The following is a 288,358-nucleotide window of genomic DNA, read 5'->3' on the forward strand; positions in this document are numbered from 1 at the left end:
GGTCTTTTGTCTCTGCATATAAAGTTTACAATTAGCTTGTCTGTATCCACGAATAATTTGCTGTGATTTTTATTGGAGTTGCAGTGAATCTGTAGATCAAGTTGGGAAGAACTGACCTCTCGACAATATCAACTTTTCCTATCCATGTACATTAAGTATCTTATTTAGCTCTTACTTGATATTTTTCATCAGTTTTATAGTTTTCCTCATAAATACCTTATACATATTTTGTTACAGTTAGCCCTGAGTATTTCATTTTTGGGGGTGCTCATGTAAGAGATAACATATCTTATTTTCCAAATTATATTGTTCATTGCTCATATATAAGAAAGTAACTGACTTTTATATATTAACTTTGTACCCTGCCACTTTGCTGTAATTGCTTATTAGTTCCAGTATGGTTTTTTTGTTGATTAAATTTCCAGCAGAATAAAATGGGGCTATTTTGCTCCTATTCTCCAGGAAATATCCCTGCCAACTTTATTGACTACACTATCTGGATAACCGTATGCAACCTTCTCATTAAATATTTCTTCTTTACAGAGTTCTTCCCTAGTTCCTAGAGCAGTTTAAGAACGCTCATTTTATGTTCTTATAGATACTTGTTTTTATCATAATACTAATGCTTTACTTTCATTACTAATTAAAATTCTTTCTGCCTATCTGCAGTGTAAAGTTCTTGGAAATCAAGGACTTTGTCTTCCCTGTTCATCACTGATACATAGTATAGACCCTCAATGCATGTTTGTTGAAGAATGAATAGATGATCGTATCCTCCCTTCCAATCACTATGAAAAAGCTGAATTATTCTTTATTTATCATACAGACTCGAACTAGGAAACTGAAACCAGTTAAGTATTTAAAGCAGATGGAACTTACTACCGTGAATGGAAACATAGGAGATAGAAGAGGTCAAGAAGACCACCAGGAAATAGAAGTTACCCCAGGTATTTGCAACAGTAGGAAGGTCTGAGGATTCTCAGGCTGGAGGGACAGTAGGAAGAACTGATATTATAGAAACTAGGAGCTCCAGTTCTGTAGATCAGAAGTCCAAGTAAGAGTCTTGTGTTTAGAATCTCACCAGGCCAAAATCGTGGGGTCAGCAGGACTGCAGTTGATTGCAGGAGTTCTGAAGACGAATCTGCTTCCAAGCTCACTGAGATTGTTGGCAGAATTCAATTCCACGTGGATGTAGGATTGATGTCCTTGTGTCCTTGCTGAGTGTCAAACAGGGATGATTCTCAACATGGCTGCCTCCATGTCTCATGGCCCCCTGCCTCTATCTTCGAAGCCAGCAATGGCGGATCAAGTCTTTCTCATGTTTCAACCTCTCAGACTTCCCCTTCTGACTCATTTCTCCTGTTCCCAGTAAGAAAACGTTCTCTTTATTTTAAGTAGTGCTTTGAGCCCAACGCGGAGCTCAACACAGAGCCCAACATGGAGCCCATCGCGGAGCTTAATCTCATGACTCTGAGATCAAGAGTCAGATGCTTAACCAACTGAGCCACCAAGACATACCTGGAAATGTTCTCTTTTTAAGGGCTTCTGTGATTAGAGCGAATCCCTTTGGGTAATCAGGACAATCTCCCCATCTCAGGTCCATAACCTTAATCATATCTACAGAGTCCCTTTTGCCATGTCTCATTTAACATTTTCACAGGTTCTGGGGATTAGGAAATGGACATCTTTGGAGCATCATTATTTTTCCTCCCATTGGCCAAACGCAGCTAAAACTCAGCTAAATTGATATAAGGGCCTAGGAAGTAGGCCTGCAGAGCAGAAGAATAAGTAATAGATTTGAAAGTAAACAGGCTTAGGTTCACCATATTTCAAGATGATAACATTTTTTTCTTCACCAACTAGGGCTGGCTTAGTAGATAATTGGCCAGCTTTCTAGTTGCTGTCCAAAACAACGAATTAATCCCATTTACTATAAAACAAGACAAAACAAAACAGTGATAACACATCCTGCAATGAGATTAATTCAAACGATGCAATTGTCAATTGGCTTCCATAATCCTTCCAACTCTGTTTCTGGAATGGAGGTCAGTTAAAATTCTTATCTTCTGCAGAGAAATATGGAAATGAGGGATAGGTCAGGCAGGGAAATGGCAGACAATTCCAGCCTTAAGCGCAGAGGTTGAAAGCAAGTCCCTGGGTGTACAGTAAATTCTTGGCTCAATCTCTCTAGAGCAGGCCATCAAGATAAGTGCCAACTAACAGAGATTCCTGGAACCTTTGCTGCTGTCCCAGAAGACTCAGCCAACCACAGGCCCCAGAACTGTCTCCAGCAATGTCAATAAACTGCCACCAGTTAATATCAAACTCCAGCAGGGACCAGGATAGCACAGTTATGCCCCTAAACCTGTCCACCACCCTACAGTCATTTCATTGACTGAATAACAAGACTCTGCATTTTATACAGCTTAAGTTTCTGCACTCCACAAGCCAGAGAGGGATTATTTACAGTGTTACACTATTATTTTTAGTAAACATCCTCCCACATTTTCTTGCTTCTCATTAGTAACTCTGTATGGCAACAATACCTCAAAGGGAACAGCAACTTTATTTTTTTTATTTTTTAATGTTTATTTATTTTTGAGAGACAGAGAGAGTCGGAGCATGAGCAGGGGAGGAACAAAGACAGAGGGAGACTCGGGACAGAGCCTGACGTTGGGCTCGAACCCATGAACCATGAGATCATGACCTGAGCTGAAGTCAGACACTCAACCGACTGAGCCACCCAGGTGCCCTGGGAACATCAACTTTAAACTTTGTGAAAGCAAGGGAAAAACTGTTGCCAGTGATAGTACCGGCTCAGGAATGAGAACACTATCTTCACACACCTTACCAGTGTTGTGAGGAGGAGCTTGACCACAAACACCCAGTTCCCCTCTGAGTGGAAACCCTTCTCAAGGGTCACACCACTGAAGAGAATCTGCTCTGGTCCGACTTTCATTTGTGCTGCCCCAACTCTACCGTGCCTTATCTGTCTTGTCCTACTCAGGTCAATAGTACGGTGTCACTTTCTCCTATTTTTGGTCTTTTGCATGAAGACTCAGTCTTTCTTTTATGTGGTTATTTAAAATTCACCTTAAGGACAGTTCTTGAAGAAGTTTGTTTCCTCCAATACTCTGTACAAATGCAGACCTCTGTTACCAAATGCCCTAGGAATGATGTTTCTCTCTGTTCTCCTGGCCAAGGAGATTTCTTTTCCCTCTAGAATGACTTCTCTGCCTTCTCTCTTCAGTCACCTGAAGAATATGCTCTCATATTACCAGCCATCAAAGGGTTAACTTTCCTTTAGTGAAAAGAGAAACTTTCTGATTGAGGTCTGAGCTGAAAACCAATGCCTCTTAGGGCAGGAACTTGTGTTATGTGATCTTTAAAATCAATGCTTTGACATTTTTCCTAGCTGCTGAATCTTGGTTCTTTTTTAAATTTTATTTTAAAATTTACACACAGCAATATTTATTCTCTTTGTTGTACAGGTCTATGAATTTTGACAAATAGAGTGCATAACCACCACAGTTAACATTCAGAGTGGTTCCATAATCCCAAAAAACTCCTTCATGCTGCGTCTTTGCGATCAACCCCTCCCAACCCCTAACAACTACTGATCTGTTCTCAGTCCTTATAGTTTTGCCTTTTCAAGATCATTGTATAAATGACATCTTATAGCCTGTTGAGTGGTTTCTTTCACTAAGCACAATGCATTTGAAAGTTATTCATGTTGTGTATATCAATAGTTCACTCCTTTGTGTGGTATTCCATTGTGTGGTTATTCTTTTCCTGTGGCTGCTGTAACAAATTACCACGGACTTGGTGGCTTAAAGCAAACAAATGTACTCTCGCATATCTCTGGAGTCCACAAGTCTGAAATCAGTATCCCTGGGCCTAAGTCAAGGGGGAGGCAGGACCTTTGGAGGACCTTTGGAGTCAGGGAAGAAGACTTGCCTGGCCTCTTCCAGCCCCAGGTGGCTTCTAGCAATCCGTGGTTTATGGCCACATCACTCCAGTCTCTGGGTTTGTGGTTGCAGTACCTTTTCTTAGGTCTATCTGGAGCCAAATCTCCTTTTGCCTCTCTCTTACGAGAATACACTGAATCCCCCCATCTCAAGACACTTAATCACATCTGCAGTTCTCTTTTTGCTATATAAGGTAACATTCAGAGGGTCCACATTTTAGGACATGGATATCCTGAGGGGTGCCATTATTCAACCTTTGACATATGGTTATGCCACAAATTATCTATTCAGTTGCCCATTCGAGGACATTTAGGTCATTTCCAGTTTGGGACAATTAAAACTAAAGCTGCTATAAATATTTGCATGAAGGGTTTTGTGGGAACATAGGTTTTCATTTTTCTTGGGTAAATACCTAAAAGTAGGATTGCTGAGTCAAATCTTAATAGATGTTCAAGTTTATAAGAAACGGTCAAATTACTTCAAAGCAGTTGTACCGTTTCACATTCCCACCAGCAGTACGTGAGAGTTCCAATTCCTCCACTTCTTATCAGCACTTGGTATTATCAGTTTTCCTGATTTTAGTCATTCTAGTAGGTGCTTAGTTGTATTTCCTTATGGTTTTAATTTGTACTTCCCTAATGACAGTGATGGTGAGCATTTTTTCATGTGTTGAAATGTTAACGTTACATCATTTCATGCCCTCTCTCGGTTGGCTGCATTTTTACTTAGCTCTCTAAGTGTACTTTAGTAATGATGTAGAAATAATTAACCACTTAATAGGCAAAAATCTTAGAATTATTAACACTTCATGAAATTAAAACTACCGAGTAATTTTCAGTGTAGAGAAATAGTAACCATCAAAGTGAATCAATACAGCAACCAAAAACAAGCAACTGACCACAAAATGGGCAGAAGTCTGAAATAGATATTTTTCCAAAGAAGACATACAAGAGAGGTAAGTGTGCTGCAGGTGGGCCGGGTGGGGGGACAGGGGACAAAACAAAAAAGAAAAGAAAAAAATAAGACATGGAGATGTCCAACAAGAACATGAAGAGATGTTCAATATCACTAATTATTAGGGAAATGCAAATCAAAACCACAATGAAATATCATCTTGCACCTATTAGAATGGCTATTATCAAAAAGACAAGAAATAACTAGTGTTGGAGAAGATCTAGAGAAAAAGAAACCCTTGCAGATTGTATGTGGAATTGTAAATTGGTACAGTCACCATGGAAAATGGTATGGAGATTCTCCAAAAATTTAAGATTAGAACTACTGTATGATCCAGCAATTCCACTACTGAGTATCCAAAGAATAAGAAAACACTAATTCAAAAAGACACATATGACCCTATGTTCATTGCAACATCATTTACAATAGCCAAGATATGGAAACTATATACACACATGCACACGCGCACGCACACACACACACACAATGGAATACTACTCAGGCATAAAAAAGAATGAGATCTTGCCTTTTGCAACAACATGGATGGAGCTTGAGGGTATTAGGCTAAGTGAAAAAAAGTCAGAAGGAGAAACACAAATACTGTATGATTTCATTCACATGTGGAATCTAAAAAACAACAAAAATGAACAAACAAAGCAAAACAAACTCAGATGTAGAGAACAGATTACTGGTTGGACAAAAGGGATAAAGGGAATCAATTGTAGGGTGATGGATGATAGCTAGACTTTTGGGGTGACCATTTTGTAGTACATACAAATACTGAATAATAATGTTGTATGCCTGAAACTTACATAATTTTTTTAACTGAGTCAATACAATATTCACAAAATATACCCAAGGTGCATGGTTAGTATGAGATGATTAGCAAGATGATTGATAAAGAGTATGTCTATAATACACATGTGGGGTTTTTTTCATCTTTATGAACCCGTTTGCATTAAGAATCTGTAGTGACTAAAATAATTCAGGAGTGTTTCCTTTGAAAAAGTGGGTGTGATATGATACATCTACCTCAGGAAGTCCATATAATTAGGTCTTCAGGGCATGCATGGATGTGAAGTCTAAGAAATAAATTTGCTTTAAAGTAAGTTTCTTAACCTGGGAAAGACTTCCTCTGAAACTGCCAGAAACTCCAAATATCATCAGGGTCTGCTGAGGGACCTGGATAATAATAAGAGCCATTTGAACACAAATCTATCTTCTATGGAATGCCAAAACTCTCATTGACTAGTTCATGCATAAAATATGCATTCATGTTTCCAGTAGCTTCAGGATAAATATCCTGTGCCAGAGAAATAAAAGAGACAAGGCAACTACTTCAGGAGGCTTGGAAGATAGGGGAAGTGAAGATCTCAGTACAAAGGACTCAAGTGTAGAACTGCATTCTCTTTAAAGAATTACGAGAGTAGTTAGTTAGCAAGAATAGTAGAGGAAATGGTGTCCCAGTATCCTGGTCACATATGTTAGTGAGAATAATAATTACAATAACTATCTTTTATTACATGACTACATGTTTACACCATTATGCCAGACACTATTGTAAATACTTGGCATAAATTAATTCATTTAGTCCTTACAACCACCCTAAGAGTAGATATTATCTTCACCTCCTTATAGGAATGAGGCAACTGATACATAAAGAGGCAAGGTCACAATGAAGGATTAATAGTCAAATGAAGGTAGATAGTCTCCATTACATCAGATGACAGCTGTTCAGGAGATGATACTGTGTCTCCTGAGCCTGGATGATGACCAGCCTGACCTGTAGAGCTTTTTGAAATTATGATTCTCACGCCCCAGCCCCAGAGTTCTAGTTAATTGTTCTGGAACCTGCATTGCTTTTGCAGGTTTCCCAGGCGATTCTGAGCATTAGTTGAGTTACCAATATCGAGTCAGTTTCCCATTGGTAATTTAGCAACGCCTTTTTGCTGGTTACAAACCACTCAGCAGAGAGATCGTACACTTTCCAAGGATCGTTATTAAGTTCCTCATCATGGTGATGAGGGTTTAAGACAGCACATATTCCAGATCTTAGATAAGTACTTTGTCAAAGGCAGGCTACTATTTTCTTTTAAAAGTTTGAAATACTATGAGTAAAAGTCAGTATTTGTATTTGACTTTCACATCATACTTCTCATATCTGAGCTCATATTCATTGAAAATTTATTTTCAGTGTTATCCATATTATACATCTATAATTTATTCCTATGGTAAGACTCATATTCTCATATTTATTCTCATGTTATGTTTCTATCCCAGACTTTGAACCCCTGACCTGAATATCAAATGGCATACTGGATGTTTCTTCCTGGACAAAGAGGCTCTGATTGAACTTGCCTGAAACAGATCTCTACACACCACACCCCAACCAAACCTGTTGCTTCTTCTGCATTCCCTTTCTTGGCAATTGGCCCCACCACCTGCTCAGTAATGCAAGCCAGATGCTAGGAGTCACTTGGACTCTACTCTGTCTCCCACTTGCCACAACCAACAATCACCTACATCTCATGGCCTCTCCATTCCCCTTGCCACTGTGTCACTTTGTGTCCTATCACCTCCTGCCTGTACACAGCAGTGGTCTTCCAGCTCCCTATCTTGGGGCTACCTTTCTGCTTTCTCTTTTTCTTTCTTTTTATTGGACAAAGTGTATACTTTTGGATCCAAGCTTACATTTTTTTTCAAGTTTATTTATTTATTTTGAGAGAGAGAGAGCGAGCGAGCAGGGAAATAGCAGAGAGAGAGGGAGAGAGAGAATCCCAAGCAGGCTTCGCATTGCCAGTGCAGAGCCTGACTTGGGCCTCAAACTCAGGAACTGTGAGGTCATGACCTGAGCTGAAACCAAGAGTCTGATGCTTAACCGACTGAGCCACCCAGGCACCCCAAAGTTTAAATTTTTTTAATATTATATGTCTGAGTACAGAGAATAAGCAACTGTGTTCTGACTAATAATTTTATCCAAATCTCAACATTGTCATATTTGCGCTTTTATTTAGAGAAATGAAGATACACAGCTACAGATATAGACATAAATGTAGCTATAGATACAGATACCTAAGCCCACCTTCATTAGCCTGCCCCCATGCCCAAGTCCCTCCTTGACTAGCACATGTCATGAATTTGCTACAGTCATGTATACTTTATGCTTTCTCTAGATATTTATGAACTGATAAACAATTTAGAGCTTTGCTCTGTAGGATTTTAACATTTACTAAAATGACCTCATGCTACATATTCTCTCTGCAGCTCGCTTATTTCACTAGATTTTATTTTTCCTTCCTGTTGACACATGTTGCCCTAATTCATTCACTTTAACTAGCATATGGTATACATTCTGTGACTACACCACAATTTATTTATTCTCTGTTGAAGGCCATTTAGGAATTTTGCTGCTGCAAACAGTGCAGCACGGCTGTCTTTGAACAGATGTTTGAGAAGCTCTCTAGGCTATATTCTCAGGAGTGGCATTACTTTCCTGCTCTCCTGAGCTAGGGAGACAAATCGTTTCCTGCCTCCCTTTCTGTAATCTACACTGCTGCCGGAGTGATTTTTCTGAAATGCAAATCTGCACACCCGCCATTCCTCGATAAGACTTTCAAGGCTCCCATATCCTGGCCCTGCCTCCTTCGCCAGCCTTCTCTCCCACTCCCCACCCCAGATGCCCAGCCAGGCTCCCTCAGAATGACTCTCCACTTCCCCTCTCCCACCCCCTTGCCCAATCTTCTCTCTTTCTAAGACGGCCCCATCCTTACCCCATACCCTCCGTCTTTCCTACCAGGAAATAATCTACTTGGTCTTCAAGGTCACCAACTCACTGAAACCTTTCCTCACCTGCCAGTGGTCACCGGTTTGAATCCCAGTTCCTCTACTTACTAACTCGGGTAAATCTTTCAACTTCCCTGAGCTCAGTTTTCTCATCTACCAAATGAAGATAATAATGCCTACCTCATATGCCTACCCTCAAATTTGATCCTCAATATAGAGCATTTCATTCATATAGTCCTTGACAATAAATGTTTTCTTCTGTTCATTTGTCTAAGTATTTTTTAGAATTATTTCTTTTTGTTGCTGTTATTTATTTTGACATAGATGCCCCCTCCCAACCCCAACTACTAGCACTCTGGGAACATGTCTAATTCACATTTATACCACCACCAGCACAGGGCCTGGTATAGAAAAGGCACACAATAGGGGCGCCTAGGTGTCTTAGTCAGTTAAACATCTGACTCTTGGTTTCAGCTCAGGTCATGATCTCACGGTTCATGAGTTCAAACCCCACATCGTGCTCCATGCTGTCAGTGCAGAGTCTTCTTGGGATTCTCTCTCCCCACCCCCTGGCCCTCCCCTGCTTGTACTCTCTCTCTCTCTCTCCCTCTCCCTCTCCCCCTCTCTCTCTCAAAATAAATAAACTTTAAAAATGAAAAAAAAAAAAGAAAAGGGACACAATTTTTTAATATTTATTTTGAGAGAGACAGAGAGAGCGTGAGTGGGAGAGGGTCAGAGAGAGAGAATCCCAAGCACGCTCCACGCTCTCAGTGTAGAGCCCTACCCAGGGCTTGATCCCATGAAGCATGAGATCATGACCTGAAAAATCTAGAGCCGGACACTTAACTGACTGAACCACCCAAGAATCCCAGCACACAATAAATGTTAAGTGAATAAATAAATGAGCCTTTGGGCTCTCAGAGCTGCTAGAAACAAACAAACAAACAAAAAAATGTTTAATACTTTGTCATACATGGTATCTTATTTCCACCGAAAAATGCAAACTCTCATGACATAATTTTTGTTTTCCTTTCACTACCAAAGCTTTTTACAAAAGCTTCCTGCCCCATTTCCTGACGTTAGTAATGATTTATGCAAGCTGATCGGTAAATAGTATTAAAAGAATTTATTTTGTCACTTGGTTGTTGCCCAGGGAAAGGGTTTGCTATAAAAGAAAACAAAACCCCCAAAGCGTCATGGTTCCTTTGGTTTTGTTGCTTACTTACAATCTTATTGAGGCATGAATTAGTACTGAGAAATAAAATTTAAAAAAAAAATGACAGTTTCCAAAAGCCACAGTTCTGTGGATGTAAATTCAACATTAGATAATACAAATACAGATGCTTCTGACCTAGAAGGGAGAGTGACTGGAAAGGAGGTATGGGGACAAGGAGATGACACTATTTCCACTTCCTTCCTCTGTCTCAAACTTCTTCAGCACTTAGAAATACGCCTCACAATGGGGTCCCCTAGGGCTTCTCAAACATTCTGTACGGCCAAGACCAGCATCTTCCCTTGGTTTCTGCTCAGTTGCCCTGCCCTGGCTGTGCTGCTGTCTTCCCACATACAGTGGCTCGCTCTGCATCCCTGGGTAGTGGGAGCTCCTTCCTCAAGCTGGTTCCTATTCCCCGCATACCCTACACCACCCCTCACAGTCATCCTGCCTCATAAAGACAGCTCTCCTGAAGCAGATTGCCACTCTAACTTCTGAAATTCAAATTTAATTAGACATCCTGTTTTAAAAAAATTTTTTTAACGTTTATTTATTTTTGAGACAGAGAGAGACAGAGCATGAACAGGGGAGGGGCAGAGAGAGAGGGAGACACAGAATCCGAAACAGGCTCCAGGCTCTGAGCTGTCAGCACAGAGCCCGACGCGGGGCTCGAACTCACGGACCGTGAGATTATGACCTGAGCCGAAGTCCGACACTTAACTGACCAAGCCACCCAGGCGCCCCAGACGTCCTGTTTTTAATTGCTAATTCTGGTAACCCTAAACTGAGGGAGATCTCTTAGTCCCAATAAATCCTACCCCAGCCCTAGGGTAGACCCAGTTCTAAATCACTCAGGATCTTCTCACCCCACCCCCTTGGTTCATGATTGGTCTCATATTGGTTTACTATCCAGTTATGATCAGTGAGATGAGGGTAAATCTACTGAGAAGAAATGCCTTATGAGAAAACCCTATACTTTTTCCTCTTCTTTCTGCTTTGAAAACAACAATCAGAGGTATAATAGTCACCTTTTCAGTAAGAGTCAACAAACATAAGGAAAAAGAATCACTAAATCCAGTGGTTCTCAAAGTGTGAGGTCCTCCAAGGACTTCAGGTTCCCTCAGGCCCTTTCAGGGGATTCTCAAGGTCATCTCTTTTCCAACTACATACCTGTGTGAGACCAGATTTCCCTCCAAATACTCCAACCAAATGACCGACAAATTGACTGCAGAAGATCAGAGAAGCTACTTGTTCTTTATTAAGCCAGAGATTAAAGAAATTTGCAAAACAATGCGAATCTTCTAGCTGATTTTCTTTTTGTTTTGAAAGTATAGTTATTTTTCATAAAAAATATGTCAGTATGTAATGGGCTTATTATTTTCAAATGAATTAGTAAATAACTTTTTTAATTCATAAGTTCTCTTTCATGGTAAATATCAAGATACAACCCACATAAACAAAAGCCTTTTGGGGAGCTTCAATAATTAAAAAATATGTTTTTTAATGTTTATTTATTTTCGAGAGAGAGAGACAGAGTGCGAGCAGGGGAGGGGCAGAGAAGGAGGGAGACACAGAACCCATGGTTCAAACCCATGAACCATGAGATCATGACCTGAGCCAAAGTTGGGCACTTAACCATCTGAGTCACCTAGGTGCCTCATTAATTTTTAATAATGTAAAGAGGTTCTGGACCCAAAAGTCTGATGTCCACTGACCCAAACAGTGGTCCAACAACGACGTAAGCTGCTCAGCCAATGTCATTAGCCATAAACCTCTGGATTTTTTACAGTGAGGAAAATGAACCCCTATTTGTTTGACTCCTTTAATAAGGAGCTGATCACAACTTCAAATGATTTATGAGCTAACTCAATAATGAGTAGTCATTGATGAGGCATTATTTAAAACTGATCAATTGAAAAGACAGTTTTAATCACTCATGGTTATTGATTAGTAATAAAATGAGGTAATAAAACAACAAGGTCACAATCATGTAAAATATGATTTACAGAAAGAAAGAACTGGAAAAATAGAAACTTTTCAAAGGCAAAAAAGGGTAACTGTAGAAGATTGGCCTCAGGATTTTCACTGACAGTTTCCCCACCTCCAGGGAAGTATCTCTGTAATAAATATTCAGTATTTACATTAAATACATAGTATGAAACACAGAATAATAAAACAAAGCATGTATCCCATAGTCCTGACCTAGGGAATTTACCTCGAAGGCTTTTAAGATCTTATTTAGATTCTTTGATCTTGAAGCTTCTTAATTATGGTTAGTACCTTTGTGCTCTTTTTTCAATTGCATTTGACTCTCTGAGCTCCTTAATTTTGACACATAATAATTACCTTATTCTTGTAAAATACCTGTGACTTCTCTTAAGCTCTCACCCTTTACACCTGCACCTTTGTTCACTGAGTATCCATTTACACAGTATTAGCAACACTTAAGTGTTGCCAAATAGTTACATGAAATATTCTTGATTCTTCTCCATTTTAAGAACAAAGGTATAACTTCCTGTCACTTCAACAACAGCCCCCCCGAAAAAGACAAAGAAAGGAAATACCTATAGTGAACATGCAGTTAGCAGTATTAAAGTTAATGTAAGATATAAATCTGGTCTCTATTTCATGAAACTACTCATTAAGGTTTTTGGGCATAGAGAGAAGGATAAAAAATCTTGCGTTCAGCATTGCTATGCTTTCAAAAAACAGCTAACAGTACGAAATTCTGCCTTAGGCCATTAAACTGATAGAAGTAAACCACTGTCAATGTGTTTTTACAGCTCCATGTTTGTTCTGGAAGGAACATACAACTATTGCATTCAAACTCTGCAAATGCTTACAGGTAAAATGTGGCAAATCTGGCATTATGTGAAAAATGGTTGACTAGCTTTTTCTATCCAGAAAGCTCTATAGTCTTCAAGGACTGGGTTTTGGGGTTTTTTTTTTAATGTTTATTTTTGAGGGAGAGAGAGAGAGAGAGAGAGAGAGAGAGAGGGATGGGCAGAGAGAGAGGAAGACACAAACTGAAGCAGGCTTCAGGTTCCAGGCTGTCAGCACAGAGCCCTACGCGGGGCTCGAACCCAGGAACCATGAGATCATGACTTGAAATGAAGTCAGGCACTTGACCAACTGAGCCACCCAGGCACACCCTCCCCCCGCCTTTTTTTCTTCAAGGACTGGCTTTAAAAGAGGAATTAATGGCTGCCTTTATTTCGCACTCTAAAAGAATTTTCAGAGAGAAGTCACACATCTTCCCATGTACTAATAACAAAGTTTGGTAAAGCTGGACTTTTAAAAACTTGTCTTTTTTAAAAATTGCAGTAAAATACACATAAGAAGACTTATCATCTCAACCATTTTTGAGTGTGCAGTTTAGCAGTGTTAAGTATATTCATGTCGTTGTGCGACCAATCTCCTGAACTTTTGCATCTTACAAAACTGAACCTCTACACTCATCGAACAATAACAACCTGTTTTCCCCTTCCCCCAAGCCTCTAGCAACCACCATTCTGCTTTCTAGGAGTTTGATTATTCTAGATACCTCACAGAAACAAAATCATACATTACAATTTTGTGACTTGGTTCTTTTAGCATAGTGTCCTCAGGGTTCATGCACCTCGTAGTATGTGTCCGAATTTCTTTCCATTTAAAAAACTTCAATCTTCTATTGTATTGTTGTAAAGCCCTATTTCGGGCTACTTTGGCATCAATGAGAAGGAAGAGAGAAATACTGTTTTGAAGCAGTGTCCTCGTAATCAACTCTTAAGTAAACTATGCAAATATGTACATGTACAGGGTATGTGTGTCTACATTATAATGAACACTTACCGAATAATGAAGTAAAGAGATATTCAGAAGCAACCTTTAATACTTTATATATTTTTTGAAGATCTAATTGGCTTTATTAAACAATGGATGAATCGGACAGCACTTCATCTGGCAAGTGGAGAGGCACTCCCCAAACTTTAATACTTTAAATAATGCAAGGATTTGCTATGTGGAGAGGAGAGACACTAAAAACCTGAAGCATCCCATCACAGACATGTCCCATCACCTCCCCAAAAGGGCAGTATAGAGACTGCGTTTTTTTCTGCCCATAGGTGGCCAACCAAGAATGAAGGTCTTGGTAACCCTGCTTCCTCTACAGACTTCCTTTTCTGTAAAGTTTATACGGAGGAGAGTGGTCTCAGGGTTCCAACAGAGTTATTAAGGGACACCTGTGTTTCCAAAACTTATCAGCAATTCATAGCTTTGTGCATAATTAGTCCATTAGCCTGTTCAGGATATGAAAAAGAAAATTCATCAGTTGATCAATTATGAATTGTTAGATTGAATTCTGTGCAATTGCCAATATTTTACTATTTTGACATACAAAAACAGCCCTTCCACATCATTCAGCTTAATAAAATCCTACTTCTTATTTTCTTCATCTCTCAGAGAATTAATGAAAAATGCATGTTATTGTAAAACAAAAATCATAACTAAGCAACAGAATCAGGACACCTGGTTTGCATCCTGGCTCTGTCTCTTTGTGGATGTGTGGACTTGGGCAGTCCTAACCTTCCTGGGCCTACTCACAGGTAAAATGCAGGTAAGAATTCCACTCTCCAAGGGTGGGGAGGTGAGATAAGATACTTCAAGTGCTTTTTTTTTTTTTTTTTTTTTTGTCTTTTTTTATTTGAGAGAGAGAGAGCGAAAGCAGGGGAGAGGGACAGAGGGAGAGAGAGAGAGAATCTCAGTCTCCAAGCTCACAGTGGAGCCAAGGTGGGGCTCGATCCCATGACCCTGGTGGGATCATGACCTGAGCCGAAATCAAGAGTCTGATGCTCAACCGAGTGAGCCACCCAAGATACTTCCAAGTGCTTAGCAGAGTGCCTGGCACTTAGTAAGCTCTCAATTTGTGCATGATAGCAACAAAAATTTAAAAAGTTTCACAGATGATGGCTTCTATAAGGTAAGGTAATTTTGAATATGAGGACTGGACTCCATTTTGCTACTCTAAGCGGAGAGACTCTGAAATCGCCGCGAAGCACAGCAACGACCACAAAACTCGCAGTGAGTTCCCAGCACATACCCCAGCATCTACCACTCTCCTTTCTGGCGCACATGTCCTCCAGAGATGGAAGTGCCAGAATGGCCTCTCAATGCTGATTTTTGTGTACTTCCGTGAGAGAATGGCCTAGACTATAAGGACGAAATGACTCTCAGTTGCGGTTTTTCAGCTTTCTGCCTCTCTGGAAATCAGCTGGCTTCTGCTTGCTCCATTTACTGTGTACCAGCCAATACAAAATGAAATGCTCATGTTGTAATTTAAAAATTAAGCATATCCCAGAGGATAGCCACGCGGGATGCACATCAGTATTTTAACAAATGATCTGCGAGTCCAATCACAGGAATGGTTTAGAATTAATCTGCTCCTCACTCCTCAAAGGCCTCAAGCCCTCTCAGAAGTCAGAACTTGTCAAATGAGGAAATGAAGAAACTGCATCACATTCAGCTAACTGCTTCATTTGTGGTATAGGGCAGGGCTACATTTTCTCACTGAGGCCCTTTGTGTTAGCTTAGCACTCATATTAGTACATTACAGGACTGTGGAGGCAGGGTGCCACAGTCATTAAGGGGAAGAGTCTCTCTAATGGGCCTGGGTTTGATTTGGCCTCGCCACTTACTAGCTGTGTGATGCTTTGCGAGTTATTTGACCTTTCTCTGCCTCTATTTCCTTAGCTGTAAATTAGAGAAAATAATGGAAACTATCTCATTATTGTCTGTTGTCAGGATGAAATGACTATATTCAAAGCACTTAGAAAAGTGCTGACAAACAGCAAGTATATTACAGGTGTTTACTCCTATTGTTGCTTCTTTCTCATTTACACTTTTAATGTGGAGACAGATCCAGCTATATATAATGTAAATTTTTAATCTTTCTTTCTTTTTTTTTTTTTTTAAGTAGGCTTCAGGCCCAGTGCAGAGCCAGCATGGGGTTTGAACTCACGACCCTAAGATCAAGACCTGAGCTGAGATCAAGAGTCGGATGCTTGGGGCACCTGGGTGGCTCAGTCAGTTAAGTGTCCAACTCTTGATTTCAGCTCAGGTCATGATCTCACGGTCCTGGGATAGAGCTCCACCCACAGTGCACAGTTTGTTTAAGATTCTCTCTCCCTCTTCCTCTGCCCCTCCCCCACTCACATTCTCCCTCTCTCTGTGTCAAAAAAATAAAAAAGAAAAAGAATTTCATTCCTTTTTACAATTTTTTAAAAATGTTTATTTATTTTTGAGAGAAAGAGAGACAGAGCATGAGTGGGGCAGGAGCAGAGAGAGAGGGAGACGCAGAATCCAAAGCAGGCTCCAGGCTGTCAGCACAGAGCCAGATGTGGGGCTGCAACTCGTGAACCGTGACATCATGATCTGAGCTGAAGTCGGACACTTAACTGACTGAGCCACCCAGGCGCCCCAGAATTTCATTCCTTTTTATGGCTAAATAATATTCCATTGAGTGTATGTACCATATTTTGTTCATTCATCTCTTGATGGATGTTTACATTAATTAATTCCATCTTTAACTATTGTGAATACTACTGCGTTAAACATTGATGTACAAGTATCTGTTTGAGTACTTGTGTCAATTGTTTGGAGTGTCTGCTTAGAAGAAGTGTAATTCCTGGGCTATGTGGTAATTGTATATTTCATTTTTTGAGGAGCTGCCTACCGTACTGGTTTCCATGGTGGCTATAATACAATTTTACCTTCCTGCCAACAATGCATAAGTGTTCCAATTTCTCCACATCTTTGCTGACACTTATTATTTTCTTCTTTAAAAAATTTTTATAACATGGGGCACTTGGGTGGCTCAGTCAGTTAAGTGTCCAACTTCAGGTCAGGTGATAATCTCACGGTCTGTGAGTTCAAGCCCCACGTGGGGCTCTGTGCTGATAGTTCAGAGCCTGGAGCCTGCTTTGGAGTCTGTCTCTCTCTCTCTCTCTCTCTCTCTCTCTCTCTGCACCTCCCCTGCTCACACTCTGTCTCTCTCGCTCTCTCAAAAATAAACATTAATAAAATAGAATTAAAAATAAATTTTTAACAGCCATCCATTAGGATGTGAAGTGGCATGTCTTTGTAGTTTTGGTTTGCATTTTCCTAATGATTGCTGACGTTGAGCATCTTTTCATGTGCTTATTGGCCATTTGCATATCTTCTTTGGTAATTTTTTACATACAGATTTCCTAAGTATTACCCCTAAGTAATATTAATGAGATTTAATCTATTACCATACAATAAGTTCCTTTTACTATGCCTACTACACCATATGTTTGCCTGGCATAGTTAATAACAACCCCAGCAAGGTGCTGTATTCTATTCCTCACTCAGCCAATTATGGTTGAGATGGCCAAGATGACAATGGTAAGGAAGTCTCTTGAGTGGAGGGAGTCAAAAGGGGAATTTTCCAGGCGGCCCAAGACTGAAACTTGTTCTCTTCCTGCTGAAACTCTTCCAGTTGCCATAGCCCTTGCAGAAGGCGATTGATGGCTGCCAGAATTCAGGGGCATTTCTTGGCAGCTGTAGCAAGGGTTTTGCAGAATTAGAGTCACATATATTATAACAAGAGCCTTAAAAGTACAGTTCTTGGATACGCTGCACTTTAAATCTGCACTCTGAGCCATTTCACACAGGGGAAAAAAGGATTCCCTGCAAGGAGGGCTGCTGCTCTGACAATAGAAAGTGATGCAATCATCACTGGATACAGAACAGATCTGAAGACAGGTACAGGCAGATCTGAAGACAAACAGACAAGAGAATGGCTCAGAACCAAGGCAGATACATTTCCCTTAGCCACAGCTGCCTTAAGGTCTCACCAATATCTAAAGGATATAGGACTCCAGATTAATTTCTTCATAAATTTATTTCTCAAATATGAACATGCACCTACTATGTGACAGATGCTGTTTTAGGCTCACAGTGGTGAACAAAACAATTCCTTAAAATCTTAGCACTTACATTTTATTGGAAGAGGTAGAAAATAAATGAGCAAAAATATATGCTTGAGGGCGCCTGGGTGGCTCAGTCAGTTGAGCATCTGACTTCAGTTCCGGTCATGATCTCACGGTCCATAAGTCCGAGCCCCGCATCAGGCTCTGTGCTGACAGCTAGGAGCCTGGAGCCTGCTTCAGATTCTGTGTCTCCCTCTCTCTCTCTCTGCCCCTGCCCAATCATGCTCTGTGTCTCTCTCTCAAAAGTAAATAAACGTTAAAAAAATGAAAAATAAGGATGTGAGGGCGATCTGGCTGCAACATCTGTCACCCCATTGATCGCCAGGGTTGATTCGGGTGATCTGGCTGGCTAGCCGCGTGTCGCCTTCCTCCCTCACCGCTCCATGTGTGTCCCTCCCGAAGCTGCGCGCTGGGTTGAAGAGGATGACCTTCCCCGATAGAGGAGGACCGTTCTTCGGTCAAGGGTATACAAGTAGCTGCGCTCCCCTGCTAGAACCTCCAAACAAGCTCTCAAGGTCCATTTGTAGGAGAACATAGGGTAGTCAAGCTTCCAAGAAAAAAAAAAGAAAAAGAAAGAAAAAGAAAAAGAAAAAAAATGTTTCAGCTGGAGATAAGTACTATGCAGAAAATAGAAAAAATTAGAATCATATTTAATTATATCTGTAAATTACAACTCTATACTTACTGTATAGTTATACCTAAGCTATATACGCACATAGATTATTTCATAATATGGGATTCAATAATCTCAACTAATCTTCCTCTTATCTTTCAGAGCCCTAACTAAAGAATGTCTACAAGTATTAAAGAGAATAATCTGAACCCAAAAGAGCCAGCCTATGCCTACAACATGCGTGCCAACCAAGCAACGCTCTCAGAATGGAGCCTGATATGAAAAATAATCAAGTAGAAGATGCACTGCTAAGTGAGAAAGGAACAATTTGAAAACAAAAGAGTCGGTTAAGCGTCTGACTTTGGCTCAGATCATGATCTCGTGGTTCGAGCCCCATGCTGGGCTCAGTGCTGACAACTCAGAGCCTGGACCCTGCTTTGGATTCTGTGTCTCCCTCTCTCTCTGCCCCTCCCTTGCTTACGCTCTGTCTCTCTGTCTCTCAAAAATAAACATTTAAGGGGCACCTGGGTGGCGCAGTCGGTTAAGCGTCCGACTTCAGCCAGGTCACGATCTCGCGGTCCGGGAGTTCGAGCCCCGCGTCAGGCTCTGGGCTGATGGCTCAGAGCCTGGAGCCTGTTTCCGATTCTGTGTCTCCCTCTCTCTCTGCCCCTCCCCCGTTCATGCTCTGCCTCTCTCTGTCCCAAAAATAAATAAACGTTGAAAAAAAAAAAAAGAAAAAAAAAAAAAAAAAAATAAACATTTAAAAAAAATTTTTTTAATAGTAAAAAAGAAAATAAAAGAGTCAAGGGGTGCCTGGGTGGCTCAGTTGGTTAAGCATCCAACTTTGGCTCCGGTCATGATCTCACGGTTCTGTGGGTCTGAGCCCCATGTCGGTCTCTGTGCTAACGGCTCAGAGCCTGGAACCTGCTTTGGATTCTGTGTCTCCCTCTCTCTCTGCCCCTCCCTTGCTCTGTCTCTTTATCTCTCAAAAATAAATAAACATTTTTAAAAAAGAAAATAAAAGAGCCAAGAAAATGAGAAGACTAGCCATTGACAGGGAGAAAATATTTGCAAAAGACACATCTGATAAAGGGCTATTATCCAAAATGTACAAAGAATTCTTAAAACCCAACAATAAGAAAACAAACAGCCTGATTTTAAAAATTAACAAAAGACCTTACCAGACACCCTACCAAAGAAGATATACCAATGGCAAGTAAGCCTATGAAAAGATGCTCCACATCATGTCATCAGAGAAATGTAAATTAAAACAACAATGAGATATCACTACTGTGTAGGAAAAACTCAATTCTCTTCCTGTGTGTCTGTTTTCCTCTCGTACTACTGCCACACTCACAACACTGATATCAGGTGTGTATGGGGGGGGGGTGTTTTCCCAGCTAGGCAATTCTCTGTGACACCAGCTGAAAGTCCTACAATTGAACTCAAATATGACACTATTTCTCTGGAAACAACATCAGCTCCCACAGCACCACCTCCCCCCAACTTCAGATTCCAATTGCCAAGATTGGATTTTCACCTGTGCTTCTGATCCATTGGCTATAGACCAGAGGTTCTTGCCGCTCCCTCTTTGGGTTCAATTAGCTTGCTAGAGCAGTTCACGGAACTCAGGAAAAAACTTTCTGTTTGCCAGTTTATTATAAGAGGATATGATAAAGGATACAGATGAACATCCAGGTGGAAGAGATTCATAGGTTAAGGAATGTGGGAAGGGGAGTGGAATGTCTTCTTGGGGTACCACTCTATTCACACCTCCATGTGTTCACCATCCTGGAAGCTCTTTGACCCACATACTTTTGGGGTTTTTATGGAGGCTTCCTCACTTAGGCATGATTGGTCATTAACTCCATTTCCAGCCCTTCTCTCCTCTCTGTAGAAGGGGGGGGTTGGGCTGAAAATCACAATCTTCTAATAAGATCTAACAAGATCTTCTTGATCTTTCTGGCGACCAGCTCCCTTCCAGAAACCCACCAAGAGTTGCCTCACTAAAACAAAAGATGCTCCTATCACCCAGGAAACACCAAGGGATTTAGAAGGCTAGTATCAGGAATGGGGATAAAAGAGCAAATATTAGAACAAAAAGTGCTCCTAGTGCTCTTATTACTTAAGAAATTACAAGGGTTTTCAAAGCTCGGTGCCAGGAACTGGCATGTATATATATACACGTATGCATATATACATGTGTGTATATATATACATATATGCATATATATGTGTGTGTGTGTGTGTGTGTGTATACCCTCCCCATTAGATCACAACTATATACCTATCAGGATGGCCAAAATCCAAAACACTGACAGCACCAAATGCTGTCAAGGATGTGAGCAACAGGAACAGAAATCTAGTGGGAATGAAAAAATAGTACAGCTACTTTGGGAGATAGTTTGGCAGTTTCTTACAAAACTAAACATACTCTTACCATAAGATCCAGCAATCGCATTCCTTGGTATTTACCCAAATGAACTGAAAAACTTATGTCCACACAAAAATCTGCACATGGATGTTTATAGCAGCTTTTTTCATAATTGCTGAAACTTGGAAGCAACCAAGATGTTCTTTACCAGGTGAGTGGATAAATAAACTCTTGCGTCCAAACAATGGGACATTATTCAGTGCTAAAAAAAAAAAAAAAAAAAAAAAGAGTTATCAAGCCTTAAAAAGACATGGAGAAAACTTAAATGCATATCACTAAGTGAAAGAAGCCAATCTGAAGACTACATACTGTATGATTCCAACTCTCTGACATTCTGGAAAAGGCAAAACTAAGGAGACAATAAAAAGATCGGTGATTGGCAGGGGTTAGGGGAAAGGGAGGGATAAATAAGCAGATAAATAAGGGGGAAAAGCCAGAGGATTTTTTAGGGCAATGAAACTATTCCATATGTATGCACTACAATGGTGCATACATGTCATTACACATTTGTCAAAACGTCTAGAATGTACAACACCAAGAGTGAACCCTGATGTAACCCTGGGTGATAATGATGTATAAATGTAGGTTCATCAATTGTAACAAATGTACCACTTCAGTGGGGGATGTTGATAGTGAGGGAGGTTATGGGACAGGAGGGAAGAGGTGTATGGGAACTCTCAGTACTTTCCACTCAATTTTGCTATGAACCCGAATTTGCTCTAAAAAATAAAAAGTTTGCTAATAAATAACAACGACAATACAGTGCCTGAATTCCTGGCCAGCATAAATAGAACATTTCAGATTTCCCCAGAAATGCACTCCTGAATACGCTGACAAAGAACTCAGAGAGAGAGGCAAATAATGTGTTTAATTGATTGGCAACAAGGATCATACAATAATGAATATCCTCTGCCACTCTCTGTGCAGCAAAGACTGTTCTAAAAGCTTTACATTAAGTCTTCATGAACAGCCGATGAGGTAGATAGATAGTCACATAGCAATTACCTAAAGTAAAATTTCACTTAAAAACCAGTACTGAGATTGAGTAACACACTGTTGTTAAGGATGGAAGAAACAGACACTGCCATGCCTAATAGGCTCCACTTTCCCAGAAGGCTGTTTGACACTATACGATCAATCTTTCACACCCCTTGGCCCAACAGGTCTTGTTCTAAGAATGAATCTTACTAATATACTCACACTTAATTACAAAGGATATGTGTATAAGGATATTCATTGTAGCGCTATTTATAGTAGACAAACTGTATATACCTATCAAAATGGCTAAGATAAAAACAACTGACCATACGAAATGCAGGCGAGCATGCATGTATTGTTGGTGAGGAAACAGAGTGGTATAGTCACTTTGGAAACCAGGTGGAGAATTGCTCACTAAGTCAAACATAAACGTGCATAGAACCCAGTAATCCCACTTCTACATGTTTGCCGAAGAGAAATAAAAACATGTCCACGTAAACACCAGCATGCAATAATAGCAAATTTATTCATAATTACCCCAAACTGGAAATAACCCAATGTCTTATGATTGGTGAATGGATTAAAAAAACTGTGGTATATCCATACAATGGAATATAACTCGGTAATAAAAGGAACCAACCATTGATACATGCACAGATAAATCTCAGTTGTGTTGTGCTCAATGAAATAAATCAGACTCAAAGGCTACACCCTAAATGATTCCATTTATGTGATATTTTGGAAAAGGCAAAATATAACAACAGAAAGCAGATGAGTGGTTGCCAGGGACTGGGGATGAATGCAGGGGACTGTCTACAAAGCTGCCCTAAGGAGCTTCTAGAGTGATGAAACTCTGATACATCTACCAAATTCATAGTGTTGTGAACATAAAAGGGAAAATTCACTGCATGTATTACCTCAATCATCTTGACTTTAAAAAAAAATACTGGAAATATCAATATCATCAGTGAGGGATTAAGTAAATTATGGTATAGACATAAATAAAAGATTGTGGCCCTTCTAAAGAAGACGGAGTTCTAAACATATATGTAAATAATTACCAAGGTGGGTAGATTAGAAATGTTTAAAAGCACAGTCCAGTAGACAGTGTAGTATGTTACTAATAGCTTAAAGAAAGGGGAAAGACTAAGGGCACCTGGGTGGCCCAGTCAGTTAAGGGTCTGACTCTTGATTTCAGCTCAGGTCATAATCTCACCATTCGTGGGATTGAGTCCCACATTGGGCTCTGTGCTGACAGTGCTGAACCTGCTTGGGATTCTCTCTCTCCCTCTCTCTGCCCCTCCCACCTTGATTCTCTCTCACTCTCTAAAAATAAGTAAACATTTTTTAAAAAGAAAGGGAAAAACTAAGGTTCTGTTTGCATATAGGTAGGATACCTCTGAAAAGATATATAGGAAAGTACACACAAAAATTGCCCCTGGAGAGGAGGACTGGGTAACCAGAAGTCAGTGGTCAGACAGGGACTTACTTTTTAATCCATAGACTAATTTAAAGTTTTTTCTTATGTGCATGAAAATTTTAAATTTAAATTAATTTTTTTTTTTTTTTATTTACTATGCACCACCCAGCTGAGTGCACATGCAGCTTGATGGTGCCTCCTCTTGGCCCCATTGAATATTTCTTTCTTGTTGCCTGGGGCCTCTCTGGGACACACTCCAGAAGCTACCTGTAGGAGTCCTCTCAGCCATGCTGGCATGCTTCATTCTGGAAATGTGAGGGACTTAACACGGCCCCAGATGAAGGAGTGGTGGGAGCCAGTGAATCATCCACATCTGCGGTAGACATTTCTGAGGCATGGTCCACAGAATTCTGTAGCGGGTCTCTACTGGGATTGAGCCCCAGTCGCCCCGAGTAGGAACCAGCTCACTAACTCACCATTGCATTGGTTTTGTCTCCTACCTTACTTATTTCATTCTTAGAAGAAACTCCCCTCCCCACTCCAGCTTCCTGGAATTCTTCCCCAGATGAACTACTTGCATGCAAAATATGTAAATAAATAATACACATGGAATAATCTCACATTTGTTTTAAATTATAATTAGAATTCGTTAATCTTAGCATGTGCACAGAGAGAAGAAAATTAACAGACTTGGCAGATTGGCCATGTGGTTCAGATTGAAGTCTCTGGAGTCAGGGTGGCTGGTTTGAATCCTAGCTCTGGCATCTTCTGGCTGTGACCATGAACAAGTTAACCTCTCTATACTTCCACTCCTTTATCTGTAAAATGGGGAGACTAATAGCATTTCTCTCACATGGCTGTCTGAGTGTTACACCTGAAGATGCATGTAAATCACTTAGAGCTCAATAAACAAACACATAAGTAAGCAAATACATGTCAGTTAATACGATTTTCCATTTTCTTAAGGAAGGCAGTCATTAAGGAGACTATATATGTCTGCAATACAAATATTTTATAGCATGAACGTTTTTTATAATTAAAAAAAATTTTTTTATAATTAAAAAAAAAACACTTAAAGAGTAGGGAGGGGCTATGCAAAGTGTATTCCTGTTTGGGTTTCCCCTCTGTTCTAACCTTTGCTGCTCAAAAATTGGCCTGCAGAAGAGCTGCAGCTTTTCTGGGAGCTTGTTAGAAGTGTGGAATTTAGAATTTTTTTTTTTTTCAACGTTTATTTATTTTTGGGACAGAGAGAGACAGAGCATGAACGGGCGAGGGGCAGAGAGAGAGGGAGACACAGACTCGGAAACAGGCTCCAGGCTCTGAGCCATCAGCCCAGAGCCCGACGCGGGGCTCGAACTCACGGACCGCGAGATCGTGACCTGGCTGAAGTTGGACGCTTAACCGACTGCACCACCCAGGCGCCCCAGAAGTGTGGAATTTAGGAGTGTCTGGGTAGCTCAGTGGGTTAAGCATCCGACTCTGAGTTTCAGCTCAGGGCATGATCTCACAGTTCGTGAGTTCAAGCCCTGCATTGGGCTGATGGTGCAGAGCCTGCTTGGGATTCTCTGTCTCTCTCTCTCTTTGCCTCTCTCTCTCTCTCTCTCTCTTTCTCTCTCTCTCTCTCTCTCTCTCTCAAAAATAAATAAATAAACATAAAAAAAAAAAAGAAACGTAGAATTCAGAACACAGCCCAGACCTCCTAATCAGAAGCTACTCATGACCCAGGTTATTTGGCCCAAGTTATTTGAAGCATAGCAACATTCTCTATGACCCTGTGACCACAAAAGAGTCAAACCATGATTTTACTACATGGAATTCACATTATTTAACAAATTATGAGATGAAATAATACCTTATTTAGTTCTCTCTCTCTCTCTCGCTCTCTCTCTTTTCTTTCTTTTAACACAAGCTGGGCTTACAGCCTATATTTATCTTCAAATAAAATGTTGAGGGGCACCTGGGTGGCTCAGTTGATTAAGCATCCAACTCTTGATCTCAGCTTAGGTCTTAATCTCAGGATCGTGAGTTCAATCCCCATGTTGGGCTCCACGCTGGTGGAGCCTACTAATTAACTAACTAACTAACTAACTAAATGAATGAATAAATAAAATGTTGAACCAAATAATAGCTTGAAATTAGAAACAGTATCACTGTTTAGACCTATAGATGTTTTAACTCTTACTGGATATCATTTTTCCAAAATTTTATTTTTCTGACTAAATTAACTTTTAGAAACTCTAAAATGGGGGTGCCTGGGTGGCTCAGTCAGTTGAGTGTCTAACTCTTGATTTCGACTCAGGTCATGATCTCATGGTTTGTGAGTTCAAGCCCCTCATCAGGGTCTGTGCTGACAACACGGAGCCTACTTGACATTCTCTCTCTCTCTCTCTCTCTCTCTCTGCCCCCCTCTTGCTCTCTCTATCTCTCACAATAAATAAATAAATAATTTTAAAATGTATTAAAAAATAAAAATAAAAAAAGAAACTCTAGAACATATTTTGGTGATCGTTTTAAGTTCATTGCATAGAAGTTACCAGAATTCAAATGTTCTTGAAAGTCAACAATCATCCCAATAACATTTTCATTTCCATTTTATATAAAATTATGTTGAATACATAATGTTTCTATTTTTATTTTAAAAATATATTTTGAATGTAGATGTGTGTTTGTAGGTGAGTATACTGTGTTCACCATGTGAAAAAGTCTTGTAAGATGTATGTTTTAAACTTGGCCCCCAAGGGACTCCTGGGTGGCTCTGTCAGTTAAGCATCCAACTTTAGTTCAGGTCACAATCTCATGGTTCGTGGGTTCGAGCCCTGCATCGGGCTCTGAGCTGACAGCTCAGAGCCTGGAGCCTGCTTCAGATTCTGTGTCTCCCTCTCTCTCTGCCCCTCCCCTGCTCACACTCTCTCTGTCCCTCAAAAATGAATAAACATAAAAATTTTTTAAATAGGTAAATAAACTTGACCCCCAAATCTTTGTTATTTTTCCCATTGATGGTGGGGTCCCCTTTCTCTTGAATCTGGGTGAGCTTATGGTTGTTTTGACCAATAGAGTATGGAAGAAGTGACACTGTGGATTCTGAAGTTAACTCATAAATAGTCATGGATCTTCTGCCTGGTTGTCTTAGAATGCTCACTCTCCAGAAGTTCACTCTTTTTCTAAAAAATTTTTTATTTATTTTAAGTAGGCTCCATACCCAATGTGGGGCTCAAACTCACAACCCTGAGATCAAGAGTCACATGCTCCACTAACTTAAGCCAGCCAGGCACCCCCAGAAGTTTTCTCTTCTCAGAACCCGCTACCATGCTGTGAAAAGCCCAAACCACACTCCCACATAGCAAGGAGGTTGAATTTGGATGCACAGACTCCAGTCAGAACCCCAGCCAAGTCCAGCTTCCAGTCCCAGCACAATCAGCAGACCTGTGACTGAAGAAGTCACCAGATGACTCCAGTCCCTGCTAGTGAGTCACCAGCAGTTCTCTCAGCTGAGGCCCAGGAGCAGAGACAGCCACTCCACAGTCCTCTGTCTGAATTCCTGAATTCCACACAGAATCCACATTCATCATAAAACGTTTTATGCCACTAGGTTTGGAGTGGATAATTATATGCAGAATAAACAACTAAACAACAGATGACTAAATGCCAAAGTATAACAATGGGATTGAGATAGCTTTCTTCTTTATATTTTCAACTTCTCTGTGTATGTATGTATATATATATATATATATATATATATATATATATATATAGGCCAAACAACGTTTTATAAAGAATCTCAGGAATAATTACAGAAATACTCGGAGGCCTGCTCTCTCCAAGTTTGCCTTCAGCTCCTTATTCAAGGTCTCTATCCAAGAGAAATTCCAGAAAGAAAACTCCAAAGAGAAACTCTGAAACTCCAAACTAAGAATGGAAAAACGTGAAGATCAATCATTGGATTGCATAAATGACCTCGAAGTTGTTGTTTTTACCCACATTGAATTTACTTTCTCTTTTCTTAAAAATCCAAATGATAAAGTTTATTTCTTCCCAATTTTGAAGAATACTTAAGAGTTGTTGAGATGAGTGATTCCTACTGCTCAGATAGAAAGAAGAAAATTACAAACGTACGTTTGGCATAGTAAAGGCCACCAATTAATTACACAAACAAGTTGGAACAAGCTCAAATTATGTGAAGAATGTGTACAAGCCCGTAAACTGACTTTAATTACTACCCAAACTATGCAAAGGGGGGAATTAGTGGATCAGGTTTGAAGCAAGAGCTTGGTAGATTTTTTATATTTAAAAATAACTTACACTTGGTAAGTCCTTAACAATTTAAAGATCACTTTCAGATAGGCCATCATGGTAAGCCTCCCAACAACCCCAGTATTAGGAGCAACATTTTAGAAACTTTTAGAAACTGGGAGTGGCCCGAGGTCATATAGCAAGTAAATGGCAGCAGTTATCAAACTCGAGTAATCTGACTCCAGGGAAGAAAATGCTTTTCATCAGATTTTCCCGTGAACACACTCTTCTTTCCACAGCATCTCCAGATGTAGGAATCCACCAACGGGGAAGGGAACATTTTCTGCTTCCCAGTGTGTGGGCAGAAATTAAAACCCCATGTATTGTAAGTCAGTCAGGGTCCCAGTCAAAAGAATAAGAAAATGACTTTGGCTGATTTAAGAAACGAAATCTATTGAAAGACATTGGGCATCTCCTGGACAATTTGGGATCTATACTCATACTGGCACAGCGACCATAACACTGCAACTCATACCCCATCCCACTGACACTGGACACTGGACATTGTTGCCAGAGACACTGTTCCTGTACTCCTAAAGGCTGCCAGACAACATTCTGCTGGATTCCTTCTTCACACCATTGTTTTCGTTTCAAAGTCTGGGGTGTGTGTCCTGATTGATTGGTGCGGTGCCTCTGCTCTGGCTGCAAGAGGCTCAAAAAGGGCACTTCTGGGATTTTCAGCTTCTAGAGTGAAAGCCTGACTCTCCCTCACAAGGATGCAGATTTGTCTGTCACAGGAAGTTCAGAGGATGGAAAGACAAAAGAAATCAGTGGCCTCTGCCCATGGTGAGGACCTCCTATTCCCTTCAGAAGGAAATTGGAGTTGGTGTGGATTTTGCACCCAAGTGAACCTGCTAACACTCTGTTTGTGCAAACAATGACTAGATAATAAATTAATGGCTATGTGATTTCATTTTCTTTCTTTTTTTTAATTTAAAAGAAGACTTTTTAATGCTTAATTATTTTTGAGAGAGAAAGAGATAGAGTGCAAGCGGGGGAGGGGCAGAGAGAGAGGGAGACACAGAATCCGAAGCAGGCTCCAGGCTCTGAGCTGTCAGCACAAAGCCTGACACAAGGCTGGAACCCACGAACCGTGAGATCATGACCTGAGCTGAAGTCGGACACTTAACCGATGGAGCCACCCAGGCTCCCCTAATTTTTTTTTTTTTAATTTGAGTGAGAAAGAAAGATCGAGTGAATGAGCAGGGGAGAAGGGCAGAGGGAGAGAGAAAGAAAGAGAGAGAATTTTAAGCAGTCTCCAGGCTCAGCATGGAGCTTGACACAGTCTTGATCCCACGACCCTGGGTTCATAACCTGAGCTGAAATCAAAAGTCGGATGCTTAACCAACTGAACCACCCAGGAGCCCCAATATGATTTTATTTTCAATGGACAAATAATAACATGTCAGTTTTAAAAATGTTTTAAGATGTTTACTTATTTATTTTGAGAAAGAGCATGCATAAGCAGAGGAGGAGCAGAGAGAGAAGGATACAGAGAATCCCAAGTTGGCTCCAAACTGTCAGCACAGAGCAGTCATGGAGCTTAATCCCATGAGCCATGATCATGACCTGAGCCGAAACCAAGAGTAAGCTGCTGAACCCTCTGAGTCATCCACACACCCCTTAACGTGTAATTTAAAAAATTTTTTTAAGTTTATTTATTTATTTTGAGACAGACAGAGATGGCTCAGGTGAGGGAGGGGCAGAGAGGGGCAGAGAGAGACATAGAGAGACAGAGAGAGGCAGAGAAAGAGAGAGAGAGAATCCCAAACAGGCTCCATGCTGCCAGCACAGAGCCCGATGTGGGAGTCAAACCCATGAAACCGCGACATCACAAGCTGAGCTGAAACCAAGAGTCCAATGCTCAACCAACTGAGCCATCCAAGCACCCCAACGTGTAATTTTTTAAACATCATCCATCAGGCATCTTCAGGGGCAGGTTTACTATATAAAGGTAAAGAAGGATAAGCTTTGAGGCTCTCACAGGGGCCCTTTCCAAAGTCTTATACTTAATTCCGTTTTTGCAATTTTGTATTCTTAAAAAGAAACCTACAAATTGTATAAGCTTCTGGCCTGACAAAACTTGGATCCGCCTCCAAGAACTCTACTAGGTACTTTATGTACATTAGCTCTAATTTGCACAACTACACAAGGTAGGTAATAAGGTTAAACAATTTATCACCATTTGTGATCACCTGCGCGCACACACACACACACACACACACCCTCTTTTTTAAAGAGGTCCCTTTGTTGTTTTTTTTTTAAAGAGGGAGGTTCCTTTGTTTGCCAAGGTTGTCCAGTTCAACTATATTTCCCAGCCTCCCTTGCAGTTACGTGACTCAACTAGCTTTTGCTGCATAACAAATAACCCTAAAACTTCGCAGCTTAAAATAATGTGGCACACATGGAGAGGCACCACTCAGATTCTTCTCCAAGTGAAGACTCACTGCTTGACAGGAAGAAGTAGAGTTACCTGGCAACTTTCAAACAGTCATTCTCATCTCAGGTTGGTACCGATCCAGTGACAGAGCAAGGCTGTGGTCCAGCCATTTCAATCCAGTTCGAGACTTGGCTAATGGACAATCTTTACTTTGGAACTCCTTGATGGAGATGTGTCAGGAACATCACGCTCTGATGACCACCCCCAGCCAAACCCTGCTTCCTACCCTTTCCCTCTCACAGGCATTTTGTATGTCAATTTCATCTCAGCATCTGCTTCCTAGAGAACCCAACTTTCAGCAACCATTTACTGAGTTCGTAATTCTGTGGGCCATCAGTTTGGGCCAGGGTCAGCTGGGAGGGCTCATCACTGTTCCACATGGTCTCTCGTCCTTCAGCCAGGCTGGTTGGACTCACTCACTTGTTCACATGGCGGCTGAAGAAGATTACAAGGGAGAAAATAGAACCCTTGAAGTCTAGGCTCTGAACGGCTTCAATAATACCAAAATCTACTAGCAAAAATACGTCACAAGTCCAAGCTAGATTCAAGAGGAACAGAAATAAACTCTACCTCTTGATCAGAGGAACTGCAGAGTCACACGTTCATGCAGAATGATGAATTGTAGACAATTTGCAAACTGCCACGTTTGGTGTAGTCAAGTGATTAAGCTGTCACCAGTAAAATGTTAGCAGAAATGAAATGTGCAAGACTAGGTCTTCTGACACAGAGCTCTCCCTCCTCCACATTCTCTTCTCCTTTCCCTCCAACTGGAATCCATCCGATTTTATTACACATGGCATGTGATATCAATGCAGAACAAAGTATTAGGAAGAACCTGGGTTCTTGAATATCCTGCCCTGCTGAACAGGATCATTTACATCCTAGCTGTTAAGGGACAGAGATGGGGGGGGGGAGGTGCACAGACAGACAGACAGACAGACAGATTGAGAGGCAACTTTTAGACCACTGCATTGGAGTATCTTGTGAATACCCCAACTAATGCATATGAAGATTGATGTAGGCACTGAAATGTGGTGGAAAGTAAAAATGTTTAGGAGGACTTTCAGAGAGCCTTACTGTATGTTGTGTAACATAATCCCCTTATTCTTTCCTAAGTAACCTTCATTCAAGGTCTTCATTACTTTTCAATGCAGATTTTCACTCTCCCACCCCAATAAATGTCAACCTACTGACCTTAAGAAAGCCCAGGTCAATGAACAAGGACTATTTGCACTTTTACTCCATTTTCAGTCAGGGACACTGAAGTTACATAGCAAATAGCTGCTAAAAACAGTATTCCAATATTGACTTAGGAGATCTCAAACCCACTTCCCACCTGAACAGTTATTAGCTTTATTTTTCCCTTGTAAGTATAACAGAGGTTTTATTTTCTGTGTTGTCATCTTTAGAGTGGGTAGAGAAGCCTCTCATTCTGTCCAATGCCAGGTAGTGGTCCACAGGGATGCATTATAGAAATGTGGCCAGGTCTCCAAGACTAATATTCTCTTTGGAGAAAGAGATGTAAGAGAACTCAGCCAAGCATCCTCTTGCCAAAATTACTCTTAGATAAAATTATGACTCACTTGGAATCTTTATTAATTAATTCAATGAGGGAACAGCCAGACTGATGCCATCTATGCAGTATGACAAAGGTGGTTCATGCTTCAGCCACAGATCAGAAAAGGAATAAAAGCAGGTTTAAAAGTAGCAAAATACTTTAGCAGTCTCTCAGTCTTTTGCCGGGGTCTTCGCTTCTGCCCAAAACTGTAATATATTTAACAGTATTTGCATATCCCTTTGAGCAATATATTTGTGTGTGTGTGTGTGTGTGTGTGTGTGTGTGTGTGTGTATACACGCAAAGGATTATCTGGAAAATATAACATTTTATAACTGTACTACTAGCTCAAGATTTAGTATCTTATACTTTTCTGCAACTGAGCAGGAGGGAAAAAAAACCTAAAGTCTGGCACTAAATTTTGCTTTCCGGTTCCCAATAACAGTTTTAAATCTCAGGGCTTAAACAGCAAGGGATTCAAAAAGAAATTTATATGCATAATTAACTACATAACTGATTACACTTGCCTGAATATCACTTGATTGGTTTAGTGTTTCTTGAGTGTAAGTTTCCAAGCAATAGTACGTTTGGTGAATTGGAACAGGAATAAATAATGATAAGGAATTTACCGACGGCTAAATAAAAATAAGATTTTGCAAACATCTTCATATAATTCAAAACTATGTCCACAGAAGTAACTCTGTTGTATATTTCACGTAAAACATTCCAAGTTACAATGCTGTTGGAATTTCGCACAGGCAAATACTGAAAGTTAGTGGCTCTTCACTAAAACTTGAAGCTGGGAGGAGCTTCACACAGCATCTAGTCCAGCTCGTTGTCGTATTAAAGATGAAGCAACTGACTCCCAGAGAGGATTATCAATGATTTCAAGATTATTGTCTTTTTGCCCACCTTTATAAATCATCCCTCTATCCTTAGTGCGTGTATTTGAGCATTTTCCTAGTTAAGTATTGATATAAAGAAGAAGTGAAATGAACACTAGATGCAAAAATGATCTCAGAATCATAAATAAAACTATCTCCCTATATTGTTAAAGAGTATTTAATACAACGTTCTTTCCACATACAGGGTTTTATCTCTGCCTGGCACGTAGTGGAGTCTCCGTATCATTTGAATCAGCAAATTCTTCCTGCCTAAAGACAAAAGCAAAGAAAAACAAATTCACCCAGCATCCACCTGCGGGTTCCTTGTGGAGAGCTCTTTCTTTCCACCCCACCTGGCCAGTGCTGCTGTTCTGCAAGTCTCCATCTGAACGTCACTCCCCAGGAAAGCCTTTGCCTCCCCCAATCTCCAGTCACAAAACTGGGGTATTTGTAGTTGTACTTATTCTTCATAGCCTCGGTCAGAATTTCATCTTGAATTATGCATGTAAATATACATTTCATGTGTCTTTTTCCCACAAAATCAAAAATTTCTTATCCTTTACCATTGTACCTCTAATCCCTGGCACTCACGTTGCTTCATAATAACGTCTCTGTAAACCTGTGCCCAATATGTGAATAAAAGAATGAGTGCATGAGCAAATGAACAAGCAAACAACCGTGTGGCAAAATCACATTTGGCTAGACAGACCTACAAGAGAATATACAACTTGTCTTTCCTTGAGTTGTTTAAAATGAGATAGGGAAGGAAGTAAAGAAACAAATCATGACAGACACCTGAAACTCAAGAGTTCCAGCTCAGAGGCAAATACAGGCAAAATTATAGCAAGGAAATAAAGTCGTGCCAAAGAAACATATTCAGGAAAATGGCTATGGCAGTACTTTTAAAAAAAATATGGTAAACCTGCCATTTCCCACAATAAACAGGAGCAGTTGACCCTTCAAGCAGCCCCAACGGTACTGAAGTAGCAACAGCATCTTGCCCATGAACACATCTTGCACATCCGTTCCCTGAATGCACAAAGGGTAGTCAGTCTTACTCACGCTTTTCTTCATCCTTCTGTGTTGGCAACTGTTATGTAAGGATTGAGGAGGGGGCAAGGACCGTCTTACCACAATTTTAAAATGAGATTCAAGAGTCTTAAGGCAAAATGTTCTTGAAAATCCTTCATAGCGACTCCACCTTCTCATTGAACAACCAGCCAAAACGAACTCAAATTCATGGCTGTCTCTGTCAAAATAAGTGAGGCAAGAAATCAGAACTAGCTGTTCAAAATGAAGTCAAAAGCTTCAAAAGCAAAAAGGAGGGATGTCTGGGTGGCTCAGTTTGTTGAACATCTGACTTCAGCTCAGGTCATGATCTCATGGTTCGGTTCGTGAGTTCGAGTCCTGCATCAGCTCAGTGCTGTCAGTGCCAAAGCTATCCCACTCCCTCCCTGCTCCTCCCCCGCTCTTCCTCTCTTTCTCTCTCTCTCAAAAATGAACATTTTTTTAAAAAGCAAAAAGGAGATGTAAACCCAAAATTAAAGGCTGTGACATTAAACAAAGAAAGCAAAAATGTTCTATACTTTCATGAATTATAAAAAGAAACTAAAGGAAGTGGCATACAATGGTTTATGTACACTGTTTAACATGCATCTTGCAACTGGAAGAATCACGTTCCAAGGAAGAAACATGTACCAAATGAAGCTTTTAGCATCAAAGCCCAAAGCAGATTCATTATAGCAAGGTTTCTGGACACAAGGATCAAAGACAGAATCCCCAAAGAAGGAAGGTTTAGGGGACTCCTTATATGAATAAAATGAGTATATCACAAGAGACATAAAATTAAAAAGATGAATATGGTAGTGATAACCTTCTGAGGAATGTGATATAGTGGAAAAAGTTTGGCTGTCAATGCTCAAGGTACTTAGTGTAGTGAAATTAAGAGGGAAGAGGAAAAACCAAAATGAAACAGCTGGCAAGGAGGCAAAATGAAACCGAATGTACATGAGTAGTCACTATAGCTATATTTGGGTCTACATGATACCTCCGGGCTTCTGGCTTAAGTTTTATGAAAACCCCATGGATAAAGATCTTGATTCAGAAACATGACATTCCTTCATGGCTGAAAGTTGATTTGTGCGTGTGTTTTCCAATGCTTTGTAAGCCATCGAGCATTTACTGACCTAGGATAGATAGCCAAAAAGATAATCTTCTAAAAAGGTAATTTATTGGGGAGCCGTCCATTAAGCATCGAACTCTTGATTTCAGCTCAGGTCATGATCTCACTGTTTGTGGGTTCAAGCCTTGTGTTGAGATTCTCTCTCCCTCTCTCTCTGCCCCCTCCAACCTCACTCATGCATACATCTCCACGCATGTGCACTCTCTCTAAAAAAAAAAAATAAATAAACATTTTTTTAAAGGTAATTTACCTTTCTTGAGATTCAAATTTAGAAGTCCCCACTCCTAATACTTTGATTCAGAAAAAATAACAGTATCTAACAATAAACCAATAGTTTAGTTAGAAGAAATTGTTTCAGAATTTTAAATGCTTAGAGTGGAACAATAGTGGTTTAGACCAGTGCTCCTCAAACTATCTGTGATAAGGATTTCTCTAATCTGTTGCAAATTGATACTTTTGTAAAATACAAAAAAAAAAAATTAGAAAAATAAAATGAGAAACAAATACATACTACCCATAAGAGAAACATCAGACAAATCTCAATTAAGGGACATTCTGTAAATAACTGACCGGTTCTCCTCAAAACTATCAAGGCCATCAAAAATAAGTCTGAAAAACTGTCACAGCCAATAAGAGCCTGAAGAGGCATGACAACTAAATGTAATGTGGCATCCTGGATGGGATTCTGGAACACAAGAAGGACCAACAAAACAGAAAAAGTTCAGACTAGGGAAATCTGAATAAAATATGGAGTTTATTAAAAATGATATATCAATATTGGTTCATTAATTGTAACACATGTACCACACTAAAGTTATGATGTTAATAATAGGTAAACTGAGATGGAAATGCTCTGTACTACTTCATAATTTTTCTGTAAATCTAAAACTGTTCTAAAATAAAAGATACATTTAAATTTTTAAAAATCCAGAGACTTGCAAAGTACAAGCTCCCCAATTTTTAAGTTATTACATTCAACAGACATAAAACTACTCTGTTGAATCTCCAAGTGCTGTAAAAGTTTCTAAATTCTTACTCTCAATTTGTGGACTTATTTCATTATAGACTGATAATGAACAGTTCATGGACTGGCACTAGCCTAATATGGACCACACTTTGAGCAGCACTGGTCTAGACCAGTGCTTCCCAAATACCATGGTGGAATTTTCACAGGGTATACAGCTAATGAGAAAAACTAGGATAATGAATTAATTTTTCCATAATGCTAATATAATTTGAGGTAGAAGATCATCTCATACCCTGAGATTATCTCCTTTTCACATATTTAGGGTTCTACTGTTCCCACATATTTGTGCGTGTTTGTGTGCGTGTGTGCACGCGTGCACATGCACGCGAAACAATGGAGAGAGTAGGGGTTAGTTGTTTTTGTTTGGATCCCTTTGACTACAGATTATTGAAGAGTGGCCAAAACAATAAACATAGTTATCATTTTTCATAAAAGAAGCCTGCACTTAAAGGACTTCCAAGGTTGAGAAATCCAGGCGCTATGATCCCAACACAATTCCTTTCATCTTTGCACTGTGCTTTCCTCAGTGTGTTGTCTGTTCCTTTACACTGGTTTTCCTCATGGTCCCAAGACGGCTGCCATAGTTCGTCCATGAGAACGACATGTTCAAAAAAAAAGGCTGCCAGTGATGATTTACAGTGAAACTAGAGAAGCTTAAGCTTTAGAACCCTTCACTTCCACAGGATCTTTCAAAGGCCCTGGAAAACACCCTTGGAATGCCATCACATGATAATATATTTTTGTAAGCTATAAAAAAGCAAAACAATGTTATGAACTTTTTCTTAAAGAGGGCCCCCCAAATTGTATAAATTTCAAGCCCTATAAGCTGGATCCTACCCTAAAGAGCATTTTTTCCTTCCTGTATCTCTCTTTTTAAGAGTAAAAAAAATCTTGGGGTGCCTGAGTGGCTCAGTAGCTTGAGCATCCCACTCTTGAGTTTGGCTCAGGTCATTGTCCTAAGGTCCTGAGATCAAGCCCCACCTCCAGCTCTGCGCTGCCTGTGGAGCCTGCTTAGGATTCTCTCTCTCTCTCTCTCTCTCTCTCTCTGCCCCTCTCCCCTGCTTGCACTCTCTCTCTCTCTCTCTCTCTCTCAAAAAAAAAAAAAAAAAAATCTTTCCCAGAACTTCTGTGTTATATCTCATTGGCTAAGACTAAGCCAAGTCTCACTCATAGACAAATCATTGACAAAGGTTGGGGTTACATAATCAGCCTATACTAATCAAGATTCACTTCTTCCTTCCGGGGAGGAGCCCAATTTAACTTGCTGGCTATGAGATACCTGAACAAAATTGGGATCCTGAAAACAAGGAGGAGAAGCATGAGTAACTTTTGTGGTTTCTTCAGAGTTTTCCCAGTCAGAGCTCTTTTACATGCAACTTTCTTCACCTGAGAAATCATGTCTTACATCTGTGAGGCTCCTTACTCCTTCTACAGCCCCCAGAAACCTGGGGATTTCTCTGGCAATCTCTGCAAGGCCCTTGTCACCCCTCGAGGATATTCTGTCAGATAGTGTGTGAGATAGGTACCCATACCTCTTTCTCTTTTTTCACATCTATGTCTTGGGAAACATGCAGTCAGTCTTGGCTCCATTAAACTTTTATTCACAACTAGTCAGCTCCACCATCATCCTTTAGATTTCTGGAACACAGTTTGTCTCACTAGCCTTGGGTTGAGAGGCATCCACCCACTAGCTCCGCTCTTTGGTAGCAGTTGGGGAATGCCCATCATAACTCTTTCTCAACCTGTCTATACTCTGTGTGGGTGAAGTGTTGAAGAGCCATTTAACCCTGTGCTAGGCTCCACTATTTCAGTATAAATTAATCAAACTAAATAAAATTAAAAATTCTGTCACACTAGCCATATGTCATGTTCTCAACAGCGACATGCGACTAGTGGCCACCACAGTGGAAAGCACAGACAGAACATTTTCATCATTGTAGAAGGTTCTATTGGCTCTTGAACACAAACTTTAAAGTGTCTGCATGGTGGTCTCAGAATTTTTGGTATCTGAAACTTATCATACCTTAAAGCCTCAACAAAACCTAACAAACTTCCACATACACTTAAAATGTGAGACATATTAATTAATTAAATATAGCTTTGTCGTGAATCTTGTTGCATGCATAATAATCATTGTATTCTTAAAATTGTAAATACGTTACAAGGACTACTTCTATCAGTTTATTTCAGCAATCACACACTTGCACACACACACCCTACTTTTCCATTTCTCTGGAGAGCTCTGACTAATACAAGCTCCCTGGGTGACCTCTGGGAAGGTAGACCCCATGCCCTGCTGTACAGCATTTGTCCAGGTCTGGAAGTGACAGGATGAACCAGGATTCCCAGGCACAAGGCGGGGTTGGTCTGGAGGCAGGATAGCAGCACGGAGAGTAACTCAACTTTCAGTGAGAGGCTAGTCAGACCCAAGAAGCAGAACCAAGTGGGCCACAATGAAGTTGGGTGGCTTTGGCTGTGGCTAAGGTAAAATAAGTAACCGAGGGTTCCGATGTGACATCTAAGGAAATCTCAGGAGGAGCAAAACGTATGTCTGATAATGACCCTAACTAACTTCAGGTGTTAAGTCAAGTAGCCAGATTTTCAATGTTGAGAATAAAATAGCAGGATTTCTTTTAGAAGACTGAATTATATACAATTGGCTCACCTGCTAAAGCCTTAAATGTTCACTAACTCTCGATGATTCTTCAGACCTTTAGGAGATAAAGCAACGATGTATTATTTGGCATATTGTAACTCATATTCAAAAGCTGCAACAGGGACACCTGGGTGGCTCAGTCAGTTAAGCATCCGTCTTCGCCTCAGGTCATGATCTCATGGTTCACAAGTTCAAGCCCCTCGTCAGGCTCTGTGATGACAGCTCAGAGCCTGGAGCCTGCTTCAGGTTCTGTGTCTCCCTCTCTCTCTGCTCCTTCCCGGCTCGCACTCTCTCTCACTCAAAAATACATAAACTTTTTTTAAATTTTTTTTTCAACGTTTTTATGTATTTTTTTGGGACAGAGAGAGACAGAGCATGAACGGGGGAGGGGCAGAGAGAGAGGGAGACACAGAAACGGAAACAGGCTCCAGGCTCCGAGCCATCAGCCCAGAGCCTGACGCGGGGCTCGAACTCACGGAGCGCGAGATCGTGACCTGGCTGAAGTCGGACGCTTAACCGACTGCGCCACCCAGGCGCCCCCATAAACTTTTTTTAAATTGAAAAAGTTGCAACAGTGAAACCATCACTTTCAGATTCTACCGTGACCAAAGAATGAACAAAGAATCCATTTACCCTCTCTCTTAATCCAATACATTCAAATTTCATTTTTTTGCATGTGAAATGCTACAGTGTTAGCATCTGAGGCAGTCCTAAAAATAGTTTTCTATTTCTACATGACAGACCACTCCAAAACCTAAAGGTGCAAAACAACAATCATCAGCTGGGGCTGGCCCTGGGACACCTGGGTTCTCCACATGGCCAGTTTAAGAAGGAGCATTTCAAAGGGATAGACGTGGAAACTAAAAGGCTTCGTTAGGCCTAGGATCACATTCTTCTGTCTAAACCAAGTCATAGGCCACCCCAGATTTAGTATGGTAGGCAGAATTTCAAGATGCCTCCTATGATCTCTGCCTCCGGGATTGCTCCCATGGTGATGTTATGTGGAAACATAACACCATTTGTTACACAGCAAAGGGATTTGATTAAGCTCACTAATCAATTGACCTGAAGATAGAGCTATTATCCAGGTGGACCTGATCTAATCACATAATCCCTTTAAAAGCAGAGATTTTTCTCTGGCTGACAGCAGCAGGGCCTGTCAGAGAGATCGGAAGTGTGAGCGCAGTTCCACGAAGGGGAGGTTCTCCATTGCTGAGGTGGTGGGGACACATTACAAGGACCTGAGGGTGGCATCTAGGAGCTAAGAGTGGTCCCTAGACAATATCTGGTAAGACAGGGGGATGTAAGTCCCACAACCAGAATGAAATAAATTCTGCCAACATCCCAGAATTGGGAGATGGGAAATGGATCTTTCTCTGGTCAAACCAGAGAGGATACAGCTGGCCCCACCTTGATTTCAGCCCTGCGAGACTCAGAGCAGAGGCCCCAGCTGAAATGCTCAGGACTATTGACACAAGGAAACTGGGAGATAATAAATGTGTGTTGTTTTAAGCTGCAGTTTGTGGTAATTTGTTACACAGCAAGAGAAAACTAATACAGAGGGGACAGAGGTTAGAACAGAGCTCGCCTCCTGAGGAGAGCAGGGGCAAAGATTACCGCAAATGGCTGTGGGATGGAGATGCTGTTGTTTAAGAGCAGGGGGTCCACGTCAATCCAGATAATAGCTAGGATTATCTGAAATAAAACCAACACCCACTGCTATTCTTGGCCACCTATGGTTGTGAGTTTGGGTTTTCTAATTGAGTAGAAATAGAGAAGAAACCAATGTGACCAAGAGCTCAAATTATCCATTGTCATGCTGGCTTGACAAAAATTGCGTACAACAGAAACCCTCTCACACATATGAAATGATCACCATACATTTTGAATATTATTTTTTATTAGCGAGCAATCCTTAAAAATTTTTCACCTGAAATGTTCAGTCAACAAGCGTGCCAAACACTGATAAGGGGCACAAGGAGGCATAAAGTGTAAGAAAGACTGCCTTATGCATGTCTATAAAATAATCACAGAGAAAATGGTCTCATGTAGCATTATGAATTGTAAGATTTTAAATATCAACTCACTGCTGAGGGTCCTTAAAGCCAGAGGCTTTGCCGTACCAATAGCTAATATATCTCACAAGAGCTTAATACTCATTCACAGCGAGGTTATGCATTCATTAAAGGCAATTAGAGACACAAGTCATCGCCATTATATTTATTCTCCTAGAGATCTCAAATGGCATTCATGTGCCAAAATCTAAAAACGTACCCTGCCACTAAATGCATAAGGTCAATAGGTAATTCATAGAAATTAGAATAAAAAATCTCTATCCCTAAAATTCACAGAAAATTGGCTTTGGGGATGGGCATAATGATCAGAATAATGATTGACATGCATTGAGTGTTTACTGAGTTCTACGAGCCACGCTAAGCACATAATTCTGCTCTAACCTCATTACAGGCACACCTTGTTTTCTTGTGCTATTTCGCACTCCACAGATACTGCATTTTGGAAGATTTGTTGCAACTCTGCACCGAGTAAGTTATCAGCGTCATTTTTCCAAATGCATGTGCTCACTTTGTGTCTCTGTTCAACTCTTTGGTAATTCGCATAGTATTTCAAACTTTTTCACTCTTATATTTGTTATGGTGATCTGCAACCAGTGATTCCGACTCACTGAAAGCTCAGATAATGATTAGCATTTTTTTTCTTTAGCAATGAAGTATTTTTTAATTTAGGTATATACGTTGTCTTTCTTGACATCCTGTTGCACACTTAATAGACTACAGTATAATGTAAACAGTGTTTATATGCGCTGGGAAACCAAAACATTCATTTGAGTCTCTTTATTGCTACATTTACTTTATCTGTGGTGGTCTGGAACTGAACCTGGAACATCTCCCAGGAACATCTGTACTACTGTCTTAGTTTTAGTCCATTCTGGCCCTTTTAACAGAAATACCATAGACTGGGTAGCTTATAAACAACAGAAATTTCGTTCTCACAGTTGTGGAGGCTACAAGTCTGAGATGAGAGTGCTATGCACAAGGTCAAGTTCTGGTGACCCCCCTCGTGGGGTGCAGACTGCTGACTTCTAGTTGTACCCTCACATGGCAGAGAGCAGAGACAGAAAGCAAGCTCTCCCATGATTTTTCTGAGGGCACTAATCCTCTGTTAGATGACCTCATCTAGCAACCTCCTACAGGCCTCATTTCCTAATACCATCACATTATGGGGTAGGGTTTCAACATAGGAATTTGACCGGGATGAAAACATTCAGTCCACAACAACTACCCTGAACTATAGGAATCATTGTTCCCAGTTAACTGATGAGAAATATGAGCAAAAGACATTGAGTAACTTGCCCTGGGCCCGTGATGGTGCTATAGTTCCAATCTGAGTATGTGCAGGAAAGATTCCATGGTCTGTTGGAAACAAAGGGCCTCCAGAAAGGGCTGGAAGTGATGCCTCCATTGGAAGTAAAAAGATAAACTCAGAGAAGGGAGAAAATAGGCAAATCAGCAAGAATTCTGCAATTGTGATTCATAGACATCTGGGGTAGAGATCATTTACCTGATCATGAAAGAAAAGGACAGCTCCTGGAACGTCAGCAAGTGCGTCAGAGGTCACAGTGAGATTAGTGAAATGACTTTTCAGGCATCAAAAACTAACAGGCAGATTTTCACATCTAAACTTGAACAGCAAGCAGAACAGAGAGAAAAAGAGGGCTGAGTTTACAGTTTATTTCAATTAAATATATTGCTCTTAAATTCTGTCATAAAGATTGCATTTCAGATTTCAGTTCTCTTGAATTCAGAGAGGAGGGGTTATACCAACTCAGTCATAGACGTAAGATTGTTTAAATGAAACAACTGGGGCAAATTTGTACTGATAGGGGAAAATACAAGAATTTCTCCCCATCTGTAATTCCTAGGGATGCTGACACCAAAACTTGCTATGGCTGATGCAAGAACATACTCTCAGAAGACTGATGGAAAGTTCCAAATGTAGCACAAGGGATGGCCACCTTTTTTTAAAGTGTTTTTTTTAATGTTTATTTATTTATTTTAGAGAGAGAGATCACGTACACCTGTACATGAGAGGGGGCGGGGCAGAGAAAGAGGGAGAAAGAATCCCAAGCAGGCTCCATGTGGAGCCTGATGCAGGGCTCAGTCTCATGACTGTGGGATCATGACCTGAGCTGAAACCAAAAGTCACACACTTAATGGACTGAGTCACCCAGGAGCTCCAGATGGCCACTTTTATTAGCAAAGATGAAAAAGAGAATTTAAAACAGAGTTCTATTGAAATTTTATCACCTGGGGTAAGTTCAGTTATGTCAGCTGACCTAGACAGAGCTCACCATAAACTCAACAGTTACCTTACATTGGCTACATTTGTTTATATAAATATTTAATGGATGAGATCACAAAATACTTTGCTGATATATTCTGCTACCTACCACAAGCTTCTGAAATTAATCATTTAGTAAATCCCACAGAATTAATAAGTGTTTCTGTTCATTCAGTTCTCTAGAAGAGTGTGCACTTAATGTTTGTTAGAGGTTGTCCTCAATATTATCTGAACCTGTTGTTTTCTTTTTGAGAATTTCATTTAAAATAAAAAAAATCCATATGTTTCAAGGAATCCTCATGGGTTTTTTTGTTTGTTGGTTGTTGCTGTTTTTAGTTAACTTTGGTAAAATCATTTTTTGTAGGCATTTGTTTTTATTTGTTTTAAAATTTGTCATGAAGTGTTTTTCCTGAATTTCCTTCTAATCACCATATTTCCTTGGGTTGTATCCCATTTATTATTCCCAATATGGTGTTTTGTGTACTCTCTTGCTCTTTTAAAGTTTATTTATTTTGAGAGAGAGAGAGTGAGGAAAGGGCAGAGAGAGAGGGAGAGAGAGAATCCCACAGAGCCTGATGCAGTACTTGAACTCATGAACCATGAGATCATGACCTGAGCCGAAACCAAGAGTCAGATATTTAACTGACTGAGCCACCCAGGTGCCCCTTTCTCTTTTTTTAAACTAATTTTCCAAAGGTATATTAATTTTATTAGTTATTTCAAAATTTTGCACTTCTTAATCCTTTTTAAACTTTGCTTTCAGGGCGCCTGGGTGGCGCAGTCGGTTAGGCGTCCGACTTCAGGCAGGTCAAGATCTCGCGGTCCGTGAGTTCGAGCCCCGCATCGGGCTCTGGGCTGATGGCTCAGAGCCTGGAGCCTGTTTCCGATTCTGTGTCTCCCTCTCTCTCTGCCCCTCCCCCGTTCATGCTCTGTCTCTCTGTGTCCCAAAAATAAATAAACGTTGGAAAAAAAAATTAAAAAAAAAATAAAATAAAGTAAACTTTGCTTTCTATTTCATTAATTTCTACTCTATTCGTGATTACTTCCATACCTCTACTATTACTGGGTTTATTCTATCATTACTTTTATAACTTTTCAAATAGCTTCTTAATTTATTAGTTTTTGGTCTTTTGGCTTTTTTAAATTATCAATTTAAAACTATAAAATTTCCCTCTATTCATTGCTGTACCCGAGTCTCCAAAATTGTTATATGTGGCATTTGTTTTTATTTTTCACTTCTACATTTTTTTCAATTTCCCATTATGATTTCCTCTTTGACCTGTGAATTATTTAGAAGTACATTTAAAATTTGCTAGCATATAGGATTGTCAGGGTCATATTTTTACAAAGTGATCTGAATTTTAATTGCATTGTGGTCAAAAATTGTGGTTCCAATTCTTTAAGATGTATTACTACTTGAATTGTGGACTATTAAGTAGTCAAATTTCATAAGGTTCTGTGTGGCATGAAAAGAATGTGCATTCTCCAACTGTTTTATGGGGTTTTATATATGTCCATTAGATTGAGCTTGTTAATTGTCTTATTCAAAACTTATCTTTAGAGATATTTTCATCTACTGTGTCTATTTATTACTGGGTAAGTGAGCTAAAATCTCCCGCTATAATAGGGGATTTATCTATTTCTTTTTGTAGTTCTATTAATTTTTGACTTATATATTGCAAAGCTGTGTTATTAAGTGCATATAAATTTAGAATTGATATAAACATCCTTCTGGCTAATTTATGCATGTGTGTAATATATATTATATACATACATACATATGAATGCATATACATAGTCACACACATATATATACTTGTGGTAGCCAACTTCCAAGATAACCCTTATGATCCCTCCCTTCTGGTATTCACACCCTGTGTAGTCCCTTCCCACACTATACCAGGATTTATCTACATGACCAACCAAATATAGGAGAAGTGATAGTACATCATTTCTGAAATTAAATTGTGAAAGAACGTGGTTTCCATTTTGGATGCTCTCTTGTTCTCGCTCTCTTTCTTTCTCTTTTTCTCACATCTCATTCTCTGTGGGGAGCATTCTGCCATGTGCTAGCAACCTTATGGAGAGACTCATGTGGGAGGAAACTGAAGCCTCCAGTGAATAGTCAGCAAAGAACTGAGACCCGCCAGCAATCATGACAGTGAGTTTGGGATGGGATTCTCCAGCCCCACTCAAGCCTTGAGATGATTGCAACCTCATGGGACGCTCTGATCTAAAACCTCCCAGGTAAAGCATTCCTGGATTCCTAATGTCATCTTTAAACAGGGAAATACTACAATTCCAAACAAGCATCATGAAAAATACTTGCCAACCCCTTTCAAATTTGAACAGAAATGATGGTGAACACTGACAGCCTTGCACCTCAGGCAACATATATGTACTTCTGAGAATAAATGATAGTTTCAAAGAGTCTTTAATTAAAGCACCAAGATGGAGGGATATGAGGAACCCATGGGAGAAGCAGTAAGTGCCCTTAGGGAGACACCAATTCTGCACTGAAAAGCTATCCCTGAGGAGGGATAGCTGAAGGAGAAACCCTGATAGCAATAATTTGTATTATCTATAATCTTGTCTGGTAGCTGAGAGAGAGTTTAAGAGATTTTCCAGAGGTGGTTTAAGGGACTTACTATATACCATACTACCCTCCTGAATGCCAAATATGAAGAGTATATGAATGCTTAGGAAAGAGGAAGTCATCGTTATAGGAAGCTGAAGACTGCCCAACTTCACTGTTCACTTCATACCTCAACTAGCTTCTCCCTGTTGGTATCAGAAATAAACCATCCAGGGGCCGCTGGGTGGCTCAGTTGGTTAAGCATCCGACTTCGGCTCAGGTCATGTTCTCACTGTGAGTTTGAGCCCCACATCGGGCTCTCTGTTGTCAGCATAGAGCCTGCTTCAGATCCTCTGTCCCCTCTCACTGCCCCTCCTCTGCTCACTCTCTCTCAAAAATAAATAAACATTAAAAATATTTTTAAAAAAGAAATAAACCATCCAGGCTTTATGCATATATACTGTAGGAAGAAAGTAAAAAAGAATAAAAGAATGTAATCAACCTACAGATAAAGAATATAGATGTAAGAGGAATTATCCAAGATAATAGGAACAGTTCAAAAAACAATAAAGGTAAAAGGCAAGTCAGACAGCCTTGAGGGGAGCAGAGCCCGGGGGAAAACACTGGAATAGATATAGAAAACCATGACTAAAAACACTATATGAGAAATGCAAATGGAAATAACACAATCAAAAACACAGTAAAGGACATAATTGACAGACTTTTTCAAAACCCCAGAAAGATATGGGAAGGGGCAATGATACAAAATATATTGGAAATGATAGACACTGAAGTCAAAGGAGATCTAACAGACACATAATTGATATTCCTGAAGAATAAAACCAAATGAGTTTTTAATTTTTTCCCCAAAAAGTGACAGGAGAAAATTATTCCAAAATAAAGGTTTGAATCTTCGGACAAAAAGCCATAACATGACCTAGGATGCCCAAACCAAAATATATTCTAATGAAAGGAAAAGGACCAATCTCAACAGAGAAAAGCAAAAGTTATATACAAAGCAAAAAAGAAAAAGTTACACACAAGAGAGAAAAATATGGTGGGCCTCAGACACACCACAAAATCATCTACTTCAGAAGACAGTAGAACAATGCCTAGAGGGTTCTGCAGCAAAATGTGACCTAGAAATTTGTATTCAGCACATTTGCTCTTCATACAAAGGCAAAAGATAGACACTCTCCAGCATGAGAGAACTTAAACAAAACAACACCTACATGCTCTTCTTGAGAAAGAAAAAAAAAAAAAATGTTGATGACAAAATTCAGTCATCCAAGAGAGGGCAGAATCAAAACAAAGCCTTCATAAATAAAGGGGCCCATGTAAAATGACTGGTAGTGAGTATAGACTCTGATGACAGACTATGTGGGCTTGAATCACATCTCTTTGTGACCTAGGATAAGTTATTTAAGTTCTCTGTACGTGAGTCTCCTCATTGTAAAATGGGAACAATAGTCTGATTTAAGTCCTAAGGTTTTCTAAGACTTCATTTGGCCCATATATGTAATGTACTTAGAACAGTGCCGGGTACAGAAAAAGAGCCATGAGCTCTTTTATGTATAAGCTAGTATTTCATTTTAGAAATAAGGCTAAACAACCATGAGGGCTGTTGCTACAAATCAGAATGTTGGGTGTCTTACAGAATTCCTGAGAAGGCTGCAATGTTAACAATGTTAACAGCTTCATAGCTAAGAACATCCAGAAGAATGCAAGTCTGGTCTGGTGACGACAGGCCCATTGCTGCAGCCAAGCACCAGAAGCTGTAGCTTATGACCCCAACACACCTGGCACTGGACACTGAAAGCCACCACTGGCACTGCTACCCCTGGTTCTCCTGGAACTTGATCTGACTGTGATAACCACCAGAGAGTGCATCTGATTGGTAAGCCTTGTGAAAATTAATAAAAGGAAACCCCAGTTAGAATGGATTTGGGAGGCCGGCGCGGGGCCCTCTCACTCTCAGCACTGGTCCATTACAAATCAAACACGAAGAGATGCACTTCTATGTGAGCGCTACTCTACTATCCCAGCGGGAGGAAGTAAAGTTTCTTCCTTACCCTGGCAACAGCCCCGCCAATGAGAGACAGTCACAGCTCAGCCAATGAGAAGCCACTATACTTAGATCTCTAGTTTACCCCAATAGATTTTTTGTTTGTACCAGCCTTCCCAACTACCCGCCTGTCCTGTGTAAAAGAGCTTTTTTCTCTATTGTTGTATGGGCTTTCCCAGCTTGCTTATCTCCGGTTGCAATTCTCTGCTATTCTTGGATAAACCCATTTTTGCTAGTAAAATAAACTGTTTTATTTTCAAGGTTAAAAGTTTATTTTCAAAGTGGCATCAATAACATGTCCATACCTGAGGTGCAAGAGAAAATGGGAGGTAAGTATCTGTACTTTTAACTTTGTAGAGGCAAGTGGGCTCTGTCTTCTACCCAGAGTCATGTGGAAGGGAATTCCCCAAGCAACCTGAAAGAATGATATGACTCCTCTACAGTAAAATAAGAATAACACTTGGATTAAGAACACGCCAAAAAAAAAAAAAAAAAAAAAGAGAGAGAGAGAGAAAGAAAGAAAGAACATTCAGGTGTGCCTGGATGGCTCAGTCAATTGAGCATTGGACTCTCAATTTCTGCTCGGCTCATGATCTCAGGGTCATGGGATCAAGCCCTGCATTGGCTCCAGGCTGAGTGTGGAGCCTCCTTGGGATTCTCTCTCTCTCTATTCCTCTGCCCGTCACCCGTGCTCATGTGCTCTCTTTCACTCCAAAAAAAAAAAAAAAAAAAAAAAAAGCATGTGAAGGATATACAGAACACCTGGGAGCAAATGCTCTGCAACTGTGGCCAAGTTAATTAAGCTCTAGGAGCCTCAGTTTCATTTGTAAATGGAGATAATAATAGTACCACTCTCAGTGCTGTCATGAAGATTAAATGATTTAATTCATTAAGTGAGTTAATTCAAGTGCTCAGTAAATGTTAGATATGAAAGGAATTAGTTTTCTTCTTTACATTCCACTCCTTCACTGCCCAATATCAACATACACCTTTTTTCCACATACTTGTAGTCCCCAAAGTGTTCTTACCTAACAAAATTAAAGTATCCTTATGGAAACAAAAATATATTCACTCCTTCTTTAAAGTCTCAGAGCCTAAACCATTGCCAGGTCCAGTTTTAAGTCCAGGATGTCTGGGAGATATCTATTTCTCTTTTGTTCCATCACAGCCCTTATTAATAGCCTATAGCATGCAAACTAAAATTTAAAGTTAACTGCCTCCCATTTGCCCTATATGTACCTGTAAGGGGAAAGTGGAGAAGAAAGGGAAATTGAAGTACATAAACATATCCATGACATAGCAGAGGAGAAAACACGTGTTCCTAAAATTGTTCTTACTTCTGCAATGTTGTATAAATACCATAGTTGGTATTTTTGATTTATTTCTTGTGTTCCCTTGGCTTTCTACCAGCATCTCAGCTGGATTTTTTCTTTTCTTTTCTTTCTTTTTTTTTTTTTTTTTTTTTTTTTGTGATGAAGTGAACCAGACCTTAATTTCTGCAGGATCCAAGCCTTTTAACCGTCCAGTTTCTGTCGAGTTACTGTAGCGTCGCACTGACTGGTACCATGGGCAGTGGCAGTGGCAGCACAGGAGGAAGCCCGCTGGTTCCCCTGAGCCCCACGGGTAGTCCTTCTCCCCTTCACCGTGAGCCAGGTGTGCCGATTGGATTATCTGGAAGCAGATACTGAGGTAGAGCCTGGGGTGCAAGGTGTTTGTTAGGGGATCAACACCCGTGATGTTAAGGGAGCAGAAGCAGAATTGAGCCCAAGAATCACACTGCAGCACAAACCTAATGCCAGCCTGGTGGGGAGCTCTGGAAAGAGCATTGCCACACAGCTCTGTCACCGGCTATTCCAGGAACAATGTGGCCACAGGCGAGCTGGCTCTCTGCTGATAGTTGGGAGGACCTGATAGTTGGAAGCTGTCTGCTAACTATACTGCTCCTAGCACGGTGGCAAGTTTTTCCTTCAGAGAAAGCCGGGGGGCTCATGTCCTTGTTTTCCACAGCAATTCCATTTCTCTTCAGGAGGCGGGCACAATCATCCCATAAATGTTATAAACGGTCTTTTTTTTTTTTTTTGGTCTGTTTGCTCAGTGGCATGTGGAAACCTCACCTTCCAATCCATTAGAGCCATTGTTGTGTCTGCTGGTAGAAGCATTCCTCCCCGTGGGCATGAGGCAAATCACTGAGCTTTGAAGATAGGCAATGAGAATTTTCCAGTTGGGTCATTGCGTGTAATGGTCAAAGGTGCCTCCTCGATCCCTTTGTCATTTGGAGCATACAGCTCCAATATTGTAGTTTTAGGAAAACAGATGGACGTGTTTACGTTATAGATGTGCTCCTAGAAAAAAAAAAAAATCTGTGTTTAAGCCAAATTGTGGCAAACTGAATTGTGTTTTAAAAACATTCAGGGAGCTTATAATGTACAGGAAATTGTTCTGCAAAAAGAATATTATTTTTATTAATCACCCTCTAACTTCCCTTTTCCATTTCTCTCTACCTCCAGCAAAAAGAATACATTTTTTTCAATTAACTTGTTTGATACTGAGTTTTAAAAATAATACACACCTGCACTGTTAACCACAATGTAATATCCCATAACGTTTCCTGGAAATAGTGGTTTCTTACTCCTAATGAGATAACTAGGGCTTATGAAATTATCCCAGCAGGAGGTAATAGAAATGTGAATGTTAAAACCTTTCCATTAACGAATGAGAAAAATTAAATAAAAGTTCCCATCAAAGGGCCCAAGCACTTAATCTCATTAAGAGACATTCACAGTAGCCTGAAGAGTTAAGTGGAGATATGTGCATGATGACAGTTGACTACCCTGGAAAATGGGGTATTTTGGAGCTTCAGGAGTAAAATGAGTAAATGTCTTAGAATCATTATGATTTGACTTGAATTTTAATATACTGTGGTTCTTAAACAGACCCTTTAAATTCCCCTTACCTTGGTAAGTTCTGTTTTTGCGATGTTCTGTAGTGTTTGTACATTAATTCAACACTTCAGACCAAGGGCTTATAAAATACTGCCCTTCCCCCACAATGCTCACGATCTCATGGGCATACAGAAAAGTAAATAAAAAATTATGATGGTGCCCTAATAGAGGTATGCACGAGATTGCCTGAAGGCGAGCCACGGAGGGTGGTCAGGAAAAGGGGCCCATGGACTTATCACTCAAGCCAGACTGTGAGGCTGTGTAGGAATTACCAAGAACATGCTTCATTTGTTCCTTCAACTGTAAGAATGCTCCTGCAGCTCATCCTGTGGGAAATAAGAGTTCAGCTGTCTTTCACCCCTACCTTGTTGCCTGCCACTCCCTCGAGAAGCTCCTACTATAATTTTGGTTAGATCAACTTCCGTATTTACATCATAGTCACAACATAAAGGCCATTCGTAGTTGAGCCGCTTGGCATATCAAAACTTTTCCTTATTATCTCTCTCTCCTCATTTGCTTGATTTTCAGCCGAAAATTCTGTTTGAGTCTCTGAATCTCCCCTCCACATGTGATATATCAGGTTTTGGATTGATTGCCTTTTCATCTCTCCTGGAGTCTTATGATCTGTTCCCAATCCAAACCAGTTGCCCTCCACGCCGGGGCCAGCAGCACAGATTGCAGCGGGCCACAAACTGGGATTTCCCGTCATGCCCATGCTGAGGGTTCCACGTTCTCTCTCCTGGGTTCCCTATGCCATTTCCTTCTCTCTTCACTTACCCCCTCATGTTGCAAGGCACATCTCCTGTCATCTCAAAAACATGTGTATAGGAAGTAAAATTGCTGAGATCTCTCACGCTTGGAGAGAGGACTGGGGAGCAAAAGTTGGATTACAGAGGAGCATGAGGACACTTTGGGGTGAGATGGATGTCTTCGTTATCTTGTTTGTAGTAATGGTTTCATAGTTGTACATATACAGGCAGAACTCATCAAATTGTGTGCTGTATATGTTATGTCAATTATATCTCAATCATGCTGCAAGAAAATAAAAAGCATATAAAATTCAAAAAACTTTAAACTTGTATTGTTAGCAAGTCTGTGACAAAACAGATGTTGTCCTGTTCCAGAGCGCAGGAGGGAATACTAATGTACAATCTCTGTGGAGAGGAATTTGACAATATCTAGCCAAACTGCAAATGTATTTAACCTTTGGCTCAGTAATTCCACTTCTAAGAATCTGTACCAAACATACACTGGCAGAAATGTGAAATGATGCCCACAAAACTCTTCATTGAAGCACTATTTTGAGCAGCAAAAGACTGGAATCAATCTAAATGTCCATCTGCAGAATATTGATAAATGATGGTACAGCTACATAATGAAGCACTACTCAGTAGTAAAGAAATCAAGAAAGTCTCACCATCTTGCCATGGAATGAACAGGATGTATTATGAAGTGAAGATATCAAGTTATGAAACACTGAGGATATTGTTACTTTTTGGTCCTGGAAATTCTCTATATCTTGATCTGGGTGGTAGCTACATAGGGTGTATGAATATGCAAAACTTCATTGAGCTGTGTACATTTAAGACTAGTGCACACTGCCATCTGTATATTAAAATCTCAATTTAAGGGGCGCCTGGGTGGCGCAGTCGGTTAAGCGTCCGACTTCAGCCAGGTCACGATCTCGCGGTCCGTGAGTTCGAGCCCCGCGTCGGGCTCTGGGCTGATGGCTCAGAGCCTGGAGCCTGTTTCCGATTCTGTGTCTCCCTCTCTCTCTGACCCTCCCCCGTTCATGCTCTGTCTCTCTCTGTCCCAAAAATAAATAAAAACGTTGAAAAAAAAATTTAAAAAAAAAAAAATCTCAATTTAAAATATACAAAAAAATAGATGAGAGCAGATTGAGTAGAGTGGGAGAAAAGGAAATGGAAACAGCAAGATTTTTGGCCACGAAGAGGAAGCACTAGCTGGAACAGAATAGAATGTTGAATATAATTTCCTCCTTCCCTCTGTCCCTCCTTCCTTCCTTCCTTCCTTCCTTCCTTCCTTCCTTCCTTCCTTCCTTCCTCCTTTCCTTGCTCCCCTCCTTCCTTCCTCCCTTCCTTCCTGTAATGGGAAAGACTCAAGCAAATGTAAAAGCTGATGGCTGATGAGCAAGACCAGTTGAAAAGTAAGACTGACTGTATATATGAAAAAGAAAGTAGGGGCACCTGGGTGGCTCAGTCAGTCCAAGTGTGGGACTCTTGATTTCGGCTCAGGTCGTGATCTCACAGTTGTGAGATGGAGCTCCGCGTTAGGCCTCATGCCGAGCGTGGAGCCTGTTTGAGATTCTCTCTCTCTCTCTGCCCCTCTGGCCCTCTCCCCTGCTCGCACTTTCTCTCTCAAAAAGAAAAAAAAAAGAAAGAAAGTATAATTGATAGCATAAGGTCCTTTGAAAGTTGGGAGGGTGTGGGAATGAAAGTACAGTGGAGGGATTGTCCTTTGATGGAGGAGAAACATATCCACCATCCCAACAGGGGAAAAGGAGTCTCGAATGAGGGCAGCTATAGGAGGTGCAGGACTGGGCACACCAGGCACACCGTGCTCTGTAAAGGAGCTACGCCGGTAGGGCATGCAGTGGGAATGGAGAGAGGTGGTTATACAATCCAGAAAGTAAGAAGAGTTTGAAGTAGTATCACAAGAAGGCGGGAGAGTAAGAAGTGTGCTGACAGGAAATACGGTGGGATTATCAGATATTAGGGGCCTATTTGGGGTTCATGGTCCTATAGCTTTCTCCAGCAGGGCTCAGAGGAAGCAGAAAGCTGGATTCATCCACAGTTGGGGTTTTCCAGCTGAGTACAAGTAAGAGATAAGGGGGTTTAGATAACTGGCCAAGCGTGACACTAAAATGATGAATCATTCAGTCTAAGGTGGATAAACAGGGAAGTAAAGAAATCAGAGGGCTGCTGATTAAAAATAAACAGAGGTGCTGGAAGGATTGGAGTTTCAGTTAGGTTGGAAGGTGGTTGCAGTGGGACTGGTTGAAAGCTGTGAGTCAGCGTTTCCCAGTGTGTGCTGAAGAGTTTTATCAGATAAATGGCTCAGGCACTGATAATGCATCATTAAGATTCTGAGATGTCTTACATCACAGAAACCTGTTTACCGTGTTTAACCAAGAACTCCCTGAACCCTTGAATTACTAAACCTTTCTCCGTGTAACATCTATTAACATTTTTCTAAGCCAGTGGCTCTTCCAAACATCCTTTAGCAAGGATGCTTTCTAGGTCCCATGCTGAAACTCTCACATTAATGGGATGAAGTGAATAATTCGCACAGCATATGATCATTGTTTTTATATCTGCCTTAATGTATTTCAATATGAAAAGATGATTTTCCTGTTGTAAGTATGTATAAGAGTACAACATATTTCTAAAAGGTTGAGAGGGCTGTGGCTCAGGAGGCAGTACTGTTGGGTTTATCTTATTCCACTGTGAAGGTAAATAAAAGACAACACTATTTGGGTGCCTGGGTGGTTCAGTTGGTTGAGTGACTGACTTTGGCTCAGGCTATGATCTCACGGTTTGTGGGTTCAAGCCCCACATCGGGCTCTGTGCTGAACGCTTGTTTGGAGCCTGGAGCCTTCTTCAGGCTGCTTCTTCTTCCTGTGTCTTCTCTGCCCCTCTCCCGCTTGTGCTCTGTCTCACTCTGTCTCTCAAAAATAAATAAATGTTAAAAGAAAAAAGACAACACTATTGTGTTGGATAATTAGAGTCCAGATTTAACCACTAAGATTACTATCTTGGTCTGTGTTAATAGACCTAATTTTGACCGTTAAGCAGCCTTCTGTTAAAACGAATTACATCCCAGCTGCAGAAAAGATATTGAATAAGAAAGATCCTGATGTTAATGTGTATTTCTATTCTTTAAACCTCATAATAAGATTTCTACCATATATAGTAAGAAGAATAAAGAATAGCCATTAAAATTTGATAAATAGAAAAGGTCTCCATTTTCCTTCACTTCATTTCTGTGACATTTAAGAACATTAAAGAAGGAGGTATCTGATGTAAACTGAGTTCATGTCTTTGCTCTCCATTCCTGAGGGAAGATTACTCTTGCCTACGTCACTGACATTAGCCTTGGCCAATGAAATGTGAGTGGAAGTGACAAGCATTACTTAAAAGTAGAAGCTTTAAGGGGCGCCTGGGTGGCGCAGTCGGTTAAGCGTCCGACTTCAGCCAGGTCACGATCTCACGCTCCGTGAGTTCGAGCCCCGCGTCAGGCTCTGGGCTGATGGCTCAGAGCCTGGAGCCTGTTTCCGATTCTGTGTCTCCCTCTCTCTCTGCCCCTCCCCCGTTCATGCTCTGACTCTCTCTGTCCCAAAAATAAATAAACGTTGAAAAAAAAAAAATTAAAAAAAAAAAAAAAAAAGTAGAAGCTTTAAGAGTCAGCGCATGGTTCAACAGGATCTATTTCCTTCTGCCACTAGGCCAGCAATGTTCCGGATACAGGCTGCTCTGCCAGCCTGTCTCCCTGAGTAAAGGTGACACAGCAGAGCTTCTGCTGACCCTAAAGGACATGTGACATCAGCAAGAAGTACCAAGATTCAAGGGTCGTTCATGACCACAGTATAACCCAGTTCGTGCTGACTGATACAGAAATCACATTCCCCACACTCTGTTCATTTCCCCAAACTGGCAACTGTTAGTGAACAGAGAGAGAAGCCATCACCAGAAGCATAAACTCCCTCCACACAATGTCTACAAGTGAGGTGGCACATGGGCTTCATTCCTCATGTCAACTCTACTGGACTCCTAACAATGGCCTGAATCAATTCCATAGAGAAGGACTCTGAAGCCGTGTCCTTTCCCAGCAGAAAAAAGGTTATCACATTTATCAGTATGTTTTGTAGTGGAAGGAAGAATAATAAGCTGTCCATCCCTCGCCTGTGAGTCACAGCCTACGTTCACCTTTATTTCTGTTTTTTTGTTTTTCTCATTTTGGGTGGGAAGCACTTTTTAATGCACTCAGATATAAATAGAAACTAGTTGACAAAAATATTTAGATCAATAAATAATTTCATTTCATTTACTGATGAAGGGAATAAAAAAATGTTCCTATCAGAGCTGGTCACAGAATTTCCCCTCAGCCAGAGAACTGTCTTTGTGAGAAACATCTCAAATGGGGCTTTTAGTTATCAGGATGGTCCTGTATAGGCCAAGTCTGGAGGGTTTGTGGAGAGAGGAAAATAGTTAAACTGTTTTGCTTCAGAAACGCACAGTAATTTTTGGAGTTATAACTGGATGAAACAGGAAGAAGCAAGGAGAGGTCCAAGAAGAACGTCAGAAGGGATCCAGCAACATGGCAGGAGGCTGGGGGAAGAGGACCCCAGGAAGTTCCCCAGAGGATGGAATGGCTGAGGAACTTTTAAAACCAAGATGGTTAAGGAGTGCCTGGGTGGCTGAGTCGGTTAGGCATCCTACTCTTGATTTCAGCTCAGGTCATGATCTCACAGTCATGGGGTCATGGGATCAAGCCCTGCATTGGGCTCTGCATTGATGGCACAGAGCCTGCTTGGGATTCTCTCTCCCCCTCTCAGCCCCTTCCCCGCTCACGTTCTCCTCACTCTCTCTTCTCTCTCACACACAAGCATTAAAAAAACCAAAACCTGAGATGATTAAATATTCAGTTGGGAGTGTTTTGCCTTTCCATTCTGTCAGGTAACACCCCTGGCCCTGACACACACACACACTGTTATGGATTGAACTGTATCTCCTCCAAATTCACATGCTCAAGTCCTAACACCTCTGACCTCAGAATGTGACCTTATTTGGAAATAGGGTTGTAGCAACGAAGACAAGGTTACACTGGAAAAGGGTGGGCTCCTGTTCACATATGACTAGTGTCCTTCTAAAAAAGAAGAAATTTGGCTACAGACCCACACACAGGGAAAACACTCTGTGTAGAGAGGAATTATATTGCCATAAACCAAGGAACTACCAGAAGCTAAGAGAGAGGCTGCAAATGAATCCTTCCCTCCTGCCTTCAGAGGAAGCATGGACCTGCTGACCCCTTGGCCTCAGACTTCTGGCTTCTAGACCTGTGGGACAATAAGTTGCTTTTTAGCCCATTCTGTGTTACTTCGTTATAACAGCCCTAGGAAACCACGTGCACAGGCATGCGTGTACACACACACACACACACACACACACACACGCATTCCATGGCCCAAATCCTCAGTGAAGTCTGAAGCACACACAGCCACAAATAGTGGCATAATGGGGCCTGAGGGTTTGTTAGGAGTCCAGTGAGCAGATACTATCTGCAGAAGGAACAGGGTGTGCAGGAAGCAGAACACAGAGGCCAAGAAAGCAGTGCAGAGACTAGTGGCAGAGGGAACACAGACTCCTTCTATACACCTCACCAGCTAGAATTCTCAGAGCTATTGGAAAGTATCTGGGCATAAGGGCTGGGCATTTGAGACAATTTTTACTAAATCACAAAGGACCAGAGGAGCTCAGCAAGCTGGGGAAGTTAGAAACATCTAGTGGCTGACATCTGGCTCACACGACTAATGATGTCAAGTGGGTGTCTCTGGTTCACCGTCAGTGAGTAGCATAAAAGTCACGGGTGATTGAAAGAAAGTGGCTCATTGCACCATCCCTGAAAAAGAAAGCAGCCCCTGCCACAGTCCAGGCTGCCCTGTCCTTGGCCTAATGCTCATTATCTCCTGTGCAGCGATAACAAGTTTGCTGCTTTGTGGGCTTTAGAGGTAAGGGGGAGAGATGAGCTTGGTTTAATGCCTGCTGACTCATAAGACACAGGGGCCCTGCCCTGCCTCTGATGCAACGTGTGCACTTGATTTGGGGACGATTTCCATTTCTTCCCTAGCAGGGAGAGGTTGCTAAGGAAGGCCAGCTAAGCATCAGAGATGGAGACCTAAGAACCCTGTCTCTGCCACCAGGGAGGATGTGAAAGAAGGAGCAGGTACATTCCCTGCTAGGTTTTAGCTCCCCTTCTAGCTCCTCTCCAGGCCAGCAAGCTGCTGAAAAGCATTAGAGCTGCTGCTGATTCCTATCAGACAGGAATTACACCGAGCACAGCCAGCCTTAACGAAAGGCTGCTCATCCTACGTTAGGCATTAATTGTATGCAAAGGTGAGTCAACAACTTTGCCTTCTGCTCCTCAGGCAGAGTGCAATCCAGAAGGGACGGAAACAAGGAGATACAGGACAAGGTTAAATAAAACTCAGGCCAAACTGGGCGAACATGACATGGTACAGGCATTCAGAAGAAAAACTCTCTTCACTGTGTCTTGGGAGATCAAGGAGGGCTCCACATAGAAGGTGGCCTCTGAAGGGTAGGAAGAATTTCCAGGGCAGAAAATCTGGAAATGATATTTCCAGCTGAGGGAATGGTAAGAGCAATGATAACCCAGTGCTTAGAGCCTGGAAGAAAGAATAGTTTGGAAACTAAAGATAGGGAGTTTTGTTTTGTTTTATATTTTGCTCCTTTTTTGGGGGGGGGGGTTAATTCCATGCTCAGGAATTGCACTTTATTCTGTCCCCAGTGAGGAAAGTAATGCAGATTTTATAAGGTAATCTGTGTTCTAGAAATGTGTCTGCAATTTACAGATGCAATCAATAATTAACGCCCCCATTGTATGCCCAGCATTCTGCCAGGCACCGCGAGGCCAAAAGGAAAACTGAACTCCCTACTCTAAGAGGCTATATAGTCAATGAAAGAGAGAATGCACAGACCCAGAATCAGAAAGAAAGCTGGGAGCAACACCACAGAAGCAAACTGGCTGCAGGAACTCAGTGATGGAAAGCAGACCAGGAGAGGCTTAGTGATGTGGGGCTGAGCCACGAGCAAAGTTTAGGATTGAATTGCAGAGAGAAGGGAGAAGTACCTCCTGGGAGTGAGCAGGAGAAAGGTGGGACAAATGCAGCATGAAGAGAGGTGGGGTTAGAGTGGTGGGTCTTGGGTCCTGAGGATATCGGCCTGGGTCTGGAAACTAGAGAGCTGGAACAGGGGTCCTAGCATCACAGGTATTGCAGTACCACCGTGATGCTGTATCCAGGCCATTTCTTTTCCCTGAACCAACATAGAGATCAAGGCTACATAAGAGGACCCATTTTATTCATCCTTTCCCATACAATGACACCTAGAGATGCAACCAGACAACTGCAGACTGTAACCTGATGCTAAAACACACTTTAGTTTCCTTTGGGAAACAGCCCAAGTTTATCAGCCTAGAAAATTCTCAAACATTCTTGAAGCCGATGTCCAGGAAGTGCTAGGTCAGTGCCTGGGCTCTAGGAGGGACCAGGGGAGACATGATGATCCAAAATCATCTCACAAAGTGAAAAGGCAGCATGCATCAGGGAAATCCTGCACATATGCCAGAAACTGAATTCTACCATTTTAGTAGCTGACAAAAAATAATCTCCTACGTAGGAGGCAGTGTGGTATCTGGGAAAGTCCCAAGGTTGAATCCTGGCAGCACCACTCACCGTGTGACCTAATTGCTTTGAGCTTTCATTTTATCATCTGTAAAAAGAGGATAATAGCACCTGCCTCATGGTTCTGACATGAAGAAGAGATGAGATAACATAGGCAAAGCGCCTCGCACGACAAGTAAGCCCTGGGTAAAGGCTGGTTCCTCTTCTTCCCCTTTCATTTGTTCCGGATTCTAAAGCCAGATGAAGAGAGTCAGTGTGATTTGGGGAAACTATTGAAAAGAATATGATGCTAATGAGGGTTGAAGGTTCAGACCACATTAAAGGTCTCCAGGGCACTGGCAATGTCCAACTTCTGACATGACTGGAAGATCTGTTCCAGATGTCACAGCTTGATCAATGCTGCCTCTACATCACCCTTAGCATCAAATGTTAAGACAGGATCTGTAACAGAATGCTGGAGTGAGGCCAGCGCGGTGGCCCTGAAACCCTGCCTCCTGTGCCCAGCTCAGGCAGAACAGGAGCCAAGAAGAGGTGACTAAGGGTACTGAAGCTGTTTCTAAAGGCATAGCTCACATAGGAGGAATAGGGCAGAGAAGGCAAAAGAAAGGTTCCCTAAGATTCCAGGAAAGAAAGTCGTCTACATGGAGCACTGCTTGACTGCCAGAAAGCCAGGACAAGTTAATAATCCAACTTGACAGGCAGCCGAAAGACTTAGGATAGCTCATTTAAAGTGTGGGTGTTCGGCATCCCCAGAAGACAAAGATGCATAAACAATAGCACGTAAAATATGAATCAAGCTACTTAGCAGGAGTCAGATTGAGAATCTGCTGATTGCCAAGTGTCTTAGATTCCTACAAGATACTTTCCCTCTGTCCCTTCTCTTCATTCCCACTGCCCTTGCGCTAATTCAGGCCCACATTACCTCCTGCCAGCTCAGGGACACCTTGATTCTCTAAATATACAGCACTCATCAAGTTCCTTATTGCTCATCAAGGAAAATCTATCTAGATTTCCTAACCTGACATTCAAAGCCTCCATCATGTGACCTTCGCCTCAGAAAGCTAGCTCCCTTTCAGGGTCCTTGTGCTTCAGGCAAACCAAAACAGACACTCAAACCTCCGTATTTTTTCGTTTTGCTGTCTTTGCTCGAGCCAGCGTTTCGGAGCAGTTCTCACACACCCTCACATCCCCAGGGCTGCCATAACAAATTACCACACACTGAGTGGCTTAAAACAATAGAAATTAATTTTCTCACGGTCCTGGAAGCCACAAGTCCAAAACCAAGGTGCTGGCAAGGTTGGTTCTTACAGGAGGCTCTGAGAGAGAATCTGTTCCCTGCCTCACTCGTAGTTTTCGATGCCTGCCCGTATCCTTGGCGTTTCTCAGCTTAGAGCTGTCAATCTCTGCCCTCCAGCTTCATGTGGCCTTCTCTTTGTGTGTCTGACCCTGGCATCTCCCTCTGTCCTTCTTTTATAAGGACACCTATCATTGGCTTTAGGCCCCACCCTCAGTCCAGGGTGACCTCATTTTGAGTTCCTTAACATAATTACATCTACAATAACTTTTTCAAATAAGGTCACATTCACAGGTTTGGGGAGGGCGTGTCTTTTGGAGGGGCCACAATTCAACGCCCTACACCCTTCAAGACTTTGTTTCTCCTACCTCCTCTGGAAGTATGCCCTGATGCCCATGCACAGGAAGTGATCTTTCCCTCCCATAAACTGCCAGGACATTGAACTGAATTCTGCTTGGTGTTATTGTGTGTTTGTATGTAGGGCTCACCTTTGAGTGTGTTCCCTAACCTCCCCAGGCCTCAGTCCCCTCATCTTTGAAACTGAGATGATCATTACACCTACTTACAGCATTGTTTTGATAAAAAAGGGGTTTCAAGGAACTTGAAGAGTACCTGGGCTAAGTAAATCATCACTGAGTGCCGTTATTATCACTATCCTTATTATTATTATTGCTATCGTCTTCCTTACCATGTTGTAAGTTGCTTATAAAGACTGGCATCTCTGGGGCACCTGGGTGGTTCAGTCAGTTAAGCGTCCAACTCTTGGTTTCAGCTCAGGTCATAATCTCACAGTTCGGGGGTTTGAGCCCCACATCGGGCTCTGTGGTGACAGCACGAAGCCTACTTGGGATTCTGTCTCCTTCTCCCTCTTCTCCTCGCCTGCTCAATCTCTATCTCACTCTCTGTCTCAAAAATGAATAAATAAACATTAAAAAGAAAAAAGACTGAAATCTCTGCATCGTTTATGGTGTCTAAGGAGGGCCTTGCACAGAGTATTGGATGAGTGACCATGGTATGGGGGGATGACAGATAACTTGTCTTGAAATAAAATGCTCAACGCAGACACCTGTCTGGAAATGTTCCAAAGGGAATGAGTCCCCTGCCCAATTCTCTGTCAGCAGTGGTATCGTCCCCAAAGACAGAGAGTCTCTTCTTGGTCACTGCTAAGACATTTCTGCCAACAGTTACTGCCTCAGACTTACACGAAGCACAACTTGCAGAGACACCACTCAGTGGCCTTTCTGAGGAAGCACAGCATATCCAAAGGAGAATTCATTTTCACAAGGAACATCGTTTGCAGATTTGTCATCATGGTAATTATATTTTATTATTCCCATTATACCTCTTAGCATTAACTTCACTCTGAAATAGAAAGAAAAAAACGGTGGAGGAGGGGCTGACTCCTGGTTTAAGGGAAGAGTGACTCAGTGGCCCTAGGGAGCCTTCTCTCAGGAACTGGGTAGGTGTGCTGACTCACCTCAGCCTCCAGCTTGCTCCCAAAGGTTGCTCCCCTCGAGAGCCTCTCAGGGGCTGTGGAAACTTTCAGTGCAACTGCACCCACAGCATTCTCTCCCCCACATAATCCCAGGGGCTACCTTATAAAGTTGCCTCCTAAAGTCTCTTGACGTATGGTTCTGACTTTTGTTTTAGAATCCTCTGAAGTTTTCCAGAAGAGTTTCACTATTACAAATGAGGGCTAAAAGTCACCCCCACGTGGCTGCAGATAATATTCCAGCAACCCCACCACACTGACCGGGCACTGTACTCCGTGCTCTACTGATTATCTCTCATGTAATACTTACCATGACTTTAGTGTTAGCTCCATTTCACAGGAGGAGAAAGTGATGTTAACAGATGTCAAGTAACCTGCCTAGACTCACAATCCTTGTGCATGATTAAGCAAAGATCTGAACAAAGTTCTAACTCTCAAATTCTGGCTCTTAACACACTGTACTCCCTGCCTCCTAATATGCATCTGCTCAACAGGAAAGGCAGATTTTCTCTCTCCACAACTGCAAAAATGAGGCCCACTTGACACGGAAGTACTGAAGAAAATAACAGTCTCCTTGCATTTCCCAGGTTAGAAACATAGAGGCCGAGCATTCACAGATGAGCAAACAGCCGCGATCTCAGAAGTTTACTTTTTTACCTAATAAATGCAAACGTGTTCCAAGTTTCCTGAGAATGCCTATCAGAATTAAGATTTTAAATGTTAATTCTCGGGGTGGGGAAGACAGTATTGGAAATTCACTCCCAACTTGACTCTAATTATGTAGTATACAAGTGCAGGCACGTACAAAGTTTAGTTCAGTGAGAAGACTGAAGCCGAAATCCGTATATGTACTTTGCTGAGCAAATTCTGTAAACCCTGAGCTGCTGTGCATGGCAGGGGGCCGGCAGTTGTCCTCTGGGATGGGACTGCCCTGGATGAATTCAGTTTGACAAATGGTAAAGCAACTCTCTCCTGCCCAGACTCAGTGCTGATGGACTCCGTTCCATTTTCATGGAACAACTGCCAAAAGTGTGCCCATAAATAATCCTTCTTATTTACAATATGCTTTTAAAAATAACGTGTTCTTTATTGTAGAAACCCTCTCACGGTAGATGTCCATACAGAGAGAAAAGAATAAGGATTCATCAAAACGAGAAAAGGAACTTGTGAAATTTTAACTCTTGGCTTTAATTTTACATGAGATCGAGCCATTTTCCTGGGAAAATGACAATACAGCAGGTCTCTTTTACATTCGGTGCACAGTACCACCTGAGAAGAAATGCACGAGTGTCATTAAGGGGGAACAGTGGTGACGTTATCATTCAAGATTTTCAGGGGACTGAGAACGGTGAGCTGCGGCTGGGGTGACTAAGAAGGCTGTTTGTGACAATGCTTCATCACCTCCTTGATTAAGCCATCACACAGGCTCCTTCCCAAACGCTGGCATTGATGCTGCGTATCCAATGAGAAGGGGAAGGCTGGGTTATTGTGGGATCTTTTTATTTCAAATGATGACCGAAAGGATAAAAAGTCACTAAGTTTTGACCTCAAAATGACCTTAAGCAATGCTCTGGTGCACTTTCACATTCTCGTGTATAACATCCCTGCCAGGAAACTTACAGCTCAATGTAGAGATTAATTGCAATGAACCTCTACAGCTCCTAAGACAAAAAGAAGGCTGCATCTAGAAAAATTGCCACAGATCAAAAATGTTCTCTCCTAACATGGCTTCAAGAAACCTAAAAACATTTATGAAAATCCTTGTTTCTCAGATTTTTCCTAGGTAGCAAAATTGCTTCTCACATACAACACCCATCAAGATAGCATGAATGTGGATTACTGTACAAGCACTTTCGGTTGGTTTAGCCACAGTTAGGTTGAATCTCCTTGTATAAATATGTGCAAATGCATTTGCGTTAATTGGTACAGTGACTAATCCTATATTTTGGAAGTATCCCTTGGTCTTCTGCCACAGAGACATATCCACTTTTTATTTTAACAGCTAGGGGATGCATGGACCCCTTTTGTTACCTGATTCCAAAAGTTGTTTGCTCCCCAACCAGAAGATATCTACGGAGAGAAAAGAACGCCCCCTAGTGAAACAATGTTTCCCAACATCCCTTCAGCCCTGAAATTCCATCTTCTTCCTGTCAGAGAATAAATAATCTGGCCCCAATAGGGGCGATTGCATTGTATTTTTTTTTTAATTTTTTTTAACGTTTATTTATTTTTGAGACAGAGAGAGACAGAGCATGAACGGGAGAGGGGCAGAGAAAGAGAGGGAGACACAGAATCGGAAGCAGGCTCCAGGCTCTGAGCCATCAGCCCAGAGCCCCACGTGGGGCTCAAACCCACGGACCGCGAGATCGTGACCTGAGCTGAAGTCGGACGCTTAACCGACTGAGCCACCCAGGCGCCCCTGCATTGTATTTTTTTATGTTTATTTATTTATTTTGAGAGAGAGAGAGAGGATGAGCGGAGAAGGGGCAGAGAGAGATGGAGACAGAGAATCCCAAAGCAGGATCCATCCAACCTGTCAGCACAGAGCACTGCACAGGGCTCCAACTCACAAACTGTGAGATCATGACCTGAGCTGAAACCAAGAGTCAGACGATTTTACCCACCGAGTCACCCAGGCACCCAAAAGGGCAATTGCATTTTAGAGGCCCAGTGCTCTTGATTGTTTGAGAGATGAGATGAATTTATTGGCTCCAAAATGTTTTTAAATTCCAAAATTAAATTAGTAAATCTGATTAAATGTCTGCAAAATGGGACATATCAACTGGTCATAAGCAACTCAACTCTTAGAGATTTATAAATTACATTTAATGTGGGATATTGGTTCATTTTAATATTTTCAATGATGAAGGACAGGGCCTATTAAAATAAGAGTTAAAGGCCTACTCTCCAGAGTTGACCTCTCTTAAATATTCTTCATAGCTATTGGCATGAGCCATCTAAGTCTTGACATTACTCTCTTGAAGACGTTAAAAACAATACTTTAGTGGCCCCTGGGTGGCTCAGTCAGTTAAGCCTCCAACTTCAGCGCAGGTCATGATAACACAGTTCGTGGGTTCGAGCCCCTCATCAGACTCTGTGCTGACAGCTCGGAGCCTAGAGCCTGCTTCAGATTTTGTGTCTTCCTCTCTCTCCACACCTCCCCCACTCACACTCTTTCTCTCTTAAAAATAAATAAACATTAAACAAATTTTTTTTAAAAACAATAATTCAGGGGTGCCTGTTTGGCTCAGTCAGTTGGATGACCAACTCTTAATTTCAGCTCAGGTCATGATCTCGCGGTTCGTGAGTTCAAGCCCTTCATCAGGCTCTGCCGTGACATTTGGAGCCTACTTGCAATTCTCCTTCTGTCTCTGCCCCTCCCACGCAGTCTCTCTCTCTCTCTCTCTCTCAAAATAAACTTAAAAAAATTAAAACAAACAACAACAAAACAGTATTTTATACTTTCTGAGAGCTTGCTAAAAGCTTACACATACTCCCATTAATTCATTTAATGTTCACAACAGTAAATTAAGAAAGAATAACTTGAATAAGGTTATTTTGTTTTCCTTTATCTTTTTTTGCCAAAGTAAAAAATATAAAAATCTGAAGAAAAAAATCAGAATCAAGCTGATCAACAAACACAGTTCAAATGAAACAAACTACTAATTTGAAATGGCATATGTAGACTTTGGTGGGGAACAACACATAGCATGAGGCTCAAGAGTCAAATACTCTGAATAGAGCTGTGTTATCAGGGACAAGTTACCTCCCCTCTCTGTGCCTCTGTATCTTCAACTGTAAGTGGGGATAAAAGAGTACTTACCTAAAAAGAGTGTGGTAATGTTTAAATGTGTTCATGTCTGAAACACTAAGAATAGTGTTTGGCACATAATAAGAGTTCAGTGAGTGCTAGCATTTAATTATTATTTAATCAAACCATATCAATCTTTGATTCTCAGAAATACAATTTAAGATTTTGGATAAATTAACTCTCAATGAAACAACTAAAAACATCCACCCAACAGTCATGCCTGTTTTATTCTGAAACTTTATTCAGAAGCAATTTCAAACTTAGAACAAGTTACAAAAATAAAAGTAGTACAAGAACACTCATGTACTTCTTACCCAAATTTGCTTATTGTTAACATTGTATTCGTTTGCTTTACCATTTACCACTGCAGATCACTACAAATCTGTGTCCCTACTTCTTATTTATAATTTATGATGTATCACAAGTTTTGTGGCTTAAAACAACACCATGCATAAGTCCACGGTTGTATAGCTCAGAAGTCTGGGCCCAGCATCACTGGATTCTCTGCTCAGGGCTTCCAGGGCTGAAATGAAGATATTGACCAGGCTGAATTCCTTTCAGGGATTCCTTTCTTTCTTGTTGGCCAAATTCAGTTCCTTGCAGCCAGAGGAGGAGATCTCTATTTCCTTGCTGGCTGTCAACTCTGGGCCACTCTCAGTTCATACAGGTCACCCACCTTCATTGAGACATATCTCCAGTCATCTCCAGAGCCAGAAACGGAGAACCTCCCTCACAGTAAAGCCTTCTCAAGCTTTGAGTCTCCCACACTCCTAGTTCCTTATACAGTCTCACCTGATTGGGACAGGCTCACCCAGGATAGTCTTTCTTCAAGTTGACTGATTTAGGACCTTAATTAGATCTGCAAAATCCCTTCACAGTGGCACAGTAGGTTGGTGTTTGAATAACTGGGAGAAACTGTATGCATCAGGGGGTGGGAATTTGGGGAGCCATCTCAGAAGTCTGCCTACCACATATGATGAGACCCTTTATAATTCTATGTATTAGTTTGCTACGGCTGTCATAGCAAAATAGCACCAACTGAGTGGCTTAAACAACAGAAATCAACTCTCCCACAGTTCTGGAAGCTGGATATCCAAGATCAAGGTGTCAGCATGTTTGGTTTCCTGAGGCCTCTCTCTTCAGCTTGTAGATAGCTGCCTTCTCAACATGTCCTCACATGGCATTTTTCTCTGTGCACATGCATCCCTGGTGTCTCTCTTCTTATAAGGACAACAGTCATGTTGGATTAGGGCTTTGACATATGACTCTGAGGGAGAACACAATTCATTACATAAGAGTCTGATAACAAAACCAAGAGCTAATATTTCAGCTACAAGGCAGGTATCGTGCCAAACATTTTTTGTAGGCATAATTGTAACAAAATTACATGCCATTATAAACCATTATATAAAATTCAACTTTATCAAAACGTTTCCTATATTCTTGATTAGAAATTCCGTAAGATTTCTATTGTGATCTGATAGAGCCATAATGTGCTTCGCATGCTCCATTTTTTTTTTCAATATATGAAATATATTGTCAAATTGGTTTCCATACAACACCCAGTGCTCATCCCAAAAGGTGCCCTCCTCAATACCCATCACCCACCCTCCCCTCCCTCCCTACCACCCCCCATCAACCCTCAGTTTGTTCTCAGTTTTTTTTTTTTTCAATGTTTATTTATTTTTTTGGGGACAGAGAGAGACAGAGCATGAACGGGGGAGGGTCAGAGAGAGAGGGAGACACAGAATTGGAAACAGGCTCCAGGCTCTGAGCCATCCGCCCAGAGCCCGACGCGGGGCTCGAACTCACGGACCGCGAGATCGTGACCTGGCTGAAGTCGGACGCCCAACCGACTGCGCCACCCAGGCGCCCCTGTTCTCAGTTTTTAAGAGTCTCTTATGCTTTGGCTCTCTCCCACTCTAACCTCTTTTTTTTTTTTTTTTCCTTCCCCTCCTCCATGGGTTTCTGTTAAGTTTCTCAGGATCCACATAAGAGTGAACACATATGGTATCTGTCTTTCTCTGTATGGCTTATTTCACTTAGCATCACACTCTCCAGTTCCATCCACGTTGCTACAAAGGGCCATATTTCGTTCTTTCTCATTGCCACGTAGTACTCCATTGTGTATATAAACCACAATTTCTTTATCCATCATCAGTTGATGGACATTTAGGCTCTTTCCATAATTTGGCTATTGTTGAGAGTGCTGCTATAAATATTGGGGTACAAGTTCACATGCTCCATTTTGAAGGCAGTTTCATTCACCAATGAATTTTGTTGATCATCTATGAGCTTGGTACAGATACACAAAGATGAGCAATTAAAATTCCTGCTCTCAGAGAGTATAGTCGAACAGGAAAGACATATTTTATGTGTGTCTCCTGCACATTTTGAAATATCTTACATAGAAAGTGTCAATTATATTTATAGAACCATCCTACACATGAAGTTCTTATGAAAGCTGAAGCATTGAAGATTAATGATGTCAAGAAAGGAAACTCTGGAGGGGGCGCCTGGGTGGCACAGTCGGGGCTTCTGACTCTTGACTTCCGCTTAGGTCATGATCTCGTGGTTGGTGAGTTAGAGCCCCACATTGGGCTCCTTACTGGCAGTGAGGAGCCTGCTTGAGATTCTCTCTCTCTCTCTCTCTCTCTCTCTCTTCTCTCTCTCAAAATAAATAAATAAACTTAGAAAGGAAAATCCGAATATTTGATTTTTGTATTATTTTCTTGAGCTGCCTCAAACTACAGCAGCAATTCAAGTGTATGTAGCTTTATTTTTTAATTCCAGTAGAGTTGACACACAGTGTTGCATTAGTTTCAAACTGTATGTAGTTGTAGGCTGAATTCTGTGAGTGGAGAAAAAAACACCTGGGATTTGAGGGTGAAAAGCAATCATAACATAAAAGTACTGCACCTGATTGGGTAAGGGTGTTTGAAATTTCACTTGCTCTGTTCGGGAGAGAAAAAGACATCCCTTGAAAAGAGGGGTGGGGATATCCTTTGTTTTCTCATTGGCCAACGTGTTCACCTTTTTTTTTTTTTTTGCACAATGCTTTTTATTAAAAACTGTTTTAAGATAGGTAAAACTAAATTCATGCAATTCACAATACTTCTTGAGAGTCTAATACACATACGGGCACTAAACACATTATTCATAAATTGATCACTCCCTGTCTCAGTCCTTCAGCACAGAATCCTGAGGATTACAGTGATACCAGTTGATTTCTATCTATCTATCTATCTATCTATCTATCTATTTATTACATTTAAATCCAAGTCAGTTAACATACAGTGCAGTCTGGGTTTCAGGAGTAGAACCCCGGGATTCATCTTACATATGTCACCCAGTGCTCATCCCTAAAAATGCCCTCCTTAATAATGCCCATCTCCCATTCAGCCCACAAACCCCGCCCCCACCTCCCTTCCAGCAACCCTCATGTGTTCTGGAACCCTAATGTGTTCTCTGTATTTAAGAGGCCCTTATGGGGCCTCCTTCTCTGTTTTTGTCTTATTTTTTCCTTCCCTTCCCTTCCCTTCCCTTATGTTCAAAGCTTCACGTCCTTTGCTGCTAACACGGAGACCTCTGCCCTTTGGAGGCCAAGGCAGCCCTTGGCAGGTACTGGAGGAAACCTCCAGATTTGCGGGCCAAGCGGCTTCTCAGCTGTAGGCGAAGTGCGGTGATTGCATCCAGGCGAGGGCCCCTTCCCTGCGGTCTCCTCGCACGCTCCCCTCTCTCCCTTTCTTCTAGTGACCCGTGGGCAGGCGGCTGAGTTCGGGTGCCCTCCCTGGCTCTTCACATGGCTCCCACGGTCTGCAGCGGCTTGGACCGGGTGGAGGCGGAGGCCCAGGGGAGGGACCTGAGGGGCCCCTGCCCAGCCCCTTCACGCCCCGACCCCCAGCTCGGCCCCGCCTCGCCATTTGCGCCCGCGGGGCTGATAAATGGCCCGTGCGCCACGCGCGCTCAGTCGGGCTCAGCTGCAGCTCAACTCGCCTGGGCGCTTCCCCGTTCCCGCCTCTCAGCTCTCCTAACGGTGGGGCCTCCACCCATGGAGGAGGAGCAGACGTACCTGGAGCTCTACCTGGACCAGTGCGCCGCCCAGGTGAGCCCGGAAGCTGCCGCCACTGTCCCAGAGGACAAAGCGTGTCCCCGCCCGGTTGCTGAGCGCCCAGTCCCTAGCCCAGAGGGTTTTGCCTTAATGAAGGCTTAATGAAGAACTCCTAGCGACCGTAAGAGGTGGGCTTGATTGTCCTCCTCTTTATGTTGAAAAATAGAAGCTTCCAGAGGGGGAATAACTTGCCATGGTTGCCAACCAGAAGTGGAACCTGGCATAGTGTGACTCCGGAGCCATGGTTTGATGGCCCCATCACGGTTATAAAGACGCAGACGCGGAGAGCTTGCTTCTGTGTCTGCAGTAGCGACCTCTGGTCCCAAACTGTCTCTGCTTTGCTAGGACAAACGTACGCGGGAAGCGTTGATAGTACACTTTCAAGGGGGTAGCAGCCTTGGATGCTAAGAACAGGCCTCAAAAAACAGCCTCGAGGTGGCTAGGGGTGGAGTTGGCCGTCTGCGGAGTGCGGACAAGGGTGGCCAAACTTGAATTGGAAACACCTGTGGCTTCTTTCAGTTCGCAGTTAAGTTTTTGGGTTTTTTTTTATGGAAGGCATCTAGGTTTTTAAATTTTTAAAAAATGTTTATTTATTTCTGAGACAGAGCATGAGTGGGGGAGGGGCAGAGAGAGAGAGGGAGACACAGAATCCGAAGCAGGCTCCAGGCTCTGAGCTGTCAGCACAGAGCCCGACTCGGGGCTTGAACTCAAGAGCTGTGAGATCATGACCTGAGCCGAAATTGGTTGCTTAACCGACTGAGCCACCCAGGCGCCCCTAATTTTTTTTTATTGTAGAAAAGAGAGCAAGGAATCTTCAAAAAGAAAGGCAAAAGGGCAACTTTCGGGGGCAGGGGGATTTTTAAAAAGAAGACAATTAGCACTGAGGTAGAAGTAGTGAAGCCTCAGCGTTTCACAAAGCAAATGAAAGCCCATGCTGGAAAGATGAGTTGATGGTTCTGCAAAGACAGTGTAACAAAACATTTCTTCTGATGCAAGGCCAAAGATGCTGTGAATATGCTGTAAGTACATCCTCTAAAGTGTGTTCCTAGGGTAAACTTGAAAGGAGGCTGTCAAGCTTCCATTGCCATAAAACATCCTCCTTGGATATCCTGTTGGCATTGCCTCAGGAAGCTGGGTTGCCTGGGTGAGAGCTTCCTCCCAGCTAAAATGCCTTGAGGGAAGAAGGAGGGGAGGGAGACCCCAGAGTGTTGCAGACAGTAGTGCTTTGGTGTAAACTGGCTGATGAGATAGATCCTTTCCAGCTAGTAAAGGAGAGGCCAATAAAACAATGGGGCGGAATCCAGGCCATTGTCCCCACCTTGCTTTTCTTAAAGGCCACCTGTGGGTGAGGGTAAATGGGGAGAATTACATAATTCAAAATGAAACATAGTGCAAAATCTTATTTCAAGAGAATGACTGCATTCTTCTAAACAAGTGTTTTCTTTGAACAATTAGCCACCCCTGCCATCTGCTGGACTTAGAGTAACAGAACAATTCAGTAGGATCTAACCAGTTTGTTAGCTCGAGGTAGCTTTGTCACCAAGAAGATCCAACATGAGACGTTCATGAGTGTTCAGCTGTTAGAAGTCTGATCTTCTAACGGATGAGGTTATCCTGCAAGCAGTGCTCAAAGCCTAGAATATAGGTCTGCAACTTGGGCGAAGCAGGTGGCAATGTATGTATCAAGGTAATCGATTCTTTTCCGTAAAAAAGCCCATGAATTTTACATTAGCTGTTTCCTTCAGTGGCACACCTCATTCCCTCAATTGATATTAATAGAGGTTGAACAGCCTTCCCTGGGCTGGAAATACAATACATTGATTTAAACTATTCTTGTCATTTAAATTTCAATAACTGTTTTCCTATTGTAAATTCATGAAACTAGAACATTTACTCATCTCTCCTTTGACTAGAAGGAATAACCTTAGGTCTTCAGTGGAGTATTGATTAGCACTCACTACTCCATCTTAAACTTTGTTCACTTTTCTCTCTGAAATAGGAATTTAAAACTCTAAAAAATACCTAAATTAACTAAAGTTTATAATCAACTTATGGCATACAGTAAATCTATTCAAAGTACATACAAGTTTTAAAAATTATTTTGTCCATTGAGGCATTTTATTTGCACGTATATATTACATCTCTAGAAAAAGAATCCCAGGACTTTCCCTCCTGTATGTTTTCGTCTGTCTTCTTCATGGTCCATGATGCCAGCTGAGGTTGTCAGTATAGTGAAACCAAGCTCTTTTCTACAAGCTGGTGGGATGGGAGGAGGTCATTCTGCTATTTTTCTAGATCTTGGAGTTGTCAAATCTGGGGCTGATCACTCCACGCTTGTTTAACCTGCCTGTGAGGTTCACAACAATTTTCCCAGCTCTGGGATCATCAATGATTTCAAATTCGCTGATGTAACCATACTTCATCATCATAGTTAGGAACTGGTTGAGGACTTTGGAACATGGCCTAATAAGGACCTGGTGTTTGCCTCTCTTTTCAACATTGTTCATGCTCTTGAGAGCTTCTGCTAGGACATTCATGCACACCATTATGGAGGCACAGAAAGAGGACTCAGAGTACACACAATTTAGAGTATGATTGCTGTTTCCTTTATTATAAAATTACAGTGGTAACTTCCTACGGATCTAACGTAGGAAAAATATTTTATGAAAAATGCTGTCTCTGCATTTTAAGATCTACTTTCCTGTTTCTGTTAAGTGTGCTATAACCCTGTAATATAACTTAGTGATACCTTATGGAAGGAGGCTTGAAATGACTAGAAGCTATCATGGATTGCTTTGCATCTTGAACATGCTGCCTGCTAGCTGTAGTGGTATCCTTTTGGTGTGACATGCTATTCTGTTTCTTGCATTTTGTTTTGGAAATGGCCTAGGATGATCTCACTCCACCTGGGTCACCGCTGCTCAGCCCAGTTGTACCTAATGATGGGTACATACCTAATACATCCAATTCAGAGACTGTGTTTAATTCACATCTTCAAGAAGTCAAAGGAGCATCTGGCCATTTCTCATCTGTGGATCTTAGCTTCCTACCAGATGAACTTACCCAAGAAAGTAAAGACCAGAGTGTTATTAGAAGCAAGCAGGACATCGAAGAAAATTGTAAAACTCAAAGTCAGCAAAGTAGGTTGTCATTACCCAGAGAACAGGACATGGGTCTGGGGTTAATCAGTGACAGCACTTTGTCAAAGTCCCATTCACAAGCATACCCTGGTGATGCTGACTCAGTCCAGCCCTCTCCTGAGAAACCAAACTCCACGCCTCTGATGTCCATAACTCCCATGACACCAGTGACCCCTGTTTCAGAATGTTCTGGAATTGTGCCTCAACTACAGTAAGTTGTTTGTGTGTGTGTATGTGTGTGTGTTTTTAATGGGTGAGCTCCTGGGTATACCGTTTATGTTCTTGAATGTGAGGACAACGAATTTCAGAATAATAGTGTGGGGAAGAGAATTTTAGATTTAATTATTCTTTTTTTTTTTTTTAAATTTTTTTTTTTCAACGTTTATTTATTTTTGGGACAGAGAGAGACAGAGCATGAATGGGGGAGGGGCAGAGAGAGAGGGAGACACAGAATCGGAAACAGGCTCCAGGCTCTGAGCCATCAGCCCAGAGCCTGACGCGGGGCTCGAACTCACGGACTGCAAGATCGTGACCTGGCTGAAGTCGGACGCTTAACCGACTGCGCCACCCAGGCGCCCCAATTATTCTTTTTTAAAATATTTTTTTAATTTATTTTTGAGAGAGAGAGACAGACAGACAGAGTGGGAGCAGGGGAGGGGCAGAGAAAAAGGGAGACACAGAATCCGAAGGAGGCTGAGCTGTCAGCACAGAGCCCCACGCGGGGTTCGAACTCATAAACCGTGAGATCATGACCTGAGCCAAAGTCGGGCACTCAACCGACTGAGCCACCCAAGTGCCCTATTAATTATTCTTTTATCAGTTTTTAATGGATTGTGTCTTTAGACAGTTTGGTTATCTGTTAAATGAAGTACCAATTCTTGATCTGCTAAGAGAGGGTTAAGAGTTAGTATATACATTCTTAAGGATTATATTGTTTATACTAGAGCACTGTAATTGCTGAGAATTGTGGTTGAGGTAGGATAAACACAAAGAATATAAAGATGTAAAATTGGATTCAACTTGCAAATTGATTTAGGATTATGCTTGCTATTTTGAGACATGGTTTTGAAAAAGATTTAAAACTTGCTTTTATTCAGCTAGTCACGACATTACAGAAAAAACCATTTTAGTACTTCACTTTGGAATTTTTACATTTTACTAGAGTTCTTCATGATACAATGTATTTCACATTGAGAATAATTCTAGGAAGTTGCTAATAGATACTTATAAGATGAGGAAGTTAATACATTTTAATTTTTTTTACTTCTTGTGTCTGATATAATTTTCTAAGTTGACTTCTTTCTTCAGGAATATAGTTTCCACTGTAAACCTGGCCTGTAAATTGGATCTGAAGAAAATAGCTTTGCATGCAAAAAATGCAGAGTATAACCCAAAGGTAAGATTTCTCGGTATTTCATTCAACAATTAGCTTCTATTTAGATTTACTTCAGTGCTTGCTTTGGCAGTACCTATACTAGATTTACTTCATATGATCATGTTATTGATTCATTCCTTTGGTATTGTTTTTTTTATTAAAAAACTTTTTTTCAATTACATTTATTTATTTTTGAGAGACCACGCAAACGGGGGAGGGGCAGAGAGAGAGGGAGACACAGAATCCAAAGCAGGCTCCAGGCTCTGAGCTGTCTGCACAGAGCCCGACACGGGACTCGAACCCATGAACTGTGAGATCATGACCTGAACCGAAGTCGGCCATTTAACCTACTGAGCCACCCAGGAGCCCCGTTTTGTTATTGTTTTTAAAACAGGAAAAAATTGTTAGTGCAGAACTGTTGACAACTCAAGGGATTAATTGCCTCATTGTCTGTTTTGAAGTTATAAAAAATAACCTCATTCCCTGTGCTGAATAAAGCAGTGGTTGAGCGGTTCCTAAAAGTTAAGATTTTTCCCTTGTCATTCAAACAGATTTTTCAGTATGACCACTTTGAGCCTACAAGGATGCTAACTGTCTTAAAATGCCATCATATTTCTGGAAATAGTTTTTTCTAAATGTTGTTCCACCTACCTGACACATACTTTTCCTATTACAATTTCTCTTGTTTGAGAAAGCTGAATTGTTTAAAGTGTGAAGTTTAAGCTTCTACTTACTCGAGTAAGAGTCAGGGATTTCTTTTCCCTCAAAGTTTAATAAAGTCTACTCTTTGTTGTGTCCTGCCAAGGCGAGGCATCCAATTTTTAATGGCCTATCAACCTAAGAAGTAGATTTGTTCATTCAGTCAACATTTAGTAATTTGCTGGTCTCTGTACTTATGAGTACTGAGTAAGATCTGGTGCCTACTGGGGAGAAGGTCACCATCCTGGGTGGTGGAGGATTTATGGCGTTAGATGAAGAAGGCCGTACAGAGTTCCTACAGAGGAACCCAGCAGACCTTGTGAGCATCAGCTATGTATGGATTAAGTTGTTTTTACTGTTTTGGTAGTGTTCTTGCTGACACCTGAGTTTAAATGTACTTCAATACTACCCAGATATTTCCTTTTCCCGTTTCATGTAGGCGGCTGTGATGAGCACAGAAACACAATGCTAAGCTAGGATTTGTACGGCTGCATCCATGATTGACCACACTATTAAGTCAGCATATTGAAGCATATTTTATTGCCCATCATGCTCAGTGCTCCCTCATTTTATTTCTGTGTATAGGATCTATCCAAACTTGGACTTGATAGCCAGAGAAATTCTGGCTTGGCACTTGAGCTGTCTTAAGATAGCTCACCTTAAGGTGAGGGCATCACCTTAAATGTTGGAAAACATTCACAAGATTCAATCGGCTCTGTGCGGTGCTGTCTCGGGGTTCTTTCACTCTCTGTCAACACTTCAAATCTGAAATTTCTAGTCCCACCTTGGTTCTGTGGAGGAGCTCTGACCCAGGGAACCTGCAGTCTTGCATACTACCCACCCCGGTTTCGTTCCCAGCTTAATGGGGGAAGATGAGAGCAGGAGAAGGGAGTGCGTGTGTAGGACCAGAAGGAGAAGCAGGTCTTTGGTGACATGTCAGTGTGGCAGCCCTCCCTTGCATCAGTACCACCTGAAGGGCTTGCCCATGCTGCTCATGTGGGGGAACCACACTTCAAGAACTACTATGGTAGGCAAGAACTTGACAAATATATATATATAGTGGCTACTAGTACATTATAGAGTCTTGGCAAGCCTGTAACATACCTCATACTTCTCCGCCCTCCCCAAATATTCTTTGAAAGAAAAAGGAAGTATTTCAAGGTAAAAAAAAAACACAGCATCCAATTAGTCATGGTTTTTTTTTTTTTTAATTTTTTTTTCAACGTTTATTTATTTATTTTTGGGACAGAGAGAGACAGAGCATGAACGGGGGAGGGGCAGAGAGAGAGGGAGACACAGAATCTGAAACAGGGTCCAGGCTCCGAGCCATCAGCCCAGAGCCTGACGCGGGGCTCGAACTCACGGACCGCGAGATCGTGACCTGACTGAAGTCGGACGCTTAACCGACTGCGCCACCCAGGCGCCCCAATTAGTCATGGTTTTAAATCTCAACCTTACCATTCCCTGTAATGCTGGAAGCTGAATAACCACTTAGTTTCCCTGTGCACTAAATGGTGATAATCATGGACTCAGTTGAGATCTAGCATGAGGATAAAGGTGACAAAACTTTTAAACCTCTTAGCATTGGGCTTGAAATATAACTGGCATTCGAATTTTAGCTCTATTGTTATTATTCTTACCTGTTTTTTCTAAGTACATTTTAGAATCATGATTGTTTTTGTTAGCATTAGCGCGGGGAGAATAGACCCAGACAATTTTTCCCTTTCCCATCCAAAATCGGTTTATTCAAGACCAATTTCATGTCCGGCTCAGCTTTTCAATTGGAATAGTGTTACATCCTAGCAGAGGCTAATTGTTCTTTTGACTTTTGTGTATAGAGGTTTGCTGCTGTCATAATGAGGATCCGAGAGCCCAGGACCACAGCCCTCATATTTAGCTCTGGGAAAATGGTCTGCACGGGAGCCAAAAGGTATGCGGAACCACCTTCACTGTTATCAGACAAATAATTCCGTATGTAAAACAAGGAAGGATAGTATTCATGTTCTAAAACACATAGTAGGAACAAAATACTTTGCTAAAGAGTTTTAAGTTCATGAAATGCCACGTAATACTGACTTAGGTGTCATTTTGCAGTTCCCCTGTTAAAACTGAAGGGACTTAGCTAGGCTGCTAGAACTTGTTCTTAAGGTGCATTTAAAAACTATAGTGGGGTGCCTGGGTGGGTCAGTTGGTTGGGCAACCGACTTCAGCTCAGGTCATGACCTCACAGTTTGTGAGTTCGAGCCCCGCGTCAGGCTCTGTGCTGACAGCTTAGCCTGGAGCCTGCTTTGGATTCTGTGTCTCCCCCTCTCTGTACCCCTCCCCTGCTCTCGCTCTGGGTCTTTCTGTCTCTCAATAATAAATAAATGTTTTTTAAAAAAAAAAAAAGAAAACTATAGTGGTGACAAAGCCTGTTATAAGCCTGGGGAAGTAGTTATTGTATATTTTCCTCATTACAGATAAATGGATAGAACTTTTTAAAGGAGGTAAATTAGGCACTTCTTGACCATTAGCTTGAGCATTAGCTCAGGAGGCAACTCTTAAAAGGCTTGTTTTTTTCTTGGATCTCCTGCAGAGGCAGCCCTGTACTGATATAGATCCTTTCATCATAAAACTGTGGTAGGAGCTGCTTTTCCCTCTAAGTGTTAGAAGATGAGTAGTAAATTGTCCTCCTGAAAGGTTGTACGAATTTCTCCTCACTCTAGAGATGCATCAAGTATTCATTTTCTCCAAACAACACTGGATGTTAATATTTTTTATATTTGTGTTTTTGATGTTATTTATATTAAATTTTATTATAATTGTTATTAAATATATATTTATATATGTTTATATTATATATATAATATATATATAATATATAAATTAGTATAGTTGACACAACGTTACATTAGTTTCAGGTGATTCAGCAAGTTTATACCTAATGCTATGTTCACCATACCATGTTACCATCTGTTCCCATACAGCGCTGTTACAAGGCCATTGATTATATTCCTTATACTGTGCCTTTAATTCCTCTGACTTATTCATTCCATAACTGGGAGGCTGTGTCTCCCACTTCCCTTCACTCATTTTTCCCATCCCTCAAACCCCCTCCCCTCAGGCAACCATTGGTTTGTGCTCTGTGTTTCTAGGTCTGCCTCTGCTTTTTATTAATTTTTTTAAGATTCCACACATAAATGAAATCACATGGTATTTGTCTTTTTCATATAGTATTTATTTCACTTAGCATAATACCCTCTAGGACCATCCATGATCTCTCAAATGGCATGATCTCATCCTTTGTTATGGTTACATAATCTGTTGATTTGTATACCACATCTTCCTTATTTCTCTATCAATGGACACTTCGGTTGCTTCCATATCTTGACTATTGTAAATAATACTGCAGTAAACATGGGGGTACATTTATCTTTTCAAATTAGTGTTTTTTTCTTTGGGTAAATACTCAATAGTGGAATCATTGGATCATATGGAATTTCTATTTTTAATTTTTTGAGGACCCTCTATTACTGTTTTCCACAGTGGCTGCACCAGTTTACATTCTCACCAACAGCGCACAAGGGTTCTTTTTCCTCCACATCCTCACCAACACTTGTTATTTCTTGTCTTTTTAATTTTAGCCATTCCAACAGGTGTAAGGTGATGTTTCATTGTGGCTTTGCTGTGTTAGTTCCCTGATGATGGGTGATGTTGAGTATCTTTTCATGTGTCAATTGGTCATCTGTGTGTCGTCTTTGGGAAAATGTCTGTTCAGGTCCTCTGCCCATTTTTTAAACAGATTTTTTATATATATTTTTTTGGTGTTGAGTTGTAGAAGTTCTTTATATATTTTGGATATTAACCCCTTATCAGATATATCATTTGCAAATACCTTCTTTTATTCAGTAGACTGCGTTTTGGTTTGTTGATGGTTTCCTTATTGTGCAAAAGTTTTTAAAAATTTTTTTAAACATTTATTTATTATTGAGAGACAGAGAGAGACAGACCATGAGCAGGGGAGGGGCAGAGAGAGAGGGAGACACAGAATACAAAGCAGGCTCCGGGCTCTGAACTATCGGCACAGAGCCCGATGTGGGGCTCAAACTCACGAACCGTGAGATCATGACCCGAGCCAAAGTCAGATGCCCAACCAACTGAGCTACCCAGGCGCCCCTGTGCAAAAGTTTTTACTTTGTAGTCCCAATGGTTTCTTTTTGCTTTTGTTTCCCTTTAGGAGACCGATCTAGAAAAATGCTGCTATGGCTGATGTCAGAGAAATTACTGCCTGTGTTCTCTTCTGTATTTTTTATGGTTTCAGGTCTTGAATTTAGATCTTTAATCAATTTGAGTTTATTTTTGTGTAGCGTGTTAAAAAGTGGTCCAGTTTCTTTTTCTTTTCTTTTTTTTTCTTTCATGTAGCTATCCAGTTTTCCCAGCATTATTTATTGAAGAAACTTTATTTTCCCTGTTGTATACTCTTGACTCCTCTGTCATAGATTAATTGGCCATATATTTGTGGGTTTATTTCTGGGCTCTTTGTCCATTGATCTAAATGTCTGTTTTTTGTGCCTGTTTTTGTGTTTTGATTACTACATATTTGTAGTTTATCTTCAAATCTGAAATTGTGATACCTCTAGCTTTGTTTTGTTTTTTTTTTTTTTTCTCTCAAGATTGCTTTGGCTATTGGGGTCTTTTGTGGTTCCATACAAATTTCAATAGTATTCTAGTTTTGTGAAAAATGTGGTTGGTATTCTGATAGGGATTGCATTGAATCTATAAATTGCTTTGGGTAACAGGGACATTTTAACAATATTCTTCCAATCAATGAGCATGGAATTTTTATCCATTTGTTTGTGTCATCTTCAGTTTCTTTCATCAGTGTTTATAGTTTTCAGAGTACAGGTCTTTCACCTCTTTGGTTAAGTTTATTCCTAGGTATTCTTTTTGGTGCAGTTTTAAGTGGAGTTGTTTTCTTAATTTCTCCTACTTTTTTTATTAGTGTATAGATACACTACCGATTTCTTGGTGTTAATTTTGTATCCTGCTACTTTACTGAATTCATTGATTACTTCTAGTATTTGTTTGGTAGATATTATATATAGTATCATGTCATCTGCACATGATGACAGTTTGGCTTCTTTACTAGTATGAATACCTCTTATTTCTTGTCTGATTGCTTTGTTTAGGACTTTCAGTATTATGTTGAATTAAAGTGGTAAGAATGGACATCCTTGGCTTGTTCCTGATCTTCGTGGGAAAGCTCTCAGTTTTTCACCACTGAGTATGATGTTAGCTGTGGGTTTTTCATATATGGCCTTTATTAGGTTGAGGTATGGTCCCCTAAACCCACTTCGTTGAGAGTGTTTTTTATCAAAAATGGATGTTGAATGGGGCGCCTGGGTGGCGCAGTCGGTTAAGCGTCCGACTTCAGCCAGGTCACGATCTCGCGGTCCGTGAGTTCGAGCCCTGCATCAGGCTCTGGGCTGATGGCTCAGAGCCTGGAGCCTGTTTCCGATTCTGTGTCTCCCTCTCTCTCTGCCCCTCCCCCGTTCATGCTCTGTCTCTCTCTGTCCCAAAAATAAATAAACGTTGGAAAAAAAAAAAAAAAAAAAAAAAATGGATGTTGAATTTCGTCACTGGTTTTTTCAGCATCTGTTGAGATGATCATATGATTTTTATCCTTCATTTTGTTGATGTCATGTGTCACGTTGATTGATTTTTGAATATTGAATGCTTCTTACATCCCCAGAATTAATCCCATTTGATCATCATGCATGATCTGCTTAATGCACTGTTATATATGGTCTGCTAATATTTTGTTGAGGATTTTTGTATCTATATGACAAATCTATTCTTAATCCATATTTTCCCCTACCTGTTTTTACATGTTCTTTATATGTATCTGGGTAAATTTCTGGGCTGTCTCTTCTGTTGATCCATGTATTCTTGGACCTAGAAGTCTCCCATTAAAAAAAAAATTTTTTTTTAATCTTTATTTATTTTTGGGAGGGAGAGTGTGAGTGGGGGAGGAGCAGAGCAGGAGGGAGACTCGGAATCTGCAGCAGTCTCCAGGCTCTGAGCTGTCAGCACAGAGCCCGACACAGGGCTCGAACCCATGAATTGTGAATTCATGACCTGAGCCAAAGTTGGACACTTAACCAACTGAGCCAGCCAGGCACCCCCATAAATCTCCCCTTTTTAGGTCCTTATTGGACGACTCTGCAAGGTATCTGCAAGGATGTTCATTTCAGCATTGTTTAAAATGGGGGGAGACAAATACCTGATAATAGATTTTTGATTAGATCATTAAATTGTATTTAGCTATTAAAACGTACACATTTTGAGTTGGAAGGATGTCACATTGTGTTATGCTGTAGGGGAACAGGAAACTAAATTGTAAGTTTATTATCCAACTTTCACTTTAAAGTATGCTTATATTACACACACTTTCATGAGTACTTTCCCTATCTGAATTTATTTGGTTGCCAAAATCTAATGGTGAAAATTCAGATAGTGAGTTCAGATAATGAGATACTTCTTCCCCAAATCTATTTGGTTCTTGAGTCTTGAACAGAGATTTGTGAAATTTTGGTTAGTCTAAGAGCTATCAGAATTATCTCCAAAAATTTATCCAAACCTCTTCTCTTTAGTTGTAATAATTGGAGTTTGCTAGTGAAGGTTACCTGTGTTTGCACAGGGAAAGTACACAAACATCAAATTTAATCAGTGGTTATCACTGACAATTTAATCAGTGTCACCACCACTGGTTCTTACTCTATTTTCTAATGTTTGTATAAGAACATGTATGTAGACTTTAACCGTAAGTTGTTTGGGAATTTCTATGTCCTATTGACAGCTGATTTCCAACAAAACTACAGGGTTCCCCAAACTCTTAAATTTTTACCTTATAAACATCAGCACTATGGGAAACATCAGCAATATAGCCAGTTAGGCAAATGTATGTTTTAGAAATTGAGACTGTATTTATTTCCTTGCTAACTTGGAGACATGGCCTTGGCAGGGACATCTCAGGAGTTAGAAGTGGGTGAGGAGAAGAAATGTGAAGTGAAATATGTGATGTAATTAATACACTTAAGAGGGGCAGTGTTGTGAAGGCTCTAGATAGGAAAGAGAATGGAGTGCTTCCTTTGGTCCAAATGTTCAATCTGGCTCTTCCAGGTGCTTCTGATTTTCAACATAAAGATGAGGGTGGAGTTCACATGGTTCACCCACCAGGTTTCCATTCTGTTTGGCAACCCCTGCTGAGACTCCTTTTTTGTTTTGTCAATGACCAATGAAAAGCACGTAATGAAAAATAAAGCCTCACTTCTCAAGACTTGACATTCTCTGACCTGGATTTCAGGCTGGAGCAGGACAAACACTTAGAAGAATATGGCCACAAAGTGGAATAAATTTCTTCCTTTCTCATATGGGGTGTGAGTTGAGTGATAATTCTGTGAGAAAGCCTGAGCAAAATTTGTTAGGTTTTGAGGTATTTTTGTGCTTAAAAAAAAAAAAAAATTATATATAATTTGTCCCATAAAGAACCTGGTCCTGATATCTTGTCTTTGCTACCCAATTGGCATACCTCTTGCTTCATGTTGATTTTTTTTTTTTTTTTGTATACACGTGTCCGAATTTTTGTTGCTGTTGTTCCCATCTACGTGACACAAACTTTTAGACCAGATGGATGGTTCTCAAACTTGACTGAGCATTAGAATCTGGAGGGCTTGTGAAAAAACAGACTGCTGGGCCCCAACCCCCAGAGTGCTTGAGGCTGGGACCTGGGGCTTTGCATTTCTAACAAGTTCTCAGGTGCTGATTCTGCTACAGGTCTGAGGACACATTCTGAAACCAGTGGAATAGTTAATTTTATCTTCTAGCATTTAAAACAATTAGAAGAGAAAAATAGGGGCACCTGGGTGGCTCAATTGGTTAAGTGTCCCACTTCAGTTCAGGTCATGATCTCGAAGTCCCTGGGTTCGAGCCCTGTGTTGGGCTCTGTGTTCACCGCTCAGAGCCTGGAGCCTGCTTCAGATTCTGTGTCTCCCTCTGTCTGTGCTCCTCCCCTGCTCATGCTCTGTCTCTCTCTCTCTCTCTCAAAAATAAATAAAGATTAAAAAAATAATTTAAAAAAAGAGAGAAATACCCTATATGTGTAAGATGACAAATGAAGATGGAAATGTGTTTCTGATTTGGTTTTTACTGGGTGCTAGGGACACAAGTAGGGGAGGTTGGTCCTTGTCCTCAGCATCTATATGTGTGTAGTATACATTGAAAGACCAACATGGTACAGATGCTAAAGATACAATCAGGGAAGTGTGTGAACACAGCCCAAGCAGTAGAGGGGACATAGTGATTAAGACCTCTTTAAATACATTTGCCCCTCCCCAGTGAAGAGCAGTCTCGACTTGCTGCGAGGAAGTATGCTCGTGTGGTGCAGAAGCTTGGGTTCCCGGCCAGATTCCTCGATTTTAAAATACAGAACATGGTTGGAAGCTGTGATGTGAGATTTCCCATCAGGCTGGAAGGTTTGGTGTTAACCCATCAGCAGTTCAGTAGGTATGACGGTTATAAAACTTTCTGAGTTTCCCGAGGTATTGAAGTTGTATTACAGGCAGGCTGCTTACATCGTGTATCTTTCAGAGAAAGTGTTGTGCTTTTTTTGTTGTTGTTTTGTTTTTTTTAAGACTGTAGGTAAAAGGATTAAGATGCTGTGCTTGAGTCTTTACTGGTTACTGTATGTGTACAATCTTCTGAAATAGTGGGTCTCAAAATTAAATTGCATAGTAATCACCTGGACAGCTTATTAAAGCACTTTCCTGGGGGCGCCTGGGTGGCTCAGTCGGTTGAGTGTCTGACTTCAGCCCAGGTCATGATCTCGCGGTCCGTGGGTTCAAGCCCCGCATCGGGCTCTGTGCTGATGGCTTGGAGCCTGGAGCCTGTTTCGGATTTTGTGTCTCCCTCTCTCTCTCTCTGACCCTCCCCTGTTCATGCTCTGTCTCTCTCTCTCTCTCAAAAATAAATAAAAACATTAAAAAAAAAAAAGAGCACTTTCCTGCCTAGGCTGCATCATCATTGATTTTTGCCTGAATCTGCAGTTCCAGCAGGCTCACAGGTGATGTCAGAACTTCTTGCCAGAGGCTTGAGACTCCCTTGCAGATTTCTGAAACAGGCACACCCAGCTTGGCAGGGGTGGTGGCAATGGCCGGGAAAGAAGCAGTATGAGATGGGTAGGCAGGATGGAAGGGGCTGATGACTGGCAGGAGAGAAAGGGTCAGAGAAAAGATGGAAAAAGAATGGCCTAGCACATTCTATGAAGGCAGTCCTACCTAGTTTTAGTCCTATTGAGTTTGAGGGGGTTTTACACGCGTGTAGCTATGGCTCCCACCCTACAATTTGTTCGTTAGTGGAGTCCTGGGAGTATCTCTAGCCTGCTTCTTCAAATGTAACTTCCCAGCTCAACAGCAAATGTACCAGGTCTGCTTTCCTCAGTTGCATTGGTGCTTCTCCCAGCCTGTTCAGGCCCTCAGCAGTGATGGAGGCTGACTGGTCAGCACCAAAAAGCCCCCTGCCCTGGGGCATATATACCTGGCCAAGGCCCTGTGAGCTGCTTAGAATCACAGATGCTTCACCTGCGAGTGATCATTCCCATTTACAGAGTGAATAGGGATCCTATAGCTGTGCTGTCTCTGACATTTGTTAGCTTTCTTTTTCAGACATGGTCTGAACAGCCGTTAAAAATTGCTTTGTTTTTTCCTAGTTTTTCAAAAATCTCAGTTCATTCTGAGATTTAGCTTTTAGGATATTCCTCAGGCTATGTTTATTTCCCCTTGACTGTATTTTCTTTTTCCCTCTGCATTAATTTTTTTCAACATATACTTATTGGATACCTATGATGTTACCATTGAGTTCAACTGTGAAGCACCCCATGCAGGAAACGCTGCCTTTTTAGGTACCTTTCTCATTCTTCAATCTTGGGAAGGGTTGTAGATTAATAGTAAAGCTTTGTTTTTAAGGATCTCTTAACACATGAGGCATCTTTTCTTCCAGATTCTCAACCATGGGCCTCTGTTTTGTCTCTCAACCAACTTTTTCTGATGAAAGATCTCTGCCAAGATTCTATGTCTGTATTAGACTTACCACTCTGCTTTCTGGCCATTTAGGCCTCTAAAATGACGTGTACAATTTCTCCCAAATTTCACTTTATTTCTTTTTCACCAACATTGTCGTCTTTGTAGGTCAGATTTAAGTCTAGGGTAGGAGTACCCCTCGTCACTACTTGTGCTTTCTGAAAGATAAAATTGCCACTAGGGGAAGATGCGAACTCATCCTATGCACTGATTTCAGCCACTTGGAGTGGGTCCGTTAGTTGTTCTGTCTTCCTTCCAAAGCAGTTTTAGGATCTCATCCATCTTTTTTTTTTTTTTTTTTTTTTTTAATGTAACCATACAGCCTGCATTATAGTCCCACTACTATCTATTTCTAGTCTTATCCTTGTCTCCTCCAAAAGTTTGCCACTTGGGCTCCACCCTTAGGATATGGATTATAGCTCCAATGTGTGGACTGAGGGCATTGAGACATGAAAACACTTCTTTTTCAACAGGTTTGTGGGGCGCCTGGGTGGCTCAGTCGGTTAAGCGTCCGACTTCGGCTCAGGTCATGATCTTGCAGTCTGTGAGTTCAAGCCCCGCGTCAGGCTCTGTGCTGACAGCTCAGAGCCTGGAGCCTGTTTCAGATTCTGTGTCTCCCTCTCTCTCTGACCCTCCCCCGTTCATGCTCTGTCTCTCTCTGTCTCAAAAATAAATAAACGTTAAAAAAAAATTAAAAAAAAAATAGGTTTGTATCTTTAAAATGAGACCTCTCTTTAATTGTCTGCAACGCTGTCAGGGAACCATGGCGTATACCAGTTGTAATTATTAGGTTAAGTTTGCCCATGTTAAAACCTCAAGTTCTTTTCATTCTCCTGGATCTACAAATTTGTGTATCAGCATCTGATACCGTAAGTATCCCCTAATTACTGGGCACCTCCTCTGTCAACATTTCTATGCCATAGTTGTTTCCAGTTTTCTCTGAACATTGTTCTCCCTTCCTTTCTAAATCAAAGATATCGTGATAACAAATACTAAGTGACTAATATCTAGGAGGCTACCGTGTAGCATATGCTGTGGTGATCATGATAGTCATTACAGCCATGGTCCCTTGCCCTCATGGAGCTCACTGTCTTAAAGGGAAGACAGAGAAGCTAAAGTTAATATGGTAACTATGAGGGTGAACACCCCTTGGAGTGCTATGGTACCATTAACCAGGATATTTCACAGGGTGGGGGGAATGTGGAGGTCAAAGTTCTTACGGGAGGTAACACTGAAGCCAACACTTGAATGATGAGTTGAAGTTGGGTTGGCTAAGAGATTGGCAAGTGTTAGTTATTCTTTATCCTCATAAAATTCTGTCTCTAACCAAGTCTCTTTTCTTTTCCCCTGGCCTTAACCTTCCTTTGAAATGAGGCAGAGAATAAATAAAATGAAGTAGATATCTTTTTTTTTTTTTTTAATTTTTTTTTTCAACGTTTATTTATTTTTGGGACAGAGAGAGACAGAGCATGAATGGGGGAGGGGCAGAGAGAGAGGGACACACAGAATCGGAAACAGGCTCCAGGCTCTGAGCCATCAGCCCAGAGCCTGACGCGGGGCTCGAACTCCCGGACCGCGAGATCGTGACCTGGCTGAGGTCGGACGCTTAACCAACTGCGCCACCCAGGCGCCCCTGAAGTAGATATCTTACTGGAAGTTCGTTATGCTGGTATCTTAAAACTATGGTTCTGAAAGCCAATTGCAGTTTGCCGTCATTTATATACTGAAGACTTTGGTTTTCTTGTTTCCTTTCTAGAATGCTAAGATTCTGTTGGAAGGGGAAATGGAAACATTTCTTCTGTGCCCCTAGCTTTCACTTTCTTGGCTAGAACTTCATAGCTCCCACACAAGTTTTCCAGGGTTCCCGCCAGTATCGTTGTCTCCCCAGTGTTGAGAAGTGGTAAGTGAATAAAGTCTTAACAGGCTCTCTGCACGAAGAGTGATGTCCTAGGAAGACAAGTCCACCCATAGCAGCCTCCACACACTTCAGCAAGTAGTCTCACCACTGCAGTGCATCTTTCTAGTACCAATAAGAGACTTCACATCTGCTGTTGTAGGAGTCTTACTCATTGCAGAGTGGAATGGAGTTTTTCTCTGTGGTCTGGATTTACCCTTTAAATGCAAAGATTTATGTGTATTGTGTTTCATTTGTCAAATTTCTTCTTTTTCTTATATCTGTTCTTCATTAGTTGTTGTTTTTATTTCCTCAACCTCCTCTTAACTTTTGATTTCTTTTTTGAAGTCTCTTCAAGACTTTTCTAGGAGTCTCTGCCGGAGACTTCTCTCTGCCGGAGCCTGGAGAAGCAGTTCTTAGCCCTATCATCCTTCTACATTTGGTAGTAAATACAACTGAGTTACCATTTATAGGAACAAATCCTAAAGTTTTTAAAGTTTTTCTTTCTTTTTTTTTTTTTTAAGTAATCTCTGCACCCAACGTGGGGTTTGTACTCACGACCCTGAGATCAAGAGTCCCATGCCCTTCCAACCCAGCCAGCCAGGTGCCCCACAAATCCTAAATTTTTAACACTTGGGACAGTTTAGCATTCTTTACAGCACCCTTCCAGAGACAAATGATAGTGGTCTAGAAAATTTTTTAGGTTCTATCTGCTAAAATTGTTAGCTTTAGCAGTTTATAAATGCATATAAAATGTGCTTATTATTGAGAAACTTGGAAAACTTAGAAAACACGTTTATGTATTTTTATTGATAGGTTTTTTTTTTTTTTGGAAAGATGGAAAACATTTAACCAAGAAGATCTTAATGCATTAAATTTGATGCCCTAAGTTATCTTAATTTCTAATAGCTTAGGATGATCTGCACTTTGAAAAAAATCTTAGGACCAAAGATGAGTTTTGCTCTTGACTCTACCGTAAGAAATTGCCTACAGCACTCCAGAGTACTTCTATTAAGACTGGCCTGGGTGGCTCAGTCTGTTGGGCGTCCAACCTCAGCTCAGGTCGTGATCTCATGGTCCGTGAGTTCGAGCCCTGCATTGGGCTCTGTGCTGACAGCTCAGAGCCTGGAGCCTTCTTCAGATTCTGTGTCTCCCTCTATCTCTGCCCCTCCCCTGCTTATACTCTGTCTCTGTCTCAAAAATAAATACAAACATTAAAAAAAAAGGCCAAAAGTTCTTGGTAAAATAGCTTCAATATTCTGGGTCTTGAATATTATGGGAAAGTGGTTGAATAGTACTATTTTTAACTTTTCCCTTTTATATCTTAACAGTTATGAACCTGAACTTTTTCCTGGCCTTATTTATAGAATGGTAAAACCACGAATTGTGTTGCTTATCTTTGTATCTGGAAAAGTTGTGTTGACAGGTGAGTTCTAAGATTATTTTCTGACTTTCCTAAAATTCAGTAGCTGTGTGTATGCTTTGCTTTTCCTCTTAAATAGCTTTGTTCACCATTATAAAGCCTTGCTATTGTAGAACACCTGGAGGAAAAAAATGAAAAGTAGAAATGATTATAACATCACCCATTGGTCTCAATATCCAAAATGATATAACTTTTTTCATGTTTTTATTTTCTTTTTATATGTATATTTATCTTAACATCCTTAACATCCTCTTAGAATACTTTTAAGAGTTGAACAGTATTCTTTTTTTTTTTTTTTAATGTTTAGTTTTGAGAGAGAGAGAATGACAGGGTGTGAACAGGGGAGGGGCAAAGAGAGAGGGAGACACAGAAATCTGAAGCAGATTCCAGGCTCTGAGCTGTCAGCACAGAGCCCAATGCAGGGATTGAACTCGTGAACCGCAAGATCATGGCCTGAGCTGAAGTCAGTGGCTTAACCAACTGAGCCACCCAGGTGTTCCTCGGCTACAAATGTTCTAACAGAGGGGTCATCAAACCTTTTTCTGTAAAGGGCCAAATACTAAATATTTTAAGCTTTGTGGCCCATAGGGTCTCTGTTGCAACAACTGAACTCTGCCATTACAGTATGAAAGTAGCTATAGGCATTACCTAAAGGAAAGGGCTCTGAAATGTGAATTTAATATAATTCATATAATTTACATGTGTCATGTAATATTTTTCTTCATTTGATTTTTTTTTTTTTTTTGCCCCCAATCATTTAGGCCATTGAATTTAAAACCATTTTTAGCTCACACGCTATACAAAAACAGGACTAGATTTGGCCAACAGCCTGTTTCCTACTTCTGTTCTCACACTTTATCATATCAAACTTATTTTCCATTGCCAAGCATTTAAATGTTCTTTCTTTGTTTGCTGCTTATAATGGCACAGACTTTGGCTATTTTTATGTGTGGAGAATTATATTGTTAGTGTGGATGCTCAGAAATGGAACTTTTAAGGATATGACTACTCTTAAGGTTCTGAGTACAAATTATCAAATTGTTTTTTAAAGGGATACACAATATAGTTCTCCCATATTCTATGTTCTTAACAGCAATGATTTAAGTATCAACCCTCAGTAGTATTCAAAACAAAAATGGCATAAAAAAACTTTTACTTTATAAGCGAAAATGATCTCATTGCTTTAACTACATTGGCAATCAGAAACAGAAATTGATGACTTTTCTAAGATAGTCAAGAAATAGCATTTTGTCTTTTGTAGACATTGTGTACATGACTTAATCTTTTTTGTCTAGTGTTTTATTATTTTTTCCCTAAGGTTTTGTATGAGTTTGCCATAATACTAAAAGTAATTACTCTTTGTTTTATACTTACAGCTTTTTCCAGTTGACTTATTTTTACATAAACAAGGGTTTTTTTTTAACTCTTGAGGTAAATGGTTGAGATTCTTTCCATACCATTCTACTGACATTTGCTATTCTTGTCTAATTTTGTCTTACTTTTTACATATTTTACTTTTCTGTACCAAGATGAATGCCAAATTTATATAGCAGGGGCCAAAGTGATTAGGACCCACCCTCACATAGCCAGCCAGCCATCTTACCACTGCATATTACTCTACTTAATTTGTGATCATTCCACTTGACCTTTATATATGGGTCTGTTCTCTAGTCTTGCCTTTGCTCTAGAATTCTGTGATAATCCTATTGTATATATTACTATTGTGGTATAAGTGTGCCTTAATTTTAGTGGTCTTTATTTCTGCTAGGGTCAATTTCCCCTCTCAGTTTGCTTCTTAGCTCCTCTTGAATATTTAGTCTTCCAAATAAGCTTTAGAATTTTACAAAATCTTGTCCCATCTAAAAAAATTTGAGATTTTTGCATTACCTGAATTAATTTGGGGAAAAATGATAAAGTCATCACTCAGCATCCCAAAACATGGAATTTCTGTTCTTAAGTCTTCTTTTAGAACACTCAGTAAAGTTTTATAGTTTGTTTTACTGTAACAACTAATGTGTCTTCAAAGTGAGGAAAGCCTGTTTGGAATTCAAGAACGTTTTGAATACAGCAAAGCTATAATTTCTCAGATGCTGCCAATTTAGAGTCTAGAATAATGAAGACCTCCTAGTGACTGACTTAAAGTTTACTTCTGTATATCCTGAAGGAAAGGGGGAAAGTCTGCCAAGTAAATTGAATAGTATAAATACTGGAGCAAACATATGCCGTACTATATATGCCCTACATATGCCCTACATATAGAGGGGACAAACTTTTCAAGACCTTTGGAAGATACTTTCATGTACATGCTTATATAATTATTAATCAGTCTTATTAACAGTGCCAATTGACAAGTACTATAATGGCTAAATCTTTATTAGGAGTACACAAAAACAAATCTCTTTAAATATCTTTCATTAAAACCAGCTTGGGGCGCCTGGGTGGCTCAGTCGGTTAAGTGTCCGACTTCAGCTCAGGTCACGATCTCGCGGTCCATGAGTTCGAGCCCCTCGTCGGGCTCTGGGCTGATGGCTCAGAGCCTGGAGCCTGCTTCCGATTCTGTGTCTCCCTCTCTCTCTGCCCCTCCCCCATTCATGCTCTGTCTCTCTCTGTCTCAAAAATAAATAAACGTTAAAAAAATTAAAAAAAAAATTAAAACCAGCTTTCCTACTTACCCCAATTAAAACAAACAAAACTTGCATGTACACATTTGCTACAAGTTTCAAATCACACAAATAAAGAATTGTCCACACATTATACTGAAGACCATGCAATACACTTCCCTTAAAATTTGTTACGCATTCAGCATGTAGAACAAACAAAGCTAAATTTCTCCATTCTTGCAAGATGTAGATCATCACTTTTGTGAAGGGGAGCGGGGAGGATGAGATGTATTAACTGAAGTGCCCACCACCTTCAGGTACTCGCTTTGTCCCTCAGCTCTTTGGATGTCTGTGCAAACACCTGTGTGGTTTTGGGGGGCACCTTCTCCCTTTTCCTTCTTGTCAGATGAAGGAAAGAGAAATACTTTTAGTGGTGAGAGGCAGCAGGTGTGGTGGCTAAGAGGCTGGACTCTGGAAACCAATGGTCTAATTCAAACCCAGGCTTTACCATTTATTGGCTGTATGACCTTGGGTGAGTTTAAGTTCTCCACCTTGATTTCCACATATGTAAAGGCAGGTGGCCATAGAAAATACCTGCTAAATGCGAGGAGGCAGAAAAGCAGTGCCTGGTGTATGGTAAATGTGGTATAAATGTTAGCTGTTATTCCCTTGGTGAAAACCCAGTCTTATTTTTTCCCCCTAGCATTGAAAGATTGGAATTTTGCTGTGATGCCTTGCCCTGATGATAGGAATATGAAGTCTAAAGAGGCTTTAGTCTATGGTCTAAAATGCCTCACATGTATCGCTTTCCCTCTAGCATAATGGACTTCTTAAGAATCTGGGTTTTTATTACGTAGGGTCACTCTCAATCAAGCAATTCTTGGAAATGAGGAGGTCAGAGGGCAACATGCAAATGGCAAGACTTATTAGTGAGTAGGCCAGAGAGATAACACGATCCCTGTCAGTGGTTACCAGGAATCCCCCAACAATAGCAAGTTAGTATGTACTGTAAAATGTGTACTTTGAAGGGTTGAATGCTATTTTTAACAAATTGTAAGACTTTCCCTGATGTAGGAATAGAATTGGAAAATCTAAGTAGTATTGGAAATTGATATTTGGGCTGGCCAAGGGGTAGGAATGAACTTTTAAACCTTATTACAGATGGCAGATATTTCATAAAGTTCGGGTGACTACCAGCTACACATACTGGACAGGAAAGCAAATATAATACCCTCCCCCCACCACCTCACCCATGGCCAGAATCAGCCCTGGGGAAAGGAGACAAATTATGTGCCACTGGCTCTTACAGAACCAGATGATAAACTATGTGTACTTGGACAAGCCAGCCATCCCAGTGTCCCTAACCCTGAAGCACATTCTCCTAGGACCGTAAAAATAGCTTAGATTTTATAAAATGATATGGTTTACAGGGGACTTCTTACAACATCCACTCACGTCATGCTTACAGCTGCCCTCTGAGAAGGCTATTGTCCTTATTTTACAGGTAAGGAAATGGAAACTCCGAGGTTAAACAATTTGCCTGTGATTTCAAATCTAGTTAATGGTAAAGCTGGCATTTGGGCTCATATAGTTTGATTTCAATGCCAGTCCTTTCTTCATTATGCCAGCCACAGAATTTCCTCCTCCATCACCCTGGTCAGGAATGGTGTTTATCCCCTAAAGTGGTGGTCATTTTCTCCTGCAGGAAAAGACTGAGAGGCCAGTCACCTAATTGGAGCCTGGTGTTTTAAATTGGGATGTCTGATAATAGATTAATAGGACTAGAGGACCAATTTGGGTTCCCATAAAGTTGTGATACCAGTATTTCAGTGAGGAAATATTTGACTAGATTGACCAAATCCCCTCATTGAAATACCCAGTTACAACTGCTGGCAAAGTTTATTTGGTGACTTTTAGATGGGACACTGGATATGTGAGGTCTTCACCCATAGCTGTTATTCATGATTCAGGGGAACTTCAGCTTCTTGGGCCTCATTTTCCACATAGGAAATGAAAGAAATTGTATTAGCTAATTTCCACAAAGCTCTTTTGTGTCTACTGATGTTATTCTATCATATAAAATAATGATCACTGTCAATGTCTGTTCCCTCCTGGGCAACGGGTGTGTTTTGCTCTTCAGGGGATGCCAGAATGCTAAACTTGTTGGGGCTTGAAAATCCTCTTAGGTATGATTTTTTTTTTTTTTTTAATTTACATCCCAGTTAATTAGCATATAGTGCAACAATGATTTCAGGAGTAGATTCCTTAGTGCCCCTTATCCATTTAGCCCATCCCCCCTCCCACAACCCCTCCAGTAACCCTGTTTGTTCTCCATATTTATGAGTCTCTTCTGTTTTGTCACCATCCCTGTTTTTATATTATGTTTGTTTCTCTTCCCTTATGTTCATCTGTTTTGTCTCTTAAAGTCCTCATATGAGTGAAGTCATATGATTTTTGTCTTTCTCTGACTAATTTCACTTAGCATAATACCCTCCAGTTCCATCCATGTAGTTGCAAATGGCAAGATTTCATTCTTTTTGATTGCCGAGTAATACTCTATTGTATATATATACCACACTTTCTTTATCCATTCATCCATCGATGGATGTTTGGGCTCTTTCCATACTTTGGCTATTGTTGATAGGGCTGCTATAAATATTGGGGTGCATGTGTCCTTTCGAAACAGCATACCTGTATCCCTTGGATAAATACCTAGTAGTGCAATTGCTGGGCCCTAGGGTAGTTCTATTTTTAGTTTTTTGAGGAACCTCCATACTGTTTTCCAGAGTGGTTGCACCAGCTTGCATTCCCATAGGTATGATTTTTAAGTGTTATGAAAAACTGAAGTACATAGTTATCTTGAATGTTGGACCTAGATCCTCCATTTCTCAAATATAAAAAGAACCTTGATTTTGGTGGGTGGGGATGGAGGTTGAATGGGTGGGTGAGTGGCTGTTTGCTGTATCTACTATACTTTACTGTCTCCTATTAAGAAAGCTTTCACATTCAAATATACCTAAAAGGGGGGAAAAGTCCATCAAATCAGAGGCAGAATTTTTTTTTTTAATAAATATTTCCCCAACTCACTGTTTGGTTTCTGCAAAACAACCACTTTAGAAATGAAAATTTTAGTGCTGTAACAAAAATCTGAGGCTTAAGGGACTTTTCCTGCCCCAAAGGTACAGAGTTTCTGTTACCCATGTCAGTAGTTTCCCCTCCTCCCCTTCCTTCTCCCCACCCCACGTGTTTGAGGATGGAGACTCACATGCAGTAAACTCCTTGGAATAAGTAACTTTTTGTCCTTGTCTCTCAAAAAAAAATTTTTTTTTAAGCTTATAAGGACTTCATCTTTGATTCTTTAACATTTTTTAAAATTTTGAGGTGAAATTCACATAATATAAACTTAACCATTTTAAAGTGAATAATTCAGTGACATTTAGTATAGTCACAATTTGTGCAACCCCACCTGTATCGAGTGCCAAAACATTTCCATTACTCCAAAATAAAATCCCATATCCTTAAGCAGTTTGCTCTCCATTCCTCCCTCCCCTTAGCCCTTGGCAACCTCTGTGGAATTACCTACTTTGGATATTTCGTATAAATGGAATCATACAGTATGTTACCCTTTGTGCCTCGCTTCTTTCACTTAGCATAATGTTTGTTCCTCCCTACCCCCCCTCCCCCTGAGAGAGGCGGGGGACAAAGGCTAGAGAGAGAAGGAAGAGGGAAAGAGAGAGAATCCCAAGCAGGCTCCAAGCTGTCAGTGCAAAGCCTGACACTGTGCTCAATCTCACAAACTGAGACCATGGCATGAGCCAAAACCAAGAGTCAGACACTTAACCAACTGAGCCACTGAGGCACCCCTGGCATAATGTTTTTGAGGTTCATCCACACTGCAGAATATATCACAGCCTCATTCCTTTTTGTGGCTAAATAATCCATTGTTTGGGGCGCCTGGGTGGCTCCGTTGGTTGAGTGTTCCACTTCGGCTCAGGTCATGATCTCACAGTCTGTGTGTTCAAGCCCTGCATCGGGCTCTGTGCTGACAGGTCAGAGCCTGGAGCCTGCTTCAGATTCTGTGTCTCCTTTTCTCTCTGTCCTCTCCCACTCATGCTCTGTCTCTGTCTCTCTCTCAAAAATAAACATTAAAAAATATTCCATTGTATGTGTATATTACAACGTGTTTATCCATTCATCTATTGATGGACACTTGGGTTTCCACTTTTTGGCTACTGGGAATAATGCTGCAAGGAATCCGTGTGTGCATGCATATTGTTGGAGTATCTGTTTTCAGTTTGGGGACAAATCCCAGGAGTAGAATTGCTGGGTCATCTGGTCATTCTTAACATTTTTGAGGAACTGCCAAACTGTTTTCTACAGTGGCTGAATCATTTTACATTCTCCAGGAAGAGTCTTTATCAGCGTAAGACTCTTCATGCTAATAAGTTCTCTTCATGCTAATAAGAGAATTAACTTGCTTCCTGCCAATGATAGCAGATAATAGTTTCCCAATTAGCTGAGAGCTCCATATGAACATAAGTACTACCAGTCTAGAACCCTTAATACAATGTGCCTGCATAGCTTTGAAGGTGGAAGCAGTTGGTGGCAGTGAGTGGTGGTGAGAGATAGATGAGCAGGGCCTGACTGCTGTCTCTCAAGGGTAGGGACCTTGTCTAATTCATGTTTTTATCCATTTTAATCCCTAGGACAGTTACAATGAAAGATCCTTGAAACTTCAGACTCTAAGGAGTGACAGTGGCACAGTTTTCCTCCTCTAATAATCTCTCCTTATACAATGAAATGTAAAATTTTTGCTGCAGTTTGTCTCACTCTGTTAGGCAATATTAGGGAATCAAGGTGTCAACTAGACATGAGGGGATCCAAGGAAGTCCCTTGTGCTGGCAGCTGAGTGCCCACAGGTGCTGACAAAAGTCATGTTCTCTGGTCATGTTCATGGCATGCTGAGAGATAACATTCCATATTTCATACTCTGTGAGACTAAAGATGAACTGATACACCCACACAGCAAAGTACTAGAAAGCTCTGCTCTAGGGTATGTGTTCATGGGAATGTGGCTGTCCTCACCAAATTCTTTTGTATTTACCAAAATGTCACTTCTCAGGTAAACCTAAAGAGATATCTTCATATTAAAGGTAATTGGAGGTGACAGATGAAATTTTATTCTTAAAACAATTTTGGTATTTTTATATTAAATATTATATAAACTTGGATTTCTTTGTAGGTGCCAAAGAACGTTCTGAGATCTATGAAGCATTTGAAAACATCTATCCTATTCTAAAGGGTTTTAAAAAAGCCTGAGTACGTCATTCAACCATTCAGCATCTCATAATATATTGGTTTGAGAATGTGCATAAGCCCAGCACACAAACACGCACATTTTGACTCTATTTGTTAAAGAATGATTCTATATGAGTATTCATGCCTAAAAACTGAAGAAACTTTTTTCAAAATGACACCCATATTACTTTGAAAATTGAACAAGTAAACTTTTCAGAATTTGAGAGATTTATGGCCTTGCTAGAATGATAATCATGTTTAATCATCAAAATGTAATGTTCTGCTGGAGATGTAGTATATTAACATGTTCCCCGCAAATATATAGTGATACATAGAAATTTCAGATAACTGCATAGACTAGATCATAACTGCAACATCACATAGCAGGATAGAAACTAATGTGTCTATTTTTTTTCCTTTTAAAATATCTTTTTGCTTGAAATGATAGAGGAAATTATTCCTCTTGTTTAAAAATAAACTTTCAGGAACCATTCAGGTTTAGTGTAAGCTCTATTTTGAAAACAGTTTAGGGACTTCTTTTTCGTATGTGTTTATCATTCTGTGTCCTTGTATTACAATAGACCAGATAAAACTAAAAGAATGGAGCAAAGGGTTCAGATTCAAGACCTAAAGAGATTGTGGAATCCTCAGAATTTGATGGAGATGTGCAGGTTATCAGTGGGGGATGGGGCTAACATGACTCAAGACTCTTGTTCCCAAGTGCTCAGGGATTGTGTCTTTCACCAAGATGAGTAAACAGATTTGTGAGGAGGAAGCGTTCAGTTCCTGACATACTGAGTTTGTGGTGGCCACTGTACATCACTTTATGCCTCCTAGGGAGTTGTGAATCTTTAGGTGTGGAGCTTGAGAGAGAAGTCCCAGCTAGAGAATTCAAGGGAGTCATCAGTTGACAGCCTACCAAAATAATCCTGGAGAACCACTTGTCTAGGTAAATTGACCTATAAACACACTTTCCTTTTTTTTTCCTTTTGTAGTTTGGAGGCATTTTCAAACACTAATTATTCTGACTTCATCCTCCGAGCCACCCTATTTATCTACACAGAAAATAGTCTGGAGTAATCGAATTAGGTTAAATTCTACCTAGTTCCAATTTTCAGAGCATGGCCCAGAGTAGAAGAATGTTGGACATTAATTTAAAATTCAGTTTTCAGAAAGATAACTTTGATTTCTTTGGATTGATTCCACTGGTTCGCTATTATCAGTAAAGTACTGTCAGATTGCTAACAGATTACTGTTAAACGTATTTTTAATCCTCCCAACGTTTGGTAGGTACTGTTAACTATCTCCATTTAACAGATAAGAACACGAGTACAGACCAAATCACAAAGCTATAGAGGAGGTGAGTGAGCCGAAATACAACCTCTTTCCAAAACCCAGACTCCTCGCCCAACTTTGTTTGCTGTAGTTTTAACCAAATTTAAAAGCATCCATAGCGAATTAAAGAAATTCTCTGATTTTGTTCCCAGCCCGTTTTCCCCAAATCCCTAGGGCATTGTGTTACTATTTCTTGCACAAGTTTGTGGCGTTAACTTGTAGCCCTGGCACGATCAAGCGGATGATGACATTTTGTTTGGCTGACCCGGCCCTCTAACACAATTCTCCCCGCTGGGGGCGCGCTGCCCCTCAAGCCGTAAGGAAAAGTAACAGCGCCTCCCGCCAGCGGGCCTGGCAGACAGCTCTGAGAGGCTGGGCGAGGGGCTCGCGGGGATCCCGCCCGCCCTCTCGGCACCACCCCAGGCCCCTCCTCCTCGCCCAGGATGCACCTGGTTGAAAACAAAATCCCACGTGACTGGCTCTGCTCTCAGGCCATCATGGCGTCTCCCAGTGGGAAGGGAGCCCGGTCGCTGGAGGCTCCTGGCTGCGGGCCCCGGCCGCTCGCCCGGGACCTGGTGGACTCCGTGGACGACGCGGAGGGGCTGTACGTGGCGGTCGAGCGTTGTCCGCTGTGCAACACCACCCGCCGGCGGCTGACCTGCGCCAAGTGCGTCCAGAACGGCGATTTCGTCTACTTCGACGGCCGCGACCGGGAGAGGTACGGCAGCCGCTCCGGCTCTATTGTTTCTTTCCCGAGTGTCTCCTCCCGCTCGGCGAATAGTGAGGTTTGAGCCTGGGGCCCGCGTCTGGGGCCCGGAGAGAGGAGGGGAATGGGGAGGGTGGGTAGCTGCTTTGCGCCGGCGCTTTGCTCCCAGGGGTCAGGGTCGGGGGGTGGGGACCAGATGAGGAAGATCGCGGTTTCCCCGTAACCCGCGGGAGAAGAGACCCCACGGTGCTCCTGGGTACTAAAGATAAAGGAATAGATGGTGACTCTGGATAAGTCTTCCCCTATTGCTCCCATAGAGTTGCATTCTCGGCACTTTGCTGCACTTCCATTCAAAAGCTTGGTTTAACCTTTGTGTTCTAAAGCACATCCATTCTCTAGAGGAGACACCAAAAGAGAATCAGATAACTGGTTAAGAAGGATTCGGGGCCGTGATACCCTGTGTCACAGCTGGACCTTGTTAGGAGACACGCTTACTCTGATGTATGATTAGGACTAGCTAGTTGCTCCCTTTCCCCCTATGCCTCCAAGGATGCTAAGGCTTTTGGCAATGTGTTTTGGCTTCTGTAAAAATCCAGACTGGGAGCCACAAGCCCTTAGTTAAGAGAATTGAATTTAGGAACATGTTCTGGCCTTGTTTTGAAATCTAAACACAGAGCTACAAGTCCCTGGTTAAGATAATTGAAAAATTAGTCTGATTAACTGCAGGGTCTCAACGTTTGTTTCAGTGATTTAGTGTCGTTGATAGTAAGAGCTTTTTGAGCGTGAAAGTTCGGGTATTAATTCATTTGCAACAGCCCAATATGTTATTACCTCCAACTTACTCTTGAGGAAGCTGCACAGTAAGTGCCTTGTCTTGGTCACACAGATAATGAGCATAAGAATCAGAATTAAAATCCAGGCAGCATGAACCCATATATTGTGCACCTAACCACTGGATTGTACCACCTCTATATTTGGAAATATTTTGAGTTCCTAGTATTTCTCTGATCATAAATGGAGTTTCTCTTTTGAGATTTGTGTATCTTTTTAGTTCATTGCTGTGTCTCATTGATGCATTTGATGACTTTAGAAACTGCTGGTGTAATAAGTGATAGCTTTAAAAATGAAATCAGTTGCTTTCTTATAAGACTACTAGGCATGCAATGGAAATGTCTAACTGATGGAGTTTATCAAGGCTTCAGTTCTGGACTCTCTTCTCTGTCTATACTTTTTCCCAGATACATTCTCATGAATGCTAAAGACTGCCAGACTTGTGTCTCCAATCCAGACCTCTCTGAAATCCAGTAAACAGCTGCCTACTCAACATCTGTCTCTAAATTTGTAATAAGTATCTCCATCTTAATATGGCAGACTGAACTCATGGTTTTCCATGATAAATCTGTTCTTCCTCCCATGCTCATCCCAACCCAGTAAATGGTCATCTCATTCTTTTTTGATACAGGTCAAAAAACCCTGCCAGCCTTTCTTGACTTCTCTCAAAGCCACCATATCTAATCCCATCAACAAATCCTATTTGTTCTTAAAAACCTGTCTAGGGGCGCCTGGGTGGCGCAGTCGGTTAAGCGTCCGACTTCAGCCAGGTCACGATCTCGCGGTCCGGGAGTTCGAGCCCCGCGTCAGGCTCTGGGCTGATGGCTCGGAGCCTGGAGCCTGTTTCCGATGCTGTGTCTCCCTCTCTCTCTGCCCCTCCCCCGTTCATGCTCTGTTTCTCTCTGTCCCAAAAATAAAATAAAATAAAATAAAATAAAATAAAATAAAAAAAACGTTGAAAAACCTGTCTAAAACTGACCCTTTCACTAGCTCCTGGTCTGATCTGCCAGAGGATTATTGACTCTTGAGTTTCTGCTTCCACCCTTGCTCCCTCATAGTGTAATTTCGTACGTATTGCGGCTGGAGTAACATTTCTCTTCCATTCTTCAAATCTTCAATCTTGGAAGGGTTTCCTGTTTTACCCAAAGTATTAAAAAAAAAAAAAAAAGGCAAAGTCCTTAACAAAAGTTCCATGCTGTCTCTTCTTCTCTGATCTCCTATTTTTTTTTTTAATTTTTTTTTCAACGTTTATTTATTTTTGGGACAGAGAGAGACAGAGCATGAACGGGGGAGGGGCACAGAGAGGGAGACACAGAATCGGAAGCAGGCTCCAGGCTCTGAGCCATCAGCCCAGAGCCTGACGCGGGGCTCGAACTCATGGACCGCGAGATCGTAACCTGGCTGAAGTCGGACGCTTAACCGACTGCGCCACCCAGGCGCCCCACTGATCTCCTATTTTTGACTTACCTCATCTGCTATACCACCCTGACGTTGCCAGTCCTCAAACATACCAAGAACACTCCTGTCTCGGAGCTATTGCAGTCTTACTCAAACTGTCAGGAACTCTTTTCTCCAAGAAATCTTCAGCCTGCTTCCTTTGTTTCCTTTAGGGCTCTGCTCATACATTGGAGAAACTCTAACCATTTAATTAAAATAGTAACCTCTTTTTCCACTTAATCCGCTTTGTTGTTTTCTTTAGCACTTAACACTATCTTATGGTTTATATATTAATTTGTCTGCCTTCCCCCCACCCCCACCCCAGTGATGGAAGCTCTGTGAAGATGAAACTTTACCAGTTTTGTAGTCTGCTTCACATAATAGAAGCTTAATAAAGATTTGTCGAATGATTGAATGACTATCCCTTTTTCCTAAACTTAGTCTGATCCTAAACCATTTCATGATTATCCATCATGATCCATTTGTTACTAAATCCAGAAGCTTAGGAGTTGAGACTTTCCCTTTTTTCTTATTCCATGTATCCAAATCATTGGCAAGGCTAATTTTATCTGCTCCAAGATAGATCCTGAATTGGTTTACTTCTAGTCCAGACAGCCATCATTTCTCTCCCAACTGCTTATTGATTTCCTTTTGTTTACACATACAACTCCTCCACACAGCAGCCACAGTAGAAATGTAAATCAGATAATGTCACAGTTTTGTTTAAACTTCTCAGTGGCTTTCCACTGCATTTAAAATAAAATTTCAGCTCCTTAATGTGGCATTTGAAGCTCCACTTGATTTGTCTACTGTTTATCTTCTAACTTTGGCTGTAAGTTTGAGTTAAAGTGTGGGCTTTGGATTCATGCTGCATTGAATCGAATCCACACTCTACCACTTGCTGTGTGATTTTGAACAAGTTTCTTAATATCTCCTATGCTTGTTTATTTCATTTTGAAAAGGGGGAGGGGACCCTAACTTCATAGGTTTGGTAGTGATCATGTAAGGGCGTGCATTAAAGTACTTAGCGTGATGTCTAGCATATATTAAGCACTCAGGAAAGAAACTTCTGCCGTGCTCCTTCATACTTCTCCATAGTCAGGGACCTTCTCTCAAATCCTCAAAGACATAAAACTTTTTCCACCACTGGGCCTTTTCCCTTACTGCTCCTTGTACCTGAACACTTTTCCTCTTGATTGCCACTTTGTCTTTCATGTCCCTACTTAAAAACGTCACTTCCTCAGCAAGGCCTTCCCTGTCCTTTACTAAGGTAGCTTTGCACTTCCGTCTCTCCCCATTCTTTTCTGTTGCAATATGCAGTTCTTTCATGGTGCTGAGCACAATACAAAATGTTGTTTATTTGAGGAAGATATCTCCATCCAGAATGTATTTCCATGAAGGCATGAATTCTGGTTTTGTTCAGTCGGATCACCAGTGCTTTGTGCAGCAGCAGTGGGTAGTACATAGCAGGCACACTGTTGAGAGAATGGTAAAAGTAATACCACTTTAAAAATGGAGATAGAAATTTTTTGCTAAATCTGAAAATTAAAGTGAGTTTTCAGAAGAGGAGTGTGTAATAGTGGGTTTCTTTTTCTGACTAAGCAGAAATACCAGAACCATTCAAAATTTAGAGATAAAACAGGCATTTTTTTTTTTTTTTTAATAAAAAACGGCACTTTAGGGCTCAGTGATAACAGGACTGCCACAGTGGTCTGCGTAGCCAGCTTCGCTTCTCCCACCATCTCTCCCTTTTCCCAACTGTGCGTTCCTTAACAAGTGGACTGTTTTGTTTTGTTTTGTTTTCCTTTGTTCCCAGAACAGTGCCCTGTATCTAGTACGATGTAAGAATCTTTTAAGACCCAGGACCACTGTCCTAATAGTCAAATCATTCTTAATGAGCTCTTAATGGATACAGCTGTCTCCATAAAATATCCTGGCAAGTTACAGAGGAGAAAGGTCTCTTGCTCTCAAGGATTTACACTTACTACTAACAAGCCTTCAATTGTGCAGGTCATAGCTTGATTGTGAGATATTTCACTGTCTTCAGTATTATAAAACATTTTTGTCTTCTTTGCCTTCAGACTTTTTTCCCCTTTACTTTATGAAAAGCCCCTCACTAACTGGGAAAACACTTGGAAATAAAATATGGACACTTACAGCACAGTTTAAAAACACTTGTTTAACCTCTGATTCTTTTCAGCAAATTAGCCAAATTAGCTGTGCGTACGTAGATCTTGAACATTACAATGCATATCAAAATTCTTGTAAATGTGTTTTTTCAGTTTTTGTTAATAGACTAGCTAATTGTAAAGGTTTTAATTGTGCAGTTCAAAGAAAATTAGATATTAATGAACAATCTACCTCACCACAATTAGTTCCTTTGACTCCTAAGAAGGGAACATGTGTCTTTGTATAACTCTGTGGACTAAATGAGTTTGGCGGGTAGATTGAAAAATATCTGAATGATTCTTTTTCTGTTAATGTTCAGTGGGAAGACTTAAAATCTTGGTATCCTCACCAATGCTATCCTTTCCTCGCCCCCCACCTTGGTCCCATTCCTAAAACAATATCCACTTTTTTCTCTGATTTTCATCTGCCTTTTAGCTTGTGCGCTGCTTTTTTTGTTTGTTTGTTTTAAGTTTATTTATTCTGAAAGAGAGAGTGAGGGAGGGAGGGGCAGAGAGAGAGAGAGAGAGAGAGAGAGAGAGAGAATCCGAGCAGGCTCCATACTGTCAGCACAGATCTTGACACAGGGTTCAGTCCCACAAACTTGAGATCATGACCTGAGCCGAAATCAAGAGTCAGATGCTTCACCAACTGAGCCACCCAGGCGTCCCAGCTTGTGTGCTTCTTTAAGAGATGAAAGAGGAATGATATTAAGCAGTACTCTCAACACAATCTTCTTTGGATCTTGTACTGGTGAACATTTTTAAATTATGGGGCTTTTTATGGGAACATAATTTTCTGGTGTACATTATTTGACAGCAAACATAATACTGTTACCCAATAGATAACTGACAAGTTAAATAATCTTTCCACTCAAGACTGGAAAGAAATTGGTTACCAGGTTATGATAGGTGTAGGAATGGGACGGGAAACATAATCTGAGTACAACAGACAACTTAGCACTCCAGAAAATCTGCCTGTAGGTTTAGGAACCAGTTATCTTAACTTGGATCAAAAAAGACATTTATAAGCATATGGCTATTGCTTTTATAAGTAGGTTTTCAGGAATGATGTGGCATTATGGTCACTGATGAGTTTTAAGAATATATGTTATGCTTTTACCAGGAAACAAAGAGGGGTGCTAAAAAGAGTGGTGGGATAAAAGATGAGCAGAAAATCCTAGATGTTACTGAAAATTTCAAAAATACTGAAAATTACAACATTTTTGATGTTTTTCCAACATCAAAAAAATTATTCTTTAGATATTTCTGTTCTCTCTCCAGGATCTTTTTGGTTGTCACTCATTGTAGCCTATAAGAATGTACTGTCTTGGGGCACGTAGGTGGCTCAGTTGGTTGAGCATCCGACTTCAGCCCAGGTCATGATCTCACGGTTTGTGAGTTTGAGCCCTGCATTGGGCTCTCTCTTGTCAGTGCAAAGCCTGCTTTGGATCCTCTGTCCCCCTCTCTCTGCCCCTCCCCTACTTGTGTTCTCTCAAAAATAAACATTAAAAAAAATCTGTCTCGAAGGGGGCACCTGGGTGGCTCAGTCAGTTAAGTGTCCGACTCTTGGTTTCTCTCAGGTCATGATCTCATGGTTGTGAAATTGAAACCCATGTTGGGCTCTGCACTGGCAGCATGGAGCCTGCTTGGGATTCTCTTTTTCCTCTCTCTCTGCTCCTCCCTCACTCACACGTGCATGCACGCTCTCTCCCTCTAAATAAATAAATAAACTTAAAAAAAAAAAGAATCTACTGTCTTGAGAATTCATTTCTGCACCCACGTTTGTATACCTTCTTAGCAGAACAAAAGCTCTACGGGTGGCTAAACACTCCATCTTTAGATAAGAGTTTATCAACCTTACTGCTGTTTATGTCCTTCAGAAAGGGTCTCAACTCCCATCCCATGCAGCTTATTAATTGTATTTGTGCCAACGTCTGTGGGTCTGCTGAGAAAATACAACTTCTGTTTTCTGTCAGTGTCAATGGCTGCTCTTTCGTTATGCCTTTTAGAATTTATAAAAGGCTTTCACATAATCTCGTTTGTTCCCTACCGCAGACCCATGAGTTATTAACCTATTTTCAACATGAGGCAATTCAGAGTATTTGTATCTTACTCCTGGGCTATGCTAGTTCTTAAACTCACTTCCAGATCTGAACTATATTGTTATATATGTAGTTTATTTTAATACATTAGTAAGATTAAGTACAAAATCACTCATTGCAGTGAAGAAAAGGGAAACTAACATGCATTACACACTAATAGGTTGTACCTTATGTTCGCATTTATCTTATTTAATCCTTGCAACCAAGTAGGGTAAGCTTTATTCCCATTTTACAAGTGAGTAAACTAAACAGTGGTTTCGTTTCTATTTTCTTTTAATGACTTAGCCTTCATTCCTGCTAGCGGAGTATATTTTTACTGTATTTTCTCATATTCTAACATAAAAGAATCGTCCTGATCTGGACCACATCTTGTTTTGTTTTGTTTTGTTTTTTCATATTACATTTGTCAGTAAACATCATACCCTTGTATGCCTAAGGAATTTAAGGAAAAAAATTTGGTGACTAGTAATTCTTACTGGTTAGTATTTTAATTGAAGAAGTATTTAGTTCTTCAACAATCTCTACTTGTATAAGGGAGATTGCTGTGTTCTCTTTCCCAGGCACAGGCTGTGCTCTCTCACTTTTGCCTGGGAAGCCTCACTGCCTTATTTCTAGAGCCAGAAATTATTAATTCTTGTAACAAACCTAATGTCCAAATCAGAGATGGGGAGTCTTCCCCACCAGTGACCTAAAAGCTATTCATGCTCATTTCCCTTTTTAGATTTAAGGAACCCAAGGACTATAATCTGTCTCAGGAGACCTAAGAATTTAGGTACTTTTAGGGGATTATGTATATATTTTTATGGTGTATGTGATCCTCTAAGAAGGAGCATGAGAAATTTTGATTAGCATCTTTTTTTTTCTGATTATAGATGTATGTGTGATTATTGTAGAAAACTTATAAAGTACAGAAATACCTAGAGAAGGAAACACTTTATCTGTATTCCCACATCTCTGTTAATAATTTGTTGTATCTCCTTCCAGCCTTGTGTGTGTGTGTGTGTGTGTGTGTGCGCGCGCGTGCGTGCACACACGTGCGTGCTTAATACATTTTTTCATTTGGAATCATACCATGTGTACATAGTGTGTTGTGCCTTCCCCCCACCCCCAACATCTCCTAAAACACATGCTCATGTCTTGTCCTCAAAAATGTTACAATGTCCTGCATGGCAGTATAGTATCATTTAATAAATCATTCTCGTATTGAACATTAACATTGTGTCCAATTTTTGCTGTTATGACTGATTTTGTGATTGGTGCCTTCAAACATAAATATTCATCTCATCTCTCATCTATTTCTTTGAACTGCAATAGCTGGTTCAAAGGGTTTAATATTTTTTAAGTCTCTCAACTCCATATTTGAAAGGTTTTATTATTTGCCTTTCTCAAAATTCATTAGTATTTCTCAGACTTTTCTGTTGCCATATTCTTAGGCACAAAGATCTCTAGGATGAGGGTAAGCACTGGGCAGGCAGATGGAGGGATTAGAGTTATTGTAGGAAAGGATATGCTTAGGACATAGTAAGTACTCTAAGTTATGGGTGTTATGAGGATGTTATCACCTACAATTAATAGAATTAATAATATGGATCCCTGATAGAGTACACGCCCTGGTGCTGTTTTCTCGTGGTATGAAGCAGGTTTGTGTGAATAGTCCAGCCTGTGAATAGATCCACTCAGTCGCCCATGACGGTCTGTGGCCCTGGAACAGTGTGGAGTGACGGGGCTCACACTCTTGACTGATGCCTCAGCAGCAGCACACTCCTAACCCTGTTATCCTACCTGCTGTGTTGAGATGCGTTGGTGCGGATAAAGTAGCTCTTTGCCTTGTGAAACAGCAACATTTCCTTTGCTTTTAATGCCTTCCTTCCCTTCGCAGGGCCGGCTCTAACCCATCCCCAGGTTAGCCCAGACAGGCGTAATGCCCCAAACTGGGCCATGTGCCAACTCTGGTACCACCCGGGTGCTGTGTGACCACTGGCTCCTAATTCTCATCACTCTCTGTTGCAGGGGGACTGTTTGAAAGTCAGTTTAAGGGAGTACTTTGTTAATGGGGGAAAAAGATCATTGTTGCAAAAGTATGGAAGAATTTAGGAGATGAAGTCCATTTAAGGAAGTGCTTTTTTAAGGAAAAAAACAACTCTTAAGTTTTGGAGGAATTTGGTAAATAATATACAAGGTATTTTTAAATTGGGAGAGAAAATATAACAAATAGTGTTGTAAAAGCCCTGGTGCTTGGTACAGGTTCACTGGCAGACTCCTTTCAGAAAACAACACAAAACTAGAGTCATTCGACATCAAAATAATTGCTAAATATATCTGTGTAAAAGTTTGGAAAGTTCTCTAAAGCAGAAACATAAGTAGGCAGAAAGCAAATTGAGAAAAAATAATGTCATGATGTTGGAAAGAAAAATGGCTAATTTCCCTAATAGCCCTTAAAAAAGCTATTAGAAAAATGAACAAAAGACCTAGGGGAACAATAAAAGAGAAGTAAGTAGTCAATAAGGAAAAGGCATTCCAACATTTCTAATAGTGAAATAAAGAAAGACAAATAAATGAATTATGAACTATCTTTGGGGGAAGGGGTAGGAGGCCGATTAATTTAGTAAAGACTGAAAAGAAATGTGCAGTCTTTGGAGAGAGTGAGATAAAACAGGTTCTGTTACTCCCTGTTGGTGGGGTTGTAAATTATATGAAATGATTGTGAGGAAGTTTAAAGCCAACTGCCAGAATTTAGCATGTAAGTATTTGACCCAGCAGTTTATTTTATTTATAGGAATTTCTGAGAAATAAAAGCTTTTAAAGATTTGTGCACTAGGATATTCACTTATAACATTACTGATAAAGAGTGAAAATTCAGGGGCGCCTGGGTGGCGCAGTCGGTTAGGCGTCCGACTTCAGCCAGGTCACGATCTCGCAGTCCGTGAGTTCGAGCCCCGCGTCAGGCTCTGGGCTGATGGCTCAGAGCCTGGAGCCTGTTTCTGATTCTGTGTCTCCCTCTCTCTCTCACCCTCCCCCGTTCATGCTCTGTCTCTCTCTGTCCCAAAAATAAATAAAAAAACGTTGAAAAAAAAAATTTAAAAAAAAAAAAAAAAGAGTGAAAATTCAGAAATGATGCCCATGTTCATCAGTAGGAGTTCATATAAATAAACTATAGGATGTCCACTCAGTGAGATTCTGTGTGTTTGTTAAAGATTGAAATTAGTGTGTATGTTCTGACCTGGAAAAAGACGAGATATTTTACGTGATCAGCCCTCCTTGAAAGGCAGTACATAAAACATTTCCTTCTTCCCCCCCTTCTTTGGTAAAACATGTATCCTTAAATCTAGTTGAGTGTGATGATTGTATGAATCTTTCTACCTCTTGGAAACCAGATTGAGAGAGCACAAAATTGTGGAGTGGATTTTTTTTATCTTTCCATCAGTGGTGTGATGGAGAATGCAGAGAACGGATGAGTGTGCAGATGAGCAGTTGAAATGCTGACCTGGCCACATTCCTTGATCTCATCCACTCCACTGTTTAGCTTTGTTAACACCACCTATTTTTAATTTCCTTCCTGAAGAGTAACATGACTCAGAAGTGTTTGATATGGTAGGAATTGTTGTTATCTTTTGTTTATTATTCCTGCTGGCAACTGCATATTTACATTTTAAGTTTGTTTTTTAACAAAGCCCAAGAGAACCTGCTCAGTATAAGGCTGGGCACGGTTGTTTGTCTTCCCAATTTGTTTTAGTGCCAAGTGGCATTTTTACAACAGATCTGAAAGAAGAACTTTTATAGTCTCTAAAAGCAAGATTTCATCCTCCATGTCAGTCATTTGTTTGCCTGGTCTGATGAGTCTTGTAAATTTGTCATCTTCAGGTTATTAGGACATGAATCACCACGTAGCCTCAGTGAGGTAGAAGTAAATACCATTAGTTTCTCATTTTTGATACATGGAAATGGAAGCATATGTCAATAATGTGTCCAAGAATACACAGTAATCTATGTAATTAGATTTCTTAATATTCTGGAAGATGCTTTGCTGTAAGTTGCAGACACAGAATAAATGCCTGATAAATTAACTGGTGAATCTATGGGTTTGTCTAGATTCCATACTGGTTTTGGAGTGTTCTAGTACTGTTTCAAGTCTAGTAGTAACTACTACCTTACTCGCTATTGCAGTGCTCTTGGTACAACTTTCTGCGATGATGTTTTGTATCTTTCCCGTCAAGTAGGCTAGCCAGCAGCTGTATGTGGCTATTGAAATATGGTTAGTACAACTGAAGAACTGAATTTTTTTGATTTTAATTTAGTCATACAAATGTATAAAATTACTTAATTTGCTCTCTTAACATATATTTTACATTTTCAGTGACTATTAAATGGTAGGGTCATAATTAGAATTTTTTATCCCTTCTTTTTTCTCTTTTTAAAATTGAAGTATAATTAACATGCAATGTTATATTAGTTTCAGGTGTACAACATACTGATTTGACACTTCTATTCATTACTCAGTGCTCATCGCTGTAAGTGTAGTCACCATCTGTCACACCATACAATGTTATTACATTACTGACTATGTACTTTTCATCTCCATGACTTATTTATTTCATAATGGGAAGTTTGTCCCTCTTAATCCCCTTTATTTTGCCCCTCCACCCCGACCCACCTCCCCTATGGCAACCACCAGTTAGTAATCAGTATTTAAGTATTTTCTTGTCTGTTTTGTTTTCTAGATTCTCCATATAAGTGAAATCATACGGTATTTGTCTTTCTGTGTCTGACTTTTTTCACTTAGCATAATTCCCTCTAGGTCCATCCATGTTGTCCCAAATGGCAAGGTCTTACTCTTTTTTTTACAGGGGAATAATACTTCATCACGTATATTTACCACATTGTCTTTATCCATTTGTGTATCAATCCCTTCCATTTTGAAGTAGAAATGATATTTCAGACTCCTTTTAACCTGGATGATTTTAAGGAAAGAGATTTCTGGGGCTGTTACTATTCTGTTGTTTTCATTTAGGCTAGGAATTTGGGAGACAGCCAAAAGCCTAATCTTGTACTCCATACTATGTTACTTACTAGAGCATATAGCATTATCATTGTTTTGGGTTTTTTTCTTTGAAAATAGCCACTGTTAACTTGTGTAAAAATCGGTTGTGTGATGTTAGTCCTATGATTTTTTTTTTTTTTTAACCCAGATCCTTATAATGCAGCAAGGCACATTTTAGGTATTCTGTAGCACATGTGACTGGTGACTACCTTAGTGAATAGCACAGATCTAGAAGATCTGAATGACACTGTTAGTCACCTTCAGCTGGTTGACCTTTATAGAACACTGTATCCAACAGCTATAGATACATATTCTTTCAGGTGCACAGGGAACTTTACACCAGGGCATACCAGATACAAGGCCATAAGACCCTCTCAAATCAAAAGATTGAAATCTTATAGAGTATATTCTGTGACCACATCAAAAAAAAAAAACAATAATAAGTTACCTAGAAAAGCTCACATATCTGGAAATTAAGCAATATACTTCTAAATAACTTACAGGTCAAGGAGGGAATTTATGGAAAATTAGCAATTCCAAACTAAATGATGATGAAAATATACCCTATCAATAATTTGGGGGTTAGGGTGCCTGGGTGATTCAGTTGGTTAAGCATCCAACTCTTGGTTTCAGCTCAGGTCATGCATGATATCATGGTTCATGAGTTCGAGACCCACATTGGGCTCCATGCTGACAGTGCAGAGGCTGCCTGGGATTCATTTTCTCTCCCTCTCCCTCTCCCTCTCCCTCTCCCTCTCCCTCTCCCTCTCCCTCTCCCTCTCCCTCTCCCTCTCCCTCTCCCTCTCCCTCTCCCTCTCCCTCCCCCTCCCCCTCTCTTCCTCTCCCTCCCTTTCCTTCCCTCCCTCCCCCTCTCAAAATAAGTAAATTTAAAAACTTTAAAAAATACTTTAACTTTGGGGGTTTAACTAAATATGACTTTATATGGTCATATTAAAAAGAGAGGCTTAAAATTGATTTAAATTGATCTAAGTTTCTACCTTAAACTGCAAAGAAAAGAAAAAAGAGGGGGAGCAAGCTAAACTCCAAATAAGGGAGCAGGAAGAAAATGATAAGGATAAGGGTGGAAGACTGACAGAGAAAATAACTGCAGTGTGATATCCCTTCCTTTTGATAACTTGTTCTAAGTAACTTGTTAGCCCATAATGACTGGCAATAAAATTAGTAAGGAAAAAACGTTACACTTTAAAAATTATAAGGAACCAATTTATAGGTGAGAGCAGGATTGAATTAAGTTAAATAATTAAAATCATGTTTATATTAGAAGCCTTAGTTTCCTTGAATTCACATTCACTGTAGAGCTCTGATGTGCCTGTTTTAGAAGATAATTTAACCTTTGGGGTGGGGCTTCTAGACATATTTTATAAACCCGTGAAAGAATTTTACTGACTGAGCCAGCCAGGCACCCCTAAACCCATGAAAGAATTTTATTTATCTTTATTAAAAAAAATTTTTTAACATTTATCTTTTGAGAGAGCACAAGTGGGGGAGGAGCAGAGGGAGACATAGAATCTGAAGCTGTCAGCACAGAGCCCGATGTAGGGCTCGAACCCACCAACCATGAGATCATGACCTGAGCCAAAGTCAGACGCTTAACCAACTGAGCCACCCAGGCACCCCTATTTATCTTTATTTTTAAGGTTGACTTATTTATTTTGCATGCACAAGTGGGAGAGGGGCAGAGAGAGAGAGAATCCCAAGCCCAGTATGGGGCTCGAACTCAAGAACCTCGAAATCATGACCTGAGCCCAAGTTGGATGCTTAACTGACTGAGCCACTCAGGTGCCCTTCCCATAAAAGAATGTTAAAGCTGAGAATTTGAACTTAGTTTGGAAATGAGCAAATGGCATAAGCAGCTGTGTATGCACCCGACTGAGAAGATGTGTACTTACTTTCAGGACTGTGACATCTCCAAATGACTCTGCAGAAATGATTGGCTCTCAGGGGTTTGCAAAATCTCACTGAACTGAAAAGAATGAATATTTAAGGGGTGCCTTGGTGGCTCACTTGGTTGAACATCCAACTCTTGATTTCAGCTCAGGTCATGATCCCCAGGGTCATGAGACCGAGCCCTGTGTCCATCTCTGCACTGAACTTGGAGCCTACTCTGGATTCTCATTCTCTCTCTCTCTCTCTCTCTCTCTCACTCTCTCTCCCCCCCTCCTCCCTCCCCTGTGCGTGAGCTATCTGTCTCTAAAATAAAAAATAAAAATAAAATAAAAATTTAAAGAATGAACATTTAAGACAATACATTTTTTTCTTACAGGTTTATAGACAAGAAAGAAAGGTTAAACCAACTTAAGAGCAAGCAAGAAGAATTTCAAAAAGAGTGAGTTTCCCTTTTGTTTTTCCATGTGTGGAGGTTCTCTTGTCACCCTGTGGTTTAATTCAGTGCTGTGGTATGCAGATATATGGATTGCTAACTTGCTGAAGTAAGGATACAATTTCAAAGTATGGAAGAGCAGTGCAAATGGAAGAAGCAAAATAGGAGAGATTATCAAGTTCCTAGAAAATATTGGGATCATACCCAGTGCCTGGTACACAGTAGGCACTCAGTGACTAGACGGATGAATCAAATCCCTGGCCCTAATAATTGATGTGGGGCAAATGGGTCCAGAACAGTAGGCAAATAAGTGTCCTATAGGGCATCACCCCTTCCATTTATCTTTCTTCTTCAGGATCAGCGTTTTTGCAAATTGTGGTCTGCATATCATCTACATGCATTAGCTAATGTTACTGCCTTAAAAATGCAGATTCTTGGAATCCTATCCTCAGATACTCTGACTCACTGGGTGTGGAGTGGGGGAAGGCGCTGGAATCTGAGTTATTAACATGCACCCCTGATGAATCTCCTACTCTCTGGATTTGAGAATCGTCTTGTAGAATCTTCTGTCCCAAACTGACTCAGTCGCTTTCCTCCAGATGCACCCCAGGTCTGATGAACACATTTGTAAGCAGATTAAATCTTCTGAGACTCCCCACCTGACAGAAACCTGCTTAGATTTATTTAAGTCATTTCTCTAACTTAATCACAGGAACTTCTGTTTCTTCCATAGAACCTTTCACCCCACAGAACAGATTTGTACAGATGTCAGGTTGTGCCGTTTCTTTAGAAACTGAACATCCACATTTTATATCATGAATACTCTTGCAACTGTTATTAATAATTATGACTGATGGAAATGATTGATTATGATTGAGGACAGAGGCTCTGGTTGTTATGGAAATTTACTATGAATGTTTACAGAAACGTTCTGGGCAGTATTAAAAGTGTAAAAAGTGAGGCACCTGGGTGGCTCAGTCAGTTAAGCATCCGAACTCTTGATTTCAGCTCCAGTTATGATCTTACAGTTTCATGAGTTCAAGCCCCACATGGGCTCTGCGCTAACAGCTTGGAGCCTGCTTGAGATTCTCCCTCTTTCTCTGCCCCTCCCCCAGTTGTACTCTCTCTGTCTCTCTCAAAATAAATAAACTTAAAAAAAAATTTTTTTTTTAAAGCACAGAAAGAAGGAGGTGACGAAAAAAATTAGAGAATGGGGAATTTGGAAAACATTTTTAAATGCCCAAGTTCCACTTTGGTATTTCCAGCCATTTTGAAGAAGTTACTTTAAAAACACATTGATTTTAGGGGCGCCTGGGTGGCGCAGTCGGTTAAGCGTCCGACTTCAGCCAGGTCACGATCTCGCGGTCCGTGAGTTCGAGCCCTGCGTCGGGCTCTGGGCTGATGGCTCAGAGCCTGGAGCCTGTTTCCGATTCTGTGTCTCCCTCTCTCTCTGCCCCTCCCCTGTTCATGCTCTGTCTCTCTCTGTCCCAAAAATAAATAAACGTTGAAAAAAAAAATTAAAAAAAAAAAAATAAAAACACATTGATTTTACATTTTGGAACTTTACAAAATTTATTATTGTCTTTTCTCTGTACAGGGTGTTAAAAGCTATGGAAGGAAAATGGATAACAGATCAGTTGGTAAGCTGTAAGAAGTATTTAAAGAATACTCTTTCTATGTGAGGTTACATGCTTTTAAGTTGGTAGTGCTTAAAAATTCATTTTGAATTTAAATTTATTTTGGTCATTTTTTGGCAGTCTTCTATTTGAATATATTTGTAGTGTGGGCCCTCACATATTTTATCTAGATACCAAACACCGAATATTGGCAGTTAATTTTAGAGCCATTATAAAGGATAAGTATCAAGTCTGGTATTGACATAGGAATACAAGAACCATAAACTGTCCTTTTTGAAAAAAAACTTACTCATTGTAAATATACACTCCCTACATGGATTGCTGATTAAATGTGAAAAGTAAACTCCTAAAAATATTAAAAGAAAATATGGGAGAGTATTCATGTACTCTGCAGATAAGCAGGCCTTTATAAGCCATAAAGGAAAACATTTTGACAGACTACATAAAAGTTTAAAAGTTCTGTGTGTTGGAGACCCTGAGCAAAATGAACATAAACTGGGACAAAATGAGTACAACATATGAAAATAGGGAGTTTGATTAATAACACTTTTACTCAGTGTTGGTGAGAATATATACATTGACATATTTGTTTGGAGGATAAGTTGGTGGTTTGGGTTTTGTTTTTGTTTTTTGTTTTTTATTACACATGTGGTATTTAGCAATTTTCCTCCTAAAACAAATGCGTGAATACAGGGATTAATGGATAGAGAAGCTGATTGACTACTGCATGGGTAGTAATCCATAAATAACTTAAATGCTCATCAGACAGGATAAGATAAATAATGGATACCGTGTAGTTGTTAAAAAAGAATGTGATCAATCCATATGTGTTGATACGGAATGATGTCCAGGATAAATTCTTTAATGAAAGAGCAAACAAAAAGGCTAGAGTAAAGTATGATTCCATCTGTGTATGTGTTTTAAATACAAATATACTCTAAAAATATCTGAAAAGATACGTATTAAACTTTGAGATTACCCTTGAAGAATGGGAAGGAGTCAAGCTAACGATCATTTTATTTTTTCTCTTCTGTGATGTTTACTTTTTTTCACAATAAGCACCACTCATAATTTTTCAATAATACTTGAAGAATATATGTGATATAAGTGAATTCTTATGCTCTGTTACAGAAACAAAGTATGTCGTATAGAAAAAGATCGTTAAAGGCTATTTATAAAGAATCCCATTTCCATGTTTCTAAATTCCCTGTACTGTTTTCTAGTTTTTCTATCAAAAACTTCAGTACTGGTTCTTAAAGACTAATACCCTATAAAAGTGAAGACATCTCATTGCTATTTCATCTCTCAATCCATCCATCAGTCCCCATGAATCTGTTTTCAAATGTCTGTCCAGCAGAGAGGTTAGCACTTCGCCAGCTGGACTATCTCTGCAGTCTGCTCTACCTCTTATACCATCAGGATTAAGACCAGTGTTAAACACCATAAACATTTGAATGCTGTTTTAAGCTTTGAATTATCCACGTTTACAGAACAGATAATCATATTTTTTTTGACTAGCAGGTTGCATTTTTACTGATCTTTTATTCACCTTAGGGGAAAAAAAACTTCTGTTTTTATTGAGTTTTTTATTATTTTGCAAGTAATAGTTGCTTATTGTATTAGTGAGATAATACAGTGATGTTAATGATCTCCTCAGGGAATAGCATAAAGAGTTTCAAGCAGTGTAGTAGTGGAATCTTCTGTGGTCTGTCTGTATCTATACTCACCAATATGGTAGCCACATGTGGTGTTGAACATTTGACATGTGGGTGGTGTTGAGTAGGAACTGAATTTTATTTTATGTAATTCCAAATTACTTTTAAATAGCCACATGGGATCACTAGCTATATATTGGACTGAGCAGGTTAAGAGAATATCCTGAGAATATCCTTCACCATTTTTCTCTGTCCTCATTAACACATAAAAGAACTATGTGAGAGAGGGAGGCAAACCATAAGAGACTCTTAAATACAGAGAACAAACTGAGGTTTGCTGGTGGGGTCTTGGGGTGGGGTGGGGCATGGACTACTAAATGGGCAATGAGCATTAAGGAGGCCATTTGGGATGAGCACTGGGTGTCATATGTAAGTGATGAATCACTAAATTCTATTCCTGAAATCATTATTACACTATATGTTAACTAGCTTGGATTTAAATAAAAAAAAACTATGTGAATTTCTTTGTCTTAATTTCCTACAGAATGACATTTTTTTCTGTTTTGTAATCCACCATTGTTAGTTACAAAAGTTATAATAAGTATAATTATATTGGTCTTTTCTTCATTGTGTTTTCTAAGATATGCTTCAAAATAATAATGATCCTGGGTAGATAATCATATTCATCATAAGAGACCAACATTTGTGATATTTATTGTATATATATTTTTTTAAGAGATGGAAAATAATGTCCTGCAAGATGAGGATTGAACAGCTAAAACAAACAATATGTAAAGGAAATGAAGAAATGAAGATAAGTAAGTAATTTGCCCCTCTTCTTCTAAACCTAATAAAGCGCCAGTGTGGAATTTTGTTGGATTAATAAGCTAGAGAAAGAGAGGAGGAGGGGGGAAGGCAATAGCAACCTGGAAAGGTTTCCTGCTTGCCTTCCTCCTCTTGTAAAACATTTCTGTAAGGATTTTAAATAAATAAATATATTTATATTTTTTTTCAAAGAGATATTATATATATACATGTATATGTATGTATAAAACTACTTTGAATATACTACTTCTCTCAGTTAAAAAAATTAAGGAATATGTATTTTACATTTGCCTTTGCTAACAGGAAGCTTGGTACTCAGTTATAATTATCAGTTCATTCCAGAAGCACAGAATATTGGCTTTTCTCCATGAGTGAGTCTCATACACATTTTAATCTGTATTAATCTTACATTATATTTGCATATATCATACTTTATCATAGATGGTTGTCAAAATTTAGGAGAGCCCTCTTAGAAATCTTGTATCCTTAGAAACATTACATGTATTTTTGAAAATCAGTGTTTAAAGTTCAGAGTGAGTCACCATCATACCTCATGAATCCCTTTCTTGTCTGCTCGTTGCGTTCAGAAGCAAGTATTTTATAGTGGTATGTAACAGAGTAAAAGCTTCCTTTGAAAATGTCCTACTAAGGTGCTCCTGTGGCGTTTCACAGGGTTACTAGGCTAGAATGGCAGGCAGCCTGGTGAAGAAGTGCTGAGCATGTGGACAGCCGGTGACCCACTGAGCTCCACATGCATCTCCAGAGGCCCTGGTTCAGGAGCAGTGTAGAGACTCGTTACTTAACATTGGTTCATCCTCTTTCCACAGCCTTCTGTGATGCTCACACCAGGGGTTTGCCACCAGGCATCTGTGAGCCCCCTTAAATTTCTGGAGTTACTGAGTATGTGCGTTTCCCTAATGAGCGAGTTTAAGACTTTGATCAGCTGATTTTAACAGATTCCTAACTCCCCAAAACAAAATCGCCACAGAGAAGATTTGGTACTAAACGCAGTGGGCCTGCCTCCTACTGTGGTACCTGATGGAGACGTGGCCACAGTACAGCAAGCTGTGCGTACGCTGAGCAACAGGAGGCCTGGGCTCACCTGGACCATGAGTTTGGCCTGGTGTAGGCACAGCGTGCCTTTGTTCACTGGTATAGGGGTGAGGGCATGGAGGAAGGAGAGTTTTCTGAGGCCCTCGAGAAGGATTATGAGGAGGTTGGTGTGGATTCTGTTGAAGGAGAGGGTGAAGAGGGCGGAGAGGAATACCAGTTACCATTCTTTTCAGCCCTGTGGCACGTCACACTCAGAACTTCCAACATGGGCTGACAGGCAACAAATCTTTCTGGTTAGACTGTCTTCGCTTTTAACTGTGATCATGTCTTACTTTTCCACGTGTGCCTGTCACATTTTTCCATCACATGTCGGAGTAAGGGCTTTAAAAAGGAAAACATTAAATAAAAGCAGTGGACCCTGTAACAGTGGGTTCTCTCCCTAGCAAGCCATCGGAGTCACCTGGTGACCCTTGTGAGGTCGAGAGAGAGCCCTAGGGCCCACCCTGAGCATGAGAAATTGAAATCTCATGTGTGGGGACTGCGTCAGTGGTTCACAAACTGTCTGGAGTGAAAGACCAGTTTTTTCCTCTGTGGTGTCTAATCTGTCATAAACTGACACCAGTACTTTTATAAAACAATAAAATACTGGAAGCATGATTGGACACTTGGATATCATGGCACTGGCATATTGCCACGTGAGATAGGCAGTATCTGTAGGCTAAACTTAACTCTGTATTTCTGTACTTCTCTTGTCTGGCTGGTAGAAGTTTACTGATGGGCCCAGATCCATAGGCCGACTCTTGAGTAGCCCTGCTCTGGGTGGTACTGCTGAACCTACCAGTGTTGGGAACCACAGATGAGACTCAGAAAATTTTGCAAACAATTTTAAGGAAGTTAATGGATTCCAGAAACTATGCATGGTCTCAAGTTCACAGATTAAGAGCTTGCTACCCAGTAGATAGTATATTTTTTTTAACTTTGTTGTTGAAATACCACAAATATTCAGAAAAGGTTATATGTTCTAAACTGTAGAGCCTGATGAATATTTCTCCGGAATCTTTTGATTTTATGTGTCATGATATAGAATAATACAGACATTTTATATATATACATACATATATGAACCTTGAATGAAGGTTGAGTTGATCTGTGCTACAGACTTCCTTATCCAAACAACCAAGAGTAGATGACAGAAAGAGCATCGAAGTGCTTTTATGTTTAGGGGAGATGGCATGGAGAGAAGGACAAGTGAAACTCTTGAGTGCTGAGTCTGCACTAGTGCAGATTAGGTGACTAATGATTTCCTGCCATCTGTGGAGGATCTTGGTATTAAGTTCTAAACTGTTTTTAAAACGTCTGACCACCATATGGCCAAACATTCAGTTGAGCACTTGGCAAAGAACTCAGTAGAGATCATGAAAATGAATGAGCTTGCTGGAAAATTAGTGTGATGGAACCAGAAAGACTTAAACATTAGAACATCCACATTGAGCAAGAATGGTAAAGAGAATGTGCACCTAAGGAGAAGTAAAACTGCAAGAAACTTTATGGCTACAGTGAAATACCTAGGTTCAGTGGGCCTCAGTCAGAGGACGTGTCAAACACGTATTGGATGCTTATATTTTAGTCAGAGAACAGCAAAGCTTTGGTTGGATCTGGTATAAGGAACTAAGCCGTGTGCCATAGGTGACGTACCCACAGTGCCATAGGCCTCTGAAGAGCAAGAGGTCTGTGGAGCATTTATGGAGGGGGGCCTCAATGAATGAGAAAAATTTGGACATTTGAGGAATAGAAGCTAATAGCATTCCTAGAGAGACATTGATCTGAACAGGATAGGAGTGAGACCTCATAAAGGGAATGATGACTGGTTCTGTATCCATGCATGTGTGCATTTAAATAGTTCCACTTTGGAGAGCCTGGGTGGCTCAGTTGGTTGAGCATCCAAGTCTTGATTTTGGCTCAGATCATGACCCCAGGGTTGTAGGATTGAGCCCGGTGTCAGGCTCTGCACTGAGTATGGAGCCTGTTTGTGATTCTCTCTCTCTCTCTCTCTCTCTCTCTCTCTCTCTCTCTCTGTTTCCCTGTCTCTCTGTCTCTCTCTCACCCTCTGCCCATCTCCCCTGTTTGCAATCTCTCTTTCTATCCCTCTCTCCCTCCCTCTCTCTCTCTCTCTCTCTCTGTCTCTAATTAAAAAATAGTGTCACTTTGTGGAAAAGGTCTGGAGTGTCTAGTAATTCAATGAGGCTTGAATGAAGGGTGTGCAGAAGGGAACAGTGGGGTATGTGCCGGTGTGGGGGTGGCCTCAAGTCCAGGGAGGTCGGTCTGTGTTTGGCAGTGGAGACCTGCCAGGCACTGGTTACGGTTGAAGAAGACTGAGCGAGTGACAGCATGGAGTGGAGCCAAGCTGGAGATGGGGTTTGGGTGAGAGTTAATAAGACTGTAACAGTGGGAATGAAAAGAAAGCCCTAGATCTAAGGAACTGTCATGGAGTGATCAGCTCATGGAATTGACCAGCAGGGGACTGACTTGGGCAGTGGGCGGGTCAAGTGTAATCATTAAGTAGAGAACCTAGGTATCAAGATGAGGCTTTTGTGGGAAAATGATGAGCTTGATTTTGAACTTGTCTGACCTCCTACATTGTTTCTAGGCGTCTTTCTGAGATTTTACAACTTGTTTTTGCCACTTTAGAGAAGTTTAGCCACAACCTAACACTCTAGCAGGTCTTAATCCCAAACCTGAAGGAGCTCCGTGAAAAGGACACACATCAGACAGGATGAGCATCTGTCTCCTTTCTTGGTTGTGTGGCTGGGCTTTTGTTGTCTCTGTGGAGCTTCAGATGTGGCATAGAATAGCTGCTTGCTGGACAGGAAAATCAGATGGCCAATAAGTTTTTCAAACTTGCACTAGATACCTTTTCTGCCCAACGTGGTTATTCTTCAGTGCTTACCATAAGTCAGGTACTGCCTGGTCTGAGCTTAAACTTGATAGCTGTTGAGTGGTTCTTGCAAATGATGACTACAGATGGAGACCCAGAGTCCTTTTAGTGATGGTCCACATTGATTTATGTGTAAAATCTACTTAAGCTGAACTCTCAGTTTCCATTTAGCTTTATCTAGTTAACCTGAATGAGCTTTTGCTTTCAGTTAAACTGCAGGAAGACGCTTATTAGGCTTGTGTGGTGGGTTCTGCACTGCCCAGGAACTATTTGTAGTGATAATTGTTGCATGTGATTTATTTATTTTAGATTCCGAAGGCCTTCTTAAAACCAAGGAAAAGAATCAGAAGCTTTATACTCGAGCACAGCGGCATCAAGAGAAAAAGGAGAAGATTCAGAGGCACAACCGCAAACTGGGTGACCTGGTAGAAAAAAAAACCATCGACTTAAGGAGTCATTATGAGCGTCTGGCAAATCTTCGGCGATCTCATATATTAGAGCTCACCTCTGTCATTTTTCCAATCGAGGAAGTAAAGACTAGTGTGAGGTACGGGTGAGTCTTTTGACTCTAGGAATAGATCAGGTTCCAAAGATCAAGTATTTTTCAAATATGTCAGCACCTCATTTATTGGGTTCATTCTAGGGTCATTGGCTTTCCTGGTAATGAAACTGAAGTCTTATCTGCTTCAGCAAACAGTACACGCTGCACGAAATTGGGGAGGCAGCCAAGGTGAAGGGCGGTGGCCCTCAAAAAAGTGGGGCGCTTGCTTGTTGACTGATCCGAGCCTTTTCCTGGTAACTAGCCACCACGGTCAAGCATTGGATGCTAAGTTTAGTCTTAGGCTGTAGTGCATGGAGACCCTCTGGAATCACTGGATGGACAAGACGGTAGTTCCCCACCTGGATGTTCATTAGAGTCACCCAGGAATGTTTGAAAAATACAGGTTCCAGAGGATACAACTTCAGCCTCCCAGTCCATCTCCCATTACTTTTATTTATTTATTTTTAACCTTCCCCAGATGATGATGATGTTTGAAAACTGCCACTGAGGAGTGGCATTTTGCTTTCTCACTAACCATTTCTCATTTCCTTTCTCACTAACCATCAGGCTCTTCAAGTTGAGGATTTTCCTCTCCCTTTTAGTTGCCCTCACTTCCCAGCACCCTTCCCTGGACCGTCCGTGGACTGTTGCTAGTTAGGACTATTACTATTTTTTGCTCTACTTTACTATATCCTTTTAGCTCTTGCAAAGTTAACTTCCTAAAAGCCTAAAGGTCTGGTTGTTGCTTCTGACTTGAAAACCTGCTCTCTGACTCTTACCACGTAATTTTTCGTTAGTAATACTTGTTAAATATGAAAAAAAAAGGCAGATTCAAAATAGAGCAGAACAGAAAGTTCAGAAATAGACTCGAAGGTAGCCTTTTGGGTCTAGAATTTGGGTTGTCTAGAAACCTCGAGCACAGTGGCAGGGGTGCTTGGGTGGCTCAGTTAAGTGTCTGACTTCGGCTCAGGTCATGATGTCACCTTTGTTAGTTTGAGTTGAATTATCTGTCTCCCTCTCTCTCTGCCTCCCTCCCCCCACCCCAACACGCATGTGTGGGCTCACTTGCTCACTTGCTCTCTCAAACATTAAAAAAACAAATAAAAACAGGTGATCAGGTCTTTGGGGAGGAAAAAGCTGAAAAAACAGAAATGTTATGCTAGATTCTTTTTTTTTTTTTTTTTTAAGTTTATTTTTTTTAGTAATCTCTATGCCCAGCATGGGTCTCAAACTCACAACCCCAGGATCAAGAGTCCTATGCTCTTCCGACTGAGCCAGCCAGGTGTCCCGATGCTAAATTAGATTCTGATAGGGGTGACTGGGTGGCTCAGTCAGTTGAGTGTCTGACTTTGGCTCAGGTCATGATCTCATGGTTTGTGGGTTCGAGCCCCTCATCAGGGTCTGTGCTGACAGCTCAGCCTGGATTCAGATTCTGTGTCTCCCTCTCTCTGCCTCTCCCCCACTCACACTCTGTCTCTCTCTCAAAAATAAAATAAAAAAAATTAGATTCTGGTAGGTGAAGATATCATTGTTAAAACACATTACAGTAAACAGAGACACTGTCTTTTTTTTTTTTTTTTTTATGTTTGTTTATTTTTGAGAGAGAGAGAGACAGAGTGTGAGCAGGTGAGGGGCAGACACAGAATCGAAGCAGGCTCCAGGCTCTGAGCTGTCAGCACAGAGACCGACACGGGGTTCGAACCCACGAACTGTGAGATCATGACCTGAGCCAAAGTTGGATGCTTAACCGACTGAGCCACCCAGGCGCCCCAACAGAGACACTGTCTTAAGACACTGTCAGATTTTAGGAGACTAAGAAGACGGACAATGGCATACAAAGTTGCAAAAGAGAAAACATGGAGAAAAACTTTCTCCTCTGTACCTGTGCTGCTTAAGTCTTGTGTAATAGTGTGTATTATTATATGCTATGACTTTTTTTAGGCGGATAGTTTTGAAATTATGCCTATAATAAGATATCTTGTTCATTCACATTTCTCAAACTTCCTTAAGTGGAAGAAGGAAGTAGAGGTACAGCTTAGAACTGGCAGTGGTGCCCTCACACCCAGTCTTCCCCGTGCCAGCCAGGAGGAGTTACTTTGCAGGTGCGCTGTGGCAGAAGGAGAAAGGATTAAGAGCCACTGGCTAAGAGAACAGAACCTAAACTTAGAGCAGTACGGAAGACTCTTCCCAGTCTGCCAGTTTCCCACCTACTTTTCCAGCACCATCTCCTGGCACTTCCCTCGTGAATCCTACACACAACCACACTGATCATCTCCCCTCCCCAGACACACTGTGTTCTTCCACCATGGTGCATCTGGGGCTGCTTGGATCTGTCATTCTGTTCTTCTCTTCAGGCCGGCCATTCTCAAAGGGTCGTCTGTGGACCTCTCAGGGCGTCCGTACAATCAGAAGTATTTTTATAATAGTAACACTGTTCCCTTTTTCACTGTGTAGACAGTTGCACTAGTGGCTCGGAAGCCATCGTGGGTAAAAACTCTGGTGCCTTAACAGATGTCTAGGCAGGGATAACCAGCTGTGTTACTAGTCATTGTATTCCACCATGTACTCGCAAGTTTTGAAAAAGTGTTTCCCATCAAGAATGTTCTTGATGAAGCAGTAGAAATTATTATTTTTATAAATTTTATTAAGTCTTGACCCTTGTGTACTCATCTTTTTAATAAACCACATGATGAAATGGGAAGTATGCAGAAGCTCTTTTGCTCCTTACTGAAGTGCCATGATTGGCTTAAGAAAAAGCACTTGAGTGAGTTGCAAGTGGAACTAGTTGGTTTTTTCACGGGACCCTATTGTCACTTGACAGAACATAAGCAAGATCTGGGTGTTCAAGAGATTTAAGTCCTGACCAACAGCGCTGTGCTGTGCTGTGTGTTTCAGCCCGTCAGCGGACAGTGTCACTCTTCACTAATTTTCTTGTTTGGAGAAGTACAGATTTTTTTTTTTTTTTTCCCTTAAAAATAGACTATGATAGGGGCACCTGGGTGGCTCAGTCGGTTGAGCGTCCGACTTCGGCTCAGGTCATGATCTCACAGTCTGTGGGTTCGAGCCCCACATCGGGCTCTGTGCGGGAGCTCAGAGCCTGGAGCCTGCTTCAGATTCTGTGTCTCCCTCTCTCTTTGTACCTACCTCATTTGTACTCTATCTCTCTCAAAAAATAAATATTAAAAAATTAAAAAAAAAACACACAAAAAATACTATGTTAACTTGTAATAGGCTTATTATTTCCAAATGAATTAATAATTTAAATTCTTTTCTGATTTCTAATACAAGTAAATATCTCTAGTTTAACCCACGTACACAAAAGCTCTTTGGGGTCCTCAAAAATTGTAAGGATGCGAAGGGGTCTTGAGACCAAATCGTTTGAGGCCTTGATACTTGAGGCCCTAGCTTTGGGTGGCATCTTTGCCACCCTGCTGGGGGCTTCTGTGCCACAGCTGCTTTGAGCTTCATCTCTGATAGAATGACTTACCTCTGTATGTCCCACTTCGCTTCCTTGTGTGTGCATCTTCCATCATTCTGTGTACGAGGCAAGTATCTTGCATGCTCTTTAAAACCTAGTCCCTTGAAATCTGTATGCATGTTCTGATTTTTAGAGATCCTGCAGATGTGTCCTCAGAGAGTGACAGTGCCATGACCTCCAGCACTGTGAGCAAGCTTGCCGAAGCCCGGAGGACGACTTACCTCTCCGGGAGATGGGTCTGTGATGATCACAACGGGGACACCAGCATTAGCATTACAGGGCCTTGGATTAGCCTTCCCAACAACGGGGACTACTCTGCCTACTACAATTGGGTAGAAGAGAAGAAAACCACACAGGGGCCTGGTGAGAAACAAAATAGTCTCTGAAAACTTTTTTAAGTGTATGTATTTTTTTAATTGAACTAGAATTGACCTAACAAGATGAACAGTTTTAAAGTGTAAAAAATTCAGGGACATTAGTACGTTCACAGTATTGTGCAGTTACCACCTCTGTTTAGTTCCAGAGCACTTCTATCACCCCAAATGGAAACTCCGGGGCATGAAACTGTCTCCCCCGTCCCCTCTCTTCCCAGCCCTTGGCAACCCCTACAGATGATCCTAACTTACAGTGGTTCACATTAGGATTTTTTGACGTTATGGTGGTATAAAAGCCATACACATTCAGTAGAAACCACGCTTTGAATTTTGATCTTTTCCTGGGCTAGCGAGATGTGGTACATACCCTCCCGTGATGCTGGGCACTGGTGGCCGTAGCTCCCAGGCAGCCACGCAGTCATGAGGGTCAACAGCTGGTAGACGCACTGATGACTGTTCGGTGTTTCCCTTTCTGTATGGTATTCATTAAGTAGCATGAGATAGTCAACACTTTATTATAAACAGGCTTTGTGGTAGATGATTTTGCCGAGCTGTAGGCTAATGGAAGTGTTCTGGACCTGTGTAAGGCAGGCCAGGCTAAGTTATGGGTGTATCAAGGCACAGCCCCATCATAAGTCAAGGAAGATCTGTAGTTTTGTTTTCTGTCTCTATAAATGTGTCTGTTTTGAATATTTCATAAAAATAGGCTCATATATGTGTGGCCTTTTGTGTCTCGATTTTTTTACATAGCATGATGTTTTCAAGGTTCATCCATATTGTAGCATGTATTAGCATTTCATTCTTTTTATAACTGAATAATATTCTATTGTATGTAATGTGGATATACCACGTTTTATATCCAGTCAGTGGATGGATTGAAATATTTTTTAGATATTTCACCTTTTAGGGGATGATATTGCTCTATTTATATAAAAGACTTCACTAGTTAGTATATTTAGCGTATTGTGAATCCCGTTTTTAGAGTTTCTTTGTAAAGAACTTGTTTTTAGCAGGCCTACATGGAGATAGAAATACCCTAATAGAAAAACCCTTAAAAACCCCTATAGGTTTCTTTGGTGGAAAGAAGATTGTTCATTTAGTCATTTAGCAAATGTATAGTGAGTATGTGCTTTCTGTCACGCACAGTGCTGGGTGCTGGTGACACAAAGGCGATGTCACCAAGACGGGTGTAGCTCTTTGCCTTTCTGTGGGTAGAAGGACAGGAAGCAAGCACTGATCAAAGGCATCTTACTGAGTGTGTGTCCTGGACAGATCCAGCACCATTTGTGGGGTGGGGCTACACAGGAAGGGACTGCTTTTCCATAGGGCAGTCAGGGGAGGCCTCTCCGAGAAGGTGACACTTAAGTTGAGCATTAACTGACTGCTTTGATAAATAATACCTCCTCAGGTCCAAGCAGTTCAGACTTTAATTTCATTTATGTTGTGCCTGCGTAGGCCCATATACTTAGGTTACATTCTACTCAGCACAAAACCATAAATGATGAAACATTAATGTCTGGCCATGAACCTTTTGTAAGTAAGGATCAAAACATAACCATCAACAGCATAATGATTAAATTACAAATCATGAAACCTAGGTTCATTGGTATTTTTTGTTGAAATTAAAGTTGTTTGTGTATGATTGTTTTTCTACTCAGACATGGAGCACAGTAACCCCGCTTACACGATCAGCGCTGCGTTGTGCTATGCGACTCAGCTGGTCAACATTTTGTCTCATATACTTGACATAAATCTTCCCAAAAAGCTGTGCAACAGGCAAGTAATTAAAGGTGGCGACGTCATCCTTATCTTAGATCTCTTGTGTTCCTGTTGTCTTCTTATTCTAACTAAACCAAAAACAGGAATTTAAGTATTACTAACTGTGAAAAACTGAGATTAATTTCAAAAGCCTAACGTGCAAGTTTGCTTCAGTATCTTATAATTGCACATGAACTCTTTAAAAAGACCACAGAGAATTCTCCCACTTAGAAAAATAATTGAAAGAAAACCCAGGATATCCAGAGGGTATGCTCATGTGGAAGAACTGGGTAAATTGTGACAGGTATTTTTTTTCAACTTTGTAAAAAAAATATGGTTTAAAATTTAAAAAAAAAAAAAAAAAGTTAGAGGTGCCTGGCTGGCTCAGTCGAAGGAGCATGTGATTCTTGATCTCAGGGTTGTGAGTTCGAGCCCCATGTTGGGTGTAGAGACAACTTAAAAATAAAATCTTAAAAAAAAACAAATGTAACGGTTTACAATCTACTCAGTTCCTACTATGACCTTCCTACCTCTGTCCAGTCATCCTTACATTTCAAATCAATGTAAGTCTGTATTACCATCTCTCTCCTCTTTTAAACAAAAGGTATTATACTATACTAAGGTGTTTTGCACCTTGCTTTTTGAGTGTTTAATAAATATTTGAGCCTTGTTCTGGGCACTGAGCGGGTACAGTGGTGATGAAAACAGAATCCCTGCCCGAGTGGCACTTTATTCTAACAGAGGGATGAATGATAAATAAGGGGTGTGTGTGTCAGAAGGTAATAAATACTGTGGAGCACGTTCAAGCAGGGTGAAAGAGTGGGAATGGGGAGGTAGGGAAATGCTTGTGCGTGAACAGGCAGGTGTGTGATCACCTGTGACCCTGAGGGAGGAGGGGAGCAAGCCATGGGGGTCCCCGAGGGAGAGGCTGCAGGCGAAGAGAAAGCCCTGCGGAGAGTGAAGGTGGAGGTGCACATCTGGTGGGCCTCGGAGGGCTGTTGTGAGCCTTCGGCTGTCCTTCTGCATGGAGTAGACAGCAGAGGCTTCTCCATGTGAATGTGCCAGGATCTTACCAGTCCCCTATTTATACTTCATGGAATAATCTTGTACATTTGTCATTTCATTACTGTTCAGAAATTTTTCAGAAGCAGAATTGCTTGGTTAGAGGGTGTATGCATTTGTAATTTTTATAGATGGCGGTGAAATTGCTCATGAGGGCAGTAGTTCATTTTTAGAAAGTTTCTGGTTAGTATAGCTTATAAAGAGGCAAAGGAAATTCAGTTTTGTACTGAACTGTGGGGTAAAATATACTTCTCAAAATAGATATTTTAACAGAATTTCCTCAAAAAAAAAAAAAAAAAACAACTTTATGAATTGTGTGTTTGTTTTCCAGTGAATTTTGTGGGGAAAATCTCAGCAGACAGAAATTTACTCGAGCAGTGAAGAAACTGAATGCAAATATTCTTTATCTCTGCTTTTCTCAGGTATGGAAATACACTGTGAGCTAATTTTTAATTTGATACATGGTTGAAAATATTAATCAATTTTTTGCTTTTTCTAGCATGTAAATTTAGATCAGTTACAACCACTGCATACTCTCAGGAATCTCATGTACCTGGTTAGTCCGAACTCTGAACACCTGGGCAGGTAAGAAGGGTGTTTGCTCTTTTCTAAATGGTGGTGTTGTGAATACTTCTAAGGAGAGTTGTATGTGTCGGCAGAGTACAGGGGCCTGTCCCCCACCCCCAGAGTCTCCAAAAAGGATAAAAATAATCCAGTCCCACACAGGAGGAAACCAGAGGCTAATCCTGTTTGCGTCTTTATGGTCCTTAAAAAATCATTTCTCAGAAAATTAATATCCAACATTTTTAACACCTAAAACAAAAGGGAAGAACCCAACTGTTTCTGGAGTGGGGCCTCCTGGTGCTGTCCTTGAAGACCAAAAGCCCTTTCTTTGAATCCACGTCAGTTTCTTCCCAGCCCCGTGGAGGGGTCTACCCCATTTCCTGTGCATTTGCTTTCATGCCCGCTCGCTACTCCCACCATTCTTCCCAATTTTCTTTTTCTTGATCTGGCCACCATTTGTTGGATGTAAAACTTGGTAGAAGTTGATGGAGTGAAGTAGTTTAAAATCTATTAGCTTAAAAACAGGTGTCAGTAACAAAAAACACCAACCAGGACTAGTCAATGGGCTCTTTCTAATCTCTCGGCCCATAAAAGCAGGACACAGATGAGGCTTTTCTTTGGTGTCATCCAAGCGGCCCTCTCTGAGCACTTCTTCCCTTGCTCTTGACGGTCTCCACGTTTCTGCAGATCTGACTTGGTTAAGGTATTGGCATTTTTGAAAGAGAACAAAGAAAAACAGAAGGTGGGAAAGTTATTTTGGGGAGGCCCTTTCCCATGTTCATTTGCTTTGACACTGGAACCAAGGCTCAAGGGGTACCCGCTCCACTGGCCAGGAAGCCAGGATGTCTGGCTTCCTCTGCGTTGCAGTGAACTTTTGTGGTGATCTGCCCTTAACCACTGGCTTGTGTATCTCCCCCCACCTAGAACAGTAACTTTCCTAAGACATAGAACTCTTTGGAAAAAGCTATGTACTCTCTCCAGGAAATAGCACACACACCAGAATTTTGTGCCGTTTTATAGGGGAGTTCATGCCCCTCACCTTACATTCCATTTATTGGTTCACGAGCCACACAAACCTGTTAGAAATCCTCTCCAGTTTTAGTGGCTGATTTCTGTGGGTTTGCTTGCCATTCTCTCTACCTTATTTGTAAAGGGTTCAACATTAGGATATTGATCCTTTATAATAAGAACAAATATTTATTGAGCCAATATTTATTGACACTGGGCCAACTGCCTGACATGCCTTAAATCACAAGTGGGATTATTACTCCTATTTTACAGAGCGGGTGGAAACTGAAGCTTAGCACGGTCAAGTAATTCATGCCCATGGTCACAGAGGCATGAAAGTAGTGGAACCAGGGTCCCAGCACCCATATGACTCCAGAAAGTAGTAGACACTCCTGCTTTTTAACCAGTATATACCACTTCATCACGTTAACGGATTAAAGAAGAAAAAACATGTGAGGTCAGCTTGATAGATGCCAGAAAAGCAGTGAATAAAATTCAGTTCCTATTAATAGTTAAAACTCCTTGCAAATTAAAAATAAATTATAAACAAATTTTACTTACATAGATGTTTGATAAAAGAATTCCTCTCTAGTCGGGAATAAACAAGGATGCCTGTTATCACTGCTATGTTAACGTTGCTCTGGGGGCCTAGGTGAGGCAAAACATTTTTACAGAGAAGTAAGCTATGTTTATATTGGAAAGAAACTAAATTGACATTATTGTAGAGGATATGATTACTGAACTGGACACTTAGGAGAACTAAAACTATTAGAAATGATACTTCAGAATGGTGACCGGATTCAAGGCCACCATACAAAGAGCCGCTGCTTGCTTATACGCCAGCAACTAGTCAGAGGATACAATGAAAAAATGAAAAACAAGATTCCTTTTATTGTAGCAACAAAAACTATGTATAGGAATAACCTTTACAAAATATATGCAAACCTATATGAAGGGAATATGAAACTTAAAATTATGCAACACACATTTCTTGAATGTTTGCCAGGCACTGTATGAGGTGTGGGACTGAATGAAAGAATGCCTGAGGCAGTGAAGACCCTTAGGATTGTCTAGAAATAGGAAGGCTGAGTATTATAAAAATGCTACTTCTCCCCAAAAGGAAACCTGACCAGAATTTCAACAGATGTTTATTGGAACTTTGACAGGCTAATTCTGAAGTTGAACTAGAAGCACAGTCTGCAAGGAAATTGTGAAAAAGAATAGTAAAGGATGAGCTTGGCCCCTTTTAACGCAGCATATAAAGGTAATGAAAACAAGGTGCTGTTAGCATGCAAGTAGGTGGAGCAGTGAGACGAGAATAGAGTCCAGAAGCAAACCCTGTATATGCAGAGAATAGGTGATAGGGGTAGCGTGCTGCGTCAGATAATAATAGCTCAATAATGGTGAGCTTAGTTGGGTATTCATACAGGGAGAAAGTCGAATTCATACCACATTCCACCCAGATGAAACAAAGACCTTATTTTATTTAAAAAAAAAAAAAAACAAACAAAAAACCTAGAAAATAACTAGGAGAAAAGACAGTGTTTTATAATCACAGGGTGGGGAGGGAATTCCCACACAAGCCGCAAAGTCCAAAAACCATGAAGGAAGGAAAAGAGTTACATATTTTACTATGTCAAACCTCTAAATGCCTCTGGTAGAATACCAGATACCATACACAAAGCTAAAAAGACAAGCAACAGATACCCTTTGGAATCTATATAGCAGACAAGGGATTCAAATCTAGACTACTTGAAGAAATCTTTCAAAAAACCCCTTCAAATCTGTAAAAGAAAGGCAAACCTAATAAAAAGTAGACAATGGATTGATATAGGCAGTTCACACACAAAAAATGCAACTGGTCCATATTCAAATGAAAAAAATCTTCAGCCTCAACTGAGAATAAAGTGTAATTCAAAACAGCTTTCCAGTTTTCACCCATCAGTTTGGAAAAATGGAAAGGACTGATGCTACTCAGTATTGGTGGTGGTTCAGAAAAACAGGCACTCTTCTACTGGGGGCAGATTTCTTTGGAGGGTCTGAAGCTATCTGTGGACTCACCCTTGAGTCAGTGCTCCAGTTAGCACCAGGGGGCTCTGTCTGACGGAAGTCTGTGTACACAGCCAGGCTCTTGACATTCGAGTCTGTGGTCTTTGAGCCAGGAGGAACTAGAGCTTCAAAAGTCCTCTTTCACACCTGCCTCAGCCACAATCAAGGCTTTGGAGAGATTGTTACTGGAACTTGGGTGGGATTTTCTGTTTCCATTGAGATCAACTGAACTGAGGATCCCATCCAGAATCCAACATAAACTTTTTTTTTTTGAAATACAAACTTGCAAATATATTCAAAATTGCAAAAAACAATAGTAGTACAAAGACATATACCCTTTACCCAGACTCACCTTTGTTACTGTTCTACCCTGCTTGCTTTATCATTTGTGTGATCTCTCTAAAAATACACACACTTTTTTTTTTTTCCCTGAACGCTATGAGGATAGGTTATGTATACCTCATGGCTCTTGATCCTAAATACTTCTTCATATATCTCCTAAAAATAGGGATATTTTCCTGCTTGACCATAGTACAGTTACCAACATTAGCAAATTTCACATTGATAGAATATTTTAATCTACCGCCCATCTGCCCATTTTGTCTATGGACTAGATTAATGTCTTTTATTCTACTGTCCCCTCTAGCACAGGATCCAGTGTAGAGTCTGGTGTTGGACTTAGTTGCTGTGTTTCTTTAACCTTCTTTAAATCTGGAACGTGCTCATAGCCCACTTTGTCTTTTACAACATTAACATTTTTCCCTTTGTTTTAATAGAACTTTGATTCTGAATTTGATGTTTTCCTGTATTGAGACTCTAGGAATTCTGTGCATTCTAGGCTGGAACACTGCCTGGGCAGGAGTGTTTCCTGGACACTCTGGAGGCCACAGTGGCCTCCTGTCCCCTCATTGGTGATGTGAATTTGATCACCCACTCAGGATGCTTTTTACCTTCTCCACTGCAGAATTCCTGTGTTTGTCTTTTCTTGCAGCTGAGTAGTCCGTGGAGAGACAGACCATGCAGTTACCCTGCTCATTAGAATTTTCCCCAGGATTTAATATCTGTTGATTTTTCTTATATCATTCAATCTTTATCATGATGGCGCTTACCTTAACACATCATTATCGTCCAAAGTGCACAGAGTTTATTCTTGAAGTTATATATTCTGTCAGGTAATATTTTTGAAATAAGATAGTTTGCAAAAGAGACTTTAAAAAAACCAAAAAGATCATTTTGTTGCCTTAATTGGTAAGAATAATTCCCTCCAGCATCATGAAAAAATTAGTAATCTTTATTCTCCAAAGACATTAAGCATAAGAGACTTAATTCTTCTGCTAATTTTGTGTAACGTGTGTGGCTCAGGGTATGCTGGGCAACAAAAATTGCTCCAACTGGCCGCTTTGGGAATCACTGACTGCTTTTTCAGTTGAAGTACTTAAATGAGCTCCCATCCATGCCAAGTAGACTCTGCCCTGTGAGATTCCAAGCAGAGAAGTACCCAAGTGGTTTCCAGGGGAGCTCTGCCTGGAAGAAGTATCACCCTCCCCCCCCACACACACACCCACCTCCCCTTGTATCACTTCTGCCTGTCCCCTGGGAAAACCCTTTAGGAGGGGGGTCTGGGGACCGTGGCAGTCTCCCACCAGTTGGATAAGGTGGCATCGAAGAGGGACAGAAAGCAGGCTCTGCCTCTGAGCTAGCAGAAAGGAAGGCTTGAAATGGCGCCCGGTGCTGAGGCCCCTGGACAACAGAGCTCAACAGGACAGAATGAGAGAGCTCTGTGTTTAGGAAAGGGGGTAACCCAGCTAAGATACTTAAGTTGTGAACAGTTTTAGTAGGCAGCCGCCACGAGAAGAGAGAGGTGGCTCTCTGGCAAGCTGAGGCCGGTGGGACTGACTGGAGGCAGACGCTGGCGAGGAGGAGGCAGTAGTGAAGTAAGGACCTGAGCTGGAGGGACATGGTAAGGATTGGAAGGGGACTTATTTGGTGATATGAGGGAGGAGGCCCGCCTGGCTTGTTTTGAGACTGGTCAACTGGCTCAGATACCTGAGATGAACCTGGGAGGTTAGCCCTTGGATGGAGAGCTCTAGCAGGCAGTGAGGCTAGGAGGAGAGGTATCAAAAAAACAAAGAAAACGAAAGGTAAGGAGAATCTTTTAAGGAAACAGGAAAGGGATACTCTGCTAAGGTGCTGGTTTCAGTAGTTGTTGATTTGAGAATCAAGCTGCAGGGGGAGGTAGAAGGGTTGTGAGGAGAGTCTCCCAGTTCCTGCTGCCTTCACCCCTTGCAAAATTACCCTTCTCCTGGTAAACTTGGGAGCCCCTGGTCTGAAGGGCTTTTTGAAATGTAAATTGCTCCCAGGAGACCAAAGGGAAACCCTGTGGTGCATCTTTCAACTTAGTATTTGTATAAAGCCCTAAAAACAGTGCCTGGAACAGAAATGTTAGCTGTTACTCTTGCTGTGTTTCAGCTGGGAAGCAGGGTTGTCTTGGAGGAGCAAAGGCTACCTGACCCTGGAGCAAGTGATTTGGAAGGTGCGGGTGTAGTGAGGTGCACTGGAGGCCAGCGCTGCACTGTTTCACAAAGGCTATAAAGAATTTTGGGCCATAGGCCAAAATGGCAGGCCGTACTCTAGGGTATTTCTCATTTCTGTTATTTTTGCTAGCCCCTGTCATTTTCCCCAACGTAAATATCACTGAAACTGCTAAATGAACTGAGGCATGTGTCCTTATCTTGGGGGTGGAGAGAGAGGCCGCTGGAGGGACTTGGCCCCACCCCGTGGATGGCCGCATGGAAGAGAAGTGGGTGGGTGACTGTGCACCCACCCCCCCCCCCCCCCCCCCCCCCCCCCCCGCCTCGCCCAGCCAAAGAAGGAAATGGCTCTCCTGAGGCAGGAGCTGACCAACACTTGAAAGGGGCAGGGGAAGGAGGCAGCAGCAGAGCTGGGTGGGGTTTGCTGACACAGTTCCACCGTGGTGCTGAGGAGCTGTCAGAGGGCGAGGCCTGAGAAATGTTATTAGATTTGGAGATGACGACGTCATTAGGGACCTCTGGGGAATAGTTTTCTCCCAAAATATAGTGCAGAAGTAGGCACTATTCCAGATGAATACAATCTAAATAGTTATATCTCATTCTGTTATAAATGTGTCCCTTGAAAATTATGGGATATCTTAAAATGTGTGCAGGAGCCTGCTGATGACACCCATCCAAGGGAGCATTGCTAACATGCATACAGCCGTACCATTTAGTTCTTTTGAGTCATAGGAATACAGTAATTGGAGGCTTCCATAAGGCAGAGAACATCTGTACGGTTTTTTCCTTTACGTTTATTTCTCGTTCCACCAACTAATATACCAGAGTATATATCAAGTGACTGTTTTTGTCAGAATTGTCTCATTAAAATGCATAGATGATACAGTAGTATAAAACAGGGAATTGTACTTTGGACCAGCATGGTTAGTCTCAGTGGTTGGGTTTTTCCCATCCAGGATCTTCACAAATCAAGTAGGTAGAGTTGAAGAAAAGTGTGGTATTGTGGTTTTGTTCATTACTTGGATGGCAGTTATTTAGGTAAAGAAAAACTCAATTATAGACCAACAGCGAGCACAGTGCAGACTTGGGAAACAGGTGGAGTGGTGGTTCCGGACCTCCTATCCTGTCAGGCCTTATGTCATGTGTTGTCACAATGCTGGTTGTCTTTTTTTTTTTTTTTTTTTTTTTGACGTTTAGTTTTGAGACAGAGCGCCAGTGGGAGAGGGGCAGAGAGGGAGAGAATCCCAAGCAGGCTCCATGGTGCATGCAGAGCCCGACAGTTTGGGGCTTGATCCCACAAACTGTGAGATCATGACCCGAGCCGAAATCCAGAGTTTGGACACTTACCGGCCAAGCCACCCGGGCGCCCCAACAATGCTGGTTGTCTTAAAGACTCCTTCACTGTGTGTGCACAGGTCGGGACCCTTTGAAGTGCGAGCGGACCTCGAGGAGTCCATGGAGTTTGTGGACCCCGGCGTTGCCGGGGAGTCAGATGAGAGTGGCGACGAGCGCGTCAGTGACGAGGAAACCGACCTGGGCACAGACTGGGAGAACTTGCCGAGTCCCCGGTTTTGCGATATCCCTTCCCAGCCTGTGGAAGGCTCCCAGAGCCAGAGCAGCCAGGTATCCCCGCCCATCGCTAGCAGCAGTGCCGGTGGAATGATCTCCTCCGCCGCAGCCTCGGTGACCTCCTGGTTTAAGGCTTACACTGGACACCGCTAACGCACCCGGACCAAAACATGCCAGGTTTGCATCAAGATAGTTGTTCTTCCACTATGTTCTAGTAAAGTTTATGTATTCAGTTAAAATAGTGCCTGGAACAGAAAGAGGTTAAACCATTGTGTTTTTGGTAAAGCAGGGAGACAAGCATTTCTGTTTATCAGATGGCCGATGGGAGTGACCCACATGCTTATAGTAGAACAGCAGGGTCAGAGGTCCTTCTGCCCAGACCAGTGTTGGTGGAAGAAAGACCAGTGTGTGTGTTCTGTTGAAGCAGAAAATTCACTTGGGCTCCCTTCAGTCACAGGCCACAGGACCCATGGATGCAGGTTGACACATTGGTCCTTGTGATGTGGAGACTGTTCCTGAACACTTCACATTTTAGAGGCAGAATCACAAGGAAGTGATTCTTGATGATCAGGACTTGCAAGATACAAACTGTTTCATATGCGTTTGTTCTTATGCCATCATTTTTTTGTACAGAGAACCAGCAGGCAATTTGAAATACTTGATTTCTTTAGGATTTGGTCATGTTTGGTTTTTAGGTCAAGGATTTTGGTTTGTTTGGAAGGAGGGGGGGTGTTTTGGGGGAGGGGAGGGGTAGTTTGAAAATTATCTCATTCATGCTGCTGCTGTCGTAGCTTGTCAGACATTCCTGGTTTTCTTTATCCCCACACACCAAAGAAATGAAGGTCTTTTTTATTTTTGGACCTACATCCATGAACAGAAGAATTCCCAGCTGCAGTGATGGCCTGGAGATTTAAAAACTATTTTCTTACATTCTGAAGGGAATTAAGTTCATTCTCAGATTATTGAATTCCTACCATCTACACTATGTGCATTTTGAAACTGAACTTTTCTTCTGAGTGAAAAATAAGTTATTAAGGTTGTTCCCTTATGTAAGTGAAATGCCTGCCTGGGCACAGGTTAAAAGCCACTTAATTAAATGGCCTCTGGTCATTCTTCTGGTGTCCCAATTTCTTTCTAAGGGATTCAGTAGGTGGCAGGTTTTCCAAGAGAAAACCATCCTGCTTGTTTTCTTAGAGGTCTTTGTTGCTCTAGGGACACTGTCTTCACTCAGAAATGCAGAGCAAATCGTTATAGCTGATACTATTCTCCATCGTGGGGAAGGCTCTGACAGAATTTTTCCTCACCAGGAGATCATTTTCAGCTAATGTGTCTGTCTTGTCATTCTCTTAGTGACAATCTTATAAGAAAACTGTAGAGGCATTATGTACAAATATGTAAGTAGTTTTTTATTTTTAATAATTGCAAAAAAAATCCTATGTAACAACTACAAAAAGAAATCCTATGAAAAATTCCTAACAGGCATTATTACCATATCTTGTTAGTGTGATTAGCATGACAGTACCTCAGATAAATCATTCAGAGATTTGCCCTAGCTTCTTTTCTTCTTGTAATTATCATAGTTGATACTTTGCCTCCAAATCCGAGGTGCTATATAGCTTTTGCTGTTGGTCTATTTAGTGTTTGGTAGAGTTGCAGAAGAAGGGTTTATTTCTATCCAGGAGTCACAGGTTCCCAGACTCTCTGGATTTTCCACTTAGGGAGGAAACGTGTTGGTTCTCAATAGCAGGTGTCTGTTTTAAGTGCTCAGCTTCATGATTGCCGAGCTGGCATTGTACCACGCAGGTCTGAAATTCATAGAACGGGTACGGCAGACTTGAACAAATACCAAATGAACTTAAAATCCCATGAAATGAGGGTTGTCTAGGCATTTCAGACCCTCAAAAAGAAGAGCTTAGTCTCCAGTCTTGGAAGACGCATTTGGGGCTTGGGGATAGAGACGGGACTGCAGCTAAAAGATGCACAGTCATGGTTTTGCTCAAGCCGCTTACGAAACTATGAATGGGAGATTGAGCTAAAGAATAGAATCCAGAGGTCAGAACTCATATCTAGAGTAATTCAACAGAACTTACAAGAATATGGGAAATTAGGGATTGGTAGGGTATATTTTGTTGTTTATATCAACTAGAGGCACTTTATTTAGGGTTAAATGATCAAACCCTTTAGTGGTTTCGAACACCAACATACTGGCTTACACTGCTGAGATATTTTGGTTTTCATTATTTTGCACTGGATCCACCCTGTAAATATTCTTAAATATACATTTCAACCACTGTTTTTTCCTACTCTCTTTGCTGCTCATTAAAATCTTTCATGTAGGTGCCAGAACCATATGTAAACAGCTTTTTAAAAATTGAAGCTGGTATTTTTTTTTTTTAAACAAAAGCCATAGAACTTGGTCATGTTTTCCATATAAAATGATTTGTCAAAACAAGGTAATACTAATAAAAACCTACAGGCACCAAATAGGCTGCTTCAAACGGTCTGTTACTTTTTTTTTTGTAATGGAATATAACTAAGAGAAGTTTTGCACATCTTTAAGTTAAGGGGAAAAACAGTATGTCAACATTGGGTGTTGTTGGACAGGATTCATTTAAGGATTCGTGTTTCGATAATTTGGTAAAGAGCATTCAGGAGCATGCTGTTTTTAAAAGAACTACAGTGTCTTAGAATCTCCTTGTGGTGTCATGTTGCAGGAATTTCCCATTACTCTGTGACTTCCAAACCAGTTTGAGTCATAACAAATGTTTTCTAAACTTTTATTGTATTATTGCAATAAATCTTTTAACAGTACTTTGCTAATATGTCTTTTTCAAGCTCTGATTGCTCGTTTCTATTGATACCTCAAGGGTAGCAAGAATGAAATTTGACTGAAATACTTCATACAAATTATAGGGTAATCTTTTTAGAATTTTTTGCTAGGTAATGAAAAAGGCCTGGTAATCTTAAAAATTAGAGCTTATGGTGGTATTAACAGTAACCGTCTATCTTTAGTAAGCTGGGAAAAACTAGTTGCTTACCAGTTACATACTTTCTGGAAAGATGCATCTATGATGCACATGCCCTGCGGTGACTTGGTGTATGTAGCACAGCAGCAGCTCTGTGGGAAGGAATGCACGGGGGCCTACAGGGTGCCCATATGGAACCTGCCCAGACTTTCTTCAGGACAGGAGAGAAAGAGAAATGTCAGAGGTTGGAGGCGATCTGTTGAGTTGAGAGAGAATGCGGATAGTTTTGAAGAATCACTCTTCCCCTTTTCCCCCACCCCCTTTCAGGTTAGATCCTGGAGAAGAGTGATTACTGGGGAACTGCTGCGTGGTTCGCCCTATTGTTTCACCTGCAGAAAGCTACCAGGTAGCAGGAGGAAAATGGGCAAGGAGACAGAAGGGTCCCAAACAGGGCACACGCTTCAGTGCCAGTGCCCTTCCTCCTCCTGGTAACACTTCCAAACACGCTCCTCCTATCTAGTGTATACTGCTCGGAGGTGCCCAGCCCCAGAGCTCCATCATGACTGATGTGGGAATCAGGGCAAAGCAGATAGGAAGCACTAAGGATAACTTTATCCTTAGTAGTTGGGTGGTCATTAAAAGTTACATCAACAAGATGTACCAGGAATTTGAAACTGGGCTTTGGGCAGGTCACCTGAACTTCAGCTATGAGATGCTCAATGAGAGAAAGCCACCACCAGCATCCCATTCCAAGGATCTGGTGAGAAAATGCCCTGAAAAAAAGAAATACAACACGTAATCCTAAAATTTGTATGGAACCACAAAAGACCTTGAGTAGCGAAAGCAGTCTTGAGAAAGAACAAAGCTGGAGGTATCACAAACCCAGGTTTCAAGATATACTACGATGCTGTAGTAGTCACACTATGGAACTGGCACAAAAACAGACACATAGATCCATGAAACCAGAGAGCCCATATTTATATGGTTAAGCTACATACTATAACGGAGGCAAAAATACACGATGAAGAAAAGACAGTCTCTTAAATGGTGGTGGGAAAACTGGAACACTTTCTTATACCATATACCAAAAAAACTAAGAATGGATTAAAGACCTACGTGTAAGACTTGAAAGCATAAAACTCCTAAAAGAAAACATGCTGTAATCTCTTGGACTTCAGCTTTAGCAACATATTTATGGATATGTGTCCTCAGCCAAATATGAACTCTTGGAACTACCACAAAATAAAGCTTTTGCACAGCAAAGGAAACCATTAACAAACATACAGGCAAGCTACTGAATTCGAGAGGATATTTGGAAATGAAGTATCCAGTAAGGGTTACTATCCAAAATATATAAACTTTATGCAGTTCACACCAAAAAACCCCCAATCCACATCCTGACCTGAATAGACATTTTTCTGAAGAACACATAGAGAGGGCCAACAGACACATGAAAAGGAGCTCAACGTCACTAATCATCAGGGAAATGCTAATCAAAACCACAATGAGATACCACCTCACACCAAAATGGTTAATATCAGACAAGTAAATACTGGTGAGGATGTGAAGAAAAGGGAACCCTGGAGCACTGTTGGTAGGAATGTAAATTGGTATAACCACTCGAAAACAGTGGAGAGTTTCCTCAAAAAATAAGTACCACATAATACAGTATTGCCACTACTGGCTATTTACCCAAAGAAACAAAAAACACTAATTCAAAAAGATATGCACCCCTGTTTACGGCAGCATTATTTGTAATAGCCAAGATATGGAAGCAATCTAAGTGTCCATGGATAGAAGAATGGATAAAGATGTGTATACATGCACAATGGAATATTAACCACAAAAAAAGAAGATCTTGTGTGACGACATAGACGTAGAGAGTATTATGTTACATGGAATAATTCAGAGAAAGACAAATACCATGATTTCACTTCTATGTGGAATCTAAAAAAAGTGAACAGACTCATAAGTACAGAAAGCTGGTAATTGACAGAGGGGAAGAGGATGGGGGGATGGGGGGATGGGTGAGACAGGTGAAGGTGCATTAAGAGGTACAAACTTTCAGTTATAAGTCACGGGGCATGCCTGGCTGGCTCAGTAGAGCATGCAACTCTTGACCTTGGGGGTCATGAGTTCAAGCCCTACATTGGGCTTAGAGCTTACAAGTCACACAGATGGAAAAGTACAGCATAGGGAATATAGTCAATGATATTGTAATAACATTGTATGTGACAGGTGGTGACTACACTTACCTGTGATGAGCACTGAGTAATGTACAGAATTGCTGAGTCAGTGTTGCACACCTGAAACTAATAGAACACTATATGTCAGCTATACTCCAATAAATTTTTAATGGGATTATAATAAATGAGTCTGTGTGTTATGTCTGTATTTTAAAAATGCAGGATCTTGAGCACCAATCAGAATCAGCACTGTCCAGTGGAAATAATGTAACCTGTATGTATAAGTTTAAATTGTTAGTCTCATTAAAATGGTAAAAATAGGTACAATTTTTATATTCAAGATATCCAAAATATTATTTCAACATGGAATCAATATGCAAAAACATAAGATGGGGGTGCAGAGAGGGGCTGCAGAAGGGTCCTATATTGTATTCTTGCCCTGAGCCTGAAAAATACTGGGGAAGACTTGCCCCACACACATACCCTTATAATAAATCCTCCTCAAATTCACTCATTTTGGACGTGCCCTCAGTTTCCTGTTGAGACCCTGTGCAATGAAGAATCTTTTGAGTATAGACTGGAACAAACTCAGGGGTCTTAGGCCCAGACTCCTGGCCGTGGAAAAGAATGCGGTAATGGGAAAAGGTCCCAGCTGGGTGCTGGGGCAGCTGCGTCACCATCCCTACCCAGGAGGGTCTGGCAAGTATGTGGTGGAAGAACTGTTGACAGCAGGCCACACACCCTGCAGGAGAATCCTGCTCAACTGCCTACACAGAGGAGGCTTCAAGAGTAAGAGCACAGTGAAGGCCAACGGCTGAGTCCCAGAATAAGGAAGGCCAATGGGTCAGCCCTGGCTCCGTCTCTTCTCCGGGTGGCCTGCAAACACCAGTTGTGCAAATAGGGCATCTAACCTCTTAGATGGGGGAGGGGGGAACTGACACAAATACAACCTTGCTCTACATCTTCCTGATTAGCAACTTAGGTTGAATTTGGTTTTTGAAGAACCACATCGTATTTTTCATACTACTTAATAGAGACCTGAAAACACCAGTTTATAAGTCAACTGTTTGATAGGGGGGAGGAGACAGAAAGGAAGTAATTTAAATAGTACAGGCGTTACTGCTCTGATTAACTGGGAGATGGGATGTGCCAAATTCCTCAAGTCTCCGTTTCTGCTGCACACAGCTGGTCACTCAGCAAGAGCACCTCCTCTTTCGTACCTTACACGTTTCTCACCACTGTTCATGGTATACATCACTGTCTACTGGGTGATGGACACAAAGGATTTCCAAGAGTAATTCCAGCTGTATGTCATTTTCCCCCTAAATGCTAACTTTAGAACCTAATCCGGGCTGTGTTTCATCATTCCAAAGAGAAAAGCCAAACATTTAATAGAGCCTTCTAATTTTCAACGTCTTTTTAATAGCTCACCTTAATCCAAAGACAATTTGAGATAAAGGGTCCCTGAACTGATTTGTCCTGAGGTCTTTTCTCTGTTAAAGAGTGGATGGGGTAGGGGGGAGCTTTGAGGGAATTAGGTTTCATTTTGCTTTTTAGAGGAATATCCCCTCTCACAAGGGTTGTTGCAGTGTAAGAGACTGTCACCTCTCTGTTCCTGACTCCCTTCCCAGCTACCAACACCAGTGTTTCTACTCCTCTAAAATAATACCACAGTCAAATGAGCCACCTAGAATAGGGGTGCTGCCTGTGGTTTCGCTTAGGCATAAATACCCTGGAAGTTACCCACCGGAGCATGACTACAGTGATGTTTGCTCTTCTATGAGGTTGTGCAAACACCGGCTATGGCCACAAACTTAGGAATGGCATACACGTCAATAGAAGGGATTGCACATTTCCCACAGAGGTACTTTTACCAACTCACAAAGATTGCAACACTAGCTTGTTTGAACGCAGGGGGAAAGCAGGGATAGAAATGATCAGCTTCCCCCAGTGCTAGGTGCTGTGCACAGCAGACAATGCATTTCACTGCAGCATGGTACCTGACCAGAAGAACTACAGAACATCAGTTGTTATTATACAGCAAGAAGTCTAGTGCAGACTGGCTTCGTTCTGGTTTTGAGACAGGCTGTGGGGAAAGGAAAGGACAAACAGCCAGTCTGCTGAGTGAAGAAGAAATGAAGGCAGTGAAAACCATGGAAAATGCCTGGGAATACCCACATAATAAAAAGTCTCCAAGGCCAGTCCATAAAGGTTGGCAGGGAGGCCCTGACAAGTCCAAGTTGGAAGGGATAACTGGACAGAGCCCAGGAAGGATGCTCCTAGGTCATGCGAAACTGTCAGCACACAGCCTTCTGCAGCCCCAAGGCCCAAATCGGCCTGCTGTCAGGAGCCACCTGCAATGACAGAGCCCAGATCATACCAAATGCAAAACTGAGTTACCCAGCACAAATCTAGGGCCGCTATAGGAGCATCCCTAACCAAGAATGCCCCCATGGGACCAGCTCTGATTCTCCTAGATCACTTTATCCTCCCCACTTCAGGTTTCTCATACTCGATGGAAAGTTCGTGTAGCCTAGAGCCATCAAAACCTGCCAGTGCACCTCACATTAAGGTGGTCCCTAGAGAGGATTATTAACGTTTTATGGAGCATGTACTGTGTGTGAGGCACTGAGGGGATGGCATGACCAAACTACCCTCTATGAGCCCATGGTGGGGGAGCAAGGTCAGTACATAAAACAGGACACGTGGCAGATGTACACAGGGTGCTTGCTGAAAGGCACCCAGCCCAATAAGGTGGGCAGAATGGGGTGGGGTCGTGTGCACCTCCAGGGCACAGAACTGTCAGTGTGCTAAGGCAGGGAGGGTATGTGGTCAGTTTCGAAGGATTCCTTCACATGGCCATTTTAATGCCAGTCATTTTGATAAGGCCTGGATACAAATTTTTTATCTTAGCCCCTTTTCCATTTCCAATTCATTCCTGCCTTGGCTATCTGGCATCATCCACTGGGCAGGGAACAAGAGCTGAACTGCCCCAGGGATGATTCCCAGATTTCTCTGACTTTTCTTCCTAATGGAGAGGAAAACTAAGCCAGGCACATCAGAGCCTCTGAGCAAAAGCCGAAAGGTGTAAGTCTTCTCAATCTGTGTCCCCGTGGCAGTGGAGGAAGCTAGGGTCCTGGTGCCCACACTGTTGTTTCCCTTTCTTAGGAGTCTAAGGTTCTGGAGCAGTGCAGGAAGGCGGCTAGTGCTGCATTGTGGCAGGAAATTTCAAGTGGGCTGCTTCCTCCAGCTTGGCACTAGGGGGCTCTGAAGCACAGCGCCTTCCCCTAAGGGGAAAGCTACACTCCTCTAAATCAAGACCAGGGAGGGGGTGGCCTCTGATGCAACCTGCTAAAATCCCCCATCATTCACACAGCACTGGGAACTCGGTCCTGCCACAAAGTTCAAAAGGGGTCGTCCGTGATCTCTGAGGCCAAGAATCACATGCCAAGATGGGGTTGGGGTATTCTTACCTTGTCCTCTGCTCTCGGTCAACTTGAGGTACAGCTTTGCGTCCCATGTGAAAACCAGATCCTGAATGGCTGACTTGGGAAAACCAACCAAAAGAATGGTTTATTTATACTGCGTGTCCACCTGGGCAAATGGAGGACCAACAGCCAGCAACGAGAGCTACGTTTTCTGGGCACTTACCACACACCCAGCTGTCCTCTAAATCCCGTGTGTGCAGATCTGCTTTGATCCTAAATCACAAGCCATGACAACGCAATCTGGAAGGTATGAAGAGATGGCCAGGGGAGGAGGACGAGCACTGGAGACTTCAGCCCAGGGCGCTCAGGCTGAAAAGCATTTCCAGCATACCTCCACTGGGGCAAGACCAGAGGAAGGGCACAGAGCCCATCAAGGAAAGGGAAGCTCTCTCAGCCTCTCCTTGTCCTGTATCACAGACGCATCAGTGAGTCTCGGGCTCTGGCCTAGCATGTCAGAGGTGTCACTGTCGTTTCCTGCCAGGGACAGACTCATTCAGCATTGAGAGACACTTTTCAGTTTTAGTACTGCCTCTTTGGAGAGGAGCAGCTTGCCTACCGATAAGGGGCAGAACAGGCCAAGGCAGATTCCAGTGTGGAAGCAGCTCCAGGGCCACCCACCCATCACCTCAGCCACAGGTGACCCTGGCTCCACCTGGCTCCAGTCCTGTCCCACTCTGCTTTGCTGACCGAGCCAAAGCCTACTCAACCTTTACAGCTCTCTCCTTCAGAGCCATGGAGGCCTTTACTCAATCACTTCCCCATCAGCCACTCTCTGGAGGTGACAGCAGTTACAAGGGTTTCTGGTGGGTGCCTGATTTCAAGACTAGTTTTTAGGTCCTCCACAGAGCTTTCTGGGGTCTGATACCTTCCAGCCGCACCCAGCATTACATGACCATAGACCTGAATGTATCCTCACTTAGTAACGATTAGTTATGCCTAGACAAGCAGTGAGAACATTCTAGATAATACCTTCTCCAACAGGAGATACAGTGGGTGCGTGTTGGGTAGAACAAATTCAAAATAAGCGTTCAAGTGTTGCAAAAATGTAAGTTCATAATGTTAAGTGAAGGTGGTCTCTTTCCCGTGGCAGAAAAACAATTTTCTCTCCCTGCTTCTCCTAACAACTAAAAAAACCTTAAACTCTTAACGATTCAATTCACAACATAATTCTCCAATATTACCTCAAAAAGGGAGGAAAAGAAATCTGCAAAACTCAGGTCCCATTTAAGATATATGTTTTTATTGAAGTTAAAAAAAAAAAATTCATAACCAGACAGAAAGAGTAGACAAGAATGTTATAATCTGACTATATAATATTCTCTCATTCTTGATGGATCACTAAAATATAACAAAGGATTTTTCTCTATACTAATTTTAAGGTTGTCCAGTTAAACCATTATTTGGTATCTTCAACAGGTTAACCTCTTAACTATTTAGAGTTTCTTCTCAGAAACGTTCATATATTATACAGGAAACATTCATAGTTTATTTGGGAAACATTCATATTTTATACAGGATGTACAAATTTAAGATGAGACCAAAAAAAAAAAAAAAACAAAACAAAACAAAACAAAAACCCACACAATTGTAGCCGCAACACTATCCTAGCTGCATTGTGGGGATTCTCTTCAGTCAGCTATCCGCGCTATACAACTGGATTTAATAGTGTTATTTACAGAGGGGTCAAAAGCACTCATCTAAGGTAAAGGCGCTCGGGTTTAATGTGCACTTTCACAGCCCTATGAAAACACAACCATTATATACACTGTAAACACCACAGGGCATGAAATCCATCTCCAACCACAAACCTCAATCTCACAGATCAAGCATACAAGGGCTAAGGTAAGGTGCCTGACTTTTCCTTTGTAAGCATACTTTTCATCCGAGAGTGCTGCTATTCTTTCCAGAGGACACTATTCACTTATTTCAAATATGGTGCCAGTGCTTGAAAACATTCTGGAACCCCTTTTTGGGGATCGCCTGCATAGTCTGCAATGAACTCTTCTGAATGTCCTTGATGGTGGCAAGTCTTTGTCGTTTGAGGATGGATTTGATTTGGGAGAATAGGCATAGTTATTCACAGCCAAGTGAATCAAACCATGGGGTACCACCCTGGACCAAATGGGAGGTGCCACTATAAAACAATGAGACCGATTTCCTTGTACAGCTCGTAAAGCAAGAGTTTAAAAATTGCCTGAGCAATGGCAGTCCTGATGGAATACGTACGGATTCGCCTACAGTGACAGCTCTGAGAGGCAACACTCACTTGCATGGTAGCTCTACAGCTCTAGGTGGGGTTCTGCAATTCTAGAAAACCAGTCCTTCTATCGCCTCTCATGTAGACTTTAGTATTCCTCTTCAGTTTCAGTCCCCTTTGCTTTCTTATGGATTGCCCGATTAAAGCTGTGGCACGCAGGGACCCAGTGATTGTCATGAAGCCCCAGCTTACAGCCAGGGAAGGCTTTCTGAGACCGGTGGCAGCACATCCAGTATCCTGGCCCGTAGGGCAATGCCTGGCAATAGGGCTTGGGGTGCCACCGGCACAGGGACACATCCCCTTTCACGTATTTTTTCTTGCACTGCTTGCAAGGGTCCTCTCTGTATCGTGGATCTCGCACCCAGCGGGAATCTGCTGGCCTGATATTGTAGTATTCAATGATAAACTTGAAATAGCAGCAGGTACACTTAAGAGCCACTAAGCTCTTGGTGGGAAGTAACCTGAAGATTTTCACCATGAGGTGGTGGGGCAGAAAAGCCATGTACTGCTGAGGCTCCAAAAGCTGCTGGATTTTAAACCTGGTCTCCAGAAAGTCATGAGACACTTGCTTCTTCCAACTGGATGCCTCAAGCACCGGTAATGTACTTTCCACAGGAGAGGCTGGCAGGACAAATGAATCAGCTGAAACACTTTTTTCCTCAGTGGTACTGTCACCCTCAGCAGCATCCTGAAGGTGGCCGGCAACGGAAGACTCCCTTGTGCTTTCATTCAACTGGGAACAGTCTGACTGGTGCTGACCAGGTGGCAAAAAAAACAACATCCCTGGAAGTGGGTCTTCACAGGGCTTTAAACTAGAAGGGTGGCCTTGCTCTACCTTGGACACAGTGATACTAATGCACAAAGATTCCTTTCTTCTCTGATCAGGATTTTGGCTAGTAAGCGGCACGAGCTCTCTACTCAGACAATCAACGGCATCTGTGGGCAATTCAATGGCTTGAGGGCAGGTGCCAGCAGGAAAAGATGACCCAACAAGTTCTTCTGTCATCTCCACATCATATTTATTGCCATTTTTCAGGGCAGTTTGCTGATCTGGCTCAAATTCTGCACTGTCCATGAGGAAATTCACACTCGCTGGCAACGACGGACAGCCCCGAGGAGCACCGTCCCAGGACTCATCCCCCTTGGGAGAACAATGGTCGGCTCTTGAGGGGCCACAGTCCGCAGATACAGACCCCACAGGATTCACCTGAGTGTCTGGTGCCTCCAAGGCCCCTTTGTTTGTTTTGCCTTCATTAGCCTGAGTGCCATTTGCAAGCAACACGCGGCCCACATTTCGACGGAAGCTGTTATTCCTCGAGAGGCTCCCAGGCTCACGCTGGCTCTGCCGCTTCAGGCACTCAGACTCCAGCCTGGCTACCATGTCAAGGACACGGACTGGCTCGCTCTGTGGTTCACCAACCTCAGAATTTCCCCTTTCCGTGGATTCTTCACAAGCTCCTGGGGCAGAAAAGGGCTCGGAGGCTGGGGGCACACTTCTGGATTGCCCAGGAAACTTCACCACAGCAGGTGAGTTAGTGCAGTTTTTCGTACATGTAGCTAGCAGGGCACTGGCTCTTTGCTCGAGGAAGGCAACCATCTGTATGACCGACAGAGGCCTCCCGGCATAGACGCCATCCCCACTGTCACTCACATAATGCACAGAACAGTGCTCAATGCCACACGCAAAGGGCTCAGGCTGGTAGCACCTGCTGTTGACTTCCCTCATCCTTTCCAACTGTATCTTGGCTTTTTTAAGATCTCCTGATTTTTTCCTTCTTTTAGTAGCTCTCCCATCAATATCCCAGGAGCTTTTTATTTTCATAGATCCTATCCTATTGCTACACTGGTGGGCTGCAAAGAATGCAATTTTCTCCTTGGTATTTCCCGGTTTCACAACAGCCCAGATATCAAGCGGCCCTTCCCCTTCTTCACCCTGGTGGATTGATGCAGACGGTGCATTCTTCTTGGTTTTAACATTCAAGCTGCTCTCTATCGGACTCTTCCCACTCATACTGCACAGAACATTTGGAGAAAGAATCCCAAGAGGCTTTCGAGATGACGCTTTACCAAGAGAGGGTGAAGGAAAGACACTTGGTTTCATGTAGCTAGCTTTGCATTTTTCATCATTTATAGCTTCGTGGTGGCTCATAGGAGTTCTCAAAGTTTCCCTGCTGATTTCCAGAGGTCGCTCTTTCTTCTGGAGTTTCCAGTATGGCTTTAGGTGCATAACAGAGGCTCTACAAGAAAGAAAGACATATTTGATTAAGGTGGTAATTTTGTTTTTAGAAAAGTTTTTTTTATTTTTATTTTAATTTTTTTTTTTAACGTGTTATTTATTTTTGAGACAGAGAGAGACAGAGCATGAACGGGGGAGGGGCAGAGAGAGAGGGAGACACAGAATCGGAAGCAGGCTCCAGGCTCTGAGCCATCAGCCCAGAGCCCAACGCGGGGCTTGAACTCACAGACCGCGAGATCGTGACCTGAGCTGAAGTCGGCCGCTTAACCGACTGAGCCACCCAGGCGCCCCAGAAAAGTTTTTAAACATACACTCAGATGGTTCTAGCAAGTAACAGAAACACTGTGTCAGTTCATTAAATCATTACCATACCAACTCTTATTTCAGCTAGTTTTTAATGTGTACATCAAGACTAACAAGAGCAAAACAACCACTTTCCATGGTATATAGGCCAGAAGATAAACTGGAGAATTTCAGACTGAATAGACAGTGAATTTCAGAAGCTGACATTAGTTAACATTCTGTATGTGAAATTAGTCCTTTAAATGTATTTTTTTTTTCACGTTTATTCATTTTTGGGATAGAGAGAGACAGAGCATGAACGGGGGAGGGGCAGAGAGAGAGGGAGACACAGAATTGGAAACAGGCTCCAGGCTCTGAGCCATCAGCCCAGAGCCTGACGTGGGGCTCGAACTCACGGACCGCGAGATCGTGACCTGGCTGAAGTCAGACGCTTAACCGACTGCGCCACCCAGGCGCCCCTAAATGTATTTTTTTTAATGTAAAGTACTGAAGACTTCCAAGTATAAGGCACAGTATAAAAGGAAAGGATAAAGAACAGTCCAGAATCTCCAGTAGACTGATATGATTTCTAAGTCACCACAGCTAGCTTTTTATTGGTTGCAAACCAGTCTATCAAAATGTTGTACCTGCTTTCTAAGCTGGTCCCATACTGTTCAATACTTATAGATGTTTATAATTTATCACTTGTTTGCTTATGTACTTTGCCCATCTACTAGTCCTGACTTTCTAAATAATCTATTTGTATAAGCTCTTAACTGTTAAATTTTCTCCACATACCTTAAATCAAACACAGAACACATAATCCTTATTAAGTCTAAAAACCATTTTGAACTACTGCAGAAAAAACAATGCCTTGTTTTGTCCCCTGACCAGGGCTGGAGATGGGAGCCATCTTAGAAAGAGGATTACATGCAGAGATCTGTGTTCTAGTCCTTGCTATATCATTAACTAGCTAAACATGGTGAGTGTACCTTGGAAAAGTCACTTCCTCTCTGGGTCTGACTTGAAATGTTAACTGAGGAGTTGGAATACTAAATTATCTAATGATCTCATCAATTTTACAACAAAATATCCACTGTTACACAGAACACTGTGTATTGAGAAAAAGTGTTTTGTAGGGATGCCTGGTCTCCTACAAAATAAACCTACAAACTAAAATAAACGTCTGCAGTCACAGGTTGGTGGTACGAGCCCCTCACGGCTAGGCAAATAGAGTTTCCCCACTCTTAATCGTGGGGATACCAGTCTAAGACACACATAATTTGGCAACTCAACATATACCTTTATCATTTACCTTAAAACATTTGGTGCCTGCAATGTGTCAGCCTCTATGATAACTGCTTTCAGATACTACTTCTAATTGTCAAGGATGAAAAGTGATCATCCAGAACAAATTCACCTTTCAACTCTTAATTCCTTGTCTAGGCTCAGCTAAAAGAAGAAACAGGAATATGAATATCTTCTAGCTAAGTAAAGAGAAGTCTTGCATTTAAGACAAAGTACCTTTTCAAAATTATCCTGAAATAGATCAGATTGGTTTCTTGACTATCTTTGGCAATTTCTATCCTAAATCTGTGATGTGCCCCCTTCCTGCATTACAGCATTTTTAATAGCTTTCTATCATTATATTATATAATTTAGTCTTATAAACAGACCCACCCAGAATTCTTCAAAACAAGATGAATACATATGAATAAAATAGATAAATGAATAAATGACGAATAAAAAGAGGTATATCTAGTGCTAACGTGGTCAACGATTTTCTGGTTTTTCAAATTCCCTTCAGTCCTTCTAAGTGAAGGGAGAGAAATGGAGGTTGCTGAAAAATCCAATAAATTCTCACATAATGATCTCATTACAGAGTGTGAATAAATTTAAACTTCAGCAATGTGTGTGCCATTCTGCATTGCACAATATGTTCTCTTCGCCTTCCTCCCACACACATTATTTTAGGTGCTATTATTGATAGACAGGGACATTAAGAAGAAACTAAATGTAGTTACAGAAGGCTTTTGTTTGCACTTACTAACCTATAGTCAACTCAAGTGACACACTGCTAATAGACAGGGCTTTAGCAGGACTAAAATAGGAGATGATCCCAGGGAATAGAAGTGAGGAAAGGTACAACCAAGGAAGGAGAAAAGCCAATACAGCCATTCGACATCATCAGGGTGACTGCTGGAGGGTAGCGGACAAGTCTGTGGGACCCCTGGAGAAAGCACAATGATGAGGCATGGGCTCTTGTCCCCTAATTAAAGGTGGCCCAGGATATTAACCAACCTCCTTCCTTTGCTGGGTTTGAATGTCCTGAGGCAGAAAACAGAAAAGTGGTGGCAAGAGTAGTAAGTTCAAGTGAGAAACTACGGAAATCTGAATTTGCATTGAAATCAGTGGTAGACCACGAGGATATGATGCAGGGCACCAGGAGCTCTCCCCCAAAAACCCGAAAGGCAGAAACTTTACATCTCCAACAGATTACACCAGATGGTGGCGCTTTCCCTACCCCCACCCCTCCCCAAACACAGGCACTGTGGAAAGATTGAGCCAGGTTTCCATGGTTGCCAATCTCTTAATCACAATTGTACTTTGAAGTTCACCATAAGAAAGTCTTGCTCTCTTGCAATTAAATAAAATGCTGCTATAGCACCTACCTACACGAGTGTTCCATAGACATTCAGAAATATCCTTGTAAAAAATTAAGATCCCTGGGTACAATGAATCAGAATTTCTGGGAATAGATCCAGAATTTCTGAGATCTGTTTTCAACCTTTAGATTTAACTTGGAAGGGATTAAAGGTCATGTGTTAGATCCGATGTACGAGTATCAGTGGGGTCCCAGATTTGGGCTGGGGTGCTGGGACACCAAGAGGGGTGAAGTGGACCTGCCCAAAAAAAGCCTTGCAGACAGTCCACACTGAAGCATCTATTTGAACAGCTGGGTAAAGACAGAACCATTTTCTTGTTATTCCATTTAAAGCACAAAACAGGCCAATGGTCTTTTATTGCCAAATATCCCCTAGAACTCGAACTCCTCAGTTTCTTTGACAATGCTTTTTCCCAGCTCTTTTCTCTTCTTCCCCAGCCTTTTAAGTCCATGTTCCTCAGAGTTCCTTGTTTTTCTAGACCGTTATTAATCTTAGGCTGTACATCTAAGTGCTGTCTTATAGTTCTAACAACCATATACTGATGACTCTCCAGTGGCATGCTCTCCCAAACTTCATATCCTATTGCCTGCCTAGTAGATATATCTGGATGTCAAAAAGAATCTAAAAAATCAAAACAACTAGTTAATGAAAGCAGCAAGTACCTAGCCAACCAAGCCAGAAAGTTGAGTCACTTAAAGATTCCTCCTCCCTGACCCCCATATCCAATCACCAAGTCTCTAAAATGCTCTTCTCTTTATCTCTGGCACAACTGCCCTACTTTTCAGCAGCCATCTGATCTCTGCTCCACTACAGGTACCTATAGGAAAGCCTAACCTCTTTATCAATGGAATGCAAGGTAGAGCCCACCCAGCCAAGCTATCAGCTTCATTCCTGCTTTGCCCTACCATACTTCACACTTTGGAAGCTTATGCACAGAACCATTACTACTGGACCAGATAGACAGAAGGCCAATCACATCACTTAAGATGCAAATTTTAAAGCAGCCAGAATCCTAAAACTAACATAACAGCTTCTAATTTTTTTTTTCACCCTAACCACCACCCATTTCCTACTATCCATTTATCATCAGAAATTTACTAAACACTCTGGGCTGGATATTACCAGTGCAATTATGAATAAGACATAGTCACTGCCCTTACAGAGACAGAGAAGTCAATAAACAATTACAATGGAATATGATGTGTGTTTATAAAGATAATATGGGTGCTGAGAGAATCTAAGCAGGGGGACAATATACAGAAGGAAGGGGTGTATGAAGGGACATAAGGGAACCACAAGCACCAAGCTCAGTCTTGAGGGTGTAGAAATAGGTCAGAGAAGCCCTGACCTTCTAAGCTAAGCCCTAAAGGAAGATACACAAGTCCTAAGAGGTTCAAAAGTAGATGATGCTTTTGGGAAACTGAGGTAGGTGAAGAATAATCAGTCTAGCTAAGGTGCTGGGAGTGGAGAGACAACAAGTAAATTAATTAATAAGCAACAACAGACAGGAACTTTAGCTGCTGATTATAAATGGAGGTTGAGGGACAGGTGTCAAGGATGGGTCCTCATCTTATGGCTTCATCAACTGGATGAACAGTGGTACCTTACAGTGAGATGGTGAAAAAAGGTGGCTAAGCAGATTTGGAGCAGGGAAGAGAGACAGTTGGGTTTTAAAAAAGTGTTGTCTGTAAAACAGATATCTAGTAGGCAGACTGACACAGGTAGGGTCAAGAAAAATAGGAGGAAAGGAATAAGGCAGTTGCCACAGAACCATTTCAATGAGAAAAACATTTTCTGGATGGAGATTACAGATGTTATTTTCCAAAATTTCACAATGAACATATATTACATATATTACTATTATAAACAGGAAGAATGTTCATAAAAGAACAGTCACTTTTAGACCCTATAGCAAGGTCAATGAATAACTGTGTCCAGTTAGCAATGGAGATCCTTGGTGACTCTGTTGTAAGAACTACAGTGGGTGAGTAGGGCAGAGCCAGAAGTTCATGGTGAAGGAGTAACTGGAAGGTGACAAAGTGAACCTTACCAACTCCTTCACGAAGCATGGCTGTGATAAAGTCTTTGTACATACCTGCCATCTTAATCCTTTCCAGGAATAAAGTGACATATAACAATGAATCAATTAAAACTTGAACAACTTTCCTCCAAACAAAAGCCAAAATTCTGTTTTCAAATAATTCCAGTATTCCTTTTAGACTCTAACTTCTGTTTTCAGCTCAAACAAAGCTGGAAAAACTCTCACCTTTAAACACAGCGGGGGCGCCTGGGTGGCGCAGTCGGTTAAGCATCCGACTTCAGCCAGGTCACGATCTCGCGGTCCGTGAGCTCGAGCCCCGCGTCAGGCTCTGGGCTGATGGCTCAGAGCCTGGAGCCTGTTTCCGATTCTGTGTCTCCCTCTCTCTCTGCCCCTCCCCCGTTCATGCTCTGTCTCTCTCTGTCCCAAAAATAAATAAAACGTTGAAAAAAAAATTTTTTTAAAAAATAAATAAATAAACACAGCGTACAATCCCAAAATAGAGCCATGGAAGAGAATTTTAACTTTGTTTAGAAAAAAAAAAGTGCTTGGATAAATCCCAAAGTTGAAAGAGTCATAGTAACTAACTCTAGACTATGGAGGAGTGAATTTGATCAATGAGGAATCAAATGGCAATATGGGGTCAGAATAGAGGAAAAGGATGAGATTTCTCTTTGGGCTAATAATAGGCTTAGTGCTAATAGGAGGCCTAAAATCAAAGACAGATGCTTGTTTTTTAACTTGTCACTCAGTGTATGGCGTTGCCTATCGAAACAGACTAGGAAATAAGTCATTTCCCAAGTTTCTTTCTGCTATGTTAAAGGTACAGGAATGCACTCCAAAAAGGAGTCCACTTAAAAAAAATTTTTTTTAACTTTTATTTATTTTTGAGAAAGAGACAGAGGGTGAGTGGTGGAGGGGCAGAGAGGAAAGAAGACACAGAATTCGAAGCAGGCTCCAGGCTTTGAGCTGTCAGCATAGAGCCTGATGTGGGGCTAGAACCCACAAACTGTGAGATCATGACCTGAGCCGAAGTCGGAGGCTTAACTGACTGAGCCACCCTGGCACCCCAGGAGTCCACTTTTATCAGAATAGTTAAAAGCTCTTCTTCCTTTACAAAAGGCCAGAGGAATTAAAATAGACTAATCCTTGAAAGACCATTCCCATGATACCTTTAGAGGAGTTCAAGTATACAGTAAATAAATTCACTGTTTCTTTAAGAATGTAAAAGCTTAGGCTTAGGTCTTGATCTCCTGGCTGGTGGGCTGGTGGGTTTGAGCCTCTCATCAGGCTCAGTGCTGACAGCTCAGAGACTGGAGCCTGCTTCAGATTCTGTGCCTCCCTCTCTCTATGCCCCTCCCCCACGCGCGCACGCGTGCGTGCATGCGTGTGTGTGCTCTCTCAAATAAAAATTAAAAAAAAAAAAGAATGTAAAAGCTTCCGGAGAACATCTTAAAACCACCTTCTTCACTGAACCATTACAGAAATGACTAGCAACTCCAGCAAAGTATTACATGTATATATAATGAAGTCTTTGTTTTTTCCAAATGAAATCATGGAGCTATAATGACTTTTGAAGCCCCACAGTGAGATAGTGGTAGCATCAGGATGAGAATTAGGTTAAGAGTCTCCTGGATCTGCACTTTCCTTGTTCAAAGCAAACAAAAATAAAAAACCTAGGCCCAGAGGTGCCTGGCTGGCTCAGTCTATACAGCATGCAACTCTTGATCTTGGGGTTGTGAGTTCGAGCCCCACACTGGGCATAGAGACTACTTAATAAAAACATATTTTTTTTTTAATGATAAAGTGTGCCTAGCATTAAAAAAAACACACACACTTGGGGCACTTGGGTGGCTCAGTCAGTTAAGCATATGACTTCGGCTCAGGTCATTATATCTCGTTCATGGTTTGTGAGTTCGAGCCCCGCGTCAGGCTCTGTGCTGACAGCTCAAAGCCTGGAGACTGCTTCAGATTCTGTGTCTCCCTATCTCTCTGCCTCTCTTTCTCTCAAAAATAAATAAGTATTTTTTTTAAAAAACACACACACACAGTCCCAATTATGACACAAATGAGATTAAATAACTCTGACAGCATCTATTCAAAGAGATTTTTCTCTCTCAAACTAGGTCAGTTTTTCTTCAGTGCCACATAAAACCTCTACACATAACTGTGATGAATTAAAGCAGACACACCACATCACATACAAAGCCATACGAATCTATAAGTATGTAGAAACTACTTCCATGGCTGTTAAAGTAGAAAAAGTACCAAGACTAGGAGGGTGTGAATACACGTGGAGGCAGAAGACAGTACTTCCCTTCATAATCCTCTAAGGACTGACAGAATGCATCCAACTCCCACTGAACGCCTTAACCAAAATATATATATATATATATATATATATATATAAATGAAAATAAACTAAACAAACTGTACATCAGAAAAGACAGTAGTAGTTCTCAAACTGGGCTCCAAAATATTGGGGGAGGGAGTTCACTTATTTCTTTCAAGGAACATTCTCTAAAGCCATTTCATGGGACCTTGAACCTTTGCCTCAGGAGGGCTGGATGGTTAATTGTACACAACTTAATGGAAAAATCCTTTACTGTCTGTTAAAAGATACTGAGTAATACAGAGACTAGTCTTTGGAAGCACATGCATAGTTTTCCAGAATTCGCTGCTCACGGCTTTCATCATTCTTAGAATTCACAATCTTATTTAAATACAGCACACAGGGGCGCCCAGGTGACTCAGTCGGTTGGGCGACCAACTTCAGCTCAGGTCATGATTCACAGTCCGTGTGTTCGAGCCCCGCGTCGGGCTCTGTGCTGACAGCTCAGAGCCTGCAGCCTGTTTCGGATTCTGTGTCTCCCTCTCTCTCTGACCTTCCCCCATTCATGCTCTGTCTCTCTCTGTCTCAAAAATGAATAAACATTAAATACATACATACATACATACATACATACAGCACACAGCTCCATCATGATTATCTAATATAGATTCTATACCATGATTAAAGACCAAACAAAGCTAACTTCCCCAAAATAAAAGTTTATGATAAATTTGATGGGCCAATAAAGTATCTAAAACATACCGAAAGGAGTATTATAAGTTGGGAAGGGTAGCCACTACTTTGCTTTTCCATTGTGGTCACAACTGAAGCAACACCTAACAGTTTTACAGTGTACTGCAAAATACTAAATTGGTCATTAATTTACATGGATCCTCTACCCCCTCTTTTCTTGGACTAGGTAGGAAGGGGGACAGGAGGCTAAAGGAAAGAACACTTGCTCAGTCTATTTTGAATTATTAAATAACAGTTGGGGATACAGACAAACTGAAGTATTATGTTTTGTTAAACTTACCATGTTTAAATTAATCCAGTCAACAATGGTTTACAAAGTATTTTCCTATTGTTCCTGTGACATAATGCTAACCACTCACATAACTCTGGCGTATCACAATTTATTGCTACCTAAAACTGATGAGAAATCTACAGTTTTGTAGTTCCCACGAGAAAGAATATCAAAATCCAGCGAAACATTTAAAAAGTTTAGTCCCCCCAAAATCATTGATATATATTGAAAAGTACATTGAGCATTACCAAGAAAATTTCGCCTCTATAAATTTCAGATACTCAGCATTCCTGTAAAGCCCTCTTGCTTATTTTTCCTATTCTAATATTTCTTAAAGAAAACAAAGGAAAAGAAAATTTCTATCCTCTCACATAGCAAAATGTCATTCCTTGAGTAAGCTTTTTTTTCTTTCACTTTGAAACCAGGCATTCTTCCATATATAAATGTAACATATTTTTAAAAGTTTATTTATTTATTTTGAGAGATAGAGAGCACAGGTATGAGGGGGTACAGAGAGAGAAAGGAAGAGAGAGAATCCCAATCCTCACTGACAAGGCAGAGCCTAATGCAGGGCTCGAACTCACAAACCAGGAGATCATTAGCCAAGCCAAAACCAAGAATTGGACTCTTACCCAAATGAGCCACCCAGGCACCCCATAAACTTAACATATTTTTTTAATGTTTCCTTATTTATTTTGAGAGAAACAGAAAGAGAGCACGTGCGCAAGCAGGGGAGGGGCAGAGGGGAGTGGGGACAGTGGATCTGAAGTGGGCTCTGTGCTGATGGCAGAGAGCCTTACGCAGGGGTTGAACTCACTAACTGTGAGATCATGACCTGAGCCAAAGTTCAATGCTTAACCACCTGAGCCATCCAGGCGCCCCAATTTAACATTATTTTTAACGCAATATTTTCTTTAAGAGTAATGCAGTACTTTCAAAGAACTGATCAGAGCTTTAACATATAACCTCTTTGACCAAATGTAACTGGAATTTAAAAATGTCATCTTTCCTGGGGAATAAATTGTTAAACATTCTAAGGCCAAGGTCAGCCACAAACACAGTTCAAACATCCATTAGGTACCAAATAATGTTTGATATGAAAAATCAGAGAACAGGGGCATCTGGGTGGCTCAGTTGGTTAAGCAGCTGACTCATGATTTTGGCTCATGTCATGATCTCATGGTTTGTGAGTTCAAGCTCCACAGTGGGCTTTGCACTGAGTGTAGAGCCTGCTTCGGATCCTGTCTCTCTCTGCCCTCTGCCACTTGCTCACTCTCTCAAAAATAAGTGTTAAAAAAAAAAAAAAGAACTAATGTAAAAAAATAAAAGAAAAATCAGAGAATAGCATGAAATTCTGAGTGTAAATACAATACCACACTGCACATCTGCCGTGCATGGGGCCTCAATCTTGAGCAAAGTACCAGCTAGCTGGGCACAGGCTGGCCCGTTATAGGTACCTGAATTTAAAATAGGTTATTCCTCACAGGAAAGAAGAAAGAGGCAAAAAAGTAAAAATTCAGAGTAACAAATATTAATGCACCAAGCAAAAACAGCTTGCTTGCTGTATCAATGCAGACAAAAGATCTGGCAAATGAAGACTTTGGTCAGCAACCCTGGGTAGGGGTGGAAGGGGTAGGGAAATTACTTCAGAAATAGGACCCAGGGTATTTACCAAAGAAATAAAGCCTGAGCCACAGTCCTGTGCCCAGCTGTTTAGTAATTACTCTTCCTTCTATCACATATCGCCTAGGATCTGTTGAACCAAGACTGAAGTAGCAATCTATGCAATGGCTGTTCAAAGTATTCTTTAAGAATTACCACTTATAAAGAAATGAGGCTTATTGTCAATCGAAACCTGAGAGGTTGCTGTTCTGGAGCCTGTTTTTTGAGTTTACCAAAGCCAATTCAAATCTTGGGAGTTAAGGGGTGCCTGGGTGGCTCAGTCAGTTAAGTGTTCAATGCTTGGTTTCAGCTCAGGTCATGATCTCACGGTTCACGAGTTTGAGCCCCACATGGGGCTTTGTGCTGACAGTGAGGAGCCTGTTTGGATTCTGCCCCTCCCCTGCTTGCTCTATTAAAATAAATAAGTAAACTTTAAGAAAGTAAAAATAAATAAATCTTGGAGTTAAAACAGTATTTCCAGAGTGCCTGAGTGGCTCAGTCACTTAAGCGTCCAACTTCGGCTCAGGTCATGATCTCATAGTTCATGAGTTTGAGCCCCACATTGGGTTCTATGCTGACAGCTCAGAGCCTGGAGCCTGCTTCAGATTCTGTGTCTCCCTCTGTCCCCTTCCCTGCTCATGCTCTGTCTCTCTTGCTCTCTCAAAAATAAATATTTAAAATTTTTTAAAAGAAAATGAGTATTTCCAAGGAGTAAATGTGAGAAATCTATATTACCAAAAAAACCCCTCAATCATTAGGCACCAAGGAGCCCAAATTGTCATATTACTGGAGAAAAATCACAAACCAGGGCTTATGTACTTGTCTTAAATCTCATATAAAACTTCCTTGAGTACAGAGGGTATGTCTTCACTATTCTGCAGAATTTGACTAACCCTGGAATTCCTAAAGCCAAACAGGAAAGACAATGGTATACAAACAAGGTATAGAGACCTCTCACTTACAGGGTAAACTATGGGCCTTCAGAACCAGCTTTACATAAATGCAGAATTTAACAAGTCGGAGGTTAAAAGAGCTCTTATATATAAGTCCTATCTTCTGAAATTCCTGGATATATGTATTTACTTAACATGGTTGTAATCATATTATATATACAATGTTATGCTTTTTATCAGAAGTATTGTCCATGTTATTACATGGTCTTGAAACCCATCAAAACTGTTAATGTATAAGTGCCAGAATTTAATAAATATTCCTTCCAATCCTGGAGGTTCTAATGCAACTTTCATGCATGCATTCTCTTATGCATTTAAAGGTATGTCCTTAGAAGATTCCCAGAAGTGGAATTTCTGAGTCAGAGTTTGAGTATTTTTATGACTGGGTACATCTTGCTCAATCATTCCCCAAGTAGTGCTAATTTACCCTGCCACTACCAAGAAAATCATGCCAGTTTTATGGGCAAAAGTTGTGCTGTTTAAAGGGAAAGAAAGCAAGCAACGTAGACCTAGAGATAAAAAATAACAAAGAAGTAAGAACAGAATAATCTGTTTTCACTTCTAGAATAATAATAGCTCTAAAATGTTTACTATGTGCTAGGCACTGTTCAAAGCTCACAACCACCCCACCCCCCAAAAAACCTAAGTGCATATTCTTACTAACCCTAATTGCAGGTGAAAAAACCAAAGCAGAGGGAGGTTAAAAAAACTTGCCAAGATCACGCAAGCAAGCACATCAAGAAGCCTGGGTGTGCACAGTCAGGAATCAGAGGCTATCCTCTTACCTAGCACATTATGAAAAGAGGGAGCGCAGATGAGGAACACATGGATGAAGACTTCATCAGTAAGTTTAATCTCATTGTCATAAATAGAGACTGAGAAGTCTAACTGTGACAGGAAACAGAATTTGGGTTAAATTTTGGATGTTGAGTTTGATAACCAACTTAAAATTAATCCATTCATTTATTAAATACTTAACTTCCCTTTCAGTGTCAGACTAGACCCTGAGACTTCAGCATGAACAAAACTAACAGAATTCCTGAACGCAGGGCAAACCTAAGAAATCTACACTGATCCTTTAGCTTTTGACTCATTTACAAACTTAAAAGTTTCCCATGTGCTGAGTCAAGTTAGCAACAAAGATAGACATCACTAAGATCACTCAAATTTTATTTCTGACAAAGAGAAACTTCAAAAATTTAATGCAAATATGACAGTCTGGGCCACAGGCCTGAGTACAGATGATATCATCAGAGAATAAGGCTGGGTTGGAATGACTGTATACAGAAGAATACACAGGACAATACATACAGATATTATTCTGGTGTTGATTTATAATAGACTTATTTATTTACGACAATTAGTTTCAAAGAAAGAAAAATGGTAGAGAACAGATGAGATAAAATATAACCATAGGCAAGTGGAAAACTATGAAATGATAAAGAGTAAGACCAATATGAATAGGAATATTAATATATATCTAGATTTCAGAGGTCCTACCATCTCTTTCCAGTACTAGACTACATGAAGCTATACACAACACTTCGTCATTTCCCCAAAAATGCTTTGAGGCAAAGAGAAATAGTTACCCTTGCTATACACTTTTTACTGACACTCAACTACTACTTCATCAGCAGCATATCGGTTTGCTAGACTACCATACAAAATACCACTAACTGTGTGGTTTAAACACAGAAAAGTTACTTTTCATAAGTCTGGAGTCTAAAAGTCCAAGATCAAGGGGACGGTGGGTTTGTTTTTTTCTGAGGCCTTTCTCCTTGGCTTGCAGAAGGCTGCCTTCTTATGGTGTCCTCACAGGATCTTTCCTCTGGACACACATGCCTTTGGTGTCTTTCTCTTGTGTGCAGAATTCTTTCTTTTAAAGACACCAATCAGATTAAATTAGGGCCCACCCTGTCTACCTTCTTTTAACTTAACTTACCTTCTTTAACTTAAGTTTAAAGTTTAACTTTAAACTTAACTTGATTAAATTTATTTTGAGAGACAGAAAGAGAGAGAGAGAGAGAGCAGCATGAGTGGGGGAAGGGCAGAGAGAGAGGGAGAAAGAGAATCCCAAGTAGGCTCCACACTGTCAACACATGGAACCTAACGAGCCTCCGTCTCATGAACCATGTGATAATGACCTGAGCAGAAATCACAGAGTCTGGATGCTTAATCAACTGAGCCACCCAGGCACCCCTGAATCACCTCTTTAAATGCCAGCTCTCCAAATTCAGTCACATTTCCCAGGCACTGGGGATTAGCGCTGCAACATATGCAAAGGGAAGCAGCAGGCAATTCAGCCCCTAACAATGGGGTAAATGTAAGAATTCATGAGTTAAAGCTTAATGTTTTAAGATCATAAAATAAAAATAACCAGAAAGCTATTCTGATTTGATCTCCATACAACCCATATTTATTTAAGAGACACTTCAAATCATTCAAGAGCTCACTGCTCCAAATAATTAACACCTGGACAACTATCTTTCTGCAAAACATGTCTGGAAGGGGAAAAATGTTATCACTCCTATTAAAATCTCATTAGTACAAAATACAATGGTTATTATTAACCTTTTTTGCAGCCACTATAAGCCCTTTAAAATTCTGATGAAAGAAAATGGATGCTCCCTGAGGAGGGAGCGTGGGGCAAGCTGAGGGCAAAATACAGGCTGGCACCACCCCACCTTCCAGGTGGAATAAGTGTGATAGTCCTCAGACACTCCTGGCTACCCAAGAACAAAGGAAAGGGCTTTAAGTGCTTGCCACGGTAACGTGGGAAACTAAGGCAAATGAAAAATTAAATTCCCTTACTGCCTAGAACCCACTGACAAGTCCTTGAAACCAGCAGTGACCTCCCTCTAGGAGCCCAGCTGTCTCAATGATGACACTTTGCTGGGGGCAAAAGAAGTTTAGCTTAACATTATCCCAACCGTGAGGATCCTGTAAGTCTATTTCCTCTATCTCAACTGCTCCACAATATATGCTGGCAATCATGCTCCAAACTTAGCCTCCGGATAAACATCTGAAGGGTCTCATGACTGAGGTTTTACTAAACGGTAATAAATGGCATTTCCGTAGCAACAGCTAGCCCCTCAAGGTCCTGGAAACCTTGCTTCCAAAATTTCTTAGAGACTTACTCTATCCCTGACCCCCTCCCAACCTGAGGGTATATAATGAGTTACCTGTCATGACCCCAGTGCAGAAGCTCTTCCTGCCCACAGGTCCTGTTCCCATGCTTTAATAAAATCATCTTTTTGCACTAGAGAGGTCTTCAAGAATTCTTTCTTGGTCATTGGCTCCGAACCCCCCACCATCACCCCCAAACTTCATCACTCCCTGAGGAAAGGACACATAGCCACAAAGTCTGGCATGATTATTGTTTCGGGAGATTCACAAACCACCTCCCTAAAGCTCATCAGGATCCATGGACTCAGGTTAAAGAGCACTGACCTAAAGGGCCATTTATTTTTTTTTTTTTCAACGTTTTTTATTTATTTTTGGGACAGAGAGAGACAGAGCATGAACGGGGGAGGGGCAGAGAGAGAGGGAGACACAGAATCGGAAACAGGCTCCAGGCTCCGAGCCATCAGCCCAGGGCCTGACGCGGGGCTCGAACTCACGGACCGCGAGATCGTGACCTGGCTGAAGTCGGACGCTTAACTGACTGCGCCACCCAGGCGCCCCTAAAGGGCCATTTATATCTAAATTAAAAACTAAATCTATACCAAAATGGACCAAAACACTTGAAATTGAGATTATCTTGAAAAATACAGGATATACAGTAACCATGTTTATATTTAGCTACTTGCCAAAGGATTGGAAGTAACTAATGATCAACCAAATAATATTAGAATAAATTTTAAGCCTATTAGCCAACACTAAAGGTGGGGAGAGGAGTGAAGAGAGAAGAAACATTACTTCAGAAAGTCTAAACTAAGAAAACCTACTGCAATTCAGCACAAAATCTTAGAATAAAAAAGAGACAAATAACAGGAGGTAGAAATCACTAACAAGTTTCTTGTTTACTGACAGAAGATCCATTATTTTCTACACACCAAAGTCATAGTCAACAAAGATAACATTATGTTGTGAAATTTCAAAACCTGGCTTGTCGTCTTCTCTCTGTATGCCTGACTGCCCTCAAAAAACAGCTTTGGATATGTTCAGACAATTGGGCAAAAGAGGAACTTCTGTTGAATTCACTATTCCACCTAGGGACGTACCTCTGTGGACAATTTTACTAAGGTGTAAACTCCCAAGGATAGGAACACTTGTCTACCTGATTTACCACTGCACCTCTGGAGCCTCATTCAAAAATCATTTGTTGAATTCGAATGGATGCTATATTCTAGAGACAGCCTGAATGTGGAAGACAGGCTGAGAATGTAACATCCATCTCTACTGTACAAGCAGCTCAAATGGATCACTATAGTTTTGTGTTGGATCCAACACAATATGAAGTGGCAATATGGAGCCCCAGAAAACAAAAGTGCTATTCATTAAAGAGATTTCTTGTACCATTATTTCTAAAGAGATACCCCAAAAATAACTTGCTGGAGCTCCAGCTGGCAAACTGCTGAAAACCTTGAATTTTTATTTCCTGGTCTAGTACTTCAATTTCCCTTCTATGTCCATTTATATGATCCAAAGTCCAAGTTCATCTGTAAAGCGAACACACAAAATCCCCCACAGAAAAGTGAAAAACAGGTTTATTCCACTGTAGATGTATCTGAAGAATAAATTCAACTTCTTGGCTCTGAGCAGTAAGAGAGAAGTCAGCTCAACTCAAAAGCCCTGAGCTTGAACAAGAGCTGAAAAGAGTAAGAAGAAAGGCAGTACAATGTATGAGGGGAAAGAAATTAATTATCTGGTCACTTTCTGATTTACTGAAGAAAAGCTCCTCTATTAAACTCACCAGATATTCTTATGAGCTTCACTGACCTGGCAAAATCACTAGGTCTTCAACTACTTTCTAGTGCACCAGCTTCAGATGCTTGCTTTAAACGAAATACCAATGAAGAAACTGGGTTTTTTCCCTAAATAAATCCTTTCCAGAAACAAAATTATCATATTATAAATATTAGTAGGGGACTATTTGAAAAGTCCTTAAGGACACCAAGTGAGCCCCAGACTCCTTGATAACTCTCAAATGTAAAATATAACAGCTGTGAAATGGGAAAACTGAACAAAATCAGATTGCCTTCCAAGCCGCCCTTCTACAGTTATAAGAAAGAAAATTGCACAATTTAAAAACCAAGGTCTTCAGTAAGTAATACCAAAGCTAACTGTACTAAGCAGACATATTTTAGACTTTATTGCTCCTGATTCCAAATCAAGCCCAGAAACAGTTTTAGAAAATTAAGTGCCTAAGCTCATTAAAAAGAAAAAAAATTACACAAGTAGGTAAAACTTTAAAACAGCAATTTATAGTATTATACAAGTAGGGAAGTACACACTCATTAGAATGCATATTCACCCCTCATACTTATCTCTAGCTGGGAAAAAACTACTGGTAAGCACTCTAAGACAACTTCCTACCTAGATGAAACACATGGGTCTAAAGTTGCTCTCTGCAGTAGTCAGCTACCCAATAGAGTATACAGCACATCTCAACACCAAATCATGTACAGTACTGCTACAAAATCAAAATAAAATACACTTAAAGTCATTAAATGCCTTAAATTAGAATTTTATTTTGGGGGCACCTGGGTGGCTCAGTCTTGGTTTCAATTTAGGTCATGACCTCACAGTTCATGAGATCAAGCCACAGGTCGGGATCTAGGGCACTGACAGCGCAAAGTCTGCTTGGGATTCTCTTCCCCCCCCCCCCCCCCGCCTCTCTCTCTCTCTCTCTCTTTCTGTCCCTCCCCTGCACGCTCTCTCTCTTTCAAAATAAATAAATAAACTTTTTTAAAAATGCTCAATCTCTGAAAAAATTATTTAAAAATTTTTTAAATTTTCTGATAGGTTTTGATTCAAAATAAATGGAAGGAATGATAGAAACAGATGTTACAATTTTCTAACTTTTACTGAATTAATGGATCTGGGCAAACCTGAAACACAGCACATGCTCCTGAGAGAGGAAAAGGCGGCATTAAAAAAAAAAAAAAAAATTCTAATCTGGTCAGTCCTTTAAAGCCAGCTACCAATTTATAGAAAACACAGGAGACAAAACTATATTACACACCTGAGGAATACAAACAGTAAAATCTAGCAGGGAAACTATACTATAGAACAAAATAAGGCTGGTTTCTTCAAGCAAATTCCAAGTTAGAAAGACAGACATACTGGGGATGGGTGGGGTGTGTAGGCGGGGAGGCTATCCCATTAAAAGAAACTTAACAAGGAGCGCCTCTTGCTGGCTCAGTCACTACAGCATGTGACTTCTGACGTCAGGGTCTTGAGTTCAAGCACCATGTTGGGCGTTGAGCCTACTTAAAAAACAAACAAAAAACCCTTAAGAAACCAGCCAAATATAATGGATGCTGAGTCAAATAGACATACTATAAAAATTAATATATATGTGTGTATGTATGTATTTTTAAGTCCTTATCTGTTAGATATACATCTTAAAATCTTTTTAGAGTAAGTGATATGATAGTTGAGATTTCCTTCATAACAATACGGGACAGAAGAAATGGTTTGGAGTATAGATCAAATAAGATTGGCCATGAGATGATAAACTGTTAAAGCTGGATATGCCTAAGTGCAGGTTCGTAACTCTATTTCTACATTTTTGTACATAACAGAATTTTCTCACAATTACTGGTTTTTAAAAAGGGGAAATAATTGGAAGCATTTGGAAAACAATGGATGAATAAGCTTGGAAATGTTCATTATACACACACAGGGTGAAGCTGCATACAGTCTGATTTGGAGGAAAATGTGGTGGAGTTCAGTGGTTCCTGGGTAAAACAGCTCCACAGGACTCTTTGTAAGTCCCTCTCCACTAAGCCCCAGGCTATCTGATGTGTCACTCTTTCCGGGTTCAGACACCGGGCACCAACCAATATAAATTCTTCTTGCCCTACTCCACACTAGTTACTAAAAATTGAACAGGAAATAAATTAGAGAACAAAAAAATATATAAAAAAGAGAGACAAAAACAGAATCAAATAAAAAAGAACTAAAAGACAACAGTGATCAAGATCAATCAATCCATTTCTTAATTAAACAGATATGGCTTTCAATTCCCTCATTCTGTGACCTAAATGAGCAGTCTAATTATTAATAACTGAACCTGCCTTATGGATAAGTGCACTTAACTTTCATAACTTTAAAGATAAATATAAACATTTCAATAAATGCATAAGAAATTTTGCTATTTAAAGATACCTCATTGTAAATTCTTTTATAACAATACTCACCCCCCCACATTCACCCATGGGGAAGGGAGAAATGATAGTATTAGTATTAAAATATTAATATTATTAACAACATAGCCATTGATATTTATTAAGCACATATAAACATTAATTTCATCTTCAGGACAACTGTATGAGATATATACAATTATTATTTATTCACATTTCACAAATGTGGAAACTGACCAATTAAAGTGTAATGAATATTTTTAAATAATTGGTTATACAAGCAGTTCATCTTAGAATATTAAATGATGGGTCTTTTTTTTTTTTTTAAGTATTTATTTTGAGAGAGAGCATGAGCAGGGGAGAGGCAGAGAGAGATGGAGAGAGGGAGAATCCCAAGCAGGTTCCATGTGATTAATGCACAGAGCACGACTCAGGGCTCCAACTCAGGAAACCATGAGAACATGACCTGAGCCAAAATCAAGAGTCAGACACTTAACTGACTGAGCCACCCAGGTGCCCCGACAGGTCATTTTTTAAAATGTGCTTTATAACATTTTTAAACAAAGCTGTGTGTGTATACACACATATTGATATAAAAATAAATAGTCAGAAGAGTCAAAGGATTTGCTCAGAAGTCACCAAATCAGCTGTACAGGGCTTCCTAATTACAAGTACAGTATAATAATGATTCTATTTCCTAAACCCTCAAATCCCAGTGGTTCTCCATTCTTTAAAAGGAAAATTAAGTCACAAACCAAAGTCAGTTCAAGTTCATTTTAAAAGAAATGTTACTTTTGCCCAGGAAATGGTCAAAGACTCAAAGATTAACTGAACATACACAGATCCAGGCTGAACAAAAAGCCAAAAGGAAAGCATTAGATACCATCTACTCCTTAAGGGCAGGGACCCTGTATGGTATTTTATAGATTCCCCCTATGAGATCAAGCACAGAATACTTTACACATAAGAAGAGTTCCATGATGGGAATGCAAGTTGGTGCAGCCACTCTGGAAAACAGGATGGAGATTCCTCAAAAAACTAAAAATAGAACTACCCTCCGACCCAGCATTTGCACTACTAGGTATTTATCCAAGGGATACAGGTGTACTGTTTCAAAGGGACACATGCACCCCCATGTTTATAGCAGCACTATCTGCAATAGCCAAAGTATGGAAAGAGCCCAAATGTCCATCGATGGATGAATGGATAAAGATGGTATGGTATATATATACAATGGAGTATTACTCGGCAATCAAAAAGAATGAAATCTTGCCATTTGCAACTGCGTGGATGGAACTGGAGGGTATTATGCTGAGTGAAATTAGAGAAAGACAAAAATCATATGACTTCACTCATATGAGGGCTTTAAGAGACAAAACAGATGAACATAAGGGAAGGGAAACAAAAATAATATAAAAACAGGGAGGGGGACAAAACAGAAGAGACTCCTAAATATGGAGAACAAACAGAAGGTTACTGGAGGAGGTGTGGGGGGGGGGGATGGGCTAAATGGATAAGGAGCACTAAGGAATCTACTCCTGAAATCATTGTTGCACTATATGCTAATTAATTTGGATGTAAATTTAAAAAACAGTAAAATTTAAAAAATTAATTAAAAAAAAAAAAAAGGAGCTCCACGAAAAGTAAACGCCGGGAACTATTCTGCAATAGCATCCCAGTCTCTCAAACCTTCATCAATCTGGCCTCCAAATAAAGGGGGAAATAATACTTAATAAACTCCTTTGACTCAAAATACCTACTCTTCATTGTCATGCAATCTACTAATGGGCCCACCGGACTTGCTGGGTGGGAAAACCAGTTTGACAAGGCAATCACTGCCCTGCTCCAGAGACAACTTCATAAACTCAGTACCCAAATCCCCCCCAATACCTCCCACAAGGAAAAACTGTTCTACCCCATGACTTCCTTATAAAGTCTCAATATCCTCTGTCATCGAAAGTTGATAACACAATGGTTCTCAATCTTTCTTGAACTGCGGACACTTCAGAATCTGAGGAAAAGTCTAAGTCCTCTGCCCAAGAAAAAAGGCCAGGGCATGCACACAATGTATTCTGCACAGAATTCAGGGGAAATCTCAAGGCTTCTGATTAACAGCTCCTGTCTTAGTTCTTCCTTGTATCTTTCCTTTTACCGTCACAGGGACTGTTTAACCTTTCTTCCCTACCTGTTACCATCTTTATCATTTACTCACTGTACTACTACTGTAGTACATTGTACAACTACAGAAACTGCTTACCCAGCTGGGCCCCTCCTGCCCGGGTCTCATCCACTGCCCCACCCTCACCCAGCAGTATTAAGGAATAGCTACTATATGCCTCCCATGGGACACTTACCTTGGTCTATCTTGTCTTCCTCTCCCCTACTATACCGTAAACTGAAAGGTATGAGTAATCATACTCCTTTCTGTAGCTCTCACAGAGCATGTAGCACAGGGCCTTCCTTGCACCTGGCAAGTGTTCATTAGAGTGAATCAATGTCAAACCTAAGGATTTAATGGAAATCTTTCTTTTAAAAGATCAGCAACCATCTTTTAAATGGAACATGGGAGTGCCTGACTAATTGATACTTGGGCAGACCAGGAAGTTGATACAACTAAACAACTCCACCCACCACTTCCTGACCTAGTGCACTGCTAGCTTAGTGATGGGAGGTGGAAGAAGTGGAGATGCTCTCCAGGTCATGGTCACTTTTAATCTTCATTACTTTTCTGCAAAGCAAAACACAGTTTGGCTTGAGTAGCCACTTTTTTCCAGCACCCTACTTACCTAAAAATTTCTATGCAATGCCAGATTTTAAAGAAAATCCTACTCACCAGCCATGTGCAAACAAATACTTCCACAGAAGTTTTCCAACTTAATCCTGTCAGTTTAAGTAGAGTAAAAACAACTTTCACGTTGCTAATAACCTCCACGACAGAATCTAGATAAGCAGACATTCAGCTATGAGTTAGGCAACATCCTTCTCATTTTCAAAGCCCCAAACCACATCCTTTAAATACTAAAATATACAGACATGAAGTCCCAACAAGAAATACTGTAAAGTCTCCCCATGGTTCTTTACTATATTAAACACAGCTGTCCAGGGTCATGTTTACATAGATTTTTTTTTAATGCCAAACCAACATCAGTGCTAAAATATTTCTGATAAACAGACTCCTACACACCCAAACTAGAAAGGAAAAGGGCACCAAGAAGTTTAAAAATACTTTCATCTTTAAGGGCAATAAAAACACAAACTGGGTCCTATTATCATGTTTTGGTCATTTTGGTGTAACAGTTATATATATTTATTTCAAAGCCACAATGCTTTATTAATTACTTTAATAGAAAATCTTAACTTCCCTGGTTCTTTCTAAATCAATTACAAAGTATGCAGAGTTCACACCCAGAACCCTTAGGTACTTCAATTATTAATAAACCAAACCACAAAGGAGAACCTGATACCAAGATCAGATTTCACTGCTGGGTTAATAGGTGGCAAAACTGTACATACCAAACAGCAAAGCCAAACACACTAAGAGTTAAGAAATGATACAAAACTACATCACCCCCAAATTTCTACCAATAAGCCTATTCCTCTCATACTGCCAATCTTCTAGAAACAGACTATTAGTACAAATAAAGTAACCAATCATAATTCACAAACTGCTGGAATTTGTGACTTGTGGGTCTCTTGTCAGCCTCTAAGCAGGATCCTACTCCCTAGGAAAGGTGGTCTTATAAGCTAATAAACTGTAGCCACTGGAAAAATAAAACAAGTATCTTCCCTAAACATACCAGCACCTGAGCTGTAAGAAATGTTTTGTATCTACAAAGCACTTTTGCAAACATCTGCCCTCTTTCTGTTCCTCAGATCATTTGCATCTTGGTTGTGTACAAAGGTATCAGCTGCTCCTTCTTTCTTTCCTCCCCAGTCTCCATATGCCTATTCCCCCATGCTCATGTCACCACAAACCTATATATAACCTTAATGTTTTTGTATTGAAGTCTGCAACCATTGTGCTGAAAGGAGATAAAAGCTCAAAAACTGAAACCTGCTCAAGATCAAGTAGGGATGTAGCCATAACTTCAAAGGTCAACATTTTCTGATACACTACAAGCTCAAAACACTACATTTTAAGTTATAAAAGATTAAGGGGCACCTGGGTGGCTCAGTTGGTTAAGGATCTGACTACTGGTTTGGGCTCAGGTCATGATCTCATGGCCTGCCTTAGGCTCCACACTGGGCATGGAGCCTGCTTGAAGTTCTCTTTCTCTCCCTCAGCCCTTCTCTCTCTCTCTCTCTCTCTCTCTCTCTCTCTCTCTCTCTCTCTTAAAATAAGATTCAAACAAAGAGGTACACCAAGTTCTCCTTATGAAAACACTTTACAATATATGTTACTTCAGGAACAGACACTTAGTCCCATCATGTATTAAACATTTCCAACTTTTAGAAAGCATAGTAAAAGACAATCTGAGAAAGAGCTTTGTATCCAAGAAGCCTTCTACAGTGATTAGCAAAGAACCAAACATTACCCAGAAGCAAACCAGAAGCTAACCTGCATTACCTGGGATCTTACAGACAGGTGACAGTGCTAGACCTAATTTCATGCAGAGGCAGATCCTTTACATCAGTCATTCAGTGTTTCATATAACAACACCCTCAAGGAGAATAACATTTACTATAATTCTTATTTCTACTCTGAGTGGGATGTATAGGTGAGAAAAATATTAAATACCCAAGGATAATCAAATAGGAAGTTCTTCAGTTCCTGAATTCATATGGAAAATAATTATTGAACACCTACAGACATGCTCCAAGGTGCCTGAAACCCTGATTTAATGAAGGAAAAATGAAAGCCAAACAATGAACAAAGGTTTCAGCAGCAGCTCAAATGTAAAAAAGTAGAGAAGATGAGTTATCACAGTATCTTTAAAATGTGACAAACACGGGGCGCCTGGGGGGCTCAGTTGATTGAGCATCTGACTTTAGTTCAAGTCATGATCCCACAGCTTGTGAGTTCCAGCCCCGCGTCAGGCTCTGTGCTGACAGCTCAGAGCCTGGAGCCTGCTTTGGATTCTGTGTCTCCCTCTCTCTCTGCCCCAACCCACTCGCATTCTGTCTCTGTCTCTCTCAAAAATAAATAAACATTAAAAAAAAATTTTTTTTAAATGTGACAAACACAACAGAATTTGCAGAGTGAATGGCAGCACTTATACTGTAAGCATCAATTTAGTTTTTCAAACTTTATTCAAAATAGTATCAAAATAATATGAAACTAAATAGCATATTAAAGTATATTAATAAAGTATAAAGTATATTAAATAGTTTATAGTTGTATAAGAACTAGAAGCATACAGGGTTTACTAGTTTTGTTCATACATATTTAACTACATAACAATGCAACGTAAAAATGTTTTAATTCTATTTATATTAAAGGGTCTTGGGGCGCCTGGGTGGCTCAGTCGGTTAAGCGGCCGACTTCGGCTCAGGTCACGATCTCGCGGTCCGTGAGTTTGAGCCCCGCGTCGGGCTCTGTGCTGACAGCTCAGAGCCTGGAACCTGTTTCAGATTCTGTGTCTCCCTCTCTCTGACCCTCCCCCGTTCATGCTCTGTCTCTCTCTGTCTCAAAAATAAATAAACATTAAAAAAAAAAAAAAAGTTTAAAAAAAAGGGTCTTAATGAATTTCTTCCTTTGGATGATTCACATGTTACTCAAATTTACAAAATAATACTCCAGACCAGAAATTATTTAGTGCGGGAGAAGATGAGAGCAGCACAGGAAAAACTATTAATATATTTATAATATAAGTGCATACCACAGAGATTTGATTAAAACTACACAGATGGTAGAGATTTTTGGACCCACTCTCATCTAAATCTGCAACACTAGCATTACACTCAAATTGCAACTACCGGGACACCTGGCTGGCTCATTCCTTAGAATATGAGACTCTTGTTCTCAGGATGTGAGGTCAAGCTTCATGTTGGGTATAGAGTCTTAATTAAAAAAATTAAAAAACAATAAATTGCAACTATCCTGTGGGGGGGCATAAAGAGACCAGGCCTTTCCTACCTTTGGGAATTTTCTTCCGTTTCACAAGTATAAAATAATTTCCAGCCTCTAATTTGAACATTCAAGCAATCATTACTCCTATTCAAATCTCACAGTTTGTGAGCGAAAGTACCAACTAGATCTTTTCTTCACTCAGTATTTACTAAGCATCTACTATTTACCAGGCACTCTTCCAAAGATTAGCGATACAGCAGTGAGCTAAATATAAAAGTATTTGTCTTCATCAGATATACATTCTAGCTGGGAAGCAGACTAATAAAGCATATGGTACATGAAAGGTCTTTATGGAAAGAAAAGGAAGTATGGAGCATATATATCATATATAGAAAATATATCTAAAGCATAAGATTTTGGAAAGCTATTTTACAGTCAACCATATCATGAAACAATTTTTTTTAGTAAATAAAACTCATTAGAAAGAATATGAGTGCCCTTTTCTATGACAAATCTAGAAATGGAATACGAACATCAGGATAATTGAAAAACAATGTCACATAAAGCAAAGTCTTTTAGGAAATGAATCTGATCCTGCTTTGTGCACAAACCATTCCTGAAATACCCTAGATTTGAAGCAAATTTTAGAAGATTTATGGAAACACATACAAAAAGCCTTAAAAGTGAGTTTAAGACAATATAAGGGAAAGGCAATATAAAAATCAAGAGATTATTATTTACGTCACTCACTGTTAGCATCAGTGTATAGTATTTCCTAAGTTTTTATCACTAAAACTAAATTTGATATAAAGAGAGAAGTGATGTCATGGCTATCGGAGGCAACTCAGCTGTAAGTTGCTTGCACAATTACAGGAAACACACAAATCAAAACTACAGATAAATTCCTTCTACAGGTTCTCATTTGGGAAGATGGCAAGGGGAAAAGAGAAACATCAGAAGAGGAACAAAAAACAGGCAAATCCAACAGGAAAAACACGATCTTTGAACTTAACATGAAAACAAAGGCCAGCCATGAGGTAAAGAAAAGCAGTACTGAAATTAACATTTTTCCTAGCAAGAACCTAGAAAAATAGGCAATGGGAAGCCTCAAGAGGGAAATTTTATCAGAAAAAACAAATTATTGTGAAATTTTCTTTTTGGTCTTAAACAAGTACTTTAATTCCCAAATACCCCTTAAAAAAAAGTTGCACAAGGAATTAGCTGAAGATCAGAAGAGTATGAATACCTAGGAAGTTAAAATCCATTTGGTTATATCAGCTGAAGAAAGTAACTAAAGTTGATTAGGCTTTAAGGAGGAGCTTAAAAAAATTTTAAGCCATGTTTGTTACGCCTTTAGGAAAGTGTAGGTAGGGGTGCTGAATCTTCTTGTATTGAGCAAGTTCTTTGATTCTTAAGGGGGTATAATCAGTTGTGGGTCAAAAACTGTACATCAAGATTCATCACAGCTTAGATGAATTCTTTCTTAGGTTATTCTTCTTTCTTCTATTAAAAAAAGTTTTAATTCTATCCCACTATCACATTTCTATCCATATCCCACAAATCCAGAAACAAAATTCATTGACTCTCCAAAATAATATTGAGTAGAAAGTTAAAATTTTAAGCGCTGCCTGGCTGGCTTAGTCAGAAGAGCATGCAACTTTTGATCTCGGGGTTGTGAGTTCGAGCCCCACACTGGGTATAGAGATTACTAGAAAATCATAATCATAACAATAATAATAAATTTTAACAAAGTTAAAATTTTAGAAAGAGAATGATTCAAAAGTATCAAGAAACATCAGACTTGGTTAAAAATCCTTTAAGATCATCCAACTTCCTGGGCGTCTGGGTGGCTCAGTGGGTTAACTGTCTGGTTCTTGGTTTTAGCTCAGGTCATGATCTCATGATCCATGGGTTCCAGCCCCGCACAGGGCTCTGTGCTGTACAATCAGGCTCTGTGCTGACAGCTTGGGATTCTCTCCTTCTCTCTCTGCCCTTCCGCCTCTCACTCTCTCTCAAAATAAACTTAAAAAAATTTTTTAATTAAAAAAAAATATTACCCAATCCTGTTATTTCATGCTCAAAACAAAACAAAAACAAACAAAGTGTAATGTTTATTTGGTTTCTTGAACAGAACTTCCTTACTGTGGGAAATGCAAAGTCTGAGAATCAAAGAATCATGAGATGACCACCTACCCATGTGTTCATACATTGATGGAGGACCAGAAAACACACTTTTATCATTCAATTCTTAAGCTGACAGGGTTCCAAAGGCTAGCTTATACTAAAAATTCACGTAAATTTATTAAGTCATAATGGAGATCAAAATTCCAATTTCAGAAACTGGAATACCTAAGTTCTCCATTCATATTGTCTCCTCTCCTGGTATCAACATTATTAAACCAGAAGGTTTGGGTTACACATGAAAAAAAGCAAAGAAAGAAGAATAACCTAAGAAAGAATTCAACCAAGCTATGATGAATCTTACAGTTTTTGACCCACAACTGATTATAATCCCCTTAAGAACCAAAGAACTTGCTCAATACAAGAAGATTCAGCACCCCTACCTACACTTTCCTAAAGGCATAACAAACATGGCTTAAAAATTTTTTAAGCTCCTCCTCAAAGCCTAATCAACTTTACTTTCTTCAGCTGATATAACCAAATGGATTTTAACTTCCTAGGTATTCATACTCTTCTGATCTTCAGCTAATTCCCTTAACTGTTCTAATCTCTCTAGCTGCTCACTTACTAAACCACAAAGTTCCTTCTGAGGATGTCTCACTGCATCTATTACTACCCAGCTCTTCCTAATTTTCTGAGTCTCCATATCTCAAAGCTGAATAGTATACTCCCTTCAAAGAGAAGAACCTGGGGCGCCTGGGTGGCTCAGTCTGTTAAGCATCCAACTCTTGATTTTGGCTTGGGTTATGATCCCACAGCATGGGATCAGGGTGGGATGAACCCCAAGTTGGGCTCCGCCCTGGGCATGGAGCATGCTTGGGATTCTCTCCTCCCCCTCTCTTCTGCCCCTCTCCCTCACCCATGCATGCACTCTCTCTTTCTCTCTCCCTCTCTTGTGGGGCTCAATCCCATGACCTATAATCAACACCTAAGCTGAAACCCAAAGAGTCAGATGTGCAAATGACTGAGCCACCCAGGAGCCCCCAAAATAAACTGCTTTTCAAAGACATTTTCTCAAATCTCCCTCAGCCCCTTCCTGGGCCTCCAAGCAATGATTCTCTAGTTTTCATGGCAGATTCTTATCCCCACCCCCTCAATCTCCCATCCCCACCTCCAGGAACTTTTAATTTTTTTTTTTCAACGTTTATTTATTTTTGGGACAGAGAGAGACAGAGCATGAACGGGGGAGGGGCAGAGAGAGAGGGAGACACAGAATCGGAAACAGGCTCCAGGCTCTGAGCCATCAGCCCAGAGCCTGACGCGGGGCTCGAACTCACGGACCGCGAGATCGCGACCTGGCTGAAGTCGGAGGCTTAACCGACTGCGCCACCCAGGCACCCCCAGGAACTTTTAATTAAGTACAATCAATTCTGCTATATGGGATTGACAGATATATTGGGGAACAACTTGAATAGAATGTGAATTTTGTGTTTGCTTATGTATGATTTCTACTGTGAGAAACACTGAATGTACATTCAAAACTGCACTCAGCTTATCCCAGCTGTATAGAAATATAAAAAACACAAGCACACATCTCAAACATTTTAGCAAAAATTTTTTTTAAAAAACATGTCAAGGATACACACCAACCATACTGTTTTCCTGGAAATTTTCAGATACATTGCAGCAACATGCGTGAGTTCACGGAGACATCCCAGGCTCCTCAGATAGTCTAGACTGGGAACTGGCTAAATGCTCCACCCAAGTCTAATGGCTCTAAATTCAACTTACATGCTATACCAAGTGGCCACCCAAACCTGTCTCCAGGACTCCAGGCTTATACACTGACTATTCAAAATCTCCACCTAGATGTCTAATAAGCTAGCAAGCATCTCAAACTCAACATGTCCAAAATCAAAATCCTGACTCCCTGTGCACGTTCCACCACCACCCTCCCAAAATCTTCCCCATTTTAGTAATCAACAAACCCATTTTTCCAATTTCCAAAGCCAAAAACCTTGAGTCATCCTTGACCCCCTTTTTCCCTCACAAACCACATCAGGAATTCCCATTGGCTCTACCTTCAAAACATACTCAGAATCCAACTACATCTGACCCTTGAACAACAGCAGGGATTAGGGGCACAGACACCTCCTCATCCCTATGCAGTCAAAAATCCGAATTATAAGTTCTGACTCCCCCAAAACTTAATAGCCTACTACTGACTGGAAGCCTTACTGATAACATAAACAGTTGTTTAGCACATACTTTGTATGTTACATGCATTATATTCTGCATTCCTACAATAAAGTTAGAGAAAAGAAAATATGAAAAAAAGCATAAGGAAAATACATCTACAGTACTGTACTATAAAAAAATCCATGTGAGTGGACCCAAGCAGTTCAAACCCATGTTGTTCAAGAGTCAGCTTGTGCCATTCACCACCTCCACTGCTAATACTCTGTTCTAACCACAATTTCTCACCTGCATTAGTCTCCCATTAGTCTTTGAATTCTATTCTTGCTCTCCATACGGTCTACTCTCAAACTCAGCAACCAGTATAATCCTATAAGGAAAAAGAAAAGCTCATCATATTTTTTTCTGTGCCACACCCTTGTTAAAAAGAAAACCACAGGCCCAAAATGGCATCACTTGGGGGGGCACCTGGGTGGCTCAGTCAATTAAGCATGTGACTTCAGCCCAGGTCATGATCTCATGATCTCACAGTTAAAGGGTTCAAGCCCCACATTGGGCTCCATGCTGACAGCTCACAGCCTGGAGCCCACTTCAGATTCTGTGTCTCTGTCTCTCTGTCTCTCTGTCTCTCTCTCTCTCTCTCTGCCCTTGCCCTGTTCCTGCTCTCTCTCAAAAATAAACATTAAAATTTTTTTAAAGATTACATAGTCCTCTATATTTTACTAGCTACCTGAAAATTTAGTTTTATTGTTGACATCCTCTAAAATCATAGTAGGTGTTTCAGACAACAAATCCTAATATATTCTTTTTCTCTTTCCACCAACCTTCTCCCCAGGACTTAGCTTTAAATACAGCTTTAAACACATTTAAGGAAAATCTCTGAGATTTAGGTTCCAAACAACCTTGTCTCATAGCAAGATCTAACACCATGCACTTCAAAATCTAAGCATGCCTATTTAAACCAAAGATTACCTGTGACCCAAACCTACACTATTTGGCCAAACCTAAAAATCACTTTTTACCTTTGCCTCATTCAATTCCCTCGTCCTCCTGACCTTCACTACCAGCTGTCTTCAATGTGGGGGGATTATGAATTGATGAGCTTTTAATAGGAAGCTATTTGATTATTCTTAGGCAGAAAGTAAAGTCCATCTGGGTTTGTTCTGGAGTCTCTGTGATGTGACAGAACCTCAACTAGGGATTTTACTTCTATAAACTATGTCATCTGCGACCTGTGTATACTGAGGATGTTTAGACACACCTTAAGCAGGCCTGGTGTCTAGTCTACAAAAGTATTTGGATTGTCTTAGGTCCTTCTGAAAAGCAATGGACCAGCATCCTGCCCCACTTCAAGAACGAGTTGTCTCCTTGTTACTATGGTGATGAACACCCTGTGAACAGAGGTAATTTGCCACTTGCTGAAAACTCAAAGCATTCTGTAGCATTGTTTTTTATCAGGAACAAGGTGGGAGGAGCAGAACCAATTATGGAGTATATTTATAAACACTTAAAGGAGTGTGTTACTTTATTCTGAATAACAAGATTTTAAATTGTTTAGTTTACAGGAAAAAATGAAGGAAATAAGAGGACTGAAGAAAAGAAACATGTTGACCTACATCCTAACACGTACAGCTCTGCATCATTGTTGAACCTGGCACTACAGCTTTTCCAGAATAGAGTTCTTAGACTGGTTTTCAGATTGGTCGCACATACACAATATATATTAGTTTTCTCACCAGCATTTAGTCTTCTATTAGTCTCCTGCTACTGTGTTTTGTGTATGTGTGACCAACCAACAGTCTGGAAGGGAAGAAAAATCCACTCAAGTAACAAGTTATCAACCAAGTAGGGTAAGAACAATGCTTCTGAAACACTAACAGTTAAAGGAAAGAAATTATATCTCAATAAATTCTTAAAAGTCACACTCAGGGGCACCTAGGTGGCTCAGTCAGCTAAGTGTCTGATTCTTGCTTCTGGCCCAGGGGCATGATCTCATGGTTCGGGAGTTTGAGCCCCGCATCTCTCTCTCCTCTCTCTCCATCCTTCCCCTGCTTGTGCATGCTCTCTTTTTCTCTCAAAATAAACAAACATTTTATTTTATTTTATTTTATTTTATTTTTCAACGTTTATTTATTTTTGGGACAGAGAGAGACAGAGCATGAATGGGGGAGGGGCAGAGAGAGAGGGAGACAAAATTGGAAACAGGCTCCAGGCTCTGAGCCATCAGCCCAGAGCCTGACGCGGGGCTCGAACTCACGGACCGCGAGATCGTGACCTGGCTGAAGTCGGATGCTTAACCGACTGCGCCACCCAGGCACCCCAAACAAACATTTAAAAAAAAAAAAAAAAAAAAAGGAAGAATACTCGGCACCTATTCCTGATTTTCAAAAAAATTCTTACCAAACTAGGAAAACTTGACCTTAATAAAAAGAAACTAACAGAAATTTATATGAAACAGCATACTTAATATCAAAATATTTAAAACATTCCCCTCCTATATTCAGGAATAAAACAAAGATGCCAGCCATCACATTACAAAAACAAACATGCCACTAACATATTCAAAGGGAAGAGACAAAAATCTGTCACTGCTTCCAAGCTACATGTTATGGGCTTTCATGTTACTAATCAAATTAAAAGTTACTTGGTCTCATAGCTCAAAAACTTACCAGATACAAGATCAAAATTTAAAATCAAACAAAAAAAACCATGAAACAAATAATTAACACATGACCCAGCAACTCTATTCCTAGGTATATACCCCCAAAGAACTGAAAAGAGATATTCAAATACTTGTACACAAAATTTTATAGCAGCACTATTTAAAACAGGTGCAAACAAACGAGATGTCCGTTAGTGGATGAATGTATAAACAAATGGCGGTGTATACATACAATGGATTAATGAAGTACTGGTACAAGTACTTGTAGAGAGCAAGATGGAGTCACTCAGGTCAAACAAGGGCCTTTGTCAAGCAATGACACTGTTAAGGGTACTGCAGCTACAAGATATCGTCAAGACCAGCACCAGTTAATGACACCCCAGAAGTGATAACAAGAAGCAGAGGAGGTCTACAGGGGCCCAAAAATGATTAAATCCTTTTGGGGGTGGGGGATTTTTGCAGCTGTCAGACTCTTTAGACACTGACCCCTCTTTGACCACTTTAAAAAGGCAGCTGCAGCTGGAAGGCTCTGCCCAACTGATCTCTGAACAGAGGTGAGATCCTTCACTGCTTGAACATAATAAGCAGTAAGTGCTGAGAGCTGACCCGAACAGGACCCAGGCCTGATCTCAACTGGTCGCTCACAGACTGACTCCTCATTTGGTTCATTAATTTCCCACCCCCTGTGTGATCTTCTGTGTTGTGTGACTTGTCTTGTGCTCTGCTGTGTAAGAAGCCAAGTTAATCATGTGGTGAAATGTCACTGAGTTTGGAATCCTGAACCTGCTTTATAATTATGTTAACACTACTTCATGACTGAATAGAGCTGACACTGTAGACAGATACAACTTACGTGTGTACCTTCACAGAGTGCTTATAACAGTACTACAACATGGATGAACTTTGAAAACATTATGGTAAGTAAAAGAATCCAGACACAAAAGGTCACATATTTTATGATCCATCTGTAGAACAGACAAACCTATAGAGACCGAAAGTAGATTAACGGTTGCCTAGGACTCGGTGGGCAAAGAAATGGGGAGCAACTGCTAATGGATATGGAGTTTCTTTTGGGAGTGATGAAAATTAATCAGAGGTGATGGCTGCACAACTATGTGACTATACTAAACACCAATGAACTGTATACTTTTAAAACACAAATCTAATGGCATATAATTCTTATCTAAATTTAAAAAGAATAGTAAGATTTGTTGTGGGAAAAATAAAGTTCCCAAAACATACAAAAATACTACAGTAATCAAAACAGTATGGCAAGAGAGCGGAAACAAGTAAGTAGTTCAAGAAAACAACACCCTAAATGATTAAAGCAGGATGTTTGAATAAACTCACTGGGTATCTGAGTGAAAAGGTAGATGCCTACTTCACTATAAAAACTTAAAAGTGACAGATTGAATAAAATGTAAAATCCAATGCTGTCAAATATGAGAGAATGATTTTAAAATCTTAGTAGGGGAGGTGCCTGTGTGCCTGTGTGGCTCAGTTGGTTGAATGTCTGACTCTTGATTTCCACAGGTCATGATCTCATGGTTCATGGGATCAAGCCTCTCGTTGGGCTCTGTGCTGACAACACGGAACCTACTTGGGATTCTCTCTCCCCCCCCTCTTCCCCTCTCCTACTCACACTGTGTCTCTCTCTCTCTCTCTCTCTCAAAATAAAAATAAACATTTTTTATAAATACATACATACATACATACACACAAAATACTGACATATCTGGCTAAATACAAATTCTAAATATCTATTTGGGGAAAAGACACAATAAAGTTAAAAGATAAGCAAAAGATTGGAAGAATATTATTTGCAATATACAAAAGGGATTAATTTCCATGATATTAAAAACTTCATGCAATCCAATGGAAATGGAGGAGAGAGGGGACAGTATTTTAGTATAATACCATTGGTGTGAAACAAAACTGAAAAGACTGTAGTTTGCAAATACAGAAAAACTGGTTATGCTTGGGATGACAGGGACATTTTTTTCTGCATCATATTTTCAATGTTTGAATTTCTGACCACAGTATATATAGTAATTCTATAATACCAAAAACAATTTAAAAAGGAAAAAAGTCTGAGAGGCAAACTTAAAAAAGAAATTAAAAAAAATGTTTATTTATTTCTGAGGTAGGGAGGGGCAGAGAGAGAGAGACAGAGAATCCAAAGCAGGCTCCACGCTGTCAGAGCAGAGCCCAACACTGGGCTCGAACTCACAAACCATGAGATCATGATCTGAGTAGACATCAAGAATCAGATGCTCAACCAAGCAAGCCACACAGGCACTACTGAGAGACAAACTTTAGGTAGCTGAGGGACACTAAAGGATTTTTAAAGGGGAAGTAGAATGATGGTTTAGCATTGTTGACAGATCCCTGGAGTACCTTTATAGAGAATGGATAGGAGAGATACCAGTTTGGAAATAGTTATTGATTCATTTCTCCATTCAACAAATGTTAAACACCTACTGGGGCTTGGCACTGAGCTAACCACTGGCACCAGTTAAAAATGTTGCAAGTTGTCTCTCCAAAAGGTCATATACCTACTTTGGGCAATGGTGCAAAGGAAATAAGGGAAACACCTATTGTTTGTTTGTTTGTTTCTTTTCTTTTCTTTCTTCCTTTGTGGTGCGGGGGTGGAGGGGAGGGATGCATATAGAACTTTTGCCATTTTAAGACATCTGTGAATAATATCCTTGTGGTATTCATTGTATTACAAAAGGACCAGGTATTCCTTGTAAGTATAACCCATATTTTGGCAACTCACTGAAGAAAAAAAACAAAATGCAACATCAGCCTGTTCTTACAAGTTCAAGATTCTTTGACTTTGGAAAGTCCAAGTCCTAAAAAATCTCTAAAAGAACTTCAAAGTCACCCTTACTCATTTTCTGTCCTTTTTAAAATTCTTTGGTTTTGTCAAGAGATGAATAAAAAGAGGACACAATATTAACAGGCCAAAGGAAAAACATCTTAATGAATCATATTAAAGATATTTATAATTATGATTTAATCTGCATTGGTTTCTTTTTACAGACATGTTCCCATTTTATCACAGCCATCTGCTATTTCAACAGTAAGCCTGTTTTACCAAGTTTTAATAAAGACCATGACTATACATAAAAATTTTTTAAACTTTCTGACTGTAAAACTTCTTTGTTAAAAGTGTCCCCTAAGTGAAGAGGCAGAAAAAAGAAACTGCTGATGAATTTGGTAAAAAATTCACGCTACCATTTGGCTTAGGACATTTCAAAATGTGAGGGGTGTGGCACCAGCTCCTGGTTTACCACCACTTTAAAGCTAAGTGCTCTGCTTCACGATCTAGGGCTGAGAAAAAGAGCTTTTCTGAGGTTGCTGGTCAGCAGGCAATCACCGTCACCTTGACAAAACCAACTGGCTGAGTGAGCTTTCCTTAAACCTATCATGTTACCATCATTCTTCCCAAACCATGCTGACAAGGTCCCTCATGTATAGATTTCCTATTGTAAATGCATGATGTGGGCAATACCAAAGCAAATGCAAGTCCCTTTCTGAGGAAGGGTATGGTTAAGCATGACAGTCACAGGACCTAGATATCGTAAGACAGTCCCAATTTCACAGTAATCTATTGTTTTCACATAAGGTGATCTTTTAAATGTGTGATTCAAGATGATTTAATAGTTAGACTCATGAGAGTTTTTTTAAGTGAATACAAAGTTCAAAACACAGAAAAGAAAAAAAAAAAAAAAAAACAATCTTTCCAGACTCTCCTGAGTCTGAATTTTGGACCTGAGCACATAATCATATGGAAAAAACCTGGCCTAATCCTCCCAACCCATCCTAAGAGAAGCATTTCTTCCCAGGCAGGAGGAGCTCACCAGAAATTACAAATGATTTTTAAAAACAAAGCAAACAAGAAGAAAAAGCCATTAGCACATACAAGCTTCTAATTGAAACACAAAAGACGGTGAGGAAAGGAGAGACTAGAGAAGGGAGCAATAAACAGTGGTTTCCAGAAGCCCTTTTTGCAGAAATGTTTACTTTAGCAGTTGGATACTGCTGTACACTGGATCTTACAGAAATAATTATCATCTTCACAACTGTGAACAAACAAGAAAGTTCATCTGGTCATCTAATCTATTTCACATGTGCAATGTCAAATATTTATTTGTTCCTTTTATATCTTATTAAATATTTATTCTTTTTAGCCATAGCTGTCACTATCTTGAGCCACAAAATCTTTTATTTTTATTATTATTTTTTTAATATTTATTTTTGAGAGATTGACAGAGTGTGAGCCAGGAAGGGGCACAGAGAGAGGCAGACACAGAATCCGAAGCGGGCTCCAGGCTCTGAGCTGTCAGCACAGAGCCTGATGCGGCAGGGCTTGAACCCACAAACCGTAAGATGATGACTTGAGCTGAAGTCAGATGCTTAATCAACTGAGCCACCCAGATGCCCTCACAAAATGATTAAAAAAAAAAAAAAAAAAAAAAAGATGTAAATATATGCATTCCTCAATAGAGGAATGCAGGAATTTCTTAAATGCCAGAGTGGCCCACATCCCCATTCTGAGACATCACAGGCAATTGCTTTTACTTGAGCTGCCATCCGGATATCCTAGAACCTTCCTACTCTGACCTTATCCAAAAGGTAATCATCAATAGATAAGGGAGAATTTAGTGGACTGTGAGGTGGCCTGGTATGAAATTAAGGAAAAAGAGGGTCTACCTAACCCAATCACATCAAATCTAATGGGGGGAAAGGACAATGTATTTGAGCAGAAGAGATTAAGAGTGGAGACAAAGTCAGAAGATTGGAAGACTCGCTAGATGAGGGAGCAATAAATGCTTGCTTCAGAGTGGATGAGGTGACCAGATCAGCAGACCCAGCCAATGAAGGACAACAGGAATTGCTACAGACCTGGGACAATTAGGTACTGTCCCAATTCACCTCAAACCAAACTATGTGACCTGAAATTGTATTATGTGTTTCTTTACGTCCCCACACATCCATATAAAAATCTAACAACAGGTCATGATTCAACACCTACTTTATGAAAAGGAAAAATATTCTACAATCAGAATTATTTCCTGACTGCATTTATATGACTTGCAAACCAGTAGGGGGTTGGCTAAGACTATTCAGATCCCCCTTAAATTGCTAAGGTTATCTACCTATTTATTCCCAGAATTATACCCCAGACTTCTGGATAATACTGGATGGTGGACTAAACACAAAGCTATTTGTTGCTCCTTCCCCAAACACTAAGATTTTTTTTTTTTTTTTTAAACACATAAACCTAATGGTACGAAGAGAACTGGAGACTGTAGTCACAAAACCTGGAAAGATGAAATATAAATGGCTAAAGGGTAAAGGACTCAAAGACTTAAGAAAACTGAATCCTAAGGTAAGCATCAGGGAACAACACTCCCCCAAAAGTATCAGCAGAGAATAAATGGGAAGGGTTAACAGAAAATCTTTCTTTTAAAAAAAAATGGGGTGCCTGGGTGGCTCATTCAGTTAAGCATTCGACTTCGGCTCAGGTCATGATCTCATAGTTTGTGGGTTTGAGCCCTGTGTCAGGCTCTGTGCTGACAGCTTGGAGCCTGCTTCAGATCCTGTCTCCCCCTCTCTCTGCCCCTCCCCCCACTTGCATTTTCTCTCTCTCTCTCTCTCTCTCAAAAATAAAGATTGTTTTTTAACATTTATTTATATTTGGGAGACAGAGAAAGACAGCACAAGTGGGGGAGGGGCAGAGAGAGAATGAGACACAGACTCCGACGCAGGCTCCAGACTCTGAGCTGTTAGCAAAGAGCCCAATGTGGGGCTCAAACCCACAAACCACGAAATCATGACCTGAGCCAAAGTCGGACGCTTAACCAACTGAGCCACCCAGATGCCCCAAAAATAAATTTTTTTTTTTTTTAAAAGCTTACTTTGAGGAGAGCACACATGTGCAAGCAAGCGGGGGAGAGGCAGAGAGAGGGGAGAGAGAGAATCCCAAGCAAGCCCCACACTGCCAGCACACAGAGCCCAATACAGGGTTCCATCTTATGAACCATGAGATCATGACCTGGGCCAAAATCAAGAGTTGAACACTCAACTGACTGAGCCACCCAGGTGGCCCCAGAATATCTTTCTGAAATGCAATTCCAGATCCAGTTGTTCAGACAAATGCCCTTCCCTCTCTTGCAAAGGGCTGAAGATAATCTAAAGAAGGTTAAAACAGACGGTTATACAGACCAGGGAATCACCAAGTAAAGCAAAGGCAGTTTCAGTTAGCATAGGTACTAGATCTCTGTCCACGGTGTGTTGGTAAATATAAATGTTTAACCACTTGGGGGTAAGGGGAGGTGGAGACAAGGGTAATTATCTGTAATATCTGCTGAATTCTTGTGGTATAAATACTCTTACCATGGCTGCTTCAAGCTAAGAAATGGTATCACTGTTCACAGAGATTAGATGAGATGCATGGTAGCCTATCATTAAATAGTATTTCCACCATACAGATTAGATGTAAATAATATCAAGAGCATCCATAATGACAAAATGTAATAAAATATTCAGGGGTAGTGAGTTTTTAGAATTTATTGATTTGAGTTTTTTAATATAACATCTAAGTTTGCATAATCTTTAATAATTGTCATATTTAGCAAACGGCTCACAAAGTTCCTGAAAATTTTAACAACTGTCTATGATGCGCTAATACTAGTCATCGACCCAGCCCTCTTTATTAATACCCTTTCCCAAAAGGCTGACAGTCAGGCCTTCACTTCCAGGCAAGGGAGATTAGAAAAAACTTTTCTGGAGAATATTAACAATTAGTCTAAGAGAAAAAATTATATTTTGCCATTATATGACAAATTCTCAAACTAAATTTGTCCAGCCAGATCTTCCTACAGTGAAGCTCACAATTGTAGAAGTCCTACTGCACATGCAGAGCTTTCAATCAGCATTCTAGGATCCCACTATTAAATATTAGCAAATAGCCAAGAATTGCTAGACCTCTCTAGCACAAAGAAATTAAACAGAAAAAGCAAGTTGGAAGAGACAGCACATGCTTTGCAGGCATGTGACCTAGGCAGTCACACAGTGCCCTGCACTTAGAAGATCCCTGTGTTAGATTTAATGCTCTGACGTTGCTGTCTTGAAATTCTCTAATAAATGTTAACAAGGAGCCCTGCAAATTATGTAGCTAGTCCTTACAGAGACTATGCAGGGTAAAGAAAATTCTGGGGGAAAAGATACCATGAATATATTCAGAAATATAAGAGAAAATATCGCAAACACAGTAAGAACAGTAAGTTAAAACAACGCAAAGAATAAGCAAAGAACAGTAAGTTAAAACAAAATAAAACTAAAAAGAGAAAATGAAAGTGAGCAAAAGCATGCCTTGTTGGTAATTAAAAATGCAATAGCTAAAAGGAAAAACTCCTCAGAACAGCATAAGAAGATTGGAAGATCAGTCCAGGAAGTCCAATATCAGAGCATCAAGAGTTTAAGAGAAAACTAAGAGGGGGAGAAAGTCAGGATGCCTGGATGGCTCAGTTGGAAGAGCTTGGGATTATTGATCTCTGGGTTGTGAGTCCGAGCCCCACGTTGGGTGTAGAGATTACTTACATGAAGTAAAAAAGAAAAAAAAGGAAAAGTCATCAACAAAATAGTTCCCAGATTGAAAGGGTTTGCCAAGTACTCAATGGAACCAAACTCACACTAAGGCACCTTATTGTGCAATTTCAAACACAGAGAAACGAAGAAAAGAACCAATCACATAAATTATCAGGAACCTAATGTATCAGAATACCTTCTGCCAAAACAAAAGCATAAAGCAAGAAACAGGGAAATAAGAGATCTAGAAAACAAGAAATCCAAAACAAAAAGGCAAGGAGCATCCTCAAGATGTGGATGAAGGGAAGTCCCAGGATAAGAGCTGTGCATAAAAAAAGTGGGCAATCAGTCCAGATGGAAGCACATCTTCAGGAATAAGGGAAACTAAGAGAATACCTTAACTGTCTGAACTTCCTGAAAGGAAATATGAACAAGTTGCAATTTGAGCTACATTAGAGAGAAGTTTAAAGTAAATAATAACAAAGAAAAATAAACATTTCAGGGAAACCAAAAGTTGTACAGGAAAGTACAAGTGTTCATAGATTACTCCATGGCTTAACTGTGAATAGCATGTTCAGTCTTAACTGTATAAATACTGAATACCAACCTAAGCAAATTTATGAACAATTACACTAGGATCGGAGAAGAAAAAGGATACCTGTGGATGTTGAGAAAGAACTGAATCCTCATCTGCCGTAATGGGAAATCAAGAGATACTGCCTGAAGCTGAGAAATGAAGAAATCAGAATAATAAGCACGCTGTTAAGAACGACAGTGTTTCGGGACGCCTGGGTGGCTCAGTCAGTTAAGCATTCGACTTCAGCTCAGGTCATGATCTTGAGGTTCACGGGCTGGAGCCCTGCATCGGGCTCCATGCTGACAGCTCGGAGCCTGGAGCCTGCTTCAGATTCTGTGTCTCCCCATCTCTCTGTCCCTCCCCTGCTCAAACTCTGTCTCTCTCTCTCTCTCCCTCTCAAAACTAAAACATTAAAAAAAATTTAAAGAATGACAGTGTTCAAGGGTGGCTGGGTGGCTTAGTTGGTTAAGCATTCAACTTTGGCTCAGGTCATGTTCTCATGGTTCATGAGTTCACACTGATGGAGCATGAGTTCACGCTGATGGTGCGCAGGAGGCTGCTTCAGATTCTCTGTCTCTCTCTGCTCCTTCCCTGTTCACACACGTGCCCGCGCTCTCACAAACACACACACACACACACACACACACACACACAATGAGAGTGTTCAGAACTTGCTACCCCAAAATAAGGCGCCTTGGTATACTGAATATTTTAAACTGAAAAAACCTGCGGTGCCGGAAGGTGCCGGAAGGACTTTCTGACTTTCCCTTCTGTCCGGAAGCAGGTCCTAAGACCTTCATGTAAGAGATGTCCTTTCTATACCAGGAAAAGAACATCTTTATCTGTGTAGATGGAGGGTTACAGAGAGAAGTCAAAGGAAATGGCCTTGCCAAGTTTCCCCAGTTTAATACCCTGAGTGCATATTCTTTTGTCCTATCATGTTTTTCTATGACTTTCCACTCTTCCATCAAATCTAGTGCAGGGGCACCTGGAGGCTCAGTCAGTTAAGCATCCGACTTCAGCTCAGGTCATGATCTCGCGGTTCGTGAGTTCGAGGCCCGCGTCTGGCTCTGTGCTGGCAGCTCAGAGCCTGGACAGCCTGCTTCAGATTCTAGGTCTCCATCTCTCTCTCCATCTCTCTCTCTCTCTCTCTCTCAAAAAAAAATTTTTTTTATCTAATATAAAAATACTCAGACTGGGGGCGCCTGGGTGGCGCAGTCGGTTAAGCGTCCGACTTCAGCCAGGTCACGATCTCGCGGTCCATGAGTTCGAGCCCCGCGTCAGGCTCTGGGCTGATGGCTCAGAGCCTGGAGCCTGTTTCTGATTCTGTGTCTCCCTCTCTCTCTGCCCCTCCCCCATTCATGCTCTGTCTCTCTCTGTCCCAAAAATAAATAAACGTCAAAAAAAAAAAAAAATTAAAAAAATACTCAGACTGAACCATTTCTTCAGGTCTTCATTTCTTTATGAAGCCTCCTGTGTCACATAAAATTTTTATTAAATAAATTTGTATGCTTGTCTCTTGTTAATCTGTCTTTTGTCAGTTCAATTTACAGGGTCCCAGCTACAGAACCTAGAAGGGCATTAGGAAGAAAATTTTTCCTCCCCTACGAGAACAGAGAAATGCAGAAAAAATCAGATATAAGAAATTAAAATGTTTGCCTCTAGAGAGGGAGAAGTAGGAGATGAAGTGGGAGGAGAACTGTTGCTTTTCCAATCTTACAGAGCTATTAAATCTTTATGCTCATTTACCACTTTGATAAAACATAAAATCATAACATGAAAAAAGCTAGCAGAAAAACTTCAGGATGTTTTAATTCATGATTCCTCTTTCAAGCTTACAAGTTTTGTCAACAAGAAATTTTTCTCCTTCTATTTGTTGTGGTATTTCCAAATTTTCTACAAAAATGTATTACTTGTATAATAGAAACATAATCACCTTACAATATTCAAAATCATCTATAACTCCAACTATTAGTTAGGGATATTACCATGTCCTATAATACCCAATCTGGCCCAGCTCAGGAAAAGGTGGTGGCTTACCTTCCAGGAGTTACGTCAGCAGTTTATACCAAATGTCTCCATATCTCACACTGGGTTTCCCTCTCCATGCCTACATTCTTTCAAAACACTATAAAGAGACTTTCCATTTAACTCTGAAAAATTCACATAAACATAATGAACTCTAGAGTTTGCCTTTAAGGGGGCAACAAATTCAATTTTTCATACCTTTATTATTCCCAAAACTAAACTTAAAGCTTTCAGTACACAGAAATTGTAATATAGCATATATTATGTTAACACAACTGTATAACATTTATTTGTTTTTATTCTGCATTTAAATAGCTGTCAGGTCAGCTATCAGTTGTCAGCTATGTATCTAACTAGAAAAGTTATTACGGTCAGAGTTTGCAAAACACAGTTCAGATAAATGTCACAGCCTCTGTTCACCTCTACAATGGATGATGAGGATGGTCATGGTCATCACAGGATGTTTAAGAAGGGATCTGCTTAGCACAGAGAACTGAGCCAATCTGCAAACATATGTAGGCCAGCCAAGGCAGCTAGCTACACATGTTTTCACTTATTCCCTTAAGAGTGATTTGGTTTATTTGGATTTGGTATAGAATCATTTCTGGATTTAAGGAAAACTAAACAAGGTTTTACAGCTTGTTATGCTGACAGGCAGAAAACCATGAAAAAAAAATCCTAACCTAAAGAAGATTCCTTTTGCACTTAAAATTAAGGTAAGATAGACATACCTGAAGACATGGTCTCCATTTCTCATCTTCATCCCGCCTAATCATGGCAAAAATTGTCTTCATTATTAATTAGTAAACTCTGGCATGCAAATATGGCCTGTAGGATCATGAAGAGTTCCCCCACCCCACACACACACCCCTAACACCAGTAAAATGCCTCGCTGGCATAACATACCAAATTTTTCTCAAACTGGCAACCAAAACAAGCTGCTACCAGAAGATTTTTTTTTTCTCAAAGTCAAATTAAATTTTGCCAATGTACACAAGAATATTCCAGATTAGTGGCTGTTAACCAATTTAATCTTATGACATTCAAAATTTCTTGTTCACACTAGAGTGCTTTAGGTAAATACTACTAATCTCTTCTGGCTTCTAGACACCTTGCAGACTTTGGGAAATTCATCTGGTTTCTTGCCCCCTCCAGCCACTCCATCTCAACCTCCAAAAAAATGCCTCGAGTTTTTTGTTTTGTTTTTGACACAACTTGCTTTTTCCATCCTGAGTTTTCCTGAACTATTTCAGGGTTCTGACAATTTTGCCAGTGACTAAATCTCCTCCTGGGAATAGCTGCCTCATTATCACTATTAAAAACAGTCACTCCTAATACTGACTGATAAGGATCTGGAAACTTATTGTAACTTCGAGAATGCATATCCCACCCTACCCAATCCAAAGATAAATGCATCACAAATGGAATAACAGACTCACCACAGGACACAATCCCACAGGCTTTGTGTTCCAATTAAACTATTGAGTGTTGTGAATATTCCTAACTCTTACCAATATGAAGAATTTCTTACCATTTCCTTCCTCATAACTAATTAATACAGAAATTACTATGAGTCAAGCAAGCAAAACAAACAAACAAGGCAAACAAAATATACACACACACACAATACACACACACACACACACACACACACACACACAAACTCAACAGTAAATATCCTAATCCTAATGTTTTTAAGGTAATACGGCCTTCCAACTGATCTATTTCAGAAATATTCTGTGCAGTACATGTGCTGTGTGGGTAACTTTTGTTCTTGGCAAGCTAGTCCTCCTGGCTTAGAATATCAACAGCAGATAACCTCAAATAAGAGCTCTTTTCCTACAACCCCTCAAATGGAACAACCACTTAGAAACTTAATTCTTGCAGAAAAGCATATCCAAAATAGAGATGATCATAAATTTATTTCTATTATTGCCATTTTGGTTATATCTCACTTCCTTAGCATTAGTAAAAAGTCACATAATCATAATCCATCATTCTGGAAACCGGATAGTGATACAGAGATGACTCTCCATCCACTCACAGCCCCCCAAAAAGTAGTACCCAGAAGTTCTTTCACATCAACCAGAAGCAACCTGGGCCCCTTTTGCAGCCACTGAGGAGAACGGGAATTTAACCTTTTTTGTGCCTTAAATTTCCTTGGAGTACATGAAAACTGTAAACTCTCAGAATATTTTTTAAAACAAAACCATACACACAACGAAAACCAATTATGTTCAAATACTGTTATCAAAATATTTTTTGAAAACTCATTAGTATTAAATGCACTTTTTACGTTTGTAATATATAAAATAACAAGCTTCAATGACAAGCTATTAACTACCATAATTTCCAAATTATGACCAACATAAATGGTATCTGCAAGATATCTGCAACAACTGCAATGTGACATAAAAATATCTTTGATTCCAGGGGCGCCTGGGTGACTCAGTCAGTTAAGCGTCTGATTTTTGCTTTCACCTCAGGTCACGATCTTGCGGCTCCTGAGTTAGAGCCCCACATCGGGCTCCACGCTGACAGATTCTCTCTCTCTCTCCCCCTCCCTCTCTCTGCCCCTCCCTCACATGCACAGTCTCTGTTTCTCTCAAAATAAATAAATAAACTTAAAAAAGTTAAATTAAAAAAATCTGTGATTCCACAAAGTCACAGGGATTGCTTGCTAATTTGCTGTGGTTTGAAGCAAATGTTAAATTTCAGTTAGAGATTAGTGAAAACAAGAATCTAACATTTTCCCATTTAAATTCATGGACCCCTGAAGCTTTTAAAATGTAATCATTCTGAAACAGAGATCTGCATCATTAAAGAGGCATTAGAGATCACTTGGTTCATCTCTTCTTTTTATTTATTTTTTTTTTTCAACGTTTATTTATTTTGGGGACAGAGACAGAGCATGAACGGGGGAGGGGCAGAGAGAGAGGGAGACACAGAATCGGAAACAGGCTCCAGGCTCTGAGCCATCAGCCCAGAGCCCAACGCGGGGCTCGAACTCACGGAGCACGAGATCGTGACCTGGCTGAAGTCGGACGCTTAACCGACCGCGCCACCCAGGCGCCCCATCTCTTCTTTTTAAAGATAAGGGAACTAAGGAAGAATTGATGGTATAGCTCACCTGAAGTATCTTGACTGCAAATCACTGGTTCTCTTTATGTATAGTAAGCTACTGTTTTCTTTTGAAAACCCGAACTTCACATCTAGCAATACTTAGCACTTACCTCAAGCTTGCAACTCAGTTTCAGCATCTGTAAAATGAAGATAATAACCCAAATATGGAAGAACCTTAACGTGAAAATCATATTTAAAATTCCATGTTAAAGTACTACAGCAGTACTTTTAAAGGTAAGGCTATTTATCAATGAACTCTGTAAAATATGAAAGACAAGTTGTCCTTGCTCCTTGGTATACCTTAAGCATCGTTGAATTCTGACTTATTTAACACATTAACTATTTATTTTATGCTGCTAACTGTATCTCCCAAAGGATAAACTGACCCTAAAAATAAGCCACTTCAAGTAGAAAATGATATGCTTAGTACAGAAAGTATTGGCTTTAGAGTCACACTACTATAAGATAAATGTCTGTAATTCTAGGTAAAATACTTGTTTTCTCTGGTCCTCCATTTCTGAATCAGTAAGATAGGAATAAATACTAACAACCGTATCTGATTGACAAGAAGGTCATTAAGTGTCAGTCCTTCTCTTAAAGGGGTCAATGAGGAATAGAAGATAACCTTGTAAAGCAGTGAGAACATTTGTTTTTTCCTCCTTCATCACTTGATACAGTTATTTAAAATAAGTTGGGGGCACCTGGGTGGCTCAGTTGGTTAGCATCCTGATCCCCGATTTCAGCTCAGGTCAAGATCTCACAGTCGTGAGATGGAGCCCCTAGTCTGCGTCAGGCTCCGCGCTGGGTGTGGAGCATGCTTACGAGTGTCTCTCTCCCTCCCTCTGCCCATGCCCCGTGCGCACTCGCACTCATGCTCTCTCTCTCTCTCTCTCTCTCTCTCTCTCAAAAAAATAAAATAAAATAGGAATAAGGACCGCAGAAATAATATCCTCCTTTAATGGTCAGAATAGAATCTCTCAGCAATCTAAAACAGAGCCACTCGGGGCGCCTGGGTGGCGCAGTCGGTTAAGCGTCCGACTTCAGTCAGGTCACGATCTCGCGGTCCGTGAGTTTGAGCCCCGCGTCGGGCTCTGGGCTGATGGCTCAGAGCCTGGAGCCTGTTTCCGATTCTGTGTCTCCCTCTCTCTCTGCCCCTCCCCCGTTCATGCTCTGTCTCTCTCTGTCCCAAAAATAAATAAACGTTGAAAAAAAAAAAAATTTAAAACAGAGCCACTCAAATAGCCAGCAATTCTTTCCATAGAAAATCCTTGTTTAAAAATAAATTACACAATAAAGATTGTATTACTGTGCACTGAAAAAAGGAAGAAGATTAAAACTAAAGACCATTCCCAAATTTTTACACAGACAATAGTAAACAAACGTTTGGAGGACAAAAGTCACACAATTTAAACATGTAAGCACTTAAACATGCAAGTGAAAAAATAAATGCCAATAGAGGTAAGGCCACTAAACTTTTTTCCACAAAAATTGTTTTCTTTTCCTCCACAAAAAGAAATCAGGTGGTTGACTGTAGACATGTCAAAGTTATAGTGACAAATTTGCAAACATTTTAGGACTAGGAACAGAAAATACAGTAGGTAGTCAAAGGGAACACAAAAGGCTCATAGAACAAAGCAGATCTGTTAAACACTAGGGGCGGAAAAATGAGCCATTATCTGCCATGCCCTCCTGTCGCACCCTTTTATTTGTAGTCATAACTGCAAGCTGTTTTAAAGACAATGGCAATGTTATTAAGGGTACCTTCATGCTGTGCCAAAGCACATACAGCAATTCAGAACAATCAGTCTTACTTTCATGAGAGCAAAAGTTGTGGCCAAATGAAATGGGTGGATACCATATTAAACAATCTTGGAATTAGCTAATAGGATATAGGAAAAAATGATCCTAATGCAGATGCTAAATTCTCTTCCTTCTTTACACAATAAAAATTTTTTATTATCTGAAAAGCACTCGGGGAGGAAGGTTCCATTTAGTAAGACCTAAATATGGCCTGTTTTTAAACACAAAGATGTTTATTATTTCCTTGCATAATCCATAAACTTAAAATATGTGCTGGATACTAGATGCAACGTTATAACTTTCAAAAGGATGCTGTGTAGAAACAACTAAGTGGAAACCTTTAAATATAACACTGCAACTCTACAGAAAACCATGTGTTTCACAAATATTTCACAGAAGTAGAAATTCATTGCAGGCAACAATTAGCAACATAAAACTTGGTTTGTAGGAGTACTCCACTGTTCTTACACAGATTTAAAATGTGGCACTTTATCTGTCATTGTGGCTTGTCGATATTTTATTCAATCTACATTAATTACATTACTTCATGCTTTATTAACGGACTTCAAAGCAAAATCGGAAGAAGTATAAAAAAGACATTCAATAAGCCTATGACTTTATAACCACACCAACACGGCCTTATACATACACACAGTACACAGTAGTGTATGAAGTGTAGTAGAGGAAAAATGGGGTCTAAAATTCAGGCCTGGGAGAAATCCTATTCAGTGAAAATTTTTATGAAACATTTTTCATAGGTTGTTTTTATTTTTTTTTATTTTTTTTTTTTAAATTTTTTTTTTCAACGCTTTTATTTATTTTTGGGACAGAGAGAGACAGAGCATGAACGGGGGAGGGGCAGAGAGAGAGGGAGACACAGAATCGGAAACAGGCTCCAGGCTCCGAGCCATCAGCCCAGAGCCTGACGCAGGGCTCGAACTCACGGACCGCGAGATCGTGACCTGGCTGAAGTCGGACGCTTAACCGACTGCGCCACCCAGGCGCCCCCATAGGTTGTTTTTAAAACTCATATTTTTGAAACCGTCTTTCCAGATGCAATTCTAATGCATTAATTAGAATTTATATTTTATATCAATTAATAGCTAGTGTGAGAGAAGTCTATTGCTCACACTAAACTGAAAGGGGAGTGTCTTTTCAGATGAGCTATTTTTAAAAGAATCCCAAGGATTTAAGCTCTTCTTGGGCACTTCCTCAGATACAGCCTTAGTGTGCCAAGAACCATTCAACATCATTTTTGCCACAAAGAACAAAAACCAAGTAGGTAAAACCCATATTTTGTAATAAACCTCATAAATATATTTTGAAAAACAAACCAGTCTCACACAGCTCCAAACCTACAAAGATGATTACAATAAAAATGGGTCGGCCTCTAAATTATTTGCAATTTACAGTGATTTTAGACAAAATCATTTTATCATTATTTAAGAGTGAGGCCATATTTTTCCATTTTCTTAAGTTTGTATTTTAATTACAGTTAGTTAACACAATAGTGTTACATTAGTTTCGGCATACAATATAGTAATTCAATAGTTCCATACATCACCCTGTGCTCATCACAACAAGTGTACTCCTTAATTTCTGAGGCCATACATTTAAACTTCTCCAGCAATTTAGGGTAAGAATGAGGTAAGAAAGCACTACAAAAAAACAAAACAGAGGTATATCTCATGTTTCAAAATGGCATTCCGAAAAAACTGCCCAAGTCAAATTTTTGAACTAGCTTCTATTTTCCTCTTCATCTCTAAAAACCGAACTGTGTAACACTCCCTGCCCCTCTCTGGGTGGTGGGGGGGAGGGGGGAGGGAGGGGGGAATAAATAATAAATAATAAAAACATGTACAGTGCTGCAAACCTATTCTAAGTTATACAAGTAGTAAATTATTTTTAAAACAAAATAAAATATAAATGAGAAAATTCTGTTTTCTGTATTTGTGACCTACTTAAAGGTCAAAAGAAAACTGAATAGAACATAGAAGACTAATCAACCCTTCATTTCAATCAAACCCCCACACCTCACCCACCCTTACAACTTTGAAGTACAGGAACTCTGCTATTCTCTTGACATTTGTGGAAGCTGCAGTTTGGCATATTTTGTTTGTTGCTTTTGTTTTGCAATTAACTGCTATGGATCAAAGAAAAAAATCATTCAAAAAGAAAATTATTCAAGTTCACAATAAAATAAAGTGGTAGGTGAGTACGGGAATCCTGAAATACGGAAGAATTCATTGAAAGTTTCCCCTCACTACAAATGACTTAAGATTATGTCTAATTAGTACCCAAACTTACATATTCTGAAAGATATTTTCATGGACAAGAAAGACAGTGATGCTGTTTATAAGACAGGGGCTGGTGCTTCAAGCATTAGAGATAATCTGCTATTCCCAACATAAAAAATACAGCACTCAAGGCTAGCAGATTTTTTTAAGTTTTTCATGATAGAATGAGGTTACCATCGTAAAAATTAAATTCACAAACATAAACACACACCTAAAGGTAATTTCATCAGAATTGAGACATATACCTCTCTCATATTAAACAATATCATCACTTTAGCAGCAGACAAGTCACTGTAACTAAGCAATAAATCCAAATACTATTCTTTCCCTTGAGAATCACCTTGCTTATTTTTCTGATGTAAAATTCTAATTTGTTTAATATATGCAAATACCTACACATTCTTTATAAATACCCGTTACTGAGGCCTTCTTAAACCCAAATATTAAATGAGGTGATATTTCTCCATGATTTAGCTTCATCCTAAAAATTTTCCTCCAGGTTCTGTCTGAAATCTATCAAGATACCTAAATTTGATTATTGTACTAGTATGTGGTACTTCTCACATTAAAATTACTTTATAGCATCAATCCATTAAAAAACAAAAGCAAAAAACTGACCCCTAGTCAGGTACAAAATCAGTCATTCTCAAAATGCCAATTCTCCTCAAAAGATTAAGCATGCAACTTTACAGTGACAAAGTCTATGTTATTCAGGGAAGTCACAGTACTTGAATTTCATATATGTCAAAACCCTCATTTCAGATGCCACCTTAACTCCAAATCTAGGAAGGAGAACATCATTTGTTAGGAAAACCTCACAAAATCCTCCTCCTTACTGTGGAAATAACCAGAAAAGAGGTTCTATATCTTCCAACACCTACTGAGGGTGGTATCAGATTCCTGGAAAGTGGCATAAAATTTGTTTATCACAAGGACATACAGAGGTTTAGAAATATGGGACTTGTTCATTGCTTTATTCTTCTAAGAATCAAAGATGGAGAACAGAGTAAAAATTCTAAGTCTAAAAGCAAATGCATAAAATACTCAGCTATGAAGTCCAGTTTTGTAATGTTACCAACAAGCAAGTTCTGAGAACTAAGTAAGGCAATTATAATTAACACACTTATTTACCTAAAACCTAATCTTCAGTATTAATTCAGCTCCTGGCAACATTAACAAAATATTTCAGTTCCTAGCTTTAAAAGAAAAAACAAAAAACTAGACTGTTTCAAGTTAGGTGTTTTAATGCATTTTGATAATAGCTCCTCAAAGTTGGTCTTTCCAAAATCATGAACAATCATCACTGAACACTTAGTATTTCCCAAGCCTTAAATGAGGCCCAAAGGACAAATAAATAAGACAAACACCATCCTAGTCCTCCTATGGTGCTGACATTCTAACAGAGAAGACAGAAAAATAGTTACATAACGAGTAAGAACTAAAACTAACTATGTAAAACTCTTGGAAGAAACTGGGCAATGAATCTTCTTGAATTAGGCAATGGTTTCTTACATATGACACCAAAAGTACAAGCAACAGAAGAAAAAACAGACTCCACCAAATTTAAAATGTTAAATTTTAACTATCAAGAAAGTGAAAAACACAACCTCCCACAATGGGAGAAAATACTTGCAAATTATGTATCTGATAAGGAATCTGTATCTAGAAGATATAATGAATTCTTGTAACCCAGTAATACAAAGACAACCCAATTAAATACTGGGGAAAGGAAATAAATAATTTCTCCAAAGATATACTACTAATAAACACATGAATAAATGCCCAACATCATTAGCTATCAGGAAAATGCAAATCAAAACCACAATGAGATTACTTCACACCCCCCAGAATGGCAAGAATTGAAAAGTGAAAATAAATGTTAGCAAGGACATGGATAAATTGGAATCTTCATATACTGGTATTAGAAATGTAAAAAGTATACAGCAGCATTGGAAAACAATTTGGCAGTTTTTCAAAAGGTTAAACATAGAGTTACCATACGACCCAGCAATTTCACTCTTAAAGATGTATAAATTCAAGAAATGAAAACATACGTCCACATAAAAACCTGTACATGGATGTTCACAATACCATTATTCCTAACAGCCAGAAAGTGGAAACAACCTAAATGTCCATCAATTGATGAACAAATAAACTGTGTTTATCCATACAACGGAATACTATTCAACCATAAAAAGAAATGACTTACTGGTATGTACTAGCACATGGATGAACCTTGAAAACATTATGCAAAATGAAAGAAAACAAAGACAAAAGATCACACACATGGTTCTATTTATATGAAACGTCCAGAAAACAACTCTTGACAGACAGAAAGCAGATTTTCTGGGAGGAGTAGAGGGTATGTGAAACGACCCCTACTGGGTATAGGGACCCTTTCTGCTATCTTCATGATAGCAAGTGGTACTCTTACGACTTGAATCAAATGCTCTAAAATTGATTTTGGTGATGGTTACATAACTCTGTGGATAGCATTGAACTGCACACGAGTTAACCGTGTGGTATATGAATTCTATTTCAATAAAGCTGTTACTAAAAACATAATAATAATGTTTACAAAGTACTGTGAAAAAGTACAGGGTATTAAGGAAACATATAAAAGGAACCTTAACCTAAACTGGGGAATCAGAGGAGGGTTAAATGAAGACCTGGGTGCATAAGCATTTTTAAAGCATCCAAGTGCATGGTATGTCTGAATTGAATAGCTACTAGTAGCCAAGAGAATTCAAGAATGGATGGACTAGAGTGACAAGGTGGAAGAGATAGTAATAATATAGCTTACATTATTGAACCTTTACCTGTGCCAGGCACCGCTTACTGCAAAGTCTTAAATACTGTATAATGAATCCTAATAGCTCTGAGGTATGAATGGTTATTATCTCCAATTTTACAGTTAAGGAAACCGAGGCATAGTGAAGGAAAGTTAACTTGCCCAAGGTCACAGCAAGTGGTGCTAACATGACTTCAACCAAAACATCCTGGCCCCAGAGTCCTACACTTCACAACCCACCTTTCCCTGGAACTGTCTATGGACTACAACAGACATAGCTTTGTATATTCTCTCCGGTAACAGTAACCAGATTATGTTATATATTTATACACAAGTTCTTTTGGTTGAACACAAGATGAAGTACTTGAGTTTAGAATCCATGTTTTATAATACTTATTAACCTTTAAACTCTGGAATCATACTCAGCAAGGCAGGCTGATCATTCACTAGCAGTTCTGAGAACTGACACTTCCTAAAAGACTGTCTCTCAATTAACTTGGGGGCACACTTACTCATTATCGCCATTTTGTTTGTTTGGTACGTGTGTGTGTGTGTGTGTGTGTGTGTGTCTCCTAAACCAACAGAGTGGAATATACTTAGAATTTGTTAGTGTTTGTGTAAGAAAGTGAATCAAGCTTAAGTTTCTAGCATGAACATCCACATGGATAACAGTGTCTACTATAGAGTCCCAGAAAAGATGGCTGGGAGAAAAATTCAGAGTTCAATTTTGGACAAATTGAGCTGGAGGAACTGAGAGACATCCAAATCAAAATGAATAACACACAATTAGATCTGTGGACCCGGTCCTCAGAAGAAAGGATCAAAGAGGTAAATTTGGAAGTTTTGGCACATAGCATGGTAATTGAAGCCATGATAAAAAAAAAAAAAAAAATCCAGAAACAAAAACAAAAACAAAAAAAACTAAACGCCTAAGTAGAAAGCACAGAGAAAAAGTCTTAAGACATTGGTTTTCAAATTTGAGCAAGCATCACAATCACATGGAAGGTTTGTTAAAACATAGACTACTGGGTCCCATCCCCAGAGCTTCTGAATCAGTAGATCTGGGTAGGGCCTGAGGATTTTCACTTCTAACAAGTTCCCAGGTGATGTTGATGCTTCTGGTCTGGGGAACCACACTTGGGAGAACCAATGGCCTATAGCAAAGCCCTATAAAACTCTGTTAAAGCAGAGAATAAGGAACTTACAAAGGGGAACAAGACAAGCCTAAGAGTAAGGTAGGAAAAATACTACTACCAATTAAATTTTTACCAAGCAATCTCCTAACTGATAATCCACTGGAAACTTAAATTCTACTTGCAACAAGTATTTATTGAGCACTCACCATATGCCAGGCACCTCTGTTCTCTGTAACCTGATCCTATCTTCTCTCTTGGCCTCTGAAATACCACACACTCCTCTGCTGTTCCTGTTTCTTCACTGAACACCTATGTATCTGTTCTCTTACTCCTCTCCTTCTGTCCACTCAAAACATTTCAAGGTTCCCTAGGATTCTGCATCTTTTCTTCATCATGCAAGCTCTCCCAGAGCAAGTTTACCTAACCCTATAACCCTGAATACCATCCAGCTGCCAATAATTCTCCCATACTTTGTCTCTAGAACCCAACTGCCTCTGGGCTTCAGATCCTATTTCCAACTGCCAACCCAACTGGACACTTACACACAAAGCCCCTTTCCATAGTTTCTCTCCAAGAAACTTAACCAGCCACCCAGAGACCCAAGCCAAGTATCTGTGGATCCTCTCCACCCCCCCCTTTTTTTTTTGAAGTTTATTTATTTTAGAAATCTCTATACCCAATGTGGGGCTTGAAGTCACAAGCCCGAGATCAAGAGTTGCACCCTCTTCCAACCGAGCCAGCCAGGTGTCCCAGGTATCTGTTAATCTTCCTAAAGCAACTGTTCTCTGTTCTCAACTTTAGTTGACTAGAACCTCCCTGGAAGTTTTGGGTTTTTTTTTTTTTAAAGAATACCTCGCTTGTAGGTCTAATAATATGACAACAAAAATCTTGCGTCCTTAACACATATGCACGTAAAATGCTTAGCAAAAAATGCTGTGAGCACTCAAAACAGGTAACTTTGCTTTTATTGTTTTTTAATGTTTATTTTGAGAGAGAGAGAGAACATACATGATCTGGGGAGGAGCAGAGAGAGAGAGACGGAGAGAGGGAGAAAATCCCAAGCAGGCTCCACACTGTCAGCGCAGAGGCCGGCATGGGGCTCAAACACACAAAATGTGAGATCATGACCTGAGCCAAAATCAAGAGTCGGACACTTACCTAACTGAGCCACCTAGCCACCCCAAACAGGTAACTATCTTTATAAACACTTCAAATTTCAGCTCACCTGAGGTCTTTTCTGAATGAATCAACACTTTAAGTTGCTAATAACAAGAAACAAATGAAAACAAGGGCATCTGCGTGGTTGAGTGGGTTGAGCAACCAGCTCCTAATTTCAGCTCAGGTCATGATTTCACAGTCCTTAAACTGAGCCCAGCATCAGGTTCCTCCATGAGCAAGGAGCCTTCTTAGGATTCTCTCTTTCCCCCTCTGCCCCTCTCCAGTTTGTGCGCACTCTCTCACTCTCCCTGTCCCTAAAGTAAAATTAAAACATCAAGGGCCCCTGGGTGGCTCAGTTGGTTAAGTCCAACTCTTGATTTCAGCTCAGGTCATGATCTTGCGGGTTGGGAGTTTACACTCCATGTCGGGCTCTGCACTGACAGTGTGGAACCTGCTTGGAATTCTCTCTCTCTGCCCCTCCTCCCTCCCAAAATAAATAAACTTAAAAAAAATTTTTTTTAATATTTATCCAATGAAAACAAAAAATTGTTTATAAGTCTCTCTAATGTAAATTTATAAAACTTAGGATCAAAGTCATATTCCTACTGTTGCCAAATATCTTCTGGGTATAGATCTTTATAGTGATTCCTAAAGGGAATAGTAAAATTGTTAAATAGGTACATCACTGGAATCATGGTTGAAATTTGGCCAATGGATAAGACAACACAGACCAGTGAGTGAGGTCTGTTGTTCATACAGCCATTCACAGAGACACTGGTGAGCCATAAATGGAAAAAAAGAGACACAAATATATTCAAACAAGCTAATAAAGAGAAGCCCATTATATGACACAGTTTGCAAATGAGACATCCAACTCTGTAGTGATATCAAAAAAAACTTGCACCTCTCCTCTTTAGTGTTATTTTGTATTTTGAGTATTTTCAAAAGAGAATGATGAAGATTTAAAATAGCCGCTATCTGCCAAAGTATAATGCTTTGTTTGTGTCTCCTGTCCAATGTTAGCAAATCTACTTTTTCTTGACAAGACATGCAGAAATGGGCAAATGCTGAGTTAGTACGTTCATTTAAGCATACAGAATTCTGCCATTTTCACCCCCTGATGGCCAGTTTCTTAAAACCTGAGCACAACACGACAACTAGAAAATAGCCTGGAATATGTCAGAAAACCAAGGAATAAAAGCTGCCAAAAATTGCAACTAAAATAAAGGACAACGGTTGGTTTTATTTGGTTGGTTGTTTGCTTTAGCTGAACAAATTAATTTGTCTTACAAATGAAATAAGTTACATATTTTAAAAATAAAATGTGTATCCAAATACCACTAGAGTATATAAACATTTTTTTTTTTTTAATATTTATTTTTGAGAGAGAGAGAGAGACAGCATGAACGGGGGAATGGCAGCGAGAGAGGGAGACACAGAATTCGAAGCAGGCTCCAGGCTCTGAGCTGTCAGCACAGAGCCCAACGCGGGGCTCAAACTCACAAACCCATGAGATCATGACCTGAGCCAAAATCAGATACTTAACCAAATGAGTCACCCAGGTGCCCCTATAAACACATTTAAAAAACAAAAACAAAAAACATCCTTTCCGAAACCTGACTGCCTGGTAAGTGGAGAAGGACTTAAAGCTGTTTCCAGAAATGCAATTACTGAAGATAAGCTTTATTTACATTTATGATACAGTCATAAAGGTATTTGGACTGTGGAAAGCAGAGAAAGTTTGAAACCCCCCCTTTTTTTTAAAGAACGATACCTGTTATGTATGAAGTAAGCATATTTCCAAATAGGAGGGAAACACAGATACTGATTAGAGCTATGAAAACCTAATAATGTGGGTGAAGAGTAAAGAAAAAAGAAATTTAAAATCTTTTTTCCAGTTTTACTTTTCTAGATTTGGGAAAATCTTTAACTTTTACATTTTAAAAATGAACAAAATGAACAAAAAATGAACAAAAAAATGAACAAAAAATGAAACAAAAATGAAACAAAAAAATGAACCAAAAAACCTTTATAATCTAAAGGTTACCTATTTCCAGTATGACTTTTGAGTCCTTTTTATAACCCATTCTCTAAGAGGTCACACAGCCTGAACCTCTCCAGTGGCAGAAAAGGCATTCCACCAACAAAGACTGTTCAACTTCAGAGACTTTTACCAAAGGAAGGCATAGAGTGCTTTTCCAACCGCAAAATCTAAATGCAAAAGGAAGTTTATTTAATACCATCATAGTATTAGACCCTGGTACTTTCAAGGTCACAAGTTCATGAGGGTACATAAAGCACATCTCATGTGGTTTTCAGCAGGTCACCAAGCCAGGTGACAAAACCAAGAACCTTTCTCAGGAATCCACCTGGATTCCCAGTAGGGAAAGGAACTGTGATAGTTGCAATAGCAACCAAGCAAAAGCTGCTAGTTAATTCACTTGTGAATAAATTTACTATTATACACGGATCTCCTAACAAACTACAGAAATTTAAGAAACTGATCATTGTCCTGCTTTTGTTGTTCTCCTCTGTTACATCCAACGAGTGGTATTCTATCATATCAGAATAACCCAGGCCAATGTGGGTGCCTTCTGCTCCAGGCAATGAATGTACAATGCCTTTGACTATTATACTCCACTCTGCTCCAATGTGTTCAACAGACCCCTCACATAATTTAAAAGAAAAAAAAATACTTCTCACCCACTTGGACACAGAACAAGAGCCTTCCAACAGGTCCAATGAAAGAACTCCTTTACATCAGCCCCACAGGACCCATATTAATGACAGTCTTCAAGGGAAACTGAAATTGTCTCTGTCTTTACCACCCTTGTACCCAGAATCTTCTCTAAGGGCACATCTCTTCTCAGGCAGTTACCTGGCCTAGTAAACATGGCTTCCTGCCCTTTACACTTAACATCTGCCTAGACCTGCTGGTTCTCAACACCCTTTGCCCTCTTTTACAAATGTGATTATTTTTATTTGGGGACAGGAAATGGAAGCAAGATGAGGAAGAAGGAAATTAAGGGGATTAAAAAAAAAAGTTCTCGTGGCTTCAAAAGTTCCAAAAAATTTATAACTATGGAAATAGATAACAGGATCCAAGTTCTTCCCTTCCCAACAGCTCCCCACAGGCTACCACCTATGAAATTGGAAGCTCCAATCCTAATTTAGCTCCATGGGAGGGCCAGGGTGGGGGGAGTAACCAGTTATCAAATCCTAATTTGTGATATTTAGTAAAAACAGTAAATTATGATGTCACAGACTATTTAAATATAGTAATTTACACAAAAGACCCCCCCCCCCACAATGGTTAAGCAAAATATCACCTCAATTCCTGTAAAGCTTGGATTCTACTCTAAGAGTAGCCATTTTTTCTTCGCTCTATGACATTGGGTGAGTCACTACTTCTGAGTCTGATACTTCAGAGTTGTGGTGAGGATCAGATCCCTTAGCAGAGTACCCACTCGATAATATAATTAGACAGAATGGTCCTGTCTACTTTGTTCAAAGCAAACCAAAATTAGTGCTCACTCTTATGTAATCATTTTTCAACAACTCGGTCAGTTCTTGTAATGGTGTTAAGACATAGGTGGCATTTAACATTTTACTGAAAGAAAGAATAGCCTATGCTTAAAACGCGAGTTCTGTAAAGAGTCCTAGAAATTAACGCATATTAAAACATTTTATCGGGGCTCAGTCCGTTAAGCATCTGATTTCGGCTCAGGTCATGATCTCACTCGCGGTTTGTGAGTTAGAGCCCCGCGTTGGGCTCTGTGCTGACAGCTCAGAGCCTGGAAGCCCGCTTCAGATTCTGTGTCTCCCTCTCTCTCTCTGTGCCCCTTCCCTGCTTGTGCGCTCGCTCTCTCTCGCTCTCTCTCTCTCAAAAATAATGAGTAAACTTGATTATATAAAAAAAAAATTTATCTATTTATCTAGGTTGTTCTATTGTATCAGAATAACATAGGCCACTGTGGGTACTTTCTACCCCAGTCAATGAATGTACAATGTCCTTGACTGTTTCTCCTACTCTACTCTGCTCCAGTATGCTCAACATATTTGTTTTCAGAGTTTATTCCAGAAAAGAAACATGAAACCATCTTGCTTAAATTAAGGAAGATTAGGAGCAAACTTGCCCCAGAATCTCTTTACAAGCTCTGACACTTAGCTTCTTTGCTACTTCTTTATTCACCAGAAAGAGATATAGATGTAGTTCAAATCACAGGCAAGTCCCTTACACTTTGATGTATCTGCCCAAAGACTAGTTAGATTAGATTTAGAAAGGACCTTCCCAAAGAAGGAAAACCAATTTCTTAGCCTTTAATCAATTCTTCTTTAAACCCAGGAAATACCATACAATTTGTTTCCCATAGCTAATAAGTAACTTAGCACTACTTTATAATTATTAAGCCTATTCTAGTCAGAGTACTCAGATTAGCTGCTAGCTATGAGAAAAATAACTACTAAAAGGAGTTTCCTTGAGGAGATTCCTCTATCCCTATACTTTCCCCCAAACAAGAGATGACAATCACTTGATGTGAGCAAGGGTGTATAAATTTCTATACTATTCTTGTTTTTTTGTTTTTTGTTTTGTTTTTGTTTGTTTTTTTGCAACCAGGACCTGGCAGAATGACTACTGCAAAGAAGGGTGGCAAAAAAGAAGGGCTGTTTGGCTATCAACAAGGTAGTAATCAAAGAATACACCATCAACATTCACAAGCACATCCATGGAGTGGGTTTCAAGAAGAGTGCCCCTCGAGTACTCAAAGACATCCGGAAATTTGCCATGAAAGAGATGTGCACATGGACACCAGGTTCAACAAAGCTGTCTGGGCAAAAGGCATAAGAAATGTTCCATACCACATATGTGCGGGGTTGACCAGAAAACGTAACGAGGATAAAAATTCACCAAACAAGCTCTATACGTTGGTTACCTATGCACCTGTCACCACTCTCCAAAATCTACAGGCAATTAATGTGGGTGAGAACTAAATGCCGTCAAATAAAGGTATAAAACTGCAAAATGAATAAATAAATTTAATTTCTATACTATTAGCTAGCCTAACATCATATAAATTTCCTACACAACCAAGCAGGGCAAGCAGAAGCTAAGTGTACTAGATGGTCCAAATGTCTGATTCTAGCTGATAAAAAGAATTCCAAAAGTCATCTCCATTTGGATGTTCTGTTATTCAAACCTAGAAGCTTAGCTGAAATACTCTTACCAGTAAACTATTTTAAGGCCTCATGAAAGAAACTGTCATTTAAGAAACCAGAAACTGCAAGAAACAAGAAGAAGAAGAAGAAGAAGAAGAAGAGGAGGAGGAGGAGGAGGAGGAAGAGGAGGAAGAGGAGGAAGAGGAGGAAGAGGAGGAGGAGGAGGAAGGGGAGGGAGAGGGGAAGGGGAGGGGGAGGGGGAAGAGGAGGAGGGGGAAGAGGAGGAGGGGGAGGGGGAAGGGGAGGGAGGGGAAGGGGAGGAGGGGGAGGGGGGGAGGGGGAGGAGGGGGGGGAGGAGGAGGAGGAGGAGGAGGAGGAGGAGGAGGAGGAGGAGGAGGAGGAGAGAAATGGTCCTTCATGGTTGTTCTCATTAGACTTTGCACGTTTCTCTGCAACCACCTTGTCCTTCCTTGCTGCTGGAGCTGTACCTACATCTTTCGACCAGTCTGTTTGCCTGGTCCCTAGTTCCCTATGGCCACCTCTGCTGCTCTGTCTTCCTAGTGGTCCAATCACTGTTTTTCTTGTACTAGGACTGACCTAATGCCCATCTTCTGCTGTACTATCTGTCAGACAGCAACCACAGAGGTTGGTGGGGAAAGGGGAACAGTGGAACATGGGTTGAGGGGAAAGGGAGAACAGTGGAACACGGGTATGTGTGACATGACTCATCTGTTCTGACCATCTATTCCATAACCTGTTCTAAGACTGTGCACCCTGGCTCACTCTGACAGACCTGTTCTTGGCCCAAACTAACCCTTTAGACTAGGTATGGTTTTCCTGGCCACCAGCCTTTTACCTAAAACTTTCTAATGAAGACAGAAGAATCTCACAATTATGACCATGCTTACAGAAAAGGAAATGAACATTCAAATGTCTCTTCCATACTTGGCACTGTGCTACGTGATTTCTCACTCAAGACCCACCAAAGGCCACTGATACAGCCTTCATTTTACATGAGGATACAACGGAATTCCACTACCTATGTATTTCAGAAGATAAAGCTAAGTGTACTAGATACTGCGTAACATCAATAAAATTCTTTTTAATGTTGCCCTGACAGGGCTGTTTTTCATTATGTGAAGAGTAGTCCACTGCAATGCCAAGGAATCTGGCTTACAACTTCTAACTAGCTATCACCTCACTTTACAAATACTGTTTCAATGGAGTGCCCGGATAGCTCAGCCGGTTCAGCGTCTCTGATTTTGGGTCAGGTCATGATCTCACGGTGTGTGGGATCAAGCCCCATGTTGGGCTCTGTGCTGACAGCACAGAGCCTGCTTGGGATTCTCTCTCTCTCCTTCTCTCTCTGCCCCTCCCCCACTCACTCATACTCTCTCTCAAAATAAATAAAATATGGAGGGGGGATTAAAATATATTTTTAAAATACTGTTTCACCAAAAAGAAAAGGCCACACCTTAAATGGTAACTGGCATTATACACCTGTATAGCATTTAAATCAATTCTAAAATTTACAAAATAATAACCTTTGTATCTTCAGAATTACAAGAATATTTAGTATGCTCAATAGTTTACTAGAGAGAACAAGACATAAGAACATGTTATAAACCACAGGGATATAATCATTAAAATCCAGACTTGGAAACTCTAAAGGACCAAAAACCTGGTTTCTTTAATAAAGAAATTACCAGAAGAGGGATAAAAAAGAGGTAGTGAGGGGGAAGCTCTAAACTAAAAAGGACTTAAAAAGTCATTACCAACCAGCTGGAAGTTCGTGACCTTATGTGGATCCTGATTAAAACTAGGACATTGAGCTTTCCAGTGTCAGAGTATGGAGGAGACACTCAGAAAAGGCTCCTTGCAAGGGGAAAGAAAAGAAGGAAGAATAGGTCATTAGCCTTGGACCTCAGGTAGCTGAAGGAGAAAATGTGTTTGCTGTCTACCACATCTTTACATGTCTCAGTGACACATTTGTCCAAGTCACCAATCTGTCAAGGCAACAATCTGCCAGGTGACTGGTGGGATGAAGGTGAGGCTGACCAAGATGCATCCTCTCCCTATGCTGCCTTGTTGACTACCCAGCATGTAGCCCAGAGGGTGCAAGGAGCTGAGCATCACTGTACTCCACATCAAACTCCAGGCCACAGGAGGAAATAGAACCAAGACCCCTGAACCTAGGCCCAGGCAGTCCTCAGAGCCCTTGTCCACTCAGGAATGAAGATCAGGAGGATTGAGAATGTCACCCCTATCCCCTCCAATAGCACCCACAAGAATAGGGGTCATTGTGGTTGCAGTCTATAAGCAGGATTCCCAAATTATTGTCTTCTGTTAATAAACTGCCTTTGTGTAAGCTTTAAAAAAACTGTAACATTTGAAAAATAAATATAATAAACTAGGACATGTGAGACAACTGGAAATTTGAACAATGGATATTTGATGATATCAAGGCTTGGGGGGATAAATACACATATATTTTTTAATACATATATACATATATTTTAAAGAGTCCTTATCCTTTAAAGATACACTAGACTACAAATGAAATGACATCTGTGATTTGTCTGAAAATAACCCCAGAGGAAGAAAGTGGAAGAACAGATGAAAGAAAATTGAACACTGAGTTGATAACTGTCAAAGCTGGGTGGTAGGTACATGGGGGGTTATTACATGGATTTCATCTATTTTTATGTGCTTGAAACTTTCTGCAAATTAAAATCAAAGCACTTGGAAAATACAAATTATTTTAATGTAAATGAAGAAAAACAGGTCCTTTAAAAATGATACCACTACTTGAATATATCTGGGTTTTAGATAACGTAAAGGAATTTGATGATACTAATATGGAGAGTAAAATTCAAAAGCTAGGCAACAGAGCAATCTGTTAATTTTGTTAGGTAAAACAATGGCCCTGTGGTTATGGGGGAGAATGTCCCTTTAAAAAAAATTTTTTTTAGGGGCGCCTGGGTGGCGCAGTCGGTTAAGCGTCTGACTTCAGCCAGATCACGATCTCACGGTCCGTGAGTTCGAGCCCCGCGTCAGGCTCTGGGCTGATGGCTCAGAGCCTGGAGCCTGTTTCCGATTCTGTGTCTCCCTCTCTCTCTGCCCCTCCCCCGTTCATGCTCTGTCTCTGTCTGTCCCATAAATAAATAAAAACGTTGAAAAAAAAATTTTTTTTTAAAAAAAATTTTTTTTTAACGTTTATTTATTATTGAGAGACCAGAGACAGAGCATGTGCATGGGACGGGCAGAGAGAGGGAGAGACACAGAATTCAAAGCAGGCTCCAGGCTCTGAGCTGTCAACACAGAGCCCGATGTGGGACTTAAACCCACAAGCTGTGAGATCGTGACCTGAGCTGAAGTTGGACGCTTCACCGACTGAGCCACCTAGGTACCCAAAAATGTCCCTTTAAAAAACACATATTGATACATTCAGCGCTAAAATGACACAATGTCTAGAATTTGGTTTAAAAATTGTTTTTAAATGGGGACAAGAATAAACAACTATGGCAAAATGTTGAAACTAACTGATATACAAGGGCTCACTGACTACTTTTGTGTGCATCTGCATTTCAAAAAGTAAACAATAATAACAGGAACAATAATAGATTCCAAGGACTTCCTCCACTATGTGGGAGAGGAAAAAACAAAAACAAAAAACAAGATCAATAATTCAAACTAAAACCCCCTAGTTCAAATAAGGGTCAAGTTTGGAGAGGGTAGGGAGACAGGAACAACCACACAAGAGTTTTATATAATTCACCTGAATTTCACAAATAGAAGAGTGTGGTGAGGAAAGTCTCACAGTGTTCCAACATAATGGGGGCGTACGAGAAGAAAAAAAAATTCTTTCAAGAACTATTTCCTCCTGCCAGTCCTGCCCTAGACATCGATTTAGAAAGACACTTTCAACATTTTCTGAAATCCAAGAAGTAGGACTGTCAGTGTGTTTTGCATGGGAACAAAGCTTCCCTAACATCCTGAGCACATATGATTCTGATTGTACAGAGGTTTCTGGGAATGAAAATAGTATTTTTTCATTCCTAGTTTTCTGGCTGTGCTCCAAGACTACTTTTCTTATCAAGTTATCTTTAGTAAGATCCTTTGGAGGTGGGGGAGGAGAACCTTTCAAAGACTTTTACGAAAACATTTGCACATACACATTTCAGCACTTCAAGTAATGACACCAAATGTTTTTTGAGGTTCTAAAGAGAAAAACACAATCTAAAGTTACCTAATCGTACCAAAATCTCTGCTGTGGGCAATCATCACCATATCTAAATTGCATAATTATTATTGGCAAAGAGAGAAAAAAAATTAACACCTTCTAAGAATTTATCATATGCCAAGTATCTAATATGTATTTTTAACTAAATCCTCATAACAACCCTAATAGGTGAGTATTATTATTATTATCTAAATATTACAGATGAGAAAAGTGGGCAGGCACTGAAAGGCTAAGTAACTTGTTAAGTGACCTAAGTATAACTCAGTGGCAGAACCAGATTTGACCACGAGCACTCTGGCTCTTAATGTCTGGGCTGTTCTCTACTATACTACTCTATACCTTAAAACTTTTCACTCTAAAACGCAGGAAAGATGATTATTTGAACACTTCTAGACCCTATATCATTGGCTCTTTTCATAATCCTCATTATCTTTGAAATTTTACAATATTAAAAACATTTAAAACTAGAAGATCCTTCTTTAATGAAATTAAACTGTCTGAAGAGAACAGCAGCTATTAAAGGCATTAGCACCACTGACCAAGAATAATGAGGCCTCCCCAAACTGCTCACCTTAATGCAAAGCTCACCAGTTGACAGACCTTGTCTAGGCAGAGATCCCAATCAATTTTATTTTATTTATTATTATTATTATTATTATTATTATTATTATTATTATTTTGAGAGCGTGAGAGAGCACATGCAGGAGAGGAGCAGAGGGAGAGACAGAATCTTAAGTAGGCTCCATGCCCAGTGCAGAGTTCCGGGCTTGATCTCAGACTGTGAGATCATGACCTGAGCCAAAATCAAGAGTCAGACACTTAACCAACTGAGCCACCTAGGCACCCCCAAAATCAATTTTATACGGTTTCATTCTTCCATTTGATTGGGTAAATCAGAATCAAACATCTGTACCTTGAAAGAGACAAGGAAACAAAAGTTAAAGAAATGTGACAAAGTAAGAAAAAGAATTCATAAAACAGAAAAGATCTTGTCAAAAGCCTTGTAATTAAGATCCTCAGAAACAGTCGAGATATTGCATCCATAAAGCAAAACACGATGCCGTGAAAAAGCAAAAAAGAATGAGAAAAGACTCTTGGAAATAAAATATCAATTTAAAGAGGCAATATAGAGGAGTCGCCTGGGTGGCTCGGTCAGTTAAGCATCCAATTCTTGGTTTCAGCTCAGGTCACGATCTCAGGATCATGAGACTGAGCCCCATGTTGAGCTCTGTGCTAATAGCACGGAGCCTGCTTGGGATTCTCCCTCTCTCTCTGCCCCTCCCTTGCTCATGCTCTCTCTCTCTCTCAAAATAAATAAACTTTAAAATAAATAAATAAAAAGGCAATATAAAGTTTGAAGTTGTGAAGATGAAATCTAGAAAACAGACAAAAACAGAGACAAAAAATTACCAAAGGACCCACAGCATCAATCCAGGAGATCAGCATTTGATTAGAAGAATTCCAGAAAGAACAGGGAATACAGTCAGTAGTATGTATTATAACAGCACTGGAGAGTGACAGATGGTAAGTACACTTGTGGAGAGCACAGTGTAACATATAGAGATGGTGAATCACTATGTTCTACACTTGAAACTAGTAACATTATGTGTCAACTATCCTTCAATAAAAAATTAAACAAAAAAAAAGAAATCCAGAATGAAAAGAAAAAAAATTGGAGAAAGTTTCCAAAAAAATATGTTTTCACCAAAAGATGATTAAGTTAATAGATTTATAGAAGTCTTACAATAGGGCCCGCTCAGTGCTCAAATGAATAGAGACCAACATCAAGACATATCATTGGAAAATTTCAGACAAGATCAAAAAGATACCAAAAGCTTTCAGAGAAAAGGCAGCTCATCTACAAAGGAACCAAGAATCAAACTGGTCTAGGAATTCTCATCAATAATGAAGGATACTAATAGTTGAGCAATGCCTTTAAAAATGTGACAGAAAAATGATGTTCAAACCTAGAATTCCATTCCCAGCCACACTAACATTCCAGTTTAAGAACAAAATAAAAACCCTTCCAGACATGGAATCACTCAAAATTTACCTCCCACACATCTTACCTTAGTATGAACACTAGCAAAACAAAGCAATAATTCAAGAAAGAGGAATATATGGGAAACAGGAGCATAATGAAGGCAAGTCACAGGATGTCAGTTGGGCAGCAGTTCTAAATAAAACTCACAGAATGGAGCAGGAAGATAGAGGGCATCAAGGAAGCTAACTATGAAAAAGGGAGATACTAGAAATTTGATATCATCTTTAAAAAGTGTAACTTAACTGTTTCATAGGAAGCTATAAAAGCAAAAAATGCCCCCCAAAAAAAAATACAAATGAGAATTCTGATATGGGGAGGTAATGGCATCCTGTTTTACCTTTGGAGAATTACCTTCTTCAGACCCCTAACACATGTGTTTCATATAGGGTTGACCCCATACCCATCTCTAAGAGTGTGCATGTGACCAGGCTGTTAACTATACCAGTCTATTCTCTCCACCTTGCCATAACTTGTTTGGAAATAAACACACAGCCTAGAATGGGTGGCGGGGTGGGGGTGGGGGGGTGGCAGGGTGTGAAGGATCCTGAAAATAAAGGTAAAAGGAGGAAATCGGACTGATAACAGCAAGAGAGCAACTCTTCAAAGCAAGGATTGAGCATGTGGATCCTGTCCTACTCTATCCTCCTCAGACTCTCAGTTCTTCAAACCAATTTTCTTTTCCACTTAAGTTATGGTTGAACTAGTTTTCTAACACTTACAAGGATTCCTATCTTCTATACTCCTCTTTCAGAGCAGGAAGTCAAAAGACACCATCTATTGTTAGTGAAATAAAAATAAATACATAGTATTTACCAAGATGACCAGAGAGCTAAAAATAATGGCAGAACTACAGCAGAAAGAAGATGGGGAATGGGGTAGTGGTGTGAAGAAATAATCTGTAATGGGTCTCTAGGTCTTTCAGGCAAGACACTGTCTGCTCTTTGTTCTGGACTGTTATTTTCAAAGACGTTCATACGGCAAACGACCTTGCAAGATAGAAAGTCTTTTCTTCAAGAACAAAAAGCAGACATGCTTACTATCTCCCTCTGGAGCAAAGGCCAGGCACACTTACTGCCCATTATAAAATATTTGAAATCTCTAAGCTCAGAGTCTTCTCCAGTAACAAAACCTACTATGCAAACAGGTATTATGTGGCCCTGTCTGCAGTGCCCTGTGGGAATTGAGGCTTAGGACACTGACACAAATGAATGCTGCTACTCTGGCTACTGCTACTGCTATGAGTAATAAACTGTACTTTATCTCTAACTGAGCCTTCCACCAGCATCCACAAAACTGGCAGGCTAACTTGTTAGCTTCAAGTAAGGTCAAATCTCAGATCCCTTATAATTCTTGACAGTTCGTAAATAAGAGTTAAACCTTGACTATCAAAGCAGAAAATCAATAGATAATGCTTAAAATTAGGAAACAAGAAATGAAAGAAGTAAACTAAAAGAATCGACCAGAAACAACTGTTGTGGTTTCCCTGAAAAGGGAACTGAGGTGGGGAGGGGTGGGAAAAGGAACTAGTGCTTTCATCATAAACTCTTCTGAACCATCACATTTTTCCCTCACCATGAACATGCATTTGAGAAAAAAGCCTTTGCTGGCTACTTCAAAAGGGGAAAAAGAAGGATTAAGAAAAAGTTTTCAGTATTTCATCCCACTAAAACTGATTGGGAGTGTCAAGAAAAGGACCTCATTCAATATGATGTTCTCACCACAGTTCTAGAGACCCAAAAGGGACACAACTCTCACCAATGATCATTTCAGGCCAGAAAAGTCTCAATGTTATCTCCAAAATAAGTACCTATGTCTTACTCTGGAGAATTTTTTTTCCTTGAGAGAGAGAGACAGAGACAGAGAGAGAAAATGAATGAGTGGGGGAAGGGCAGAGAGGGTAAGAGAGAGAATTCCAGGCAGGCTCCATACTGTCAGCATGGAGCCCGATTCTGGGCTCAAACCCATGAAACATGAGATTGTGACCTGAGCCAAAGTCCAACACTCAACCAACTGAGCCACCCAGGTGCCCCTGGAGAATTTTTTTAAATAAAATGATTCTACTAGTTATGTACACAATAGTATCCTACAACCCTTCCTATCGTAAGAACATTACTGGGTTCAGCATATAAGTATGTATCCGTAAGCATGATTTCCTGCAAGTATAGGTTCTAATACACTCCCCATAAACCACCATGGTTTTAAAACTAAAATTAAAAATTAATTTATAATACTGGAGATACCCAGGTATGAGGCTCCTTAAGACAGAGCAGAAGTATTTTTACGGCAGGGGAAATAAAACACATCATCTTACAGACAAAAATACACAAACAGCTAATTAAGGTTCAAAAAGTAACTCACATTAAAGAATAAGAATTTTCTAATCAAAATCTGAAATTACAAATGATTTTGTGTGGTACACAGGGGATGACTATTTACACTGGTATAATTATATAACATATTCTAGGATCTAGAAAAGCTTTTCTCTTAAATCCAGAACAAAACCTACCCACTCTCTACCCCTCTATACCTATACTAAACTATACTTTCAATGCAGCCACATTATAATTTTTGCCATCCCACTGTATCTAATTTTTAGGGAAAATGAAGGAAGATCATACAAATTCTGCTCCAGAGATAAGCTAAATTGTTCTTGAGCTAAACTAAGTCTAAGTAATAGAAGATTTGGTTAGGAGCTAGCTCTGGTTCTATTTTAAATGTACTTTATTTAAATTGCATTGCTTAACTTTAACATAACATTACTGTTTCAGTCGCAGTGGCCTCATTCAATCAACTTAAGTCATGCGAAGCTGGAGCAAATAAAAAGATAAAGGTCTCTGTGACATCAGAGTTCCACTACGTTGTTTCTCATTTCTTTTTCACTTCTAGGTGCTCTTAAGTAGGAAGACATTTTGTGCAGTGAAATTCCTCTATAGGTCACACTGCTCAGAATTAAATTCCAGCTTCTACACACTTACTGGCTAAGCAAACTGCCTGTTTAACCTCTAAGACCTCTTAAGTTTTCTGTGAGAAAAAAGGGACAAGAATACATTCCTTATAGGGTTTTAATAAAGATTAGAAAAGAAAATATACATAAAATGTTTAGTATAGAGCCTAGTCAAAAGGAAGGAAGGAAGCTATTGCTATTGTCATTCCTCCTTTGTGGAAAATCACCTCCAGTAGGAAATAAATGTTCCATCGGCACACAGTGGAACTCACTCAAACCTAGACTCTTTCTCATTAACCAAACCAGCACCGAAGGCTATGACAACTTCACCAAAAAGATGCTAGAGGTTTGAAGCAGATGATGCATTTCAGCAAAGCCAAAACTCAGTCCCTTTTACACCGAGAATATAGTCCTTAAACCTTGCACAGGTTTGCCTTGGCAGCACAATGGCACACAGTGGTCTCCAAAAGCAAAACTTTTTAAATAATGAAGACAGTACTTTCAAATATAAATTTTTAAAATAAAAATTGGGGTGCCTGGGTGGCTAGCGTCCACTGAGTGTCTGACTCTTGATTTTGGCTCAGGTCACAATCTCAGGATGAGATGGAGCCCGACATCAGCCTCTGTGCTGAGCGTGGAGCCTGTTTAAGATTCTCTCTCTCCCTCCCTCTGCACCTCTCCTACTCGTGTGCATACTCTCTCAAATGCTTGCCGAGCATTTATGAGGCACGTAGAACACAGTGGACAAATAGTCAAAGCCCCTAAAGGAACTACCACTGGTGGTGAGACAGTAAATAATAATCATAAGTAAATTATACAGTATATGTTTCAAGGAGGTAGTTGTTATGGGAAAAAACAGACTAAGATAAGGAAACTTGGAAGTACAAGGAGAGAGAAGCAGTTACCATTTTAAACAGAGTGGTCAGGGGCGCCTGGGTAGGTCAGTTGGTTAACTGACCGACTCTTGATTTCAGCTCAGGTCACGAACTCATGTTTCTTGAGTTCCAGCCTCGCATCAGGCTCCGTGCTGACAGTGTGGAGACTGCTTGGGATTCTCTCTCTCTTCCTCTCTCTCCCCCCTATCCTGTTCACACATACACACACACACTCTCTCTCTCAAAACAAACTTCAAAAAAATTAAATTTCAAAAAAAATACTTAACAGTGATCAGTACAGGCTTAAGAAGGTGATATATAAGAGATTCGGAGGAGGTAGGTAGTAAGTTAGGCATGAAGTTTACCTAAGAGAATAGTGTTCTAGGCACAGGGAAAGGCCAATGCAAATCCTAACATAAGCCTACCTGATTAACGCCATCACCACTACCTAACAAATAAGCAAAAATGTCAGCTATTGCTATTTGGTCCCTCAACAGTATCTCCCTCTCTGCCCAGAAAATCTGTGCTAGCAAAATCAAATGAAAGAAATCAATTTATCTATTCCTGAAATCATTATTACACTGTATGTTAACTTGGATTTAAATTTTAAAAAAGAAATCAATTTATAAACTTTCATTCAACAAATGTTTACCGAACTGAACACCAACTATGTGCTAGGCACTGCTTTCGTGCTAAGGACACAGGAAGGAACATGGCAGGCACCACTTTCTATTCCAAATTATGAAGACCTCAGGAAGGGGCCCAAGGAGGACTACAACTACAAGTACAGGGAATATTTTTGTTTTCCTGTTCTTTGGCTTATCAGAGCTTCACTGCTTAAAACAACAACAACAACAACAACAACAACAACAACAACAACAACTTGACCTCGAGATAAAATGGGAGGATACCATACTAAATCTTAAAGTCTCTATCTTTAGAGCATAGACATTGGCCCTTTAAGTTTCTTTACCTAAATAGATGATAATTTCAAAAGTACTAACAATGACATTATACTAATAGCTTCTCCCCACTGCCCTTGAAGGACTAACACATTGCTACTGACAGTCTAATCATTTTTCTACCACTTTCCCAAGATTCACTTCAATTCAAAAAAAAAAAAAAAAAAATGATCTACCAAGTGCAAGGTTCAATGGTCTGTGCCATGATAGCTAAGAAAGAGGGCTCTGCTCTCCAGGACATCATCATGTGGTTTGGGAAAACATATGTATACATCCCTTTTTCTAATGTTATTTCCTACTTTAAAAGTAAGTGCAGCTCATAATACCACCTGGTTGTATGGAAAATTACTATGAAATTTTTTCCTGAAGTTCCCACCAAAAGCTTATTTTATTGAGTTAAAAACCTATTTTAAAAATATTATTCTTGGGGCGCCTGGGTGGCGCAGTCGGTTAAGCGTCCGACTTCAGCCAGGTCACGATCTTGTGGTCCGTGAGTTCGAGCCCCGCGTCGGGCTCTGGGCTGATGGCTCGGAGCCTGGAGCCTGTTTCCGATTCTGTGTCTCCCTCTCTCTCTGCCCCTCCCCCGTTCATGCTCTGTCTCTCTCTGTCCCAAAAATAAATAAACGTTGAAAAAAAAAATTATTCTATAAAAAAATTACAAGTTAGTAGAATATATTTATATAATTTATCTGAGCCCACATAGCAAATGGAGAATAGAAGCATAGAAAGTTGGGGCACCTGGGTGGCTCAGGTGGTTAAGCATCCAACTCTTGGTTTTGGCTCAGCATGATCTCACAGTTCCTGAGTTCAAGCCCCATATCTGGCTCTGCGCTGCCAGTGCAGAGCCTGCTTGGGATTCTCTCTACTCCTCCCCCATGCACGTATGTGCACACACGTGCATGGCTCTCTCTCTCTTAAAATAAACCACCTTTGGGGAGAAAAAAGAAGCTCAGAAAGTTAAGAGAAACACAAGAAATTTTTATTATAGAAAAGGAACTAAATGGAATAGATTGGTTGATTACTTTCTTTTTCCCCAATTAAGTTAAAGGGTACTTTAAGATTTAAGTTTCTACATGTTAAGGAATGTACAAGAGAAAATAAAAAGCAAAAAAAAAGCATTTACACTTGTGCCCTATTCTACATTTAAGAGAGAAACTCCTGAAAAACACATTACTCGCTTGTCTTCCTGTCAGTTTACTGTGAAGTATGTGATATTGGGAGATAGTGCAGTTCAGTTCCAGACCACCGCAATAAAGCAAATGCCAAAATAAAGTCAAATGAATTTTTTGCTTTTCTAGTGCATATAAAAGTTAAGTTTGGGGCGCCTGGGTGGCGCAGTCGGTTAAGCGTCCGACTTCAGCCAGGTCACGATCTCGCGGTCCGTGAGTTCGAGCCCCGTGTCAGGCTCTGGGCTGATGGCTCAGAGCCTGGAGCCTGTTTCCGATTCTGTGTCTCCCTCTCTCTCTGCCCCTCCCCCGTTCATGCTCTGTCTCTCTCTGTCCCAAAAATAAATAAAAAACGTTGAAAAAAAAAAAAAATTAAAAAAAAAAAAGTTAAGTTTATGCTATGGTATAGTCTATTAAGTATGCAAAAGCATTGTACATACCTTAATTTAAAAATACTTTATTTCTAAAAAATGCTAACCATCATCTGAGATTTCAGCAAGTCTTAATCTTCTTTGCTGGCAGAGGGTCTTAACCTCTACGTTGATGGCTGCTGACTGATCAGGATACTTCTGATCAGGCAATTTCTTAAAATAAGACAACAATGAAGTTTGCCATACTGACTCTTCCTTTTACAAAGGAGCATGCTGCTTGAACTCCTTTACAAATTGGAGTCAATCCTCTCAAAACCTACTGCTGTTTTATCAACTAAGTTTATGTAATATTCTAAACCGTTTGTTGTCATTTCAACAATCTTCACATCTTCACCAGAAGTCAATTCCACTCCAAGAAACCACTTTCTTTGCTCATGTATAATAAGCGACTCTTCACCTATTCAAGTTTTATCCTGAGATTGCAGCAGTTCAGTCCCATCTTCGGGCTGTACTTCTAATTCTAGTCTCTCGCTGTTTCTGCTACCTCTGCAGTTACTTTCTCCACTGAAGTCTTGAACCCTCAAAGTTATCCATGAGGGTTAGAATCAACTTCTTCTAGATTCCTGTTAATGTTGATATTCTGACTTCTTCCCAGGAATCACAAAAGTTCTTAATAGCATCTAGAATGGTGGCTTCTTTCCAGAAGGTTTTCAATTTTACTTTGCCCAAATCCATCAGAGGAATCACTATCTATGGCAGCTACAGCCTTACAAAATGGATCTCTTAAATACAAAGACTTGAAAAAAAAAAACCCATAAATAAATAAAAATTAAAAAATAAAAAAAAAGACTTGAAAATAGAAATGGCTCCTTGATCCATGGGCCACAGAATGGATGTTGTATTAGCAGTCATGAAAACATTAATCTCATAGTACATCGCCATCACAGCTGTGATATTTTAATATCTGAGCAGTAGGTCTCACTCACTAGTAGACTGAAAATATTTGGTAAACCATGTTGTAAACAGATCTGCTATTATCCAGGCTTTTTTGTTCCATGTATAGAGCACAGCACCCAGGATTTTTGGAATGGTAAATGAGCACTGGCTTCTATTTAAAATCATCATTAGAATTAGACCCTAATAAGAGAGTCAGCCTGTCCTTTGAAGACTTGAAGCCAGGCATGGACTTCTCTTTAGCTATGAAAGTCCTAAAAGGCATCTTCTTCCACTATAAAGCTATTTCATTTACATTGAAAATGTGTTATTGAATGTAGCCACCTTCATTAATCATCTTACCTCCATGTTCTGGGTAACTTAATACAGCTTCTACATCAGCAGTTGTTGCTTTACTTTACTTCTCACTTTTAGATTATCAAGGTGGCTTTTTAAACCTCATTAACCAACCTCAGCTAGTTTCAAACTTTTCTTCTGCAATTTTGTCACCTCTTTCAGCCTTCAAAGAATTGAAGTGAGGACCTTGCTCTGGATTGGGCTTTGGCTTAAGGGAATGTTGCAGGTGGTTTGATCTGTCCAGACCACTAACTATCTTCATATCAGCTATTATAATAAGGCTGTTTTGTTTTCTCACCATTCATATGTTCCCTGGAGTTAACACTTTTAATTTCCTCAAGAACTTTTCCTCTGCATTCAAATCTTGGCTGTGTGGCACAAGAGGCCTAGTTTTCCGTCTGTCTCAGCTCTGGACGTTCCTTTTTCACTAAGCTTAATCATTTCTAGCTTTTGATTTAAAAGTGAGAGATGTGCAACTCTTCCTTTCACTCGGAACACTATGAGGTCACTGTAAGGTTATTAACTGGCCTAATTTCAATATTGTGTCTCAGGCAACAGGGAGGCCCGAGGAGAGGGAGAAACAGAGGAACGGTTGGTCAGTGGAGCAGCCAGAACACACATTTATTACGTTCACCATCTTATACGGGCACAGTTCATGGCACCCCAAAACAATTACATCAAAGATCACTCATCACAAATCACCCAAATATAATAATGAAAACGTCTGAAATACGGAAAAATTACCAAAATGTGACACTAACACACAAACTGATCAAACGCTGTTGGAAAAATGGCACCAAGTTGCCACAAACATTCAATTTGTAAAAAATGCCAAATCTGCAAAGTGCAATAAAATGAAGGGTAGTAAAACAAGAAACGCCTTTATTTATGGGTATGGCTAATGAAACATTAAAAATGTTGCGAAGTGGCAGCTCTAGAAATCTTCCTGTAAAAAGGCTGGCATGTAACCTTCGTCCCTTCTTGCACCCTGCGGTGTGGAACGGGCTGCAATGGCTGGAGATTCAACTAGCTCAATGAGCACACTAGGCAACAGTGGAGCAGTAATAGTATGGAAAGAACCAAGGAGTGGGGGAAGGAATAAGGACCAGACTAGAGGGCTCTCTTAACCGCAGGGTTTGTTATATACAATTGTTAAAACTCATCAAACTGTTTAATGTCTGTGCAATTTACTGTATTCATTATGCCTCCAAACAAAACAGAGAGAGAAATACCACGAATGCTATACCAGCCCTAGACCAACTACCTGAATTTTTATAAGAGAACTTTGTTCGTTAACCCACTGCTAGTTTAGTTCTATCACTAATAATACACTCTTCCTATAACAATATGTATAGGACAAAAATCAAGTAAAAGTCAATATGGTAGTATGTAGAATACACTTGCATTTTTTTAAAAAGTAGGGAGAATAGAATTGTTGCCTCCAGTGAGAGGAAAAGTGTGCCCAACAGACAGGGGAGGAGAAAACTCACTTTTTACACCTTTTGCATTTTGAACCATGAGCACATTACCTACCCAAAAAATAAATGTTCTTTAATCCTACTAAATATTCTATTTAAATTTTTTGAAATTTTCATATATGCAAATTTTAATGATTTGAAGACTTATACTGACTTTAGTTTCAACATGATCTCTCACTGGACTAATTACCCAAAAACCACTAGACACAAAAATGACAAAAGAAAATGGTGAAAGGGGGGAAAAGGTAAGGACAGTGCGGAGAACTCTTCTTTCAAGGAAAAAAGACAAGAAACCATTTTAACCAAAAAGAGAAGCATTGGGGGCATTCTACTGCTAGAAACATATTATTTATCTTTTAATTTCTCATTATCTGCTTTCATTAAGAACAAACAAAAGCAGCTAGCTAAATCAAAAAAGGCCAACAGGCTTTTTCTCAGATTAGCTGAAAGAATCATACAAAAGGTTCTTTCTTGCTAGGGAAGTATAGATTATAAACAGTTACAAATAGTAACTATGAAAGTCTGTGAATCAATCAGATTATAAACTGAAATAAAATGAAGATTTCTGAGCAATTTATCAAACTGACCTTCCGTGGTTTTCTTTTCTCAACACTTAAAATTTGCATATGTTAATCCTGTTACTTTTTTCATGGTATAAACAACGTAATAAATTTTTACCTGATTCTACAGGAAACAAAGATTAATAACTGCTGGACTTACTGAAGAAGCCAATTAAGAAGGGTTTTTTTTGTTTGTTTGTTTTCTTAACGGGGCGCCTGGGTGGCTCAGTTGGTTGAACGTCCGACTTCGGCTCAGATCATGATCTCATGGTTTGTGAGTTGAAGACCCGTGTCGGGTTCTGTGCTGACAGCTCAGAGCCTGGAGCCTGCTTTCGATTCTGCCTCCTCCTCTCTCTGCCCCTCCCCACGTGTGCTCTGTCTCTCAAAAATAAATACATGTAAAAAAAAAAATTTAAGACGGTTTTTTTTAATGTTAAATAAACATTATCAAAGTATAAAAATTATAAAAATATTTTATACTATGCAGTCTTACAAATATATGCAACTAGAATGTGAAGGTATGTTTTAATTTCAGGAAAACTTACAACCTCCTGATAATAGAAGAAAAATGTGAACTTCCAGAAGTTAATATATTTTAGGGCTCAACAGGTTAACTGATTTTGGCTCAGGTCATGATCTCACAGTTTGTAAGATTAAGTGCCACTTTGGGCTTTGCGCTGACAGCCTAGGGCCAGCTAGGGATTCTCTCTCCCTCTCTCTGCCTCTCTCTCACAAAATAAATATTTAAAATATAGATATTTATTTTAGTAAATAAATATCCAAACAAAAACAATCTTATTTAATGATATTTGCCAAAAAGGGAAAGAAAAACCCACAAGGTGTTAAACAGTAAGACAAAATATATTCTTGAAGACCACTACTTGCCAAAGATTATATAGAAGATTTGTAAAATAATGCCAACAGAAAAAGTGACAGAAGTTAACTAATGCACTTAGCTTAATGCCTGGCATCTAAAACATACTGCAAGTTTTTTAGTAAATGAATAGTAATAAGGAGGCCTTGAAATTCCACAAGTTAAAAATGTTGGTATATAGCTATTTTATCAAGATAACCATACAATGTGTTAAATATCACACAGGCAAGAAAATATCAAATGAAAGACAGGATTCCTAAAGCATAAAGCCGTATGATCTTCTTCAGACATATTTTCAGGATCCATTTTCGCAGTCCTCTTTGTAGTAATCCAAATGAGCTAAAACATTATGGATGGCAGAAAAGCTCTTCATCTAACTGCTCCACTTGAGAAACCAACCCCCTAGGGCTAAAGTGACTAGTGTGTAGAAAGTGCCGAGAAACTCCAGAGAATAATCCTGATGACTGAACTTGAAATAAAATCTCTTGTCCTACTTAGGAAAACAAGTTTGCCACTCTTGGTTCCTGGACAATAGAGCAAATGTGTCCTTTGAGACTTCCTAATCAAACTCAAATTTCATCTTCAGAAACTCTAGCTAATCAATAATTCCTTACTATAGTTCCAAGAATGATCTTACAGCTTCAAGTACACTACTTTATAAATCAAATTAAATTCTTTCATTTTCAAGAACCAAATAAACATTTCAATACACAAACTCCTACCACTGAATCTGCTAGTGTCTAAGTTAACCAGCAGAGTAGAAAACAAAACAGAATTTCAAAAAATTTAAAGCTATAAATTTAAATAGCCCAGGTATATCCTTAAATGTTGGCGGGGGGGGAAGCTAGGTCTTTATGTATCTACAATTTAGAGACATAAGATATGAAGCTTAGCATTTACTAAGGGAGATAAACCTAATGACACACAGGAAACAATTAGAGAACAGTAAACAACAGTATATGATGAAGTGCTAAAGTGCTAAGTGGCTGAGTACTCAATATACCCAGTGGGAGTTCGGAAAATAAACTGCAGAGGGATTGGAGAGTCCAAGGAGGTTTTATGGGAACAGACTCCTCATAATGAATGGTTACATCTGAAGAAATAGAAAGGGAAGGCAAAGCTGAGGAAACTACCTAACTGAACCCCAGGTTTGTTGCAGGCAGTCCTAGAAACATGTGAGGAAGAAAGATAGGACAGACTATCTTAGGGAAAGTCTTAAAAGCTAAGGGGTGCCTGGGTGGCTCAGTCAGTTGAGCATCCGACTCTTGATTTTGACTCAGGTCATCATCCCAGACTCATGGGATTGAGCCTCATCAGATCCGCACTGGGCGTGAAGCGTGCTTAAGATTCTCTCCCTCCTTCTCCCTCTGCCCCTCCCCTGCTTGCACACACACTCTCAAAAAAATAAAAGGAAAATTTTTAAAAAGCTGTTAAATGTGATGCAGGAAACTAACATCCCAGTGGGGTTTTTGTTCAATTGACCCAGCAAGCGTACAAAAAAACTGAAGAGAATAATGGATTTATGAAAACTACACAGAGACAATTATAGAAATCTAAACCGAGAATAATCTATTGGTCTAGATCTGTGCTATCCACTACAGAAGCCACTAGCCACATGTGGTTAATGAGCATCTGAAATCACCAGTCTGAACTGATATGAGATTTACATGTAAAATGAACATCGAATTTCAGACTTGACATGAAAAAAAGAATGCAAACTATCTCATTAATTTTTTATATTGATTACATGTTGAAATCATGGTGTTTAGGACATATTATGTTAAATAACATACTAAAATTATTTTCAGATGCTTTTACCCTTTTTAATGTGGTGAACTAGAAAATTTTAAATTACATACGGCTCACATTATATTTCTACTAAAAGGCACTGCTCTATGGTTATCTCAACTTTTCTGACCCTCCCATTCCCATGATTTGAAACAATTTTAACATGTACCCACATAAATATGTATATACTTCTAGGGGAGCCTGGGTGGCTCAGTCATTTGAGCGTCTGACTTTGGCTCAGGTCATGATCTCACAGTCAGTGAGTTCCAGTCCCGCACCAGGCTCTGTGCTGACAGCTCAGAGCCTGGAGCTTGCTTCCGATTCTGTGTCTCCCTCTCTCTCTGCCCCTCCCTCCTCTTATGCTCTGGCTCTCCTTCAAAAATAAACATTAAAACAATTTTTAATAAAAATAAATACGTACATACTTCTATATTTTACATACGTGCATGTACTACTGAACTTCTTTATTTTACATATGGTATAAAACATACACAAAAATACTAAAAGTATGCAAAAATAACTGTAAGTTCTAATACTTTCCTTTTTGCAACCCAGTGGACTATCCCATATGCTCCAATTTGGAGGCCAGGATGTTAACAGAGACTTTGATCAGGGAAAGACAAATCCAAATGAAAAATTCACTAAAATGTGATGACTGATGGACTACGGGAGCAAAGGAGAGGGGATGAATTAAGGATGACATATTGGACATCTACTATTTGCTATTCAGCACCCTGTGGCCCCTGACTTTCCCTCAGGAAAAAAAAAAAAAAAGCTAAGCCATCATGCTGTTTAGGTAGGAATGAACCTAACCTCAGCTCCAGGGGTAGGTTCAGGCTGGCTAAACTAGTTACCAAATATTTCTGGCCTTAGTAGTTGGTTCAGAAATGTCAATATGACCCAAAGTCAATGAGATACATGAAGACATCTATCTGCTGGGGCTCCTGGGAAGAGAAACTCTCTTCAAGCTATAGTTCTTAAGCTGAAGCACACAGATGCCCCAAAAAGTTTGGGTATAGAACTCAGGCTGTCTAGAAGCTAAGATGAGGGGGAGAAGATATCTTTAATTTTACTGAACTTAATTTAACTGAAATTTAGCATGCCCTTTTGTGAATTCAGTCAACAGACCACAATATTCTGCAATACCAGTCACTCTGTCACCAGCAGAAATCACAGATAGTTTCATATCACATTATCATTGCTTGCACTTACAAATAATGCCAATGTTTATCACTACTTGGAAATTATTAGACCCATACTAAATCTTATTATTTAACAAAGAAGCAATACTATCTTACAATTTTTAAAAAGTATTTTGATAATGGTATTTTAATACAATTGCTTCTCTTTGTAGACCTATGTATTTTATTTTAAAATAATCACAAAGGCCCTGGACTCCTGCCTGAGTGGGCTCAGTAAGCTGAGTGTCTGACTTTGGCTCAGGTCATGATCTCACGGTTTGTGAGTCTGAACCCCTCATTGGGCTCTGTGCTGACAGCTCAGAACATGGAGCCTGCTTCAAATTCTCCCTCCTCTCTCTGCTCCTCTGCCACTCGCACTCTCTCTCTCTCTCTCAAAAATAAATAAACATTAAAAAAAAATCACAAAGGCCCTCAGCAGGTGTTGATGCAATGTGATTTCTGCCCAGTACTCCAAATGTCAAAGTGGAGAAATTCAGTGAAGCCTGAGTACAACAGCAGGAATAACTATAACCCTCTTAAGGTAGCCAAATGCCTCACCACCTAATTAGTGCTCCACGTGAATGAATGAACAAGATTCCCACTGTCCCTACCTACTATCCAGAGAAACTACAGCATAGAGAATGGGGAAAGAAGACCCTGTTGAGCTTGACCCTAGTCTGGCATGGTGAAGTGACACGAGAGATGTAAAATAAGTGGAAGACAACTGGTGCCCCCCTCCTCTCCCCAAGGTGGGGTGGGATCGGCCTGCCTTGAGGGTCACCAGTGAAATACTATTACTCTTTTTTTCAAAAAAAATTTAAGGGGCGCCTGGGTGGCTCCATTGGTGGAGTGTCCAACTTTGGCTCAGGTCATGATCTCACAGTTTGTGAGCTCGAGCCTGACATTAGGCTAGCTGCTGTCAGCACAGAGCCTGCTTTGGATCCTCTGTCCCCATCTCTGTGCCCCTCCCCCACTTGCTCTGTCTCTCAAAAATAAACATTTTTGTAACAATTACAATGAAAATAAATAAATAACCCCAAAAAAGGGGTCCTGTAGGCTTCAGACTGCCAAAGGGTTGGATGAAGGAACAAAGGTGAGGCCCTACAGCCTCTGCTGAAACACTCACCCTTCCTCTCTGGATTTGATGGCATGAGCACCTAGAGCTTGAGCTGCTGACAAACATGCTGGGACCACAAAGGGACCAACACATCAGAAGCAGAGCTCATTAAATAACAGAAAAAAGAGAAAGATGAGGTTCTGATCACATAAGTACAAGTGGATCAAGCTTCACCTTTGAACTTTTCAATATTATGAGCTAGTAAATTTGAGTCAGTTTTTTGTTATGCCCAGAACATAAAAATCTGGTACAATTGAGAGCAGTAGTTTCCATCTCAGGAAACTAGAACAATACCCATGGTCTTTGCACAGAAATAGCAAAATCTGAAAAGACTTTACTTTGTTACACTGAGGGAATCTATGGAAAAGGAGTTTAGTTTTTCACAAAGTGAATGTCACTACTCATTCCAACCCATCCTCACCTTCCTATTTTTCAGAGGCTGAACTAAAGACTACATTTTCTAGATGCCCTTTAAATTAAGGTCTCACATTTGACCTAAGAGCAGCTAAGCAGACATACCTGCATAAGATATGGGAGCAGAAAGTAACATCAATGGTACTTCTGCCCAAGGAAGGTAAACCACTACTACTACTACTACTTCTCCTTCTCCAACTCCTACTTCTTCTTTTTTTAAAGGTAAGTACGGTGGCAGCAGCTTTCTGATTCAACAGCACGGTCCACACTGGCAGTAGCCCCCTTAGCAGGCAAATTCTGCAGTGTCGTTCTGAGGTTTGTTCCTAGAAGCTCATCTACTCTATTCATTCAGCCCAAGTGTACATCTTTCTTTCCTAATAAATCCCATGTGCTACAACTACTTAGAACAAATGCTCTTGCTACAGACTCTTGAATAAGTACGAAGTAAATAGGGACACACAAAAAGCAGCATACTATTAGCAATTAGAAACCTAACAAGAGTTAACAGCTTATGGATACAGATGTAGCAAGGACCTGGAAAGAATTATAATTGAGAAGCCCAAAGAGCTAAGGGCCAGATAACAAGGAGCACAATAAAGAGTCAAGACAGAGCTCTCAGTAGTTTAAATCTGGAAGAGAAAGAATTGCCAGCAAAACTGAGAATCAGAGATAGCCACAGAACCAAGAAAGGAGAGGCCTCAAAAAATGAAGAAATCATCGACACAATTAAGTACCAGATATGACAAACAAGAGAAGAATTTAATGTTTTTTATATTCCTTCCTTCTTCAAAAATTATCACTGGATATAGAATAATGTTTATACTCACTCCAAAATTGGGTCCAAACCACCCTTCTCTGCTAGTGTTGTTTAATACAATAACTTCTAATTTCTAATCAGTCTATTTAAATTAAAAACAAAACAAAACAAAACACACACACAACTCTTCTCTGGATCCCAAAACAAAGGTCCAATTCAAGACTCACACCTAGGAAGCTTTCTCTGGCAGTCCCATTTGCCTCCTCTTAATTCATATAACATTTATCTCTTTTTGGACACCTGACTATAACCCAAACTAAATTATAAGCTTAAAGAGAGTAGGAGCTGTGTTCTTCTTTACATTCTGAACACCTAGCACAATGCTACTCAAGTGTGCTAACAAAGCTAGCCCTTTGAAAGGGTATTTTCAGAAGAAACTGGTGGAAATAAGACTGCAGAAGATTAAAAAGTTAATTAAATTGACTTGGAAGGTACATGAAGGAACTTCTTATAGTGATGGTAATGTTCTATATTTTTTTTTCTTAATGTTTATTTACTTTTCAGAGAGAGACAGAACATGAGTGGAGGAGGGACAGAGAGAGAGGCAGACACAGAATCCGAAGCAAGCTCCAGGCTCCAAGCTATCAGCACAAAGCCCAACGCGGGCTCAAACCCTGGAACCGTGAGATCACTACCTGAGCCGAAGTCGGACACTCAACTGACTGAGCCACCCAGGCGCCCCGGTAATGTTCTATCTTGTCAGGGTTATAGGTTACAAAGATGTATGAATTTGCCCAAACTAAGGGTATGGTATACGTAAGATCTGTACAATTTACTGTATGTAAGTTCTAACTAAAAACCAAGTAAACAAATAGTTCATGATGGGCACACTTAAGTATTTAGGAGTAAAATACAGTTACTTTGAAACACAACAAAATATAAGATAAATTGATGAATGAATACAGGAAGAGAGAGGGATGGTAGGTTGGATAGATAGATAAGTATATAAGGCAAAATATAAATTACAGAATCTAGGTTTGCAGGTACTTGGGTATTCAGTTGTTCAGCAAACAATTCTTGCGACTTTTCTGTGATTAAAATTTTCCATAATAAAATGGCAGGGAAAGAAAACAAAAGTGGAAATGACGACTGTGAGTTTGTCAATTTAAGAAAAGGAACAAGGAAGGAAGGAAAGAAGGAAAGGAGGGAGAGAGGGAGGGAGGGGAGGGGAAGGAAATAAGAAAGAAAAGGAATAACCTTAGAGTGGAAAAAGGTACACACAATGCCTGTGAGAGCGGGATATCTGGATTCTACCTCTTCACTCTGCCTCTAATTTTAGACTGCCTACACAGGCTAGTTCTGGCCTTCAGCACTTGTTCTTGACTCAAAGAAAGTGCTCACTTGCTAAGCTCCACTCATTTTAGAGTAATCCAAATCTGTGGAGTCTAGACCCTTTGCCAGTATCATAATCTATTCCCCATTCTTTTCACCTGAGTTTCTAAATACCTCTTTAAACTGACTTTTAGATAAGACCTCTGGCCAATCTGGCATAATATAACTGGTTCGCCCTCTTGGTCCAATTCTGGCTCCACCTACCCATGGGCCTCCATGGCAAGGAAATATTAAAACAAAGGTCAAGGATCCTTGTAGCAAGGACAATTCATCTGCATGTCACAGTCCCTAGCTGAGGTACTCAAAAAATGTCTGTTGGATGAATGAAACCCATGCCTTATAATAAATTTAGTAATATTTAATCACACATACTAATGTTTAGTTTCATATTTAAACTAAACAGGGTAGGAAATGTATGTGCTAGGATTCTGTGGTTGAATATTAAAAATTTTTTTTCATTTATTTATTTTTGAGAGACAGAGAGCACAAGTGGGGAGAGGCAGAGACAGAAGGAGACAGAATCCAAAGCAGGCTCCAGGCTCTGAGCTGTCAGCACAGAGCCCAACGCGGGGCTCGAACTCACAAACTGTGAGATCATGACCTGAGCTGAAGTCAGATGCTGAACCAACTGAGCCACCCAGGAGCCCCAGAAGTTGAATATTGAAAAGGAGAAGATCCAGAGTCTCCTCTGTCGAGAGCTAACTAGAAGATGTTGTTGGAAATTAAAGGTTGATAAATTCTTTCAGCTAACATTAAGAAACACCTACACTCTAATTATTAGTACTTTCCTAGATAATATAGTATGTTCATCAACTTCAACATACCATAAACATGAACTACAGAGAAGTTAAATTATGCAAAGATAAAGACTGACAGGAATTCAATTTCCAGATGACCTTAATGCATTTGGAGTTAATCTCTTTTTTTGTTGTTGTTGCTTCCAAAGGACTGTAAATTATGCACTTGCTGAATTTTGCCTTTGTCACACATGACCTAACAAGGAAGGCATTCATTATACCATAGTAGTCTCCCTCAAGTATCTGGTTCTAAACAGCTGCAAATTTTGGAAGATTACACAAAATGATGTCTCTAATGATTAGTATGTTCTCCCCCAGCAAATATTAAACAAGACTAAGGCTTACTAGAATATCAAAACTCTCCAAGTTAAACTGAGCATAAATTTAAGTTTAGAAAATAAAGTAGAAATTTTGTACAAGAATTTAAATTCTACCTGTTAATAGAAATGATCCAATAAACATACCCAAAGAATTTGGAAAATTCATAAAATATAGCACTTTGATTTCTTCATATTTGCTTTAGCTGTCAGAAAGATGCCATAATCATTAATGAGTGGTCGATTTAGTCCCTTCAAATGCAGTAACTGAAGAAGATAACAAAATATTTTAAACGCAATCTAAAATAAATGTCCAGTTATAAGAAGTAAAAGCTACTTCCTAGACCCAAAACTTCAAGGCCTGGGTAGAAAAACATCCTGCCAAAGGTAGAAACAAGCTGTAAAAATGTTTCAGAAGAGTTATGGCTTGCTAAATAGTTATACAACTATACACATAAGCTGGCTTTTTTATACCTGTCATTTTTCCTCAATCACATTAGAATACACTTAAAGATATTACTCTCCACCTATTCTCATGTTCCATTAGGAAAAAAAAAAAATCATAACTACTAAACACAACAGAGGGGAAAAAAAGCACTGCCAGGAAGAGATTACTGTATCATCATCATTTATATGTCTTTCAATTCACATTTAGTTTGACTTCCATCCCTTCCCAGATATACAAGTACGATACACTTAATTTACACAGAGCCACATAGCCTGCCCTTGAAAGGCTACCTGGAAAAGACCTGTACAAGTGTCCTTCTGAACCTCCTTCAATTTCATCACATACTATCTTGCCACGATCCTTTCACCTTAGAGTAGGTTGACTAAAACCCTCAATATCAGCAGTTTCATGTTAACTCGATACCTATCAGTCTTGAGGATCCAAAGGCTCAAATTCTGTCTTTAGAGCCTTCAATCAACATCATCACCATATAATTACTAATTTCTTAAAAGAAAACAAACAAACAAACAATTTTCAGTACCACACATAACTGTCAGATTTCCAAGGTATGGTGAGGACCAAAAAGAAATTTGTAAGAAAGCCTTCTTTTGTGAACTTCCAGTCAAATGCAACAGTAATTAATGAGGGTAAATGCTTGCTTTCATTTACTGTGTTAATGTACACAGTATAATGTCCATCTACATGTTGATGCAAAATTCAGAGAGACAATACCTATCAATCACCTTTATTTTTTTTAATTTTTTTTTTCAACGTTTATTTATTTTTGGGACAGAGAGAGACAGAGCATGAACGGGGGAGGGGCAGAGAGAGAGGGAGACACAGAATCGGAAACAGGCTCCAGGCTCTGAGCCATCAGCCCAGAGCCCGACACGGGGCTCGAACTCACGGATCGCGAGATCATGACCTGGCTGAAGTCGGACGCTTAACCGACTGCGCCACCCAGGCGCCCCATAGAGGCAAATGAAGAAGAGGAACTATTAACAACAAGACAAAAAAAATTACCATTACAAATCAAGGTCAATGAGGAAGGACTGAGGACTCCTACCCAAGCTTCCAGCTGAAGACCCTATATTGTAATCATACTTCAATCTTAAGGCAACTATTTTTCAAACTAGATTCTATTTAAATGATCCTATAGAGAGGAAAAAATTATATTGATATGCTAAAATATCTGAAGAGGGTCAGTAATGGCAAGTGACTAGCTTCTTTTCTGGCCTGATCTCTTTTGAAAGCTTTCGAAGAAAAACAATATTCACAAAGGAGCTTTAAAAAAATTCTAGGGGTGCCTGGGTGGCTCAGTCAGTTAAGTGTCTGACTCTTGATTTCAGCTCAGGTCATGATGCCATGGTTTGAGTTGAAGCCCCACATCCGGCTCCACGCTGACAACTCCGAGCCTGCTGGGGATCCTCTCTGCCCCTCCCCTGCTCACACTCTCTCTCTCTCTCTCTCAAAAAAAAAAAAAAGTTAAATTAAAAAAATATATTTAAAATATATATATATATAAATTCTGTAGTTTCATATTTGAAAGTAATACAGACAAAATTTTAGTTACCTGTCCAGACAAGCAGTCCTGGGTTATTGTCATAGCCCAGTTTTAGTGGGAAAGCAAGAAAACAGCTTGTTGGTGAGTTAAAACCACAGGAAGCCCTCAATTATCCATGACAGTACAAGACAAGAACAACCTAAATAAATTAAATCTTCAGGTAATTATTGTTTAAAAAGAATATTGGATTAATTCAAACCTCCTGCCTTACCCCTCCACCCCCCCCTTTTTTTTAACGTTGATTTATTTTTGAGACAGAGACAGAGCATGAACGGGGGAGGGGCAGAGAGAGGGAGACACAGAATCTGAAACAGGCTCCAGGCTCTGAGCTGTCAGCACAGAGTTCTGAGCACGCGGGGCTCGAACTCACGGACCGCGAGATCATGACCTGAGCCGAAGTCGGCGGCTTAACCGACTGAGCCACCCAGGCGCCCCAACCCCTCCACCCCTTTACAACAGAAAAAGTTCATTTAAGGTCCGCCTTTCCAGCCACTCTCTAGCAAAACTGAGAAGAAGTAGATACCGTATTTGATTTCAAAACTGGGTAGCAAAAAAAAGAGTAAGGCAAACTGAATTATCAGCACTCCAGTTGGTTCTATTTCTTCAGCAATTCCAATCACAAAGCATCAAACTATGAGTTCAGCTTCCTAAAAGGCATTCACATTAAACACTCAACCTCCCCCAACCTCCTGATTTAGACTTTTCTAAATTAAATGTGTCTTGTCGAACTGTACTAACAATGCTTGTTTGAAATGAAGTTAAAGAACTTGACAACTATTAAAATTGTGAAATGCTGATATCGAACCACTTTCTGTTCAAATCCGCTGCAATTCCAGGCGTTGATAAAAGACTGAACTTCCTTTTTCTCCCCTCCTGGTCTTCCCCGCCCTCCCGCGCGCCAAGATCCCCGCGGGGTCTGCAGTGACATCATAGCCCATCTCTTGGAAACCCCTGACGTCACAGACACGAGGACCCAGAGCACTGTGACTTCATCGCTGACTAGGGCCGACCCGCAGTAGACTTGCGCCTGCCCGGAGGCGACAGAAGCTTCTGAGCCCCAGTCCTGCCCGGTCCCAGAGGAAGGTTAAGGGGAGGCGTCAGCTCACCTGCGCCGGGACGGAAAGGACAGGGTGGCCGAGCCCGGCGGGCGCGACCAGGCGAGGCGACTCCCGCCCAGGGCCCGACTTCCTCACCGGCCGCGGGTCCCGGAGGTGAGAGAGCCGGTCCAGTGCCTCCTTACGGCCTATCTGTGATCTCCTGAGCTCTAGCCCGGACCGGGGACCCGGCTGCCACCCGCCGGCCCGCCCGACCTTCCGCGGCCCGCGGGGGCGCTCAGCGCCCGGCCCGTGCACTAGCTGAGGCCGGCCCGGGAGGAGGCGCGGGCCGCGGGGCCCCTGCCCCAGACGCGCCGGACGCGCTGCGAGCCCGGGACCGCGGGCGGCGCCCCCGCCCCCACCCGCCCCGCTCCCCGGGAGCGCAGGCAGGCGGCGGGAGGGGGCGGGGAGCGGCCACGGTGGCCGCAGCCGCCGGACCCCGACCGCGCTACCCTCACGCCAAGCCCCACCGCGGCCCGGACCCACCTGCGCTCCTGCCCCGGTCGGGGCCTGGCCCGGGGCTGCACACCCCGATGCGGCGGCAGCAGGAGGCCTGGCTCACTCCCCACCGCTGAGGCGGACCGAGCGCCCAGCACGGCGCGGCGGAGCCCAACGCTCGCCCCGAAACCCATTTGTTTGGCTAAAACGGAGTGACGTCACGCGCCGGCCCAATCGACGGTTGGCCAGGGGAGGGGCTGCGGTACCAGGGGGTTGCAGCGACCCCTGCCGGGTATTCTGCGGTACTTCGGACGCTGGGAAAGGGAAAAGTGGGGAACCTAAAAAGGGTGAAGAATCTGCGAGCCCCCAAGTGGTGGGAAAGAGTGAAAGCTGGAGTACGAGCTGTAGCGAAAGGAATCAAACCCTCAGGCTAGCTAGCCAGAATGGTAGAAACGCCAGTGTGCAGTCCGTAGACTTGACCAGTTTATCAGCACTCATGGCTGGAGCTACAAACGGTATTAGTTACTATTAGACTTGGGTTCCAATTTTGATTCTGCTACCAGCTTGGAAGACTGGATTTTCAGAACTCGCATTTGTAAAAAGAGAGTCCCTTCTATCATCCGTTTCCATGCAAATCATGGCAGGAATACCTATCTGCACATAAACTTTCAAGGTTAACAATCTCAAAATGTGGTCTGTAGAAGTTTAAGGAACTGCAAAGAAATACAGAATAGGTTTTTAAGACTTTATTAATTTATTTAGTACTTTGAAATCAGAGTGCCAGTAAGGAAACTTTTCATACCCAGGCTTTAAAATGATGATCGATTTTATTGTAAAAATAATTTTAACTGTATTATAAAACATGAGGACAATAAAGAAAAACTCCTTCACACAAACACAGCCACTCTCAGCATCTGGTGTATTTTCCTTTAGACTTTTTGTCCCATGCATATTTATTTTACAATGCTATGATCATAGAGTACCCACAGTTTTGGGTCCTCTTTTTTCATGTGTATATGTATTTTTCATATTTCATACACTTCATAAGTATTTTAACAGCTAAATTCTATTTTAGTGGACATGGAAAATTTACTGAATTAATTTTCCATTCTTCGACGTAGTCCCTTCTCTTCTTACCATTACAAAGAACTCACAGGACATTCTCATGAATGTAGATTCTTAAAGATAAATACCATGAAATGGAACCACTAGGTGAAAGTGTATCAACACATTTATAGTTACTAATACAAACTGCCAAAATGAGTTTTTAGGGGTGCCTGGGTGGCTCAGTTAAGTGTCAACTTTGGCTCAGGTCATGATCTCATGGCTCCTGAGTTCCACCTGAGAGGCTCTGTACAGTTCGGAGCCTGGAGCCTGCTTCGGATTCTGGGTCTCCCTCTCTCTCTCTCTGCCCCTTCCCTGCTTACGCTCTGTCTCTCTCTGTCTCAAAAAAATAAACATTAAAAACATTTTTAATTTTTTAAAGGTAGTACCAAGTTATACTTAATTTAGCAGCTTTGATTTTAGCCAGCCCTTTAAAAAGTAGCTTATCCAATTATAAAGCTACTCTGGTAAAATGCATATTATGAAATCTTAAATACCAAAAAGTAACAAAAAAATTAAAAGAATAGGGAAAATAAATACTTCCCATGATCTCACCACCAAGAAATAATCACTTAACTTCTCCATCTAGGCCTTTATCTATATACATAATTTTAATAAAAATGGGGGCAGGAGCACCTGGGTGGTTCAGTCGGTTAAGCATCAGACTCTTGATTTTTGTTCAGGTCAGGATCTCAACAGTTCATGGGATCAAGCCCTATGTCAGGCTCTGTGCTGACAGTGTGGAGCCTCCTTGGAATTTTCTCTCTCTCTCTCTCTCTCTCTCTCTCTCTCTCTCTTTCTCCCCCTCCCCTGCTTGCATGCATGCACTCTTTCTCTCTCTCAAAATAAATAAATATTCTTATAAATTGGGAAGGGAATCATACTGTACATATTGACATCAAACTGTCTGATTTAATATCTGATTGGTATTAGCTCAATCTATCATGATCATTTGAAACTTCTCTGTGTCATATTTGACTCAAAGTTGTAAAACTTCAATCCATCCTTTCAGGTTCATCTCAAACACTGTCCTCTTTAAAACCTCTTGATTCCTTACAGGAATCAAAAAAATGGATTCCCCCCATTTTTTCCTCTTTCCTTACAGCCTTTATTTTACTCCACACACATCTCACACGTGTGTATTTTATACCTCTGCTACATTCTAAACTGCTAGAGTACAAAGATTATATCCTAGTATCCATTAAAAGATCTTGCACTTGATATTGCTTAAATGTTTAGTGGATAATTATAACCATGTTAATCTGTACTTTTATCATGATGGTAGATAAGCATGATCTCCATTTTATAATAGTGTTTACTGCAGTTCATTAATATCCAACATTTATCGCATTTACAATGTTTGATCCAGACACTATTCTGTATATCACATACATTCTTTCATTTAATCAGAAAACACCTCTGTGAGGTGAGTACTATTGTTATTACAGATGAGGAAACTAAGGTTTGAAGACTTAAACCACTTGACCAGGATTGCACTGGTGGTATAGAGCCAAACTTAGCAAAGACTCTAGCATTTTCCCCATATCACTGTACTGTTTGGGGAATTTCAGATAAGTTAAAGACATTGTAACTACAAAGCACAACAGAGATATCATTAAACTGAAATGACAATGGTTTCCATGTTGAAAGCACATCTTCATTGTCAAAAGTCCCATTAGAGTCTAGGTGGTCTAATTCAATGTTTCTCAAACTGCTTTTTTCCTTAATACATTGTAAACTGATGGTTTTGTAAAATACAATAAAACTAGAAAACAAGAAATTTAAAATTAAAAAAGACAAAAGCCCAAATTCTCATTATTAAACTCAACACACATAAAATCACTCTATCAAATTGCTAGCAAAGTTTCTAAAACTCTTTCTCTCCATTTCTGTTCTTATGGCAGACTAGTTCTAAAGCTGGCCAGTGGGCCACACTTTGAATGGCACTACTTTAAGAGAAAGAAGGTGAGGAGGTGGTGAAACCATTTTAGGCAAGTCTTTCCCTTGATTCTATTTCTCCATGTACACAATGGGAATGATCCCCACAAAACAAAGCCACTGGAGCCAGTGCAGTGTATTAGGCTATAGACCCTGTATCAGGTTCTGAGGAGGGCGCTCCCCAAAAAGGCATCAGTGTAGCACAGTGAGGCCGCAGGACTGAGAAGGAGCTGAAAGAGGAGCAAGATTAAGGTGGCCTGAGATGGCACAGCAACAGCAAAGTCCTAATGACTAAACAATCATTTCATGGGTGCCTGGGTGGCTCAGTTGGTTTAGTGTCCAACTTTGGCTCAGGTCATGATCTCGCAGTTGATGGGTTTGAACCCCATGTCAAGCTCTGTGCTGACAGTGCAGAGCCTGGAGCCTGCTTCAGATTCTGTCTCTCCCTCTCTCTCTGCCCCTCCCCCACTCACGCTCTGTCTCTCTCTCTCTCTCTCTCTCAAAAATAGACAAACATTTAAAAAGAAACATAAAAAACTTAATCATCTCAAACCAGCAAACATACTGAATCAAACAATCGTTTGTATAGACATGACTCCTCTGCTCAGAATAAAATCTAAGAACCTTCCACTTATTCCTTAATAAGCTCACTCCTACCTCCAAAGGAAAAATACCATCTCATTTTTCTCCACACCCCAAACTCTTGATCCTTAACCTACATCCTCCACTGCAATGAAAAGGAAAGCAAGAGACAGGCTCCAGTAGAATGCATCTAGGTTCATTCTTACTGCAGAACTAGGTCACTGGGTGTGAAAATGTCTTTCCCTACTAACTATTATTATGAAGCTTAAATAAGAAAAAAGTGTGGCACAAAAACAGACACTTAGATCAATGGAACAGAATAGAGAACCCAGAAACGGACCCACAAACGTATGGTCAATTAATCTTTGACAAAGTAGGAAAGAATGGAATAAAGATAGTCTCTTCAGCAAGTGCTGCTGGGAAAACTGGACAGTAACATGCAGAAAAATGAACCTGGACCACTTTCTTACACCACACACAAAAATAAACTCAAAATGGATAAAAGACCTAAATGTAAGACAGAAAGTCATCAGAATCCTCGAGGAGAAAGCAGGCAAAAACCTCTTTGATCTTGGCCACAGCAACTTCTTAATACGTCTCCAGAGGCAAGGGAAACAAAAGCAAAAATGAACTATTGGCACCTCATCAAAATAAAAAGCTTCTGCACAGCGAAGGAAACAATCAGCAAAACTAAAAGGCAACTGATAGAATGGGAGAATATATTTGCAAACGATATATCAGATAAAGGGTTAGCATCCAAAATCTGTAAAGAACTCATCAAACTCAACACCCAAAAAACAAATACTCCAGTGAAGAAATGGGCAAAAGACATGAATAGACACTTCTCCAAAGAAGACATCCAGATAGACAGCCAACACATGAAAAAATGCTCAACATCACTCATCAGCAGGGAAATACAAATCAAAACCACAAGGAGATACCACCTCACACCTGTCAGAATGACTAATATTAGCAACTCAGGCAACAACAGATGTTGCAAGGATGCAGAGAAAGAGGATCTCTTTTGCACTGCTGATAGGAATGCAAACTGGTGCAGCCACTCTGGAAAACAGGATGGAGATTCCCCAAAAAATTAAAAATAGAACTACCCTACAACCCAGCAATTGCACTACTAGGTATTTATCCAAGGGATACAAGTATGCTGTTTTGAAGGGGCACATGCACCCCAATGTTTATAGCAGCACTATCAACAATAGCCAAAGTATGGAAAGAGCCCAAATGTCCATTGATGGATGAATGGATAAAGAAGATGTGGTATATATATATACAACGGACTATTACTCGGCAATCAGAAGGAATGAAATCTTGCTATTTGCAACTACGTGGATGGAACTGGAGGGTATTATGCTAAGCGAAATTAGAGAAAGACAAATATCATATGACTTCACTCATATGAGGACTTTAAGACACAGAACAGGTGAACACAGGGAAGGGAAGCTAAAATAATATAAAAACAGGGAGGGGGATGAAACATAAGAGACTCTTAAATATGGACAACAGAGGGTTACTGGAGGGGTTGTGGTGGGGGGGAATGGGCTAAATGGGGAAGGGACATTAAGGAATCTACTCCTGAAACCATTGTTACACTATATGCTAACTTGGATGTAAATTTAAAAAATTAAATTAAAACATTTTTAAAAAAGAAGTGAAAAAGCTTTCAAGTTTACCAAGTTAAAGGCACACACTTCAAGAGGTCTAGAAAAAGTCATTGGAAGCCCTGAGCCCCAACACATGTATGTAGTATGACGGTGGCGATGGGAGGCTGGGCAGAGGCTACTCGGCCATGAGAAATAACTTCATTCATCATAAATAGAACAAAACTAAAGAGAAACAGAAGGAGAAAGTCAGTAAACCTCCAACAGATATGAGTATATCTCACAACTGAGATGTGGGTTGTGAGGGACATAAAGCCGAATAAGTATTAAAATCAGAAAATCATAGTTCTTATCCTTTTCTTGGATCTGTGGCACCACAAAAATCTGCTAAAAACTAAAAACCAAGAGACTCTCTTCACGGGGGGTGGGGGGAAGAGAGATGTAATAAAGGATATATTGATAGTTACACAGATAATTTTTTAAATAATTTTAATTTCTTCAAAAAAGTCCTTTAGATTCACTGACTTTATGGTGACTTGCATGCTTATACAAGGGAATAAAAGAAATGCAGGGTGATGACTGACAGCCTCCTCCAGTGAAATGCCATGGCAAAACCCAGTCAAGGTCCCAAGATCTCCTTTCCCTATTATCCTTAGAAGCTCACACTGTTTTCAGTGCCCTTTGACCTTTCAGATGATGGTTTCTACAACACCAACCCAATGGTCCAAAACAATTTCCATATGTATCCTACTTTTTTTTTTTGAGAGAGAGAGAGAGACAGGGTGCAAGTGAGTGAGGATGGAGACAGAGAGAGAGGGAGGGAGAAAGAGAGGAGAGGAGAGGATCCCACGAGGGGTAGAGAGAGAGAAGCAGGGCTCACCTGAAGTGGGGCTTGAGCTAACCCAATGCAGGACTCGAATTCATGAACCGTGAGATTATGACCTGAGCCCAAGTCAAATGCTTAACCAACTGAGCCACCCAGGCACCCCATATGTATCCCACTTATTGATGCACATAAAAGAGGCAATCCCTCCTAAACTCTTCACATTCTGATTATCATAATTAACACGTGGGTAGATTTAATACCAGGCCATAATGGTTTCCAAGTCCCTTCTTAATGTTTGCTTTTTTACTAGAAATCTAAACCTAAGCAACAATGTCCATTCCTGATGCTCCTCTATTTAAAATCTCTATGTAGGACTTCCAGTAGTGGTGGTTCAAGCTGCCAAGGCAAGCTGGGTCAAAGTCAGAGTGGTGGTCAGGGACCTGGAGGGGCAAGAAAGGATGACAAGGACAAGAAAAAAAAAGTACCAACTAGAGTGGAGAAAAGAAGAAAACAAAGGGACCAAATGCTGCCAGCAAGCTGTCACTGGTGACACCTCACACTCAGCATCGCTTAAAATTACTGAAGTTAGACCATCTTCTCATGAAGAATGAATTCATTAGAAATCAGAAACAGCTTTTGACAAAATCCAGCACCCTTTCTTAATGAAAACCCTTGAGAAAGTCGGGATAGAAGGAACATACTTACACATCATAAAAGCCATTTATGAAAAGCCCACAGCTAACATCATCCTCAATGGGGAAAAACTGAGAGCTTTTTCCCTGAGATCAGGAACACGACAGGGATGCCCACTCTCACCGCTGTTGTTTAACATAGTGCTGGAAGTTCTAGCATCAGCAATCAGACAACAAAAGGAAATCAAAGGCATCAAAATTGGCAAAGATGAAGTCAAGCTTTCGCTTTTTGCAGATGACATGATATTATACATGGGAAATCCTATAGACTCCACCAAAAGTCTGCTAGAACTGATACACGAATTCAGCAAAGTTGCAGGATACAAAATCAATGTACAGAAATCAGTTGCATTCTTATACACTAACAATGAAGCAACAGAAAGACAAATAAAGAAACTGATCCCATTCACAATTGCACCAAGAAGCATAAAATACCTAGGAATAAATCTAACCAAAGATGTAAAAGATATGTATGCTGAAAACTATAGAAAGCTTATGAAGGTAGTTGAAGAAGATATAAAGAAATGGAAAGACATTCCCTGCTCATGGATTGGAAGAACAAATATTGTCAAAATGTCAATACTACCCAAAGCTATCTACACATTCAATGCAATCCCAATCAAAATTGCACCAGCATTCTTCTCAAAACTAGAACAAGCAATCCTAAAATTCATATGGAACCACAAAAGGCCCTGAATAACCAAAGTAATTTTGAAGAAGACCAAAGCAGGAAGCATCACAATCCCAGACTTTAGCCTCTACTACAAAGCTGTCATCATCAAGACAGCATGGTATTGGCACAAAAACAGACACATAGACCAATGGAATAGAATAGAAACCCCAGAACTAGACCCACAAACGTATGGCCAACTCATCTTTGACAAAGCAGGAAAGAACATCCAATGGAAAAAAGACAGTCTCTTTAACAAATGGTGCTGGGAGAACTGGACAGCAACATGCAGAAGGTTGAAACTAGACCACTTTCTCACACCATTCACAAAAATAAACTCAAAATGGATGAAGGACCTGAATGTGAGACAGGAAACCATCAAAACCCTAGAGGAGAAAGCAGGAAAAGACCTCTCTGACCTCAGCCGTAGCAATCTCTTACTCGACACATCCCCAAAGGCAAGGGAATTAAAAGCAAAAATGAATTACTGGGACCTTATGAAGATAAAAAGCTTCTGCACAGCAAAGGAAACAACCAACAAAACTAAAAGGCAACCAACGGAATGGGAAAAAATATTTGCAAATGACATATCGGACAAAGGGCTAGTATCCAAAATCTATAAAGCTCACCAAACTCCACACCCAAAAAACAAATAACCAAGTGAAGAAATGGGCAGAAAACATGAATAGACACTTCTCTAAAGAAGACATCCGGATGGCCAACAGGCACATGAAAAGATGTTCAAAGTCACCCCTTATCAGGGAAATACAAATCAAAACCACACTCAGATATCACCTCACGCCAGTCAGAGTGGCCAAAATGAACAAATCAGGAGACTATAGATGCTGGAGAGGATGTGGAGAAACGGGAACCCTCTTGCACTGTTGGTGGGAATGCAAATTGGTGCAGCCGCTCTGGAAAGCAGTGTGGAGGTTCCTCAGAAAATTAAAAATAGACCTACCCTATGACCCAGCAATAGCACTGCTAGGAATTTACCCAAGGGATACAGGAGTACGGATGCATAGGGGCACTTGTACCCCAATGTTTATAGCAGCACTCTCAACAATAGCCAAATTATGGAAAGAGCCTAAATGTCCATCAACTGATGAATGGATAAAGAAATTGTGGTTTATATACACAATGGAATACTACGTGGCAATGAGAAAGAATGAAATATGGCCTTTTGTAGCAACGTGGATGGAACTGGAGAGTGTGATGCTAAGTGAAATAAGCCATACAGAGAAAGACAGATACCATATGGTTTCACTCTTATGTGGATCTTGAGAAACTTAACAGAAACCCATGGGGGAGGGGAAGGAAAAAAAAGAAAAAGAGGTTAGAGTGGGAGAGAGCCAAAGCATAAGAGACTGTTAAAAACTGAGAACAAACTGAGGGTTGATGGGGGGTGGGAGGGAGGGGAGGGTGGGTGATGGGTATTGCGGAGGGCACCTTTTGGGATGAGCACTGGGTGTTGTATGGAAACCAATTTGACAATAAATTTCATATATTGGAAAAAAAAGAAATCAGAAACAAATGAAGACTTTAGAAGAAAAGCAAAAGGGGGGGAAGGTCAAAGGTGGATGATCTGAGGGGGACCCCAATGTTGGTAAGAATGTTTGAAGAGATCGTTGATGACAATCATGCCATAGTGTCTGCATCTGTGGGCTTAAAACACTACATCAGCATTCTTTCCTTTGTAGACAAGGATCTGCTGGAACCAGGCTGCTCAGTCCTGCTCAACCACAAGGTGCATACCATCATAGGTGTGCTCATGGATGACGTGGGTCCCTTGGCCCATGGCTCCCCTAGGAGGTGGAAGGTAGAAAAGGCCTCCCAGGAAACCTATGCTGATATTGGGGGGTTGGACAACCGAATCCAGGAAATTAAGGAATCTGTGGAGCTTCCTCTCACTCATCCTGAATGTTATGAAGAGATGGGTATAAAGCTCCCAAAGAGGGTCATTCTCTATGGTCCACCTGGCACAGGTAAAACCTTATTAGCCAAAGCAGTAGCAAACCAAATCTCAGCCACTTTGTTAAGAGTGGTTGGCTCTGAACTTATTCAGAAGTACCTAGGTGATGGACCCAAACTCGTTTGGGAATTGTTTCAAGTTGCAGAAGAACATGCACAATCCATCATATTTATTGATGAAATTGATGCCATTGGAACAAAAATATACGACTCAAATTGCAGGGGTAAGAGAGAAATTCAATGAACAATGTTGGATTGGTTGAACCAGTAGGATTTGATTCAAGGGGTGACATGAAAGTTATCATGGCCACAAACTGAATAGAAACTTTGGATCCAGCCCTTATCAGACCAGGCTGCATCAACTGGAAAATTGAGTTCCCCCTGCCTGATGAAAAGACTAAGAAGCACATCTTTCAGATCCACACAAGCAGGATGATGCTGGCCAATGATGTAACCCTGGACGACTTGATCATGGCTAAAGATGACCTCTCTGGGGCTGACATCAAGGCAATCTGTACAGAAGCTGGTCTGATGGCCTTGAGAGAATGTAGAATTAAAGAAACAAATGAAGACTTCAAAAAATCTAAAGAAGATGTTCTTTATAAAAAACAAGAAGGCACCCCTAAGGGGCTCTATCTGTAGTGAACACATTTGCCTTCAAGGAAGTGGTTAGGAGTATCCCAATTCCTCAGAGGGATGAGGTTGGGTGAGTTGCCCAGAGGAACCCATGTTCCAGTTGATCTTTCTTAGCAGAATCTCCTGTGATCTTTTTGAGCATGATGTGTAGGATGCCCACCAGACTGCCTTCATCTGTTGGTTGCTCTCTCCCCAATAAAGCGAGCCCCTTCTCAAAAAAAAAAAAAAAAAAAAACAAACTAAACTAAATAAAACAAAACAAAACAAAACAAAATAAAATAAAACAAAATAAAATAAAATAAAATATCTATGTATTCCATGGAATCCAAGTACTGAAGTTCAGCAGGAAACAATGAAAGCATTTTGTTAGCTCCTCTATCAAGTCAGGCAATCTCTGTTCCATCTCAGGGCCTTTGGGTCTACTCATCCCTCAGCCTAGAAGGTTCCTCTCCCTTCTCTGCAACTGGTTAACCCTGACACAATCTTAAGTATTGGCTTAAAGTCTCCACAGAGCACTGGAGATGCCAGAATTTATGTTTAGGAGGGACTTTGGAGGAAAAGGGAAGTACACTGGGGAACTTTTTGCCTAGCAAGTCCAGTTTTTACTTAGATTTTATTTTCATTTAGGGTGACATGGGAGTTGGCTAAAGCCTCTTCAAACCAGAACTTCCCTACTCATCCTTTCACAAAATTTTGTAACAGTAATCACTTTGTTTGTTTGTTAGTTTTGAGAGAGAGGGAGAGAGAGAGAGCGCGCGCGCTACCTAGGGAGAAGGGCAGAGGGACAGAGGGAGAGAAAGAATTTTAAGCAGGCTCCACGCTTGGGGCAGAGCTGGATGCAGGGCTCAATCCTATAACCCTGGGATCATGACCTGAGCCGAAATCAAGAGTCAGATGCTCAATCAACTGAGCCACCAGGGTGCCTACTTTTTTATTTATTATAACCCCCTGCAGAGGAGCACTTCAAAAGAATGGAGAGTAAGCTTTATTCATTACTATATCCTAATGCCAAGCCCTGTGCCTAACACTCAGAAGTTACTCATTAAGAAATGGTTCAGTGATTTCTTTTTAAATCCTAGAAATATTTTTCTGCAAGGGCAGCAGTGATCTATATTAAGAATGGTTTAATTCCTACAGTTATGAAGAGGTTTTTGGAAGTGAGGCAGAAAAAAATAGAGGGATCTTACTGCTCCCAGAAGAATTTTCCTAGTGGGATTTTCCCCAGGAGATGTTCTCTCCACAGCCAATGGAGTAAGATGAAAAGGAATGGTCCAAAAAAGGCCATAGACCTAGATCCTGAAGACACTCATGTGGGAACATCAGGTTTAAAGCCAGAGGTTGGGGCTTCTTAGAGACCCAGGAGGCCTAAGTTGTGCTGGAGAGACTAGAAGCCAAGTAGCAATGCTGCCTTTAGAAATGGAAAGGGAAAAAAATCACAAAAGGAGAATAAAGGTTTGCATATCCCACAAATTATTATAGCACAGGAGTAAAACTCAGCTGAAAATCATGCTACATTCCAAGTACAAAACCACAACAGGCAAAAGGGAAGCAGTTCATCACACACACACACACACACACACACACACACCATTCCCAAGTCCATTCTTCTTCCTGATCTTACCATAAAATCAGAACTCTTTCCTACAGCCCATTATATAATCAGACAGGTCCCCTTCCTCAATCTATCGCCATTCTCCCCCTTGTCTTGGCTGAAATGTTACTTCCTCAAAGAGCTTTCTCTCTAACTCTCTAATGCAGTATTTCAGTCTTGTCACTTTCCTTCATAGTATTCATGCCTGGCACACAAAAGATCCTCAATAGATGGCTTTAGAATTAATTTAAATTTTTTTTTTCAACGTTTATTTATTTTTGGGACAGAGAGAGACAGAGCATGAACGGGGGAGGGGCAGAGAGAGAGAGGGAGACACAGAATCTGAAACAGGCTCCAGGCTCTGAGCCATCAGCCCAGAGCCCGATGCGGGGCTCGAACTCACGGACTGCGAGATCGTGACCTGGCTGAAGTCGGACACTTAACCGACTGCGCCACCCAGGCGCCCCTAGAATTAATTTAAACGTTCACACTTTTTCGTACCAAATGATTTAATCCAGGATGCAAGTGTTCATCACCAATGGATGACAAATAAAAATTATAAGAGTAGAAAGTCTTAAACATTAGATATAGGACCTGAGTTGTGGCAGAATCTTAGGTAATGCTGCAAGAACATGACAAAAGTAGGAACATCTAAATCCTGTAGAATACAACCAACAAACCAATCATAATTTTGGTGCTTCAACACAAATTATCCCTGGTTATATTTTCTAGATTACCAATTGGATATAAGGATATTTATATTATCCACTTGGCATTTAGACAGGAACTAGCATTCTTTGAGTAATATCAGATAACTCATTTTTATATCTTTCATATTTTCAGTAAGTCCCTGATCTGTTTGTTGAAAAATGACAAGAAAAAATCGGGGGGTGAGGGAATGGGGCTCCCTATCCACTGACTGCCTCTCAAATAACAATTTCCTTTTTCTTCCTTGTTAACAGAATCCTGATCTCAGACCTTCTTTGTGCTTCAGGGTTGGTGACCCCAGACCCATGGAGTAAGTTATGATTGACCTAAGTCAGTGGTTCTCAGTGGGGTGATTGATTGACTTTGTTTCCCAGGGTATATTCAGCAGTGTCTGGAGACATTGCTGATTGTCACATCTTGGGAGAAGTGCTATTGGCATCTAGTAGGGAGAGACGAGAGATGCTGGTCAACATTCTACAATGTACAGTTCACTAGTCCCCCCAGACAAAGAATTATTTCTTCCAAAACACCAATAGTACCAAGGTCAAGAGATGTTGCTCTAAGGTAATCAGTGTGGTCCCAATCTCCTTGGTCAGTGATGTATTCAAGCATGGGTCTGTGATGCAAATCTAGCTAATAAAATACAATGGGAAATCTACTAAGATACTTCTGGAAAGGCTTTTTCTTACCATTAAAGGAAGATATTCATTTTCTGTTGAAATGCATTACTTTCCTAAGTAGAACCGTATTTACAAACAATGAAAGAGAAACATACAAAAAGAAACAGTCCCTCCCGTGGCTAGATGTCATTGCATTTGTACATGGTGTCTGGTACTGTGATTGCAGTCTTGGGATCATGACAGTTGTTAGCTGAAGAGAGCATAAGAGGATGGCCAAGCAAAAAGGTAGAAGTAACCTGCGTCTTTGATGTCATCATTGCACCTCTGACTTAACCTTGAGCCTTCTTGTTATATGAGACAATCAATTCTATTACTACTTAAGTTATTTATTTCATAGGACTTTCTAAAAACATTAGAAAGTAGCTGAAAATATCTTCATACAAATATAAATATCCATTTTCATATATATATTTTTTTTAATGTTTGTTTATTTTTGAGAGGGACAGAGGCAGAATGCAAGTGGGTTAGGGGCCGAGAGAGAGGGAGACCCAGAATCCAAAGCAGGCTCCAGGCTCCAAGCTGTCAGCACAGAGTCCGACACGGGGTTCGAACCCACGAGCTGTGAGATCATGACCTGAGCCAATGTCGGACACTCAACCAACTGAGCCACCCAGGTGCCCCTATATTTTTTTCATATGTATTTGCATATCTATAGATAGATAGATAGATAGATAGATAGATAGATAGATAGACAGACAGACAGACAGACAGACAGACAGACAGACAGATAGATAGATAGATAGATAGATAGATAGATAGATAGATAGATTTGGGGAGGTTGTATAGGAAATAAAATGGAAAGGTGAAGACACTAACCTACTTGTTTGGTAGCAAGCTCAACAATAGTCTGATAATAAAATAATTTTGTTTTGCTGTGCTCCCAGAGTAATCTTAAACTAATGATATCAGAAGTTGATAAAAATTGGTGGGAACAGAATCTTTGTTAATGCATGAGTTTGTATTCTTTATATAAAGGAATAGAAACTCATGTGACATTTTGAACTCTTTAAGAAAGTGACATTTTCCAATCATTGAAATTTAATTTGAGGGAGCCTGTCTGCAAAAGACTAGCCAGTCTGTCCTTATTCTTCCTAAGTTCTACACACCTAATTCACATGCACCTGCTATAGGAAAAAAGAGACTGCCTGGCTAAAATAACCTAGTTACATCAGCTTGCTAAAATGGTCCAAGGGAGAGATTTTGCTCAGAAATGAGTTCTTTAAAAAAGCCACCAACTTATTCTGCAGTTTTAGGATTTGCTGACATTTTCTACCAAGTATAGCTATGCTTTTAATACCTACTCTTGTTTGAAATCTCAAAGACACTTTTCAAAAAGTACAGAGCTCAGCTACCAGCGTTTCCTTGAAAAAATCATTTGTTTTATCAATTAAATAGTATACTCGAACCAGATTTTCCTTGGAAACGTATACAGTGGTTTTGCTTCTTTTGAATGCCCACTGTATGGGTTCTGTCACACCTCTCCACAGTTAACTGTTACTCTAATAGAAGCCCACTGATTTTTTACCACACCTTCTTGCCTCTTTCTGAGACTGCTGAGCTATGTGTAATTTTTTGTGTGTGCCTTCAGCAAGACACCTTCAGCAAGATCTGAAGAGTAATACATACACATATTATTAAAGTAAATTGAGCCTGTTTTGTCCTTTTCCTAGATGTCCCTCCAATAGAGCCAAAGTGTGTTTTCAAAGTGGTAGAGTAATGGCCTTATAAAAGGAAGGGGCATGTGAGTGTTCCTGCTTGTCCAGAGCTACTCCGGAGCCAGCATTTTCACACTAAGATTACATGCTCCTTAAGGCTCCATTGCTCCCATGGCTTTCGCCATCTGTTACCTTTACTGTTGCTGAACTTCCCTAGGTTTCTGTATGCTTTCCTTCCCTCTTTGGTCTCTGCCCCTACTATAACCTCCCATATTTCTTGACTTTCTTACCAAACAGCTTGACTTTTATAGTCACCACTAGCTAAAGAGAAGACTCCTCTTGGTAAGACTCCCCTTGAGCCACACATACTATCACTGAAGTTTCTATGTACTGAATGTAAATTTGAATCCTTTCTTCTTCTTTTTTTTAATGTTTATTTACTTATTTTGAGAGAGAAAGGGAGCATGAGCAGGGGAGGGGCAGAGAGAGAGAGAGAGAGAGAGAGAGAGAGAGACAGAGAGAGAATGAATCCCAAGCAGGCTCTGAACTGCCAGCACAGAGCCTGACGTGGGGCTTGAACCAATAAACCATGAGATTATGACCTGAGCATGAGTCAGACGCTCAACTGGCTGAGCCACCCAGGCGTCCTAGAATCCTATCCCTTTCTGAGTCATCTTCATTCTTTGCTACTCCAAGGCTACTTTTGCATGGCACCATGCAGTTATCTTTCTTTACACTTGTAGTAGCAGCAAAGCTGTAAACCTCCACTCTGAATAAAAACAATGTGTGATTGATATGTGTGGTAACAGTCCTGTCCTTAAGTTCATTAAATACTTCTCAAAAAAGTCCTAAGTATGTTTTCACATATGTGTTATTCTGTATGTTGTCATATCTGATTCCCAGTTTCCTGCTTTGAGGAGGAAGTTGTACTCCGATAACAGAGGCCCTGTTGGGACATCACAGGAAAAAAAAAAAAATGTGTTTCAAGCTTCAAAATTATTGGCTAAGCTTCTCTTTCTTCAAAGGCTATACAAAGCATAAAATGAATGAAATTGATAATTTTCATTTTTTACACTTCCACCATTGCTATCAAGCTGTCCAGAGAAAAGGCAAGCCGTGGTTCACACAAACATATTATCCACCTACTACAATATCATCGCCCCTATGACTTCTTCCCTAAAAGTAAACAAAATTAATCATCCCTATCATGTATGATCTCATGGTGCCTTGTTCCACTTTTTCTATTGCACTTTAGACATTTTAATGTAATTTATTAATAGAGCTTGCCTGCTCCCTCTGTGAGCTCCTTAAGGCCACATACTACGGATTTATTGAATCAGAGAATAGATGAATGATCTGTGAGAACAATTTCATTTACTACGTCAAAATATTCAGAGGGAAAATTTTTTTCATTAAGTGCAATGATATTTGAACTGCCAAACTTGTCAATTTTAATAAGTGGAACTAATTTATTTTTTTTTTTAATTTTTTTTTTAACGTTTATTTATTTTTGGGACAGAGAGAGACAGAGCATGAACGGGGGAGGGGCAGAGAGAGAGGGAGACACAGAATCGGAAACAGGCTCCAGGCTCTGAGCCATCAGCCCAGAGCCTGATGCGGGGCTCGAACTCACGGACCGCGAGATCGTGACCTGGCTGAAGTCGGACGCTTAACCGACTGCGCCACCCAGGCGCCCCTAAGTGGAACTAATTTAAAGCGAATGGCCCTCTTCAATGGTCAGAGCTCTGTGGTCCTTCCCCAAGCAGTGAACTAGTCTTTGTGGCTGGGAAGAGTGAATCTTGCTGGCCTTTCCAAAGGCTCACGTTTTCCTCAATACTCTCTCAAAAGTGAAATGACTTATAGGTTCTCTCTAGAGAGCTTGGTGTCTTAAGTTAACCCATTGGGCCTTATCCTGGACTGGACTGCAATTTGTACACTGCTGTCAAAGGTAAATGATGTTAATCTTAAAATTATTAAATTACATTAATGAGTTTTTAGTTGGTTCCACACTCTCCAGAACTGAACACAAAGAAAGCACAGAAACATATGGTTAACCTATTACAGAGCAGTACCACTGAATGACGAAGCACAGAGGCTCCTAGCATCCAAGGCACATATAAGGAGAAACCCACATGATTCCATTATGTGTCTTTAATGGAGCTGTGGCAAAGCCACTGTCTATGGCCACCCTACCAAGTACCCAATTCTTTGACCCCTATGCTTCACACAAAATAAATTCCAAACATATTGTTACTCTGTTTACTCAGCAAAGCTCTAAACAAAAAGCTGAATAACAATTAAAATGTTTTATTTTGCCTAGGTTTTAAAGTCTTGTGGGAAAAAAAAAAAGGGAACCACTTATTTAAAACAAGTTAGTACCAGAGACCTATGTCTAAAGCAGCATCCAACATAAAGAAACCATTCTGTGATAATTATTAGATACCCAATGGTAAGGAGAGTGAATAACAGCCAAGTATACTCAGGAGGGATTTCCAGCTGTGAAATGCCTGTAGCTCTGTGTAAGGCAGTCTCTGTGTATGGCAATCTTTTCCCATACTGTTTTTACTTGCCTCAGGGAGAGAGGTCCCAGAGGATAAGAATTCAGGACTTGATGAGGTCGGTTTGTTTTTCCTTAAATAATTATTAAGGTAATACCTAAAGGTCTGTTTCACAATAAACAGATCAAAGTCTGATCAAAGTTTAGTGGTTCCAAACCTTGGCTACACATTAAAAAGCTTTGAAAAGTAGGATGTCAGGTATCACCCCAACTAACTAAATCAGAATCTCTGGGAGGAAGAGCCCAGGTATTTGTGATTCTGATGCACAAGGAAGGTTAAGAATCACTTCCTGGGTGCCTAGGTGGCTTAGTCGGTTAAGTGTCCGACTTTGACTCAGGTCATGATCTCACAGTTCATGGGTTAGAGCCCCACGTTGGGCTTTGTGCTGACAGCTCAGGGCCTGAAGCCTGCTTCAGATTCTGTGTCTCCCTCTCTCTCTGCCCATCCCCTGCTCATGCTCTGTCTCTCTCTCTCTAAAATAAAATAAACATTAAAAATCTCTTAAGGAACTCCCCCCTCAAATATCCACTAAATTAACTGAAGAAGATAATTGATGCATTTAAAGATCATATTAGAAGTCTCCAAATGAGTGTCATTGCCTTTAGAAAAAAACACTTAAAGGGAAAGGTCAAAGCTCTGGCAGAAATTTCTTTCTGAGTTGTATCAAGAAAAAGAAATTAATTTTTGCTAAATAGCCGATATGGAGAGAATTTACCCTGCAAAGATAGAGGAGAACCTTTTTAAAATATATATTTAATTTTTTTTTAATTTTAAGTAGGCTCTATACCCAACATGGGGCTTGAACTCATAACCCTGAGATCAAGAATCATACCCTCCATCAATTGAGCCTGTCAAGCACCCCAAGAGGAGAGCCTTTTTAAAGCAGATGTGAAGGGGCGCCTGGGTAGCGCAGTCGGTTAAGCGTCCGACTTCAACCAGGTCACGATCTCACGGTCCGTGAGTTCGAGCCCCGCGTCGGGCTCTGGGCTGATGGCTCAGAGCCTGGAGCCTGTTTCCGATTCTGTGTCTCCCTCTCTCTCTGCCCCTCGCCCGTTCATGCTCTGTCTCTCTCTGTCCCAAAAATAAATAAACGTTGAAAAAAAAATTAAAAAAAAAAAAAAAAAAGCAGATGTGAAGATCACCCATGTGTGTGAAGAGTGGAACACCTATAAAATAGAAACAAAAATTCTGCCAGAAAAATTCAAAAGAATTTCTGATTATTATCAAAGCTAGTTTGTTTCCCCATGAAAGAAAGGCTCATGATAATCGTTGCTGGGAGTTCTGTTGGCTGAGATAAATCTTGATAATTTAAGAAGAGAAAATACATGCATTGAGACATTTGGGGAAAGATCCTTATTTTCCTTACATTCCAAATGAGATCATTGGCAGAGGCCTGAGAGGATCACTAGGGAATCCTCTGGATGGCCAGACTCCTTAGGAAAAAGGACCATCTGTGACGTGGGCATCCAGAGTCAAATGTCCTACGTGGACCACATGATACTCCCACGAGGTCAGGATCCCAGAAAAGGGGTGCCTCCATCAGGCCAATTCCATCCATACAGACCCCCTCCAGGGGCAAGACAGAACTCGTCCTGGTGCTGTTCACACTGACACAGGTTCAGGATCTTTTTTTTGTTCAATATCCCACCTGAACTGGGAGCCTCTGACCTAGACAGTTTCCCCCTCATCCTCCTGTCAGGGTTCAGATATTGCAAAGGAGACAGAGGGAAATTCCTAGGGAGGTCCCCTATTTTCCCTTTATTCTGGGAGGTGAGGCTGAAGGTCATCAGGAATCACTTCCACCCTCCTCCTGGGGACTTCCTGACCCAGCACATCCTTTGCTGGCCACAAGAAGTGTCTGCACCAAGGCCAGACTCAGTCTCTTGTCCACATAGCATGAAGGCAACATGAATCACCTTCTGAAATGATCAATCCCGCTTTCCATGAGTCCACTTCTGAAGATCCAAGACTACCGCTGATTACTTTTTTTCACTCTACTAAAGCAAATTAGATTTAAAAAAATTTTTTTAACATTTATTTATTTTTGAGACACAGAGAGAGACAGAGCATGAGTGGGGAAGGGGCAGAGAGAGAGAAGGAGACACAGAATCTGAAGCAGGCTGCAGGCTCCGAGCAAGCTGTCAGCACAGAGCCTGATGCAGGGCTCGAACCCACAAATGGTGAAATCATGACCTGAGCTGAAGTCGGATGCTCAACCAACTGAGCCACCCAGGCGCCCCTAGATTTTTTTCTTTTAAGTGATTATGCAATGGCTCAAATGGAACCTTAATAGGATTATACATTCTTAGGACAATGTTTTACAACGATAGATTTTTAAAATGTGAATCTTGAAAATTAATTGCATAGTTAGTATTTCAGTATTTTTGTTTTTATTAATAAGTTCATTAAAATAAGTCAGGAACACATGAGGTTTTTGTCTTTTAAAAGGAATTTTTTTCCTCCTTTGGTTTTATTGTTTAGTTGATTATACAATAGCTCAAACAGAAACTTAATAGGAGTATAATTCTTAGACAGGTTTTCTAAATGCACACTACAAAAGTATGAATCTTATTAGTAAATTGTTTCCATCTTATGATCTCTAGGTAGTGTATTATATTTTGTATTGCTATTTAACAAGTCTCTTCTATTGATCCAGAAACAGCATTTTTTTAAATCTCTCTTATAACGAGATTTTGAATTTTCTCTTATTTAGCTTCTCTGCTTTATCTGTTAAGTGATTATACAGTTGCTTAAATATAAGCTCTAAAGGATTATAATTCAAAGGAGAGTATAGTTTATTTAAAGTTTATTTATTTATTTTGAGAGAATAAGAGTGCATGTTCAGGGGAGGAGCAGAGAGAGAGGGAGAGAGAGAATCTCAAGCAGGCTCCACACTGTCAGCACAGAGCCCGACATAGGACTTGATTCCACAAACCTGACCTGAGCTGATACCGGGAGTCTGATGCTTAACTGACTGAGCCACCCAGGCACCCCATAAATGTATTTTATTTAAAAATGACTTTCACAAGTGAATTTTTTCCCTTTCTTTTATTTCTAGATGATGTCAGGATCAGTTGTTTCTGTTTAACACTCCCCCATAATATGTATTATTGTGACAGTGGTCACAACTGGAGACATTTGAAACTCAAAGTTTATTTCTATATACCAAAGACTGAATTTACTCTAGTTATAAGACTGATACGCCTCAGAAAATTTTTATTTTTCAAAAAAGGAGCTAATTTCAAATATTATTAGCAAAGTGGAAAACAAGAATAATCCTATATAAGACTGATATTTTAAAATAAATTTTAGTTTTAAAAACAGAGTTGGGGTACTCGGGTGACTCAGGAACTTTAAACCTCTAACTCTCAGTTTTGGCTTACATGATGATCTCATGGTTAGTGGGTTCAAGCCCCACATGGGGCTCTGCGCTGTCAGCATGGGATTCTCTCTCTCTCTCCCTCTCTCTCTGCTCCTCTCTCTCTCTCTCTCTCTCTCTCTCAAAATAAATAATAAAATAAACTTTAACAAACTTTAAAAACAGAGTGGAACAAGCAAAAGCTGATGAAATGGTAGATCATTAATGTTAGGTTTTCCTTATAGTCTCTGAGGAATTGAATCTGTGGTATGTAAAAAGCCTGAGATATAATGTATTGCTTTCTTACCCCTTGGTGTAACTTCCTGGTCAAGAACCCCTAAAGGTGGTGTTGGAATGGCCCTCGGGAACTCCTGAGAGCTGATTATGCACATTTCTCCCCATTAGCTCCACATTAGTAACTTAAAATTGGCCTTGGTGGGAGTATTTACACCACAAAACAGATAGTCAGCTGGAATAGATAGCTCCCTGGAATAATCCACCCTCATCCCTAAGAGCCAGTTAGCCAACCTATCCATGGCCCTATAGCAGTGATTCTTTTTTTTTTTTTTGAGAGACAGACAGCAAGACAGACAGAGCATGAGCAGCGGAGCGGCAGAGAGAGAGAGAGACACAGAATCTGAAGCAGGCTCCAGACTCTGAGCTGTAAGCAGAGAGCCTGATGCGGGACTTGAACCCACAAACCATGAGATCATGACCTGAGCTGAAGTTGGACGCTTAACCAACTGAGCCACTCAGGCACCCCTCTTTGAGAGATTTTATTTTGTTTTATTTTTTAATGTTTTTAATGTTTATTTGTTTTTGAGAGAGAGACAGAGACAGAGCACGAGTGGGAGAGGGGCAGAGAGAGAGGGAGAGACAGAATTCAAAGCAGGTTCCAGGATCTGAGCTGTCAGCACAGAGCCTGACATGGGGCTCGAACTCACAAATTGTGAGATCATGACCTGAGCCGAAGTCAAACATTCAACGAACTGAGTCACTCAGACACCCCTGAGAGATTTTAAATAAGTATTTAACTCAGCTGATTCAATCCATTTCTTCAAAACTCCTTTTGTTCATCTTCTAAGAGGTGGTCATTTTCTAATGTAGTCACTACATCCAGGTCCAAGTTCCCACCATCTACGCTGGGTTTTCCAAGAAGGGCAGCCCCATCTCCCATCTTCAGCTCATGCTCGCTAGAGTCTTGCTCTGACATTCTCTACCATTTACAAGTTGCCCCATGTGCACTTGAGCATTTTCTAATGTTTTCTTTTTGTTGGATTCATCTGGCCACTCTTCTCTTCAGTTTTTTGTGAGTACAGCTTTATGCTTTCCTGAACATCAGAACTCTCATTCAAAGCATCTTTTAGTGCTTCTGAAGTTGATTTTCACTCCTATCATGTATATTGAAGGCTGTTTTCGTTGTAGCTACTTGCACCTTTCTGTGTTTTGATGCATCTTCTGAAGACTGAATCTTACTTATCATGTCAATCATCAGCTCAACTTGTTTTAAACATTTAGCTTTCTTTTCTTTTCATTCTTTTCTCAGAATCTTTAAGCCCAAGAAAAGAGTTGGAAATTTTCAGCTCTTTATTAATGGTCTCCAGTTTTCATCTGATTATTTTTCCTCAGATATGACACCCATTAAAATTGATTCAAGGCCTTTAAATTCTTTTTTCTTCTTTTCCTGAATTGTATCCTTTATTTTGTTATAAAGGATATTACTGGAGCAATTGATGAAATTTCATGGGGTCTCAGGATTAGGTAGTAGTATCAATGTCAATTTCCCGATTTTGATGATTATATTAGGACTATGTAGAAGAATGTCCTACATACACCCTCTAAAGTATCTGGGGGTGATGGGCATCAGGTTGGCAACTTACTCCCAAATAGTTTAGGATAAAATGTTATCTGCACTGTACTTGCAACTTTTCAATAGGTTTAATATATTTTTTTAATTAATGAACTTTATTTTTTAGATCAGTTTTAGGTTCACAGCAAAATTGAGCAGAAAGTACAGAAAACTCCCTAAAACATGTTCTCACATATATATACAACCCTCTCATTATTAACATTGGACACCAAATTAATACACTTATTCCAAGTGGGGAACCTACATTGTCACATCATCACCCAGAGTCCACAGTTTACATTAGGGTTCACTCTTGGTGTTGTAGTTCTGTGGGTTTTGACAAAGTATAATAATATGTATCCGCCATTGTAATATATGCAAAATAGTCTCATTGCTCTATGAATCTTCTGTGCTCCACCTATTCGTCCCTTCACTCAATCCACTCCCTTCCCCCAACAGATTGTCAACAAGATTGAGCTGCTCATTCAGCTGGACAAGGCTTGGATCCCCTATATGGCTCAAGGACTAGGCTCTACATTGAGGAGATTGTCACATGGCCCAGTATTCCAACATCCCCTAAGATTCTCATTCTGAACAGCTGCACCCTGAAGGACTTCTGTGCCACCAAACATTTCAGCACCATGTGCTGGAAATAGTTTGAAAATCATGCTTTCTAGGGTGCCTAGATGGCTCAGCCGGTTAAGCGACCAACTCCGGCTCAGGTCATGATCTCACAGTTCGTGAGTTTGAGCCCCATGTCAGGCTCTGTGCTGACAGCTCAGAGCCTGGAGACTGCTTCAAATTCTGTGTCTCCCTCTCTCTCTGCCCCTCCCCCACTCATGCTCAGTGGCTCTCTCTCTCTCAAAAATAAATATTTTTTAAAAATTAAAAAACATTGGGGCGCCTGGGTGGCGCAGTCGGTTAAGCGTCCGACTTCAGCTCAGGTCACGATCTCGCGGTCCGTGAGTTCGAGCCCCGCGTCGGGCTCTGGGCTGATGGCTCAGAGCCTGGAGCCTGCTTCCCATTCTGTGTCTCCCTCTCTCTCTGCCCCTCCCCCGTTCATGCTCTGTCTCTCTCTGCCTCAAAAATAAATAAACGTTAAAAATTAAAAAACATAAAAAAAAGAAAATAATGCTTTCTTTGCTTACAAGTAGACTGTACAGTCTTGAAATGTGAAGACTTTGAAAATACCACTTCCTTCTTCCTTAGTTTTCAAAGGTAAATTAGAAAAGTAAGTTGAAACCCATTGTGGGGCCCTTTATAACCCCCTTAGCACCTTCCCTCCCAACACACATACACTTTAAAAGGCCAGCCAGATATAAACTCAGGAGGGGAGCTGAGAATGGGGAGTTTTCTGTGATCTTTGTGGGCAAGATGAGGCCTCCAGGGCCTCAGAATAAAATTTTACTCAAGAAAGGGAAAGTTGTTGGCCAAGGTCTTACAGTCTCCCCTGCCCCACCTCCACTGAGGTCTGTGCCTATTGCCAACAACCATTTGGTTCTGGGCTGGATGCTCACTGGTATCCCCTTCAGTCTGAGGTAACCAGCAAAGTGTTGGCATTCTGAAGGGGGCAAAGTGATAGCCATGATTCTCTGTGTCACATTGGTCCACTGTGCCAAGTGGTGGCAGCACAGGCAGGAAACAGCACACCAGACCCAGATACTCATGGATTGCTATGGGAAATGATGTATTTGTATTCATAGTCATATTTTTAATGATTTCTTTTTATTTTTTAGGGAGAGAGAGAAAGAGGGTGTGCAAGCTGGGGAGAAGGACAGAGAGAGAAGAAAGAATACAATAGGCTCCATGCTCAGCACAGAGTCCAACACAGGGCTTGATCTGATGAACTTCGAAATCATGACCTGATCTGAAATCAAGAGTCAGATGGTCAACCAACTGAGCCACCCAGGCAGCCCAGGCTGATTTTAACAGGGAGGAGATATGCAGGTCTGCTGATCTCAGCTGGTTACCTAGGGGTCGGCTGATCTGGGCACTGCTGAGCTTGCTTAGACTTGCTCCTGTGTTTTGGGGACCACTGATGTAGACTGGGATGGGCTAGACTAGCTCAATGTATCTTAGGGTCAGCTGGGAATTGGCTGATGTAGATTGGACCCAGCTGTGCACTGGGCTCTCCCTACCCATCTCTCATCTTCCTCCCAGAACAGCAGGAAAGCCAGGTCATGTCTTCCTTTGGCAATGGCAGAGGCACAAGAAAGTCTTTGCATTTTAAAAAGTTTGCCTGGCTGTTAGATGTCCACAACTGTCTTGATGACCTTTTCTTTGTATAAAGTCTTCATCTTCAGGGAGGCTAAAGGCCATTTGGAACTTGGATACAGAGTAAAAGCAGAAGTGAATGCTCATTTCTACTTCCGTTTCTGGTTCACTTCACCAGCTCCAGAACCACACTATCTTTGCCAGGATCTGCACCAGCAAAATGCATACACTACCCTTGCCCTCTTCCCCTCCATTTTGAAAGTTAAAAAAAAAAAAAGTTTATTCATTTATTTTGAGAAAGAGAGAGTGCTCTGCCCTGTCAGTGCGGAGCCTGAAATGATGCTTGATTGCATGAACCATGAGATCATGACCTGAGCCAAAACCAAGAGTCTGATGCTTAACCCACTGAGCCACCCAGGTGCCCCTGCAACAAAGTCTTAAGTCTGATGAACAGAATCTACAACGCATTTCTGCACCCCAACAAGAAGGAAATCTGAGGAAGGGAAATGGTTCTATGTGAAAAAGACAGGATTTCCACCATGAATAAATAGGATTATGGGGAGAGAATGTTCAGAAGATTTTGGACAGCCATTAATGACATAATTACAGGTGCCATACTTATGTCATGTGACCTGGCTACTCAGGCGTTAGTGCTTCATCCTTAGACTAAACATAATAAAAAGTTACCCTTTGAAGTGGCTTATAGAAGGACTTGTTTTAATAGGGACAGAGAGGGACAAGCTGGCACAATTTAATCCTCTCAGGGAATCTGAGAGTGAGACACACAGAGAGGTCAACAGTTAACAGACAGAGAAAGTAGGGTTACAAGAATGGAGAGTGACAAGAGTAGAGAACGAAGAGCCACAACTACGTGATTCAGAGATAATTCTTGCAAAAGCCATTGAGTTGTCACTAGATTTGCCACAGTATCTGGACCAACATTCTAGTTGTATATGGAAACTGATATAAATCTCACATCATAAGAAAAGGATCTGAACACATATCTGCACCTGCAATCTGAAAATGTGCAATCCAAAGCACTCACCAAAAGTATGGCAAATTCTAAGTGTCCAGTGCTTGTCCACCAGATTTGAGCTTCTAAAGGGACCCACGTTTGATTATCATCCCAAAGTACTTTTGGAAAGCACTCAGGAGATGTTTGTCAAAAATTGAAATAAGCAGTAAAAATTATGGGATTCAGAACAGAGGACAAACAGTTATAATTCCAATGTGCTAGGTATTCTGTGTCTGTCTCCTCACCACAGATATATTGTCTGCTCTTCTCTGTCCTGCTTTCTGTGCCTTAGAAAGATGACCCCCACGGAATGCATGCTCTGTATTCCCTTACCCTATGGCTTTCCACTGGGAATGGCCAAAGAGAAGCAGTGCTTCTAATAATGGGAGTAAGGGAGAGATATGGGAATTCATTCCCTACCATCCTGTGTTGTTCTGGCAGGGCTGTGTTACTCCATGGCCATAGCTACTGCTGGGTGGTGTGTCTTCCTCAGGTCTCTGTTGACACTACTCGCTTTCCTTGCTTCTTCAGACCTATGGTTTTAACAGCTATTGTCAATCTAGCCTTTGTTTCGTCCCTTAACCCTGTCCACCCCTCTGAAAACAGTCCTTTTTTAAAAAAAAATTTTAATGTTTATTTATTTTTGAGAGAGAGAAAGACAGAGCATGAGCAGGGGAGGGGGGAGAGAGATTGGGAGACACAGAATCCAAAGCAGGCTCCAGGCTCTGAGCTGTCAGCACAGAGCCCGACACGGCGCTCAGACTCACAAACCGCGAGATTATAACCTGAGCCAAAGTTGGACATTTAACTGACTGAGCCACCCAGGTGCCCCAAACCAGTCCCTTTTTAAATTCTTCAGTTAAACCCATTGAGTATGCCTTTTATTTCCAGCCAACGCTCTGATACATTGTATTCACATTCTAGAAAGGAGAAGATGGTATTATAGTTGTCCCCAAGCAGTCTTTCCACTTAGAGGCAGGTCAAGTTCACACAGTCTGAAAGAATATACAAAGCAACCTTTTACTTCTAGCATTGGAGATACAGGAGTGACTCCTCTGTTTTCTTCTATCAGTTTCTACTCCCCAGATTCTCTCACTGGGGCCAGACCTCAACCTCTCCTTCCCCTACCTCCTTGTCAGAGAAGCCTCCTCCCCTGAAACTACAGAGTTTTGTTTTATTTGGTTTTAATCTCCCTTTCTCCTGGCTCTGGGAACCCATTGCTTCCTGGGCCAATTGTCAGTCTTTTGACCTAGTCAGGTTTCTTGCCAGATGGGATTGGGGTTTCCAACCCCAGAGGCTCCAGATGGAAAGAGGAAAAAGAGGCCTTCTTAGTGGCCTGCCTTCAGGTTGTGGTGTCTGTATAATAAATAATTAGATTGTTCAGGGATAAGGTCAAACATCTTGCAGGCGTTTCCTGCACTGGCTGAAGGCTGGATGTCCTCTGTTAGGCTGGCCTGATACACATCTGACTCCAGGAAAGAAAGAAGGAAAGAAAGAAAGAAAGAAAGAAAGAAAGAAAGAAAGAAAGAAAGAAAGAAAGAAAGAAAGAAAGAAAGAAGAGAGAGAGAGAAAGAAAGAAAGAAAGAAAGAAGGAAGGAAGGTGGAAAGGGGACCTCCATCCACCAGCTCAGCAACTACTTCTTTGAGGAAGCAGAACTTGAGCGTAGCCTTAAAGGAGAAATGGGATTAAACAATGGGTAAGAAGGAAGAGGCCATTTCAGAAAGGGAAGGATATGAGCAAAGAAGATGGGAACATGGCCATTGGAAGAAATGAGTGTACCACTTTGCTGACTGATGTGAGCAAGTGGAGGGAGATGGGTTTGGAGAGCTGAGTAAAGAACCAATCTGGGAGGCCTGAATACTGGGAATAAAGGTTTAAAGGAGTCTTTAAAGATTCTTAGAAAGGCAATATTTCAGGATTCACACATAAAGCAGACTGGAGGGTTAGAGACAGGATGACAAGTTAGAACATTAAGTGTAGTCATCCAGATATGAAATTGTGAAGATCTGTGCCAGGGTAGTGTTCCTTGAATACATCACAAGGGATGAAATTACAATTTGGTTGTAGGGTAAATGCGCTAGAAAGTAGCAGATAAGGACAACTTCAAAGTTTTGAAATTAAGAGGCTGAGAGAATGTTGGGGATGGAAGGTACAGCATAGGGAATACAGTCAATGGTGCTGTAAATACTGTTGCATGGTGACCACTGGCAGCTACACCCGTGGCGACCACAACACAACATATGGTCAAATCACTGTGTTGTACATCTGAAGCGAATTAACATTGTGCATCAACTATACCTCTTATGAAAAAAAAATAGAAAGGCTTCTGAGAAAAAGCTAATTTCAGATGAAGGATTAGTCTGGTTTTAGGTACACTGCATTTAGGTGGCTACCATGCCTCCTGGTGAAGGAAGAAACGGAGGCATGAGATCCAAAGAGAGGGCTCCAAGACATGAATTAGGAAGGTGACTATTTGAAGTCAGGAGAGTGAGAAGCACCTCTGAGAAAGACTTCATATTAAATCAAGGACCCTGAACGATCTAATTATTATACAGACACCACAACCTGAAGGCAGGCCACTAAGAAGGCCTCTTTTTCCTCTTTCCATCTGGAGCCTCTGGGGTTGGAAACCCCAATCCCATCTGGCAAGAAACCTGACTAGGTCAAAAGACTGACAATTGGCCCAGGAAGCAATGGGTTCCCAGAGCCAGGAGAAAGGGAGATTAAAACCAAATAAAACAAAACTCTGTAGTTTCAGGGGAGGAGGCTTCTCTGACAAGGAGGTAGGGGAAGGAGAGGTTGAGGTCTGGCCCCAGTGAGAGAATCTGGGGAGTAGAAACTGATAGAAGAAAACAGAGGAGTCACTCCTGTATCTCCAATGCTAGAAGTAAAAGGTTGCTTTGTATATTCTTTCAGACTGTGTGAACTTGACCTGCCTCTAAGTGGAAAGACTGCTTGGTGACAACTACAGTACCATCTTGACCGAGTCTTAAGACATGCCTACCTTCAAGGGCTAGAGGAGAAAATAGAGGAAAGGAAACAAGCCAGTACAAAAGTAATCTGAGAAATTGGCAAATAAATACAGAAATGACACAACATAAGAAAAACAGAGTGTTTCCAGAAAGGATAAACTATACTTTCAAATTTTAATCATACTCTTCAGCCTTTCTGAGATTATCCTTCAAAGACTTTGAAAATAAAGTAATAAAATAAAGCAACAGTGTTAAACAGTGTGAAAAAGCTTTGTTAAATTAGGGCTTCCTATCAAAAATACTTCTTTAGAAATGTTGATCTGCATTATTGGGTATTGATATAATACTGAAGCCACTGGAAGGTATATCAGTTAAGAGGTCTTTGGATGTAATTAACAGAAAACCCAATTCAAATTAGCTCTAAATATACAACAAGAAATTTTTTGGCTCACTTTTCTGAGAAGACCACAAGTTGGTCAGGCTTTTGGGTTGGTCCAATCTGAGGGAAAGCACCATTTCCTTGTAATTTTCTTGATTCTACCTTCCTCCACAAGCCAGCTATATCTTCAGCCTGGTTTCTCTAAAGCAATATACTTTATATCTAGGGTCACATCTCTGGGGAGAGGGAGCCTCTCTCAAGCCTCACATTATTTTATCATACCTGAAACAACCACTGGGGCCATAAGGGAATGCCATAAGTGGTTGGTTTGGGCACTCATGACTGAACCAATCACTCCCGCATGTTGAAATTACCCAGACTAGCCTTAAATCAGTCAAGGCACCATCTATATTTGGGGTGTGTGGGCAATCTCACTCAGCCACCAGGCTGCTTCATAATAGGAAAAGCTTAAATGAATGTTGAGTAAATAACTAGAATTTTGCAGATGGGTACTTGATGTATACATTAGGATATAATTGAGCAAGTCAAAATATCAATGGCTTAAACAAGGTAGAAGTTCTTTCTCTGTCTCTGGAACTTGGCAGTACAGGCTTGGTACAGCAGCTCTGACACATAAAGTCCTTGGGACCCAGGACTCTACTTCTAGCTTGCCACCCTGGTGACATTTCTAGGATGCAGCCCTAATTTTCATTATCCAAGGGAGGATCTCTGCTCCAGGCAGCAAGATGGAGGGAGTAACAAATAAGAAGGGGCAAAGGGATACATTTGAAGCAAGAATGAACTTTATTCTGGGTGACCATTTTCCTGGCTAACCATTCTATTACTATGGAATGAGGGGAAAATAAATATTGGGAAAAGCACTCTCCACTACTCTGAAGAAATGAGATCTGTTAGAGTCGACTGAATGATCAGTCATTCAGGTTACATGATCAGTCATTCAGTTGTTACATTATGTAACTCAGGTTACATGGCTAATAAATTATTTGGCAAAGCAGTTATCCAGGTGTAATCTGGCAAATAGGACAGGGGTGAGATGAGGGAAAAACTCCCAGCTCAGAGGAGTGAAATGGTGAAAAGGAAACAATAGATTGTGCACTAAAATAACTGTGTTTACACCCCATTTTTGCCATCTAATAGTTGGACAATCATCAACAAGTTGCATAACCTTGATAAGCCTGCAATCTTATCTGTGCGATGGAGATGATATCAACTACTTCGAAGAGCTGAAAAAAAGATGAACTGAGATAATAGTTAAGTGCTTCATGAGTAATAACGCTCATTCAGATAAAACTTATTAATTATAACGAAGCTTACAATAACATGGTTAGTATTGTAGAAACACATTTATTGAGTTAAAAATGAGATGTGAGACTTTCGCTAGCTTTTTAAGATCACTTTTTTAACACAATAACTGATTTTTGTGGTTAATTGAATTTTTAAAAATTCTTACTATTTCTTTTCCCCTGCTAGGCAGGTCTCTTATCAAATTGTTAGATGTGCATTCAGAAAGCAGCTGAGCAAATGAGAACACTGTGCCATAACAAACTCACAAAGATAGAAATTTCACATAAAAATTTCAGTTAAAATATTTATGGCATTAATTTCTAGAGTAAAATTAATTTTTTAAAATTACAATAAATTATATACATGGAGCCTCAAATTTCATATATACTCTTTTTTGCATAAAGAATAGGAATGTGTTAAGAAAAAAAGTATCTCATCTGAATTGTATGATATAATTCATAAGTTATAATGAGAAGAGCAATGGGGCTGGCCGATTGGGCATGTCCTCATTTCCACTACACAGTGGCCTCAATGGGGGTAGACATCTTGATCTTCAAGGCAGCCATTAGGTCAGGACATTGGTTACATATAGGCAGATGAAGTAAGTATATTGAGATAATGAGAGCCAGACTCCTCACTGTCAATTATCAACAGGGAAAGGGAGAAAACTAGACCCAAAAGAAGTGATCCCCTAGTAGCAATGAGCACACTTAAAACCAGATGGTGACTTCTGAGTATCATTCTCCACTAAAAGGATACAGAATTCCTTGGAGAAATGGTTGAATTCAGAACTGGCACAGGGAAAGTACAATATGTTCCTGGAACATCCTGTTGAGTATGAAAGTAAGGGAGTACTCAAAGAATGATGAAGATATGTTAGAAGGTCAAGAGCCAGATTGAAGAATTCCCATTAGCTAAATCTGAGGCAACTTAAACATAAAATAAAAAAGAATAGCAACAAATTGTGGCCGATTGAATAAAACAGGAATCCATGAATCCATCTGGACATAAATATATGTGAATGAATGAATGAATGAATGAATGAATAAATAAGAACAAAAAGTTTTACCATATAGTACAATGCCAACTAATAACTGTAGAACAAATGACTCACTTAGAATATCACCATTTGTCAACCATTACAGTAATAATTGATTCAAGGAGGAACCAACAATGGACACTAAAACTTTGAGTGAAAATGTAATGAGAAATAAGATATTTACATAATATCAAAGTAGCTCTCTACAAAATACATATTAGTAACTTATTGATTAATAAGTACAAGGTACTTATTCATTTTACAATGAATTTTACATCTTAAAAAGTGATGAAAGTCAACACTGATAGAAATGGGACAAATTAATATTTGTTAATTTGCTTCTTGATGATACATTGAGAAGAACATAGCATCATGTCCATGATACCCCTTCCAAAAGATGAATCACCTGAATCTAATCATAATAAGTATAAAACAAACTCAAATTGAGGATACTCTATAAAGTAACTAGCCTATTATCTTCCAAAAAAAAGTCAATGTCATGAAAGACATGAAAAAACTGAGGAACTGCTCCAAAGAGAATAGAGATATGACAACTAAATACAACACATGATCTCCTATTGGATCCTGCATTAGAAAGGAAAGAGTGATTATATGGTATATTATTAGTGAAATTTGAATGCAGCCAATGGATTGAATGGTAGTATTGTAACATTTTTAATTCCTTTTTTTTTTTTTTTTATTTTAAAGAGAGAGGGCATGCACACACTCAAGCAGAGAAGAGGGGCAGAGGGAGAGAGGGAGGGAGGGAAGGAGGGAGGGAGGGAGGGAGGGAGAGAGAGAGAGAGAGATTGAGAATCTTAAGTAGGCTCCATGCTCATGTAGAGCCTGAGGTGGGGCTTGATCTTATGACCCTGGGATCATGAACGGAGCCAAAATCAAGAGTCAGACAGACACTCAACAGGCTGAGCCATCCAGGTACCCCTAATTTCTTGATTTTAATGGTTTTACCAGGTTTTACCATATACTATACAAAATAATTGAGAGAGAAAAAGAAAATGATAAGACAAATATGGTAAAATGTTAACAACCAATTAGAGAATCTGAGTAAAGGGTAAACTAAAATGCTTTGTATTGTTCTTGTAATTTTCTGTAAGGTTGAAATTATTTTTAGAACAGCTGTTTTGAAAAAACATAATGTATAATATAAAAATAATCAAATTTCAGGGATGCCTGGGTGGCTCAGTCAGTTGAGTGTCTGACTTTGGCTCAGGTCATGATTTCATGGTTCATGGGTTCGAACCCCATGTCGGGCTCTGTGATGACAGCTCAGAGCCTGGGGCCTGCTTCAGATTCTGTGTCTCTTTCTCTGTCTGCCCCTCCCCTGTTTGCATTTTGCCTCTCTCTCAAAAATAAATAAACATTAAAAAAATTTTTTTAATCAAATTTCAATCCATTGAAGGTTATAGTCAGCATCTAAAAGTGACAGCATAGTGTTTGGGTCTTCTCAAATCCCTACATATAAACAAAGAAATTGGAAAGTAAAATAAAAAGCCCATAGGATAACATTTACAACAAAATAAGATGGTAAGTTATCCTCACAAACCACAAAATACAGGGGCACCTGTGTGGCTCAGTTGGTTAAGCATCTGACTTTGGCTTAGGTCATGATCTCATGGTTTGTGAGTTTGAGCCCCATGTCAGGCTCTGTGCTAACAGCTCAGGGCCTGGAGCCTACTTCAGATTCTGTGTCTCCCTCTGTCTCTGCCCCTCCCCTGCTCGCGCTCTGTCTCTCTCACTCTCAAAAATAAATAAACATTAAAAAAAACCCACAAAATACAAGCAGGTGGAGGAAAATCACTGACAACCACAGGCCATGATATTAGAGTTTATGCAAGAGAGAAAAGAGGGTATCAATGGGTTATTTGATGGACCTGAGAACAGAAGAACCCCCAAAAGAAACAGATATTTACTAGAAAGCACAGTGGGTCAATCTGAGAATGACAACTGAATCTGGGACAGGTTTTGCCCATTCCAATAACAGATAAGTGCAAGGGGGCCCTGGTAAGACCCCAAGGGGTAGAAACAGTCTTGCACCTATGAATTCTCAATACTGACCAGCCAAAGCTCCCTTCCAGGACATAGTTCTGAGAAGAAACCACTGACTGTGGAATAAAAATTGATCAGAGCAGGAAAAACACAGAAGTAAAGAGAAGATCCAGATCAAAAGTAGCTGGCAGGGGGGGCCTGGGGACTCAGTCAGATAAGCATCTGACTCTTGATTTCGGCTCAGGCCATAATCTTACTGTTCAGGGGATCAAGCCCCGAGTCAGGTTCTGTGCTGACAGTGCAGAGCCTGCTTGGGATTCTCTCTCCCTCTCTCTCTGCCTCTCCCCACCCCCCACTCTAAATAAATAAATAAATAAATAAATAAATAAATAAATAAACTTTTTTAAAAAAGTGGCTGAGGGGGGAAAAAGTGATTGAGGGAAACAGGATCAGAAAATCTCAGAAAGCAAACAGTCATTTTTTTAAAACATTACACAAAAACATGAAACACTGTCAAGTTAAAAAAAAAAAAGCTATTTGAACTAAGCTTACTTTAAAAATTTGAGGAAAACTGATTTTACTTAAGAGCAAGCACTAGAAAGGTATCAAGGTCAAATCCCAAAGTTACTACATACATACATACATACATACATACATGCATACATACATACATACATACAAAAAAGAGGGGCGCCTGGGTGGCTCAGTCACTTGAGCATTTGACTCTTGAGTTTGGCTCAGGTCATGATTCCAGGGTCGTTGACCTCTCTTCCTCTCCCTCTCCCTCTTTTCTGCTCACACACTCTCTTAAATAAATAAGTAAGTAAGTAAGTAAGTAAATAAGAAAGAATAAGGAATAGAATGACACCCCTACAAAGAAACAAAAGCATACTGGAAAGATGTACTCAAGAAACAGATAAAAACTACACTATATAAAAATGAGGGGCATCTGGGTGGCTCAGTGGGTTAAGTATCTGAGTCTTCATTTCAGCTCAGGTCATGATCTTTTGGTTTTTGAGTTCGAGCCCCATGTAGGGCTCTGTGCTGGTGCTGCACAGCCTGCTTGGGATTCTCTCTCTCCCTCTCTCTCTCTCTCTCTCTCTGTCCCTCCCCTGCTCATGCTCGCTCTCTCTCTCAAAATAAATAAATAAACATTTTTTTAAAACTTATAAAAATTATTAAAAAATGAACTTTAATAAAGAAATAATACAAGACATGAGAAAACAATATAAATCAGAATTAGAAAAATTCATAAGTTAGGTAATAATTCTCAAAGGAGAATTTGAAAAGAAAAAATCATTTTAGAAATAAATACTAAACTAGAAGAAACAAGAGCAAAACACACACTCACACACACACACATACATATGCACATCGACAAAAAATGCCTTATAAGGAATAAAAGATGAAAAGAACAGTTTTAAAACTAAAATAATAATAATAATTTTTAAATAAAAGAGATTCAAAAGTTGTCAATGTGGATGATAGCCAAAGAAGATCAGCATATAGACAAAGGGAGTCCAAAGAAGAAAACCAACAGAAAGAACAAAACAAATACTTCAATTCAAGACAAGTTTTCTGAAATAAAAAAAGACTTAAAATTACATATCAAAATAGCACTTTAAGTATCTGAGAATATTGATCAGAACAACCAACGCCAAGGTATATTCTACTAAAATTACTAGACTTTAAAGAAAATAGAATGTTTGGTAACAAGGCAAAAAGAGTATGTGACTTATAAAGGAGGGATAATTAGGTTGTCACCAAACTGTCAACAGCAGTACATTATGCCAGAAGAAAATTAAGTATGGGCTGTTTTTACAAGATTCATAAAAATAAAATATTAGCCAAACATTTTATTTATTAAAAAAAATTTTTTTAATGTTTATTCACTTTTGAGAGACAGAGTGTGAATGGGGGAGGAGCAGAGAGAGAGGGAGACACGGAATCGGAAGCAGGCTCCAGGCTCTAAGCTGCCAACACAGAGCCTGGTGTGCGGCTTGAAAGGAACCGTGAGATTGTGACCTGAGCCAAAGTCAGTCACTTAACTGACTGAGTCACCCAGGCGTCCCTTAGCCAAATACTTTATATCCTGCAAAATTGGCTTTCAAGTATAAAAGGTACACACAAATTATTTTTGGTAAATCTCAAAAAATACTGTTCCTATGTGTTCTTCCTAAGAAATCAAATAGAATTTCTGACAATCAAAATGACCAGAGAGATATTAAATAAGGACAGGAGGTGATCATTAGATATACAGCTGTTTGTAGAACTAAGACAAAATAACAGTTAAAAAGGGGGAGACTATAGTGTCTAATGGCTAGATGACCTCACAGTGAAGATCATATATGCTTTGATACAAATATTCCCCAATCATTTTTAAAATGAGAGGTGATGGAGATAGCATATATAAATTTTAATTTTTTTACTAATTGGTGGTGATATAAGTAATATTAATAGTCCGTAGTAGTATTAGTACTGTAATTCTGGGATATTACAGAATTATGGAATATTCTATCACTCCCTGTTACCTTGAGAAACAGGGTTTTTGGTGTGAAAGACAGGAGATAAAGATATAACACAAAAGAGGTTAGGTAAAAACATTGTAGTTGTGAATTTAAAATAGAAATACTAGAGGCACCTGGGTAGGTTAGTTGTTTAAGTGTCCAGCTCTTAACTTCGGCTCAGGTCATGAACTCATGGTTCATGGGTTTGAGCCCTGTGTCGGGCTCTGTGTTGACAGTGCCTGCTTGGGATTCTCTGTCTCTCCCTCTCTCTCTGCCCCTCCCCTGCTCATGCACTCTGTCTCTCTCTCTCTCTCTCAAAATAAATAAGTAAACCTAAAAAAATACAAATACTAGTATGAACTCATCAGGTAATATATATCTATATATTTACATACATATCTCTATGTAAATAATATAAATATATATAAATATCTATCTATGATAGATAGATACACTTCCACTAAAGAGACTTAGAAACAGCAACTACATTCTCATCTTGAAATATTTCCCATTGAAAGAAATCAAGGGTCCTTGGCCAAACAGCTAATTCCAGGAATTGAGGTCTGGAGAGGAAGATGGAATATCTTGACATATCAGCTATTAAGAAAGTCATAAAAAAAAAAAACTATTAGGATCATGTCCAAGGAGCCAATCTGAAGAGTACCCATAGCCAAAGTTGGAGCTTCAATAACGATAAGAATTGCAATGGATTGAAATCCCTCTAATATGTTTAAGTCCATGAGTTCATTATAAGAGTTAAAAAATCTAATTTTTGAAAGATGACAGGGAATCAATTTGTTACTGGGGAAATAAAAGAGAAAACTCAAACATTTTCCCTGCCTTTTCTATAATAAACCGTTTCATTGGATAACCAAATAGTAGATGAAGGGGTGCATCTCATTATACAATCTTTCAAAGTAATTCATGAAAGCAAAATGGTAGGGATAGATTATTATCTTTTTGCAAGCTTCCATTAATAAATCTAAATATTGAGTATCGATGGCTGCTAACATTAAAAAGAAAAAAAGAATGAGTGAAAACCAGACTTCCTGAAAAAAGAACACAAAGGAAATGAATCGAAGCCTGAGGAAACCTCTGGATCCACCTGCCAATTTCTAGGAAACACAAAAGGCACAGGAACATGTGAAACTAAATCAGGAGTGTGCAATCAGCAAAATGTGTCAGAATGAGTTCTACAACAGACAAAGTATGAGGAAAGGAAAGGGTAGAGGAGAACCTGTAGCTTAAAAGAGATGTAAAAAAGTAACAAGGTGTTTTCTTTTCACAGGCGAGACTAAACTGTATTGTAAGGAAATGCAAAAGAGTGATTGCTATGACTCAGGATAGTGGTTTGTTGGTTTAATGTTTATTTTTGAGAGACAGAGAGAGAGACACACAGCATGAGTGGGGGAGGAGCAGAGAAAGAGAGAGGGAGACACAGAATCCGAAACAGGCTCCAGGCTCTGAGCTATCAGCACAGAGCCCAACGTTGATCTCATGAACCGTGAGATCATGACCTGAGCCGAAGTCAGAGGCTCAACTGAGCCACCCAGGTGCCCGTGTTTGTTTGTTTTTTGACAGTAGTCATTTTGGAGGAAGAGGAATGGCTATGAATTGTATAGAGCATGTGGGGGGCGGGGGAGGCTTCTGAGATGACTGGGAAAGTTGTTTCTTGATATGGGTTGTGGCTACAAGGATATTCCACAGTGTTCACTAAGGTCTATATTTGTTTTCTTTTCTGTTTCTATATGCTTCTATTTATTTTATAATTTAAAAGTTTCAAAAAGTTATAGTGGTTTAGAGAGATAAATCAACCTGGAAATGGTGAGAAAAAAGTATGTGCAATATACTGACTCTTATTATAATATAGTTGATTATTACTATTATGTATTTGAGCTAGTGCAGGTCCATTTATGCCTTCCAAAATGTAACCATATAAAATGAGAAGTAAGGGGGTGCCTGGGTGGCTCAGTCAGTTGAGTGTCCGACTCTTGATTTTGGCTCAGGTCACAATTTCACAGTTTCATGAGCTCTAGCCACCCCCCGCCCCTGCCACTGCGCTGTCAGCACAGAGCCTGCTTGAGATTCTCCCTCTCTGCTCCTCCTCTGCTCACTCTCTTTCTCAAAAATAAATAATAAATAAATAACTTAAAAAAATAAGAACTACAACTGATAAGAGAATCATAGAACATTTATAAAACCAAAACAACACAAAGAGCTCTTACAGTTTGGTATTTTCTAAAACTGGTTTCTTCGGAATATTAATTCCACAAGAAGTTAATAAGTGCTTTCTCAAAAATGAAAAAAAAAGTTTAAATGGTCAAGTAAGTCAGAGAACTAGAGTTAAACAGATGCTTTTATGTCTAATACCTTTGGGACTTTAATAAGTTTGTATAATTTCAAGCACTAAGAAGAGACTATAGTTACATTATTTCCCAAACTTATTTGACCATTGTTTTTATTGAGTAGAGTTATGCCTATCTCTAACAGCAGCAAATAAGGGAAGTTATTTTGTTTATTGCTTTATAATATCCTCTGCCCAGAGGTGCCTGGGTGGTTCAGTCGGTTAAGCGTCTGACTTGGGCTCAGGTCACAATCTCGTGGTTTGTGGGTTTGAGTCCCGCGTTGGGCTCTGTGCTGACAGCTCAGAGCCTGGAGCCTGCTTCAGATTCTGTGTCTCCCCTCCTCACCTTCCCCTGTCTCTCTCTGCCTCTCCCCTGATCGCTCTCTGTTTCTCTCTCCTTCAAAAATAAATAAATTTTAAAAAATTTTATAATACCCTCTGCTCAATGAGATCATGGACTTAGTTCTATTTATAACTCTACCCGCAGTGCCTATAACAGTGCCTGAGACACAGAAGATACTCAAGAACTACTTGATGAATGAATGACTTCTCAGCACGGAAATCAGGTAAGATTAAAGATCTCTTTGTAGCAAATCAAAGTCAAATTCATTTGTAGATTTTGTAGAAAATCAAACAGTAATGGCCTGACTAACAAAGAGCATCTGCTGTTATCTTGGTGGTTTAATGTGGATTTTTAACATTACTGCATTTCCACCAATAGATCTGCAGGGACAATTACTTAAAGAGAGCTGTAATAGCCAAGTACTAAGTTCTATTATTTTTATGAATAACATAAATTAATTGCATTTAGAAATTCACTTCAACTTTCATTTTATTGTCTAAACATTTGCCTGTGCACCTTACAGATTTGGAGAGGCAGTAAACATCATGGTTAATTAAGATCACAGGTTTTGGAGTTAGGCAGTTAACACCCCATTCTACTTATTTCCTTCTATTCTTTCAGGAGGAAATTTTAATACCATAACATACCATGACATCATGCTAGGAAAGGAACCAGAGATCATCAGTTGAATTAACATATGAACTAAAGACCCTGCCACAGCGATTGTGTTTCCACTATGTACCACTCTCCCATTTATTTCAGTTTGGCATTTTGACAGAAAAAAAAATGATCTCATCAGCACAGCCTTGAACTAAAATTAGAGTAGTATTTTTCATTTCCAGTGCTACCTCTGATAAGCCCTATTACTACAGGGAAATTATTTAACATAATTGCATTTATTTCTTTATCTATAGCAGCAATGACAAAATTCTAATCTTCAGAGAAGCAGATGATAAAACATTTTTTATCTCAGCATATTAAGGAAGCAACAGGGTGTGGTGGAAAGTGTGGCAGGCTGAAAGAAAATTTGGATTCTAGTTCTGATATGTTACTAGATGACTGGATAGTCTTGTACACATTACTTAATCTCCAGGGGTTAGAAGCTAGCTGCAAAATGATCTCTAGCAGTATTTCCAACTTTTGAAATAAGTCTAGGATTCTAATCATTACTATAGGGATTACTATTGTGCATGTCTAAAACTTTTTAAAATTATTCCTTCTATTGCCTCATGCTGGAGTCTTTGAGGCGGCCAACAACCATCATCCGTCTCTCATGCCCTGATTCTGAATCAACTGAGAATACAGAGTATAAAGTATTAGGGACTGACAGGAATCAAATCATCACCTTTTTTAAAAACATGTTTGTTTGTTTATTTATTTATATAAATAAACTCTATGCTCAATATGGGACTTGAACTCACAACCCCGAGATCAAGAGTCTCACTTGCCACCAACTGAGCCAGCCAGGTGCCCAGAGAAGTATCACCTTTAATATTAATAAAGACTACAGTAGATAATATGGCATATAGCTGTGAGCAAGAGGACTTCTTAAAACTGAAGCCCACTTAGAAGATAGTCTCACCTGTCCAGACCCAGACACTGGGCTATCCCAGACCTCCCCACAAAGAACCAGGTATAAGTATAATATTTCAAATGGAAGAACAAAGGAAAGTGTGAGTTCCCCAGAGAAAGTTTTCTGTAGATGTCCTCTACTAGGTTGAGGAAGTTCCTTTCTATTCCTGGTTTATTGGTTGCTTTTATGATAAATCAGTGAATTCTATCAAATGTTTTTCCTGCATTTATGAAAATAATTATGTGGTTTGGCCCTTTATTCTATTAATATGTGCATTTCATGTATTAAACCAACCTTGCATTTCTGGAAGAAAGCTCTCTTGGTCATAGTGTATAATTCTTTTTTTACGTTACTAGATTGAGTTTGTTAGTATTTTGTTAGAACTTTTATATCTATATTCATTAGATATATTGTTTTCTAACTTTCTTGTGATGTCTTTGTTTTTGGCATGCTAACACTGGCCTTATAGAATAAGGTGCAAAGTGTTCCCTCCTCTTCCATATTTTAGAAGAGCTTGTGCAAAAACAGTATTAATTTGTCTTTAAATGTTTGATAGAATTCACCAGTGAAGCCGACTGAGCCTGGACTAAGCCCTCTTTCTTTCTTTTTTAATGTTTATTTTTGAGAGAGAGAGAAAATGAGCAGGGGAGGGGCAGAGAGAGAGGGAGACACAGAATCCCAAGCAGGTTCCAGGCTCTGAGCTGTCAGCCCAGAGTCTGACGCGGGGCTCGAACTCACAAATCGCGCTATCATGACCTGAGCTGAAGTCACACACTCAACTGACTGAGCTACCCAGGTGCCCCGGACTAAGCCTTCTTATAACAACCTTCCAATTAATTTAAGTCAGGGCTACCCAGGACAGTCTCCCTTTTGATTAATTTAAGGTCAACTAATTAGGGATTTTAATTACAACTACAAAAATCTCTTCATAATAGCACCTAAATTATGTTTGATTGAATAAGTGAGAGAAGATGTTTGTATGCTACAAAGTGGCTGCTGCCTCCCTTCCCTTCTCCAATTCTGGCAAGAGGGGATCACTTGTCATCCCCTCTAACAGGAAGCATACTAGAAAGAAAATTCTTGGGACCGAAGTTCAGCCTAGTCAAGTTGACATAGCACAAAGCCATCAGTTTCTTAAAACCACAACTTCATGAGAATCATCAAGAACTTGTTACAAATACAGCTTTTCTTTGGACCATATTGGAACCAATATTTGAGAATCACTGATTCATATACAAGTAGAATAACATAAGTAATAAATAATATATATTTAATCCACACTATGTGCCATGCACCAGCCTGAGCACTTTATATTAATTATCTTATTTAATCTTCACAAGAGCCCTAAGGTATAAGTACTGCTCCTGTTCCCATTTTATATATGAGAGAACTGACAGTCACATAGGTCAAATTATGTGCTCAAGGTCATCCAGTGGAACTCGAGCTCACGAAACAGGTGAACAGCTTTTCAGTCACTAGCTCTAACCATCAATTATATACAGAGGACCATGGAACATGTTAAATGACACCATGGAAATTCAATTTTAAAAAATCCAGAGTGTGGGACATTCTATAAGACAAATGACTTGGTTTTTTTTCCAACAATTAAATTTCAAAGAATAAAACAGAGGGGAAAGAGACTTGTAGATCAATACTGTCCATAATACTGTGTGCAGTGGTGGAAAGGTTCTATATCTGCACTCTCCGTGTGGCTATTTGCAACTGAGGAAATGAATTTTTGATTTTATTTACTTGTAATGAATTTATGTTTAAACTTAGTCAAATGTGGCCAGTGGCTGCCATATCGAACAGGGAAGTTATAAAAAACTTTTTAAAAATTACATTTTAGAGACATGTACTTAAATATTTAAGGATGGAAATAATATTGATACCTGGAATTTCACTATTGCTTTTGGGGGTGGGGGACACCAAGTGGAGTATAGATGAGCAGAATTGACCACGAATGGATGATTGTTGATGCTGAGTGGTAGGTAATGAGGGTCCTACCTTTTCTCTCAATCTTTGAATACGCTTGAAATTTTTAATAAATAGAAGTTTTTAAAGGACATTTTTTGTGGTGCTTGTCCCACGTATCACTCATTTAATCATCACAACGCCCTCGTGAGGTAACTGGAATGGTTCTATTTACAGATGAAGAATGCAAGGCTCAGAGAGGTTAGGTAAAGTACCAGAAGTTACACAGCTACTTACAGGCCCAGACTCAAATCCATGTTCCTCCAAATCCCATGTTATTCTATCACCCCGTCCTTACTCTGGATAACAAGCTGTATAATCAACATGCGTTGCTTAGTGGACAGTAAAGCAGAAAGGATCAGAGAAACAGATTAAACCCTTTTGCTCTCCTTCAGAATGATAAATTTGTAACGTGTGCTTCTCTAATTAGGAAGAGATTAATACCAAGCATGAGCTGCTGTAAGTTTATTAGTGAGTGTGGAGAGATGCATACTCCTGAACAGGATTGATTTATAAGTTCCAGATGTGAAAGAGAGGCTGTATCAACTTTTTTCTGTATTATCACTGAAGATGATAATACAAGCAGCTTAAGACATTGAATGTATTGACTGAAATTGCTCTTCTCGGGACTCAAAGGTTATGTTACACACCTTTTCCTTCAAAATATAGTTAATATGCACTGAGAAGAAAAATTACTCGTGGTAATATCAGAAACAGGGACAAGTAATTAACTTGTATCTTTTTTTTTTTATTTTTTTTTCAACGTTTATTTATTTTTGGGACAGAGAGAGACAGAGCATGAACGGGGGAGGGGCAGAGAGAGAGGGAGACACAGAATCGGAAACAGGCTCCAGGCTCCGAGCCATCAGCCCAGAGCCCGACGCGGGGCTCGAACTCACGGACCACGAGATCGTGACCTGGCTGAAGTCGGACGCTTAACCGACTGCGCCACCCAGGCGCCCCTTAACTTGTATCTTAATACATATGTTGTTGTATTAAGTGGTTTTTGTCTTTGATCCCTAATGACTTCTTAAAGGGCCTTATGCCGATATGATATGATATGATATGATATGATATGATATGATATGATATGATATGATATATGATATGATATTTATACTTCATATATAGAAGACTTCACGGCAGGCACATAGCTTCAGCCAATGCTTCTAGCCAATATTTTCACTCCTTGACAGTTATAATGCAGTGAAGCATCTTTCTTAAGCTAATAAATTAACCATTTAGCATCTAGTAGGAACTACAAACAAGAGACCTTAATATACTAATTGCTCTTCATATCTAGATCTTTGGTCTAGGCTTTACTACTTACAAAGCAGTATTTTATGGTAGTAGTCTCTTAGCAACTGAATGAATAACTGCAGGTAACTGCATCTCCTCTACAAAGATTTTTAGGGGTCTGGGTGGCTCAGTTGGTTAAGCATCCAACTCTTGATTTTGGCTTAGGTCATGATCTCACGGTTCGTGAGATCAAGCCCTGTGTTGGGTTCCATGAGCTGACAGTGTGGAGCCTGCTGGGATTCTCTCTCTCTCTCTGCCTCTCCACCACTCATGCTGTGCTCCCCCTCTCTCTCTTTCTCTCACGCTCTCTCTTTAGAATGACTAGTTCTGTAAGAATGCAATAAAGGGGACAAAAGACAATGTCTGTTAACAGCTATTAATGATGGAGACTGAACATTCAGAAAAAAAGAGTTTTAAAATCAATCTTGAAACCAACTACATGTCCCATTGAATGTTATTCCCAGGCTGTGACAGTAGTGGCCTTGAGAAACTTTGGCCTTCTTGCTCAGAACAAATGCCTGCTTCCCAAGCAGCTGCTCTAAACCCAGCATCTCTGTCATCGAAAGCAGCAGCCATTTCCATCTTTGGGTCTCATCTACCCACTTCACCTGAGAGCTGACCTAGAAAGTAGGAGTCAGAAATCAGGGAGTCAGATGGAAGGTGAATGGCAGGCACAGATTTATGAAAACAGTGAGCTCCAATAATTAAATAACCAAAGGTAACAATTAGTGGGAGATATTGCAACACAATTGTCTCCAAGAGCACCTTGGAGTTTACTGTGGAGAGAATAGGACTATGAATACTTCACCATAAGAGTCTGAGAAGGCTATGTAAACTAGGGATGTCTTTCCATGTGTCTTGAGTGAGGACTTATTTGTTTTCTTTAAACTCTTATTAAAAACCCAGGTGTGGGCCAAAGGGGATAAACTTGACCACCCTCTAAAAACCATGAAGTATTAAAAACAAAATAACTTTGCTTATGCAGAAGGTAAACTTTCTTAAACTAGTTGGGCTCTTTTCAAAAATTTTTCGCATATAATTTGGTAGAATGTACATCTTGAGGCAAGAATTCTCCATTTAGGGACATTTAGATGGTGAAAGAAAAAAGTCCCCACCCACCCAGAGATAGTATCATAAACTGTTGTTAGATTTTATACTGTTATGAAACAATATGTTTTATTTTAAAAAGACTGAATGTGTAAAATAAGAAAATGCTTCTGATTGTTCCAGAAGTAAAAATATCAGTTTATGTCAAAAAGCCATTCCCGATTTACCACACCTGCCAAATTCCTTGTTCACTCTGTAATTTATTGCTTATTTATACAGGACGGCTCAGCAGATGTCACATCTGGTTATCCTACTGGTTTGGAGTTTTAGTTTATTTTTAGCTAGGATGGTATAAGAAAGTTTAATGCCCCGGATAAGCTTACACAGCAAAAATTTTTAGCCTGAACTTTGTTACATCTAGGACTTTCCTGAAACTTTAAGATTTGATCGTAAGGAAGAGAAAGTGAACACTATTCAAAAGAAGTAGGACACGGAAGATTGGGGAAAAGAAACATTAGTCCTGGAACCCTCCAGATTAACTATTCACCCAGGACCTGATACAGTTAATAATACTGCATTACATAACTCAGCTCTGTGCAGTGAGCAAAAACCTCTCAATGAACAGTGGTTAGCACAGTTTCCCAATCACAATTTTCTGAATTTACATAACTTTACTGTTAGCCAGGCAAAGTGTTGTATAATCCAGATAGAATCATGCTGCAGGATTACCAGATTTCTGGACTATTAGCACTATTCTTTTTCAGTTTCATCACTGGGAGACACAATTAACAGCAAAACGGTATTTGCAATAACCCTTTAGTGCCAAACTAAACATAACAAAAAAAAAAAACCCTCTAAACATGACAACATACACACACACCACATAGGTCATAAGGCCTATGTGTTTGATAAATTAGACTATTATCAAATTCGTACAACTCTAAAACAAAAATGCCAGAGACAGAAAGGATATGAGAGTCCTCATGAGAGGAACCTTCATTTACTGCTGGGAAAAGTATAAACTATATGATACAACCATTCTGAAGAGAAATTTGGCAATATTCAATTAGGAGGTATGCAGGACTCAGAGCCCAGCAGGGTCCCTCTTAGATAAACTAGAGAAATTCTCAGCCATGTGCACAAGGAGATATGTTCAAATGCAGCATTATTTTTACTAGAAGAAAAACGGAATAATCTACATGTTCATTGATTTTAAAATAGAAAGACGGGACGCCTGGGTGGCTCAGTTGCTTAAGTGTCCCACTTTGGCTCAGGTCATGATCTCACAGTTCATGGGTTCAAGCCCCACACTGGGCTCTTTGCTGACAGCTCAAAGCCTGGAGCCTACTTCAGATTCTGTGTCTCCCTCTCTCTCTGCCCCTCCCCTACTTGCACTCTGTCTCTCTCAAAAATAAATAAACCATTAAAAAAATTATAAAATAGAGAGATAAATTCATGAAAGGGAATAGAATTCAGTAGTTAAAATGAAAAATTCAATCTATTTGTATCATCATGGATAAATTTGGAAGTCATCATGGAACAACCATGGCAAACTGCAGAATGATATGCACAGCATCATGCAATTGATATAAACCTTACAATTTTACAAAATTATTTTGAGAGAGAGAGAATGAGCATGAGTGGGGGAGGGGGCAGAGAGACAGAATCCCAAAGTAGGGCTTGAAACCATGAACTGTGAGATCATGACCTGAGCTGAAATCAAGAGTCGGCCGTTTAACTGACTGAGCTACCCAGGTGCCCCAGAAGTATACCGTTTAAAGTGCTTGTCAAAATCATAGGTGACTCCCTTGTTTAGGCTAAGTTTAACTTGGATTCTTTTAAAAATAAGCAATGAAGATATGTTTCAGAATATCAAAAGACTAGAGGTTATTCAAAGATTTTTAAAGTGTCTTTTAATTCTTTCTGCAACAATGTTGAAACACAACCATATTGATTTCATCACTTATGAAATTTCTTCATTTTTCATATGTCCAAGCAGATCTGAACACACCCAACCTCCACAAGCTCACCTTTTATGGAAACAGACACAAGGGCTTTGACCCCAACTAATGTCTGTTCCAAAATGAGCAGAAAGAGGGATTACAGCCTTTTTAAAAATAACCTCTTCTGGGGTAAAAATAAATTATAGTAAATATATCCTGTCATAACTCAGTGACCTCATTTGAGGTAACTTTGATGGGCAGATTCTTCTCTGTTTTATTAGCAACATTAATCAGAAGGCTGGCACAGTTTGTGAACAGCTTCTCATGGGATCTTTGCAAGCCTTCTTGTTGCAATAATGTGAAATTAATGTCTCTTAGAAAGATGTCTGCAAATTCTAGTAACACTTGAGAACAACCATTAACAATCAATTGTTATTGCTGTCTTTTTTTTTCTGAGAGACAAGAAAATATTTAAACCTTCGGTGCATGCAAGGGGTTTTTTAAGATATATAGTCTCCGAAAACATGCACGTTGCCTTCAGGGCAGTGATTACCTCTGGAGAGAGATGGACAGGAACCAGATCAGTGGAAATATGAAAGAAGCTTCAATTAATCTGTAACATTTCATTTTTTTAAAGAAAAAAAAAGGTGAGGCAAATATTGCAAAATGGTAACATTTTAAAACAGGATTGTGGGCACATAGGTGCTCCATTATATAATTCTTTCCTGTTTCCTGTATGCTTGAAATGTTATACTTAAAAAAAAAAAAAAAGAAGTAAAGAAATAAAGTAATGTTAAAGCACAAACAACAATCTTGGGAAACATATATTTAAAACATGTATGATGGGGTGCCTGGTTGGCTCAGTCAGTTAAGCGGCCATTGGCTTAGGTCATGATCTCACAGCTCATGAGTCCCAGGCCGGTGTCGGACTCTGTGCTGACAGCTCAAAGCCTGCAGCCTGCTTCAGATTCTGTGTCTCCCTCTCTCTTTGCACGTCCCTCATTCACACTCTATCTCTCTCAAAAAATAAATAAACATGAAAGAAAATTTTAATTTAAAACACGTATGATAAAAGGATCTATTTTCTTAATATATAAAAACAAATCAATGAGGTAAACAAATGACCCAATTAAAAAAAAAAAAACAGAAAAAGGATGTGAAATGGGGAATTTATAGGACGATAGTTAACAAACGTATAAAAGAGCCTAAACATGTATGGGTCTCTATGTGTATATACTCATGGAATAAATGCAAATCAAGAAAACAATACTACTTTTCACTATCATACTGGCAGAATGTTTTAAATTTGACAAAATACTGTTAGCAATGATGAGGAGAAACATTCTCAGGTGTTTCTGAGAAAAGTATGAATTGGTATAATCATTCTGAGGGGAAAATTTTTAAATGTACATTCTCTTTGGAAGAACAATTTCATTCCTAGGATTTTTCCTCGGATACAGTTGCATATATGCACAAAGCTTTATATATATATGTGTGTGTGTGTGTGTGTGTGTGTGTGTGTGTGTGTGTGTGTGTGTGTGTATACATAAATTGAGGAAAAAAATAAATTTCCACCAGTGGAAGATAGATTAAACTGATGATACATCCAACTTGCAGAATATTATACATCGACAAATGAAGATGTCCACAATACAACATAGGTTTACAAAAACCATGTGGTGAAACCCTATGTACAATAAAATCCTACTTGCATTAAAAGGCATACATTATACGTATATGTGCAAACAAATGTCTGAAAGATATATAACAGCAATTATCTCTAGGGGGTGATACTGGAGGTTGGGAATGGGAAAGAAACCTTTTATTTCCTCTTAGACTTTCACTGCATCAGTTAAGGACTAGTTGCTACAAACGACGGAACGGAAACTCAAACTGTCCTAAGAAGTGAATGAATTTACTGGCTACATTTAACTGAAAAATCTGTGGGGAGTTTCAGGCCTATCTTGAATCAAGGCTCCACAATGCACCACGATGGTTTTTCTGGTGTTGACTTCATCTTTTGTGCATGTGAATACTGCCCTCTGGGAATGTATACCTGATGGCCTGATCATCTGGATGGCTCCCCTAAAGTTAGCAACATGGTGGCTGTTAGCAAAGGCATGAGTGAATGCTTCTCTTTTCCAGAAACCTTTACTTACAGGATTTTAAGGATCGTCAATTCTAATTGGATTATATGCCCATCCTTGAATCAAGCATTGTAATTCATGGCAATTGGCTTGGGGTCAATTCTACCCAAACCATATAAGATAGAATGGGATCTGGATGATTTCCCGTAATAAAGAGGAATGCTGGGCAGCAAACAGCAGATATCCACTATTGCTGGATAAAGTTTTACCCAGTGCATATAATCTATCTATCTATCTATCTACCTACCTATCTATCTATCATCTATCTATCTATCTGCCATCCCGTAGGACCTAGACTTTGAGCTTCATAGGAAGGGACTATATCTGTGTCATTCATTATTCCGTTCTTTGAGTCTAAGATGGTTTCCTGGCACGTGGGAAGCTGTTACAATATTTGTAGAATAAAAACAAAACAAAACAGGGGCGCCTGGGTGGCTCAGTCAGGTTAAGCGTCTTGATTTTGGCTCAGGTCATGATCTTACGGTTTGTGGTATCCCCACATCAGGCTCCACGCTGATAGCAAAAAGCCTGCTCTCTGTCCTCTCTCTCTCTGCTTCTCTCTCCCCTCACACATGCTCTCTCTCTGTCTCAAAGCAAACAACAAACATTGAAAACAAAACAACCTATGGTGCAACTTCACTCCTAATCATTGACTATTAACTAGAAAAACAGCCACAGAATCAGCATCAGGCATCTTTCACAATATCTTTATCTAAAGTTATCAGAAGAAAGACTGATGCAGTGAGAGATAAACAATTTCTAAGAAAAACACTGATGGCTCTTTTAAACATTTGCTGATACTGTTTTTTGTTGATAGAAATTATTTGACACATCATGTGGATTCATTACCTGAACTATTGTAATAATGAGTAAACTCATCAAATTTAATTACTCTATTCTTTAAATAGGAGTTTAGGGTCAGGCTAGTTTAAGACTTCTAAAAAATAAAAATAAATAAATAAATAATTGCCTAATTAATTAAAAAAACTACTTCTTCCTCCTCTTCCCTTCCTTTGACCTCCACTCACTGGGCCACTGAGAACTGCTTCTGCCTGTGCAATTTGCCACATAATTAGGTCTGCCAGACAAAATACAGGATACTCAGTTACATGTAATTTCAGATAAACAATGAATTATTTTTCAGCATGAGTATGTCCCAGATATTGCATGGGACCAGAAGTGGGGATAATTTATACTAAAAAATTATTCATTATCAGAAATTCACACTTATCTAAGCATCCTGTATTTTTATTGCTGTAGTTTCTTATTTTTATTTGCTGTAGTTTCTTGTTTTTATTTGCTAAATCTGGCAACCCCACACATAATACAAGGTGCCTGTGATTACTTCCAGTTTGCTAAAGGGTAAACTGCTGGGCTTCCTGCACTATAAAATACTGATTATTGGATTTTCACTTTTCCCCCCTTTTTTTAAATTTGGATTTCAGTTAACATACAGTGCAACATTGGTTTCAGGAGTAGAATTCAGTGATTCATCACTTACATACAACACCCAGTGCTCATCACAATAAGTGTCCTCCTTAATACCCATCACCATTTAGCCCTTCTCCCACCCACATCCCTTCATCAGTCCTCAGTTTGTTCTCTATCATTAAGAGTCTCATGGGACACCTGGGTGGCTGAGTCGGTTAAGCATTGGACTCTTGGTTTCAGCTCAGGTCATGATCTTACAGTTTCATAGGGTCTAGTCCCGCATCGGGCTCTTCACTGACAGTGTGGAACCTGGTTGGGATTCTCTCTCTCTCTCTCTCTCTCCCTCTCTCTCTCTCTCTATCTCTGTCCCTCCCCTACTAGCGCTGTCTCTGTCTCTCTCAAAATAAATAAATAAACAAAAAAGAGTGTCTTGTGGTTTGTTTCCCTCTCTTCTCTTTTCTCCCCCTTCCCCTATGTTCATCAATTTTGTTTCTTAAATTCCACATATGAGTGAAATCACATGATATTTGTCTTTCTCTGATTGATGTATTTTGCTTAGCATAATACATCCTAGCTCCATCCACATCATTGCAAATGGCAAGATTTCACTCTTTTTGATGGCTGAGTAATATTCCATTGTATATATACCACATCTTCTTTATCCATTCATCAGCTGAGGGACATTTGGACTCTCTCCAGAGTTTGGCTATTGTTGATAGTGCTGCTATAAACATTGGGGTGCATGTAACCCTTTGAATATGTATTTTTGTATCCTTTGGGTAAATACCTAGTAGTACAATTGCTGGGTCGTAGGGTAGTTCTATTTTTAGTTTCTTGAGGAACCTCCATACTGTTTTCCAGAGTGGCTGCACCAGTTTGCATTCCCGCCTACAGTATAAGAAGGTTCCCCTTTCTCCATATCCTCATCAATACCTGTTGTTTCCTATGTGGTTCATTTCAGCCATTCTGACAGGTGTGAAGTGGATCTCACTGTGGTTTTGATTTGTGTTTCCCTGATGATGAGTGAAGTGGAGCATCTTTTCATGTGTCTGTTAGCCATCTGGATATCTTCTTTGGAAAAGTGTCTATTCATGTCTTCCACCTGTTTCTTAACTGGGTTATTTGTTTTTTGGATGTTAAATTTGATACATTCTTTATAGACTTTGGATACTAGGATTTTCACTTTTTAATCTACCTCTTTTACACTTAAAGAGCAAGTACAAAGTAAACTCCTGTGTAATTACCACCCAGGTTAAGAAATATGGCAGAGCAATGCCAGTACCTTAGAAGTACTCTGTGTTCCTCTCCTCTGCTGGCATCCTCCTCTCTCCTCTCAAGGGTAACCACTATCCTGACTTTTATAATCAATCTCTGGTGTTTCTTTAGGCTTGCCACCTATGTGCACATCTATAAACAATATATTTTGACTGTTTTTGAGCTTAATATAAAAATGTATATATCAGAGACGCCTGGGTGGCTCAGTTGGTTGAGAGTCCACCTCTTGATTTCAGCGCAGGTCATGATCTCATGGTTCATGAACCCCGCTTAGAATTCTCTCTTTCCCCCTCTCTATGCCCCTCCCCCATTCATGCACACATGTGCTTGTGCGCTGTTTCTCTCTCAAAATAAATAAACATTAAAAAAAGTGTATATCAGTGATCTTTGCAACTTGTTTCTTTCACCCAACATTGTGCTTGTGAGATTTATCCACATAGGTATGCTTCCTTAATTCTCATTGCTCTATAGTGTTTCAAATGTGATTATGCCCATGATTTATCCACCCATGCTACTGCTTTCTTGTTGATGGTGCAGTCTTAACTTAAATTGACAATTTTAGGATCCTTTACATTTATTGTAATAAGCTAAAACAACTATCATAAAATAGTTTCATACTATTTAGGGAAATTTCTAATACTTAGTATTCCCTCTGAAATTTTTTGTTGTGTTCAGCACTAGGACCAATTTGAAGGTGGCTTATATAAAATGGTTCTCACTTATAGTCACTTAAATTTTGTATTGAGGTATAAATATAGTAAAATGCACTGATCTTAAATTCATAATGAATTTCTTGATGAATTTCTACATATGTATATACCTATGTAACCACTACCCAGATCAAGATATAGAATGTTTCCAGTAGCCTTTTAATATGACTGTCTTACAGTCCTACAAGACAGCTGTACATAAATTTTTAGACACATGCTTCATCCAGGACTTATGCTGTTGGTTTCTGGGCTTTCGGCTGCCACCACGTGGTGAGTCTCCATACTGCTACTTGATTCCTTTAAAGGACTCAAGCAATTAGATTTCTAAAATGAAAGTGATTACACAGATTCTGATGAGGCTAACAATTGAAATAGGTGAGCTAATGTCTCTATTAAAAAAGAAAAAAAGATTTATCTTCCAAAAGGAGGATTTAAGATTATATAGATAACGACATCACTTATATTTATAGTTAAATTGAGTATATAAATTTCTGCTTGAATATTTAGCATATTAAGAAAAAAATGACTTATTGCAAATATTATTAGCCTTCTAGCTGTGAAATGTATAAAAAGCTGGTAATGTATAAAAACTATAAGGATAAAGTTACAGGGGGCACCTGGGTGGCTCAGTCATTAAGCATCTGACTTCAGCTCAGGTCATGATCTCTCGGTTTGTGAGTTCAAGTCCCACATCGGGTGAGCTCGAGCCCCACTTGGTGTGAACATGCTTCAGGTAAACACGAGCCCCACTTCTCTCTCTCTCTCTCTCTCTCTCTCTCTCTCTCTCTCTCTGCCCCTTGCTCACTTGCATCCTCTTTCTCTCTAAAACAAACAACAAACAAATAAATAAATAAAGTGATACTTTAAAAAAAAGAATAAAATGACAGTCCCCTGGATAGCACAGCTCTAGGACCCAAAGATGAGGAACACCTGCTCTGGGTGCTCCTGTCAGGAGATTGCTGCTTCTCCAGTTGTTCATTTACAAGAGCTTGATCTGAACTGGTCCTTGTCCTGGCATGACGGAGAACAGGGCTCAGAGTTTCTGTCTCTAGCCACACCCTGTAGTCTGTTTCTACTGACTCCTATGCTTTGCCTCTCGCCAATTTCCAAGAAGGGATGTGCCTGTGGTCTGGAACGGAACCCACACTGTCTGGGAGGTGTGCCTGTTCATTGTACAGATGGCCATGGCTGCACTTGGGTGATGACGCTGT

General features: G+C 40.3%; 3 protein-coding genes, 1 long non-coding RNA gene and 3 pseudogenes across 11 annotated transcripts; 4 read left to right on the forward strand and 3 right to left on the reverse strand.

Annotated features, from left to right (window-relative positions):
• Positions 1-48,857: 48,857 nt before the first annotated feature.
• Positions 48,858-60,187, reverse strand: LOC147579946 (uncharacterized). Of its 2 annotated transcripts, none has more exons than XR_015251852.1 (3): positions 60,023-60,187; positions 51,105-51,359; positions 48,858-49,727 (listed from the first exon to the last, which is right to left on the reverse strand). It is a non-coding gene; the product is annotated as an uncharacterized LOC147579946 (long non-coding RNA). The 2 variants fall into 2 exon arrangements; XR_015251851.1 differs by lacking the exon at positions 60,023-60,187 and adding an exon at positions 52,205-52,384 and having other exon boundaries at positions 51,105-51,963.
• Positions 60,188-69,403: 9,216 nt separating this feature from the next.
• On the forward strand, positions 69,404-96,040 carry TBPL2 (TATA-box binding protein like 2). Its single transcript, XM_025919326.2, has 7 exons — positions 69,404-69,469; positions 72,366-72,826; positions 73,924-74,011; positions 76,528-76,619; positions 83,066-83,233; positions 88,030-88,124; positions 95,964-96,040. Exons 1-7 carry the CDS (start codon positions 69,416-69,418, stop codon positions 96,038-96,040), a joined length of 1,035 nt encoding a protein of 344 aa, XP_025775111.2. The 5' UTR covers positions 69,404-69,415.
• LOC112854973 (small ribosomal subunit protein uS8 pseudogene) lies at positions 71,619-72,039 on the reverse strand (annotated as a pseudogene).
• A 1,742-nt stretch (positions 96,041-97,782) lies between the features above and the next one.
• On the forward strand, positions 97,783-137,827 carry ATG14 (autophagy related 14). The gene is made up of 10 exons (XM_025919726.2): positions 97,783-98,072; positions 111,921-111,983; positions 113,575-113,617; positions 116,006-116,087; positions 120,392-120,629; positions 124,235-124,464; positions 126,134-126,251; positions 127,627-127,717; positions 127,795-127,880; positions 134,863-137,827. Exons 1-10 carry the CDS (start codon positions 97,798-97,800, stop codon positions 135,167-135,169), a joined length of 1,533 nt encoding a protein of 510 aa, XP_025775511.2. The 5' UTR covers positions 97,783-97,797; the 3' UTR covers positions 135,170-137,827.
• Positions 137,828-144,874: 7,047 nt separating this feature from the next.
• Positions 144,875-235,383, reverse strand: FBXO34 (F-box protein 34). 7 transcript variants are annotated; one of them, XM_086709691.1, is made up of 3 exons: positions 235,237-235,374; positions 177,035-177,116; positions 144,875-148,150 (listed from the first exon to the last, which is right to left on the reverse strand). In XM_086709691.1, the coding sequence occupies exon 3, from the start codon at positions 148,138-148,140 to the stop codon at positions 146,002-146,004; it is 2,139 nt and encodes a 712-aa protein (XP_086565817.1). In that variant the 5' UTR covers positions 148,141-148,150; positions 177,035-177,116; positions 235,237-235,374; the 3' UTR covers positions 144,875-146,001. The 7 variants fall into 7 exon arrangements, with proteins under 7 accessions (XP_086565817.1, XP_086565818.1, XP_086565816.1 ...); XM_086709692.1 differs by lacking the exon at positions 235,237-235,374 and adding an exon at positions 234,763-234,962; XM_086709690.1 differs by lacking the exon at positions 177,035-177,116 and having other exon boundaries at positions 235,237-235,383.
• On the forward strand, positions 206,547-206,941 carry LOC147579947 (large ribosomal subunit protein eL31 pseudogene; annotated as a pseudogene).
• A 2,357-nt stretch (positions 235,384-237,740) lies between the features above and the next one.
• Positions 237,741-245,415, forward strand: LOC112855775 (26S proteasome regulatory subunit 4 pseudogene; annotated as a pseudogene).
• Positions 245,416-288,358: the final 42,943 nt, after the last annotated feature.

The sequence above is a fragment of the Puma concolor genome, chromosome B3 (assembly GCF_028749965.1).
Source record: "Puma concolor isolate L17-30 chromosome B3, mPumCon1.1.hap2, whole genome shotgun sequence".
Classification (NCBI taxonomy): Eukaryota; Metazoa; Chordata; class Mammalia; order Carnivora; family Felidae; genus Puma; species Puma concolor.

Coding starts and splice junctions, on each gene's coding strand:
- TBPL2 (XM_025919326.2), top strand. CDS start 69,416: ATGGAGGAGGAGCAGACGTACCTGGAGCTCTACCTGGACCAGTGCGCC. Junction 74,012..76,527: donor ATGCAGAGTATAACCCAAAG/GTAAGATTTCTC, acceptor TTTTGTGTATAG/AGGTTTGCTGCTGTCATAAT. Junction 88,125..95,963: donor TGGAAAAGTTGTGTTGACAG/GTGAGTTCTAAG, acceptor ATTTCTTTGTAG/GTGCCAAAGAACGTTCTGAG.
- ATG14 (XM_025919726.2), top strand. CDS start 97,798: ATGCACCTGGTTGAAAACAAAATCCCACGTGACTGGCTCTGCTCTCAG. Junction 116,088..120,391: donor AAATGAAGAAATGAAGATAA/GTAAGTAATTTG, acceptor TATTTATTTTAG/ATTCCGAAGGCCTTCTTAAA. Junction 127,718..127,794: donor TTTATCTCTGCTTTTCTCAG/GTATGGAAATAC, acceptor TGCTTTTTCTAG/CATGTAAATTTAGATCAGTT.
- FBXO34 (XM_086709690.1), bottom strand. CDS start 235,382: ATGGGTTTCGGGGCGAGCGTTGGGCTCCGCCGCGCCGTGCTGGGCGCT. Junction 148,151..235,236: donor CGACCGGGGCAGGAGCGCAG/GTGGGTCCGGGC, acceptor TCTTTCTTGTAG/AGCCTCTGTTATGCACCTAA.